This window comes from Phoca vitulina, unplaced genomic scaffold (assembly GCF_004348235.1).
Source record: "Phoca vitulina isolate PV1807 unplaced genomic scaffold, GSC_HSeal_1.0 scaffold22, whole genome shotgun sequence".
NCBI lineage: Eukaryota > Metazoa > Chordata > Mammalia > Carnivora > Phocidae > Phoca > Phoca vitulina.
Window position 1 is genome coordinate 29572745 of NW_022589725.1, and position 206675 is coordinate 29779419.

The window sequence follows — 206675 nt, forward strand, 5'->3', positions numbered from 1 at the left end:
AAGGAAGGAAGGAAGGAAGGAAGGAAGGAAGGAAGGAAGGAAGGAAGAAGAAAGAAAGAAGGAAGAAAGAAAGAAAGAAAGAAAGAAAAAAGAAAGAACTTCCTGTTTCAAACAACTTAGCTGCCACAAAAGTGTTCAGTCATTAAGGGAGATTAGGACTTTCGGAAATCATCAAGAACAAGAAGATGTCAAAATTTTCAAGTCTCTGGTAGAACATGAAAAGATGGTCCTGTTTTTTCCTTTGGCCCAAAGTGGCACTTAATGAGAGACAGCTTGCCTGACTGAGAGATGAATCAGACCCCAAATCACTCATTTATCCATTCAGTTCACAAATCCTGATCCGTCTGCTTGGGAGCCAAGTGCAAAGCAGCTGGAGGCTGCTTATCTGAGTCCTGTGCACACAAATGAACATAATGTGTCCAAAGTTAATCACCAGTCTGGAAATCACCCTGGGCAGAGCAAATGTTTAACAAAGACCTGGGCTTGGGGAGGGCAGCCTGTGGTCCCTGAGGAGCTCCTCTGGGGATCCAGGCACCTAAATGCCAGGAAACCTGCACTATTAGATGCAAATCTTGACCCTGAAGAAACTGGAGTGTAGATAGTGATACAATTACAGGGGATGTGGAGGACCCCTCCCCCCCGACCCCGTTACTGGGGAAGTTTCCATGGGACCCAAGCAGGCTGATCAACAAGTCTGAGTCAGGGCTATATTAGCAAGCTGGCAGCCTAGGGCTACTTATGGGCCAGTTGTCCAAAACTGGAGGGGACCCAGGGTCCAACCTAGCTTCAGAGGATTGGAAGGGTAGATCATGGAGAATATCATTCATTGTAAGATCCCCAAAAGCCCGCCCTCCAAACACACACACACACACACACACACACACACACACACACACACGCCCATACGGGACAGTCCCCCTACTTGATGAACTTTAACTGGTTTCCAATCCTGTGCAGCCCGCTGTTCTAGGTACTGGGGAGACAGACTGATAGGCTTCAGTGGGCTGGGGGCAGATTCATTAAGAAGGGCCCTTCTCTCGGGCGCCTGGGTGGCTCAGTTGGTTAGGCGACTGCCTTCGGCTCAGGTCATGATCCTGGAGACCCAGGATCGAGTCCCGCATCGGGCTCCCTGCTCAGCAGGGAGTCTGTTTCTCCCTCTGACCCTCCCCCCTCTCATGTGCTCTCTCTCTCTCTCATTCTCTCTCTCAAATAAATAAATAAAATCTTAAAAAAAAAAAAAAAAAAAAAGAAGGGCCCTTCTCTCTCTCATCCTCCTCTTCACAAGCCTACTTGAGTCCCCTCTCAATTCCTGGCATAAGTAAGGCACAATTTCATGACATTCCTGCCCTTTACTAAAGGGTCTCAGATACCCAATTGAAAAAAACAACAACAGGCAAATGACTCGGACCGGCACTTCACACAACAGGAATACCCAAATGGCCAGGAACCATGTGACAAGACGCTCCACATCAATGATTACAGGGAAATGCACATTAGAACAACAAGTGCTGTGACTACCACTCACTAGAATGGCTGAAATCAAACCTCTGAAAATATCAAGGTGGGTGCAAATGTGGAGCGACCAGAATGCTCATGGACTGCTGGTGGGAGTGTAAATAGGTACAAGCACGTCAGGGAACTGTTTGGGCAATTCCTTCTAAAATTAAACATACACTGAGGCTCCTGGGTGGCTCAGTCGGTTAAGCTTCCGACTCTTGATCTTGGCTCAGGTCTTGATCTCAGGGTCGTGAGTTCAAGCCCCGTGTTGGGCTCCAGGCTGGGCATGGAACCTACTAGAGAGGAAAAGGAAAAGGAAGAGGAAGAGGGAGAGGGAAAGAAAAGAAAAGGGAAAGTAAAGGGAGAGAAAAAGGAAAGGGAAGGGAAGAAAAGGGAAGGAAAAGGAAAAGACATTATACATACGCTTAACACATGGCCAGGAAGTTCTACTCCTGGGTATATACTCAAAAGAAGTGAGCATGTTTATGCACACCAAAGGACATGTACAGAAACATACATCGCGGCTGAGTTGGTAATAGCCAAAAACCCACCAAATGAAGAAGGATAGATATATTGTGTACAGCACAGAAGGAAAATGAGTGAATTGTTCTTACTCGCAATAATGGGGATGAATCTCAGAAACAATGTTAAGGGAAAGAAACCAAATACAAAAGAACACATCCCATATAACAATGTATAAAAAGTAAGGGCCACCTGGGTGGCTCAGTTGTTAAGCGTCTGCCTTCGGCTCAGGTCATGATCCCAGGGTCCTGGGATCGAGCCCCACATCAGGCTCCCTGCTCGGCGAGGAGTCTGCTTCTCCCTCTCCCTCTGCCCCTCCCCCTGCTTGTGTTTTCTCTGTCAAATAAATAAATAAAATCTTTTTTAAAAATGTTAAAGAAAAAAAACAATGTATACGAGGTTCAAGACCAGGCAAAACTCATGTGTGGCGAGAGAGGTCAGAATAGGGGTCACCCGGTGGGGCAGTGGGAGGCAGGGATTGACCAGAAAAGGATTCAAAGGAACTTCCTGGAATGAGGGAAATGTTCTCTGTGCTGATCTGGGTAGTGGTTCCACAGATGTACACATAGGTAAAAATTCATCAAACTGCCCCCTTTAGATCTGTGCATTTTACTGGCTATAGATTATGTCTCGATAAAAGAGGAAAAACAATTAAAAGTCTTGGGTGACCACACTTGATGGAAGCATGGCTGAACACCAAAAGCTTGCGTGTCATACAGTGGACACAGTGGTCTGGGGTTTAACAGAACAGCCTCCCATACAGGCACTTCCCAAAGCCCTTGGCCACAGTTTCAATCCTTACCGCTCTCTGGCACCAAAAGAACAGAGAAACAGACGCATTTCTTTCCAGCCAAGGAGGCTGTGGCTCTGCGCAGAGCTTACCAGGGACTCCCTCTTCTGAGTTGTCCTCTTACTGCCCCCACGGCACTGGGGCCGGGCACTCTGGAAAGCCAGGCCTGCTCGGAGCCCCTGAGAGGGGCCCAGCAGGGCCTTAGAGGGAATTTATGGTGACCTGAGTGCCCTGGATGCACAGAGCTGGCCTGTAAGGAAAGACCAGGTGAAGAAAGAAGATTCTGTATTCAGAGCGCCACTTATACCAATGGAATCACACAGGTCAGCCCATGGACCAGGAGTTACCAACCTCAGCTGCACATCAGTACCACTGGGAGCTTTCAAAACATAGGCTTCCCCCAGGCCCGCCCGCCCAGCCCCAGGCCAGAGGAAGCAGGACCTGCAGCACGGGGTTTCTCAAAGGGGATTCCGGAAGCAGGAACTTGTTAGAAATGCACATTCTCAGGCACACTCCAGACCCGCTGGACTCTGGAGCCACCCCAGCAATTTCTGCTTTCATTATTCTGATGAGCTCTCCCATGATCTGATGCATGCTCGAGTGTGAGGCCCGCTGCTGTGGGTAGAAATCTGCCTTTCTAGAGGGCTCCTAGGTGATGCAGCCTCTCCAGCTCTGGGCACCACGCTTTGAGACCCACCACTGTCCGTCTCATGGGCAGAGCCAAGCTTGGGGACAGAAAGGGGGAATTCAAAGCTACCCAGGTAAGCGACTCTGATGCAGATGAAGGTTAACAAGAAGAGCTTCCATAGGCGTTCATCATGTAATCTGGCAGGAGGCCCACACAGGTGAGAATGTTACAGGAGAAGAAATACAATTTGCTGCTGAACGTGACCTGTCTGGGGCCTCTTTTTTCCCATAAAACTGCATTTTATGGTTCCCGGTGGTGGAAGATTTACTTTCTAGGCATCCATCCGTGAGAGTTTGTTCTGACACTACTGGACCTGGAGAAATTTCTGGTAGAACACTTTGCGTAAAAGCAAATTTCCCCCCAAATGGGGAGAATTTCCCCTCAAATTGGGGGAAGGCTTGATTTTACCCTCAAAGGTTAACCTTTGGTCCAAGGTAGATGGAAAACAAGGGCAGGGGAAATTAAGGAGGAGTAAATGGAATGAACAAGAAGAGATTTTGTGCAGGGCTGGGTGAGAGGCAGGGAATGAGGGGGAGTGGAAGAGAAGAGAAGAGAGAGCATCACAGGTGAGAAGGGCAGGAAGATATTCTCTTCTTTCCGAAGAGGCCTGACTCTGTCTTGTTTTTTTTTTTTAACTGAGCACTGAGAGGGGTTTTGTGCACGATTGGAGGGAAGAGCTGGACAAGCTGATCTCCAAAGCAAGAAAGGAAGAATTTGAAGTGAGTCAAGGGGAACTGCGGGGAGTCAGGGGGTCAGGGAGGCCAGCGTGCCAGGGAGGAGGGTCAGCCATCATGAGGATTACAAGTTCCTGCTCTGAAAAGGCAAACCACATTCTGGGAGAAAATATTCACAACAGGTATATCTTTAAAGAAGAAGAAGGAGGAGGAGGAGGGGGAGGAGGAGAAGGAGGGGAGGAAGAAGAAGAGGAAGGAGAAGAAGACTTACGTTCTGAACATATAAAGAACTTGTACAACTCACTAACAGGAAGGCAAACCACTCAGCGAAAAAAATGGGTAAAAGACATGAACTAACAAACAACATACAAATGACCAAAAAGCACATGAAAAGATGATCAACATCATTTGTCACCAGGGAAATACAAAATAAAACCACAGCAAGATACCACATAACACCCACTAGAATGACTAAAATTAAAAGCTTGCAAAACCAAGTGTTGGCTAGGATGGAGAGCAACTGGAACTCTCATATCTTTTTTTTTTTTTTTTAAAGATTTTATTTATTTATTTGAGAGAGAGAGAATGAGAGAGAGCGAGTACATGAGAGGGGGGAGGGTCAGAGGGAGAAGCAGACTCCCTGCTGAGCAGGGAGCCCAATGCGGGACTCGATCCAGGGACTCCAGGATCATGACCTGAGCCGAAGGCAGTCGCTTAACCAACTGAGCCACCCAGGCGCCCTGGAACTCTTATATCTTGCTGGCAGGAATTAAAAATACTACAACCACTCAGGGAACTACTGGAGTTTCTTTTATACATATACCTCCCAAATAACCCAGCAATTCCACTCTTAGATATTCACAGGAGAAAAAACAAACAAACACAAATTTCCCCAGAAGATTTGTACGTAAGTATAAATAGCCACACAGGGCTAGTGACCGCCATGTTGGACATGTCAACTCTACATGATCTAGTTGCTCAAATATTCATGAAGGTCTACATTAAAATACATAATTTATCTTAAGAAATAAAAGGCTTGTACACAAATGTGCCTAGGAGCTTTATTCACAATTGCTAATAACTGGAAACAATCCAAACATCCATCAACTAAGAAATGGGCAAACAAAATTTGGTATATCCACAGAAAGGGATCATAATAAAATGGATGAAATTACTCATAGATGTAACAACATGGATGAATCTAGAAATCACTATGCAGAATAGAAGAAGCTAGATGCAAAAGAGTGCCTGCCCCATGATTCCATATAAAATTTTTAAGCAAGTAAAACTGATTTAGAGTGACAGAAAGCAAATCAGAGCTTGCCTGGAATTGAGGAGACTTCAAAGAGAAACTAAAGAACTTTCTGAGATGGTAGACAGGCTCTAGATCTTGTTTAGGGTCCAGGCATTGGTCAAAAGTCACTGAACTGAATGCATAAAGTGCATAAATGAATATCACTGGATGTAAATTATACCTCTGGTGATATAGCAAAAAAATTTAATGAGGCATATACCTCATTTTATTGCACTAGGCTTTATTGTGCTTCACAGATAATGTACTTTTTTACAAATTGAAGGTCTGTGGCAACCCCGCATGGAGGAAGTCCCAACGGCATTTGGCTCACCTAATGTCTCTGTGTCACATTTTGGTAATATGCCCAATATTTCAAACTTTTTCATTATTATTATATGTGTTATGGTGACCTGTGATCAGTGATTATGATTCACTGAAAGCTCAGATGATGGTTAGCATTTTTTAGCAATAAAGTATTTTTAAATTAAGGTATTTACATTTCTTAGACATAGTGATATTGTATGCTTAATAGACTACAGTATCATGGAAACATAACTTTTATATGCACTGGGAAACCAAAACATTCATTGGACTCACTTTATTGCAATATTCACTTAATTGCACTGATCTGGAATGGAACCTGAGAAATATGTCAAAGGTATGCCTCCAAGGAATTGTCCTCCACTCCTATAGAGCAGTGTTAACTATAATCATCATGTTGTACATCACATCCCCAGAACTTATCTATATTATAACTGCAAGTTTGTACCTTTTGACCACCTTCACCCATTTCCCCCACCTCCTACCCCTTGCCTCTGATAACCACAAATCTGGTCTCTTTTTCTATGAGTTTGGGTTTTTTTTTTTTATTCCACATATAAGTGATATGATACAGTCAGTATTTGTCTTTCTCTGTTTGCCTCATTTCATTTAGCATGATGTCCTCAAGGTCCATCCATGTTGTCACAAATGGCAGGATTCCCTTCTTTTTTATGGCTGAATAGTATTGCATTATATCTATAGCTTTATCTGTCCTATTTTCTTTACCCATTCATCTGTCAATAGACACTTAGGCTATTTCCATTGTAAATAATGCTCAATGAGGAGTCATTCTTGAGACACAGGTTGAGGGGTGACGATGGGGGCTAAGGGAACAGAGAGCACACCTTAGCCAAGCAGCTTTGTCAGGATGCTTGAGGAAGGAGAGAGTGGGCTCCTAACAGAGCTTGCTATGAGAATCCCCAGGAAATCCCACCTGGCCACCCAAATTTCCCAACATCTATTGTGTATCAATTCTTCATTTCTACAGAAGGATGGACCTTATTCTAACTGCCGCTCTGGGGCAAAGTATGCCAAAAGTCCCCATGCCCTTCTTCTATAAAGACTTGTCCTATATTTGCTCTGAGGAAGGCTGAAGAAACTAGGTGAACTGTCCCACCTTGAGTTCCCAGGATTAAGGCTGGCTTGCCCATCCAGGTCTCCTTTCCCATTCACCTGTGTTGCTGGTGGGAATATATACTAGTACAACCTCCATGGAAGGCGAGCTGACAAAAATCTATCAAAATTACACATGCACATACCCTACACTTCTACCCCAAAGTATTTGTTTTGTAGAAAAACTTGCACACATATGAAACCATACATATACATGGTTATTTATTGCCTCACTTTTTGTAACACTGCTTGGCCAGAAACAACACAAATGCCCCTCAGTAGGGTCATCAAAAAATATTAATATTGATTAAATTATTTATATTGAGTATTTATTATGTTTATATTTATTATTTAATATATATTTCAAGTATGGAACATACCAACAATGGATACTATTCTGGTGCAAAAAAGTAATGAAGATGCTCTCTATGTACAGACATTGAAAGTTTTCAGGATATATATATATATTTTTTTTTTTTTAAGATTTTATTTATTTATTTGAGAGAGAGCGAGAGCATACAAGAGCAGAGGGAGAAGGAGAAGCAGATTCCCCACTGAGTAGGGAGCCTGACACAGGCTCGATCCCAGAACCCTGAGATCATGACCTGAGCTGAAGTCAGACGCTTAACCAACTGAACCACCCAGGTGCCCCACCAAGATATATTTTTAAGTGGAAAAAAAAGCAAGATGTATAACAGTCGTACAGTACAAAACCATTCATGTCTAAAAAATAAATAAAAGGTGTATAAGTCAGATCCAGAAACTTATACTTGTTTATGAATCCCCACAAAAAAAGTCTTGGTAAGAGTCCTCTAGCCTATTAGGTTCAGTACATGGGGGCCTGCAGATTAAACTGACAAGAGACAGATAACAAGAGAAAAGACAGCTTATTAACACATGCAACACACATACATGCATTACTCATGCTCATTACTCAATGATGAGTGACTTAAAGTGGTCATTAGAATTTGAGCCTTATATATACTTATATATCTAACTTTGTAGGGAAAAGGGAGGGAGAGAATAAAGGCTTCTCTGAGAAGAGCAAATAGGTTTCTTTAGGAAAGACAAATGGGTTTAGAGAACAAACTGGAGATCAGAAAGTTTGTGATAATGCTTGTTATGCAGGTGCAGGTGGTGTTTCCCTGTTCTTCATGGCCATAAAACTCCCCTGGAGAGAGGACTTACGGCAGGTTTACTCGTGGTCTCTCTCTCCTGGAAGTAGAAACTGCCCCCAAGAAAGGATTTATGACAGTCCTCCTTTCTCAGAAGTTTCTACTTTTAGTCAGATAAGGGAAACTCCAAAGGCTTCCTTCTACATCTGTTGAATTTCAAATGTCTTCAGCTTAAAATAATCCTTCTACCAACTCTGGGTCCTCATGCAAAGATACACCAGAAACTGATAATGGTGATAACGCATTTGTAGGGCAGGGCAGAGCATGGCGGTGGAGAGGAACTGAGAGGTTGGGGACAGTGATATGGAGAAGACTTTTGGGGTACACTTTTTTATCTTTATTAAGTTTTAGCAAAATGTGAATGTGTTGCCCATTCAAAAAAAGTAAGTTCTAAGTATGTTTCTAATCTATTTAAGGAGTGGTTTGCCACACACACTCTCTTTAGGAAAAGATAGTTTTTGCCTCATTAGCAAAGCCTAATGGGATCCAGCCCTGAGGGAGGTGCAAAGATTTTATCATCATTGGCTGCAATTTCTACGCAGAAAGGTTATAAAACAGAGTCAGAGCACCCTTTTCATTTTGCTGGGAGAGATACTTACAAGCTGAAAGTCCCAGGACCCTCCCACACTGTCCCCCTCCAGTCTCCAGGAACACAAAGGCAGCTGCAGAGGATTGGGGGGAGGGGGCGGTTGCTGGGAGTAGAGCCAAGAGCCAGCGGACAATGGAAATCTGTGCCCTTCAAACAGATGTCAGGATTATTATTGGGGCTTTGCATGTGGTGGAAGATAAAAGGACTGGCAGAACCCCTACAAATGCCTGCATCTTGTCCTAACATCCTAACTCATTGCCCATAAAAGAATCAAAGTGCTTTCTAGCCCAGAGAGGGAGACATTTCTGATCTGAAGATTCCAAAATAGGAATTCAAAGTCAATTGAAGGTTTTTCAGATAGAATTGATGAGCAGAACTTAAATGCCCTAAAATTCCAAAAAACAAGCCAAAGAAAGAAGGGATCAAGATTCTATTCTGGGGACACATCTCAGTTCTGGAACATGCCAAGCACACTCCCACCTGAGGGCATCTAAACCAGCTGTCCCCAATGTCCACAATAGCCAAACTGTGGAAGGAGCTGAGATGTCCTTCAACAGATGAATGGATAAAGAAGATGTGATTCATATATACAATGGAATATTACTCAGCCATCAGAAAGGATGAATACCTACCATTTACATCGATGTGGATGGAACTGGAGGGAATTATGCTAAGTGAAATAAGTCAATCAGAGAGAGACAATTTTCATATGGTTTCACTCATATGTGGAATATAAGAAATAGCACAGAGGATCATAGGGGAAGGGAGGGAAAACTGAATGGGAAGAGATCAGAGAGGGAGACAAACCATGAGAGACTCTTGAATCTGGGAAACAAACTGAGGGTCAAGGAAGGGGAGGTTGGTGGGGGATGGGGTAACTGGGTGATGGGCATTAAGGAGGGCACGTGATGTGATGAGCATTGGATGTTATACGCAACTGTTGAATCATTGAACACTGCATCAGAAACTCATGATGTAGTATGTTGGCTAATTGAATTTAAATTTAAAAAAATTAAAGACCAGGAAAAATAAAATAAAATAAAGCATCTGTCCCCTCCACCTAGAATCCTCATCTCAATCTCCTCACTTTGGTCCCAGCTTCTCATCCTGATCTCAATTTACACTCCCCCTTTTCACGGGAGGCCTTCTGTGATCACCCAAAATATAAGCCCACCAAACACTCTCGAACACATACATCCCCATTTTCATTTACTCTCTTCATAACCCTTACTACCATCAAATTCTGTATCTATTTGTTGTCTGTTTCTCCCAGCTAGAATGTCCTCCAATGGTACAGCGATAACTGGTTCATTCTCCCCATGTCCCCAATGTTTAGAGCAGTTGCCTAAGACATAGTGGGTGCTCAATCAATATTCGTTCAGTTAATGAAAAAATGAGTAAAAGTTAAACTTGAGATGTCTGTGAAATATCCAAGAAGGGATGTGAAGTGAGGAAGTTGTTGAATTGTCAGCGTGGGAAAGATCCAGGCTGGAGGCTCATATTTGGACATCATTAGAACAAATTCAGTTTTTAAATACATAGGAATTGATGAACTCACCCAAGGAAGGATTTAAAGAAAAAAGAGCCTGAGCTCCAAGGAAGCAAAAATTGAGAGGCTGGAGAGAAAAAGGAGCAAGCAAAGAAGAGCAAGAAGAGACCAGCGAGGTAAAAGGAAAACTAGCAGCAGGTACCCTGAGGCTGAGTCTGGGGTTTTTGGAGACAAGGAAGCAGCCATCTGTGTGGGATGCTGCCCCCACAGCTGCCAGCATGGAGGCTGTCAGGACAATGATGAGAGAGACCAGTTTGGGTGCGGTGGTGGGACAGAAGCCTGCCAGGAACAGACCGAAGGATGACTGGTACATGAGGGAGTGGAAGTTTGGCTGAGTTGGATGGCAAATATACTTGATGTAGTTAAGAGGCAGGCAAATACAGGTCAAGGGAAGATTCTTCTTGTTTGCTCAATGTTTTATTTTGAAAAATTTCAAGCCTGCAGAACAGCTGAAAGAAGAATACCATACACACCTCTTCACTCTTTACCTTAATGCATCATTTGTAAAGACTTTGCCACATCTACTTTCCACACACACCCATATATATTCATTTCGGGGTGAACTGTTGGAAATAAAGTTGCAGATACCTCTAAATACTTCAACATGCTTTTCCTAAGAAAAGGGCCTTTCTCCTATGTGACCTCAATGTTATATCCCACCTGAAGTAATTAACATTGAATCAATAATATCATCTGATAAACAGACTATATTCACATTTCCCTGGCAGTCCAGAAATGTCCTTTTTAGCTGCTTTCCTTTTTCCCTGGCCTACAATCCAACCAAGTTTCATGCATTCCATTTGGTTGCCATGTCTCTACAGTCTCCTTTAATCTGAAACAGTGCCCAGTCTTTTTTTGTTTTTCATGGCACTGACATGCTTGAAGAGTTCAGGCCAGTTGTCACGTAGCATGTCCCACAGCCTGGATTTGTCTGATTGTTTCCTCATGATTGGATTCAGGTTAAACGTTTTTGGCAAGAACACCACATAGATGGTGTGAACTTCTCAAGGGAGAGGTTTTTTTAAAGATGGAAAATATTCAACCTACTTAAATGCCAGTGGCAATTATGCAGTAGATCAGGGATGGATGCTGGGGAAGGAAATCAGAAAAATTAATGAAGTAATGAAGTCTTTGAATTGGCAGGAGGGGGGCACCTGGGTGGCTCAATTGTTAAGCATCCGACTCTTGATTTCAGCTCAGGTCATGATCTCGGGGTTGTGAGATCGAGACCCACGTTGGGTTCCACACTGGACATGGAGCCTGCCTAGGGTTCTCTTTCTCTCGTTCTCTCTCTCTCTCTGCCACCCATCCCTCCCCCTTAAAAAAATGAATTGGCAGAAGGGTAGTAAGTGGAATTAGATGAAGGGATTTGTCCAGACTGACAGCTGACATGTCTGTGGTTGTAGCAAACAGGAAGAAGGAGAAGATGGTGTAAATGAATAAATGCAGTCAGACACAGTGACCTGTGTGTTTGGACCTGATGGCTTCTAATCTCTCAGTGAAGTGAAGCAAAGTCAGCTGCTGAACCTGGAAGTAAGACTGTGGAAGGGGAGGAAGGAGCTTTGAGGAAGGAAGAAACAGTCTGACATGGTCATTGGTGGAAGTGGCAAAGCAAGCTTTCTTAGAGAAATATCAGAAGTTAGGCAGCACTGTTGTGACATGGACAAATCCAAGAGGACATATCAGTACACACGTCCAAATCAGTATGGACATAGTTGGACCAAAAGCACCACATATCAAGGGGATGTAATTGATATCCTTAGACTACTTCATCCAACAACAGTACAATACACATTCTTCTTAAGCTCACAAGGAATATTCACCAAAAGAGACCACAATCTGGGCCATAAAACACACCTTAACAAATTTATAAGAATTGAAATCATACAGTGTCTGTTCTCAGACATGGTGGAATTAAACTAGAAATCAGTAACAGAAAGATAAATGGAAGATCCCCAAATATGTGGAGATTAAACAATACATTCATGAATAACAATGGGTCAAAGAGGAAACCTCACAGAAAACTTAAAAACATTTTAACAATGAAAACACAACTCATTAAAATTTGTGGGATGCAATGAAAGCAGTATGAATAGGGAAATTTGTAGAATTGAATGCATATATTGAAAAATAAGTAAGATCTTAAATCAACAATCTAAGTTTTAGGGTACCTGGGTGGCTCAGTCAGGGAAGCATCTGCCTTCGGCTTGGGTCACAATCCCAGGGTCTTGGGATCAGGCCTGCACTGGGCTCCCTGCTCAGGGGAAAGTCTGCTTCTCCCTCTCCCTCTGTCCCTCCCCCCAACTTTTGCTCTTGCTCTTGATCTCTCTCAAATAAATAAATACAAACTTAAAAAAAAAGGAAAAAAAGATCAGTAAGATCAATAAAATAAAATCTAGCCAGACTAAGAAAAAAAAGAAGACACAAACTTCTAATATCAGAAATTAAAGAGAGGACACCACTACAGATCCCATGAACACTAAAAGGACAATAAAGGAATACTAGAAACAACTCTACGCCCCCAAATTTGATAACCTAGATGAAATGGACCAATTTCTTGGGGCACCTTGGTGGCTCAGTCGGTTGGGCATCTGCCTTCGGGTCAAGTCATGATCCCAGGGTCCTGGGATTGAGCCCTGCATCAGGCTCCCTGCTCAGCGGGGAGCCTGCTTCTCCCTCTCCTCCCTGCTTGTGCTCTCTCTAGTTATCTCTGTTGTTATCTCTGTCTCTCTCTCTCAAAAAAATAAATAAAATCTTTAAAAAAAAAGAGAGAGAGAGAAATGGACCAATTTCTTGAAAGACATAACATGCCAAAACTCAAAGAAAAAGAAATAAACTATCTGAATTGGCCTATATCTATTATAGAAATTGAATCAATAATTAATAACCTTCCAAAATAGAAAGTATGAAGCCCAGATGGTTTCACTGGTAAATTCTACCAAACATTTAAGGATGAGATTATATCAATTCTCTACAATCTCTTTCAGAGTATGGAAACAGAGTGAATACTTCCAAACTCATTCTATGAGGTCAGTCTCCCACCAAAACCAGACAAAAATGTTTCAAGAAAAGAAAACTATAGTCCAATGTCTCTCATGAACATAGATGCAAAAATCCTCAACAAAATATTAACCAATTAAATTTAACAATGTATAAAAAAAATTATACACCACAACCAAGTGGAATTAATCGCAGGTAGGCAAGGCTTGTCAACATTTGAAAATCAATTGATGTAATCCATATATCAACAGACTAGAAAAGAAAAAAATCATATGATCATATTAATACATGCAGAAAAAGCCTTTGACAAAATCCAACACCTGTTCATTATAAAAACTCTCAGTAAACTAGGAATAGAAAAGAATGTCCTCAACTTGATAAAGAATATCTATAAAAACCCACAGCTAATATCATACTTAATGATGAAAAACTTGCAACTTTCCCACAAAAATCAGTACAAGGCAAGGATGTCCACTGTCACCACTCCTTTTCAACATTGTACAGGAGGCTCAAGCTAATGCAATAAGACCAAAAAAAAAAAAAAAAAGGAAATAAAAGACATACATACTGGGAAGGAAAAAATAAAATTAAAACTGTTTATGGATGACATGACTGTCTTTGCAGAAAATCTGAAATAATCAACAAAAAGACTCCTGGAACGATTATAGAAGGTTGCAGGATACAAAGTCAATACATAAAAGTCAATTGCTTTTTTACATACCAGAAATGAACAAGTGAAATTTGAAATTAAAAGCACAATATCACTGGAGTGCCGGGACAGACCCAGGAACTGAGTGGGCCTCTGGCCCGAGCACATCCTCCCAGATCCTGTGTTCCCCAACTCTGCATCTTCTCCAGCCAATTCACAATCAACAAAGAAATCTCACACCCTCTCACTCCTTCCATGTCCAACCCCTGCCTCTGTCCCTGCCCTAGGGACCACCAACACTCTAAAAACATTAAGTCTATTTAGAGAGGGGGGCAAAAAAAAACAAAATCAGAGAAAAAACTAACCTGGAAGAAACAAACTATTGTAGGAAGCAGGAAAAAATTTCTCTATTATTATAACTACAGATTAAGCATGAGAGAGATATAAGAAAATAATGCAGGGGTGCCTGGATGGTTCAGTCAGTTAAGCATCCAACTCTTGGTTTTGGTTCAGGTTGTGATCTCAAGGTCTTGAGAACAAGCCCCTCACTGAGTGGCATCTCAGCATGGAGTCTGCTTAAGTTTCTCTCTCCCTCTGCCCCTCCCCAACCCCCATGCTCACATGTGTGTGCCCATGCTCTCTCTCTCATTAAAATAAATATATAAATTTTAAAAATAAAAAGAAAAGAATGCATCCAAGAAACAAGAACAGGATGTCAGGAAAAAAGGTAACAATTAGAAAAGAAGAAAGAGTCTTTGGAAATTAAAATATGATAGCCAAAATGTTTAAATTCAATAGAAGTGGACTTCTGTTTCCAGGAAGATGGAGTAAACATAGTTTTCCCTATTCTTCCTTCTGCATTTAACTAAAACCCCTGAACATTATATGTAAAAGAAATATAAGAATACCTAAAGGTAGAGAGAAGAAGGCATATGATTAGGGGACATGGAATCCAAAAACTGACATAGCAGTAAGTGTCTTGGTTTTTCTTTTTGCCTTATATATCCCATAGCTTCCTGAGAAGCCCACAACCCAGAAATGCCAACAGGCATCCCCCCCCCCAAAAAAAAATAGGAAGAAGAAGACCAAAAACCCTCCTCTTTAGTCAAAGGACTGGGAGAAAAGCAGACTTGCTAGAAAAATTGAAAGATAAAACTATAGAAATTACCCAATCTGAATAACAGAGAGAGAATGGACTTTAAAAAGAAGAACAAAGCCTCAGAGCCCTGTAGGACCATAACAAAAGATCTAATATTTGTGTCATCAGAAGCCTAATGACATTAACCTATAGATTCAAGTTGTAAGGTCCTCACACAAGATAAACCTAAAGAAATTCACACCAGGGCACCTGGGTGGCTCAGTCAGTTAAGCGTCTGCCTTCGGCCCAGGTCATGATCCCAGGGTCCAGGGATGGAGCCCCACATTGGGCTCCCTGCTCAGCAGAGTCTGCTCTCTCTGCTCCTCACCCTGCTCGTGCTCTCTCTCTCACTCTCTCTGTCTCTCTCTCAAATAAATAAATAAAATTAAACCAAAAAAAGAAAAGAAAAGAAAAGAAAGAAATTCACACCAAAACACACTATAATCACACTTCTGAAAACTAAAGACAAAAAATCTTGAGGGGTGCCTGGGTGGCTCAGTTGGTTAAACGTCTGCCTTTGGTTCAGGTCATGATCGAGGCCCTGGGATCGAGACCCAAGTCAGGCTCCCAGGTCACCAGGGAGCCTGCTTCTCCCTCTCCCTCTGCCTGCCGCTCCCCCTACTTGTTCTCATTCTCTCTCTCTGTCAAATAAATAAATAAAATCTTTTTTAAAAAAATCTTGACAGCAGTGAGAGAAATGACATATTATCTATAAGGGAAAATTTGAATGATACATATATATAATGTAATAACCACCAAAAAGAGCTACTCAAAAAGATACACTCAAAAATACTATAAATAAGTCAAAATATAATTCAAAAAATGTTCAAGCCACCAACAGAAAGGAAAGGAAACAGAGAAACAAAAAACAGAGACAGCAACAGAAAATAAAAATAAGATGGCAGATTCAACCCCTAGCATATCAATAATTACAGTAAATGTAAATGATCTAAATATACCAATTAAAAGACAGAAATTGGTGGAGTGGATCAAGAAACATGACCCAACTATATGCTATCTACGAAAAACAAAAAACAAAAAACAAAAAAACTCATTTCAAATATGATATAGGCAGAATGTAAAAGAATGGGAACAGATACATCAAAAGCCTCTCCCCACCCCTCAAAGTTACACTGGAAATGGTTAAAGAAATGGTAGTACATCCATACCATGGAATACTACTAAGCATGAACTATTGGTACAATTAATAACCAGGGTGAGTCCCCATTGTGTGATTCCATTTATGATTCCATTGTTGAAATGACAAAATTATAGAAATGGGTTAAGAAAGGAATGGTTGCAAGAGGCAAGGGGGTGTGCTTCCAGTAGTGCTACTAGAGAGATCCTCCTGGTGATAGAAGTGTTCTGTATCTTTTTTTTTTTTTTAATTTTATTTATTTATTTGACAGAGAGAGAGAGAGAGATCACAAGTAGGCAGACAGGCAGGCAGAGGGAGAAGCAGGCTCCCTGCTGAGCACAGAGCCCTATGTGGGGCTCGATCCCAGGACCCTGGGATCATGACCTGAGCCGAAGGCAGATGCTTAACCATCTGAGCCACCCAGGCATCCCGAAGTGTTCTGTATCTTAACTGTAACAATCTCAAATGTCCTGACTGTGGTGGTGTACTATAGTTTTGCAAGACATCACCAATAGAGAGAGGGATAAAGGGTACACAAGATCTATCTGTATTATTTCTTACAACTACATGTGCATTTAATTGAAAAAAAAATCCAATAGAAGCATTAGAGGATGAAGTTGATGACATTATCCAAAAATAGAACAGCAACAAAAAATGATAATCTGGAAACCAGGAAAGAAAACATAAGAAAAATACAGCACTAATTGAGATGGTCTGACATCCAGCTAAGAAGAGTTCCAGAAAAAGAACAGAGAAAACAGTGGGGGGAGGAAATTATACAGTGAAACTACCAGAATGGAAGGAAGTGATTTTTTTATACTGAAAGATTCATATAGGGCGCCTGGGTGGCTCAGTCGTTAAGCGTCTGCCTTTGGCTCAGGTCATGATCCCAGGGTACTGGGATCGAGTCCCACATCAGGCTCTCTGCTCAGTGGGAAGCCTGCTTCTCCCTCTCCCACTCCCCCTGCTTGTGTTCCCTCTCTCGCTGTCTCTCTCTCTCTCTGTTGAAAAATAAATAAAATCTTTTAAAAAAAAAGAAAGATTCATATAAAGGTAAATCATCATGAAATGTCACAACTCTTGGGTCAAAGAACCCGGAGAGGAGAAAATAAAAGAGACTTTTGGGGGTTCTGTGGTGTAAGTCGTGTAACTTTCCACTTCCCCACTGCCTCCTGTCTGCTAAGTCCATCAACAACTCCTCCATTAGCCTTCCAGCTCCATTCTTTCCTCTTTGTTGAATTTTGTTTCCCTTTACTGTCATTTGAGCCAAGATTCAGGAGGGAGCCAAGACTGAATACCTATGCTCAATCTACCCTCAGCTCAGAAGTCAGATGCTAGAGTTTTACTTTATGTTTGAATCTAAAATCCAGATTCTTTCTTCTGTCTCTGGTCACCTCACAGGGGGCCCATATGCAACCAACCAACTAGTCCCTCTCCCAACCTCTCAGGCTACAACTGGGGCCAGGGTGCCATCTTTTTTATGGGAGTTTGCCCTTCATACTTACTATTCAATTCATATTGCACCTGCAGAGCAGAGCGGATGGTGTGTTCCTCTCTTGGGAGGTAGGGAAGAGTTACCAACATTTGGTTTCCAGTGTAACTTTGAGGGGTGGGGAGAGGCTTTTGCTTGCCTTAGATCAACCTTGCCTAGATGTTAAATTTGTTTTAATTATGCAAGTAATATTTAAATGCATTATTTTCATAAAAATTAAAACATGACAGGGGCACCTGGGTGGCTCAGTCAGTTAAGTGTCTGCCTTTGGCTAGGGTCGTGATCCCGGGATCCTGGGATTGAGCCCCACGAGCTCCACGAGCCCCACGAGCTTCACGAGCCCACACTTCGAGCTCCCTGCTCAGCGGAAAGCCTGCTTCTCCCTCTCCCTCTGCTTGTGCTCTCTCTCTCTGTCAAATAAATAAATAAGATCTTAAAAAAAAATTCAACCTTACAAAAGATTCCCCTCTACCCACCGTTCCCAATACCAGAGGCATGCATTTCCAGTCCCTTTCTATTATTTTCATTCATATTTATGTACCTATAGAAAATATAGAGTGTTAAAAATATAGAGAGAGTGTTGTTTGTTGTTGTCTTTTCCCACTCAATAATGTGTGTCAGCCACCTTTCCATGTCAAGTTTCATGTCTTTATATTTTACTATTACATGGATTTTACAGTATGGACATAAAATGTTTATGTATTGATAAATATTTAGGTTCTTTCTGATTTTGTTTGTTTTGCAAGCAACACAGCAGAACAGCCCTACCCAAAGACTGTGGTCTAGCATGTGGTGCTGGCCCATGAGCTGTTTATTAGCAGTCTATGCTGGGATACAAATAGAAACCAAAGTTAAGCACTGAGAAACTTTTCTTTTTAAGATTTTATTTATTTATTTGACAGAGAGACAGAGCGAGAGAGAGGGAACACAAGTGGGAGAGGGAGAAGGAGGCTGCCCGCAGAGCAGGGAGCCCAATGTGGGGCTCGATCCCAGGACCCTGGGATACGACTGAGCCACCCAGGTGTCCTGAGAAACTTTTTTTGTTTAGATTTGGTTTATTTAACCGAGAGAGAGAGCACAAGCAGGAGGAGAAGCAGAGGAAGAGGGACAGGGAGAAGCAGGCTCCCCGCTGAGCAGGGAGCCCAAAATGGGGGCTTGCGAGGTTCGTGGAGTTCGTGGAGCTCGTGGGGTTCGATCCCAGGACCCCACGATCACGACCTGGGCCGAAGGCAGACACTTAACTGACTGAGCCACCCAGGCGCCCCAGGCACTGAGAAACTTGTATTTGACAGAGTGATGTTATGTTGAATCCCACAATAAAAATCGCAGGGTTGTATTTTGTAAGTCTTGAATTTAGAATTTCATTCTCTAGTAATTCATTCTTACTGTAAAATAAAAAATGTACATGTTTGTAACTGATCGGAAATTAAAAGCCTACAGATGGTTGAGAAGCGCTGCTTTGGTGAACAGCCTCATGCATACCTACTTCCTTATGCTTGTGTGCAAGGAAGGGTCTCTCTGCAGTAAATGTGAAGAAGTGATTCTCTGGGTTTGGATATGAACACTTTTTATTGTACGGGCATACCTCAAAGGTATTACTGGTTCGGTTCCAGATCCTGCAGTGAAGTGAGTCAAATGAATTTTTTGGTCCATTTATAAACATATATAAAAGTATGTTTACAATATTCTGTAGTCTCTGAAGTGTGCAATAGCATTATGTCTAAAAACACAATGTGCCTAGTTTAATTTAAAAATATTTTATTGCTAAAAAATGCTAACCATCAGGGAGTTGGGTGGGGGTATGGGTAAAATAGACAATGGGGATTAAGGAGTCCTCTTGTGATGAGGAGCACCGGGTGATGTACGGAAGTGTTGAATCACTGTATTGTACACCTGAAACTAATATAACACTGTATGATAACTAAAATGTCAACACTTAAAAAAAATTAATAAAAATTGGGCGCCTGGGTGGCTCAGTTGGTTAAGGGACTGCCTTCGGCTCAGGTCATGATCCCGGAGTCCTGGGATCGAGTCCCATATCGGGCTCCCGGCTCAGCAGGGAGCCTGCTTCTCCTTCTGACCCTCTCCCCTCTCATGCTGTTTCTCTCTTGCTCACTCACTAATAAATAAATAAATAAATAAAATCTTAAAAAATAAAATAAAATAAAATAATAAAAATAAAAAAATTAATAAAAATAAAATAAAAAATGCTAACCATCATCTGAGCTTTCAGCAAGTCATAACCACTGATCACAGATCACCATAACAAATATCATAATAATGAAAAAGTTTAAAATACTGCTCGAATTACCACAATGTAATAGAGAGACACCAAGTGAGCAAATGCTGTTGGAAAAATGGTGCCGATAGCCTTGCTGGATGCAGGGTTGCCACAAACCTTTGGAAAAAATACACTATCTGCCAAGTGTCACAAAGCAAAGCACAATAAAATGAAATATGCCTGTAATACCTAGTGTCAGCTTACTAGCTAGACACCCTCCCCCCATCCCTAGCATCTTGCTTTAATTCCCGTGTTCCTGAATACCCATGAGGTGGAGCCTCTTTTTATACGCTTATTGTCTGTTTATAGGTCTCTTGGAGCCTCAAGCCCAGGAAGTCAGCCAGGCTCTGGGTGGTAAAGGTCCTTTTGTAACCTCATTGGCTTTGATGTTCCAGGCATTCCTAGGAGGTGGGCTGGGGAAGGGTAATTTCCCCTTCAACACTGCGATTCCTCCCTTGGGGAATGGAGGCTGGTGCTCCACACGTGTATCTGTTGGCAGAGCCCAGGCCCCCTGGCCCAGATGTCCCTCTCCAGACTCAGAAAGATGGCCCAGGTGCAAAAGTTCACCAGGAGAACAGGCTGGGAATATACAGAGGGTCGGGGAGGGCCAGGGAGGGTCAGGGAGTCAGAATAAGAACCAAGAAGTAGATCTGGGTGGGGCAAGTGGGGGAGGGGGAAAAGGGGGGGACAGTGAGAAACCGGGACACACCCCAGGGCATCCCAGTGCTGGGAAATTGCAGCTCCTGGAGGTGTCAGAGGAACCTGGGACTAGAGATTAAACGGGTTCTCTGTCTGGCCAGCAGTCTAAGCAAACAAAGAAGCCAGGAGTTTCTTCCGCCTATTTGCCTAATCTTTTAACACAGCTTCTTGGTGGGTTGACATAACTCATAACTTCCTGAAACAGGACAGGAGCGAGTCCCCATCCAAGTCAAACAATGAATGTACAATTACCAAGACATTAGGCCGAACCATCACTCATTCTGATGGGATGTGACATTGTGCAAATATGCACCCATTTCCGAGCCAGTCCACCTTGTGGCAAGTGAGCAGGCAGCGTAGGAGGAACTTGCCATGAGAAGCAGAGGCAAAGGGAGAAGATTTCAGGGTCGGATGGAGACTTAGAACCATTTAACGCAATCCTTACCCGAATCATAGCACTCAGTACCGTTTCGATGAACCGCAGTTTCTTCATCTGTAAAATGGAGATATGCCTGTAGTGGGCGCTATTGGTGCCCCACCTGTGTCCTGTAGAAGACCCTTATCATCTCCAAGCACAACTTTGCCTGAGGACTTTCTCTAGTAGCAAGAGCCCACTCTTGCATGCATGCTTAGAAGTGCTAGAGAATGAACATGCCCAGGAGGAACCCTCAACCAAAAACTGACAGGAGTTGGTATATAAATACCCCAGCTCAGGAGGGACAGGAAAACTCTTACATACGTGTTCTATATGGTCTCCCTCGAGGTTATCCAGCAGGATTGAGCCCCAGGGGCACGTAGCGATAATGTGCTTGATAATACGACAGCTGCCCTCCACTCCCTGTCTCACTTCCCCACTCCCCATTGAGATCACGTCCCAAAGCAGATACTTGCACTTGAATCCTTGTAACAAGGTCAGCTTCTAGGAGAACCCAAACTAAAAAACTTCCCAGCTTTCTCAGTTGTTGGTAAGATCAGGTGAAGCTCTTGGACAAGGGTCAAGGTTATCATCATGAAATCTTGGTGCTATTCTGTATGCCAGGCAAAGGGAGCTAAGGTCAATATGAGCTGGATATTCTGGAGCTTTTGAACTCTAGGTTTTCACTGAACAGACACTAAGGTAGAAGGAACATAATTTGTAGAAGACAGTAGACGTGGAGCCTACTGGGTCCTGCCTGGTTTTACCAGCTCCCAACACAACAATCATAACATCCAAACTCCAAATGGTGGGAATTTCTTCCAAAGAACCAGGTCTGCCAACACACCAGTCAACGAAGGAGTAGGTTTGGAGCACAATCTGGACCATAATTGATACCAAACAGAAGATGCGATCTGTGACCACAATAGATCACAATCTATGCAGAACACAAAGGATACCTAACAGGGGCTCCTGGGTAGGGCAGTCGGTTAAGCATCAGACTCTTGGTTTCGGCTCAGGTCGTGATCTCAGGGTTGTGAGAGCGACCCCCAAGCAGGGCTCCGCACTCCGTGCTCAGGGTTGTGAGAGCGACCCCCAAGCAGGGCTCCGCACTCAGTGCTCAGAGACCACTTGACCACAAATCTAGGCCATCAGTGTGGAGTCTGATTAAAAGATTCTCTCTCCTGGGGCACCTGGGTGGCTCAGTCATTAAGTATCTGCCTTCAGCTCAGGTCATGATCCCACGGTCCTGGGATCGAGCCCCGCATCGGGCTCCCTGCTCGGCGGGAGGCTTGCTTCTCCCTCTCCCACTCCCCCTGCTTGTGTTCCCTCTCTCGCTGTGCCTCTCTCTGTCAAATAAATAAATTAAATATTAAAAAAATAAAATAAAAAATAAAAGATTCTCTCTCCCTCTCCTTCTGCCCCTCCCCCCACCCTGCACTCGTGCTCTCTCTCAAATAAATAAATAAGTCTTAAAAAAAAAAGGGGGGGGGGTATCTAACAGTTAGCTGAGTGAGGCCAGCAGCAAATTCTGGAACTTCATGTGAAACCATAAAAAGGGGGGGCCTGTTGAAAGAACATAGGAGCTCTGAGCAACCAGGGTTGGAATCATCTGAACAATAAAATAAATAATGATGGTATTAGAGTATAACCCACAGAATAAAATATCCATGAGTCCACACCGATATAAATAACTACTTGATTAAATAAATCGATGGAGCAGAAGTGACAGGTCTTTCTTGCAATGGAAATTCAGTGAATAAATGTGGAAGGAAGGAGAGAAGGAGAAAATCAGCACTGGGCAAACAGACACCTGCTATGGACCAGATCTGCTGATAGATGCTAGAATCTGTGGAAGGCTTAAGAAGAAAAGGGATTTGCATAGCCTCAAGGCATCTCTCCCAGTTTGTTAACTAGTCAGGGGGTAGTGAGTAGATATAATCCTACAGAAGAAAAGCCCCTCAGAGACCACCTGACCACAGATCCAGGCCATCAGTGCAGAAGTAAGAGGCGTCAATGCCATGACCCCGCAGCATGGCGCCTTGAGCGGTACGCTGCCCTTGCCTGCGATGCACGACCTCCACCCAGTCGTGAGAAGCCCCAGACAGGCCTGCACTGAGGGGCATTCAGCAAAGTAACTGCTCAATAACTCTCTGTGGGCATCCAGGCCCTGAAAGACAAGGAATGACCCTTGCAGACAACAGCACACCAGAGAGAAAAACCAAGTACATGCCAACATGGGGTCCCGAAGGCTTTCCTGGAGCAAAAGAAGGATATTAGTGCAAAATCATGGGAGGTTCTTACAGGGGCTTTAGTTTGAGTAAGATGTTAATACCAAGGTCCATATCCCGGTTTTAATCACTACGCTATGGTTTTGTAAGGCTGGGGGAGGTTGTGGGAAGGACAGAGGGAAACTTGGATTTTTTTTTAAGATTTTATTTATTTATTTGAGAGAGAGAGAAAGAGCACCAGCAGGGGAAGGGGAGGGGCAGAGGGAGAAGCAGACTCCACACTGAGCAGGGAGCTCGACTTGGGGCTCGATCTCAGGACCCTGGGATCATGACCTGAGCCGAAGGCAGACGCTTAACCGACTGAGCCACCCAGGTGTCCCAGTAACTTGGATTTTTGTCAATAAATACAGTACAGGAATGTAAACGTATTTCTCTTCCTTATGATTTTCTTAATAACATTGTCTTTGCTCTAGATTACTTTATTGCAAGAATATAGTATATAGGGACGCCTGGGTGGCTCAGTTGGTTAAGCGTTTGCCTTCGGCTCAGGTCATGATCCCAGGGTCCTGGGATTGAGCCCCACATCGGGCTACTTGCTCAGTGGGGAGCCTGCTTCTCCCTCTGCCTGCCCCTCTCTCTCTCTCTCTGACAAATAAATAAAATCTTAAAAAAAAACAAAAAAAAGAATACGGTATATTATACATATAACCTACAAAATATGTGTTAATCGACTATGTATGTTACTGGTAAGGCTTCCAGTCAACAGTAAGCTATGAGTGGTTAAATTTTGGGGGGAGTCAAAAGTTATACGTGGTTTTTGACTGCACGGGGGTTGGAGCTCCTAATCCGCCACCTTGTTCAAGGGTCAACTGTATTTCAAAATCCAGGAGTGGGGAGGAAAGAGCCAAGGCACTCTCCTTCTGAAACATTCCCCTAAGGTTCGAAGGAGACAAAAATTAGATCTCAGCTGAACAGATTTGGAAAAAATAAATGTTCAGTGACCTGTGTGAGGGCTTCACACGTTTATCCATGGCTCCGTGGTTCCATGGCTCCATGGCTCCGTGGCTCCGTGGCTCCAGCTCGGGTCTTCCTGGCCTCTGCCAACGCTGGGATCTGATTTCACAGAAAATGATGCTCACATCTGTCTCAAACCACACAACCTTTCACCACGACAACCTCCCAGGGGCTTGTTCGGACTTGGATCTGGAGCCATGCTGCAGCTAGGAGATTTGGGGAACATTTAGAATGTGTTGAGTTCTAGGCCCGTAGTGCAGACACGACGCGTATGAAACCCGAGGACAGATTTGGGGGGGTCTCTGAGGGGAAGTGGAGTCAAGGGTGATGTGAGAAAGCTCTCCTCAGGCCTGGAGCCCCGTGCTGGAGCCAGGGGCAGAGGCGGGCTGCCCGGTGAGCGGAACGTGCCGAGGACCAGGCAGCCCGCACAGAAACACCAGGAAGCAGAGCGCAAGGTGTGCCGCATCTGTTCCTGCCTTTTAAGCAAATACCGGGCTGTTGGAGGCTGCAGAAGAAGTAAATATTGACAAAGGTGAGGCCCGAGGCCCGGGGGCTGAGGCCGCAGAGAGAAGGTGGCCTAGAGAGGGTCCCCTGGAGGGTGCTCCCAGAAATCCCCAGGCCACTGAGCACCCCTCCACCTCCCCGAGGTCCCTGATGCCTTTCAGCTGATGCTCCAGGACCCTAGCAGACTCTGCATCAGGCCTCCAGGATGGGGAGCCGTGCCAGGGGCTCAGCAGCTTGTGTTTGGCAAAGGTGTAGCCTCAAGGGGCCACCTGTAATCTCTGGCAAGTGCCAGGGCTGGGAGGTCCTGGGCAAACGGTGCCCCTGCTGCAGCAGGGTACTTGGTGGATCCTGGGTCCAGAGGGCAGCTAGCAACCTCAGTGAGTCGGGAGGAGCTTCTCAAAGTGTGGGTGCAGTGCTCTCATAGAGGCCTCTGGGGTGCTAGGTAAGCAGGCACATTCCTAGGCTGCTTCTACCCCACATCATCCCTCGAGACAGTCAGGGATGAAGCCCAGGAATGTGCATTTTTAGCACCTTCCCTGGTGATTCTGATGCCCATTCAGCTGTGAGGCCCACCAGACCCACTTGACAGAAGAGTAAGCCAAGGCCCCGAGAGGGGGTGCAACTTTCTTTGGCCACACAGGGAGTGAGGGGCAGTGAGGGAGGACAGCCCCAGTGTCCTGGCTTCTTCCTCTCTCCACAGCCCCACCGAATGGAACAGTCAGACCTGCTTTTGTCACTTTGGCTGGGAATGCTTGCCCCTCCCTCCCACCCAAATTGTCCAGTAACCACCACCAAATAACCACTCCAAGCCATGAAAGTCTCAGCCCCTTCCCACAGGAAGGCTTCCCTGATCCGCTCCCCCCCCCCCAACCCCTGGGCTTCCCTCTCTCGCTGGAGTGTGACAAGCCACCGACCCTTGGCTGCCCCACAGCAGCATGGTGCCTGGCAGGTGGACACAGAGTCAGGGGCGAGGTCACCAGGGTTCTCTCTGCAGTGGCCTACAGGAGAATCTGGGGTAAGGAGGTTTACTCGGGGTGGGAGGCGCATCACCGGAAAGAGAGATGGCAGCTGGTAGGCAAAGCCCAGCACACATCCGCATCCAGCCCCACCTCCCCTCCTCCCCTCCTCCCCTCCCCCCACCAGGGAGCCTCATCATGAGAGCTGTGCTGGTGATCAAAACTCTTCGGGATTGAGTCCACTCCTGTCTCCCTGTCTCTTACTTCCTTCTGCCTTTTTAGGAACAGCCTTTCCCTTTGTTGGCCTGATGGCCCTTCAAGGGTTTGCTGACAGCTCTCAAGTCTTCCACCAACCACCCAAATGCACTCCCCTCACATGGGTGATTCCCTGGCCCTGCACTCCCACTTCCTCTGCCCCAGACCCTTCCCATGCCAGCTGCCTGCCCAACCCTGGACACTTGCTGTTCATCACACACGGACCACTCCCCCTGCTCCAACCCTCAACGGTACCCCATTCCCTGCCATCCCAACCTTCACTCTAAAATCCATCTAAACCTGGCCCCCCAAATAGAACTGGCAGTTAGTCATTATCCCATAAGCCTGTTCTGATTATTTATAATGAAAAAGGTAAATATCTCCAAATTCTCTGACCCTCCTGGAGATTGGACCCACTCATGGGCACTCTATTCTTGGGCGAGCTCCAAAGACGGCAAGTGGAAGGTCCTGGGAGCTTGCCTGTCTGTTGAGAGCACAAGCCTGCTCAAGCCCGCTGTGGGGGGGGGCAGGGGATCACATGGAGCCCAAGTGAGCCATCCCAGGTGGGACCATTCTAAACCATCAGCCCCAACCCACCTGGCAGGTGACCTCAGACAACCAAGGGACCCCAGCTACCAGAACTGCCTAGCTGGGCCCCCCATTCAAAATACACAGTGCTATTTTAAGCACTAGGATAGTTTGTTATGTAGCAATAGCTAACTGAGAGCACACTGGAAATGTTGGTCTATGGCATTGCCCCAAGGTCTCTGCTCAGTGAGGTCATCCTGGCAGGTCCATATAAACCACCCCCATTCACTCTCTCTAATAGATACCTCTCTGATAGCCCGCATTACGTCACCTCTTATATTGGCCTATTGTTTATTGTCTCTCCTGCCCCAGCGCTCACAGTAGAGTCTAAGCTCCATGAGAGGAAAGATACTGTCTATTTTCTCCATGCTAGCCCTGGTGCCCAGCACACAGTAGGGGCTCAGCTGCTTGTGGAATGAACAAAGGAGTTCGTCTCACACCCTGGTGATTCCTACCCCGCTGGGCACGGACCACCATTCTGGGCATCCCTGCACCTGCCCGCCTTGCTCTGGGCCCTCAGCTCCCCGGAATCACAGTGGTCCTTGCATTTAGATAACCCTGTTAGCATGTAAAAGGGCCCTCCGCACTTATCTGTTTGGTTCTCCCTTTCCCTCAGTCTGCCAGTGGGGGACACTTTCACTCCTACGTCTCAGGTGAGAAACCAGAGGCTGAGTGGCTTGCATAAGGAATATTCTGAGGCCCATCTTGCCTGGAGCTCCCTCAGATCACCAGACAGAGGTACCTCCTGCTACCACCCCAGCCCCCCCACAAGGCTCCCAGTCAGCAGACCTCGCTCTGAGCCTCTCTCCTCCTCCCAGCCTGTGCTGGGGCCTGGCCTGGCCCTCCAGTGCAGATGAAAGCCCGCCCACCCCCCCACCCCGGCCCCGCCAGTAAGAAGCCGCTGACAACCCCAGCCCCTGATTAAATGGACTTTCATGTTGTTTAATGCGAAGCGAGCAAAAGAAAAGGGAACAGCGGGCTACCAGGTCTTGGCTGTGGGCCCCTCCACTCAGAGCTTGACGGACTAAGAGAGAGGGGAAAGGAGGGGGCTCTCCTGCAGCCTCAGGCTGCTCCCACCTGCATCTCAACCTCCCTCACTCCCTCGTGGGCGCCTCAGGGAGAATGCTGGGAATTTGGGAGGGAAGCCACAGAGAGCAAGTGTCTGGAGTTTGCTGGTAACATTTGCCTTAGTCTGGGCTCTTTCCAGAGCGGACACTTTGCTGGGGAGGTAGCCCCAGGAAGTCCTGGCAGCGGGGAGGGACTGTGGAGAATCCACGGCCAATTCATCCCACCGAGGGGCGGGGCGAGGACCCACCAGCTCCCGCCTCCAGCCAGGTGGGGTTGCTCCCGGGCGCTGCAGGCAGGCGTGCCCTGGGACAGAGAGCCGGGACCTGAGGTAGGGCCAGGCTGCGTGTGCAGGGACAGCTGAGGTGGCCGAGGTGGCCAAGGCCCGGGGGTGGGGGGTGGGGGGGACTGAAAACCCCGCTAATGTATCAAAGAATGGCTCCCTAGGGGTCTTTCTGCAGAGAAGGCCAAGGCTTGGCCCGGGAGGACTGGGGCAGGTGACTCTGCACCCTCAGGCTGGGTAGTAGTGCATTGTCCAAGCCCGCCGGCCCACAGAGGCACCTGCGGGGTCCCGGCTGCTGCGGGAGCTGCCTGCCCAGCCATAGGAAGCCATGACCTGTTGCCTCCGGTTATATTCTGGAAACTCTTCATGGGCAGAGCTGAAATTCCTAGAATTAGCCCCCAGGTAAATGGCTCCAAACCAATGGTATGAACAGCACTGAGTGAGAGTCTGCCTGAGCACAGCCTGCTGTGGAGAGGGGCAGGGACTAATCGTAAGACAACAGTCCCATTTATTAAGCACTGACTGTATGCCGAGCACTGTGCTTAGAAGGCTTTGCGTGGACTCCCCCCCACTTTTGATCTCACAGCCCCTCAGACTCGTCTGAATTATTCGTCACAGAGGGAACCGATATTGCAAATGCCTCTTAGGTGCCGGTGAGGGGGCTAAAAACGTCACCAGAGACCCTCTGCTTGTGCTCAGAGTAAAGTTCCCCCACGTTACGGATGCCGAAAGGAGTGTGTCCCCGGGCACCGCTGCCGGGAAGGGAGACAGCAACCCACCCCTGCAAGGCCTGGATGATTCCAAAACGCCACAGAATCCTTTCCTGCGGGAGCCACGGTTCAGTGGGGAAAACAAGACCCAGAGGAGAGCGCACAAGAGAAGTTAAACCCCAACACAGAGCCTTCACACGGGGACGGTGGGCGCCCAGGTGTCCTAGCCGCTTCTCCCCTGGCGGGGGGCCCCTTGCTCTCTTTACATATTCTGGGAAGTTTCTAAAACGGTTTCTGAAAGACTACTCCCGAGTGGCACTTGGTGGACGGAAGGGGTTGTGGCTTTCTACTCTGAAACATTTGCCACCGGATTTTGCCACACCCCCTGTAGGGCTCTAGAGCTGCTGCCTCTCCCCTCCCCCCAGCCCCCCCGCCCCCCCCCCCCGGACAAGCAGCCAGCTGTAAGAAAGCAGCCCCTTTAATTAAGTCAGGGAGGGGCCTCCCGCTGGAAACAGAGCCCCCAGGTCCTGGGAAACTGCTGAGGAGGCAATAAAATTAGAGGGAAGGGCGGAGAGCAAATTACAGAGCGGGAGTGCGCGGGGCCAGAGGGCCTCTCATTAGCCTCATTAGCTAAGGGTGAGGGCCCGGATGGAGGGAGGGCCGGCCCTGGGTGAGGAGGTTATCTGCCTCCTGTGGGAATAGAGGGCTTTTCCAAAGAGCTCGGGGCCCTAGTCCCAGGCCTCTGCCTTCTGGTCAGACCCTGTCCCCTCACTGCAGCGGGAGGACCAAGAGACTCCCAGATGCACCATTTCTCACCCTTGACCTCTGGGTACGCGGCAGAGCCTCTGAGCCCCATTGTCCTCATCTGTAGAATGAGGTTCTACTCTATTGCCTCACCGGCAATAACCAGGATTCAGGTAAACAAGTGGTTTTATTTATTTATTTTTTTAGTAGGCTCCACCTCCACGCTGGGCTTGAACTCACGACGCTGAGATCAAGAGTCAGATTCTTAACCGACTGAGCCAACCAGGCACCCCTAAACAAGTGGTTCTTTTAATCCTGCCTGAACGTCGGAACAACCAGGTAAATTTTGTAAACTGCCAACATTTGGGCTGTACCCTGTACCATCGAAATCGGAAACTATGGAGGTGGGCCCAGGCACCAGCTTTTTAAAAAAAATCTTCCATGGTGACAGGCTAGGACAAGACCATGCCTAGGAAAGTGGCTAAGATGCCTGCATTCATGTCACCAAGTTAAACCGCAATTCACCCTCTGGGAACCTCACCCTCTTAGAGGAGAGACTACTTGAGGACAGGGCCGTCCCCTGTCACGGGCACCTCTGTATCCCCAGGTCCTGGGACAGTACCTGGCATGGAGTGTTTGTTGAATGAATACTCTTAACAGGGAATCTAGGGACAATGAACAGCACAGCCATACCTGAGGGGCATCTGGGAAAACGTCACCCCCTCATCCACTTAACATTCGTTCACTCATTCCACAAGTATCTACCGAGTATCCACTGTGAAGGGCACTCTTCTCGGCATCTGGGGCATATCAGAAAACAGGAAAGGTGGAGAGCCCTGCCTACCCTCCTTGATCTTATGGTTGAACAGAAATAGATGGAAAATAAGCTATATGTACAGAGTCAGGATGGAGAGGTTTGTGAACATTTTTTATATAGAGTAAGGTAAAGTGAATCAGGAATTAAATAGGGTGGTCAGGGAAGGCCTTACTGAAAAGTGAGCTTTGAGCAAAGATTGGAAAAAGGTGAGGGAATGAGCCAATATAAGGGAGAACATTCTAGCACAGGGAGTGGGTGAAGCAAAGGGCCTGAGGCAGAAGTGTGCCTGGAGTTCCCTAGAGTAGAATGAGGGAGGGGTCTAAGGAGAAAAGGTCAGAGAGGTCAGAGGAGTTCAGCCGCTATTGCTGAGAGCAAACCACCACGATGTCATTGCTTGAAACCACCACTATGTCATGCTTCAAGACAGGGTTTAGTGGTTACACAAAGTCTGAGGCTTCAGCTAGGGAGATGTGATTGTCTTGGGGTGACAGGAGTGACTGGATCTGGAATTCTCTAGAGTGCTCTGTCCAATGCAGTAGCCACCAGGCACATGTGGCAAATCAAATTAAAATTTAAGGGGCGCCTGGGTGGCTCAGTCGTTAAGCGTCTGCCTTCGGTTTAGGTCATGATCCCAGGGTCCTGGGATCGAGCCCCACATCGGGCTCCCTGCTCAGCGGGAAGCCTGCTTCTCCCTCTCCCGCTCCCCCTGCTTGTGTTCCTCCTCTCACTTATCTCTCTCTCTGTCAAATAAATAAAAATTTTTTAAAAATATTTTTTAAAAAATTTAAATTTAAATTAAACAAAATGTAAAGTCGCTTCCTCAGTGGCACTAGTCACATTCCAGGTGTCAGACTTAGCCAATAACCATGCAGGATGCCCAGGTAATTTGGATTTCAGATACACAATGAGTAATTGTTCTTAATGTAAGTATATTCCAAATAGTGCATGGGACATACTTATACTACAGAAGTATTTACTGTTTAACTCAAATTCAAACTGAACAGGGTGTTCTGTGTTCTCTCTACACCTTAGCTAACATGCGGCTAATGGCCACCGTATTGGACAGCACAGATACAGAACATTTCCATCACACATGAAGGTCTATGGGACACCGCTGAAGACTTCTAGAGACTTGTCTGGTTCCTGGGCTGGGATGACTGGAAGGCTGGCCTTAGCTGAGACACATGGCCCCTCCCAAATGAGGCTTGGCTTCTCCTAGCATAGCAGCTGGATTAAGAGAGACAGAGAGAGACAGAGACAGAGAGAGGCCCCGGGGGAACAAGGGTCATCCAGAAAGTGAGGCTTCCTCTGGTCTATATTGGAAAGGTACCTCCCCACATCACTTCTGTCCCATTCTATGGCTTACACATGTGTCACTAAAGCCAGCTCAGATTCAAGGGGTCAGGGAGAGGAGACTGACTTCCTGTGACGGGGAAGCAGCAAGGTCCCATTACAGAACATATGGGATTGGAAATATCGTCTTGGACAGCTTTGGAAAACACCTCCGCAGGGCAGGGGCAGCAAATCAGGCAGGGCCTTGTCATTGGAAGGACTTGGGCTTTTCTGTTGCATCAAATGGAGAGTCACGGAAGGTAGAGAAGGCCATAATCAGACTTAGGTTTTAAAATACAGCATAAGGGGTGAAGGTAGGTGCGGGGGCTTATCTGGAATGGAGCTAGGTTGCCATGCCAGGACCCGAGATGCAGGCACTGCAGGACCGTCCCAGACCCGCACCCTCACACCCCTCCCCCTTCCCCGCAAGGACCCTTGCAGCCCACCACAGGGCATCTCCATCTCCTGTCCCCAACTCTGAGGCAAGTCACATCTGGCCAGCCCCGTGTCCCCTGCCCCTCCTAGTGGGATGAGCGCTTTAACAGACAGTGCAAGAGGGGTCCAAAGCGCTGCAGACACAAACCAGACCTTGGAAAAACACTGCAAACCCCGTAGGGACCCAGCAGGCGTTTCCAGCGTTTCCCTCGCGACCGCCCAGACGGGATTTCCTGTCTTCTGGGGCATTCGCTGAGCAGGCCAAGATCAGCTTCACGGAAGGAAGGAAGGAATGGGGCTTTATCCATCGCCTATCTGCACACGCTCCCTGGCTCCTTCTCTTCTGCCCCCCTGAGGATCCTTTCCCTGTATTCTTCCTCCTCCTGCTGCCCCTTTTTCTGCCCCTGAACACGGGCTCGGCCACCTACCTCCCAGCAAGACCGGATTAGGGGCTCGTGTGATACCAGCAGCCACTCCGAGGGAGCCAGCTGCAATCCCAAAGGCTGCCTCTGGCTGGAAGCTTCCACACTGAGCAAACGGCTTTGCAGAAACCTCCCTTGCGCTGGCAGGACGGGGCAATGGGGAGTCGCAGCTCCACCAGCTATGTCAGAATGACCGTGTGTATCGGGCCGGAATCAGGACTCACTGGTACCAGCCCAACGCCCCCAGTAGCCCTTTCTATTTGCTATTCTGGAATCTTGCCTCATCTTGGGTTCATCATCCAGGGCATGAAAAGTTCCTTCTGTGGCTTTGCGGTGTGGAGGGGACATGGCAAAGAAAGGACAAGCAATCTCCACTCCATCTGTAAACAACTCTAAAGTGACCGGAGAGATCCACGACGTGGCAGCTAAAAAAAATAAGACCAGTCACGGACAGTTCCTGAAACACAAGCAGCCCACCAGCCTCCCACCACGCCCCCAGCGCCCAGATCCCTCCCCTCTGACCGAGGCTAAAAATCCCCCCACCCCCACCCCCGTGGCTGAGGGCGCACCCCATGAATTAATGCAAGCGCTGGAAGGCAACTGTCAGAAAGAAAAATGGCTGTGGGCTGGGATTATGGGTCTCCTTTTCCTGAGTGTTTTGAATATTACAGGTCCCACAGTTTAACAAGCTTTAAAGTTTTGTAAAGCATAAAAATAAGACCCAATTAAAATTAAAACCCTCCTAAAATGACCACAGACTTCATTCACAGTCTCAGTAATGAAGCCTTTGCAGGAAGAGGGATGTCTGCTGACAGAGGACTGGGGGCAGGGGGATGGGCAGTGGAAAGACAAGATGCCAAAGAGATGTTCAGGGCCATGGAGATCATTCCAGAGAGATACTCAACAGCTAGGAACCTCCAAAAACCACCCCAACTCTGGCATCCCTAAATTGCTTTCCGTAAACCACACTACACATATGGCTAGGGGGCAAAAAAAATCAGAAACGTATTTAATAACTGACTTTTAAAAAAAAGTTTTTAGTTTTTAGTAACCTCTGTACCCAACGTGGGCCTTAAACTCACAACCCCGAGTCGCACACCAGGTGCCCCTAATAATGGACTTTTATGGGATTCGTAAACTAGAGGACTTTTACTTTCTAGTTTATACGTATTTGTATTATTTGGGTTGCTTCTAAGTATGTATTGCTTTTATAGTCAGAAACAAAATCAAAAAGTAAATGCCTTTGGATGGCGACCAAACAAACCTCTGATAAGGAATCTGCTCTGCCCATCCAGGCAAGGGGAGCCATGTGTTCAGGGGACAGGATGGGGAAGGGTTCTCCCGGACTTCCTTCCGGCGAGGTCACATTACCTCATGGCTGTTTGACGGTCCCAGAGGCGAGTCCCCAGAAGGAGCAGCCTCAGCAAGACATTGTGTCGTGGGTCACCAGGGATCAGGGGCCCACATGAATCCTGGAAAAGAATGCCGGTCTGGGAACACACCATCTGGAGTCACTGGGTATCTCGGGTCCCGAGACATTTCTCTTCCTGCCTCAAGATGATCCTTTGAGGGGCGCCTGGGGGGCTCAGTCGGTTAAGCATCTGCTCAGCGGGGAGTCTGCCTCTCCCTCTCCCTGCCTCTCCCCCTGCTTGTTCTGTCAAATAAGTAAATAAAATCTTAAAAAGAAAAAATTAAAAGGGCTCCTGGGTGGCTCAGTCGGTTGAGCGTTTGCCTTCAATTCAGGTCATGGTCCCAGGGTCCTGGGATCGAACCCGTCGGGCTCCCAGCTCAGCGGGAGCCTGCTTCTCCCTCTCTCCCTGCCCATACTCTCTCAGATAAATAAAATATTTTTAAAAGATTAATTTAAAAAAATGATCCTTTGAGCAACTGTGCAGAACCACCAGGCTTTCCCCCTCAGTTGCACCCAGAGAAGCCCCACAAGAGGGCGCATGGCCGCCCTGGGAGCCTCTGCCGCCTACAGGCGGAAGGCTGGTAGTGCAGGGAAGAGCTTCCAAGAGAAAATCCACCCCTTACAGGGCTGGGTCTAGGTCTTCTCTCAAATGAACCTTGCAACCCCAAAAGGTGGACAAGGCAAATACTGACACCCAAAAAAATGGGGGTGGGTCACGTGGGGAGGGAGCTGGCCCACAGCTTGTGCTAAGTGACCAGGGTGGTCTTCCCTCGTCTGTCACCACGGAACCGTGGCTGTGCAGGCTACAATGCAACACCCCCAAGGATGGCCAGTGGGCAGTCTCACTGAGGCTTTCCTGACACCCCCACACAGCATTCTGAAGCGACCCCAGGTCACCCAGTGGCCTTAAGCCATTCTGAAAGATTCTAAGCCCACTTTCACACTCAGAAGGTTCCTCAGCAGCTAGTTTGCCACTTGACTTTCCCCCTGCAGAGGCCCACACAGAAGCCCTCTTTGCTCCGCACCACGGGGGAGACACACCGGCGTCCGGCACACTGCCTCGCCTGCAGATCCCAGGATGTTGGCTACCTCTCCGCAGGTCCGCCTGGTGCCTCAGGAATACTGAGCACAGGACAGCACAAAGGCAGGGATGATTCCGTTGACAGACACCGGTGGGAAAGGACTGGAAACACCCCTCACCCACTGAGAACCACATGGTTTCATGGAAATGACTCAGACCCAGTTGTGACTAAATTATTCTTGAAACCAAGATAGCGCAGGTGCACACCTGGAAATGTGCCCAAGATTACACTTAAAGTCACTGGTAGAAAATTGAGGGGTACCAAAAGAATTGCTTCTCTCAGCATGCAGGGCCAGGACTCAGGACCCCAGCATCCTGGCTGCTTATTTGGCACCCAGCCAGACCTAGTCCAAAGTGCAACAAGACCCCAGTTGAGCCTTGAAGCATGGGGTGCAAGCAGCCGGAGCACCTTAGCAGTTGTGACCCAGGGACACTAAGTTACCCACCCCAACCACACCTAACATTCGTGCTACTACGGATAGTATAGTATGGGGCTGTCAGGTAAGCAGGAGAGAAATATGGTCAGGAGCCCAGACTGGAGTTTCAACTGTTTAAATTCCTTTTGTGCACCATGCTTCCTAAATATGTAACATGGAGAAGCAAGCTGCTGTGTCTGGCCCGTTTAGTAAATTTAGGTACCTGGCTCCTTTTATTAACTGGCTGGGTGGGAAAGCTAGACTTCAATGCCAGTTTAATAAAAGAAAAACTGCTCCCTGTGGTGTTCAGACATCAATATTTTGCAACTCTTGTACCAGTTACAGCTAATCCAAGAACAGGATGAAAGTGGTGGGTAAACATCTTTTACAGTCTCAAAGGATCTTCCCAATAGTTACCTACAAAGGGTAAGATGTAAAACTTCACAGGGGAACCCCTGGCAGGTACTAGTCATCACCAACAACAGGATCGATGCAGCCTGAGGACATAGCATCACTTATGCTAAGCCTGTCAAAAATGCAAACCCGAATTGAACCCATGAGCAAGCCAGGCAAACCCGATCTGGAGACCTTCTAAAAAAACTGGCCGTCAGTAGTCTCAAAAGACATTAGGATTAGAACAGAGGCTAGGACTGTGGGCAGAGAGACCTCGAAGCCCTCAGCATCAGAGGGTTAGCACCAACTGCAGTCTTGGGACACACTTGGGCCTTGTTTTCCACAAAAACACTCCGTATGGTAACATGATTTATTTTATTATACAAAGTACACACACACACACACACACACACACACACACACACACACACACACACACACCTCCCCCTACAGTCAGGAAGGGGGCTGCTCACATCTTAACGTAGACTGGCCATCTTCTAAAGTAGGCCATATTATTTGTTTTTATACCCTAAGATATTTCTCTCCCCTCAAATATTTATATCCCAACTACAAAAAATGGAGCTGCAAAGGGTATATAAATGAGATTTTCTCGTTCTTGTTATAGTACAATCACTTAAGGTGACTAAAGAACCATGAGTATAAGGGGGGGGGAATCACATTAAGGAATGGAATGTATATGTTACCTGCAACAAGCAGCTGACTTATTTGTTGTCAGTGGCACCTACTCTAAATTAACTGGTTTGTAGGGACATGGGCACATGAAACCACGAGACAACATGCGCCAAGCCATTGCTTGTACTTGGTTCCAGAAGGCACGTTTCCTGCACTCTTTATAACTAAAGACAAATTACAGGAAAACAGCATGTAGATTCTGCCCACTTTGAGGTATTAAATGCATAAGGAAAAGATTAGTTACGTCCAATTAGCATGCAATAGAAATATTTTTAAACCAACATGGTTAAGTGTTAAGATTTTTAGAAATCAAAATATTTATTCACATAATTTTAAACTAAAGTCAAAGGTAATAAATCTTCTGTGGTGATGATTTAAGTGCAAGTGATGCTGGCTTTCTTTCACATTCGTGTCCTTCATTCAGAGAAAAGGCAGATCAGTTGTTCTTGAACAAGTCAATGCAGCTCTGCAGGAGGGAGACATTGTTCTGGAAGAAAGACAAAAGTCAAGGCAGACCAATGAATCTCTCTCGAGTCCAGACCTCCTACATATCTGTAAGAATTCAACTCAAACCCACAACTTAAAACTTTTCACAAGAGATTTAAAGCCAAACTGGGTTGGGTCCTTTTCTTCATTAAATCTCAACTGAACCTCATCCTACAACCTGCACCCCAATTTCATGTTGGTGAGTTCCTCTCCCTCTGAGGGTCTGGGACTGCCACCTGGAGAGGCTCACAGCTCCACTGCAGGTCTGCTCTCAATGCAATCCTGCCCATTTTGCTTACTATGACATAACCTAAATGCTATAGAAGAATTTTTCTTTGAAATTGAAGGCCCTGGAAAGACCGGATAAAAAAGTGCTAAAAAATTCAGATTACAAATGATAAATATTTGTAAAGAACTTAGCACAAACTGCTTTACAAAGAGGAACTGAGAAAACACAGAACACTCAACATTACGTGTATGATTTACATATACAGGCCAATTTAAAAGGTCATACACAACAGGACCTGGACTTAATCAAAAAGTAAATAAATGTTGTAGTCAAAATAAAGAAATTCAAAATACACACATATGTTCAAAGTCCTCCTGCTTAACCAATGCTGATGGGACAGACAGCACTTCTGGGACTCACACGCAGATGTACCTAGGAACCACCGGAGGAGCCATGCCCAGAAACTGAGCCAATTGCTCTGGGCACCAAAAAGTCTTTAAAAGCTCCTTTAGGAGATTCTCATGTGTACCCAAAATTGAGAACCATTTTTCTCCGTCTTTTCTGTACCAAATTAAGCTACAGACATTAAATATACAAGGAAGTTCTTCCTTTCTAAACTAAAAAAGAAATTAATATTAAGACACTAATATGCTCTTCTCCAAAGCAGTATTTCATCATGATGTTGTAGAATTTTGGTTTGCAGCAGAAAAAACCCAACAAGTGACTCCCACCTACACCACAGGAGATTAATACCACAAAACAAACCTCATCTGCCCAATGATACTGATAGTGAACTGGGAAATAACCTGAGAGGGGGAACCCTAAAAAGCTTCTGGAGGAAGCTTTGGAGAAAAACACTTACCCTGGCATGCTTTATTTCCAGTTCAGACATTTCAATTAGATTCTTTCTAAACGCTGCCACTCTCTTTCGTTTGAAATTGATTAGTTCTATAAAAGAATGTATACCAACAAAAGCTGAACAATTTCCATCTTTAACTTCTGAATATCATTCTTACATATAATCTCCAAAACTTTGATACACACATTTTCTCATATTCTTATTATTTCTGCAATTGGGACATATACCTGACATTGCCTTTATTTATTTAAAGATTTTATTTATTTGAGAGAGAGAGAGAGAGAGAACATGAGTGGGGAGGGAGTGAGAGAGGGAGAAGCAGACAGACTCCTCTGCTGAGCAGGGAACCCGATGCAGGGCTAGATCCCAGAACCCTGGGATCAAGATCTGAGCCGAAGGTAGACACTTAACCAACTGAGCTACCCAGGCGCCCACCTGTTTTTTTAAGATTTTATTTTTAAGCATCTCTACACCCAACATGGGGCTCGAACTTACAACCCTGAGATCAAGAGTCACATGCTCAACCTACTGAGCCAGCCAGGCGCCCCTGCCATTGCCTTTAAAATGAGCACTAGCACTGCACCCAATTACTGAGCATCAAAATTCAGAGAATGCCACGGACTACTTAGAGAATCTATGAAATGAGCAGTCTTGCCCTGAACTTCTAGCTACCAGTACTTGTGGAAAGAAGGCTGGGGAGGTGGTGAGCCACATATACATACCCGCACCAATGGCTATTTCTTTAATGATTATTTTTAAACTTGTGGTGAAACTACTGCTTATGTTCAGACTGCTTCTCCGTAGATATGATCTATACAACATGCCACCTTTACATCTATTATTTTCTATCACCAAACACTATTCAGCATTAATGCCCCATTAGAAATTAGGGTAAACCAAAAATAAGTACTTCCTCCCTTGGATTCCTTTCATAAACGTGTAGTTCTGGTCATCACTCCGTTGGTCAAAGCCCTCCCCAGCTCAAGCTGGCGCTCTAGTCCTCAGGAGCAAACTTACCCTCCTGTACCAGGTCTATACAGCACCAACCAAAAGAAAGATGAAGCAGCCAACATTAAAAAGTAAAAACTTACAAAACAAATCTTATCATGAGGGTTAATGACATTACCTTGGATATACTAAATAGGTCTTCCCAGAGATCAGGATAAACTCCTTTCCTCTAGGCCTGCACCCAGGACCAGGACTCAACGCTAACCTGTCTCATTCTCCCGTGATGCCTGTCCATACCACCATCTTTTGTACTATGCCCCCATTCAGTGCAGTATTCTACACAACGCTGTACTTTTAAATATAGCATAACCAGGCTTATTTTGAATAAAAAGGATAAAATCTAACACAGGAGCAAACCTTAGGTAAGGACAGGCCTAAACTGGCACCATTTTAAAGCTTTGTGGTTTTTCTTTAATCCCCTCGAAGTTGTCAGGGCTAGTAAACTCTGGCCTATGTAATAACCTAAGATTTCAACTCAGGAGTTTTGAAGCTTGTTCTTTTCCTTATAAATTTAAAGTAACTAATTAAAAACAAAAGGCAAAAATTTATCTTACCATGGCAGCAAGGAGATTCCTTTGAAAAGAATCCAAAAGACAGCCAAGCGAGCATATGTGCATGCCCCTTTCAAGATTTTTGTACAGAGAAGCTCTGTCTCTTACAGCTAAGGAATTATAGTACTGAAAACAATGAGCCAACACAAAGGCTCACTATTATCAGAACGTTTTCAAATAATGCTTAGATTCCGGAACCACAGGGGAGGGGGAAAAAGTTCTGAGAAAACAAAGTCTTTAAAATGAGATAGGGATTTCTCACAGAAACTCAAGTTTGGGGGTGAATTCGGTACAGACTATCAGTATAATTACATTCACATTCAGGAAAATACATTCTTTACTTTCTGGCATGTTCCATTGTCCCCTGAGAACTGCCAGGTAGTGAGACCCCCTAAAGAGAAGACTACAATTTACACTCCTGTTCTGTGGAAATGGAACTCTATCTCCTGAATTAAGGTAAGCCATATTCCCCCCTACTCTGGAATTGGGTAGGCAAGAAAGAACCCCAAGGCTATAGATTGGAACTGAGTCACCACCATGGACTCATGATTTCTGAAAAGAGTTACACACCCCTCCATTTCCTGGCTCTGTCTCCTGAAGGGCCTAGAAGCAAACATACCCCAGGAGGAATGAGCACTTAGCACCCAAATCTTGTCACAATTCTGTAAATAGAAACCCAGGGGCGCCTGGGTGGCTCAGTTGGTTAAGTGTCTGCCTTCGGCTCAGGTCATGATCCTTCCTGCTCAGCGGGGAGCCTGCTTCTCCCTCTCCCTCTGTTGTTCCCCCTGCTTGTGCTCACTCACATGCTCTGTCAAATAAATAAGATCTTAAAAAACAGAAACAAAAACCCATGTCTCTAATAATGACAAGGAAGGAAATGTGGGAAAGAAGGGAAGGCTTGTGTTTAAAGGATGATGGCGGCCAAGGGCTTGGAAAGAGAATGCTAGAACTGGGGGAGGGGAATTGCCTTTCTGCAACCATCACAGTATAGGCTGGCTCAGACAAGAGTCAACACAGACTAAATTTAGGGAGAAAGTATGATGAAGAGCAGGCTATCTGCAAGGTCTTAAACTGTCTCCCCACACACTGCTGATTAGTGGCACGGCGGGGGGCAGTGGGGGGGAGATTAACTATACAGTGGAGAAATTGGACAACACCTTGATTGGGTAATCAAACTTAACACCACAAATGAGAGGGAAATGGGACATAAGGTGCCCTCAGATGAGACACCTGAAAGACACATTACTCAGATAGTATTCTCCTGGAAATGCATAACCAGAACTATTCATAAGGGAATAGACATTCCGAAAATGAAGAACACTATTTGCAGAGACTGTGGTCCCCCAAAAGGCAAATGTCATTTTATTTTTTATAGTTTTTTTTTTTTTTAAGATTTTATTTATTAACTTTTCAGAGAGAGAGGGAGAGAGCACAAGCAGGGAGAGTGGCAGGCAGAGAAAGAAGGAGGTTCCCCACTGAGCAAGGAGCATGATGCGGGACTTGATCCCAGGATCCTGGGATCATGACCTGAGCCGAAGGCAGACGCTTAACGACTGAGCCACCCAGGCATCCCTGCAAATGTCATTTAAAAAAAAAAGGCAGGGGCAGGGGTCCCTGAGAAGGGTTCCTTCCAAATTAAAGGAGACATAAGAGCTACGGTAACCTAATGGCAACCCTAGAGAGGAGGACGTTATTGGGACAAACAACAAAATGGGAATATAGACAACAGGCTGGAATGTATTGCATCAAAGCTTGCCAAAGTCAGTAAGTATACTATAGGGATATAAGAGAAATACACCACAAAGCTTTTTAGGGATAAAAGGACAGTAGATACAACTTAATCTCAAATGGTTGAAAAAGGAAAAGAAAATTCCACCCCGTGTGCATTTATAAACATACACGTGCCACTACGTGTTTGTGCAAGTGACGAAGCAGAAGAGGCAAACTGGACAGCTAGGGAACTCCAAGTAAACAATGCACAGGTGTTCTCTGCATTATCTGTGCAACTTTTTTTCTATAAGCTTGAAATTATTTCCAAATAAAAAGCAAAAAGTAAATAGCCCTGCTCAACCTTCTTTTGCAGATTCAGAAAGCTGTTCAAATTTCTGGCAGCATTCCTGCTGGTGTGCCTCAGCCAACTTAACATCTTTGCTTTTCAACCGGGCCTTATCCAAGGCTTTGTTTGAGTTCTCATAGTCAGTGAGGGCTTTGGTGCGTCTGTATAAGAGATCCTGAGAAAAAAATTAACAGACAGCAAATGGTAGTTAAAGTTATCCTGGAAAATGGCTAGAGAACAAAACAGGAGGAGTAAGTATCTAAACTACTCTAAAATTAAAAAAAAAAGAGGCCCAAGGGTCACAGTGCCAATGCACTGTCTGAAATGTCAGAAGGCAATAATCTAGCCCACTTCTACCTCCCCTGCTTCCATTATGTTTTTTTTTATTTCAAGATTATCTTAGGAACAGCAATTCTTGCAGCACTGTTGAGAGCTTTTGGAAATTCTTTATATGGATCAAAAAAAAAAAAAAAAATCCAAAAAACCCAAAACAAAACAAGAACAAAAAAACACCCAACAGTGAAAACTAAAGGATCGAATCATTTCCATAATTCACTCATGGAAAGCAGTTTCAGAAAATTAACCACTTCTACCAAAACAGCAGGCACTGCTGGGCGGGTCAAGTGATGCTACTAGAACACAAGTGAGGCAGCAGGAAGAACGTTCTTCTGACCTCATCCCATCACAAGCCCTGCCTCAAGTCCGACAGAGGCTCTCACATCCGAAATAAAGACTATTTGCAATCTCCAGCAATGTACAAGTTACCACCATATTTAAAGCAGAATAGATACAGGAGGCTCAACATACATGTTTTTGTGTACACTCAAAAAACTTGGGTTTATAATCAGCTCTCAAGTCCATTAAAATACACAAGAAATATAGTCTGAAGTATATAAAAATATATCCAAATATAAGACTAAGGAAACATGCCAAAAGACAAGTTAACTAAAAATGAAACTATGAGGAAAATCATGAATTTCTACTTCCTAATGACATTTCAGGGCAGTGTTATGCCCAGTGAAAGCATGTTTCATTCCCAAAGGTCATTCTGCTTACCACTTAGTCTTGGTTTTGGTGAGTAATGGTTTATAGACTCAAAAACTGCAATTCAATAAAAAACTCACAAAACCCCAAAACCTCTTCTCCCTCAGAGCCCTTCTGGAATGTGTTCGGTTATACCCGCATCCAATAACCTATAATCCCCCAAATTACTATCTGTCCACTCAGCACCACTCCTACTGCTCCTGATACAAACTAAGGACACAATGCCACAAAAAGGTATGTTACTGTAAAAAGATTTCAATCTAAAATGGAACCAGAGGCTATGAAATGGAGAATCTCACACACGTGCCCTCAAAAGAATGGAACCTAAGAACTAAGGGACTGATTTCAAATGCCCAATTTATAGAAGACCCGGAAGATAAGAGACTTATCTCCGGTCTGATCAACTCACTTCTTGGCACAAACATCCTCAAGCCAATGAACTTAACTGCTTGGATGTCCCTTTCTTCACACTCCTACTAAATACAAGCCCAGCCCAAACCCTTAATGCACTTGCCTGTAGCTTGCTACAGCGTGTGTTTCCTGAACTGCAATTCTTCTGCTATTCCCAAATCAACTCAATTTCTGGTCAAACTTGTCTCAGTTTACCTCTTTATTTAGTATTACTTACACAAACAATCCTGACAAATTCCTACCTTCTTTCATTTTCAACAACAAAAACAACAAGAACAAAATAATACATCTCTAACAGGAGACCTCTTCTGGGTCATGGCAAGGTGGTCTTGTATTGTTCTGACGAGTTAAACACCTGCTGCCTTACCTTAGCAGCCTCTATGTTGAGCATGTAGTATCGGAGAAGCTCTGTCAGCTTTAAGTCTTCATCTGAGGAGACTCGACTTTCTACTTTCTATTAAAAAAAGTAAAGGTCACCATCATCTAAGCAAAAATCTACAGATTATAAAATATATAATGAAGACCAACATAAAAATCCTTACCCTAAGTTTTTCAAATAGCTCAGCAACCTTCAATAGGTACCTGAAAAGATACACATGATTTTGGCTTAAGGTCTTAAAATCATGTATGAAACAGGACCTTCTCAGTAAGACATGAATGAGTAAATGCAGGAATCTGAGCATTTGGTGCTTTAGAATTAATTTAGCAAACTAGTACTTTCAACACCAACTGGCCCAATCTAGTAGAGAAGATGGTTACAGAACTGAGCACATCTACGGTGCCACACTCGTGGCTATCAACCCCTCTCTCAGTGCCCCTCAGCCACCTTGCCATGCCGATACTGTGTCCCTAGATAGTCTTTAACCAATGTCAACGCCGTGTTAACCAAGGGCAGGTTCTAATGAGCTGCTACCATGGGTGTCCCAAAACCATAAATATGCTATTTAAATAAAAAAAATAAATAAAATATTTAAAAAGCTACTGTTTCATTTTGACATTAGCCTGACTTCCATCTTCAAATCAGAAATACCACCACCACCTATTATACCAAGCCCTAACTGTTAAGTAGAGTGCAGTCTCACACCAGAAATACCCAGGATGGAGGAACTGTGAATTCATATAAAAAAGCTCAAACCAGACTGCGGTCATTGCATTACCCTTAAGACCACCTTAACCAAAACAAATTTCTTAATTCCATGGCTTTACCAGGTGAAATACCACTTGCCAGAGAACATATAAGGCAAACTTCATTCAGAGACAACTCCAGAATTAAATCAAAAAAAGGAGACAGTTTGACAAAAATAAATTCTTTGACAACAGCTACCATGTTTGGTATAGAAGTGCCCTCCGAGTACCCTACAAACATCTTAAACTGTGTCTATGTTCACATGGTGTATAAAGATGTGAGTGCTATAGACTCTACTATCCTCTACTCTTGATGAGCTCGTACTCAAAAGCAGAAGTGAAACTATACAGTCATTCTGCATTATACCACTCAGGACTTTTCAATTAGGGGAGTAGGGAAAATGCTTTTCCAACAAAAACTTACTTTTTGATGACCGTGGGCTCTTCTAAAGCCAGGCTATGCAGGCAGGCTGCAGTGTGGATATAGTCATCTGCAACATCTGCAGAAACAAGGACAGCCCTTTTTATATGAACAGAGCTAGCACATTAGCAAAGCTAAGTGGCTAGTGGGTGAATGGTATTTACTTTTATGAGATCGGGTCATTTTGTCAGCTTTTGCACATGAATCCTTGATCCTATTATAATAGTTAATGAGGAAATTCTTCTCTTGCTCAAAGAAGTCATCTACCTCCTAAAAGGGGAAAAAAAAAAATTTAAGAAGCAAAACTCTTAAAAATACGAATGTATTATGCATTAGAAGAAACATTAAGAAAATAACCTCATGCATTAAGAACTTTAACCTTTATGGACCAAGGAAAGCCAAACTGACAAGACAGCATTTCATGCCCAAGATCAGCAAAACTCAAGCGCTGGCAGGAAATGTCAACAGAGAAAACAATTTAAGAGCCATTCAACAATGCCCAGGAAAACTCTGGTATCCTCTCTAACATCCAGCAATCCTGGCAGAGAAGTGGTTCTGGCTGGCAGGTTACAACTCAGCAGTGGATACCCACATCTGTTTGTATGGGGGGGTATATTTGGTGCGCACCAGTCAGGGATGCCAAACATCCTGTGATATGTGAGTACAGGACAGCCCCATATACCTTAAAATGCACCAAAGAGAAATTCCTAGAGTTTCCAAATTCCTGACAATGCCCTCTACTCAGCACCTATACTCTGGGCCCCTTGCTCAAGCCCTCAACAAGTGGCAAAGTTAAACACAAGACAGTAACTCAGTTAAAAAATGGAAGGGGCTGAGGAGTGAGATAAATATCACCCATGAGGATAATGAGAGACCTGTTTGTTAGTCTTTTAAAACAGCTGTGTCCAACAGAAATATGTGAACCACATGTGCTATTTAAAATTTTTCTAGTAGCCACATTATAAAAAAAAAAAAACAAAAACAAAACACAGGTGAAACTACTTTTAATATTTTACATTCTTTTCTTCACATCAGATCCTCGAAATCTGGACATGCAAATAAAATTAAAAATCTGGTGTGACTGGGACTACCAAAATGGATAGTAGTCCTGGAGAATTGCATGAAATACTAATCCTGTAGCTTATTTTCTTTTTAAAAAATAAACTGAGTAACCACTCTCTGTACAGAAAAGGAGAAAAAGAAGAACAAAGTGTGAGACTGTTCTTATCCCCTCACTTAAGAGAACAGGATATTTTAGGAATATAAGTGAAAAATCAATGAGTAGATAAAAATAACCAAAATTTAAAAAATTATTTACATTTCTGTGAGGTTAATACCATTTGTTTTACAAATATCTCTTGTGAAGAAATAAAAGCAGCAGCAAAAATAAAATGTAACATGAAAAGTTTTCTACAAACAGCTAAAAGCCCTTACCTTAACTCCAGAAAAAAGGACCTCATCAGCACTTTTCACCACACTTTTGAAAAAGCCACCAAACATCTCTTTGGTATTTTTCCGCCTAACACTTAGCTAGAAAAAAAGAAAGAAAATTATGAAAAAATAGTTTATGGTATACGTATTTCTCTAAGTACTTTAAGCTCTTAAGTATCTTCCAAGTGATACTGTGTACTAGCATAGGAACACACATAAGATAACCTTTTAATTCCATCTTAGCCACCAAGTCTAAATAGGAATAAACAGCAAAACCTAAACACAGGTCACAGTTCTAAAAGCGTGACCTAAGGGCGCCTGGGTGGCTCAGTCGTTTAGCATCTGCCTGCTCCTCGGGAAGCCTGCTTCTCCCTCTCCCACTCCCCCTGCTTATGTTCCCTCTCTCGCTGTCTCTCTGTCAAATAAATAAAATCTTAAATAAAATAAAAGCGTGACCTAAAGATATTTTGGAAAAAATACCTGGCACTAAGTCTCAGTGGCTTTTATTTTATACTTTATTTTTAAGTAGGCTCTACACTCAATATGAGGCCTAAACTCACAGACCCAAGATCAAGAGTTGCATGCTCTTCCAACTGAGCCAGCCAGGCATGTGTTAGTGGCCTTTAAATCCTTGGCTGAATTACTGTACTGTTGTTCTATGTTGTTCACTGAACTTCACTGGTTAGACGATACTGAGGAACTTCTTAAGTCAGGACTTGCCTCACACATATTAAGTAATTAAAAAAAAAATTAAAAGAAAAAAAAAAAGGCCAACAGGGCACCTGGGTGGCAGAGATGGTTAAGCGTCTGCCTTCAGCTCAGGTCACTATCTCCAGGTCCTGGGATGGAGCCCCACATTGGGCTCCTAGGTCAGCGAGGAGGCTGCTTCTCCCCATCCCTCTTCCCTAAGCTTGTGTGCGCACGCACTCTCTCTCTCAAACAGATAAAATCTTAAAAATAAGGCAAAACATACAACTCCTTCCAACAAACAGGTAACCAGAAACAAATGTAAATTGAAATTCCTCTTAATCCCAAAACTGGGGTGCCTGAGTGGCTCAGTCAGTTGGGTGTCTGACTTTAGCTCAGGGCATGATCCCTGCACATCAGGCTCCCCGCTCAGTGCAGAGTCTGTTTCTCCCTCTCCCTCTGCCCCCACACCCGCTTGTTCTCTCTCTCTCAAATAAAACCTTTCAAAACAAACAATCCCAAAATTAACTGAAGGCAAAAACTGGTCCTTTATTAAAAGGGGAGAAAAGTAATCTTTATGCATTTTATAAAAATGTCTTGAAATGGATCTACGGGGGAGGTGGAAACAGTATCTAAAAAAAAGATTCCATTGTCCCATTAAAAAATTCAGTACTTTAAAAGTCAATTTTTCAGAAAATATATCAGGCCATCAAGTATATTTATTTTTTTAAAGCAATCTCTACACCCAAACATGGGGCTCAAATTCATGACCCCAAGATCAAGAGCTGCATGCTTTTCCGACTGAGCCAGCATGGTGCTCCTCAAGCGTATTTTTTAAAAAAAATACAGTCACATGGGGGCTCCTGGGTGGCTCAGACAGTTAAGCATCCATATCTAACTCTTGATTTCAGCTCAGGTCATGATCTCAGGGTTGTGGGATCGAGCCCCGCATCGGGCTCTGTGCTAGGCATGGAGCCTGTTCCGGATTCTCTCGCTCTCCCCCTGCCCCTCCCCCCACCCCTTCCCTAAGGGGGGGGGGGGAATAGGAAGAAATACTGTCATGTGCATTTTCACTGGATCATGGAAATGGAACAAAAATGCCTTACATCCTGATCATATTCCAGGAACACATGGAAGTTGCGATCTTTACTGAGAACAGGGTGAGAAGAGAGCCGCTGTAGAAAGACTTCATGGGAGGATACAGTCTTCTTAAAGACCGCAAGATACTCACTGGAAGAGAAGCACACAAGGCATTCATCTGGCACCGCTCGACTAAACGACCAGTATTGGTCCTGGTTATCACCACTGTTCTGCTCATGCCACTAAGGGAAAACACCTGAACTGGACCAAAACATTTTGGTATAACCTTTTATCTAATTAATAATAAGGCATTTGCCATTTGGGAACCTGTGGAATAAACCAAAGAAAGGGGAAAGTAATATTATAACCGGAGTTAAGAGAGCAAGTCTACAAAGTCCAAACCTACATGCAATTACTGCTAGTATTTAGCAGCCACAGAACACTGGTTTCTGTCAAACAATGAAGAAAATGCCTTAGTCCTGCACCCACATACATAGCACTGAAGTCTAATAAGGCTTGGAATTATCACACATTATAAAGGGACTTTATCTCAACCTAGGTATTACAGATCACTCTAAACTTCTCAATGGTAGGACTTCAGTCTGTTGTGCTCAGTATCTTATTCCCAGAATAGGCCATGACAGGTACTCCAGCATGTGCGGAATGACTTAGTACCTGAGGTGTGTGAACACTGGCCCTAGAGAATATGGCTGTGGGGCAGAGCACAGAGGACAACTGCTGAGATGGGCACCACACTGACGGTGGAAGTGGTGGAGGGAGCCAAGTTAGAGGTGCAAGGATAATTTCATAACTAATTTTAATGCAAATCCCCAACTGTGATACAGTTTTGTTTGAAATAATTACAACCAAATTAAACATGCTTCCTGTGAACCTAGGACTTCTTTCAAACCATCAATGTGATTATTATTCAGAGTGCTTCTCTGCAACCGCATTAGTGCAGTCTAGTTTCAGCTATACTTCAGTCAGCAAACTTCAGGGAATAAGACTTAGTACATTATCAGCAGCCTGAAGAGTTCTTTATCTATAAAGACACAAAGGCTTACTTCTTCACTATGCCAGACCAGCATTCTAGAACAGTAGTCCACATGGGGGAAAACAATCAATCTATCCAGTGTCCGTCCCCCCCACCCAAGGGAATCAACCACAAAACATAGTTCTACAGGACAGCGCACTAGGCAACTAATTAGCTGCCATACTTTTAGAAAACGGCCAGCTTCTCCTGGTTTCTGTACACATCACCACTTTGGTTCTTCTCAAAAGATACAGCCCCATCAAGAAAACCCACTTACGCTTCCAGCTCTTGCTTCATCTTAGCAAATTCTTCTTTGGTCATAGACCCTTCACCCTCTCCCAATTTCTGCATCTTTTCTCGAGGGCCATCAAAGTCAGGCTTTGTAGGAGCAGGCGGAATCTGTAGGAGAGGCAGGTTAACTCGCAAGCATCCTTGTCCCGACAGTGATGTTCTACTCAGTGCCTATGCACAAGGAGGCAGCCAGCCCAGTGGGGCTAACAGGTCAACCACTGTTTTTCTCTTAACCTTATTCCTTTTGGCCATATAAAAGAAGTCTCCTCCCCACAACTGGGCACTCAGACTGTAATCATTTGTTCAGGTTATCCATTACGGATGATTTGTAGGGGATAATAGTGTTTAGCCTGCTTCAATGTCAGTTTAAAATGTATATATGACAATCAGTGCTAAAATGAAGTCTGTGAAGCACCATCAAAATTAGTCTCTAGACATCAAAGGCAATTTTTAATTCCACAGGATAATTAGAAGATTCCAATTTTGAATGAACAGAATATTCTCAAACACAAGCTTCAACACTACTTTTATTAGCACAAAGACAACTGCTTCCTCTACTCCTTGAGCGGAGGACACTTTTTGAGAAATTTATTGTACACCACTACCATTCTGAGATTTTCCTAGAAATCAATTCTACTTGATGCCTGGAAGTACCAGAGAAATACCAAACCCAAAGGTAGAGAAGATTCAAACCATGAAACCATTTAGTCTATTATGCAGGTCTTAAGAGTGTATGTATGCTTCACCTCACAGCTATAACACGATTCTCATGTAGTTTAGCCTTACCAATAGTACATGGTCTAGTTGGTAGATGAAATCAGAGAGTTTTCACAATCCATTATAAAAAATGGGTAAAAGTCTCTTTAAACAAAATGAGTAAGAAGGTAGAAGAAACTGGCTTCAGTGATTATTTGATTTTCCAAAATGCACTTACGATAAGCCCAGCATAGTCTGCAGTTTCAATAAGAGTGTCATGTAGCCACACAAAGTCTTCATGTTGCCTTGTAACAGAAAACTCTGGGCTCTGAAACGTGGGCAGCGTGGTCTGTGAAGAACAGAGTAAAAAGTTAACTGGTAACCACCACTTTCTGATAAAGCGGTTTGGGTTTCCTGGGCTGTGCTATGGGAAAATTCTGTGTAACAAAACATCTCAGTGAGACCCAGTCAAGAACAAAAGCAGCAACACATGATCTCCTCACTATAAAAGTCATCGCTGAAGATTCAACATGTTCTTTAAGGAATTCTTTTCACATAACTCCACCTCTCAGGTCAACTCAGGCAGATATAATCACATAGTCGTCACATTGTCTCCTGAGTGAGGTATGCTAATCAAGCCACCAAGGTATTAAAAGAAAACCACATGGGGGAGGACTGTACAGATAGCGTGTCTGTATGCGGGAGATGGCATGTAACCCAAAAGCTTTGTATAGAATCAAACTGCCCAATTCAAATTGCGCTTCAGCCATTTATTTCACTTAAACCTGTGGCTCAGTTTCCTCACCTGTATAAGGGGATAATATGATACTATCATAAGGTTATTATAGAGAGAAAATTAAATCCATATAAACCCTTTACAATGCCTGGTGTAAGACAAGCATTCAATACATTTTAACTAGTATGGAAGGAGCAAGGACACTGAAAATGTTCCTGAAAGGATGGATTCTGAAACATTACGTTTACTCTCCACATTTTTCAGATAGGCATTATTGCCTTTGTCAAATTAAAAATTTGTACATAAGGCATCCGGGTGGGTCAGACTGACTCCATTTTTGGCTCAGATCATGTTCTCAGGGTTGGAGATTGAGCCCTGCATCAGGCTCCAGGCTCAGCGGGGAGTATGCTGAAGATTCTCTCTCTCCCTCTCTGCTCCTCTCCCTGCTCATGCTCTCTTTCTCTAAAATAAAATCTTTTAGGGCGCCTGGGTGGCTCAGTCATTAAGCGTCTGCCTTCAGCTCAGGTCATGATCCCAGGGTCCTGGGATTGAGTTCCACGTCAGGCTCCCTCCTCAGAGGAAGGCCTGCTCTCCCTCTCCCACTCCCGCTGCTTGTGTTCCTGCTCTCGCTATCTCTGTCTCTGTCAAATAAATAAATAAAATCTTTAAAATAAATAAATTAATTAAAATCTTTTTAAAAAATTGGATAAGGAAAAAAGTGCTTTGAATCACAAGGAACAGGAGGGACTAAGGCCAATAACTTACTAAATATGGGAAAAAGCAAGCACTTCTCACTCATGCAAATAAAAACAAAGGTGGAAGATTTGAGCTGTGTAGGTAGTGGCTCCACACATCACTATGCCTGGTTTGCTTCCTCATAAAGCAGAGTATAAGCCACACGAACATCAGCAATACCCACAGCCCTAAGGCTCCACCACAGTGGAAAATGCTGAAGCAAGAGCACTTATCTGATGCTCACTACAAGCAAGATGAGGGATGTTCTCACTCAGCAGTAGTGCTACACTGCAAACAAACAGCAACCATTTTGGTTCAGGATCATCTCTTCTTGCCCACTGTGAATCAAAAAGCTACAACATAGCACTGCTTTGATTACTGAAGTCATTCTGTCACTTACCTTGGTGTGCACTGTAAATTTGACCTTATCTCTCTCACTGAGTGCATCGGGTATGTCAATCTGAAGCGAGGGATCAACATTCAGGTCCACAGATACAGATCTCAGCTGAAATACATTTTTTGGCTATTAGTCTCAATTTCACTGTAGTATTAAAAAGTATCCTTCCAAAAATGGAAGCTAGGATTAAAAAGCATTCTACTGTACCTCTGAAACAAATAATGCAATATATGTTAAGAAAGAAAAAAAGAAGAATGTAGCAGGAGGGGAAGAACGAAGGGGGGGAAATCGGAGGGGGATAAGAACCATGAGAGACGATGGACGCTGAAAAACAAACTGAGGGTTCTAGAGGGGAGGGGGGTGGGAGGATGGGTTAGCCTGGTGATGGGTATTGAGGAGGGCACGTTCTGCATGGAGCACTGGGTGTTATGCACAAACAATGAATCATGGAACACTATATCTAAAACTAATGATGTAATGTATGGGGATTAACATAACAATAAAAAAATTTTTTAAAAAAGCATTCTATACAAGATCATTTATAACAAAGTCAGTTTAGATATCTCCTAAGTTTATTTGAAATTGTGGGGAAACCTGCTCTTTAGATGAATGGGAAGGTCCAAAATATTCCTGTATTTCTGAACAAAGCAACCACATGATTTTAGGTCTACAAGAAAAATACACTTAACCATATATTTCAACTAAAGCAGCTTTGAAGTAGACAGAATGAGATCTTGAACTTCTCACATAAATACCCCAACTACAAAGAAGCATTACCAGATGGTACACAGAACTGAAAGAAGTTAGAAATTAAGAAAAAGAGAAGACACAGAGAACAGGCATGCAGTATAGGGTTCCTAAGTAGAAGGAGAAGAAAGAAGGATAAGAAAAATCAGCTCAAGAGAACAATTTATAGTCAGGGATTGTTTCAAAGAGATGAGAAATCTACACACAAGATGTGATTTATTATAAAAACAAAGGCCTCAATTAGGAGAATCCCACTGTGGTGACACATAAGGACAAAGTGTGAACACTGCCCTGGAAGCAAAAGTAACCAATTTTGTGATCTGGAAATTCAGAGGAAAAGAATATTCAATTTCCTTTTCCCAGCTTAAGAAGAATTTTGGAAGAACTAGATTGTTGGGGGCATGTGGTTAAAATGGCTTTCCTATTAAATTTAAAACATGATAAATTTCCTAATTCTGAAAGCAGACAATGATGGTCAATCTGAAGATCTGACACAAACACAGCATGACAGTGTATGTGGAATAAGCAGCTCATCCCCCTCTCACCCAACTAGTAATCTAGTGCTGAAGCGTCACAACACTGATTACTGAACCCAGCGAATGCCAAGTGAAAACTGGCATTAAGAGGATGACAGAGCAAATTCCCTCTGAATTTCCTTTTGGATTCTTTGCTTCAAAATTTGAAGTTCAACACCAAGGTTTAACTTCTGAAACTAGAAAGTCTGGTTCAATCAGTTCTATAAAGATTAAATATATTCACATACAAAAAATGGATTCTTTCTCTCCCCTTTCTATCTTAGAAGCAATCAGTACTCTCCTTTCCCAGTGAGCACTGCAACTAAAAATTTTAAACTGCAAAAACCAGTCAGCCCTAGAACAATGGCTCTCCTCTAAAAAAGAAGCTTCAAATAATAAAGTTATTATACAAAGAAAGGCTTCAGGTATTAATACAGTATACTTAACAGTCCCTGACATCTCAACCCAATACTTCTTCCAAATGGATTCTTGATGACTCCTACGAAATATTTGCTTGTTTGGTTCAATTTTCACATGTCCATTTATGAGATCTCTGCAAACAGAGATAAAGCTTCAAGGTCAGGGATACTTCATTTTATCACAACTGTGACTCTAGCTCTGACATTTCTGATAAAAGCTTCCTTCCTTCTGTTCATTTACCACTGGGCAAATACAGTGTTGGAAAAGACCTCAAAATACACACGAAATTTGATTGCAGAGAATACTGGCCATCCCAACTATCTTATGTTTATATCTGGTAGTCCAGGAAATAAATAGGCCAGGTATAAAAGAGACAAGAGATACTGCTGGAAAGACAGGGTAGCCCATGGGACAGGTCTAAGGTGCATTTAAACAACTGCTCTTTCCTAAGATTCCAGCTCCCAAGTCACAAATCCTGGTTTCTAGCCAGCTCTCAATTTCTGAACACTGACAATTCCATTTTGGCCCACTACAAGTGAAGTAAACTCCATGAGTCTACAAACTCCACATGGACTACATTCTGAATTAAGATTGAAAGACCCAAGGGGAACATAATCTAGTAAATGGGTTCATTTAAGCACCTCAGTCAAAGCTACCATGGACTTTCCCAACTGCTTTTTGTTCCACTCAACAAATTATTCTGGTTTCCTCTCTTCCCATACTTTCACCCATAGAGAGGTAAAACCCCAGACTACTTACTATATTACCACCTTCCTTTTTTGTCAGCATAGAAATACCAGGTTTTGGTTTTTGTTTTTTGCAACAAGGACACAAAGAAATAGCAAAAACCAATGGAGGTTTCAAAAGACTTTCCGTAAGATACCAAGCATCCAAGCTTCTTCAGCACGTTATCATTTTTTGCCAGGACACATCACCCTAGAAAGGGATTCAAACAAAAATCCAACCACCTGACATGATAGTCTTAACCACCAAAAAACCCCAGATAACACAGTAAGTCTGCATTTGAACCTTAAAGAATTGTCTGGAAAAAAGATACTAGCAAAATTCTAAGCATTCAGGCCATCACCAACTCAAGAGTCCTCATTCACAAGTTAAATGAACTTTCTTGTACTGAAGAAGCATATAACCCTCCAGATAATGAAGCAGATACATCATCAAGGAGTAAAAAATTGTGAAATCTTCAAAGCTTCTAAGTCAGCACTGTATCCTGACTCCGGAAGCACAAGTATGATTAAAAGGTCAGCATTTCTTCTGCTTAGTCAACAAAAACAACACCAGATAGCCCCATGCCACAGTACTTGCTAAATACATCACCAGGATGGAGGGTATAAGGATAACACCCCTCCATGTATTTCTCCCATTCACACACCTCCATCCCCTATCCTAAATAAGTATTCAGAGTACTGCTTAGCACTGCAGGCCAACACTGTCAGTCTGACTTGGGCCACAGAGGCCAAAATGCCTAGAATGGCTGTTTAAATCAGCAAGGAAGCCGACTTCAGAACTATCTGACCTTAGGCATATTAATTTTTCTGTTTCCCAGTTCCCTTAGGTACCTCCTGAGAATCGAATTCAAAACGTTATCTACTCTCAAACAACAAAGTTTTAAAACTTTCTTCTGGGGCGCCTGAGTGGCTCAGTAGTTAGGCGTCTGCCTTCTGCTCGGGTCACGGTCCTCGAGTCCTGGGAACCTGCTTTGCCCTCTCTCTCTGCCCCTTCCCCCTGCTCATACTCTCCCTCAAATAAATAAATAAAATCTTTTTTAAAAAATCTGAATGCTTGGTAAGAGAACCTGAAAAGCAAAAAACTTGATACAGAATCCCTGTGCATTTCCTCACCTGTTTATCACCTTTACAGCTGAGACATCTGATACTGCTTGCAGAGCTCTGAGCCGCTAAGGACCACTTTTGGTCCAAATCTTACTTATGACTCACCCTGGTACAAGAAAATACCACTGCAAAGCTCTCTCTTCAAATGGCTTAATGGCTTACAGATGGCAAAGGGTACCTACCTCTGTGACTGGACAACACAGAAGGCTAGATTCTGAAATTCAGAATCAACAAGAGGAACAGAGAAAATACTTACATAAGGTATATGTTATGGTGACTACAGACTCCAGTTTACACTAGCACCACACAACCAAAATGACAAGACACAACACAATGGGAAGAAATTATCTCACAGTAACTGTTCTGCCAGAATGGGGGCTAGCTGAATAGCCATTTACATCGAACTTTTAGGGCAGGGGATGGGCTAAATAAATTGATGGGTATTAAGGAGGGCACTTTTGATGAGCACTGGGTGTTATACTAAGTGATGGATCACTAGATTCTGCTCCTGAAACCAATGTTACACTGTATGTTAACTAACTACAATTTAAATAAAAATTTGAAAATAAAAAATAAAACCAGTTTTGCACACAGGAAGAAGTTGGATATGCTAGCACATGTGACACCAATGAGTCTTCCCTTTAAACTGTTTCTATCTCCTAAGGATTTTGCCTTGTTATCCTTCCTACTGCTTAGGAACTAAGACCCCTTTCAGGGAGATGGGCAATATGACATGTCATCCATGAATGGTCTGTTAACAACATGAGCCAAAACAGGCAAGAAGCCTGCCTTGTAAAACAGATTTTCATTTTGATCACAAGAACCAAGAAACGGGATTTCAGCTAAAAAAGTATGTACACCTTGCTCAGCCCAATACTCATTATTGAGGAAATTTTAAAAAAAAAGCTCAGCTGCAGACTTACTCTAAATTTGTATTAGTTCTGAAAATAAGACTCACATGACCCTACTTATGAAACACACTTCGCCGTTTCAATTCCTAAGACGTGCTCTATTAGAAATTCTAATACCATACCCTCCTCCAAACCCCTCTTTATGGTTCAAGTATTGCTACCCCAAGTGTTTGTTATGTTTTCCTCCATCCTGAAAGGTAACCACAAGCTATTTATTATCTGCATTTAATTCCAGCTTTTCATCATAGCATTGGTGCATGAGAAACAATTCAATCAACTATAAGCAATGTATGAGCTCTGCTTTTACAGATATTTGTCCTCATCTCCTGCCTCCCTCCTCCCACACCAACTGGATCTCCCCTTCCTATAATTCAGGCCTGCCAATATCATCTTAGTCCTCAAAGATAACAGAACCAAAGACTTCTGGAAAATTTCAGTCTACAAACACAGGTAATAGCTATGGAAGTCATATGCTTTTAAAACCAGATAAAGGGATGCAGCAAGTGATCAGATTTCCACCACTCATCTTGGTGAGATGGGACCCAGAGGGACCCATCCCTGCTGACACCAACCATTCTAACCGGTAGTCTACCAACACACGAGCTGCCCACGGTAGAACACCGCAGACTGCAGGGCATTTGGAGGCTACGTAGCCCCAAGTTCCTAGAACAGGAACCGAGGCTTGGAAGAAGGTCAGCGCAACGCACTCAGCGAATGGATAAACTGAATCATCACTTCACAAAGCTGCAAGCCTATGAACTAGTCAAATTCCAACAAGGAACCAGAAAGATTAAGTTGAATTACTGGCTTAAATACATTAATTTCAAGAAATCCATCTATATGCCAGATACCTGAAGTATTTTCAAATGAGCTCACAAAACAAATAGGTTGAACTATAGGATCTGTAATGATCTTGTAGCACAGAACTTTTACTAGGAAGCAATAAACCAACACTACACAGGAAGTAGCTCCAACAAATCCATTCAGAGCTCAAGTCCTTTGCCTCCCCACCAAGGCTGCTCCCAGCAGTTTCCTGGTCTATCAAGTCCAGGGCCCTCTGAAACAAACCTGATATTTTACACACTAGTTGTGTTGATGAGGGTGTTTAGAAACATTAACCACCATGCTGGCTTAGGCAGCACATATACTAGAAACATTCACCGCCTGATCCTCATGAACTTATTTTATGATCAACCCAAGATGAAATACACATAGGTTTGAGAATAAAATTGACCTTTACCACCAATGAAGTGGTTCAGCAACATGTACAGAGAACTGTCTGAAGTTAAGCTTGTGTCATCTAAATTTGAAACACAAATGGTAGCATCCAAAGAGAAGGCAGCCTGCTTCGTGGTGGTGTTTCTTCTGCTTTGAGTCAGAGGTAAGGCACATTTCCCAGATCATTCAGATGCAAAGATTGCAGTACCAGCTTTTTAAAATTTTATCATTTACCAGCTCTCCGTATCCATCAGCACAACGTTCAAGCTTTGTAGTGCTCTCCGTGAAAGGCCAAGCCAAAGCCTTGGAAGTTGGTGACATCTGCATTTGTACTCTTCACAATTTATACGGACTAGAATGAAAACTTACGAGTCTGCCCCACCAAAACAAGTAAACCATAAACTCTTCGGGCAGAAAATGCACACCGCAGGTTAACATAAGCAATTATCTTGAGAAAATTACCCTTTCTCTCCAGACCATAGTAGTACTTTAAAAAATTACACCAAATTTGTGAAAGGAAAAGCAGGAGGGAATCAAGCCAAGGACCCAATTTCTAAAGTGAAGGAAGTTCAGTCATTTCTCTGCTCCTCCAACTACAACTTACACACTCCCCCCTGTGGTATTTATGGTTTGCATTTGGGGTGTGAAACAGCTGATGATTTCCACATTCCTCTTTTGGGGGAAGATCTCTTTTTAAGAGTTAACTCATTGGCCAATTATAAATAGGTGTTAAGAGGTAAAGAAATAGCTTTTTGGAAAGCTAGATCATGCAGAAAAACTTCAATTTATACTTGTGAGAAGTTTGCCACATTCATGTGAGACAAGATGTCCTGCAGCTGTCTTCCTGCCGTTTCAAAAAGTAAAGGCAGAATTTTACAAAGCTCTGAAATACTTTCCTCAAAAGAACTGGGTTCATTAGAAGTTAGGTCGTTTCCTTAAATACTGCCTAACTTCACTGCATGAGCTTTTCACCACTGGTTATTTGAAGCATTCGGAGTACTAACCTAAAGAACTACTCTTGCCTAATTTCCTCAAGCACTCAGGCCCTGACAAAGCAAGATGTTCAAAAAGCAGGATTTTACACCAGTTCTACCCACAGCACGCTTCTCCGTGAGCTTGCATCTCGGCCCACAATGCTCCGCGAGTGCTGTGTCAGAGCCTCCCTCAGCAGCCTCAGGTTTCCGAAGTGGCACTGAACTCCACCATGGTAAACACAGCTGCCCCTGTAACCTTCAATTGCCCAGAACCTGCTGAAGAAAACCACCTTTTACCATCTTTTGATATGGTTCCTCAATACTGGTAAGAAAGCTAATTCCAAAGATGGTCAACAATGCTTATGTTTTTATACAGCATATTATTTCCTTAGGATTTATCAATCCTAGATCTGACAAAATTTGAAATGGGCTTACTATATATTAACTTCTATAACACAACCTGACCCACACATACCACACATTTTAGGGAGAAAAGTTACGAAGTGATTCTCAAGGGACCTTTGACAATGCATAATTTTACTCTCACTACTGGAGGGAAGGGAGCCATCACCTAATAGAGGCCAGGAATACTGATGAACACCCTACAATGCACAGGACAGTTCACCACAACAAAAAATTATCAAGCAAAAAATGTCCACAGTATTTAGATTGAGAAATCCTGCTTTAAACTAAAGCTCTATATTAGATGGTTAGGTCTCACCAAATGAGAATCTCAAAGTGTAGAAAATTCTCCCCTGGCCATTTTTTCCTCACAGCCAAAAACAAAATGTGAGCAGATTATGACCTGCCAAAGTAGTATTCACAAATAAGGATCCTCAGACACAGTGTACAAGTTACTGATCCAGAACTAAGGTTTGGGCAGCTCTGATTAAGTCACACTTCTGGCATGTAGAAAATTAGGAGAAAAATGAAGTCAACCATTTAGTATAAACTTCAGTCCACAAAAATTAGTAAATTTGGACTTGCTGTAGTATTGTTAAAAGTTCAAGATTATTCCTATAACAAACTGTAGGTCACTCTTCATTCAAGCTGAAAGAGAATAGTGTCCCTACAACTTCCACAAATAAATAAAATCTTTAAAAAACAACCAAAACACACAGGGCGCCTGGGTAGCAGTCTGTTAAGCATCTGACTCTTGGTTTCAGCTCAGGTCATGATCTCAGGGTCCTGCGATTGCACCCCCCAGTCAGGCTCTATCAGGTTCCACGTTGCGTGGAGCCTGCTTAAGGTTCTATCTCTACCTCCCCCTCTGCCCCTCCCACTCGTGCTGTCTCCAAAATAAATAAAATCCTTAAATAAGTAAAATAAAAACTAGTTGCAAACCAGAGCAGCACCATAAACATTAATGACTGGCTGAGGAGACCCCATTCAACCAAATTCCACATAACCAACTAGTTAAGGGCCAAGCTGTAATGGCGGTAGACGGGGAGGAGTATCACCTCACAGCTTTTCTTATGTGTTAAACTTAACTACACTCTAGTAGCAATTTATCATTAAAAAAAAGTCCAAGAGGCAATCAGGACCCACAATTCAATTTACCATAGGTTTGCTAGACTAACAGGAATGAGACTCATCAACTTAGAAAGATACACAATGACACTCTAAGTAGAAACTCAAAAACATGCTGCCCACCTATTTTAATGACTTTTTGGCAAAGGGAAGGCCCAGAAAGCCTAGAAAAGCACAAAATGACTGAAGGCCAGGGTAACTAATTTGCAAAAACAAGGTCCTGCATAATCTCCAATTATTTTCGCCTACCCATGAAAAACTCCAAGACACCAGAGAACTCTGGAGGAATGGGTAATCTCAGTACTAGTTTATCATGACGATAAGGCCTAAAATGGGTTAATATTTTAACCCTTTCAGGAGCTAGACTTGGTAAAACCTTACTTTTCTAAAGATCAAAATACAATCTTTCCTATCACTAAAGTGGAGTTAAAAAAACAAAATTAATCATGTATCTCTTTTCCTCAACTGCTTTCTGGGAAAGGAGACAAATCCTAACACCCTCAACTAACGGATGTAACTAAACGGAAATATCAGGCTACCAGATACAAACCAATACTCCTTTTAGTTTTGCTGACCAAGCTGAAAAAAGTACTTGCTGCATGAGCATTCAAAATCCTCAAGAGTCAATTACATTCCCTACTTTACTAGTGGATCTAAACCCCATGAACCCCTATCCTCATGTAAATCCGTAAGTATATGGGAAGTTTACACTTAAAACATTTTCTGTAAAAATGTAAAATACTTCACTTGACTAAAAGCTGTATTATGGCAAGAAAATAGTTTGCCCAAGATTTGACTTCCTGTTATTTCACATTTGTCCCAAACTCCCTTTTGCTTAACAGTGAAAACCACCTAGACTCAATCCACAGCACAGGGCTAGCATCACAGACATAAGAAAGCAAAATGAGGGTGCCTGGGTGGCTCAGCCGGTTAAGCGTCTGCCTTCGGCTCAGGTCATGATCCCAGGGTCCCAGTGAGTCCCACATCCGGCTCCCTGCTCAGCGGAGAGCCTGTTCACATTCTCCCTCTGCCCCTCCCCCCTGCCTGTGGCTTTCTCAAATATATAAAAGCTTAAAAAAAAGGGGGGGGGTAAAACAAAACCATGAGTAAGAGTAGTATTTTAAGTTTTTTTATTTCCTGATTTCTGTAACTTAATAATGCTGTATAATCCTTTCCTGTATCCACTAAAACTGGCAGGAAATAGCCTTTATAATCCTCCAATTCTACTGGAGCTCAGAGTGGTGGGAAAATTACTTTAAAAGCCCGCTACAATATAGTGCAGTAACATAAGAAGGTCAGTTGAAGGAGTTAAGTCCTTTTAGATAGCTGTATAAAACAGATTCTGGATCAAGAGATGAGGTACCAGATTGGGGGGGGGGGGGTCGTCAAATTGCTGTCAAAATTCCTATTCAGCATCTAAACTTCTTCAGAGAAAACTATGTCTATAGTATTCTAAAAAAAATCATGATCAAGCTCCCACTTTGTTTAGTTAAAAAAAAAACACTTCAACTCTCAAAAAAAATAAAAAATACCCCAATCAAGAACCCTACCTCACACACAAAGTTGCATTTCAATAACTAACGTAGCAATGATACCCTTGTTGGAAAAATCCAGCTAGCTGTGTGTTAACTTCTGTACTTCCTAGATGAAGAAAAGTCTCTCCACACGTGCTGTGTGTGGATCAAAGGCTGCCTTTGACTTCTAAGTAGATGGAACTCTCTAAGATGCCCTCCAGGTTACTTACATTTGAGAGAGCTTTGTATTCTTAATTTTTTTTTTATTTTCTGTCAGAAAAACTTTCAGGGTGATGATTCTGCACATAACCTTGTGGCTCGTACCCACCTCTATGAATTGCGAAACTAACAAGTGTAAACGACCAATGAAAGATAACCTGAACTTACTGCATTAGTTTTCTTTTAGACCTCAAGATATAAGGGGCATAGGGCTAGCTTACATAAACACGAAAGTTTTTGGAAGGAAAAACTAAGTTTAACAAGTATTTGAGTACCTACTAAAAAATGACAAAATTCCCGCAGTGACGCACTTGGCGTTTATAAAGTTCTAAAGAACATGCTTCAGATTTGACTTGATGGAATTTCCCCAGTATATGGGCCAAAAAGCTTTCCCAAAGGGGGGCGGGGTGCAGTTCGAAGGCAACAAAACCAAAATATGCCATTTACTGCATGTCAAGTGGATTTCACGTTCACCGTCAAATCTTTACAAAGCCAGAGAAGTTTTCACAACTTTTTACGTGAGAGTACTTTTCGAGTCTCCAGAGAGAAGCTCCAGAGACTCGCCGCGCGCCCTCGGTACCGGACACCCGGACGCGTGCTACCAGGACCGGTCCCGCGATGCTCGCTCTCGCCTCGGGTCCGCGGCCCTCCAAGAGGAGGGAGCAAATGGCGCGCGGGGTCCGGCGGGTGCCTCCGCGTGGCGGAGGTGGATTTCGCGGGGAAACAGAGCTGCAGGAGCGGCCCCCAAGGAATAGGGGAAGGAATGTGGGGCTCCGGGAGGTCGGCGGGGCCTCCCGTCCTGGAGCATGAGGGCGAGGAGGGCCTCACCTTGCTGCGGTCCTCCTCCTGCTGCTGCAGCAACTCGGGAACCGCGGCCATGGCGACGCGGGCCTCGAGCGGGGGCCTTCTGGCTGTGCGGGGAAAGAAGAGGCTGGGCCGCCGCCGCCGCCTCCGGGGCGCCTCTCAGGGGCGGCCGCGGCCCCGCCTCCGCCAGCCTCCCTGCCCGACGGCGGCGGGAGGCCTCCGGACTCCGCCACCATCCCAGCAGCCCCGGGAAAGGCCAGCGGCGCGCCACGTGCTCCCCCAGAGCGGCCTCCCCCGTCCCCGCTGCCGTCCATCTTGGAGCCGGGCAAAAAAGCTACGCGTGGCCTACCCTCGCTCCGGGCCACGCGGAAACGGCCGACCGCAGGGCCGCGACAAGGACTCGGAGCAACGGGTACTCTCAGCAACGCGCGTCTCAAGAAATCCCGCGCTCTTGCGCGGGGCAATTTATTACTCAGCCAGAGTCCAAGATGGCGACAGGCTGTGACGTAAACAAGATATCGTGAGAGCGTAAGGGCGCGATTTGGAGGAGCCCGCGCTAACGCCTGAGGGGAGGGACTCCCCAAGGATCTCGGGAGTGTCTGTAGCGGTGAAGGAGAGGCTAGCTGCGCCGCAGTGGATGCCGGGACCACCGCCCCTTAGGCGGAGCCTAACTCGAGATCAGAGCGCGGGACCGAGGAAGGTACGGGTCCCGAGAGGTTGTCGGCGCTCTGGAAGTTAAGTGAAGTCTGGTGGCTCCTGAGGTACCTATCCGGGCCGTGAGCTGGGCTTCTATTTAAGCCATCTCTACCTAATCCTGACTCCCACACCAGGGGCCCCAGCGTCCTGTCCTCACCGTGGTTCCCCACGTATGGCGGAGCGGGAGGCCCCGTTCTGGGGATCACGATGATGGGCCTCGCTGACCACCGCTTACCCGCTCTTTCCTGGTGGGACCCTTCAGTCTGTAAAACGATGTCGCAGAAGTAACCACCTTAAAGGGTGTGAGAGTTTAGTGAGAAGTCTTCTCCTGGAATACTTAGCAGGGAGCCTGGTATCTAGGGATCAGTGGTTCACCGTGACCGTCGTGGCCGGTATAGGACGGGCTGTAGCGTTCTTTCTCCGTCTCACACATGCTTCCCCTCCTAGGCTTCCCAGTTCTTCGGATTGAATATTGGGGACGTCTTGCCCCAAGCTGTGCTATTTCACACTTAACAAGTGCTGGTCGTTCTGGCTATTAAAGAGAGTCTTTCTTTGGAAATAGCTTTGTCCGAACATGTCGAAAAAGCTTAACGGAATGCAGGTTAATGCGCCTTATCGTACTGATGCAGCTTGCATTTCAGCCGTTCAAATATTTAATACATTGGTATCTAACTCCACTTTTCTCTTTACTAGGAGTGCAAAAATAAAAGGCCCTCAACATTGCAAGTAGCCTAGAGGGAAGTGAGAAAGCATCTAAAGATGAAGGCGTTTCAGACCATCTGCAGACAGCTCAGAAGTTCAAAGGGGTTTTCTCTAGAACCAACCGCCCATGTGGATTTTTCCACTTCCTCTTATTCTTGTAGCCGGAAGAAAAAAGTGAACCCTTATAAAGAAGTAGACCAAGAAAAGTACTCTGATTTAATACAGTCTGTCTTGTCATCCAGAGGCCTTGCTCAGACTCCAGAATCATTGTTTGAGGAAGATAATTTACTCTATGGACCTGTGAGTAAGTGTAAGCCCCCAAAGCAAGATGAGGAAGCAAAAGTTCCACGAAACTGGTGTCCTCTCTTAATCCCAGAGAGAAGTGTAAAACCAAATGCAACAAGTACTCCTACAGTTCCTTTGAGAATCCCTTTGCAAAGAAATACCATACCAAGTGTGACCAAGATCCTTCAGCAGACCATGACATCAGAACAGATTTTCTACTTGGAGAGGTGGAAACAGCGGATGATTCTGGAACTGGGAGAGGATGGCTTTGCCGAATATTCTTCAAGTAATTTTCTCAATCCTGGTTCTGTATGGTTACTGTGTTTTCTAGAATATAGAGCAGTGTCAAAAGAGTGAGGGTGTTTTTGACCTGAACTAGTGAGGCACTGCTTTCAAGTGATAATTAGCATCAAATAGCAGTTTGTGTATTAACTCAATCATCATAACAACCCTATGCAGCATATATACTATTATTCTCATTTCACAGATGAAACTGAAGCACAGAGAGCAAGTAGTTTGGCTAAATGATGTAGAAAATTCTTTCATAAGCTACAAACTTAAGTATTAAAGTTGCCTGTTTTCTTTGATTAAGGAAAAGAATCAGTCACCTGATAATGGAATTCTATTTGTTTGCTAGGCATTCTATTCAGAATGTAGTAAATACCCCTTGCTCTACTTATCCTTATTGACATGTAAATTTAAAGACTTGGAGTAAACCGGAACACATGATTTGTATTTAGATTTTGGTAAATTGAGATAATCTGATGCTCTTGATTGGTAACAGAATAAACAAACTTTAGCTTTCAACTCCTAATTTACTGACTTCTTAGGTGAGGAGAATAGCTTCCTTAAAACAGGCTCCATTCAGAAGCAAGGTGAAAGACCATTGGCACAGGTGAATTAGCTGGTCCCCATCAGGATCATATAGTTGTCTTTTATTAAAGCTAGGTTTTTTGTTGATCATTCCTTAGCCCGTGCTTCCCTAGTGGTTGGTAGAGAGCACTTTTAATTTTAAGAGTAATGCATTTATTTTGTGTCATCTTAGAAAAAACTGTGTGTGGGTAACACATTAAACGTGTCACATATATTAAGTATATAGATAGCACCTGGATATGGCAAAAAAAAGGTCAAGGTCCTCATCCTTTAGAACATTCCTCAGCTGTGTGGGGGGAGGAATAGATGTGGGAGCTGCCTTTAGGTAATAAGTAACAACACTAATAAGCTATTCTTTGCTTTCTAAATAAGCAACATAAAATGAAATTTTTTAATGGCATCTTATGTTTTTTATTTGTACCACTAGGATTTAGAATAGATGTTGTTTCTTCAGGGGAAGTTGTTTTTTATCTTCCTTAAACCTGGAATGTCATAGTTTGTGGGGATCCTGAAATCACTGATAAGAAAAGTAAAGGCAGAAACCTGCTAGGAGTTTGGGAACCTAGGACTTGTAGCCCTTGGCACAAAGTAAAAAAGTACTCTGGAGGCCTCCTTGATAAAGGAAAGGAATTTCTGTTGGGAATGTGAAGGTGCTCCACTATCCCAAGCAGAGATAAAACTAATGGTTGTTTTCCATATAATCAGCTTTGTTGATCTAGATTATTACTCTGATGTGTTTCTCAGTTAACTCAGGATCAATTTTTTTTTTTTTTTTTTTTAAAGATTTTATTTATTTACTAGACAGCGAGAGAGGGAACACAAGCAGGGGGAGTGGGAAAGGGAGAAGCAGGCTTCCTGCCGAGCCCGGGACTCCAGGATCATGACCTGAGCCGAAGGCAGTTGCTTAACCAACTGAGCCACCCAGGCGCCCAACTCAGGATCAATTTTAAGAAACAGGCAGAATCACTTTTTTTTTCATAAGGGGCAATCACAGGATTAGTGTCATGCTCCCCCCTACCACCAAAAAGGAAGGGAAGAAAAGAATGAAAAAGCATGTCATTGCCCACTAAATTGATTAATGGGTCAGGAGAGGCAGTTTTTTAAAATACTGTACTGATAAATTCCTTTCCGCCTGCTCTTCCAAAGGCTAGAGCATAGAGATGTGCCCAGAGCTGGCATTCTCAACTTGGTCAATTTCTCAAGCATCAGTTTACCTTTTGAAGATTGCCAAGGATAAGAAAGTCTGACTTGGATTTATATTTAAGTGTTGATCATAGTGGAAAGGGATGGGGTTTATTTTTTCCAGTTTATTGCTGTAGTGACTTTTTAATCTTAAAATATTATCCATCCTGCCAGTTTATCAGTCAGAATCTTGGAGACTCATGGATTTTTTTTTAAATGCACTTTATATACTGGGACTTGAAAACATTTCACTTTCATTGGTCAATTTAATTTACTGAATGAATATTCTGACTTGATGCTATCTGCAATAAATCTTGTGCTTTTTAAAATTTACTTAGATAGGGGTGCCTAGGTGGCTCAGTCAGTTAAGGGTCTACCTTTGGCTCAGGTCATGATCCCAGAATCCTGGAATCAAGTCCCGTATCAGGCTCCCTCCTCAGTGGGGAGTGTACTTCTCCCTCTCCCTCTGCCCCTTCCCCCTGCTCATGCTTGCTCTCTCAAATAAATAAAATCTCTAAAAAATAATAAAAAATAAAATTTACTTAGACAAATTCAGTCATATTTAATGCTCTGAGCCTTACAATCTAGGGGATCCTATAATCTAGATTCCCATGTTTGCTGCCTCTTTTTAATTTTTTTAATTTTTTTAATTTTTTTGTTTGTTTGCTGCCTCTTTTATGTGAAGAACCCAGCCAAGGGTTAAGTCTGCAGTGGAAAATGAATTGTTTATTTGCTTGGAAATTGATAAAGCAGTTTGTTTTCTTCCTGTTTTGACCATGTTTGTGTTCTGCTTCATTAAGCTTGTCTATAGATGAATGCTGTACTTTTACCTAGATTTTAATTCCATCTGTCCTAAAAATCTTGTAGGCCTTTCATATGCTAATAAGTCCAATTGAACCGAGTAAATTTGGAGTGTAATAGCTCAGTTCTTCAGTTGAATTTCATTTAACTCTCCAAGTAATTTCCCAGAAGTGATTCCATTTTTTGACAGTAGTAGAACTGACCTTTCAAAATCCTGGTAAAATAGTATTTGACAAATGTAAAATATGGTTTAAAATTACCTTATTAGATCAGATTTTCCTCATTTTCTATGGGTCTATCTCTATGCATGTATATTTCCTACTGTGCTTCTGTGTATATCTAAATGATGGTCCCTAATTTTGCCTTACTCACTCTGTTGTATGATGGACTGGAATTGAACATGGACTCTGGTGCCAGGCTGCTAGTCTACCTTTTTTGCCTTGGGGCAAATTAATAGCATTGTGTAGGCCTCATTCATTAAACTGGGGGTAATGATTCTTATCTTGCTGGGTTGTTGTGTTTGAAAGTTAAATAATATTTTGAAAGCGCCAAGGCCACTGCTTAGCACAATGCCTCCTCTTTGTTTCCTTCCCTTATCAAGGATGAAGTGAATTTGTACAATTTCTTGGATTTGTTCGTTTTCTTAAAAGTGTGTGAGGATATACAGATATCAAATCATTATGCTGTATATCTGAAACGAATACAATCTCCATTATACATCAAATTTTTCTTAAGCACATGAGGAAAATTTTCAGGACAGAGCAACTGTCTTAAGCTGTTCTAGCGCCCCCAAAAAGTGCAGAAGAGTGTTAGATATTTCCTCTTGCCCCCAAGCCCCAAAACATCCAATTTGTTTTTGATTTGTATATGCCTTGATTTTCATTCCTTGCCATTCATTAAGCCTGTTAGTAAAAGGATTCTCCCACCTATATTCATTAATTCAGTGTTGGTTGTAAAAAAAAAAAAACTGAACAGAAGTTACTAAAATGGATACTTAAAATCACAGTATGGTACACTAGGTGTGGTCCTATTGCCCCCAGATCTTCAGTTGTAGCTTTGGCCTAATTCTACTAGAAATTCTTTATTTTAATTCATTTTATTGTTCAAACTATTTTAGTCCCTTTGCTTTTCAAAGTGCATTTTTAGATTTCACAGGAGGCTAAAATATGGTATCTTAGCAGTTGTCACTTAAAGGTAACTTAATATAATTTCTAATTTTATTGTCCACAGGTTTTTAAATATTTGTTTTTTAGTACTAGCTTTGTTCTTATTTGTTTTTCTTTTTCCCCTGATTTTCTTTTCAGATATATTTTTACAAGGGAAACGGTTCCATAAAGCCTTGGAAAGGATACTTGCACCCCAAAGAGACTTGAAAGAGAGTGATGAGAATCTCGAATCTGGATATATCGAAAGTGTCCAGCCTATCCTGAAAGATGTCAGTGGAGTGCGAGCTCTTGAAAGCGCTGTTCAGCATGATACCTTAAAGTATGTAGGTCTACTGGACTGTGTGGCTGAATATCAGTAAGTATCAGATTTTTTTTTTTCTATCAAAGTGTGGAGATAAAGTAATGCAGGTCTGTCAAACACTATTTTTTCCTCTGAACTCCTGCTTCAAGGTACAGCCCTGTGAAGTCAAAACCTCTATGATACATAAAAGAATTAGGTATGGGGCAGGAGGTAAGGACAGATACAGGAGGAAGAGCCTCATAATTCTTGTAAATCTGTATTTCAGAATCCAAGTGTTTGGTGGAGAAAAGGTATCATTTTTCAATATCCAGCATGTTCCTCCTTCCCTACCCCCAAGCAAGCTACTAACCACTAGATCCAATTTGATGGGGCACCCAAATGGCTCAGTCAGTTAAGCGTCCAACTCTTGTTTTTGGCTCAGGTCCTGATCTCAGGGTCATGAGATCGAGCACTGGGTCAGGCTGTGCTGAGTGTGGAGTCCACTTAAGACTCTCTCCCTCTCCCTCTGTCCTTCCCCCCCAACCCCGCAACTCGCATGCATGCTCTCTCACTCTCTCTCTAAAATAAATAACTTAAAAAAAAAAAAATCCACTTTGATTCCTGCATTTTCTTTCCCATTTCCCTAAAAATAGCACCTCAGCCTATTTTCCCTGAAAATCATTTCTTTTTCTGACCTCCAGGCCGTGTTTGACATGGATAGGAACTCTGAGCTTACTAAAGCTTCCTGTGGTTTTTAAATTGCTGCTCTGTTAACTGTTTTCCCCACTTACTCCAGATTCCAAGGGGAGATATAACCTGCAGGTACCCCTATTCCAAAAAAAGGATGTGGGCGACCCACAAGGATAGGTAAAAACCTGTAACTCTTGGGGCACCTGGGTGGCTCAGTTGGTTAAGCGTCTGCCTTCGGCTCAGGTCATGATCCTGGAGTCCTGGGATCGAGTCCCACATCGGGCTCCCTGCTCAGCAGGGAGTCTGCTTCTCCCTCTGACCCTCCCCGCTCTCATGCTCTCTCTGTCTCATTCTCTCTCTCAAATAAATAAATAAAATCTTTAAAAAAAAAAAAAAAGCCTGTAACTCTTGGAACTCTAGGCAAAATTTAAATTTTAAAAAATTGACAGAATATTCATTAGTCTGGAAAGTGTTCAGGTCACCCAACAGTTTTGTGCCATAATTGCCTCATATCTGAGAAGAGCCCTGGGTGCCTAGAAATTTAATAGGCTGTTTTTAGCTGCCCTTTAGTTAACCAAGGTAGCCATACAATCAATTCTACCCAAGGCCTTCCAGAAGTTTCTGACACCAAGGGTGCCTGAGTGGCTCAGTTGGTTGGGCATCTGCCTTCAGCTCAGGTCATGATCCCAGAGTCCCTAGATAGAATCCTGAGTCGGGCTCCCTGCTTAGCAGGGAGTCTGCTTCTCCCTCTAACCCTCCCCTCTCTCGTGCTTTCTCTCTCTCTCTCTCAAATAAATAAGTAAAATCTTAAAAAAAAAAAAAAGTTCCTGACACCGAACACTTCACAGTGATGTCCACAGTACTGATGTTTGTTTTCTGCTCTTTAGGTGGAAAGCATCAACATTGAGAATATGCGCATTGAATATTTTTGAAAATTAAAGTTTTAGAAATTTTAAAAACATTTTTAATAGTTAATATATGTGTTTGGTTAACCCAAGCTACTAAAATAAGTCTCCCAACTCTACTTTTTCTTTAAAAAAGGTTTTTAATGTGGTAAAATATACGTAACGTAAAATTTACCATAAACTTCACCATTTTTAAGTATACAGTTGAGTATCATTAAATACATTCATAATGTTGTACAACCGTCAACACCATCCATCTCCAGGACATGTCATCTTATAAAACTGAAGTTCTGTGCCCATTAAACAGTAATCACTGTACTCTCCCCTACTTCCAGCCCCTGGCAACCACATTCTACTTTCTGTCTCTATGAATTTAACTATTCTTTCATACCTCATGTGGGTAGAATCAAAGTATTTGTCTTTTCGTGACTGACTTATCTTTATCCTTGCACTTTACACAATTTTTTTAAAGTTTTTCCTGTAAGCCAATTTGTTTATTTTGTTGTTGTTGCCTGTGCCTTTGGTGTCATATCCAGTAAATCACCACCAAATCCAGTGTCATTAAGCTTGGACCCTATGTTTTCTTCTAAGAGTTTTATGTAGTTTTAAATCTTACCTTTAGGTCATGGATCCATTTTGAGTTAATTTCTGTATATGGTGTTGGGTAAAAGTCCAACTTCATTCTTTTGCATGTGGATGTCCAGTTTCCCCAGTACCATTTGTACCAAATGAGGAAAGGACGAAACAAATGAGGAAAGGACGAAAGACTGTCCTTTCCTCATTGAATAGACTTGGCACCTTTGTCAAAAGTCATGTGTATGTGAGGGTTTATTTCTGGGCTGTCTATTCATTTCCATCGGTCTGTGTGTCTGTCTTTATACAAGTACCATACTATTTTAATTATTAGAGCTTTGTAGTAAGCTTTGAAATTAGCAAGTGTGAGTCCTCCAGTTTTGTTCTTTTTCAAGGTTGTTTTGGCTTTTCAGAATCCCTTGAGATTCCATGTGGATCCATTTAGGATGGGTTTTCAATTTGTCCAAAAATCGTCACTGAGATTTTTATAGATTGTATTAAATTTGTAGATCATTTTGGGTAAAATGAACATCTTAACAATATTAAATCTTCCAATCCGTGAACATGGGCATATTTCCATTTAGGTCTTTAATTTCTTTCAGTAATGATTTGCAGTTTTCATTGTGCAAGTCTTTAGTCTCCTTGGTTAATTCCCAAGTATTTTATTCATTTTGACATTATTATATGGAATTGTTTTTGTCATTTCCTTTCCATATTGTTCATTGTTTATGTATAAAATGCTCTTGAATTGTGTGTTGACTTTGTATCCTGCTACTTTGCTGAATTTATTTATATAGTCCTACCAGTTTTTGTGTGGATTCTTTAGAGTTTTTAACATAAAAGATCATTCATCTGTGAACAGAGATAATTTTACTTCTTCCTTTCTAGTTTGGATGCTTTTTTATTTGTTTGTCTTGCCTAATCGCTCTGGCTGGAACATCCAGATCTGTTGAATAGAAGTGGTGAAAGCAGGCAGCCTTGCCTTGTTCCTGATCTTAGAGGAAAACCTTCCAGTCTTTCAACATTGAGTATGATGTTTGCTGTGGGCTTTTCATATATGGCTTTTACTATTTTGAGGTAGTTTTTTTTTTCTATCCCTAGCTTGTTGAGTATTTTTTTCATAAAGGGTATTTCATTTTGTCAAATGCTTTTTCTTCATCAATTAAGATGATTAAGTGGTTTCCTTCATTCTGTTAATAAGGTATATCACATTGGTTGATTTTTGTATGTTAAACCATCCTTGCATTCCAGGAATAAAGCCCACTTTGTAATGGTGTATAATTCTTTCAATATGTTGCTGAATTTGATTTGCTACTATTTTGTTGAGGATTTTTGCATCCGTGTTCATAAGGATTATTATTCTGTAGTTTTCTTGTAGTGTCTTTGTCTAGCTTTGGTATCAGGGTAATGTTAGATTCATAGAATGAGTTAAGAAGAGTTCCCTACTTTTCAATTTCTTTGGAAAAGTTTTTAGCATTGGTATTAGTTATGTAAATATTTGGTGGCATTCACCCATAAAGTTATCGGATCTAGAGCTTTTAGTTGCCAGGAGATTTTTGATTACTGATGAAATCTCCTTTCTAATTATAGCGCTGTTCAGATATTCTATTTCTTCAAGATTTAGTCCTGGTACAGGTTTTGTGTTGTTAGGAATTTATTTCATCTAGGTTATCCAACTTGTTGGCATATGATTTTTCATAGCGCTCTCATCCTTTTTATTTCTGTAGAATTAGTAGTGATGTCCCAGTTTCATTTCTGATTTATGCAATTTGAGTCATCTTTCTTTTTTTCTAAGTCCATCTAGCTAAAGGTTGTGAATTTTGTTGATCCTTTCAAAAACCAATGTTTATTTTCATTGATTTTTTTCCTATTGGTTTTCTATTCTGAATTTCATTTGTCTTTTCTCTAATCTCTTTTATCTCCTTCTATAAAGGTTTACTTTGGGTTTTTTTTTTTTTTTGGCTCCTTAAGTTGTAAGGTTAGGATGTTGATTTGATTCTTCCTTGTTTTTTAATATAAGTATTTATTGTTGAATAGCTTCCTTAATACTGTTTTCACTGTGTCCTGTAAGTTTTGGTATGCTGTGTTTTCATTTTTATTCACCTCTAAGTATCTTCTAATTTCCCCTGTGATTTCTTCTTTGGTTGATTATGTTAATTTCCACAAATTAGTGATTTTTTTCCAATTTTACTTCTTTTATTGATTTCTAACTTCATCTTGTGATTGGAGAAGATACTTTGTGTGATATCTATCTTTTTAAATATATTGAGACTTAATTTATGGCCTAATATATGGTTTGTCCTGGAAAGTGTCCTGCGTGTGCTTGAAAAGGTGTGTGTTCTGTTGTTGGGTAGAGAGTACTATATGTCCATTAGATCTAGTTGGTTTATTGTGTTGTTTTAAGTCCATTATTTCCTCACTTCCTTCTGTCTGGTTCTATCCATTATTAAAAATAGGTATTGAAGTCTCCAACTATTATTATAGAACTGTATTTCTGGAGCACCTGGCTGGCTCATTTGGAAGAGCATGTGACTCTTGATCTCAGGGTCAGAGCCCCATGTTGGATGTAGAGAATACTTAAATAAAAGCTAAAAAAAAAAAAAACTGTATTTCTCCCTTCAATTTTGTCAGTTTTTGCTTCATATATTTTGCTAGTCTGTTACTAGATGCATAAATGTCTATAATTGTTATATCTTCTTGATGTATCGAACCTTTTATTAATATATAATGTCTTTCTTTGTCTCGTCTTTTTCTATTTAAAGACTATTTTGTCTGCTATTAGAGCCACCTTTGCTCTCTTTTGGTTATTATTTGCATGGAGTATCTTTTTCTATCTTTTCACATTCAGCCTATTTGTGTCTTTGAGTATACAGTGAGTCTCTTATAGACAGCATATAGTTGAATCATGTGTTTTATCCATTCTGCCAGTCTCTTTTGATTGGACAGTTTAATCCATTTACATTTAAATTAATTACTGATAAGGGGAGACTGCTGTCATTTTATTTATTTTCTATAGGCATTTTAGCTTTTTTGTCTCATTTCCTGTATGTTACTGTCTTTTTTGTGTTTTGTTTTCCTTTTTTGTAGTGAAACATTTCAATTTCTCATTCCCTTTTGTGTATATTCTATAGCTATTTTCCTTGTGATTACCATAGGGATTACATTTAACATCCCAGTTATAACACTCTAATTTGAATTTGTACCAACTTAACTACAATGACATAAGAAGACTGCTCCTTCACAACTCTATCCCTGTCCCTTTCAGTTGATGTCACAAAATTGTCTTTATATATTATGTGCCTCAAAACATAAACTAATAATTTTTTTTAGGTTTAGGTTTATTAATCTCTTAAATTATGTAGAAAACAACCCACTCACCCATCCATGGGCCCCTCCCTCTTTGCTGCATGCAGTCTCTGGCACCTGAGGTGCATGGCTCATTGCCAGCAACAGGATGCTACTGGCAGGTTAAGGTTAAGAGTTAGAAAGGGAGTCAGTATATCTTTAAAAGTCTTGCAGAGGGGCGCCTGGGTGGCTCAGTCATTAAGCGGCTGCCTTCGGCTCAGGTCATGATTCCAGGTCCTGGGATCGAGCCCCGCATCGGGCTCCCTGCTCGGCGGGAGGCCTGCTTCTCCCTCTCCCACTCCCACTGCTTATATTCCCTCTCTCGCTGTGTCTCTGTCAAATAAATAAAATCTTAAAAAAAATAAAAATAAAAAAAAATAAAAGTCTTGCAGAAGTGGCAGGATTGCTTGGTGGATCCAATAGAATGTGTAGTATTGTGGATTTACAAATAGAAGGAAAAGTGACTGCGGAGCAACTGAGACAAAAGGAAATGGCCAACTTGGAGCATGAATGAGAACTAGCTCTGATGGGGCAGGAAATGATGGAGAGACCCAAGTCAGAGGAGCTCCTGTTTCAACAGCAACAGCTAATATTCCAGCTAGAGTTGGAAATGCAAGAAAAAGGTTAGGGGAACTGCAGAGAGCTCAAGAACAATCAGAGAATGAGATGAGTGCGGCAACTGGGTGGCTCAGCCAGTTAAGCGTCTACCTTCCACTTAGGTCATGATCTTAGGGTTCTAGGATCGAGCCAGCATCTCCCTGCTCCTCCGGGGAGTCTGCTTCTCCCTCTCCCTCTACCCTTCCCACACACATCCCCCCCCCCCCCCCCCCACACTCTTCCTCCCACGCTCTCAAAAAAAAAAAAAATTTTAAAAAAAAGGGGGGGGGGGGAGATGAGAATGAGTATAAGAAATAAGGGTGAAGATGTTTCCCATTCAGAGGATACAGCAGCAGACTCAGGCAAGACACTAGTTGAAATTAGTGCTCTGTATGGGGCAGCTCACTTGAGCAGAGTGGAAGAACATGATGAACCAGTGCTATCTGATGTTTCATTAAACATTGATCAAGATTTGTATGATCAACCAACCTAGAGCAATAATTTTTTATGCTTGTTTCAAGTTTACAAAAAAAACTGTAGAAGACAAAAAGTGGAGTTACAAATCATTGTTACAAGAATGCTTGCTTTTATAATCGCCCATGTATTTACCTTTATTGAGGTCTTTGGGCATCTTTAAGACTAAAGTCTTTGTCTAGTAGAACTGCCATCACATGTTTTTCAGGGACAGTTTCTGTTTATTTTTTTCCTTTGAATGGGCCATACTCTCTTGTTTCTTTGTATACCTTGTGATTTTTGTTGTTCTTGAAAACTGGATATCTGAATCTAATATGTAACTCTGGAAATCAGGTTCTCCCTCTACCACAGGGTTTGCTGGACTTTGTTCATTGTGGGATTTTTTTTTGGTTTTTTTGTGGTTTTTTTAAATTTTCTTTTTTTTAAAAGATGTTATTTATTTATTTGACAGGGGGGCGCGGAGAGAACAAGCAGGGGGAGTGGCAGGCAGAGGAAGAAGCAGATTCCCTGCAAAGCAGGAAGCCTAATGTGGGGCTGGATCCCAGAACCCTGAGATCATGACCTGAGCCTAAGGCAGACACTTAACTGACTGAGCCACCCGGGCGCCCCGTTCATTGTTTTTGTTTGGGGTTTTGTTATTGTTCTTGTAGGCTATCTCTGTGCTAAGGATCAGCCTGAAGTATAAACTTAAGGTCTTCTCAAGTCTTTTCTGAGCCTGTGCCCTTCCCTGGACATGCACAGTCACTTTCTAATTTTCCCCATAGATGCAGTTGCTTTGGGATGTTGTAGTCTTTAGTATCTTATTCCCAAAAGGGGAAAAAGAGAAGAATGAGGGGTTGGAAAAAATGGGCATCGGCCCTTTAAGTCCTCTGGAAGTCATTCATTTGGAGGGTGAGGGGCTTGTGGCAGTGGGGGGAGCTGCAGTAACAATGGCCACCCTGCTCTTGTCTTCACCTCTGTGACCAGTGATCAGTGATGAGAGCACAGATCCTTGACATTTGGAGACTGGGGCCCTTTTTGTCCACTCATTCCCACAAGCTGTGTACCGTGCTGTTCCAAGATCATGTGTATAGCTGCCTGCCCCATGAGAAGGAGTGGGGGGATGGGTAGCTGTTAAGAGCCGAAATTGACCAAAATTAACCAGTTTACCATCTAAGCCTTCAATAGGCTCTAGATATCCAATAATTATATCAGACAGATTCTGCCATTGCAATTGTTGTCTAGGTGGGCCTACAGATTTCTGGTGCTTCCTACTCTTCCATTTTCCCAGAATCCTCCACCCCCACTCTGGTTTTAAGTTCTTGTGACCCTGGGGCGCCTGGGTAGCTCAGTCGGTTAAGCATCTGGCTCTTGATTTTGGCTCAGGTCTCGATGTCAGGGTCGTGAGATCAAGCATGGGGCTCCATGCTGGGCATGGAGCCTGCTTTAGATTTCCTCTCTCTCTCTCTCTCTCTCTCTCTCTCTCCCTCTCTCCCTCCCCCCCCCCCACATTTCTCCCTCCCTCCCTCCCTTCCTCTCTCTTTCCCTCCCTTCCTCTCTCTTTCCCTCCCTCTCCCTCTCTAAAGATAGATAAAGTGCTTGTGGTCCTGAGATATTTTATGACTGTATTTATAATCATTTGTCTCCACCCCCATTTACTAACAGAGAGTGCCAATCCCTGCTTTTTTTCATTCTGAAAATATTTTAGAGATCTTCCCTTATTAGTTTATGTAGATCTGCAACATCCTTTTCTCTTTTAATAATTCTCCACCACTCAGAATTTACAGTTATTAACACTTTGTCACATCTGCTTTCGATTTTTTTTTAAATATACCATAAATTAAGCTCACATCACCTGTAACCACATCTTCCCTCCTCTCAGTCCCCTGGCCAAAGACAATCACTGTGAGATGTTTGCTACTGTGTCCTAGGCTACTTCCTATCCTACTTAACACACCCACCATACTGGATAGTGCATATCCAACACATTGCCAGTGTGCTTCCTACATACATACACAACACTGTGTATAGTACACATACACAGAATACTATGTCTTGTTACCTCCATGTCTGTGAGAGTCACAATATATAGAAATTTCTACGTACATAGTATCACAAAGCTGGTAAGATATTAGGCTCTGGAGCCAGGCTGGCTGGGTTTGGTTTCTGGCTTTTCATCTTAACCTTAGGCTAGTTAGCCTCTCTGTACTTCTATTTGTTCATCTGTAAAATAAGACAAAAGGACTTACCTTATAGAGTTGTTATAGAGATTAAATGAGACATTCTCTGTATAGTACTTAAAATGCAAACTACTCAATAAATGTTAGCATGATGATTTTGATCTTGTTCTCTCTTTTAACTGTTGTTTGGTATTCCTTTGTATTTTTTTTTTTTTTTAAAGATTTTATTTATTTATTTGACAGAGAGACACAGCGAGAGACGGAACACAAGCAGGGGGAGTGGGAGAGGGAGAAGCAGGCTTCCTGCGGAGCCGGGAGCCCGATGCAGGGCTCAATCCCAGGACCCTGGGATCATGACCTGAGCTGAAGGCAGACGCTTAACGACTGAGCCACCCAGGCACCCCTGGTAGTCCTTCGTATTAATGAAGCACATCCATTTCCCTTTTGGGAACATTCAGGTTATTCCTAGTTTTTCATAATTACAAATTGCAGCAATGTACAGGTCTCCTTGTATACGGCTGTGAGGTTCACTTGTTGGTTTGTTTTCATGGATCATATATATAGTTTGAATAAATTCAGTTGGTCTGAAGTACGCCTGGATATGAATATTTAGATTTTCCAGGCACTTGTCACTCGCACCCAGGGTATCAAACCATTGCTCTCCAGTGCATACCGAAAAGGGAAATTGCTGGCTTAAAGGGTACAGGCATTTTCAGTTGTCCCAGGTGTGAGTGTGCTTTGTGCACACCTTTAATGACACAGTATTAGACACAATTGATTAACATTGTCTCTTGTGGTTTCAGTCTGCATTTCACTTAAATTAGGCTGAGCATCTTTTCATTTGTTGTGAACTGTCTTAGTGCAGTTTTAATTTAGGTTTATACTACTAAAAATCTCTTTTCCACATTATTAAGTTCTGCAAGTTATAGTATGTTGCAAGAAACAGTGGTCCATGTCGGAAATCTTTATTTTAGGGTATTTTGATTTATTCCAGGTTGAGAACTGTGAAGCCCCCTGGCGATACTGGGGCCCTCTCTTCATTTGCATAGATTATAATTGTTTTGTAATATTGCAAAGTTTGACAGAGGCAGTAAAACTACCTCTAGACCTGCACTGTCCAAGAGAGTACCCACTAGCCACATACGACCATTAAATACTTGAGTGTGGCCAATCTAAAGTGAGGTATGCTATAAATATACTACTAAGTAGGTTTCAGTGACTTAGTACAAAACAGAATGTAAAGTATCCCATTAATAACTTCTTTATATTACATAATGAAATGATAATATTTTAGGTATATTTGGGTTAAATAAAATATTAAAATTTCGCCTGTATTTTCTTTTTTGATATGGTTACTAGAAAATTTGAAATAACATATATAGCTTGCATTTTATTTCTTTTAGTGCTACTCTAGGTTGACTTTATGAGTACCTTGCATAAGTTATAACTCTAGAGCTATGGCAACAGGTGGGTAACATGCATACTTTGTACAAAATCTCCCTCTAAACTGCTGGTCTTGAAATTGAAGTTCATGAAAGACAGAATGAACCAGTTATCAGTCTGCTCACCCTGTGATCCTTCTGATATCTGCACTTGGCAAGTATAAAATCCCATCAGGAGAGGGGTGATAGGAAGGAATGTACTGGTTATTTGACTTTTTTAAAGTGGTAGGAATTTTTTTTATTTTTCCAATATCCCTAATAGTAAGACACCTACCCTGTGTGTAAACTTTCAGGGTAGGGACCAAGTCTTATTTGTATTTCTGCATATAATTGGTGCCTATTAAATACTGATAGATCTGAACCCCAGCTTTGGTTTCTGAGCAAGAGAATTTCTGGAGCACCATGATGCTTTTGTCGTTTATGACAGGGACTTTGCTTCTGGTCTGTTGTGGTTCGTCCTGATACATATTTGAAATAAGATCAACTAAGATAGTGATAGACATAGTTTCAATTCCCATGTCAACTGTTAAACAAGGCATGGAGGTCCAAAGGACTTTGGAGAAAGTTTAGAAACTGGAACTGTGGGAAAGTTCCCCAGCACTTCTGTATGGGTCTGCACCTGTAACTCTCGCCAGTGTGCTTCCGGAAGCATTTCCCATCATGCCCCTGACAGGCCTGTTAGTGACCTGAACGTAGGAATCAAAGGAAAGAGAACATCACACTTCTCTGATTCCCAGAAGTAAAGCTCAGAGGAGCCGTCTTTTTGGAAAGTGGAGAATAGAAGCAACAATCATTGAGTGATAAAGAGTAAACCATACCTAAGAAGAGGCTCAACCTCTTACAGTTTCTCAGTTTGAACTATTAACTACGAAGACTTCCTTTGGTTTCTCTTTAGGGGCAAGCTGTGTGTGATTGATTGGAAGACATCGGAGAAACCGAAACCTTATATTCGAAATACATTTGACAACCCGCTGCAGGTTGTGGCCTATGTTGGTGCCATAAATAATGATGTCAACTATAGCTTTCAGGTCAGGACACTGAGCCTCAACTTATATAAAGCCTTGCTTGATGCTTATTTATGGCTACTTAACTCCTTGTGATTTTTATTCTGTTTGTGTTCCACTGCTTACTCTGTTCCTTGTCCTTCTACCACCTTAAAAAGCAATTCCCCCCCGTTCTGAGCTTTCTGTCATTGCTAATAATGCTCTAGTGTTTACAGTCTATTCTTCAATATCTTGTCATCTTTGTGTTCTTATGTATCCTGGTGCAATCTTTTATCAACCCCTCTTAGAAACAGGAGCTATTACTATAGATTGTTTTGTTCTGAGTTTGCCATAGCGCAAGAAGGAAATGAACCTCAGCTCTGGTCCTATTGTATAAATACTGGAACTGCCCTGTGTTTCTTCCTAGGTTCAGTGTGGCTTAATTGTGGTGGCCTACAAAGATGGATCCCCTGCCCATCCACATTTCATGGACACTGAGCTCTGTTCCCAGTACTGGGCCAAGTGGCTTCGTCGACTAGAAGAATATACAAAGAAGGAAAAGAACCAGAATATTCAGAAACCAGACTAGGGGACAGAATGATGTCTGGGAACATTCACTAGTTCCTCACAGTTTGGGAAGATCTATTGCTGTTTACGGTAGAGATGCCACAGGATCTGAGCTACATAACCCAAGTGGAAGTATTTGTTGAAATGTATTACAACTAAAAAGATCAAAAAGCCAGAAAAGTTTAGATTTTAAGGGTTGGACTTGAGCACATAAAAGAAGCACAAGTAAGCATGGTCTATCATTTACCTGAAAAAGGGAAGCAGGATTCACACAGCATTGGTGGCTCTTGGACCCCCCTGTAGAACTTTCTGTATCCCGAGCAGGATGCCCAGTCCTTGAATTAAGATTGGCGGGCATGAGGCTTGGTGTGCAAGAAGTTCCCCAGGGTACCCCAGAAGGGAAGGGGTCACATGCCCCCACGGTGTGTGTGGTGGGAGAAATCGCATCGGCCAACTCCTACTGCCAACATGGTTTCCTAAAACTGGTTTTATATGTTGAGGTTTTCTATATATTTCACTTGGGGGAAAAAACTTCCACTTAACATTTCTAAAAAAATTTATTTTTTTCATATTTAATGTGATTCCTTAGCCTCAAGTAAACATTGCTCTCTGGAAAGATGGAGCATTTTCACATGGTTGATAATCCCCCTTAGCATACCAGTAAATAACCCCCAGGAGTAGCCAGACCCCAGTCTGAGATTCATAATCGTGGATATTTTAGTAGCTCTGTTCTGGTTTGAGTCAATGAACCATGTACATAAAGAAAAAGTATCATTTGTGAGATTCTTCAGCTAGGGGGAACAGTAATTTTTGTGTGTTTGATAAGTAATAAAAAGTACTAGTTTTCACTGGGATCGGGAAACTTAAATGCCCGCTATAGCTTTGGGGGAAGGCTCCTTATTTTATGGAATGGGATAACATTTAAGTTACAGTTGTGGTCTTAAAATAGTAAGGTGCTACAATTAGTTTTTTTCTTTACTTAGCCATTAATTATAAGAAATAAAATATGTGAGTAAAGTAATGAGACTGTTGGTTCTGTTTCTTTTTATTTAGATTTATGTGTTTATAGAGAATTTTGTAAACCTGGAAATTGTTTAGATTTTGTATTTAGAAGTTCAGAATTCACAGTATTGCCACTGGCCCAGTAGCTTTGGTGTGAGTTCTACGTAAGTGCGAACAAGAAGGAGGCGTCCTTTGCCATGGTCACCTGGCAAGGAAAGTAAGCTTCAGGTAGGAAGGAGCAGGATTGCAGGGGACCTTTCACTGATTACACCTCTCCATTCTCTTCAAGCAGCAGATATTCACGTAGCCTGTCATTTCCAAACTCAAAAATCAAGTGAGATCATTCAAAGTTGTAACAGCAGATTTTTCCACACTGCTTTAATAAGCCTCCCTCCAGAATTTAGGAGACTAGGCCCAGCAAGACTGCATTTTAATACAGTTCTCTAGGGTTCACAGAAATATACCTTGGACCTGTCTTGCACCAACTTGCCCAAGCTAATGGCATGCAAGACCCTCAGAGTCTGACCAGGCAGACGTTGTACGAGAACAACCAAAGTTAATCCCTGGGCAGGCTTCCCAGAAAGACAAGAACACACCGGTTTCTCACTACAATCCTGATATTCCTCAGATCTCACCAATTAAAGAAGTCTCAATCCTCTTGAGAGGGAAATGTCAAAAGTTTTTTCCCTGCTAAGGCATAGAAGGAGAAAGCCAAGTCTGAGTTTCTAAATGAGACAACTTTTCAAGAATTAGCATGTATGTTACTAAATTGTGGGTACCACCTGTTCCTCTAAGTGATATGACATATTAAACTCCAGTGAAATGAAACAAGATTTGTGATGAGGGATTCTCTAAATGAGGATAATTAAAGTATTTTTTTAAATTTTTATTTATTTGAGGGATGCCTAGGTGGCTCAGTCAGTTAAGCGTCTGCCTTTGGCTCAGGTCATGATCCCCGGGTCCTGGGATCAAGTCCTGCATCGGGCGCCTTGCTCAGCGGGAGCCTGCTTCTTCTGCCTACCACTCTCTCTGCTATGTGCGCTCTCTCTCTCTCTGGCAAATAAATAACCTTTAAAATAAAATTTTTAATTTTTTATTTATTTGAGAGAGAGAGCACGGGGGGGCAGAGGGAGAGGGAGCCCAACGTGGGGCTCGATCCCAGGACTCCAGGATCAAGACCTGAGCCCAAGGTAGATGTTTGACTGAGGCACTCAGATGCCCCTAAACTTTTTTTAAAGGAGGTAGAAATTGCCCTTGTGAGGAGTCTCCCTCATAGTACAGGACATAGTGTTACAGTCTTTTGGGCTTTGAGATAATCCGTTAGGTTTAATGCTATCCACCACATACCCTTTTCCTCTGCAGTTCTACACATTCTCAGTGCATTCAGCAGCTGACAAAAGCTCCATGCTGGCTGGCACTAAAAACCAATTTTCAATTTTATACAAAAAAGTTATGCTTTCCCCCTTCCCATCCTAACCCCCCAGACCTGACCTCTTGCTCAGAGCCATTATCCCCTTTTAATCGGAGAGCATTAACCTCTATACACCTATTATAGTTCTAGGAAGACCTGTCACCATATGACCTGTGGTTTCATATGTGCTGACTGGTAAATAAAGGAAGATGGTTAGTTGTAAATCATTGTGTTTCTAGGTAACCAATTTGCCTACCGGCTTTAAATGGAGTTAGAGAGGGGTAATTTGTTTGAATCACTGTGTCTTTCCACCTGAGCAATTAAACATTTGATTATAACCTGCCTTCCCCTCCCGTCTCCCAAAAGTGAAGCAAGGGAATAGTTGGAACTTTACTTGAAACACTTCAGTTTGAAGCTGGGGCCCTAAAGAGAACCACTGTCTTAAATCAGTAGCTAAGTACAAGGCAGAAGGCTCCCTGTCCCCATCCTCCCTCCCTTCTTTCCAACCTCAGAGGCCTACAGGCTTGTGCTGCTGCAGGAAGTCTAAGGTGTGGAACCTCAGGTGATTTACACTATAGAAGGGAGCTTGAGAAAAGCTCTCTGGGGAGATGCCCCTGATGGAGCAAAAGGTTTGTATGGTTGCTTGACAGTAACAGTTGTCAGGTTTGAGGAATGGAGTTATTTGAGAGGATCCAATCATAAAATGATATTCTGGATTAGAGTAGGATTTGAGCTTTTGCCTCTTGGCTCAAGAGACAGGTAGGTAGGGGCGCCTGGGTGGCTCAGTTGGTTAAGCGACTGCCTTCAGCTCAAGTCATGATCCTGGAGTCCCGGGATCGAGTCCCGCATCGGGCTCCCTGCTCAGCGGGGGGTCTGCTTCTCCCTCTGACCCTCTTCCCGCTCGTGCTCTCTGTCTCTCATTCTCTCTCTCTCAAATAAATAAATAAAATCTTTAAAAAAAAAAAAAAAAAGAGACAGGTAGGTAGAAAGGAAGAGAAAATAATAGCACATTACAGATAATCTTAAAAGCCCTTGTCTTTTGTTTCCGGAGTCCTATTTCCCTCACCCCTGACACACCATCATAAATTTGGTATGTATCTTTGCGGTGTATCCTTTTACAGTTTTACTCTCCACGCTGGGCTCCATGAATAATATGCAGTTTTGCTTCCTGTCTTTTTGATATTTGCTTGCTTTATCTCAACATTAGTTTCTGCCGGGTTGACCACTTCTAGATCTAGTTGCATGGCTTTAACGTTCTGCAGTATTCCCTCAGGCTTTCTTGTCTCACTGACGCGGTTAGGCTAACGCACTGCTGCAGTGAACACCCTCCTCTGTGTGTGTGTGCGTGCGTGTGTTCCTGGTGTACAGGGGGCACGTGCAGTGTACTAGAAGCAGGGTGAGTACTGGAGCTCTGCCACTTACTAGCTCTGACCTTTGTGTGCCTGGATTCCTCCTTTGCAAATTGGGAGGGAAATACTCGTACCTGCCTGCATGGAGTTGGGAGGACTGGATGAGGTAAGCACTTAGGGCAGGTTCTGGCACAGAGTCGGGACAAAATAATCTGAGCCGTCATCATCCTTCTCAAATGATCAAATCCAGACGTGTCGGGGCTGGGTCACATGGTATGCGCAGCGTGAACGTGACTCTCAAATTCCTCCAAGATAGTGCTATCCACTTACGCTTCCACCAGTGCTTTCTGAAATTTGCTGCTTTCCCACATATTCACTAACACAAGAGTTTTAAGACTTTTTTTTTTTTTTTGCCAACATCATGGGGTGAAAACAGTTACTTTTTATCTTTAGCAGCATTATTGCTTGAATAAAATTTGTTTTAAAACGGGATTGCCATCTAGTGGTGGGAAAAGTAGACTGCACTTACACGGCACAAGCCAAATCTGGGTGGACCTACACGTAGCTTGGGGTACTTTGGGCATTCGAGTCACTACCACGGGTCTGGTTGCTTTAATTCCACTGTGTGAGGGTTCTTCTATTATTCTCCCCCCATTTTTAAGCAGCTCGTGATTTTCTCCTCATTTTTTCCGGCACGGCAACATGGAGATCCGTCTGCACCACCCTGTGCGTGCAGCCTCCCAGCCCAACGAATCTGGGTCACTGGCTCAGAAAAGAGGAGTGAGATAAATTAGGAACGAGGCTATTTACAAACTGGCAGGAGACTGTGGCTCCCAGCAGAGCAGGCTTTCCTTGAGCGATCCCAACTCCCCAGTGGAGAGGTGGTCAAGTGCCTGCATCAGCTTCATTCCCTCAAACCGCCACAGAGGGCTGAGCAGGGTCCCAATTGCCGTCCTTCCAAATCCGGGACTTGGACTGTCTGTTGTGAAGACTTTTCAAATCATCGTCTGCAAAGATTTAAAAGTGTCTGACAATGTTAGATATTAATCATCAAAGACATAGGTACATTTTTTTTGAGATTTTATTTATTAGAGAGATGGAGTGAGCACGAGTGGGGGAGGGGCAGCAGGCAGAGGGAGAAGCAGGCTTCCCGCTGAGCAGGGAGCTAGATGTGGGGCTTGATCCCAGGACCCTGGGACCATGACCTGAGCCGGCTTAACCGACTGAGCCACCCAGGCGCCCCACATAAGTACATTTTTAAAGATCTGTACAAAAATGTTCCATGAAAGATAAAGGTATAAATAAAGCAGTGTTGCTGAAAAGCTTACACAACATGCATTGAATTAAGTCCCGTTACTAAAATAATGGGATATTAAAAGTTAAAGAAAGAAAACAGTCTCAACAACAAGCAAAGGTCAGCTGTGGTTAGAAACACCCAGTCAGGCGGCTCTAGACCATCCCTCAGCTCCAGGCTCCTGCCCATTTCTAAGCTGTTATTCGTGTGGATGCCTTTGCCTAAAATAACTTCCCTTCCTCGTTCGGCCAGATCTTTGTTTTCCAAGTGCTCGGGCCTAAACCCCAATCCGCCCTCAAGTCTTAAACCAACGCTAACAGGGAAGGAGATGGTGTAGCGTAGATGGCACGAGCCTCAGAATCAGGCAGACGCTGAATCCAGCCTGCTGCCTGTTTCTGTACCGTCTGTGAGCTAACAATTGTTTTCACATTTTGAAACAGTTGAAAAAAAATGAAAAGACGATTTAGTGACACAAGAAAATTATAAAAATTCTAATTTCAGTGTCTAAAAATAAAGTGTTCTTGGAACACAGCGACACCCACTTGTTTAACATATTGTCTATGGCTACAGAGTTAAATATGTCCAGCAAAGGCTGTATGACCCGCAAAGCCTAAAATATTTGCTATCCGGACCTGTAGAGAAGAAGTTGGCTGACTCCTGGCCTGGATGAGAGCTGATGGTGACGTGGGCAAGAGAGGTGGCAGGAGATGCTGGGCAAGAGCCAGATCTGAGATGTACTTTGGGAGGCTTGCCTGGCCGTTTGGATGAGTGAGGTTGAGGGAGAGGTATAAAGGTGACTCCTTGGTTTGGGGTTTGGGCAGATGAGTGGTACTTGCTGGAATGGGAAAGACGAGAGTGAGAGAACAAACCAGGTGAAATCCTAGCTCTTCCCCCATTGTCAGTGCCATCAGCTAGCTCTGCTGTGTTACGGATCACCCCGTCATTAGTGGCTTCCCAAACTTATTTCTCATGAGTCCGAGGACAGGCTCTGGTGTGGGGACTCAGCTGGGGCAGGACGATCTAGGATGGCCCATGGTTAGCTCAGCACCAGCTGGGGCCATGGAGCTGCCTGGCCCTGCGTCTGCTGTCCTCCAGCAGGCTAGCCTGGCTCGCTCAGAAGGCAGCGGTGGAAGGGCTCCCAGGCCTCAAAAGAACAAGTCCCAGTGCACTGTGCTTTTCAAGCCTGTCCGGGGCATGTTCGCTGATGCCCCAATGCCCAAAGCAAGTCATGTGACCAAGATTTCGGGGGGGGGGCAGGGGAACTGTTAATTACACTTATCACCTCTTGATGAGAGAAGCCAAAAAGTCACCTTGCAAGGGAGGGTGGGGGTGGATCCAGGGAAGGGAAGACCTGGGGGCATTTTTACAATGTACCATGCTGACGGCGTGACTCAGGCAAGTTACCCAACGTCTTTGAGCTTCGGTTTTCTCGTCTGTAAATGGGCAAGACAACAACAACTTCATAGAATTTTTATAGGGATTAGAAATAGCAGATTTAAAGTCCCTGGCATAGAACAGATACCCAATAGTAGCTGTTTTATTGTGATGATGAACAATGATCAAGTTTAATCTCTATCGGGTACTAGCATTTCCTAAACTTCAGTCCCTCCCCGCCACCACCAGGATTTTTGCCATCTTTGAGGACCACTTAGACTCATATTTACACAATATTTTTCTTCAAACAGGTTCACTCTTTTTATTTAAAGAATTTTAGGGACGCCTGGGTGGTGCAGTGAACCGGTTAAGCATCTGCCTTCGGCTTAGGTCATGATCTAAGGGTCTTGGGATCGAGTCCCGAAAAGGCTCTCAGCTCAGCGGGGGCCTGCTTCTCTCTCTCCCCGCCCCGCCCCCTGCTCATTCTCTCTCGCTCGAATAAATAAATAAAATCTTAAAAAAAAAGAATTTTATTTCAAAAGCAAACTTTATCTCACTACCACAATAAAAACAGGCCACGGCTTGCCATAAATAGAAGGCAACTATAAAATAAATACAATAAAAACAAAGCAGTGCTATTAATCCTAACTCAGTTCTCTTGCTTTCCAAAGGCCAAATCTGAGACCTGCTATCTCTTTGTTAAAAGAGGGTATTCAAGGGGCACCTGGGTAGCTCAGTGGGTTAAGTGGCCGACTCTTTGATTTCAGCTCAGGTCATGATCTCAGGGTTGTGGGATCAAGCCCCTCTTCAGGCTCTGGGCTTAGTGGAGTCTGCTTGGGATTCTCTCTCTCCCTCTCCCTCTGCCCCCCTTCCCTCTCTTAAAAAAAAAAAAAAGGGTATTCAAGAAAAAGTTGCCAAAGAAAACCTGCAGAGGCTTTCTTCTCCATATAACCAGCAGGATAGAAGACTCTTCCACTGTTATCTCCAGAGCAGCACATATAATGTGCAGTACAGAAATGGTCTGCAGTCATTTAGGAATGTGCAGGCCAGAGACGAGGAGAGAATTGCTTCCCACCCTCATGAAGACCCAATGGGCCTCCGAAGGGTAATAAGAGGAGGGAGACAAACGGGACCTGGGTCAAAGACCCAGGTGTGCCTCATAGACCTGCCACTTCCTAGCCATATAGCCTTGGCCCAACTGATTGACATTTGGGGGACCTTGGTTTCCTCAACTGTAGTTAGGAACATCATACCTGCCTCATAGAGTTGCTGTAAGGACCCACCATGAGCCTGTATGTCACAGTGCTTCTCCATCTATAAAGTACTATCTAAATAGAACAGATTATAAGCATATTCCCTAGGGCTAGGCATGAAGAAGGGGGCACAAGGAGATGGGCTGCTGGGCCGTAGAGGAGGGGAGAGGTTGCCTATCAGCCACCGGGGCAGATGACCTAGTGTTGGCACACTCCCCTCCCATGTGGTCTTAAAATCTAGGATCCAGGGCGCCTGGGTGGCTCAGTCGTTAAGCGTCTGCCTTGGGCTCAGGTCATGATCCCAGGGTCCTGGGATGGAGCCCCGCATCGGGCTCCCGGCTCTGCGGGAAGCCTGCTTCTCCCTCTCCCTCTCCCCCTGCTTCTGTTCTCTCCCTTGCTATCTCTCTCACTCTCTGTGTCAAATAAATAAATAAAAATCTTTAAAAAAAAAAAAAATCAAGGAGCCAGCCAGTCGTAGAGCCGGGGTGGGGAGAGAGTGCCAGGGGCCTCCCCAACCACCTTCCAACTCCGGGACCCTCTGATTTGTCCCCAGGGCCATCAGCCAGCTCTCCCTGCTAGGATGTGGCACTGACTGAGAGGCCTCGGCCCGCTTCCAGTGTAGCCTTCTGTGTTGAAGGCCCGCGGACAGTTCTCGGGTTAGGAATTCCGGGTGTCCACCACCCCAGAGGCAGCCACCATATGAGTGCAGTGGTACACATATGTAACCCCGAACTCCTATCTGGTTCTCAGGACCCCACTCATGTCCCCTGCTCTGCAAAGGTTCCCGGTGCCCCCACAGCCTTTGCGCCCGTGTTCACCAGGTCCACTTTATATCCATCTCGCCCACTAGACTATGAGCAAGGGTCTGGCTTCATATGCACCGCACCTGCCTGGGGCAGGCGACAGACAGCACTGCTTGGTGAGCAAATGCCACCTGGCCCTGCCCGTACCACCTCAGCGCTCACTGTAAATGACGGGCTGGATGTTTGTGTGTCCCCCCCCCCCACCAAATTCATACACAGAAGCCTTAATCCCAATGTGATGGGACTGGGAAGTGGGGCCTTTGAGGGTGGAGCCCCGTGGGTAGAATTAGTAGTGCCCTTCCCAGAAAAAGCCAGAGAGCTAGCTTGCCCTCTTTCCACCAGAAGATGAGGAATTGACAGCAGTCTGCAACCCAGAAGTGGGTGCTCACTAGAAGCCAACCATGGTAGCACCCTGATCTTGCCCCCCGCCCGGCCCCCAGAACTGTGAGACAGAAATCTCCACTGCTTACAAGCTCCCCGGTCCATGGTGCACTGTTCTAGCAGCCCAAACTAAGACGGAGGGCCTCTGCTAGGAAACTGAGAACTGCCTGAAGGTTTGGTCTAGCTGCAGGGCAGGTCTAAGTTCCACGAACTGAGGTCCTCTGGGGGCCCCCCTTAGGCAACAGGAGAAACAGGAGTCGGTGGATGAACGGCCCGGCTTCCTCACACCTCGGGTGGGACAGCTCTGGGACGCGCCGTGCCCAGCCGCCCACAGCGGTCACCCACTTGCCACCACACCACACCCTGTGTAGTCCTTCTCCCCTCCCCTGGCTCACTTCCGCGCCACCCTGTCACACTCCCTGGGGTCCAATGAACTACCGTCTCGGGGTCTGCTTCTGGGGCAGTTGGCGAGCCGGCTGATTGGATGTAGAGGAGGATGCTTAGCAGCAAAGAAAGAAAGGGAAGCCAGCTTGCCCACTGTCCCTGAGCACATGCTGCTGCTTCCGCAGCGTCTAGACTACGCTGGGGCACGTGCACAGCCAACAGCTCTGGCACAGGAAAAAGCACTTCTCAGCTGTCCCCACCATCCTGCTATTTGTCATCCCCTCCATCTGCTGTCCCCACGAAATGCTCACCCACGTCAGCTAAAATGGTGCACTGGGCTTGGAATCAGTTGAGAAAATGTCAGGCCGATGGAACAGAGGAGAGAACCAAAATAGCAACTGTACGGACCGCAGGGACCACACAAATCTGCCCCTTCGCCCGGCAGGCAGGACTCCCAGAGCCCAGAGGCCGCTCCTGGGAGGTTGGTATGGAGTGGGGGGGTGCGGGGCAGGGCCCTCCCCTCTGTTCCTCCACCTGGCACCTGGGTGCTCTTTGCCCCTTCCTAAGCCTGGCTTTGCATGAGCTCCTGCTTCTTGCCCCCTCTTCGGGGCCACGGCTGGGGGGGGGGGTTCCCCAAACACAGAACTGGATTTGTTTAAAGTTGCTGCTTATTTTTAAATGTTCATGTGAGTCTTCCAATCAGTGTTCCCTGTAGAAAGTGCTCAACAAAAATGTGTCCATTTCATGCCCCAGGTCAGTGGCAGGATGTACCTCACGGACCAGCCTGTGGCCCAACACACTGGGGATGGGCTGTTCTTCCTCAGAGGAAAAGGGCCCTTCTGAAACCAAGGCCATTCTGATCGCAGAAGAGTGGATACTTATTATACTCATTCAACACGTCCATTCATTGTTATTCATTCATTCACGAGTTATTCATTCACGGAGCGCCTGTGACTAGCCAGGCGCTGTCCCGAGCTCCAGGAATACAGCAGTGAGCAGAACGAGGATTCCCCACCTTGCAGAGATCAGAGTGGGCGGGGGGGGGGGGGGGGACGGCAGTGAACAAACGCACACATCAGTGTCAGCAAATGGGAAGTGGGGTGAAGGAAAAGCAGGGGCAGGGCAGGGACAGAGACCACGGCTTGTGCTGGGCGGTCAGGGAATGTTCCGGGCATCTACTGCTTGCAGGACAAACCACCTCCAAACGAAGAGCTTCAAACAATAATCTTTGTCTTACCTCCCAAGATTCCGTGGACTGACCGGGCCCAGCTGGGTGGTTCCTCTGTTCCCCACGGATTTTCGCTGAGGCTGTAGTCTTCTGAGGCCTCCCAGAGCCCGAACGTCCAAGACGAGTCACTCACACGTCTGGTGAGTGAGGGACGGGAGAAGGCTGGGCCCCGCTGGGACATCAGCATAACCGGGGCCCTGTCTGCAGGCAGTCTCCGGGCCTTTCCCCGCCGGGGTGGCCTGTCCAGATAGCCCTTCCACCTGGCCTTGCCAGCAGGGTAGCCAGACTTCTCCCACGGCGACCCAGGGCTCCCCAGATTCAAAAGCAGCGGCCAGGCCATCTCAAGGCTCAGGCCCAGAGTAGGCACGGCCTCCCTTCTGACACATTCTGTGGGTTAAAGTGGGTCCCAGGGCTGACATAGATTCAGTGTGTGTGTGCCGGGGACTGCACCGGGCGGTGGGCACTGGGAGGCAGGGCTCGCTGCCCGTGGGACACGGCAGCAGACACCAGAACAGAGTGGACGCGTGAGACCTGCAGCGACCGGCGGGCACGCAAAGGCCCTGAGCCGGGAGCATGCTTGGGGTGTGTGAGGAGAGTAGAGTCCACCGTGGCATGAGCCGGGCAGTGAACCATGGGGCCCATAGGCAGCTAGAGGCCACACCACCTCAGCGGCGCAGGCCCTACCAAGGGACTTGGGAGCTAGCCGTTAGTGTGATGGGAAGCATGCCATGTGCCATCGTCCACGGTGGTCACCTGATCCCAACACTGCTGGGGTCCTGACGGGGGGTCAAGGCCTCCCCCCAGGATCACGCTATTTAACTGCGGTCCCCTCCCCTCGCTCTCTCCCTGCGCCTTCTCTGCCCGATGATTCCTCCACACCACTCAGCACCAACTACATACGTGACATTGACTCATTTCTCTTAGCTACTGTCCACCTTTTCCCTCTAGCACGGACACTCGAAACACGCTGGGGTTTTGTCCGTTCCATCTGCAGGCCCGCCGCTAGTATTTGCTGTAGGAATAATCGGGTGGGTCTAGCGCATGGCTCCTGTGGGGACCGTGTGCCTGGTAAATACTGAACAACTGAATTAATTTGGCAACCAACTAACTTTTATAGTTGGACTGCGCTTATCTAGAAGTTACCTTCCAGTCAGCAATTATCCAGGGGAAATGAAGAAGAAAGGAAAAAAGCCTTCAAAGCAGCCTCAATAGCGACTAAAGGTCACAGGACAGCCCCTTGTTTTACGATTCTAGTGAGCTCAATAAGCCGGTTATCGAGCAATTGTGGCCTGGAAGGATCTGGATTAAAGAGGGAGGGCCTCTGCTAGGACAAGAAGGAAAGCGACACCTGCCAGCGAGGGGAGGCAGAAAACTCCAAATGCACCCAGAAGGTGCAGAGCTGAGCAGTCCCAATGGGGGCCCATGGGCCACGGAAGCCATGTCCACAAGTGGTCTGATGACAGGCCACATGTAGAATGACGACTAAGTCCCTTCCAAAAGGTCAGACTGTGCTCACTGTGCTCTGTTTAAGATAAGGAGCTACCCCTATCTGAGGAAGATTTTCACTCAAAGCACCTGCACCACCTCTCACCACATGCCCCCCTTTCCTAGGCAACTCCTTCTTATTCTCCATGTGGGAGTTCTTCTTCACGCCCCAACTTCTGTACTGGCCTGCCCAGGGCTCTTCTCACGGCCACGGAGGACGGTGGCCAGCCTCCTGGATTCATCTTTATTCATCATTCTCTGGTCAAGAAACACTCACATTCCACCTCCACCCCAGACGCCCCACCACCTACTCACCTTGTCCTCCTGCTCATGAGACCCTTTGACGTCTCTGATTCCTCCCTGACCAGTGATGTGCAGACACTCCATCTCAGAAAATGGCGCCATAATGCTTCCAGATGCTCAGGCCAAAAACTTTAAAGACGTCCCTGACTCCTCACTTTCTTCTCATAACTAGAGGGCCATGTCATTCGTTACATAAACTAGAGCTGTCCCAGACAAACCAGGATGTGTGGTCTGGCCATGAACCCACATCCAATTCATCAGCAAACCCAGTTGGCTCTACTTTTAAGTACATAGCTAGCCTCCGGCCATTCTCCACACCTCCTGCACTATCGCCCTGGCCCAAGCATTCACCCTGTCTTGCCTTGGTTTTTGCAGTGGCTTCCTAACTGGTCTTCCCACTTCCACCCGTGCCTCCCACCTCCAAATCTGTTCTCACAGCAGCCACAGCAAGCCCATTAAAACCTAAGTGAGATCACGTTACTCCTCTGCTCAAAATTCTCAATGGTTTCCCAATTCATTCAGAGGCAAAGCCTCGGTCTTTACCAGAGCTTTGCCTTTGCTGTTCCCTCTGCCTGGAACGCCCCGCCAGGTAACCACAGCGCATGCTCCCTCGCTTCTTCCGGTCACAGGTCCCTGCTCCCTACAGAAAACGCCAACAATCTCCACCAACATCACCTATGCAGCCCCACCCCAGCCCTCCTTGCGTGATGCGACAGACTGCATTTTCTAACAATGGCCATAGCAATCCATACGGTCCCACAAGCTCTTCTAGAACCACTCCTCGCATCAAAAGGGAGTCTTATCCCCCCCTTCTTTGATGTGGACCCGCCTTAGGAACTCACTTCTAACAGACAAAATGTGACAAAGGGACACTGCAGGGCTCCGGAGGTGGGCTCTTCCGAGGAGACACAGCCTCCTCCTGACTCTGTCTCTCAGGACCTTCTCCCTGGGAACCCACCACTCCAGAGGAAGCCCAAACTAGCCCACCCAGAGAGACCAGAAGGCGAGGAACCAAGGCCCCAGCCAACAGCCACCATTAACCACCAGCTGCTTGAGTGAATAAGCCTTCAGGGGGTTCGCAGGCCCCGGGCTTCAAGCCTTCCAGCTCAGGCCCTGGACATCAGAGAGCAGAGAAAAGCCAGCCCCTCGCCCTGTTCTGTGCCCTGTTCAAAGCCCCGACCCACAGAACTCCTAAGTTTTGGCACTGTTGGTTACACAGCCATAGTAACTGAAAAATAAACTTGATTTTTCTATCAGCTAACACCATATACATTTACTTGCTTATTTCTTGTGTCTCCCCGAAAGAGAATGGGGACTCCTGGAGGGCAGGTACTTGTGTCTATTTTTCCCGAGTCTCAGTATCTAGAAAAGTACTTGGCACGCAGTGGGCACTTGGTAAATACTTGTTGAACAAACGAGTCTTTGCTAATTAAAGACAACTGCTCCGTACTATAATTGCAACACCTTCTGCTGAGGCACGCGACCTTTTCCTGAAGAAAGCGTTCTCTGGTGTGTTTTGGACAAGCTCCCTGTTAAAAAAATATCTCTTGTCAGCCATCTGGAAAATGATAAAGTTGGATCTATACCTCCCACTATACGCCAGGAAACAGTCCAAACGGATCAAAGATTTATACGTGATAAAACAAAACCATTAAAATCCTAGAAAAAGGCACGACAGGATTCCGATATAACCCTGGAGTGGGAAGGCCTTTCTAACGACGACTCAATCTCTCGCAGCCATAAAAGAAAAAGACGGATCGATTCAAACTGCATAAAAATCACAAAACTTCTGTTTGGCCGAGGAAAAGCAGCATGAGCAAAATCGAAAGATAAATGACAATCTGGGAGGAAAGCCAGCCGCTTCCATCACAGAGCTAAACTTCCTGATATATTTAAACAAACAAACAAACTCCTAGAAGTTGGGCAGGAAAAGAGGCCAACAACTCAGTGGAAACATGGCCATTCAAGGCAATTCGCAGAAAGGGCCCTTAATCGCCTGAAAAAATGCTCCACATCTTTCTCTCACACATAATGAGAGAAATGTAAAGTAAAACTACACTGAGAAACCATTTCTCGCCTATCAGATTGGCCCAAATCCCAAGCCGCAGCGAATGATGTTGGCAGGGTGGCGAGGAGAGGGCTTCTCCCCTGTGTGGCTGGTGGGACGGTGAACTGGCCGTATCCATCGATGTTACGGTTGGCTATACCCTTAGCCTGAACAATGACATTTCTGGGAATTTATCCCACAGATCGGTTTGCACGTATGTGAAATAACGTATATATGAAATCACTCACCTAGCATTCTTCAGAGTAGACAAACACGGGAAACAGCATAAACGTCCATCAGTAGAAGATGGATAACCTACATTATGGTACATGCATATCACACAATACTAGAGAGCTGTAAAGAAGAATGAGAACTTTGTTGTCCGATTATAGAAAGAGCTAACAGATGCATTATAAAAAGGAAAATGCAAGGTTCCAAACAGTATGCATGATGCTATCTGCTAATTTAAAAAAACCTGGAGAACAATAATTCTATTCCTGTTTGCTTATATATGAGTAAAGAGACTCAAGAAAGTTACACAAGGGGCGCCTGGGTGGCTCAGTGGGAAGAGCATGAGACTCTTGATCTGGGGATCATGAGTTCAAGCCCCATGTTGGGTGTAGAGATTACTTAAATAAATAAATAAAAACTTAAAAAAAAAAAGAAAGTTACACAAGAAGCTAACAGTGGTTGACTATGATGGTAGAGAAGCTTGGCAGATGAGGAACAGATTTGGAGGGAAGACTGTTCTCAGCATGCATTTTAATTTTTTTTTATTTCTCCCCAAAACACGACATAATTTGCAGTGAGCGATTCACTCCTTTAGCTCCAAAAGAGGTCCCTTATCAAAAAGTAAATAATCCATGGAGAAACAGCCAGAGCTTACAGACCTCAAGCTTTTCCACCCCTAATAGTCCATTCCTGTGATTAAGCCCCCAGCTGCTTAGAACACTGGCACCTAAACAGCCCAGTGGCCATGTCCTTTTCCCCTCCCCACCAGGGATAACCCAAAGCCAATGACTAGTTCCCCGGCCTCAAAGAGGGCCAGCGTCTATAGTGCCATTCACCCTCCAGAGTCCCCCTGAGATCAACCTGAGGCTAGACTCCAGCTGAGCCCACATCTTTGCCTGGTTTCTTCCTGTTGTAACTTGTTTCCGTCTCCTCCTTACTGGTTTCTCCTGAGAGCCTCTCTCAAGAAATCACTTAGCGGGGCACCTAGGTGGCTCAGTCGTTAAGCATCTGCCTTCGGCTCAGGTCATGATCCCAGGGTCCTGGGATCGAGCCCCGCATCGGGCTCCCTGCTCAGCGGAAAGCCTGCTTCTCCCCCTCCCACTCCCCCTGCTTGTGCCTTCTCTCTCTTGCTGTGTCTCTCTCTGTCAAATAAATAAATAAAATCTTAAAAAAAAAAAAAAAGAAAGAAAGAAATCACTTAGCCCAGAATCCCTGTCTCAGGCTCTGCTTCTAGAAACTCAACTTAAGACATCAACCAAATAAACCACCTGAACTGATAACAGATCCCTTTCTCCAAAATGCACCACCAGTAGGCACTTCTGACCAGCACATGCGTGAGTTTCCACACTGTGCGGACCTCATACCAACCAAAAGCGAAGATACTGCTGGCCGGACTTTGTACAAGTTCGTACATGGTTTCCAAAGAGGGCTAGAAAATATTGACAATAACTCGTGCATGCATTTCTATGCCCACCACCCATGGACCTAAGGTCCCGAGGCCCCCAGCCTGAGAACTAGTTCCCCCGAAATCATGATCCCAGACACTTTAGCTGGATTTCCTGACAATTGGCTGAGAGCAGGACAGGCAAACAGGGTTGGGAGGAGGCCAAAGGCTAGGGCAAATGTCAGGGGGCTTTGCCTGCTGTAGCAGAGACCTCGAGACGTCCACCACAATCCATTCCCTGGTCCTGGCATACAAGAGTGTTATGGCCGAGGAGGCTGCATTTTCCTGCCCCTCTGGTAATATGGCAAAATCCTCACCCTGGAATGGGAGTGGAAGGGCTATGTGCTGTGTCCGGGCCAGCAGCTTCAGAGAGTGCGTGTGACCCCTCCGCACCTGTACCAGACCTGTACCACACCCCGCACCTCCCGGCTGAGCTCTCAGCATCGGCTCCGTGCTGACGCCTGCTTACAGCCAACCCCCGTTAACTCTGCCTAAGACCTTTTGCTGGCACAGGGAAGCATGCTTGGCCAGAGCAAGCTGGAAGAGCCCAGAAATGAACGCCCCCAATGCCAGCACCCTCAACTAAATCTCCAGGGATGGGGAGTTAGTGGACAAATGGTTTCCTATGCTCTCAAGTAGGGTAACACTGAGGCACGTCTATACCGTTTCCCGGAAATCCCCACTAGGATCAAGCTCCGGTTGCCACAGTAGTAACTTCCTTCATTATATTCCCTTTATTGGCTGTCTGCTCTCTCCTATCACACTTCCCCACTCCCACTACAGATGCTTCCTGGGATCGCCTCCTAAGCAGTTGACTTGAACTTGACCCCTAGCCTCAGAACCTGCAGAGAAACCCAAAGCAAGGCAATTCTCCCACCAGCCAAAACCCACTGAGACCCATTTCAACCATGCATATGTTAGAAGTGTCCTAGGGCATGGCAGAGCGACAAAGGAAAGAAGTCCAGGTCTCTGGGGGGCCTGAGTGGCTCAGTCGGTTGAGCCTCTGACTCTTAATTTCGGCTTGGGTTGTGATTTCAGGGTCATGGGATCAAGCCCCACATTGGGCTCTGCACTCAATGTGGAGCCCATTTGAGATTCTCTCCTTCTCCCTCTGCCCCACCCCCCACCGCTTGCTCTCATTCTTTCTCTAAAATAAGTAAATAAATAAATCTTATTTTTAAAGATTTTATTTATTTATTTGAGAGAGAGTGCAAATACAAGCAGGGAGGGGCAGAGGGAGAGGGAGAAACAGACTCACTGCTGAGCAGGGAGCCCGATATGGGACTCGATCCCAGGACTCTGGGATCATGACCTGAGCCGAAGGCAGATGCTTAACCAACGAAGCTGTCCAGGTGCCCCAATAAATAAATCTTTAAAAAAAAAGTCCAGGTCTCTGACTGCTGGCATGAGGAGAGCCACCACCAACCCCGAACTGCTAGGTGAGAAATAATCTTCTCTCTTCTTTAAGCCCCAGAATTTGTAGGGAATCTTTGTTACAACAGCTATGCCCTGTCCTAGCTAGGAGACCTGCCAAACATCCATTTCCTCTCTGGTCACGGCACCCGCTTTTCTGCTGGGGAACCACTTTCCTACTCCCAAGCCAGTGGTGTAGCTGGCCCGCTCATACCACCCTGACTTCAGGAGAGGCAGGAGCATGGCTCAGGCCCGGGACAACGACGCCCCCTATCTCCCACAGCACAGTGACAGTCTCAGGGTGAAACCAAGAGCCAAATCGAGCCACTTAGAGACAAGAAGCATCAGCCCAAGATCTTTGGCTGAAAGATAAACCCTTCTTCTGCTGAGCTGCTGTACTATGGGACAGGAGTCCAGAGCAATGGTTGGCCATGAGATCCCCACTTGAACCTGCCTGAGATAGAAGTCACCTTCAGGAAAACCAGATACAAGACAGAAAGATGAGTGATGACATGATTTAAGCACCTAGATCCAGCCATCCCTGGAGCCGGAACAACCCTAGATTTGTCAGCCAATACATTCTCTTTTCTGTTAAAGTCATTTTACTTTATTCTTTTCTTTTATTTTTTTTTTAAGATTTTTTTATTAATGTGACAGAGAGATAGAGAGAGAGCACAAGTAGGCAGAGGGAGAGGGAGAAGCAGGCTTTCTGCTGAGCAGGGAGCCCGATGCGGGGCTTGATCCCAGGACCCCGGGATCATGACCTGAGCCGAAGGCAGATGCTTAACGACTGAGCCACCCAGGTGCCCCACTTTTTTTTTTTTTTAAAAGATTTTATTTATTGATTTGAGAGAGTAAGTGAGAGAGAGAGAGCACAGGAGCGGGGGCAGAGGGAGAGGGGCAAGCAGACTCCCCTGCTGAGCAGGGAGCCCAATGCGGGGCTCGATCCCAGGACCCTGGGATCATGACCTGAGCCGAAGGCAGATGCCTAACGACTGAGCCACCCAGACGCCCCAAAAGATTTTATTTTTAAGTAATCTCTACACCCGATGTGGGCCTCGAACTCACAACCCTGAGATCAAGAGTTGCATGCTCCACCAACTGAGCCAGCCAGGCACTCCTGGGAAAGTCATTTAATTTAATTAATTTATTTGTTATTTTTTAAAAAATATTTTATTTAGGGGCGCATGGGTGGCTCAGTCGTTAAGTGTCTGCCTTCGGCTCAGGTCATGATCCCGGAGTCCTGGGATCAAGCCCCGCATCGGGCTCCCTGCTCGGCGGGAAGCCTGCTTCTCCCTCTCTCACTCCCCCTGCTTGTGTTCCCTCTCTCACTGTGTCTCTCTCTGTCAAATAAATAAAATCTTTAAAAAACAAATTTATTTATTTATTTACTTGAAAGAGAAAGTGAGACCAAGAGAGAGAGGCCAAGCGGGCAGAGGGAGGGGCAGAGGGAGAGGAACAAGCAGACTCCCCACTGAGCAGGGAGCCTAACGTGGGGTTCGATCCCAGGACCCTGGGATCATGACCTGAGCCAAAGGCAGACACTTAACCAACTGAGACACCCAGGCACCCCTGATAAAGTCATTTTAAACTGAGTTTCTGTCACTTGCAACCAAAAGAGTTCTGTTTAATAAAAATCTGTGCCAGGGCCACCTGGCTGGCTCAATCAGTGGCGCATAGGGCTCTTGATCTCAGGGTCATGAGGTGAAGCCCATGTTGGGCATAGAGCTTACTTTAAAAAAGAAAAAAAAATTTTTTAATCAATAACTAAAAATCCATCCCTAAAGAGAACATCATGTCAGCTAGTTCACAATTCCCTGTGCAAACCAGACCACAGGCCAGCTGCCCCAGCTAGTCATTTAGATCGTCCCTTAGAGGAATACTCATTTTTGTTGTCAAAATTACCCAGATCACTGTGGAGAGCAAATCATGCTTTCTAGACACTCTCCCCTGTATCAAGTGCTAGGAGACGATAGGATGTCAGCAATTGGCCCCCTGCAGCCAGGGCCGAGGCCTTGGCACTGGCTGTCCCAGGAGGCTGCACCATGTGGCCTTCACAACATCCCACTCTGCTGCTCCGGGTCCCAAGTGCATTCCCAGCCACCGCGGATGTTTATACGTGGCCACGTAGACCAAGCTCCTGGACCTTCACGCGAGGCAGAGCCCCTAGGACCACGGTGACCCTTCAGGATGGCTCTGGGGTACGGAGTGTTGCCATTCAGAGAAACCAAAGGCGTGAGGATCTCCCAAAGCCTGCCCTCGTCTCATGCCTGCCTCTTGCATAGTCCTAATTGAACCAGGGGTGGGGGAGGTGGGAGGATGTTCTTTCCTTTCTTAAGGGTGGGGAGGGGGAAAGGGGGATTTTGACCAGAGTTAGGATTCCTGGCCCTTTCCTCCCGCCACCAGTCGATGGCCCCTGCGGCTGCCTCATCTGCGCCTGGGCACCAGGATGCTGACCCCCTTGGGAGTGCTCTGAGGATTGTTCCAGAGAACGCTGTGCAGCCAGGGGTGCCAAGCTGGGTGCCCCCACATCATAGGGGCTCCACAGAAGGTTTATTTCCTCCATTAAGAAAGAGGAGTGGTGGGGCGCCTGGGTGGCTCAGTCGTTAAGCATCTGCCTTCGGCTCAGGGTCCCGGGATCAAGCCCCGCATTGGGCTCCCTGCTCGGCAGGAAGCCTGCTTCTCCCTCTCTCACTCCCCCCCGCTTGTGTTCCTGCTCTCGCTATCTCTCTCTCTCTGTCAAATAAATAAATAAAATCTTAAAAAGAAAGAAAAGAAAGAGGAGTGGACTTGCAAGAGAAATGTTCACTTGCCATGCCACTGAAATTGTCCAGATCTTGGCATAATGCCTGGCCCACAGTGTGGGAAAGGAGGACATTGGAAGGTGGGGGGTGGGGGGAGAGAAGCAGGGAGAGAGGTGGAGGGAGGAGGGAGAGGAAAGGAGAGGAAGAGGCGGGAGGAGGGAGGAAGTACGAAAATGGCACCATCACCCAAATGTTCCCCAGACCAAGAAGCGGCTTGGTCCTGACGCAAGATTTTCTTCCTCTTCCAGGGTGGAAATGAGGCTGGGGCCCTGGGCACCGGGGGAAGGCAGCCGAAGGACCGCAGGGTAGAGTAGGTCAGCACTCTCGTCTGTTCAGGCAGCTCCCCAGACTAGGGAAAATCTCTCTCTCAGCCACCATGGTTCCGAGCGTTCGGGCCCTTCCTGCTACCCCTCCAGTCACCGAAGGACCCTGGAAACCACCTGGCCACCCCTCTCATCCCCAGAGGCTCCTGCCTCTCCTTCGCCCGATCTCCGTCTCAGGTCTGCTTTATTGTGAACCGCCTGGGCCTCTGGGGCAGGCCTCCCAGGTGAGGAGATGCGGGTGGCCAAAGGTCACAAAGCTCAGCAGTCACATGCCCCGGAGGAGACTGCTGTCCCTCCCACAAGGGCACAGCGTGCACCAGGCCAGCCAGCATTCCTCCCGGGCCCAAGTTCGCAGCTTCTCCGCCAGGGCCAGACTCAAGGGAGGGGCAAGTGCCTGCAGCCAGCAAGTCCCTGCCCCAGAAAGCCAGAAGCATCTCCACAGTGACCCCAGGGACACAAAAAGTGATGAAAGCATCCATGAGTGACCTTCCCCGTCCACCCCAGGCATCTCTGCCCATCCGCCTTGGGGCACCTGTTCAGCTGCCCTCCTACCCAGTGCTCAAGATCTGCTTCCTCGAACCCACCCACCAATACAAAATTACCCACCCCAAAGAACCTGAAGTCGAATGTCACACATTAGGCCCTAAACAGGGAGCTAGAACTCAATGCTCTGTTTTGTTTTTATGAGGAAATTTCCACAAGAACATTTCATTTATTAAAATAATTCCTGTAAACTCTTTCGGAATAATAAAATTCATTTTCCTTGCTTGAGTAGCATGGCAAGTGGTTTATTTCAAGGCACCATAAAATGAGTCTCTCTAAGAACACCTCTGCCTCCACATGTGAAAATCCTAAAAGAAATAAAGAAAGGAAGAAAGAAAGAAAGAAAGAAAAAAAAAAAAAAAAAACACCTCGTGGCGATCATGACCATCCACAAACTTTTGTTAATTTCGACTGTTCAACAGGATGTGGGTTACGGAGGGGTGGGGGGCGCCAGACACCACTATTATCATCAACAACCCTTAGAACAGATCCCCTTGCTCAGGCCCCAGAAGGGCAGAGGGATGAACTGAACCCAAGTGGGGCGGGGGACCTTCAAAACCCCAAATCCCCGTAAACGCGGCGGCTCAGGCTGCCTCCGCCCCCCTCACTTCTCCTCCTCCTCACTCAGGTTGGCATTCCCCTGGCGCGTGGACATCAGCTTGGTTTGCAAAAGAGCCGCTAGTTTTTTGGATGTCTTTTTGAGAAAGGCGCTGCCCGGGTGGGCACTGTTCACGTGCAGGTACAGGTCCTCCTGGGTGGGACCCGTGTAGCCACAATCCTCGCAGACGTAGAGCTTGTCCCGGCGTTGCTTGTAGGCGTACTGCTGCTGCACCCCGTGGATCTTCTTCAGGTGGGACTCCAAGGAGCAGCGCTGGGTGAAGGCTTTGTTGCAGATGTCACATTTATAGGGGCGAATGCCTGTAAGGTCGATGGGCAGACACATCACCAGTGGGTCACAGCCAAGCCAGAGCCTCCGAACCACGAAGCCATTTAAAAACATGATGCACAAAAACGAAAACAAAAACCATGATGCACAACCCAATAGCAAAAAACCAAACCGCCTGGTTCAAAACTGGGCAGAGGAACTGAATAGACCTTTTTCCAAAGGAGGCATGCAAAGAGCCAACAGGTACATGACGGTGCTCCACACCGTTGATGGTCAGGAGAATATGAATCACCTCCCACCTGTTAGAATGATTACCATCAAAGACAAGAGATAGCAAGGGTCCTTGAGGATGTGGAGAAAAGGGAACCCTCGTGCACTGTTGGTGGAAATGTAAACTGACACAGCCGTTATGGAAACCAGTATGGAGGCTTCCCAAAAATCAAAAATAGCACTATCACGTGATCCAGAAATCCCACATCTAGGATATATATTCAAAGGAAATGAAAAGAGGATCTGAAAGGCACATCGGCACACCCGTGTTCACTGCAGCATTATTCACAACAGCCAAAAACATGCAAATAACCTAAGTGTCCACCAACGAATGAATGGATAAAAAAGATGTGGTATATTTATACAATGGAATATTATTCAGCCATGAGAAAGAAGGAAACCCTGCTATTTGCAACATCATGGATGAACGGTGAGGGCATTATGTGAAATAAACCAGACGGAGAAAGACAAATGCTGCGGGGTACCACTTATGTGTGGAAAAGTCAAACCCATAGGAACAGAGTGGATAAACAGTTGCCAGGAGCTGAGGGGTAGAAAAAATAGGGAGAGAAAAAAAATCAGCCTGACCAGGTATTCAACATGAGAAAAATGATTAAGGCAGGAGACAAAGTATGTCTACAAGGGTTCGAAGCAAACTTAGCAAAGAAACACCACCTGGCTTTGGGAGGAAGAGTTTTGGCTTTCCCACTTGTATGCCTTACTGTTTTGATTTTATAGTGGGCAGAGTAAACCTTGTTTTTATTTTAGTTGTGGTTTTCCTGGGAACAGACCCCGTGACAAAGATCCCAGCAGCGCCTGTCGGTGAGTGAAGAGGTGGGGCAGCGAGAGGAAGGAGCCCTACAAGGTGGGGACAGCAAGGCGGTCACTGCTGTGGGCGACCAGAGTCCACTTCCACCGGACAAGGTAGAACACTTACCTCTGAGCCATCCTGCCCCTCACGGCTAGGGTCTTCCCCCCACCCCCGCCCCACTCCAGCAGCCTGTCAGGGGCTGTCCCTGGGGGATGCCGATTCTCCTTCCCTGTCTTGTGCCAGCAAGAACACTCTCAGGCAGAGTTGCAGGTGTGGGCAGCTGCAACGTGGATGGGTGTGCCCAGAAATGGCAGGAGCCAGGGGTGTGGGCGGGACATGGGTGGCATCTGCTACGGTTATGAAAGCGTTTCCAAACTAGATCTCATGCTGGCCTTAGCAATGGGCTAATACCAGTGGGGCTTGTCTTCTAGATGGAGAGTTCCCATGTGCCATCTCCACCAGGGAGCTCAGCCTCATGAAAGCACAGACCTCCCTATTTCCACTAAGAGCACTCATCCTGACTGTGAGGGCAGAAAGTCACATGGACTGATGTAAGTCAGACCTAACGTAGGCTCGAAAGGGCGAGTATTGTGCTGGGGTACGGGGAACAGATAGGGGGCGGCCCCCACAGTCAGACCATCTTAGAGCCCAGAGGCCAGCTGAGCCATCCCCTACGGGAATCCCCAAAGCCTGAGATGCAAAATTTAAGGGCATGCCAAAAACTCATCAGTCAAGTGAGATAATATTTCAAAAATCGAAGCACATTAAAAAAAATCCACAGGACCCAGTTATCAAAATCTTAAACAAGGACAAGACCCAACAGTGCCATCCTGGAGCTTGAGGCAAAAGGAAAGACGAGCACTCTATGTAGATGTTTTCATGTATTTTTTAAACGGTTATTCTTTTCCCCATAATGTGCTAGCTGTTGAAAAAAATATACTGAACAACTGAAAAGTAGCTGAATTAAAACTCACATTTTAAAATGTTTAAATATTTTTTTTTTACACAAAAATGGAATTTATGATGATTTTACTATCCTGGCTTTAATGGAAGCAAACTTATCCAAAGATATTTTCAAAATCTACTTTTTTAGCTTCAAAATAATCTGGAGGATTTCTCTATGTTGGTGCCTACAGCTCGGTTTCATTCCTTTTCACAGCACCATGGTGTTTTGTTGGACGGCTATACCCAAATGCCATCTTTCACAAGCCAGAGACAGACTGACTGCCTTGTACAACCAGGTCCTCACGCGTGCTCCTCGGGCCAACAGTCAAATTGCGTCCCCTGGGAGCTTGTAGGAAATGCAGTCCTAGCCCCTCCCACCCCACACCTGCCCCGACTGAATAAAATGTGGAGTTGTGGTCCTCAAACCCAGGGGGCTCATCAAAACACAGATTCCACGCCCCAGCCCTGGTGTTTCCCTTTCTGGGACAGGGCTGAGACTCCTGCGTTTCTAGCGTGTTCCCAGGTGATACGGAGGCTGCTTGTCCCAGGACCTCTTTGGGAGTCACCGGTCTAAGGCCTCGCCAAATGAGGTGTGACCAAAATGAACATTTGAATAGACCCATTACCAGCAAGGAGATTGAATCAGTAATCAAAAAACTCCCAACAAACAAAAGTCCAGGACCAGACGGCTTCACAGACAAATTCTACCAAATGAGGCATGAGGACGGCACTTTGGGGGTCTGAAAGCAGCTCTGGCCCCAGTATTTTCTCTTCCAGGTTAAATGTCCCCACTTCCTTAATGGTGGCTCATGGAGGGGGGCCGAGAGAGCCCCTCCTGTTCACGAAGTGCGCAGATGATACGGGAACTTGAAATGGAAAAAAATATTCCCCCCACCCCCATCCAACCACCTGAACAAACCAAATCGCTTCCATTTCTCATGCAGCCCACGTCCAGAAGCACACACGTGAAGCGTATCCTGTAACACTCAAGCAGAATGCAGGTCGATCTTATATTCCACACATCCTAGAAAACTGCCAGAAGTTAAGAAACTCCTTTACAATTCTCGGCATTGAGCACATAATAGGTGCTCAGTAAATAATTTTTAAATGAAGGGATGAATGAATGAACCCCTACTGGCCCGGAGAAAGAGATTTAAGAAACAAATTTAAGGAACAGGGCTGCTTTGGGTTTCATGCTCGAGCCCTAGAGGGCTCTGTATCTCTTCAGGCTTTCTGGGCCGCAACAGCAGCTGGCTCCCCCACCCTCTGCCAGAGCAAGCAACAAACCTGATTTCAAACCCACAGCTCATCACAATAGAAATTCACCCAGAGGGGTGCGTGGGTGGCTCACTCATTGAATGTCTGCCTTCGGCTCGGGTCATGATCCCAGGGTGGTGGGATCGAGCCCCGCATCGGGCTCCCTTCTCAGAGGGGAGTCTGTTTCTCCCTCTCCCTCTGCCTCTGCCTCTCCCCACCCTGCTTGTGGCACTCTCTCTCTCAAATAAATAAATAAAATCTTTTTTTTAAAAAAGAGAAATTCACCCAGAGACCAGTTACTCCTTTCAATAGTTATTGGAAGTAACCCGCTACTGTTTTACATCCAAATTGAACATGTGGGGAGAAGAGTGCACTTACCCCCAGCGAGCTCCTAGGCCCCCCAAGAAAGGAAGCTTCCAGTCCTGCTCTAGGAAGCCCTGCCCATCAGTGACCCAAAAAGGTGATCTGAAGTGGCTGCTGACCAGGGCTTTGCCAGATCCCTGGCCCCCCAGCAGAGGTGAGCATGCCAGGAGCGCATTTCCTTCTGCATCCAACAGGTCAGCCGAGCACCTTCCATGGACAGAGCACCCAACAAGGCCCGGACAAGCAAAGACTAGAGATTCCAGAGCCCTCCATCATCCAGACTATATAGAAAGAATGGGAATGACCACGGCGGGTGGGCTTTGCCCAGGGAGGGTGGGATGTGAGCCTAGCTTGGAGGACAGGAGACTCGCAGACACCAAGATGGATGGAAGACAGCAGACACCGAAAACTCCAGTTCGGGCAATTCTGACTTCTGCACACGCGCTTCACGTCCCTTCTCTGGCAATAGCACATTCATCCATCACTCACTGGTGCAAGCAGACACTGTCATGCAGCAGCCCCCCGGGTGACCCTTTCTGGGCTTGGGAACAAACCCCTGCCTCCTGGAATCCCCATCCCGCCATGAACTCAGGGGTGGGTGGGAGATGAAGGTGGCCAGAGAGGACCCCTGGGCAAAAGAGACTGATGCCAGGGCCTCCCCAACTTTGGGGACTCACCCACCTTAGCGCTCTGGAGCCAAGGCCAACCTTGTCCATGTCCGGAGGGGGATACTGGAACTGGAAAACACTACACCCTACCAGACATCATTAACCTACTGACACCACACAGCAAGAGTCCGAGGCCTCTAAAAACCCACACATCACACATCTGCTTCTCATCACGTGAGCCCATGATAGACGGCTGAACCCCTCCAAACCTCAGTTTCCTCACCCGTAAAATGGGGATAACACTCATACCCCCTTATTAGGCTGCTCTGGGGATTAATGGAGACACCACCTGCAAAGGGCCCAGCACGTATTCCGTACTCAGTGGATACAGCTCCGAAGAGTTTACAATCCAGCTTAACAGAACACGAATATGCTCTATTCCTCAACTGGCTGGTGGGCACATATGGAGTATTTGTCTTTCCATTGGCTCTAGATATGCACTTTTTGTATTTGCATGCACTTTGGGATGTATTGTTTATTTCACAGTGGGGAAAAAAAAGGGGATAATTGTTTTCAATGTGGTCAATAGGTGTCTGGTGGAGAGACCTCCTTCGCCGGCAACCCTTTTGAATGTTGTGCTTTATGGCCTCTGTGACCTCATCCAAAAAATACTGCATTGGGTTATGCAAAAGGATTTCTTCTCTTCAAATTTTCTATTCCTATTACCAAAATCAATCTTCATATCACACATCTCCAAAGAAAATTCTTCGCTACTGGTGCTTTCTGCTTGCTCTCCTTGCCGTAGCCACGAGCTGCACTACTGAACTTGATACAAACATGAACTTCAGCAAGAAGCTTTTTACAGGCCTCCTTGTGGGAGTGGGTATTTAGGGCAGCCTCCCTGGGAGGCAATGTGGCCATGCCCACCAAAGATCGCCATGTGTCTACCCTTTGGCCCCCTTTAGGGAAATTATCTACAGAAAGATTCACACAGGTAGACAAAGGATGTGTAAGAATATTCATGGTAGTCTGACATTTAAAAAAGGAAGGAAAGAAGGAAGGAAGGAAGGAAGGAAAGAAGGAAGGAAGAAAGGAAGGGAGGGAGGGAGGGAGAGGGAGGGAAGGAGGGAGGAAGGGGAAGGGAGGGAAAGAAAACTCTGAGAATGGAAATAAGTTCATCAGTTGGGACAAGGGGAAATCATGGTGCCACGAAATTTGTAATTGTCATAATCTCATATTAAAAAATGCTCTGACAACTATTAAAAAGAGGTATGTCTGCCCATGCAGATATGAAACGATGTCCGAGATATATATGACATGAGAAAAGCAATGTGTATTAACAACTTGTGGGGGGCGGAAATATTAAATGTTTGCTTTCAGGCGTGGAATTTTAGGGTTTGGCAGGGGGAGGAAGGCTTACTTTTTTTTTCTTTCACTTTTTCCCCTGTTCATATTATTTCTTTAGCTAAAAAGTAAGTCAAAATGAAATAGAGCAGTGACAGCCTGATGAGCGAAGGAGGTGATCCCACCAGACAGCCTTGAACTCCCTAGGGGTGGAGTTTACTTTCTTCTTTTTCTGCCATCTGCCCCAATCCAAACTTCTCCCAATCTGCATCCCCCCCCAGTCAATCCTTCCCTGTAGGCTCCACACAAAGACTCCATTGTTTCCTCTTCTTCAATCAAGATGGGATTTGTTTGCCTTCCAGTCCCTCTCAATGTGGCCCGATGGAAGATAAGGCCAGAGGGCGTCCCAACGGGTGGGGCAGATACCGAAGCTTGGGCCTGTGCCCCCTCCCCACTTCCCGGCGCTCGAAATCTGCTTTCCTCAGCTTCTTTCTCTGGAACTCAAGAAGCTTCCACAGGAATGCCAGGCGCCTTGACCAGACTCCTTTATTCCAGTGTCATAAAGTTATAACCAACATGGGTTACACCTCCTCGGCACAACCCCCTAAAGGCTGCACTGGGGACCCCACAGATGCGCATGCCCTTTTCGGCTGTTGACAGCGGCTTACACTTTCTTGTCTGCATTGGCTGGAGTCTCTGACTGAATAAGTAGCCATTTTCCAAACAAGAAAAGTAAGACTTTCAATAAATGCCGTACTTGTCTGAAGGGCCTGGCACATCTGGCCATACCAGCCAACAATGCCCAGGCCACACCTCACGTGCCGTGGCCTCGATGAATGTGGTTCTGCCTCTCCAACACGCGCCCAGGGCCCACTGGTGATGCCGGCTCCCGAGCAGTGAGGTGGGGCCCTTGGTGCTCAGTCCAGCACATGCAAATGCCGGGTATTACGTTTTATTCTAGAATATGGATCCCATCCTACCCCCCCAACCCTGAAAAGCGAATCATTTCTTTCCACGGATGGCCATTCTTAGGATGCATCCCAGCTAGTTCAACCTAAACATTTAAACAAATCCAAAAGAATCTTCTCTAAAAACAGGCCCGTGATGTCTTCCACAGGCAGTGAACTGAATATACATTCATTTCTTTTTTTTTTTTTTTTAGGATTTTATTTATTTATCTGAGCGAGAGAGAGAGAGAGCTCGGGCAGAGGGGGAGGGGCAGAGGTAGAAGCAGACTCCCACTGAGCAGGGAGCCCGATGGGGGGCTCGATCCCAGGACCCCGAGATCATGACCTGAGCTGAAGGCAGACGCTTAACCGACTGAGCCACCCAGGCGTCCCACGTTCGTTTCTTTAAAGCTCATGGCCCCCTCTCTCTATTTTGACAAGAATCTCCCACACTGGCCTCAGTGGTCCTGTCAACTCCACTTAAATAGAGAAGTTTCCTCTACTATGTGTGTAGTGGATGCTGCTGGTCCCTTTGCAGACCCCCTTTCTGAGCTAGTGCTTCATTCTGCATCTATCATGTGTGTGGGCCGCTAACAGCTCCCGGCTGTCCCCTTCTCCAAGGAATGGGCACTGGGCAATGAGTTTCCAGCCCAGGGAAGACGCAGCCCTCGGCTAATGTCTCACTGACACTGAAGTGTCCTCCATTTGCCTATAGTGCTGTCCACACCCAGAACCCCTGGGGGACCAGGCTGAGGCCACATCTCTGCTCACCCCCTGCCCTGCCCCGTCCTGCTCCCCACTCCCCTCCCTCCAGGTTTCCTCTGACCCCTCCCTTAAGAAATCTTTTTTTTTTAAGATTTTTTTTTTTTAATTTATTTATTTGACAGAGAGAGAGAGCACAGATAGGCAGAGCAGCAGGCAGAGGGAGAGGGAGAGGCAGGCTTCCCGCTGAGCAGGGAGCCCGATGCGGGGCTCGATCCCAGGACCCCCGGATCATGACCCGAGCCGAAGGCAGACGCTTAACCAACTGAGCCACCCAGGCGCCCCAAGAAATCATATTATAAGAATCACCATCTCAGAATCTGCTTCTAGGGAATCTGACCCAAGACAATCTGGATTGAAAATAGCCCCTTACTTGCTAATTTTCACAAAATGTTACTTTTTGTGCATCAGTTTCTGTCTTCCAACCTTGAAATCAGATGTCATTTGACTAATATCCCCCCTCCCCATCACACACACACACACACACACACACACTCTGAGTTACTTTTTTCTTGGTGAAGTCATCCAAAAAAAAAAAAATCTTAATCTTTTCTTTCATCCACTTGGATATTAAGGTAAGACATTTACAGACTCTGGTTTCCCTGGGCCTCTTTCAAGATGTCTCCTTGTGTTCTGAGTCTTTCCTTAGCTGCCCTGTCCCTCCTAGCACAGGACAGGAGGACATGCGAGGGAAGGAGAGATTAATCCTGGCTCTCTACGCCACTCTCTCTGCCCACCTCATCGATACGGTAGCTATAATTCTCAAAAGAAGGGTCCTGCGCTCCCAGGAAGTCTTTAAATTAGTCAAGACCGGTCCAATCAGACTCTAAGCAAACACAGCCTTCACTCAACTGCTGTCTACTGTATCTGTGTTCACACATCTTTGCTTCTGGTCTAAATACGTTTACTTGCAATCGTTAATAACATAAATCCAAACTTCATGTCTTAATCAAGACCCTAACTCGCAGAATTCTGGTAAGATCTTTTGGAATCAGGGAGGTTGTTTACAAGAACCTTGAAAATGTTTGAGAACCCCAAAGTTTTGCTCTTTTTACTGACTAACCGTTTTGTGCAGAGCTGGAGAGATGGCAGGGCGGGCCCCTCCCGGGCGGGTCCCTCCCACCAGGACGCCATGGCAGCCCCTCCTGCTGCGGGCGTGGCCGCATCCCCAGAGCCAGGAATCCTTTTCCCGTTGGCTACCGCCTAATTTGCCAGTAAGCCCTTTGCTCCTCCTTCTGGTCCCTTACTACCTGGAGGCACATCTCCAGCAGCAAATAAACCAGGGCAGGAAAAACAGGTTCAAGACATTTCCATAATTCTATTTGTTGATCACTCTAAGAGTCAAATTATGTTTGAAAATTTTTTAAATCATCACCTGTAGATTCGATTCGATCTTATAGTCAATGCTGTCCAACAAACATTAAAATGCAAGCCACTTTGTAATCTTAAAATGTCCAGTTGCCTCATTAAAATAAGTAAAGAGGGGCACGTGGGTGGCTCAGACGGTTAAGCGTCGGACTCTTTTTTTTTTTTTTAAAGATTTTATTTATTTATTTGACAGAGAGAGACACAGTGAGAGAGGGAACACAAGCAGTGGGAGTGAGAGAGGGAGAAGCAGGCTTCCTGCGGAGCATGGAGCCCGATGTGGGGCTCGATCCCAGGACCCTGGGACCATGACCTGAGCTGAAGGCAGACGCTTAACGACTGAGCCACCCAGGCGCCCCAAGTGTCTGACTCTTGATTTCGGTTCAGGTCATGATCTCAGGGTCGTGAGATCGAGCCGGCTGCGCGCTGGGTGTGGAACTTTCTTAAGATTCTCTCTCTCCCTCTCCCTCCGCCCCTCCCTCCCTACCCCACCCCAACCCCGCCCCTGCACATGCGCACTTTCTCTCTCTAAAAAACAAAAACAGGTGAAATTAATTTCAGTGATATATTTTGTTTAACCCAGTGTATTCAAAATATTACCATTCCAATGTGGAATCAACATTAAAAACCGAGATGTTTTACATTCTTATTTTGCATTAAATCAAAATCTGGTGTCGGTTTTACACTGAACACCACATCTCAATCGGACCAGCCACATGCTGGGGGCTCTGCGGCTACCCGTGGCCAGGGCCTGCTGTACCGGCCAGGACAGCTGCAGCTTTCCCCCTCCTAGATGCCTCCCCTTCATGGGGTAAACCGTGAGGGTCTTTAGGAAAGCACTAGGTGGAAGGCATTATGATTCACCAACTTCAGTAATTTCCAGCCCCTCTATGAGTCACTAGAAATGTCACCTTTGAGGAGTCAGAGATGGAGGAGCTCAGGAGTCTGAGATGCCGGCCATCTCCTTCCTTGCCCACTCTTGTGGGTATCTTGGCACCACTGAACACACACACTCAAGACTCCCATGCAACCTGCCCACCCCCAGGCTGCAGTGTGCAGTCTGTGCCAGGCCTGAGTGCCCCCTCACCTCACCTTCTTGCAGGGCAAGCAGGCTTCCAGAAACTGGAATGGGGCAGGCTGGTGAGGCCCCAGCCTCGGGGAGAAACCTGAGTGAGGAAGGCACTGGGAGGCAAAGGGGACGAGAAGGGGACTGACAAAATGGAAGACCACGAACTCTAGCACCAGCCGGTCTGGTTCCCGGCTCCACCACCTATGGTTATCTGACCTCCCTGAGCCTCGTCTCCTCATCCGTTACGTGGGGCTCGCTGACTCCTTCGGGTTGAGATAGCAGCCTAAGTGCTGAGGGCCTGGCATGGAGGAAAGTGACCACTCGTGGCTTGCTGCCATCTGAAGAAGCTGTGTCACCCTCTGCAGGGACTCCCAGCCTCTGCCAAGCCACCCCCCTCACTTGCTACCTCTTCTTGTCCCTAAGAGGACGCTGCCAACACCCTGCCCCCACCCCTGAGCCTTTCACTGGGTCACCTCAGTTCCAGCAAAGTCAGTGGCTTCCTGCATCTCTCTGCTTGAGGAGATTCCCCAGGAAACACCAGAGACCTGCAAGGAGCTGGGGGGAGGAGATGCCTAGGAAATGAGGGTCCCAGGATGGACCCCCATCAATGAGGGACAGGAATTACTGGATAAATACCCCAGCTTCCTCACCCCAGAGCAATTCTGCAGTGCATTCTACATGGTTCTTCAGAGGGTCCCCAGCGGGGTTGAGCCCCTGTTGCCCACAGTGATAACCTGCTCATTAGCTTGCTCTTATTGGCTGTCTTCCCCTCCCCATCTCCCCTCTGTAGCCCCTCACTGTGCTTCCTGAGATCATCTCTTCAAAAAACAGCTTACACCCAAATCCTTGGGTCAGGGTCTGCAACCTAAACCCATGGAGCCCCGCCAGCCCACCACTCCCTCAGCATTCTCCTTGCCCCAACCTAGGGTGCCAGCCTAACCACACAGAGATCAAACTTTTACTGATTCACTGGTGCTAGGGACTAAAAAAGAAGCCTTACAGCCAGACCCGGGAGAGTTCACACTACATGATTCCATTTCTATTACGCTCAAAACCAGGCACAGTAATTAATGCTGTTCCAAGTCACACAAGTGGTGCCTCTTGGAGGGAAGAGGATAGTGACACAGGGAGGAGCGGTGACTTCCGGGGGCTAGACGTACGGTAGCCCCCCTTATCTGTGGGTTTGCTTTCAGTGATTTCAGTTACCCATGGTCAACCACAGTCCAGAAGCAGATGATCCTCCTGCTGACCTAGCTTCGGAAGGTCAGTAGTAGCCTAATGCTACGTCATTCAGCTCGCTTCATCTCATCACGTAGGCATTTTATCATCTCCCATCATCGCAAGAAGGGTGAGTATAGTATGATAAGGTATTTTGAGAGAGAGAGAGACAACGTTCACTTAACTTCTATTACAGTATATCTCTGTAAGTGTTCTATTTTATTATCAGTTCTTGTTAATCTCTTACTGTTCCTACTATATAAATTAAACTTTATCAGGTATATATATATATGATATATAGGGTTTGGTACTACCTGTGGTTTCAGACATCCACTGAGGTCTTGGAATGTATCCCCATGAATAAGGGGGACTGCTGTATTCTGTTTTTTGATCTCAGTGCTAGTTACATGGGTGTGTTCACTTTGTAAAAATTCCTTAAACTCGTCAAACTCTACACTTATGATTTGTGTGCCCTTCTGGATGCATGCTACATTTAAATGAAAAATCCACTTGAGAAAAGGTATTTTAGAAGGAAAAAAGGAACTTCTAAGTATGCCAGTCCACTCTCTCAGATGGAGGACACTCTTCCCAGGCCGGGGAAACAGCTCCTGGCCAGCACTCTCAGAACACAACGGTGGGATAAGGGCTATACAAGAAATCTGAATACACAGGATCGGAGAAGGGCCCTGTGTGAGGACTGAAGAGCTGGGATCTCCATCCGGAGGGAGGAGTGGACACTGTCCTATTCCACCAAGATGCCAGAGGGAACCCCAAACTCTGAAAGGACTTGAGGATCAGGAGACAATCTATCGTAAATTCTATGAGGCTGTAGAGAGAATGGGTCATGAGTAGGATGGGGACGAATGGTTAGGATGGGATGGGTTTACCTGAGATGAAATGGGATAGGACGGGACAGGATGGGGATTTGAAGATGGGACCCAGATTGTAAGGAGCTTACATGAAGTCCATCAAGATGAGGAGTTTGGATTTCATCTCACCCACAGTTGGAGAATTTTCAGAAGGGAAATGGCATCCTTAGAATTATCCTCAAAAGATCCCTCTTCTGCAGTGTGGAACTGGGGGCCTCAGGGGGAGCCTAGAGGCCAGATGTGTCTAAATTAAAACAAATGACGCCTTAACCAGTCAGAAGGGCTGGAAGAGAGGCCAATGGGCACCCCTAGGATCCTCTGTGAATTGAGCTGGTAAGGACCCAGATCCATGCTTCATAGGTCTGGAAACTGAAGAAGGACCAAGGGGAGGAAGACACCTGCCAGCCTCACATAGGAGCCGAGCATTTCCTTCTCTTCGAGCTCTCAGGAGCTCATCCTGAGACTGGCTTACATCCCAACAAAGGAGCAAAAGACACCACCAGTGAGACCACAAGAATCCATTCCAGCAGTCAGCCAGATGATGGCTGAACTATGCCCCCGGGGCGCCTTGTGTCAGACTTCACAACTCTGAGGACACTTCCAGCCAGTGATGTGTCTCGAGGGGCCCTAGAACTTGGGCCATTACCACATCATACAGAGGCGAAAACAGTGTCAGCAAAGGGCCTTGCCTGGCCCAAGGTGACTCAGGGGGCTGGTGGCACACCCGGGAGGTGAGCCCAGATGCACTGGCCTCAGACGCCCCAACCTGCCGTCTTTCCAGAAATACCACACTGCTCCATGCTCCCGATGTGGTTCTCTGGTGGCCAAGGGGCAGGAGCTCCGTGGGCCAGAACCGCAAAAGCAAGCGCGAGGCCCACGCCCCCTCCCCTTCCTCACCTGTATGCGTGCGGACGTGCCTCTTCAGGTCGAAGGTGTCATTGAAGCCCTTGCCACAGAAGGTGCACAGGTGCCTCTTCACCTGGTTGTGGCACTTGAGGTGGCGGTTGAGCATGCGCTGCAGGCGGAAGGCCTTGCCGCACAGCTCACAGCTGTGGGCCGCGGGGTCGCTGCACGTGCCTGTGGTGAACTGGGACAGAGGGGGGTGTGTGTGAGGGCCCTGGGGCAGGCGGGCGCAGCCGGTGGGCTCAGCCCGGGGGGCACACCTCCCTGTGTGTCTCCAGGCTTGGCCAGGCTGGGGCTCCTGACCCCTACAACTTCCAAGCGGGTTTAGGAAGGAAATGGCTGGAAGCTCCTCCCCGCGTTCATTCCCCCCCTCCTTCCTCAGAACAGACTTCTGATTTCTGGGCACAATGGGCCCCAGCTGAACGTCTACAGCAAGTCACGGCGGCGGGACTAGTGGGCCAACGGCATATACCCCTTCTGTGGGGGAAGGGGGAGCCCTCTTCCTCCTTTGCTCCTTCCTGCTGGCCAGAACTCCAACAGCCACCCTGGACCATCGAGGGGAAGCCAGTGCTGAGGACGGGAGAGCAGAAAGAAAGGAGTCCAGGTCCCGATGAGGTACAGAGTCCCCGAAGACAGACACGGTCGATTCCTTCCTCCCTGTGCCTGCACGCTGCTCCATCCATCAGGAGATTGGAAACCCTTTCCTCTCCCCTGGGATCTGGGCAGGGCCTGTGTAAGTTCTAGGTCTTAAGACACTTTGCAGCTGGGGCGCCTGGGTGGCTCAGTCAGTTGAGCGTCCGACTCTTGATTTTGGCTCAGGGTCATGAGATCGAGACCCACTCATTGGGGCTCCGTGCTGAGCAAGCATGGAGCCTCCTTGGGATTCTCTCTCTCCCTCTCTCTCTACCCCTCCCCCCACCAACGTGTGCGCTCTCTAAAAAAACAAACAAACAAACAAACAAACAAAAACAAGAGGGAGAGAGACTATGCAGCTTCTACATGTTCCCTTTTGGAAGCCAGCTGCCATGTAAGACATCCAAGACCACCATGCCGCGAGGAAGCCCAAGCAGCCATGAGGAGGGCAAGGCCACTGGGAGAGGACCGAGGTGCCAGATAAAGCCTCACTGGGCCTCCCAGCCCAGCCCACCGCTGCCATCAGCTAAGTGACTCTGGCCAATGCCACCCAGGGTACAGCTACCTTGCTGGGCCATGCCCCAGCTCCTGACCCACCAAAGTATGAACTCCTAAAATGATCATTTCGGGAAGTGACTTGGTCAGGATCCCACAGCTTCATTCTCAGCAAAATAACCAAACCCCAGGCCCTGGGCTTCCAGTCCCATGGGCCCTCAACCATGTTTGCCGCCTCTAAGACAGAAACTTGAATCCATAATTAAATGGTGAAAAACACCAGAGCTGATATATTCATCAAAGTTTTCCTAGCTACCAAACCAAATCGAAGCTTGAGTCAATTGCTCTGCCATTTGTAAAAGGGCCTAATAACCTGATTTTCATACAAACATCATTAACAGGAAGAGTTGATCCTTGCCTGGCTCAACACCTCCATAGCCCCCAACACCCTTCCGCCTCCCCCCGCCCTCGGTATTGCCCTCCACTAAGTCCCAGCTCAAGCGCTCCCTCCCTCATGCAGCTTCTCCAATTACTGCAGCTTCTGCCCGAACTGTTTTCTGTAGCCCTAAGACCAGGGCCCTCAAGCCCCAGTGTGCGCACAAATCCCCCGGGGGTCTGATTCAGCAGGTGTGGTGGAGTCTAGATGCTGCATTTCTAGCCAGCTCCCAGGAGGTGCCACTGCGGCATGGACTGTACCGGACACATGAGGCTAGGGTATGGCCCTCACAGTTCAGTACGCTATTCCACTCGTTCCAGAGGGTTCCATCATGCACAGATGTCTCCTCAGTGTTCACCTCGTTTCCTCAAGTGAACGCCTTTGCAGAAGTCAGCAAGTGTTTGTGCACATTCCTGCCCCCCAACCCCCAAGCTCAGACTCAGGCCAGGGCACCAAGAGTGCTGATGGGCAGTGGCTCACAAGTGGCAAAATACAAAGAGACTTGGGGAAGGCACAAGACCCCAGAACACAGTTTTTCGGTCGGCCTCCTCGTCTGTTTGGAGCTTAATTTGTCTCAGCCGACATACGGAGTGCCCGGTCTGCAACAGGCCCTGTGCTCAGAGCTGGAGGCAGCACCGTCACCAGGATGGCTTGTCCCCAAGAAGCTGCCAGTCTAGTGGGGAAGCAGACCCATCAAAAGGCCACTGGTATCTGAGAAGCTCCGGGAGCAATGGACACCTCGGAGAGGCACCTACCCCAGACGGAGAGTATGAGGGAAGGTGCTTCCGAGGAAGTGAGCTCACTCCTCAGCCAGGCAAAGATGAGAGGAAGAGAAGGGCAACGGCAATGAATATTCCAGAAGAGGGCAATGGGCAACAGGGAGACTGCGTGTGGTTCCACATGGCTAGCCTGAACCCAAGAGAGCAGTTAATGAAAAAAGCTGGGGTAGCAGGGCAGGGCAGCGTCCTCCTTGGGGCTCTACCTTGGGGCCCTAAAGAAACTCAGTTCTATTCAAAAGGCAGAGGGGCCACTGGAAGGCACACAGGAGGATGGCCTCAGGAGTTGGGGTGTTGACCCAGTGGGTAGCCACCCTGGGCCTCCAACTGCTCAAAGCCCACCTCTGTGTCCTCCAAAGGGGTAGGGCCTGGTCCTCGTCCTGAGGGAGACCCAGCTGAGCCCAAGACTTTCTTATTTCTGTCACCAGGATGGGGCAGGTCTTTTCTCCTTGCCTGGAAGTCCCCATTCCGGGCATTGCAGCCCTTGAAGGGATGTAAAAAGACTAAATATGACCCGGGGTGCCTGGGTGGCTCAGGTCATGTTGCAGGGTCCTGGGATCAAGTCCCGAGTCGGGCTCCATACTCAGCGGGGAGCCTGCTTCTCCCTCTCCCTCTGCTCCTCCCCACTGCTGGTGCTCTCTCTCTCTCTCTCTCTCAAATAGATAAATAAAATCTTAAAGAAAAAGAAAAAGACAAATATGACCCAAGTCTTGGCAAACCGAATACCTGGAGTTTCTCAAGGCCGAGTCTACACAGGAGAAAGGTCACTGAGAGCTGGTGAATGCCTAATAAAACAGAACACAGACAACTGACCCATGTAGTTTGATTAAGAACATGCAAAAAGCTAGAACTCTTCCTGCAGAATGTTCTTAAGGACTTGCCAACTTAGAGTCCAAACCTGAACTCCTGTTTACTTTAAGCCTTTTGGTAAATTCCTATTTTTAAAATGCTCTGCATGTAATATGGATACCTTCTATTACAGTCCAGGATGAAAACCTCAAATCACTGGCATTATTTTGTTTGAAAAGAGTAAAATCTTGAAGGGTAGAGAGAAAGGAGGTTAGTGACAACTTAAGGGAGTACAGGGCCAATGGATCATCTGACCAAGATACAGAAAGCCTTTTAACACAGGGGAGAACATGAGAATGGGGGAGGAGACTGGGGACTAAGCAGTTTTCCTCTGGTTTTCTTGTAACAAAAATAGAAATTCTCCAAGTGTACGTCAACATAGGCAAATTTTCCATTTCTCTCCATCTTCATATACATCCCCATTCCACAGGATGGCAAACTGAGCCAGCACCAAGGGGCTCATTTAGGGAATCCATGAAGCACTGTTTGCCACCTCTCTCTATCTATGACCAACCCAGCACCCGGATATTAAGGAATTATATTTGAAGGCTTAAAAGGGCCTTGTTGAAAGATGTAAAGTTAATTAAATGGCAAAAGACCATGGCCGATGAAGCCAGCTTCTGCCAGACTATTTCAATCCTCAGAAAGGAAGGACTATTTGTAGGATAAATTCCTAAATGTGAAATTTATCCCAGAGTATATTTCACATGGCAGGTGCCCTGAAATTCTGTCTGCAATGGCAAAAGACCAGGAACCACCTATAAGTCCATCAATAGGGGCTTTAAAAAGATGGTAGAACCATATAATTAAAGCATCTAGAAAAAGGAAACAGTGTCAGCTGTGAGACACGTGATTCAGCCCAGTTAAGCCCCCAGAAGATGCCAGTCGGCTGCCATTTGACTGCGACCACGAGAGAAACCTCAGGCAAGAACGGCCCAGCTAAGCCCAGTCACTCCACAGAACTAGAATATAGAATAATAAATTAGGCTGCTAGGGGCGCCTGGGTGGCTCAGTGGGTTGGGTGTCTGCCTTCGGCTCAGGTCATGATCCCAGGACGTCCTGGGATTGAGCCCCTTGTCGGGCTCCCTGCTCAGCGGGGAGTCTGCTTCTCCCTCTCCCTCTTCCTCTGTCCCTTCCCCCCAACTCCGTGCTCGCATTGTGTGCTCTCTCTCTCGCTCAAGTAAATAAATAAAGTCTTGGGAAAAAAATAAATTAATAAATGAGGCTGCTAAATGTGGGGTTATCTGTGAAAGTGCAATAGGGAACTGGAACAGCAAGAGATGTATCACATTCTCTCCAGAGCACGAGGCCTGCCACATTTCCTAATGTTCTCTCCCAGGATGGGCTGCAGGATACAGACAACACATCTGATTCCTGGAATGACATCCCACGGGCCAGAGCACCAGCAATACCCTCCCCAGGTCACTGGGCCATCTTCACAATGTTTACAGAGGTTTATATCTAACACCTGACCTCCTAAAGTTCAAAATAAGGTTAACCAATCATACCTTGTTACTCCACTTTGAAGTAGTAGACCAAACTAGTTACATCTTGGCCTTCTTGGTTACAAAATGAACAGACAAGGAATGCTGAGGATCAAATAAAAACCTATACCTCCCATCACCCACTTGTGGGATGTCATTTAATATCCCTGCACCACCATTTCCCACGTGTTAAGTATGATAAAATGGCGGGACACCTGGCTGGCTCAGTCCGTACAGCATGTGACTCTTGATCTCAGGGTCGTGAGTTTGAGCCCCACACTGGGTGTAGAGATTACTTAAAAAAAAATGAGGGGCACCTGGGTGGCTCAGCCGGTTAAGCGTCTGCCTTCAGCTCAGGTCATGATCCCGGGGTCCTGGGATTGAGTCCCTTATTGGGCTCCCCGCTCAGTGGGGAGCTGCTTCCCTCTCTCCCTCTGCCTCTTTCTCGATCTTTCTATCTCAAATAAATAAATACAATCTTTAAAAAAAAATGATAAAATGGTATTAGATGAGCCATCTTCAGCAGTATGGAGATCTAAGGGCAGAGTCTTTTTTCCTTTTTCTTAAGTTCAAGCCCTGCTCCGCCACTTACAGTCTGTGGGGAGTAGGCAGGTTACTCCCCCTCTCTAAGCCTTAATTTCATCACCTGTAAAATGTGGACAGTATCTATATTTGCCTCTCAGGATTGTTAAGGAATTAAATAAGAAAAGCTAGTAAAAAGGACCTGGAGGAGGCGCCTGGGTGGCACAGTGAATCAAGCCATGAACTCGGTTTTGGCTTTCAGCTCCAGTCACGATCTCAGGGTCCTGAGGTCGCCCTGAGTCCGGCTCCATGCTCAGCGTGGAGTTTGCTTAAGACTCTCTCTGCCCCTCCTGATTGTGCTCTCTCTCTCTCTCTTTCTCTCTCAAATAAAATAAATAAATCTAAACAAACAAACAAACAAACAAAGGACCTGGAGGTCAGTAACTCGTAACTCATAGACCAGATCCAAAGTTCTGTGATCCTGAATAAAAGGTAATTGGTCAAAATCTCTTGTTTCTCTGTTGCCCTTTTGAATTTCTCTCTCTCTGATGGAAAAAAAAAGGGAACTAACCTTCAGTGTGAGCTGCCAACCCTCAGTCCTTCATCCACGACTCTGAAATCCAAACAGCTCTGAAAACCAACATTCTCACATATCTCCCTTTGGCAATACAAGTGGGCCCGAGCAGACACGGAGCTAGGCAGACTTCATCCCATTTGGTGTCAATATTCATGTGTTTTGATACGAAAATTACTAATGTGTTTAATTATAGGGTACTGCTCCAGACCTGCTGGGGGTGGTATATACACCATGCTACCTTCTGGAAAAGCTTAACAGTTTCACCCCGAATCCAAAATTAACACTTCGCAAAAGGCTTATTAATGAAATGGGGGAGCTACCATGGATGGTGGGAGGTGACATCAGTCTGGGGATTCATTCAGGGCAAGAAAGATGAAGAGAGACTGAGTGATTCTCCAACCCCATGGCTGGGGGGCGCTTTCTTGCTTGCTGTCCTGTTTTCTGCAGGATCTCGACTTTCATTTTAAAAAACACACAGGTTTCCCTCTAGTTCTTCTAAAAAACAGGTCTTTGCAGCAAAAACAAACCGATCATTGTAACAGGGCTGTTGAAAACTGCAGGAGTGTCTGGGGAGGTAGGGACTTTGGCTGGCCCTCTGACCAACTTCAAAGCTGGCTAAGGTCACTTACCTGTCAAACTTCTAAAGAAAAAAAAAAAAATCCTTTATTTTCTGTTGATGCTTCCCCCAGACAAGTTTATTAAATTATTAATGGCCCTATTTCCTGTGGCAGAGTACCGTGAAGGTGGTGGCCATTTGGATAAGATTTCCATTGACACATTTGCTATGCTTCAGCATTAAAACATGCTAAGCAAGGAGCACCTGGCTGACTTAGTAGGTAGAGCATGGGACTCTTGATCTTGAGGTCATGAGCTAGAGCCCCATATTGGTCATAGAGATTACTTAAAAAAACAAAAAAACAAACAACAACAACGACAAACAACCATGCTAAGCATATTGCCCGATTCCCTTGGGATAAAAAATTCCCTCCTGGTCCCTGTACCACTTCTTTAGGGTTCACAACTCCACTATATGGTAGAATGGAGAACCTTTTCAAATGCAGAGATAATGAAGAGAATACAACCTTATAATCCAGAAAAAAACTGAGGCTCCAAGAGAGCTAAACTGCCCTTGGTCACATGACTTGTAGGTGCCCACACTGAGATTTTGGATGTGGCCTGTTATCTGCGAAATTTGTGCCTACACTTCCCCTAGACAGGTCCATGGATCTGGGCATGATGTGGGGGAGAGAGAGGGGATGAATCCTATTGTTTGTCTCATATCATGGTAAGCAATAGCTTCATGTCAGACCGTCAACGCTAATGGCTGAAGTGTCAAAGACACCTCCCACAATGCAATACAACAAGCCTAAAAGGATCCTTGGGTTGGACTTTGCTACTAAAAACTGTGTCAAATTCAAGGAAACCCCTCTGGGCTTTCCCCTTCTTTCCTTGAAAATGAGGGGATTGGACCACACAAGCTTTAAAGGTCCCTGTAGTGAATCCTATGGATGGACACTCTTCTTAGCATCTCTTCCTACTTTTTTCTGGTGGGCCTTCCTGTGCTGCAGAGGCTAAAAAGCTACAAACTACATTTCCCAGACCCCCTTGCAGCTGCGGGTTTTAGATGTGACTTGGGTTCCACCAATTTACATGCACTATCAGGAGATTTGAATCTGGGCCTGAGTTAAGTGGACAGAGCATCATGATGCGGGAGCAGGCACCCGGAGAGGCAGTCGGCTGTAGCTCCCTTAATGGCCCAGTTCTGCAGTGTGGCTCTGGGATTATAGCCTGGTCTTTCTTTAGTCCATTCATTACCCTATCATTAACCATGCTCAGCTGAAGCTAACTACCATGGATTCTGTTGTCTACAACTAAACCCACTTCACCCATGCTCAAAGTAAAAGCCAGTGCAATTAACACTTATATGGTTCTCCTCTTTTCCCCCTCTTAATTAATTTAGCCTTTTTTGAGCATCTATTCCAGGTATTTTCCAAGATCTATGTTTCCTTCTTGCTTCCTATTTCCTTCCAAATGCTGTCATTTACATCCAGGGACGGCTGACCCCTCCCCCCCACACCTGTATTTCTGTTCTATGTTGACCTATGTCCTCCTATGAGTCAGGCATTACTGTACCAGATGCTGGGGATACAAGCCCAGCAGGAACGTTCCCTGCCGTCGGTGGGTCTAGAGTCAAGAAGAGGAGGAGTCTGGTCAGCCAAACGTCAGGCACATGGTCGTGAGTTACAATGGGGGCGGGGGTGAGGGGCAGCCAATTCTGCCTCAGGAGATAAAGGACAATAGGCAAGGAGTTAGGGACAGAGCTTATGTTCTCTTCCAAGTATCAAATGGATGGGTTTTTAAAAACCACTTAAATCATGATTCACAACAATATTTTAAAAATAAACAAGTTGGCCATCGCTGTAGAATTCTGGTGAACCAACAGATTAGCTTGAAAACTGGTAAATAAAGGGAATCTTATTTGGCCTTTCCTAAATGAACTGCCTCACTGGGAACCAAACAGCAGGTGAGGGGAAATATATCTCTATACAAGAGTATCGGCTAAGAAATGAAGGACAGAATATCACAACCCCTAATAACCTAAAATATTTAGACCCTGAGTATCAACAGCGGCTCATATCACAAATATCGTGTACTTCCTGATGTTAGTAGATGACCCTCCCCCTGACATATTTTTTAGCTAAAATAAATACACCTGAGCAAGCATCTAAAGCAGTGTTGTCCAATAGAACTTTCTGCAATGACAGAAATGTTCTAATCTGCACTGTCCAATACAGTAACCACAGGTCTCATGTGGTTACTGAGCACCCGAAATGTGGCTCGTGCAACTGAGGAACTTAATTTTTAATTTGACTTAGTTTAAATTTAAATAGTCACATGTGACTTTGGCTACCAGAGTGGGCAGTGCAGATACAGACCCAACTACCCGTCTAGAGAAAACACAGAAGACCAAGGAGCGTTAGACTCCGTGCTGATGCATTCCTCAAAATCCAGATAGTTAGCAACTCTCCAAGCAAATTACTCATCTCTTCAATAATTAACTTGTAAGGACATGGAAAAGAGATGGAGGGAACATGGACAAATTATGAAAGAACTGAAAGACATGTCAATCAATTACAATGTGTAGACATTGTGTGGACCTGATTCAGCAAACTGAAAAAAATATGAATTTATGAGACAATTAGCAATGCGAACACCGCTCTTAATGTAGGTGTGATCATGTATTTTGGCCTTTATCTACTACAGGCACATTCTGAGGTATTTATGGTTGAAGTAATATGATAAATGAGATTTGCTTCAAAATCACGTGTTGGGGATGGGTAGGGGTTGGATGGGCAGGAATAACCATGGATTACTGGTTGTTGGGGTGGGTGACAAATGATGGGAAGAAAGGAAAAAGACTACTGCATGTTCCTACGTCTGGCAGGACTCGAAGACTTGGACTACAGAGCCAGGTAAAAGACCAAAAATACTTCAGAAGGAATTCTACACTCAATTCCTTTTGAAGTATCCTTGGGAGAGGCCAAAGGACGAGAACAGAAGGAAAAAGGGAGAGAAGACAGATTCACCTGCTACTCTACACTTACACCTGGGTCCCACCAGCCACTGAGCCAGGAAGGTAAAATGTCCGCCAAGTAACTGATTTAACTTCACAGTTACTTAGTTTCCGATAAGCCTTCAAAGGAAGGGCAATGGTGATCAGGGTTTCTGGGGGTCTCTGCCCCGCAGCTGGAGTCCTGTGAATGGGACCAGCACAAAAGAGACTTAAAGCCACCTGGATCTGTCACTACCGCCTTCTTAGATACACATGATCTCTCCACCTCAATCTGTTTGGAAAATTACTGAATCCTCAGTAGTAAAGAGACAATTTTGTAAACTGCCCTGAGGCACACAGTCATAGGCAGATAGGCTGGAAAAGGCCAGTTTCCTAACCAGCACCTACAACTCCTTTCTAGAGCCACTCACCAGCACGGCCGGATTGGCAAATCCCTTGTCCCCACTGTAGGCAACAGAATATTGGACCTTAAGGAAACCTGCCATACATAACTTTTAGCTAACTCCCTACTGGCAGTTTACACATGCACAAAAGTGCTAGACACTCTGCACCCCTCATTTCATCTAACCAACCCTTCTGAGAGGCCGATTCTATTGCTTTTCCATCTTACAGGTCAGGGAAACGAAGACTCAGGACAGATAATGTATCCCTAATACAGCTGGTAAGATGGACCCAACTGAGGTCTTCCTTCTCAAAACCCTTCCAGAACCCCTCCTGTGCCTGTGCAGGAGCATCCACACCTCTTGGCTCGGCCCCTTCATCATCTCGCCCTGGCCCAGCTCCTCAACTCCCACTCTTCTCTCTGACCCTACCAGGTCCATTTTCCATTTTCAGGCACTAGGACTTTGAGTCCTTTACCTACTCAAGCTTCAGGCTCAACCCATGCCACTGCCCTAAAGCCCGCCTCTCCCTCTTCTCCACTGCCCTCAAATCCACACCAAGAAACCTTCCCCGGCTCAGAATGTATTACATCTTTGCTTGTGCTTTAGCATTCCCTTTGCTGTAACAGAGTTAATAATGTTTGTGTCTCTCCACCAACCCATATAATTCTAGCTAGAGCTAATGGGCACCTACCACGTTCCTCTCTTCACTCATTTATTATGTTTACCACTCTATAAGGGAGGTATCATTATTATTCCCATTTCACAGACAAGGAAACTGAGGCCCAGAGGGATTAGCAAACTGCCCAAGATCAGGCAGCTAAAAAGTGAGCTTAGAGGCTTAACTGTTACTGTCAGATGATTCTAGAACACCAGGCAGGGAACATCTTTATCTCCTGGCTGCCTAGAACACAGCAGGCACTCCATGATGTTAGATGGGATGCTGCCTCTCTGCGGGGCACTGGCTCAAACCTGCCCCTCCCCTAGTCCTGAGCCAACTGCTCAGGGGGTGTCTTGAAGTCATTCAAACTCAGTCATTATGCATCGTATATGGGCCTCATACTGGATTGGCATTCCTTTCCTTCTGGTTAAGAATTAAGAGAGCAGCAGGTTTTGCATAGAACTCTAGAATTAGGAAATATGCTAAGTCACAGGCGATTTGGACAATCATTTGAAAACGGCCAATACCACAGAAGATAATTCTGGAGGCTTGGAGTATCTTAATACCAAAATGTCTCCTATTTTCAGATGGAGGCTGAGAGGGAAAAGGAATCTAAACATCCTCAGTAAATAAATGGAACTTCTCTGGAAGCTGTGCTAAGGTTGAGGAGCTAACACTATACCCCATCCCCCAGCCCAGGGGCAGCATGTAGGCAAGATCATAGAAATAAGATTGTGGTTTATTTATTCCTTTAATCCAGGGATCCATGGGGCTGTTTGCCTGGGACAAGAGACAGCTCCTCAAATGTTGGTTAAGGGAGTGGATCTTTCTTCCCTGCCACTTTCTTCCCAGGGTAATCTGGGAAATTGGGGGACAGAGGGGCAAACTGACTACAGTCAATCCCAAAACAACGTTGCAATTGTCCTTCCAGCCTGGTGATAAATATGCAAGTGGGACACTTTGTAGAATTTCCTGGAGGGCAGAGCTACCAGCCTCAGGCAAACTGTCCCCTCCCACTTAACCCCATCTGGCCCAGAAAAGCCTCAGGCCAGCTGACTTTGAACCTCAGCAGTCAACTTTAACACCAAACAGCTTGCGCCGTAGCAACCTTTAAAGATGTCTTTCCAGAGGATTTCGGCTCCAGCCTCTAGCCTCAATTCATAACCAAATGCACCCTAGCCAGCTCCCAAGCCAAACCCCAGGAACCAGTAATATGCATAGGGAGGGATGGCCTCGCCCAGGAAAAGTAACCTAGTCTTACCCAATCCACAGCAAACACTAGAGTTCCTCCTCCCCATCCCCCCATCCCCCGCCTGGGCAGCAGGGCTGCAGGACCGCCCTGGCGCGCGCAAGAATTCTCGCCCACCACCCAGGGCCTGGAGCCCGCAGAGTCCCACCAGGCTAGGAAATGGGGTCATGTGATTCCTAAAACACCACTCCCTGGCTCCAGCTGACTAAATCAGTGGAATGAGATTCCTTAATCTTGCGGGTAACGGATACATTTGAGCAGGCGATCATGGAAGTTCTACCCAGAAAAGCCAGATGAATGTCCCGATATGATGTCGCGTACAATTCTGGAAGACTTGGGGGGGGGGGGGTTGAAGAATGATAATGCAGGGTAACAAACACTCCAACCCACTGGGGGCGGGGCACTGAGGCAGTTTGCAGTTGAACCCCTTTATCCATCAGTTTAATTCAAGATTTGAGAGAGATGACCAATTTAAAGTGCCCAGCACAGACCTGCAGTCTAACGGGCACTCCATAATTGTCAATGGGAAGAGCTGTTATTGTGAGAGGTCCACTGTGTGCCAAACTGTCGCCACTGCCTCCAGAACGCAAGGAAGTGTGTGAAACTCGGAATTCGCATAGCGCTAGGAATGCGCCGCAGAGAATGGAATTCCTGAGAGCCTGGGTCCCTCCTTTCCGAACCCGGGAACCCCGACGGCCTGGTGATTCTTCAGGCTCTGCACACAGAATGGGCTGCTGGAGGGAGGAAGCTGGGCCTGGGTCTTTTAGGCAGTTCCAGAGGCCACCCCCGCGGACCGTGCCGGCTCAGGAGCCGGCCTCCAGGGCTCAGCGGCGCCGGCCGCTGGTTACCCAGCAGACAGGAGGACGCGCAGAGCCGCCCTGGCCGAGACCCAGAGGCAGGTGCAGGAGCGGCGCAGAGGGCGCGCTCGGTTCCCGGGTGCCTGGGTGCCCGGGTGCCCGGGTGCGCGGGCGGGCGCGGCAGGGAGGGGCGCGGGCTCCCGGAGCCCGACGCCAGGGCGTGGTGCAGGTGGCGCCGGGGGGCAGAGTCGACACCGTACCTTGATTTTCGACCTGGCGACCGGGCGCTGCATCGCCGCCAGGTGTCCGCCCGGGCCCTCGGCTTCGCCGGGCTCGGGGATTTCGCGCTCGGGGGCGCGCGGGGACGAGCTGCTCTCGGCGCCTCCAGGCTCCCCCGCGCTGCTGCTGCCGCCGCTGCTGCTGCTGCCGCCGTCGCTGCGGCAGTCCTCGGGGGGGTCGTGGAGCAGACGGCCCAGGCCCACTGCGGAGGAAGGGGCGGCGCCCCGACACACAGACACGCGGCGTCAGGCCCGGGCGTCCGGGGCAGTTTGACCTGCGGGCGGTGCCGCCGCCGCCCCGCCCTGGACCTGGGCACCTGGCCAAGTGGGCAACACGCGGGGGTGGGCGAGCGGGTCCCCGGCTGGGCCTCCGGAGCGAGCACGGGGTTCGAGGGGCGGCTCCTCGGTCCCAGTCCCCGCGCCCACAAGGAACCGAGGGCCTTCGGCGGCCGCGGACCCCGCGCGCCAAGTTTCCTCTCTCTGGGATAGGGGGTTAGGAGTCTGACCTCAACCCACCTAGCCCGAGGGGCTGACGGATCCTGGTGCGACCCCATGAGGACATGGGACTGAGAGTAACCCCTACCGGCCTTCCGTCTCCCCTCCAGGTTCACCCCGGCCCGCGCGGCAGCCAACGGTCCCGCCGCCGGGCAATTACGGGCGCCCACTAGGGGGAAGGGGGCGCAGGGCGTCCCGGGTTCCCCAGCCTCTCACTCTCGGTCTTCCCGCTCCTCAAAGACCCCCCTCCCCGCCCGCCCCGAAAGAGGGGGGCATGTGGTGGGGAGTCCAGCGCCCGCCGAGGAGCCGAGGGGACCCGACCACCCCTGCCCCCACCCCGCGAGTCCCGCGCCCAGGCCCGGCCCCCGCGCGGCGCTCACCTGGGATGTAGGTGTCTGCCCTTTCCTCATCCGGGAGCTCATCCCAGCTGCGGACGGAGACCCCCGGGCTCCTCCTCTTCACCAGGAAGACTTTGGGCATGGTGTGGCGCCCCCTCCCCGGCCGGCGGCCCCCTCCTCCCGGCTGCTCCCCGCTAGAAGCTGCGGCAGGGACTCGGTCCCCGGCTCCCGGCGGCCAGAGCCCACCTTCCCGCCTAGCCTGCCCTCTCCCTCCGCCCCCCGCCGCGGCGCGGCCCAGGCCTCTCCCCCGCACGCCCGGCGACTCCCAGCCTCCAGGCTCGGCGACACCTATGCCTTAAATCGCGGGTGAGACCACGCCGAGGAAAAAGTTTCATAAGGTGGAATAGAAAAGGCACCAGGAAACTTGGGAGTGAGCATGCGCCCTGCAACATAACGGTGTCAACAAGCTCGCTACCTGTCCGACCGGTTCCGGCGGCCGGGGCTGCCTGTTCCAGCCCTTCCTTAGGCATGAATGTTTGCAAAAGAATTTAACGTCTGATTCTTCCCCCCCCTCCCCTTTTTAAAAAGGGAAGAATGTTTTTTAATCAACCTCTCGCCCCAGTCCCCATCACATGCACCTCAGGGCAAACTCTTAGAGGTAAGCCGCCAGGTCCGCTTCCCAGGGCATCCATCCTAAGAGTTGGAGCTTCCTGCGAGTTGCACCCCCCCCCTCCCCGCCCCCAGGTGGATTTGTCTCCGACTGGCAAGCAAGAAAATGGCTCAGTTCCTCCGGACTTGGTGGATGGTTTCCGCGGCTGGCTGAAATCTCGGCGGGCGGAAAGTGGAGGCGGCGGGGAGACTCTCCAGGACTCTGATCTCCTAAAGGGGGGAACTTGGGGGCTTAGGTTCCCCATCATTTACAACAGATCCCCAAATAAACACAGTAATAATAAAATTTAGAACATATCGTTATTGATTTGTGCCATACAATCTAGGAAAAACAAGTCGGCTAGCTCTGCTAAAGCAGCTTCCACCCCAAGACCTACCACCCCAAGAGCCCCATCAACCCAAATAAACACACAATGGAAACAAAGCCAAGCGCATGTTATGCAAACGCGGCTTCGTAACAAATTCCTTATCCTTGCCCACTCCCATTATGGTCTCCCCATAACCGCCCGCTCCCCAAATTCCGAGGCTGGGAAATACGTCTCCCAGTTAAGTGAAGTTGGGCTGCTACTGGGGAGGTGGCTGGAGAGCTTTGTATTTATTTTTGGTTTTGGCTTTTCCTCTCTGCCTTTATACCTGGAGGGGGAGTTGGGAGAGAAGGAAGAGGAGTTGGTAAGAGAAAGATGCCAAGTTTCAAAGGGCAGCCGTGCCTGCATTTGGGGCGCGCGCGCTGTCCCCCTGACGGCCGCTGCTCGGGTGCGCCCGGGGACGCGCAGAAGTGCCTGCACCGCTGCGGTGGGCGCACCCCTCCCGTGGGTGGTCAGACTTGCGCGGGCTCCGGGGGCTGTGCAGGGGCGCGTCTCGCCTGGAGTTCCCTGGCGCCCGCAGCTCGCCCATCCGCCAGACTCACCTGTCTGTAACCTGACCCGCTGCGCGCCCAGCCCACAGGGCCGAGGAATCAACACAGCGGTTTTCCCTGTCCTCTTCCGCCCTGGAATGGCCCTTGGGGACACAGCAGCCTGGTAACGGATTTCTCGGCTCGGCGGGAGTACTCTCCCCGCGCACGGAGAGGGGGCGCAGCTCTCCTGGGTCTGAGAAGGGAAGAGAAGCGCCATGCCTCAGGGTCTGCCCTCAAGAGGTCACCCTCTCCTGGCTCAAGCCTGTCTGGACTCCAGATTTTCTGAGAACAATCAACTAAGAATGAAAAAGACTTTGATCCGGTTAAGCCCGGAGTGGAGAAGGGAGACATTTCTATAGCGGCACAAGGAAACGAGGCTTCTTTTTAGTCTATGAGGCTGATGGCGCAGCTTCTGGGAGAATCTGAGAATGTATTTTTATCTACCAACAAACGGAAGATTTTCTAGAAAGAAGGGGCTTGGTTGAATGAAAGTAAAATAAAGTAAAACTACGAAATCACAGAATTGCCTCCCATCTCATAAAAATTTTTTAAAACTTTCCTTCGTTCAAAATTCCTTATATTTCGAAAAAGCCAGTCAACCCCATTAACAGGTTTTTTTTTTCTTTTATTGGATTTCAGATCAATGAGTGCCTGAACTACTTTGTCCTTTATGTGAAAAGAATATTAAATGACAGAATATAAGGCTAGAAACCTCAGATTCGGGATGAAAATTAACAGAAATAACTACACTTTTTTTCAAGGATTGTTGGATGCACACTTACTATGATATTTGCTAGCTGTTTCTTTGGGAGAAAGGAATTCTAATGTGTTATCTTCCTCTCTCTCTCTCTCTTTTTCTTGATCGGACTTGAGAGGGATTTATCAATATTAACATTTTCAATGTTTTGTTTTTGTTGACTTTATTTTATGATTAGTTTTCTAAGTATTATAAGGAGCTGATAGAGCATCCCCTAAAAGTAGAATAAGAAATAAGCTCAATTCTTTAAAAATCTCAAAGCTGGTAGTTGAAAGAAACAGAAGTCCTGATCTGGCCCACATCCTGCCCCCCACCTCTCCACTGAGAGGATGGGGTGACCCTCCCTAGAGTCCTTAGTAGGTGTGTGTCCAGCCCTGCTTGAATCTTTACAGGGCTGGGAGCTCACTTTTTCAAAAAGCAGTCCATTCTGGTGAGGTGACAATACGGTTAGAAAGCTTTTCCTTCTGCTTTATGGAAGTCTGTTTCCGCGCATTTCTATCTCTCCTCTGCATTCTGCCCTCTGGGGCTGCTGAGACTCCCTCAGCCTGTGCCCCCTTTCCCTGGTAGTTCTTCAAATGCGTGAAAACAGGCATGGGTGTTCTCACTTAAGACTTCTTTTCTTCAGTAATATGTTGTCAGGTTGAAAATAGGTGCAAACCAGCTCAGTGGCATCATTAGAGGATAAGGAGAGGTTAGGATGATGGGGAAATGGTCCTAAAAAAATTTTTTTTTTTACTTTTTACTGAAGTATAAAATAGTGTTTTTAAAAAAGGCACAAATCATAAGTACACAGCTTGATCAAATTTTACAAAAAAATTGTAGGAGACAGCACCCCAGAACGAGACCAAGCTGCCTACTCTCACCACTCCGCTTCACATGAGACCGGCTTTTTTGTGGGTACAGTAAGACAGAGAAGAGGAAATAAAGGTATAAGGGTCATAAAGAACAAAAGCAAAATTATCATCATTTGTAGTCAGTATGATTAGCTACGTGGAGAACAGAAGAATCTACAGATAAATGATTAGAATTAATAAAAGAGTTTAGTAAGGTTATTTTATAGAAAAATCTCTGTGTGTGTCAGTTGCATGTCTAAATGTCAATAACATTTAGAAATCTCCCCAAAGTCATCTGTGGATTTAATACTTCAAAAAAAAGATCTTTTTGTGAGAATGACGAACTTGTTCTAAAGCTTATAACCAAAACATTCCTGGAGAACAAGGTGTATAGATTCATTCTATCAGATATCAATAGTAATTAAAATAGCGTGACATTGGTGCACAGATAGACTGCCAGTGCAGAGAAGAGAGCCCAGGAACAGACCGCACACATGTGGACTTTTGATTTATGAGAGAGGGCATTGCAGAGCAGTGGGGGAAGATGTGAAATGGGAATGACTGGTTATGCATTTGGGGAAAAATAAAGGAAATTGCATAATGCACACACATATCATCAATTTCCAGTGGACTAAACATTTAAATGTGTATGTGTATACATATGCATAGATAAATAGAGAGATAATGGAGAATATCTTTATGACCATAAGATAGAGCAGAACTTTATTTATTGATTGATTGATTCATTCATTCATTCATTTTTCTTATTGAAGTACAGTTGACACACAATGGAGCAGAATTTCTTTTTTTTTTATTTTTTAAAAATTTATTTTATATTATTTAAATTCAATTAACATATAGTGTACTGTTAGTTCCAGAGGTAGAGTTCAGTGATTCATCAGCAGTACATAACACACAGTGCTTATTACATCACATGCCCTCCTTAATGCCTATCATCTAGTTACCCCATCCCCCCACCCTGGAGGAGAATTTCTTAAGATACAAAGAACAAACCATAAAAGAAAATATCTGATAAATCTGACTGCAGAAAAATTAAGAATGACTACTTTTCAAAAGACACAGTAAGGAGAATGAGAAACTAAATCATAAGTTGAGAGAACTTTTGCAACACATTTATCTTATAAATGATCAGAATTCTGATGATACAAAGAATTCAAATGTCAGAAAAAGAAACATAATTTTTAAAAATGGCAAAAGACATGAACAGGCATTTTCCAGAAAAGAAAACATGAATGGCCCATCAACATATAAAAAGACGCTCAATCTCAGGGCGCCTGGGTGGCTCAGGTGGTTAAGCGTCTGCCTTCGGCTCAGGTCATGATCTCAGGATCTTGGGATGGAGCCCCACATCGGGCTCCCTGTTTGGCGGGGAGCCTGCTTCTCCCTCTCCCTCTACTGTTCTCCCTGCTTGTGCTCTCTTGCTCTCTCTGTCATATAAATAAATAAAATCTTTAAAAAAAAAAAAAAGACGCTCAATCTCATTAGTAAACAAGAAAATGCAAATTAAAATGACAATGAAATACTATTTCATGTTCACCAGACTGGCAAAATTAAAAGGTTTGACAATACTGATAAGTGTTGCTTTGGATATAAGAACAATAAGTTTATGCATTGCTAATAGGTATATAGACTGATTCAAACATTTTGGGAGTTTGATTTTATCTGGTAAAATTAAACATGCACATATTGAATGAGCCAGAAATTCCACTCCAACTTTTTAAATTTAGAAAAAGTCTTGCACTTTTCCACCTAGAATTACAAGCAAGAATATTCACAGCAGCATCATTTATCATATTCAAAAACATAAAAACCTGAATACAACTGGAATGTCCATCAATAACTAATTGGATTAATATATTGTGATAAATGCATCCCAGTGGAAATGAGTGGCCCACAGCCACACTCATTAACAAAGGTCAATCTCAAATACATCTTGTTGAATGAAAAAAAGCAAGTGACAGAAGAATTGTACTGTAAGATTCAAATGATTATTAAAAATGAATCAAAGTATGGGCGCCTTGGTGGCTCAGTCATTGCATGTCTGCCTTTGGCTAGGGTTATGATCCCAGGGTGTTGGGATGGAGCCCCACATTGGGCTCCCTGCTAGGCGGGAAGTCTGCTTCTCCCTTTCCCACTCCCCCTGCTTCTGTTCCCTCTCTCGATGTGTCTCTCTCTGTCAAATAAATAAATAAAATCTTTAAGAAAAAAAGCGAATCAAAGTAAACAATACCTTGCTTAGGAATTCAAACCCACATGTTAAAACCACTAAGCACCAACCAACGACCTGAAAGAATCTCTAGAGAGCTATGCTGAATAAAAAAAGCAATCCCAAGGTTTTGTATTCTCTGATTCCATTTATATAACATTCTTGAAATGAGAAAAATATAAAAATGGAGAAAAGATTAGTGGTTGGTTGTCAGGAGTTAAGGATTTATAAAAGGGCAACACGGGGACTCCTGTGGTGATGGAAGTGTTCAGGATCTGTGGTAGTTGATACCCAAGCTTACACATGTGATAAAGTTGTATAGAACTACACACACACACACACACACACACACACACAAATTAGTACAAGTCAAAGTGTATCAATCTGAGTAAGACCTGAGGATTGTCTCAATGTCAATATCCTGCTGGTGATACTGTCCTCTAGTTCTATAAAATTTTTTTTTTTTTTTTAAGATTTTATTTATTTATTTGAGAGAGAGAGAACGAGAGACAGAGAGCATGAGAAGGAGGAGGGTCAGAGGGAGAAGCAGACTCCCTGCCGAGCAGGGAGGCCAATGCGGGACTCGATCCCGGGACTCCAGGATCATGACCTGAGCCGAAGGCAGTCGCTTAACCAACTGAGCCACCCAGGCGCCCCTAGTTCTATAAAATTTACCACTGGGGGATATTGAATGAAAGGTACACAATTGCATGTAAATCTACATGATCTCAAAATGAAAAGTTTAATTTTTAAAAAAATGTCAAAAGTTGCTGAAAGAGTAGATCTTAAAAGTTATCGTAAGAACCATGAGAGATGATGGACTCTGAAAAACAAACTGAGGGTTCTAGAGGGGAGGGGGGTGGGAGGATGGGTTAGCCTGGTGATGGGTATTAAAGAGCGCACGTTCTGCATGGAGCACTGGGTGTTATGCACAAACAATGAATCATGGAACACTACATCAAAAACTAATGATGTAATGTATGGTGATTAACATAACACTAAAAATTTTTAAAAAATTTTAAAAAGTGAATGCAAAAAATGTTGGCAAAGATGTGGAATACAGCTGACCCTGAACAATGTGGGGATGTGGGGCACCACCCCCCCAGCCCACACAGTCAAAAGTCTGCATATAACCTTTGATCCCCCCAAAACTTAATTACTAATAGCCTACAGCTCACTAGAAGCCTTATCAATAACATAGTCAATTAACACATATTTTGTACATTATATGGATTATGTATTTTATTCTTACAATAAAGCTAGAGAAAATTTAAAAAAAGTTATCATAAGAAAAAAATATATAATTATGTGTGGTGATGAATGTTAACTAAACTTATCATGGTGATCATTTTGCAATATATACATGTATCAAATCACTAGATTATACACCTAAAACTAATAAACTGTCATATATCAATTATATCCCAATTTCAAAAAATACTAGGCAAAGCAAGAAAATGATACAGAAGTCAAGATAGTGGTGATGATCATCTGGGGAGAGGAACAAGTATAAAATTAGGGAGGGACAGGGATGCCTGGGTGGCTTAGTCAGTTAAGCATCTGCCTTTGGCTCAGGTCATGATCCCAGGGTCCTGGGATCGAGTCCTGCATTGGGCTTCCTTGTTCAGCAGAAAGCCTGCTGTTCCCCCTGCTTGTGCTCTCTCTCTCTGTCTCTCTTGCTCTCTCTATCTGACGAATAAATAAATAAAATCTTAAAAAAAAAATTAGGGAGGGACAAATAAGGGCAGGGTTTCCAAAGTACTAGTAATGCTGTATTTTTTAACCTAGAGGATAAGAATAATTGTTATTATTATTTAACCATGTATGCATATTATAATCACTCTTGTCTGTGTGATATATTTCACAATAATTTTTTTAAGATTTTGTTTATTTGAAAGAGAGAGAGCGCACGCAAGAGCAGGGAGGGGGCAGAGGCAGAGGGAGCAGCAGACTCCCTGCTGAGCAGGGAACCTGATGGGGGGTGGGGGTGGGGTCTCAATCCCAGGACCCTGGGATCCTGACCTGAGCTGAAGGCAGACGCTTAACCAACTGAGCCACCCAGGCGTCCCTATTTCACAATAATTTTTAAAAGAAAACCAGGGGCTCCTGGCTGGCTCAGTAGGTAGAGCATGCAAATTTCAATCTCAAGGGCATGAGTTCAAGTCCCACGATGGGCATGGAGCTTATAAAAAATAAATAAATAAAAATAAATAAAAGAGAAAACCAAATTAACTGGCATAGTGGACATGCCCCATGCTCGAGGAAGCTTAGTACTGCTTGTTCACTTACTTTTGGGTAGTTTTCTGTATGAGTCTCACTTCCTCACAAGGGAGCCAGAAAATAGCTTTCCCAGACTCCCTTGCTACGGGTACAAGAATGTGACCCAAGTTCTACGAGTGGGATATACCCACAGACTCCATTTAGGAAGGAGGCCCTGGTCAGGTCAGGGTGGCCATGTCCTGTGCTCAGGGAGGGTGCTAGGAGCTCAGGTGTTCTGGGGCAGCGACAGAGCCCCTACTGGAGAAGCCAGGAACTGCAGTTCGAGCAACGTTTCAGGCTTCTCCCTTCTAGGACTGATTCTATGAGATTCTATGTGGAACCCTGGAGGTTCCACAAGCCACTTAACATCCTTTAATGAATTGTTTTCTGATTCAGCTAGCTACAGTGGGTTCTGTTGCCACATCTTGGCTTATCTATTCTGTAACTGGCCCTCTCCCCTGGACAGCATTAAGACCTTCAGTTAGCTGTCTTCTAATACAGGACAAGATTATGGTGTCTCATCATCCCTGCTTTACTGTAATTCAGAATAAAAACAACACTAACCCACAAAACATTTGTGCCTATTTTAAATCTCTTCTTTCTAGAATAATTTTCAAGGTTCTGGTTAAACTCATTAAAGCAAAATCCACATGTCTTCCCCTAGTCCCCTGTCTTTCATACTCCTGCTTTTCTGGAACCCTAAATGTTAACCTGCAGTCCTGCACTGTCCATAACAAGAACCACTGGTTGGTCACATGCGGCTATTGAGCACTTGAAAGGTGGCTGATCTGAACTAAGATGTGCAATCAATGTAAAATACACACCGGATTTTGAAAACTTACTACAGAAAAAAAAAAAAGACTCTAAACTATTTCATTAATAGTTTTATATACTGATTTACATGTTGAAATGATAATATTATGGATATATTGGGTTACATAAAATATAGTAATAAAATCAACTTCCATTTTTTTTTGTTTGTTATTTTGGGTTTTTGTTTTACTTTGTTTTGGCTTTTTTATATGGCTACTAGAAAATTTAACATTACATCTGTGGTTCTTATCATATTTCTGTTGGGCAGAGCTGGTCTTAGACTGGCATGAATAGCCTGTGTTGTTCTGGAAGGCTGTCCTTAGGCATCCCCACATTTTCTTGGTCAGCACTGTGATTTGGGGGTAACAGGGAGGTAGCATTGAGAAGCCAACTACTTGGCTTTGAAATCTGGCTTTGCCACTGAGAAGCTCTAAGGATATGGCAAAATCATTTAAATTTTTGAGCCTCAGTGTCTTCATCCCTAAAATGGGACAATAATGTGTCTCTCACCTACCTCACAGGGTTACTATGAGAATAAATGGAATCATATTTGTGAACGTGCTTGTAGGAAGTATTTTTCTATTGTTCAAATAACAACGGCCAATGTTAATTGAATGCCTTCTCTGATCAAGATGCTGGGTAATATGCCCTAGACATATACTGTTTCACTAAGCGATCTTTTTTTTTTTAAGATTTTATTTATTTATTTGCCAGAGAGAGAGTGAAAGAGAGAAAGAGAGAGCACAAGCAGGGCGAGCAGAGGCAGAGGGAGAAGCAGGCTCCCTGCTGAGCAAGGAGCCTGATGCGGGACTCGATCCCAGGACTCTGGGATCATGACCTGAGCCAAAGGCAGATAAGCGATCTTTTATGAGAGAGAAATGCTCATTTTATACCCATTTCACAAGAGAGGTTTAGAAAGGTCAAGAACCCCTGCTTTTAAGCCCCTCATTAGGGATGCACCATGATGCCAAGAATGTGCATCCTGAGCTCAGCAGAAACAACGGTGAGCCCATCAGGGCCCTCAGTTGGTCTGGGATGTGCCATGTGGGGGACCCCCTTGCCTGCAGGTTCCTCAGTTTGTAAACACACTGAGTTTTCTAAGAACATGATCTCAGTGTGTCTTCCACACTAATGAGCTCTCGTTGCTCCTGGGCACATCTGTGCATGTGGGGAAGGGAAGAGCCTACCTGCGGAGGACACCTGGCATTTTCACCTGCCTTCTGGCATCTGATCTGCCTTCTTCCGGTGCCTGACGTGCAGTTCTGGGCAGGCTGACTCCACCCCTTCTGGGGGAGGCGGGCATCTAACCTGGTTAATTAGAGCCTTCCCCTGGGCCACAGTGATTGCTTCAAGGGCTGACGTATGAGATCCAAACTGAGACTCCCTTTCCCTGAGGTTGAGAGAGGAGGGGATACAAGCCTGGGGCAGCCAGCCACCTTCTCCACCAGCAGCTGCCTGAGGTTGAAGCCAACACAGAGAGAGCAAAGCAAGAGATGGGAGAGCAAGACTGAGTCCTCATGACAGTCCTGGATCTATCCCTGCCTGAAGCAGGTCTACATGGTCAAATAAACTCTTCTATCTCTTGGTCTCTCTCTTTTGCTTGAGCCAGTTGGAATTGTGCTTTCTCACTTGCTGCCAAGAGTTTCAACTAAACACCTATTAAAATGACACTGCCTTACTTCTCTCCTCTCCTGTGACTCATGGAAAAAGCAATGTGTCCTTTTGCGATGAACTACAAGCTGGTTTTCCAAAAGTCGCCAGAGCACAGTTACTTTTCAGCTTACTCCTGTGAGACAGAGGGCATGTAAATTAAGGGCATACATATGAAACAACAAATCTCTATTATTTTGGGTACCACAAAATATAAATGTACATGGATGACCTGGGAGTGAGTTGACTATCACTATAAAATCACTGATGTAGGGGCGCCTGGGTGGCTCAGTCGTTAAGCGTCTGCCTTTGGCTCAGGTCATGATCCCAGGGTCCTGGGATCGAGCCCCGCATCGGGCTCCCTGCTCAGTGGGAAGCCTGCTTCTCCCTCTCCCACTCCCCCTGCTTGTGTTCCCTCTCTCGCTATCTCTCTCTCTGTCAAATAAATTTTAAAAAGCTTAAAAAAAAAAAATCACTGATGTAGTATTCTTTTTTTTTATTTTTTTTTTTTAAGATTTATCTATGTATTTGATAGAGAGAGGGAGAGAGAGCATGAGCAGAGGGAGCTGGAGAGGGAGAAGCAGGATGCGGGGCTCGATCCCAGGACCCTGGGATCACGACCCGAGCCAATGGCAGACGCTTAACCAACTGAGCCACCCAGGCACCCCACTGATGTAATATTCTTAAGATGCTTGTAGGTATATGTAAATCCAGATCCACAAACCAGGGTGGGAGACAATGTCACATGATTTTATTGTCTTTACTTTGACTCAAGGGTCCATCCCAATGTAGTGGGTTTGACACAAAGCCACCTTCTTCTCCCTCCCTTCTATAAACCCAGTGCTCTAACCCCTGAGCTATGAAGGCACCCCACCCCTCTAGATCCCACCTCTAGCAGGAGGGTCCTCACTGCTCTCTGAATCCTGGACCACTGTCCTCCTCTCTAGCCTGAGCGACCCTTTCTCTCCCTTCATGCTGTTGCCTCCATACCTCTGTTCCTCACTCACGACTTTAGGCTTTCTTTAAAGACTGCGAGAGAGGTGCCTTCTTAAGATTTCACTTTTGCGGGCGCCTGGGTGGCTCAGTTGTTAAAAGTCTGCCTTCAGCTCAGGTCGTGATCCCAGGGTCCTGGGATCGAGCCCCCCATCAGGCTCCCTGCTCCGCGCGAAGCCTGCTTCTCCCTCTCCCACTCCCCTTGCTTGTGTTCCCTATCTTGTTGTATTTCTCCCTGTCAAATAAATTAAAAAAAAAAAAAATCTTAAAAAAAAAAGACTTCACTTTTGCAACATAGACTTCCTCAAAGACAAGAAAGCATGAAGGGGCATTTACCTGATTGGTGTTAATGGAGAAAAAAGTAGTGCTAGAAAAAAACAAATTAATATCTCAATAATTTTTCTACCACAAGGCCTACTGATAATGAATTCATCATTGTCAATCACGTGCAAGACTCTGTGACTTTTGAGGTACTTTTGCTGGTCTACATTTAAGTGTTAACTTAGAAGTCTCAAGTGAGAAAGTTATTCTTTTTTTAAATTCTCTTTTGAGCTTCCTAAGTCCAGGAGAAAGTCTTAGCTTGGTGCTAATAGGCTTTTAACACATGTGTAACACTGACCAGACCCCCTTTAATGCAAGCCAACCTCAGACTTCGATCTTAGAGCACACAAGCAATGGGTACCTGGCTAAAATTTAATAACATAATTTTGTTGGTCTATATCTCTATTTTCAGCTTTCCTTCTGTTTATGGCAAGTGATATTGGATCTCTATTTCTAGTAGTGAATGCAAAATTTCCTTTCCAAATACATTTACTGAATGACTTATTTAAAGATGAGTATTTTTTTTAAGATTTTATTTATTTATTTGAGAGAAAAAGAGAGAGAATAAGTAGGGGAGAAGGACAGAGGGAGAGGGAGAAACAGACCCCCGCTGAGCAGAGAGCCCGACACGGGGCTCCATCCCAGGACCCTGGAATAATGACCGGAGCTGAAGGTAGCCACTTAATCGACTGAGCCACCTAGGCGACCCTAAAGATGAGTATTAAGTAGGTAATAGGTGCTAATCTAGATTGCCTAAGGATCAGATACCAAGCAGGGGTTAAATGCACAAGACTCTTATTAGGGGATATGCCTGTGAGAGAAGATGGAGAAGGAACCAGGAGGAGTGTGGCGGGTGGGGCGGGGGGGGGGGGGGAGCAGTCAGTCTGAATAGACGGCTCACTCCAGTGAAGGAGAGGGGGAAAGGGGGTTGAAGCATTGTACGGAGAGTGCCAGGCAGATCTAAGGAAGGTTCAGTCCCAGTCATCTCTCAGAGGCGTTCCATGTCTCCCCAGGGACGGGCCTGCCTCAGTATCCCTGCTGTGCTCCGACACCCGCTGGAACAAGCCATGGGAAGCATGACTTCGCCCCCAGTGCAGTGATAGATTTCAGAGAGCAGCAGTGGGGACCCAGGGCTGACCACCTCTCCCTGCAGTCGGAGACGCAAGTGGCGCATTCTTGTGGCCACCCTATGATGACATGGGTGTGGCCTACGTGGAGCTAAGATCCTACAGGTGATGGCAGAAAGAATGATTTGGGGGCAATACTGTTCTGAAGGAAGGCCCTGTCAAGTGGGGGAGGCTGACACAGTGATGTTCTCTCCTCTTCCTCCTTCTTCTCTCCCACTGAGCCAGGCTGCAAAATGCCCCTTACCCTAAAGAAATGCATGCCCTAATCCCTGGAAGCCGGAATGCGATATTATTGGGCAAAAGAGACTTTGCAGATGTAAATAAGTTAAGGATATTGAGATGAAGAGATTATCCTTATTTGTGGCGGGGGCCTAAATGCCATCACAAGGGTCCCTACAGGAGAGAGACAGAGGGATGTCACACAGAGAGGCGGAGGCCATGTGACCAGAGGGGCAGGGATGGGGTGATGTGGCCACAGTGGAGGAATGTCAGTGGCCACCAGACCCTTTAAGGGGGCTAGTGTCTCCAGCCCTGCCAACACTTTGATTTCAGCCCCTGTATACTGAGTTCAGACTTCCGGCCTCCAGAACTGGGAAAGCATCAATTTTTAAGTTTGGTGGTTTTAAGCCACCAAATTTGTGGTCATTTGTTACAGCCACCCCACGAAACAAATAGATCCCTTCCCTTCCTTCTTTCCCTTCTTTTCTCCCTTCCTTTTGTGCTTCTTCCTCATTTTGATTTTCTTTAACCACTTTCTGTATTTTTTTTCTTACTCTTTTTATGGAATCAGCAAAAGTAATTTTACATGCTAACTCATGTCCCTTATATTCCTGTTTTTCAAGAAAACTCTGACTGGTCCTGAAGGTTTCTCCTGCTTTGTTTTCTCTTTCTCTGACTTCCACACTCCCTCAGTAGGCCTTCCGCCATCAAAAGTTTCTCCAAACCTGTAACTCAGTATCACGTTCATTTCCCCAACCTATGTTAGGTGATGAGGACCCAAAAGTGAACAAATCCTGGTCCTTGACCTCAAAGGGTCACAATCTAGAAAAAGGAGACAGAAATGTAAATTTAAAAGAGTCCTAATGCCTTTCTAGTGCTTTTTTTTTTTTTTTAAAGTAATCTCTATCCCAACATGGGGCTTGAACTCACAACGCTGAGATCAAGAGTTGCATGCTCTTCTGACTGAGCCAGCCAGGTATCCTTAAGTGCTTTGATAAAAGTCTGTACTGAATATTGTTGGGCAGAGGATGTGGTTGTTAATTCTATTGCAGGGTGAGGAGTAAGGAACCTCCCTTAGAGGAGGTGACCTGGAGTCCTGACTTCCCAATCCATGATGGCCACCATCTCAAACATTGTATCAGACCTACTACCCACCACGTACCCAACAATGACCTACACACATAAATGTGAGTGACATAAGTACAGCTTTCGCTTATTAAATATCCATTCCCCACTTTTTCCTTGATAATGGACCTCCGATATTGTGTGGCACAGTAATCTCCCGAGCTCCATTCTCTCTTTCTTAGCCTCCCTTTCATCTAATTCTGGCCATGTGACATGTATTTCCATCTAATGAGTCCTAAACAGAACCCTGTTCAGATTTGATGTCTGGAGGTGTGGCAGCCATCTTGTGACCATGAGGATAAGCATGATGATGAAAGCCCAGATGCCAATGTTGGCAGAGCAGAAAGAAAGAGCACGGCCTTTGAAGGCAACCTTGAACAGCTGAAGCAATCCCTACAACTTTTCCTTTTCATATTTCTTATAATGAAAGAAAAATATCTTCTCTTGTTTAAACCACTGTCATTTCTTGCAGCCAAGGGAGTACTTAGCAAAATAATATTTTAAGAAATTCTGATTTAGAAAATCTTGGGAGGTAGGAAGAAAGAGTGGGAAAGACAGAGAGAGAGTGCTTTTATAATAGAGAGTAGCGTGGATTTCTGAAGACAATGAGATTTTCTCCCTGGCACTACACTAAGGCCCTCCTTTGGAATCCTGGCAGGTTCTGTGATAGCTTTGACCAATAGAATATGGTCAAGGGATGGGCCAGGCTCATGGTTATAAGGGATACAAGTTTCCACTTCCTGTCTTCTTGAACGCTCACTCTGGGGGAAGCCAGTTGTTTTTTGTTTTTGTTTTTGTTTTGTTTTGCTTTGTTTTAATATTTTTATTTATTTTTGAGAGAGAGAGAGAGCACAAGCAGGGGGAGGGGCAGAGGGAGAAGCAGACTCCCCGCTGAGCACAGAGCTAGACACGGGGCTCAATCCCAGGACCCTGAGATCATGACATGAGCCCAAGGTACACTCAACCAACTGAGCCACCCAGGCACCCCAGAAAGCCAGCTGTTATGCAAAAAGTCTGAGTATCCTGAAAAGAAACCCAAGGTAGCTATAGGGGAAGCCATATGGAGAGAGAGAAATACCTGACCAGCTCCAGCTGCGCCAGCCACCCCAGTCTAAGGCCAGGCATGTAAGTGAAGGCAACCCACGCTTTAGGCACCATCTAACTGTGGCCACTTGAGGGACCCCACCCAGCACCCAGCTGAGACCATCAATCCTCAGACCATAAGAGATAATAAACAGTGCTTCAAATTCCTCAAATCAGGGGGGATTGTTAACATGGCAATAAGTACTGAGGAAGGTATACCCTACTATTGTCAGCATTTTAGAGGTGGGGAGATGGAGAATAAAAGGAGTTCTCCAGTAAAATCAAGCCAAGATATGGCCAGCTCGGATGTGAGCCCCTGTTGTCTGACTCCAGTCATCCTGGTTTGGAGAGAGTTTAAAAAGATGGATGTGGCTGACAGTGTCAAGGGAGTGCAGGTCCTGGGGACATTGGCCTGAGCAGGTCTAGGGAAGGAATATGAGCAGATGGAGGACTGCATGGTTGTAGGCATGCGCAGAAAGTAAGGATGTGAGAAAACCAGCAGAGATAATGCCTTCGAGAGGAAGGAGAGATGCAGGCTTATATCTAGAAAGAGTATCCAGTGTAGGAAGGGTTATTTTTATTGAATGCTTTTATGACAGAAATTTTCAATATTCATAAAGTGGAAAGAATAGTATAATGAAAACCCAGGTACCCATCACCAGATACATTAATCAAATGGCTCCCTCTTCTTTCTTCCTTTTTTTTTTTTTAGATTTATGTATTTATTTTAGAGAGAGAGATCGAGAGCACATGCGCACTCGTGAGCATTGAGGGGAGGAGCAGAGGGTGAGGGAGAGAGAGTCTTAAGCAGACTTGGAGCTGAGCGCGGAGCCCAACACAGGTCTAGATCTCACAACCCTGAGATCATGACCTGAGCCGAAACCAAGTCAGACGCTTAACCCACTGCACCACCCAGGGCCTCTTTCTTTCTTTCTTTCTTTTTTTCTTTATTTCTTTCTTTTTAAGACTTTTATTTTTTTTACGTAGTCTCTACTGGGGCTCGAACTCACAACCCTGAGATCAAGAGTCACATGCTCCGTTGACTGAGCCAGCCAGGGGCCCCATCCTCTTCCTTCATTCATTTATGCCCACTACTGAGATTATTTTGAAATACATCCCAGATACATAATTTCACCTGTTAATATTTCCGTATGTATTCCTAAAATATAAGAACACCTAACAGGGGTGCCTGGGTGGCTCCCAGGGTCCTGGGATGGAGCCCCATGTCAGGCTCCCTGCTCATCAGGGAGCCTGCTTCTCCCTCTCCCTCTGCCTGCCGCTCTGCCTGCTTGTGCTCTCTCTCTCTCTCTTTCTCTCTCTGTCAAATAAATAAATAAAATCTTAAAAAAAAAAAAAAAAACACCTAACATACGTAACCACGATACCATTATTGTTGATGTGTCTTTCCATCTCTTTTTCTCTCCATGCAATTAATTTGTTAAAGAAAGCAAGTTGTTTACTTGGTAGAATTTTCCACAGTCTAGATTTTACTGATTCTATCTTCTTGGTATTAACATGTTCTGTAGATTGGTTGCCAACAACCTAGAAGCTTGATCAGACTCAGCGTTGATTTTTTCCCAAAAGGTGGTATTGAGTTCTTCCAACAAGAGACACAAAATATCCTGTCCTTCTTTTTTGTGGTTTTAGCAACCATTAATGAGCGTTGCTTATATGAGCATTATTTCATTAGTGATTTAAAGAATCCTGATGCTTGATTCTATCACTCTTTTCTTTATTAGCTGGAGTGTTGTATAAAAACAAACTTCCCCTTGTCAACAATTGATCTCTGAGATGGAGTTTATAGAAAAGCTAAGATATTTATTCTGTTAGGGTCCTTTTCACATTTTTACATTGAAGGACACATCTGAAAGTTCTTTTAGCTTCATGGTTTTTCTTGTCTGGGGTCCTGCAGCAGACATCCCATAATCCTGCATTATGTCACTCCCTCCCAATGCCCCTGATGCTTTGGCCCTCTCTCCCTTGGTCCTACCTATCTGGAAAAAGCTCACCCTAAAAGGCTTGTATCACCCACCTTCTTTGGGCCTGTTGCTGAGCTGGTGAATGTTGCTGGAGAAAAATCACAAACCAGGCTTGTTTAACAAATCTTAAGCACCCTCCACACAGCTCCACAGCCCGACTATGTCTCTCTAAAAATGCACCATTGATTCTTAAGATGTGACTAGTGAGTCTGAGGAACTACATTTCTATTTTTATTTAATTTTAATTAACTTAAATATCCATTGTGTCATGTGGCTAGCAGCTACTATGTTGGACAGCGCAGATTATAGAACAATACCCGATTACAAAAAGTTCTATTAAGCTAGTCTAGGAAAGTTGACTTCCTGGCCCCCAAGATGACTAGTTCATACCTTCTCCCTTTGCCTCAAATCTCCTCCAACATTTACTGTACTCTTGCAGATAAAGTCTTCATTCTTTGTCAACACTACAAGCAAGCTTGCTCAATCTCCCACTGCTAATCTTCAAAATCTATGCACACTTGTTGCCTTGGGGTAAATGTCCATTCTCCTATCAGAGACCAAAGTCCCCACGATGCTCCAAATCCAGCCCCCTTTTGAGTTGCCAAGGGCTGTCCCTTCATTTGTCCCCTCCCTTTCTGCACCATCCATCTCCCCCCACTCTACTGGGTTGCTCTCACCAGCAAGCAAATATGCAGTTATCTTTAATCTTTAGAAGTCCTCTTTTCTCCGCACTCCCCGCTGGTTCTCTCATGCCCATTCATACCCAAGCATAGTTCATTCCAAGAGTGGTTCTCAAAGTGTCCTCAGGCTAGTGGCATCAACATCACCTGGGAATTTGTTAGCAATGCAGATTCCCAGGCCCCATTCTAGACCTCCTGAGTCAGAAACTCTGGGCCCAGACATGTTGGTTTTATAAGCCCTGCAAGTGTTTGCTTGATTTCAAGAACCACAATCCGTGTTCTACAATAAGTGCCAACACTTTCGCTTTGTGTTCACTCTTCCTCCTATGGAACCCCCTCCAGCCTGGCTTCTGTTCTCAGCTCTTCCTCAGAGCTTGGTCCTGCCCCTTTTCATCTTCCCTGTTCTTCCCCAAGGAAATCTCGCCCATTTCTTAATGTTACATCCCCTGACCTTCAAAGTCGTAAGTGCACTCCCCACCTTCCTTAGAGCTCCACATTTCCCCAGATCCAGTTGTTTATTTGCTGACTCCATCTGAATGTCTCCAAAATATCCTAGTAAGTTGGAAAACATCTTGATGCTCCCCCTCAATCTCTCCTTCCCCATGTCCCTACCCCAGGCAGCCCCATCTCGATAAATGGCATTCGTTCAGCATCCCCAGCCAGAAACCTCCAAGTCATCCTTGATTCTTCCTTTCCCTCACCACCCCTGCACATCCTTATTTGCTCTGCACTGTGTAACACACTGACAAATTCTGAGAAAGAGGACATGGACCTCTTGGCAGGTGGGGGGTATTATTCTGCCTTCTGCACCATTTTCTAGGAGGTGAGGCATCCCTCTCCACTCCTCAAGTGTGACTTCCTTCCAAAAGGGACAGTATAGAAAAGAGCAACTTTACAGTGGAGAAACCTGGCAAACACTGTCTCAGCCAGGTGGCCAAGATCAACGTCAACGGTGATAAGTCATGCGGATAATATGCGCTGTTGATAAGATGCGGTGAGAATGGCACTTTACCTCCCTTATCTTTCCCCCCGAAAACCCATAACCCCAGTCTAATCATGAGGAAAATCTCAGGGAAATCTAATGAGGAATATTCTATAAAATATCTGTACCCCTCAAAACTGACAATGTCATCAAAAACAAGGAAAGTCTGAGAAACTGTCGCAGTCAAGAGGAGCTTAAGGGAGGGGGTGCTTGGGTGGCTCAGTTGGTTAAATGTCTGCTTACAGCTCAGGTGATGAGCTCAGGGTTCTGGGATCGAGACCCGAGTCAGGCTCCCTGCTCAGCGGGCAGTTTGCTTCTCCCTCTGCAACCCCCGCCCCCAGCTCATGCTCTCTCTCTCTCATGCCTTTTCTCTTTCAAATAAATAAATAAAAATCTTAAAAAAAAAAAAGAGTAGCTTAAGGAGACATGATGACTAGATGTAATGCGGTGTCCTGGATAGATCCTGGCACAGAAAAAAGGGCATGAGGTAATAACCAAAGAGATCCAAATAAAGCATGGATTTCAGTTAATAATAATGTGTCAGATGGTTCCTGGGTGGCTCAGTCTTTGAGCGTCTGCCTTTGGCTCAAGTCATGATCCCAGGGTCCTGGGACTGAGCCCCGCATCAGGCTCCCTGCTCAGCAGGAAGCCTGCTTTTCCCTCTCCCGCTCCCCCTGCTTGTGTTCCCTCTCTCACTGTCTCTCTCTCTGTCAAATAAATAAATAAAATCTTTAAAAAATAATAACGATGTGTCAATATTGATTAATTATAACAAATGGACCACATATTTAAGATGGTAATAATAAGGAAAATGGGTGTGGGGTGTATGGGAAGTCTCTGTACTATCTCTGTAATTTTTATGTTAACCAAAAATTGCTCTAAAAAATAAAGATTATTTTGGGGGCCCCTGGGTGGCTCAGTCAGTTAAGCCTCCGGCTCTTGATTTTAGTTCAAGTCATGATCTCAGGGTGTGAGATTGAGCCCCGTGTCAGGTTCTGAGCTCAGCAGGGAGTCTTTCTGAGAGTCTCTTCCTCTCCCTCTGCCCTTTCTCCACTCATGTGCATGCATGCGCGTGCTCTCTCTCTCAAATAAATAAATCTTTAAAAATAAATAAAGATTATTTTTTAAAAATAAGAATTAAAATTTAAGCCCCCATTTTAAAGATAAATACTGTTTGTTTCCAATTCAATTATAAACTCCTTACAAAAAGACACACCTAAAATAAACATTTTTTAGGTTTAAAATACCTCTTAGAAATGACTTAGAGCTAAACAATTTACCAGTGAGATCCTTCAAGTGTCCAAGTTATAAGGATCAACTAATCCCCATGTCATACAAATTACTATATAAAAAAAAGAAAGAAACAGAAAAAAAGACATTTTTCTAATGCCCCCCATTCCCAAAAAGATCAGAAGAGCCAGACACCATGAATGAAGTAAACAGATCATAGTAAAATATTTTTTAAAAATAGGAAAAAAACCCCACCATAGTTAGTTAAGAAATCAAGATAGGGGCACCTGGGTGGCTCAGTCATTAAGCGTCTGCCTTCGGCTCAGGTCAAGATCCCAGGGTCCCGGGATAGAGCCCTGCATCAGGCTCCCTGATTGGCGGGAAGCCTGCTTCTCCCTCTCCCACTCCCCCTGCTTGTGTTCCCTCTCTCACTGTGTGTCTCTCTCTGTCAAATAAATAAATAAAATCTTTTTAAAAAATCAAGATAAAGAAGCATAAGTCCTTTTTAAAGTTACCAAAGGAACTAATGGAAGGATTTAAAAATAAGATAATAAAAGGAGAAGCGGGGAAAGGAGGAAATGTAAAGATGCTCAATTGTAATATTCATGTTGGGGAAATGGTAGCTGTCACCCATTTTGATACATCAACCAGTTGAAGGGATTGTGGCCAGCACCTGCAGGGGATTTCTGGGGGCCCAGCATTCATCCACTCCAGTTCCAGGAGCAACTCTGAGTTGTGTTGGGATGTCCACACTTCCCAGTCCTGGTCTGTGTGCTTCAGGTGGAGAGGTCTCAAACTCAGCTCATCGGTTCCTGTCAACTGAGTCAACTACGCCCTTTTGAGATCTTTAGCTTGTGGCCCAGAGCACTGTGCCTGCCTGCAAACTTTTTCTTCCTTTTACAGGACAGTACCTGTGAGATAGGCTCTGCTTGATGTGAAGGGGAGCTCTGGGTGCTCTCTTATCTCTATGGTATGGACTTGATGTTCTCTTTCATTTGTCAGAAGGAAGAATGTATCTTGCCCAGGGGGTCCAGAGAAGGACCCTACACCTGCTGTGGGTAAGGATCCCTAGCACGGGATGGGGGAAGGTTGGAGGATATTCGTTGTCCTGGCACCCTGTGGCAGACACCGCTGGTACGTGACACACATCCCCTTGGCATTCACCGCTACACGTTGTGGCTACTTGCTGCAAACACCTCCAAATTCTCTTGCCTGAGGACTTTTTGGGGGGGGAGCTGGGGTGCATAAGAGCAAGCTTAGCTGGTGTGCAGGACAAGCTGAAGTTCCGCAGAATTAATGGGCTAGAAGAAGCTCTATATCCATGGTAGATGAGTTGGATAACTACTCCAGTTTCCTTGCACCTCTGTTGGGATACCTTTGAGGCAGGCTCTACACTGTATCCCAGAGTTCCCCAGTGGGATTGGGCTTCAGCCGCCCACAGAAGAAACTTGCTTGATAGCACATCCTTTCTTTATTGGCTCTCTTCTCTTTCTTTTCCTGCTTCCCTACTCCCCTGGGATCATCTTCTAAACAAACTACTTGCATCTGAATCCTCAGCTCAGGGTCAGATTCTGGGAGAACACAAACTAAGATGCATCCAGTCCCACTGTCTCAGGAATAGCACCTGGGTTTTGATTTCCTTAAAATTCCCCCACCCCTCATTTTCTCTTTCTCTCTCTCTCCCTCAGTTTCCCTAGTGGCCCCACTCCGGCTCCAGCTTAGGACAGATGGATCAGACTTAGCCAATCAACATTGATCTTTCACTAGTCACAGAGGGTAGCATGTTACCCATTCAGACCCAATGAGATGCAATGAGACTTTCATTTCACTGACTTTGAGCCTGGGAGAATTCTCAAGTTCAATGTAATGTGTCAGTTTGACTGGGTTAGGGGTGCCCAGAGGGCTGGTAAAACATTATTTCTGGGTGTGGCTGTGAGGGGGTTTCTGGAAGAGATTCGGATTCGATTCAGTAGCCTGAAAAATCTGCCCTCATCACTGTGGGCAGCAGCATCCAATCCATGGAGGGGTGGGCACTGAATAGAACAGAGAGAGGAGGTGCTAGCCTACCTTGGCTCGGTGCCATTAGTACCTGCATGCACAGACACATGATAGGATTGTGTACATAGCAGGGAAAACTGGTATAGGCTGCTCTGGTCCCTGGGGGGCACCAGGAAGGGCAGCCTAGGGGAAGGAGGGATGCTAGTATGTCCAGCCAGAGCTCCTCCTTCCAGACTCTCTGAACCCAGAATAAAACAAGCTACCAGCAGCTCCCAATGAATACTGCAATTAAACCCAGGTAAGATTAAAGGCAGCAGATTTCTACTTTCCTTCCAGGAATATCTGAGCCCAAACAGACAGATCAGGATTTACATGAAAGCAGTCTGTCCCCTGAAGGTGACTCCAGGGAAACCAAAAGCCTTTCCCTACTCCAAAAACATCCATCCACTGATATTGGGACATAATACTTTCCCCCCACCACCAAATATTGTCCCACGTCAAAATGCAGATGCCCCTAAGAGAGGCAGCTCTATTAGCTATTATCGGATTTTAATTTATTATAGAATTTCACAGATTTTGTAAGACAGCATGTAGAAAGTAAGATGAGGAACCTGGAGGGAAGAGCCAGAGGGTGCCTAGTGTAGACTTTGGACTGACTACAGGGAAGATGGAGACTCAGGGAACATTCTCTTTCTCAAAAAATTTTAAAAAAACAAAAACAAAACAAACCACTGTGCCCTGCATTTACCTTATGTTCTAAGCATTTACCTGATTCTCTCAGATCCACCTTAAGTCAAATCAAGTCACACCCACTCATTTACAGATGGCTGGGACTTGGGCTCTACACTGGCACGATGAATCCTTGTGAGACTCCATGACCCGTGGAACCTAAAATATTTGCTATCTGGCCTTTCACAGAGAAAGTTTGCTGAGCCCTCCAAGCCGGTGGTTCTCACACTTGAGGGTGTGTCAGAATCCCCCAGAGTGTTTGGGGAAAGCCACATGCCAGAGTCTCTGAGCCGGTCCACCTGGGGGAGGGCCCAAGAATTTGCATTTCTAACAAGCTCCCGGTGCTTCTGCAGCGGCTGGGTTCTGCGGCCCACCTTTGAGAACCAGTGCTCTTACCTCACTACCTTGACACAGGAAAATGCCATTTCTTGCAGCTCCATTCTACAGTTACAGCTGCGGAGGCCCGGACCCCACGGCCGTCCTGAATGCGGCCCACCGGGTACTTCCACAGCTGCGGCCCACCGGCCCCAAGTCCCGGCGGCTCGTGGGTCAGCGATGACAGCTGCACCAGGTAACACCTGGGAAAGGGCGGAGGCTTAGCTGTGGTAACAAGGAGACCCGAAAATATAGAAGCTTCGATAAGAAAGAGGTCTGCTTCGACCACGTCAACATTCCAGCGGATCCAGGATGATAGGGTGATTCTGAGTCATGTGGTCATTCAGAGCCCTGCTTTCTTGCCCTTGTGTGGCTCGGCCATCCCCTAGGATGTTGTCCTTCTCTGCTTGGTCAAGGAGAAGTCCTTGCCATCTCCAGGAGATGACCAGAAGGTTGCTCATACCATCCACTTCTGCCTACCTACCACTGACCCAATTCAGGAGGCCGGGCAATGCTCCCCTTGTCAGGCAGCCCTGTCTAGGGAGATGGAGGAGAGATCCGAGAGAAGGACCAGCAGGCTGCCCCAGAGCACTGCCCTGTTCTCTAGTGACTTAAGAAAACAAAAGCTTAGAGCTCGCTCGTGCTCCGCATCCATGCCCAGCGCCTAGAGGCGTGATCCAGGTTGATGCTGTCCTCACTTCCAGATCCAGGTTGAAGAAGTGCTACATTTTTCAAATTTTGCTTTTTTAACAAGAATTTTTGTTATGATTTTATTTTTAAGCAATCTTGCCACTCAACATGGGTCTCAAACTCACAACCCGGAGATCAAGAGTCGCATGCTCCACCCACTGAACCAGCTAGGCGCCCCCCCCAAAATAATATTTTGAAACATGCATAAAGAAAAATGCACAAATAAAAAAAAAAGTGTACTGGGGGCACCTGGGTGGCTCAGATGGTAGAGCATTGAACTCTTCATTTTGGCTCAGGGTCATGGGATAGAGCAGAGCATAGGGCTCTGCACTCAGTGGGGAATCTGCTTGGGATTCTCTCTCTTCCTCTTCCCTGCCCCTCCCCCCACTTGCACTCTCTCTCACTCTCTCTCTCTAAAATAAATAAATAAATCTTAAAAGAAAAAAAGTGCACTGGAAACCCCCTCATGCTCCATCAAGTTACCATCCCCCTGTCAAGAGTAACCACCGTCATGCCTAAAGCACAGATTAGTTTTGCCTGTGTTTGAACTTCATATACCAAGTGTTGCTGGAGATGTGGAGAAGCCAGACCCTAATACACGGAATATCATACTGTATGGACTCTTCCATATCCAATGCCTTCACTTAACATTTTGTTTCTGAGATTTATCCAGTTATTGCATGTAGCAAACAAGCAATAGATGTTTATTGCATGGGTGTTGGGTTGGTTTGTTTGTTTTGTACGGCTGGGTAATACTCCATCAATGAATGCCTTGTTTATCCATTCTACCATTGATGGACATTGTATTCCAGTATTTGACTATTACTAATAGTGCTCCTATGCACGTTGTAATGCGTGTCTCTTGGTGGACATATATTGCATTTCTTTTGGATATTTACCTTGAGTGGCATTGCTGGGTCGTAGGGACAGGGCAGGTGTATGATCAGTCTTGGTCCTCACTGCCAGAGAGTTCTCCAAATGCTTGGACCAGTTCCAAACCCATGAGCAGTGTGTGGGAATTCTGGTTGCTCCACATCCCCACCAACACTTACAACTTCAAGCAGTGAGTCTGATCCAGTTGGACTTGGCTGGAAAGTACATAGACAGACCATCTTTCACTTTCAAAAGCCACAGGATGCTAGGAGAGACACACGTGCAATGTATGACGAGTATGACACCTCATCCAGTGTTCTCATTCTCGGCACCAGGGAGTTCAAATTGGCAGCCCAACACACTTTATAGCCCAGGTATGAGATCTGGAGATTTCATATAAAAATATGGCTATTTTGCTTCTGGGAAAAAAAGTGGGAGATCCAGCAATACAAGGTCTGTGCTCCCTCATGACTGGAATTGCCTGCAGTTGAAAGCTGGTGGCTCCTGACCTAACATTCCCACCTTTCCCTACACCTGCCATAACTGACCCATTTCATTCACTTACATTAGCTTCCCAACCACGGTATATAATTGAGTTTCAGCACATGCAGTGAACTCCCCAGCTTCCCTCCTAGCTCTGATCAAGGCATCCAACGACAGCAACCAAGGCATGCTGTACCTTTCATAGGATATGAGCAATGTGTCAGAAATATCTTCTCTGCACCTAAATATCTCACTATTACAGCTTTTACTTTGTATTAATAATGTTCTAGGGGTGCCTGGGTGGCTCAGTCAGTTAAGCGACCGACTCTTGGTTTTGGCTCAGGGTCCTGAGATGGAGCCCCGTGTCAGGATCTGCGCTCAGTGTGGAGTCTGCTTGTCTCTCTCCCTCTGCTTCTCCCCTTACTCAGTCTCTCTCTCATAAATACATAAAGAATCTTAAAAAAAAAAAAAAAAAAGTTCTCTTCCTGCAAGCATATCTTAAATACAATAAAAATTACTGGGAATAATGAAACTGTAAATTGTCCTTTTGATGGTGAATACTTCCTGTTTCAGGTGTCTTTTGCTGTGTAATCAACCATCCCAAAACTTAGTAGCTCAAGGGGCGCCTGGGTGGTGCAATCGGTTAAGTGTCCGACTCTTGGTTTTGGCTCAGGGTCCTGATCTCAGGGTCGTGATCTCAAGGTCATGAGATCGAGCCCTGTGTCAGCCTCTGAGCAGAGCATGGAGTCTGCTTGAGATTCTCTCTCCCTCTCCCGCTCATCCTCTCTTGCAAATAAATAAATAAATCTTAAAAAAAAACAAAAAAAACCTTAAAGGGGCACCTGGGTGGCTCAGTCAGTTAAGCATCTGCCTTCGTCTCAGGTCATGATCCCAGGGTTCTGGGATCGAGTCCCACATGGGGTTCCCTGCTCGGCGGGGAGTCTGCTTCTCCCTCTGCCTTTCCCCTTGGCTTGTGCTCTCTCTTTCGCTCTCTCTCACTCTTTCTCTCAAATAAATAAATAAAATCTTAAAAAAAAAAAAAAGGAGGGGCACCTGGGTAGCTCAGTTGTTAAGCGCCTGCCTTCGGCTCAGGTCATGATCCCAGGGTCCTGGGATCGAGCCCCTCATAGGGCTCCCTGCTCAGCCGGAAGCCTGCTTCTTCCTCTCCCAATCCCCCTGCTTGTGTTCCCTCTCTCGCTGTCTCTCTCTCTGTCAAATAAATAAATAAAATCTTTAAAAAAAAAAAAAAGGAAATACATTCCCCCCCCAAAAATTAATAGCTCACAACAGCATTTCATTTGAACATGATTTCAGGGGTCGGTACTTGATCAGAGCACAGCGGGAACAGCTCATCTCTGTTCTGTGATATCTGGGACCTCAGCTGGAATAGCTCAAATAGCTGAGGTCTCATTGGAACCATCCAACTGGGGTTACATGTCTAGGCTTCAGTCCTTGCTGTTGGCTGGGTTCCTCCGTTCTCCCCTGTATGTCCTCTCCAGGAGGTTATTTTGGGCTCCTTTATAGCTTGGTAGTCTCAGGATACTTTGACTTCTTACAGGGGGCTGGCTTCCCCTAGGGGGCAAAACAGAAGCTGCCAGACCTTCTTAAAGCTTAGGCCTGAAATGGCATCATGCCTGCCATGTTCTATTGGTCAAAGCAAGTCACAAGATCAGCCCAGATTCAAGAGGAGCTGCAGAAATAGACCCTGCCCCTCAGTGGGGAAAAATGCCAAGAATTAATGGCCATCTTTAATCTACCACACCTCCCTTACCTGCCTCTCTTTCTCTGTCCTCCATCAGCCCTCTCTGCCACTCTGCTTTCCACACACATGTATGGGAACTTCCAGTCACCATGCTAGTTATAGGAGTACAGAGATAATACATGGTCCTTGACCTCAAGAAGCTTACAGTCTAATGAGAGAAACCACAAACCGATAATTACGATGGAGTGAAAAATGCAATGATATGTGTACATATATGGTCTTTTTTTAAAAAATTTTATTTATTTAAGTAATCTCTACACTCAACATGGACTTTGAACTCACAACACTGAAATCAAGAGTTGTATGCTTTCCTGACTGAGCCAGCCAGGCACCCCCGTATATGATCTTTAAAAGAGCGGCCAGTGTATTATTCATATTTGTAACCCAGCTAATTAAGGAGCTTGGACCAGAACCTCTATAAACACTGATTGAACCAAAGAATTAATGAATGTCATTAACACCTGAGCAACAAACGAGTTTATTTGATCACTTTCTATGAAGAGAAATAACTAGAGGGATGTCTTGAAAAGCTTAATGAAATTAACTGCCCAGTTATTAATTTGCCAATGGATAAAAAATCTCAGGATTTAAAATTTTCTATTGTTTGGAATAAAATATTAATTTATGTGTGCAGAATTGTTGAAGCACCCCAGCACACGGAAAATTCTCAGGGGGTACTGTTTGGAAAAGACTGGATTGAGCATTCCAAGATCACTGGGATACACTGTGGGGGAAGCAATTAGAAGGAAGGACCAACACAGGCAGAAGGGTCCTGAAGAGCAAGTGGGATGGTCAAGGGTAATTTCGCTTAGCTCAGAGTTCTGCCTGCAAGCCTACAACTTAACTGGCACTTGTCACATTGAGGCTAATATTGCTTGAGAAAACAAACAAACGTTTGTTTGTTTAAGCTACTGCTTATTACTTTTTTTGTCGGTCTCAGTCAAATGTCGAGTTTGTTTTTTTGTTTTTAACTCAACATATACACCTCAACATACCTCCCTTTGGGCGGGGAGGATAGAGACATGGATGCTGCAAAACTGTCTTGGAGTAGGTTCCCTCGAAGGAGAGCTGAGAACGGGGGTTCTTGTCTGGGTCCTTCAACGGGGGGTGCTCACAGGAAAACCTTGTAAGGAAGTAAGGAGAACAGGACCCGGCAGGTGGAAAAGCCAAACACGGTTGTAGTTTCAGGTAAAGCTGGCCTCCGCTTGATCCCACAGGGAGCTCTGAAGTATAAATCGAAACACTGTGAATCTGTCTGCCTTGAGGCAAGGGAACTGGGTTTTTGCACCCCATTAAAGCCAGCCATTGGCTGGGACCACCCTGTGTTCGGGGCTGGGGGGTTAAAATCCATGCAGCAGCTCTAATGGCCCAAGGGCAAGTGCTGGATAAAGTTGCAGGTGTGAGCCGTTAGCAACAGCACCTGCAGCAGCTATGGGACGGCAAAAGGGACCCCAGGGGATCCGAGCAAGGCACCAACAGCATCTGCTACAGAAGATGACTAATTCTTCCCGTGAATTATGACAAACCTTAAAATCTAATACATACACACCTATGAGAATGGCTAAAAGGTTACATACACGCTGACCAGAATGTTTCCCAAATGCTGGTGAAGACAGAGAACAACGGAAACTCTCTTACAGTGCTGGTTCAGTCGCTTTGGGAAAATACTTGGCCGTACTTAAACAAAGAAACTGTGATCAAGCAATTCTTCTCCTACAGATGTACCCACAGAAGGGAGACTTATGCCCATCAAAAGGCATGTAATCATGTCAACAATACAAAGGAATGTTGATGGATAGCAAAGGAATTATCCGAGTGAAAGAAGCCAGCCTCCAACAGTTACATACCATATAATTCCATCTATATGACATTCTCAAAAAGATGAAACTGTAGTGATGGAGAGTAGGCTGGTCATTGTCAGGGACTAGGCATAAGGGGGAACAGGAAGTTCTCTGGGATGATGGGACGGTATCTTGGTTGTTTAGCAATGGTATAAATCTATACACGTGTTAAAATTCATAAAATGACACTCTCCCCCCAAATAAATAAATAAATTGAATTTTTTTAAAAAAGATACGTAGGAGAGTGTTCATAGCACTTTATTTATGACAGCCTAAGCTGTCCCAGGTGTCCATTTAGGAGAATAGATATGTAAATCATGCTATGTTCATATGACAAAATACTACCAAGAGCTGAAAAAGAATAAACTACTGGTACATGCAATAGTGTGGATGGATCTCCCATATTATTAACAGACACAAAAGAGAACACATTGTATGATCCCATTTATATAATGCTCACAAACAGGCAAAATCAATCTAGGATGATGTAGGTCAGGAACATACCTGGAAGGGGATATATGGGAATAGTCTAGGGTGCTAACACTATGTTCCATCTTGACTGGGTGGTGGCTTCATGAAATTATTCACTTGTAAAAGATCATTAAGCTGTATAGTTAAGATTTGTACTTTTACTTGTATACGTGTTTTTAATTGATTAAAAGATTTAGATTTTAATCTGATTTGTCCATGTCTAGGTGGTGTTATACAAAGTGCTAAACTTCACTATTGGCTGTTGGTTCTTCGAGGGCAGTCATCTTTTTTTTTTTTTTTTAAGATTTTACTAATTTATTTGTCAGAGAGAGCACAAGCAGGGAGAGTGGGAGAGGGAGAAGCAGGCTCCTCGCTGAGCTAGGAGCCCGATGTGGGGCTCGATCCCAGGACCCTGGGATCATGACCTGAGCCAAAGGCAGACACTTAACCGACTGAGCCACCCAGGCATCCCTTTTTTTTTCTTTTTAAGTAAACTCTACACCCAACATGGGGCTTGAATTCATGACCCCAAGATCTAAGAGTTACATGATCTACCTGCTGAGCCAGCCAGACACTCCTGAGAGTGGGTTTCCTATCGCCACTTAACAAACATGGACAGGCACTGTGCTAGGCTCCAGGGACACAGCAGGGCGAAAATGCTATTGATAGCAAAGGGGGGAATGCTGATATTTGGAATCCCCCAAATTCAGGATAACATTTTGCTCCTGCTTGGTGAAAACACAGCTGCATGAGAAAAACAAATGACCATTTTCCTTAAGAGGAAAAAGATTTTTAAAAGTACCTATAATACCTCCCTGGGGGTGGGAGGGGATTAGACCGTACTTACTGCAGACCACTTCTAAAGGAAAAACTTGCCATGGACTGTAATAAAGCACGGATCAGAATTCATACCAGAATGATCAGAGGAGCAGGGGGTTTTGTGTGCCATTTAGCTTCTAGTAGAGCTTTCTGGAAACATATTGTTCTTTCTCTTTGTCCCCATGTTAGTTTGATTTATGCTTTCTTTGTCTTATGCCTTCATGTTCCTCATGAAAATTTCCCAAATAAAAATGTAAGAAAAGTACTAACCCTCAATTCCTTTGTTTGAGGAGGTTATTTACATATGTTAGGTCTGAATGATGTTCTGATATAATTTTTACACGTATTTTTGCCAAGCTCCCAAATGCTTCCAAATACAGCCTACCCTTAAAATGCAAAAAGTCATTCCAAACAGGAAGAACCCAGGACAACTATATTTTTTTAACTTTTTTAAAAAAGATTTTATTTATTTATTTGACAGAGAGAGAGGGATCACAAGTAGGCAGAGTGGCAGGCAGAGGGAGAGGGAGAAGCAGGCTCCCCACAGCAGGGAGCCTGATACGGGGCTTGATCCCAGGTTAAGGAGACACTTAACCAACTGAGCCATCCAGGCGGCCCTTGACAACTATATTTTGAAATGGTTTAAAAAGCACAACATTGATGAAATCAATTACTATTAGAAAAGGATAGATGTTGCATGCATTTTCCTAATATTAATTCATTTATTCCACAAAGATCTGTTCATCATCTTTTTAAATTTTGTTCGTTTTACTGACCCTGTGGGAAGCACTATAATAAATGATACACTGTCAAAGATGAATAAGACCCAGCTTTTGCCTCCAGGAATTTAAAATGTGACAGCAGTGAAGAAATCTACAGGTGTGGCAAATTAAGTAGTAATAGTACAAGAATTATGCAAACTACACAGGAGTATATAAGAATTTTTTTTAAAAGATTTTATTTATTTGACAGAGACACAGCGAGAGAGGGAACACAAGCAGGGGGAGTGGGAGAGGGAGAAGCAGGCTTCCCGCAGAGCAGGGAGCCTGATGCGGGGCTCAGTCCCAGGACCCTGGGATCATGACCTGAGCCGAAGGCAGACGCTTAACGACTGAGCCACCCAGGCGCCCCTATAAGAATTTTTTTTAAGACACCTACAAGAACATCAAAAACAGAAGTGACACCAGTAGATATAAGATGATTAAAAGTGATTGCAATGGCTGTATTTTATTGCCTTTTTGGCAAAAAGGAGGGAAAATATTTGTATTTGCTTACATATATTTACTCTGGAAAGATTCATGAAAAACTAAGACAGAGGTTATCGGGGCAGGAAGAGAACTGAGCAAATGGGAAGAAAAGCTTTCACTGAGGGTCCTCTTGTGAAATGAACAAATGTGTTTTAAAATGTACACAGAATTTGTTTTGTTTTTTTAATTTTATTTTTATTATTATTATTATTTTTACACAGAATTTGTTTTAATCAGTTATGGTAGGACACACAGACGTGGAAAGGACTTTCACAGCAGAAGAAATTTGCACTCGTCGTCCCCTAGAAACAGGAAGTACAGCATGCAGGGGAAGCACTCGGGGAAGCACCAGAGTTGGTCAAGAGGCAGAGGGAGACAAGAGGAAAAGGTGGGCAAGCGTCTTTACTGTGGTTTCTGAGGAATGGGTGAGGTAGGGTGAGCAGGCTTGATATTGGCTAGTTTGATCATTTCAGTGGGCTCTGGGGCATAGGGGTTGTCCTTACCTTCCTGTTACCTGGCTGGAGTGTAAAAGCCTGACAAAGAGGTGGCTGGGGTATGGACTCTGGATTGGTGGTTTGCACGTGAAAGGCACACTTGCTGGTAACTCCTTCACTATCTCCAGGAATGGCTAGCCCTGGGAGGGGAAGCATCTCTGGGTTCAGCAAGATGTCACATCATCGGGAAATATAGAGAATAAAAAACGTGTCTCCCACAATATGTGAAATGATTAAATATTAATGTGAATGTATTTGCTCCTTCTTGCGAGAGCGGTCTGATACACAGCTCCACCTTCTCTGATACCCAAGATGGCCCCCAGTCTTCAATATTACATGGTGGTGCATGGTCACGGCTGATTGGTCCAGAGTAAGCTCAAGATGGACCAATGAGATTCTTTCTTCTGAAATCTGATACTTCAAACATAGAGAGGCAGGCAAAAAAAATTCTGGAGCTGAGTTTTTTCAAGGACAGTAACAATTATTTTCCATACCTGACTGCCCAATATGATAGCCACTAGCCACATGTGCCTATTAAGTACCTAAAATGTACTGTAAGTGCATCAGATTTTGAAGACTTAGTACAAAAACAAAATGCAAAATATCTCATTAATACATTTTTATATTATTACATGTTCAAAGGATAATATTTTGGATATATTGGGTCAAATAAAATATAGAAAAATTAATTTCACCTGTTTTTTAAATATATATAGCACTAGAAAATGTAAAATGACATCTGTGACTCATGATCTGTCTCCTGGACAACACTACTCTAGATCAACAGAAATCTGTGAACATTCAGGGAAATTTTTCTTTTTATTTATCCAGTGAAAAATTTCTTTCATCTTCCCTTTCCCTGTCTTGGTCATTCAACTCTTCAATTATTTGAAGAACTCATATGCTTCATATATGTATGTGTATAAACTAGCTGGAGTTCATTTCTATTTCTTGCCACAAAATTAAATCATATGATGTTGCGAGTGTTCAGAAAAGGATTAACCCAATCAAAGAGGGGTGACCATAAATTAAACCAAGCAATCCCTATTAGGACACAGAGAATAGAAGTGACAACATGCAGACAAGCAATGTCAACACAGTTTTGAAAGACGGAAGGTTGATGGACAAGCAAGAAACATCAGAACACTGGAAAAGACCACAAATTAGAAGTACAAGAGATTGCTGAAGACAGTGGTGTATTAGTTATCTACTACTGAGTAACAAATTATACCTAAAGCTTAGTGGCTTAAAACAAATAGAATAATTCATCATTGGTCATGGTTCCCATGGGTCAGGAATTCACAAAGCACACTGTGAAGACAGCTGGTCTGTGCTCTAGTGTCTGGGACTCAGTCAAAAGACTCAAAGGTGGGTGCTGGAGTCACCTGAGCGTTCATTCACGGGCAGTTAATGCTGGCTGTTGGCTGGGACTGAGCTAGTTGGGCAGAACCCATAAGTGGCCTCTCCACGTGGCCTGGGCTTCTTCAATCTGGGTTCCATGGCAAGCATCCCATGAAAGAAGAAAAGTCCAGGATAAAGTCCAAGCCACAGAGCATTACTTTTGCTGCATTCTGTTGTTGGTCAAGGCAGTTACAAAGATCCATCCAGATTCAAGAGTAGAGAACATAGACCCCCACCTCTCAATGGAGGTGTGTCAACATTGGTTTGTAAAAAGTATTTATGGAGTGGGATATATATTGGTGTGGCCATTTGGGGAAATATAATTTGCCATAAGAATAAGAGGTGGGACATATTACATGGATATCTATATAAGGAAGATGCAGTTAGAATCATAAGGCCTCTCCCATGTCCCATGCTATCCACCATCTTGCTTTGCCCAGCCCCAGGAATGAAGAACCTGAACCACTCAGGGACACTAGGCCCAGATGAGGCCTTACTGAAAACAGCAGAATTGAACAAAAGTCTACCTACTAATGGGGCATTTCTGGCATCCTTCTCCTGCTGGGCTCCTAGGATGCTGACTGCCAGACCTATTATCTCCCAGTCAGGACATTAGAAGATTCTTCTCTGGAGAAATTCTCAACATAAGAGGAAAAGACCTGTAGATATAAACATTCAGGGTTCCCCAATGAAATGAAGAATGAGGTATCTTAAAAAAAAAAAAATTAGTCCTTGTAATTGAAAAAAAATGATGAAATAGAGTCAACATTTCTTCTTTCTGATGTGAAATATCCCAAATCAATAAGGAGCCCAAGAAACGGAAATACAAACTCATTGTCAGGAAAGTTTAGACTGCTCTGAAACCTTAAGCCAAAATATGGGGTTAGAACAAAGTGCAGGAAAGATATGGAGAAAGGATATTTGCAACTGCAGAGATTAGAAAATAATCAGCCTAGAACATTTTCCAAAATAAGTGTTGCGTCCTGAGACTCTAAAACCAACAACCTCCGGTTGCAACAGCAGGAAAGAGTTCTATAAACTGTTGGTGGCATCTTCCCCGGACCCTTCAGATAGAAGTCTTGAGACACACTCCTCAGGCCTTTTATTCCCATCATTGGCATCAAGAGGGAACCTAGTGTCCTCAGCTTTCCTTTCCTCCAGGGAAGAGGATCAGGGGAGATCCCCAGACCCCCATTCCTATCTATGCCCAACACTCATCCTTGCTTTACAACGTGCCTTGTACATCATTATGCCATTTATTCATGTTTGAGAAGCCCTGGAGGCCCAGCTTAGCCCTCATCACCTGCACTCCCATCCCAGAAAAGCTCTGCACATTCTTTGTTCTGTCCTATTCCCCACCACTGCCTACTCATTAAACCTCTCTTCTACTGTGCAACAAAATCCCCTGTATCCTTAACTTCTCTCAACAGTTCCCCCCTTCCTGCTCTAGCGGAAGTCTGACTTTCCCCTGAGGACATTTTATCCCCTTTGTCCCTCTCAAGGGTGGCTGTTTTTTTCTTCCACACTGGGCAGGAGGTGAGGTATTGTCCTCTCCTTGCTCCTCCTTGCTGCTTCCAGATCATTCTCCCTCTTTCCTCTGCAAATCTCAGCTTTAAATATCCTCTATCACCTTGTATCACCCACTACACCACTATGGCTATACCTATTTCCCTGGGGATATCCCCCGCCCCTTATTTCTTGGCAATCTTAGCCCTTGGCTCAAAATCACTCTGTCGAAAACTTTCAATTCTGGGTGACTTCAATATACTTGTAGGTGACTTTCCAACCTCTGGCCTTTCACTTTCCTGAACTTCTTCTACAACTTTGGCCTTCATCTTACCTCAGCCACTCATTTCCATGGTCACACACTAGACCAGCGCTACTTAGTGTCGGCCATGGGCAAGTGCTAGTGGACGAACTCTTGTTACTAGTCCTCATGAGGTAAGCACAGAAATTCTAGAGGAAGCATTCAGATACTTTCATAGCAATTTGACATTGCTGTGACATCCAACCATGTGATCAGTGCTTTTTGGGTCAGTGTATTTTTTAAAATGTCTTAAAAAAGAAAAAACTCCATTTGTTCCAGTTGTGTGTGTGTGTAGGGGGGCTTGTGATGGATTGCATGAGGGACAAAAAAGAAAAACACTTGCTCTATCACCACAGCTGGCTAGCTGGCTTGAGATGCCCTGCCTAGACCTTGTCACTACCAATAACCACTTCTGTGACATAATCTCACTCTTTTTAAAAAATATTTTATTTATGTATTTGAGAGAGAGAGAGAGAGAGCAGGAGGAGGAGGGGCAGAGGGAGAGGGAGTGAGAATCCCAAGCAGACATCCAGTTGAGCAGGGAGCTGGCTGCGGGGCTCAATCTTAGGACCCTGAGATCATGACCTGAGCTGAAGTCAGATGCTTAACTGAGTGAGCCACCCAGGCGCCCATTTGTATCTTTTAAGTGTGACATAATCTCTCTTTTCATGCCTTCCACTTCTGACTTCCATCACTTACGGTATCTCCAACAATCGTTTGACCCACCAGAACCCCTAATCCATTAATCTGGTCACTTGTTCACTATCCCTCTTGCCTTTTGTTCCATCCCCACCCAGCTTACTTTCCATGACCAGTAATTATCATCACACCCTCCCCTTGCTTATCCCTCTTTCACTTCAGCATACTCACTTGGCAAAACCTCAAGACTGATTAAATCTACCTCTCCACTTGTTCTGGCTTCGTGCCCGTGGAGCTGAACAAGCTGGGGAGAAACACTTTCAAGGCACATCAACAGCTTCAGTTGGATCCCTGATACTGCCCAGGATTCATATTATACTTCCCTTGTCCATTCACTCCCCTATTCTCCTAGATGGCTATTGCACAGATTCTCCTTTGTCCTCAAACAGCTGACACCTCCTTCTCTGTCTTCACTCTCAACTCTTGGCCTTGCTTCCTACTGCAAGGATCTTAGAATCTTAGCATGTAGCTTCTACATCTCCTACTGCCCCATCTACCCAGCTTTACCATTGGCACCCGCATACTCTGTTACCATAGATGCTGCAGTCATTATTCTGCTCTTATCTAAAGCCAATCCCTCCCCTTGAACATTAGATCCCATCGTCTCTTGTTCATTCAAAGAAATCACTCCAGTGATTTCCCCTTCCTTCCCCACACCATCAATGTTTCCCTTTCTCCTGGATCATTCTCATCTGGACACAAGTATGCTGTTGTTGCTCACATCTTAAAAAACAACACAAAACAAAAAAATTATCTTAATTTTACTTTAATGATCATCTACCCCTCTATGTCTTTACTTTGCAGCCAAACTCTTCTGAAGGGTTGTCTGTGTTACTATCTTTAGTTTTTTTCTGCATTCTCTCTTAAATCCTCTCCACTCCGGCTTTCATGTTCACAGAGAAAACCCCTGAAGCAGTTCTTTTCATGATCACCGACAACCTTCACATGGAGAAATCCAGTCTTGGTCCTCCTCTTCCTTAAACCATTAGCATTTGACACAGTTGATCACTCTTCTACTTCACCGGATCTTAGGACATCTGGTCTCTTGGTTTTCTTTCTACTCATTGGCCATTCTCTCTCAGTCACTTTTGCTGGTTCTTCACCTTCAACTACCTCATGCTAGAGTGTCCAAAGACTTTCCCTGGTCTCCTCTATTTACATTTATTTCTTTGGTGATGTCATCCAATCATATAACCTCAAATTCCAGGTATATGTAAACCCCAAATTTATATATCCATATAGACTTCAATCTCAAATTCTAGACTTGTGTATTCAAATGTTTACTCAACATCTCTGTTTAGATGTCTAGTACACACCTCACACTTATGCACAAACTGAACCTTTGATCTTTGCCCACAAGGTCCTGTATCCACAGCCTTTCCCATGGTGAACTCATTCTTCCAATTGCTCAAACCAAAAACTCTGGAGTCATCCTTGATGGTCTCCTTCTCTTAAACCCAACACCCAACCCATCAGCAAATCTGGTTGATTCCATCTTCAAAGCACATCTAGAATTCACCTACTTCTCATCATCCCCACTGCTTCCATCCAGGAGCAAGCCACCACCACTTCTTGTCAAGATTATCAAAACAGACTTATGACTGGTCTTTTGCTTCTATCCTTACCCTCTACAGTCTGTTATCTACCCAGCTGCCAGAGTGATGCTTTTCAGTGGTAAATCTGATTGTGCCGATTCTCTTCTGAGAACCCTGCAATGGCACCCATTCCATTCAGAATAAAAGCCAAAATCCTTCCTGTATTCTACAGGGCGCTAAATGATTTGACCCCACCATTACCTTTCTGATCCCCTCTCTTATCATTCTCAACCCTGACCATTCCACTCTAGCCACACTGCCCTCGTTGTTATGCTGCAAACATGTTAGGCATGGCTCCTCTTCAGAGTCTCTGGACCTGCTATTCCCTCTGTTTGGAATACTCTTCTCCCAGGGGCCCACACAATTCCTCTGTCAGCTTCTGCCCTTCTTTGCTCAATATCACATAGTCAGTGGAGGCCAACACTGATCATCATATTTGTAATTGTAATCAGACTTCTTCTCCTCACTGGCACTCCTAGTCTTCTCACCCTGCTCGGCTTTGCTTATCACTTTCCAACATACAATTCAAGCTATCAATGTATATTTGCATCATTTGTTTTCTCCACAAGAATTCCTTAAGGTTAGATATTTATCAGATTTGTTTATATACATATATCCCAAGTACCTAAAACAGTACCCGACACTTAGTAGTCACCAAACAAATATTTGTTGAATGAATTTAGACTCATAGGTACAGGAAACAAATTGATTACAGGAGGGTGGGTGGGCAGCAAAATAAGTGAAAGGGATTAAGAGGGACAAACTTTCAGTTATAAAATAAATGTCATGGAGATATAATGTACAGCATGGGAAATATAGTCAATAATATTGTAATAACTTTGTAAGGTGACAGATGGAAACTAGACTTAATCATGGGGATCATTTCATAGTGTATAAAAATATCAGTATACATCTGAAATAGGATATTGTATGTTAATTATACATCAATAAAAAATATTTGTTGAGGGGTGCCTGGGTGGCTCAGTCGTTGGGCGTCTGCCTTCAGCTCAGGTCATGATCCCAGGGTTCCAGGATTGAGCCCTGCATCGGGCTCCCTGCTCTGCAGGAAGCTTGCTTCTCCCTCTCCCACTCCCCCTGCTCACGTTCCCTCTCCCGCTGTGTATCTCTCTGTCAAATAAATAAATAAAATCTTTAAAAAAAATATTTGTTGAATGAAGGAGTGAATGAATGAAGAGTGAAGACAGGGCTGAATAAGAAATCACAAGAGAATCCTTATTTGCAGACTCAATCTATCAGTGAGGCTGGGGAGGATGAGGGGATGAAGAGATATTCCTAATTGTGAGCAGAGTTGGTCTTGGTTGGTTGAGGAGAGGTAAAGACTAAAATAATTCACTAACCATGAACCTTATGTCATGAGTAGAATTCTTTTTTTTCCCATGAGTAGAATTCTTGATGTCTTATCTTATGTCCTGACCCTTCTTCCATACATTTCTCCTGCAAATAGCACCACAGAGAACTCACTTCCTTTAAAGATTAAATGATGATAATAATAATTATAGAAGAAGAAGAAGAAATGTTAAAGGATGTATACAGATACCCACAAGAAAACAAAGGAGAGGGGTGCCTGGGTGGCTCAGTCGGTTGAGCACCTGACTCTTGCTTTGGGTTCAAGTCATGATCTCATGGGTTGTGAGATTGAGCCCTATGGCAGGCTCCTCAGCGGGAAGTCTGCTTGAAAGCTTCTCTGCCTCTGCCCCTCCCCCTGCTGATGCTTGTGCTCTGTCCCTCTCTCTCAAAATAAATAAATAAATCTTTAAAAAAAAAAAAAGGAGAAAAATAACAGAAAAAAATGGTAGATGAAGAGCTCTCGCCAGAAAAATGTCACCTAGGAGTAGACAAAAATTTGACCATACATATTGCCATGACTTACAACATTCAACAAAGAAAGCTCAAGAACACAAATTAGAGCTCCACAAGAGACAACAAAAGGAAATGAAGGGTGGGACATGTGTAAAATGGTGAACTAGAAAGCCCTACCTCAGGAATTTCGCTTCTTACTTCAGGAACTCATTTACCCACAGAAACATTAAGAAAACAACAAAAAGCTGTCTGAATAAACATGGTAGGAACTCTAGAAACCAACAAAAGGTTTTAGCAACCAAGCAAACACTCAATCAAGAAAAAACCACCTTCTCAATGGTGAGAAAGTTTTGTGGTAAAGGTAAGTACATGAATAAACATAAAATCCATACCATATGATAGTATTTCATATTTTATTATATTAAACTTCAACATTTTACATTTTATAATTGCAATACTGTTTGTAATTCCACTTTCTAGTTGCTGCAGGATTTAAAAGACAAATGCACGAAAATAATTATGTTAGTGTGTACAAAATTACATAAAGATGTAATTTGTGACACCAAGACATAAGAACATAAAGAAGAGGGATAGAGCTTTATAGGAGTAGAATTTTTGTGTGTAATTGGGTTAAGTGGTATCAATTCAAATTAGATAGTAATAACTATAAGATGTTATATGTAATCCCCAGGGTAACACAAAAAAATCTATAGAATATACATCAAAATAAATGAGAAGGATATAAAAATATGTCATTGCCAAAAAATCAGCTAAACACAAAAGAAGGTAGTAATGGAAGAAATGAAGGACAAAAAAGTTATAAGACCTACAGAAAATGAATAGCAAAATGGCAGAAGTAAGTCCTTCTTTATCAGTAATTACTTTACTTTTTTAAAAGATTTTATTTTTAAGTAATCTCCACACCCAACATGGGGCTCGAGCTTACAACACCGTGATCAAAAGTCACATGTTCTACCGACTAAGCCAGACAGGTGTCCCCTATCGATAATTACTTTAAATAAAACAGATTAAAGTCTCCAATCAAAAGGCATAGATTGGCAGAATGAATTAAAAAACATGATCAAACTATATGCTGTCTACAACAGACTCACTTTAGATTTAAAGATGCAGAATAATTTGAAAGTGAAACAATGGAAAAAAATATTCCATGCAAACAGCAACCAAAAGAGAGCAGAGGTGGCTACATTAATATCAAAAAAGACAGATTTTAAGTAAAAAAACTGTTATAAGAGATAAAGAAGCACATAATATATTGATAAAAAGGTCAATTCACCAAGAAGATATAACAGTTATAAACATATGTACAACAAACATTAGAACATCAAAACATAAGAAGGAAACATTGGCAGAATGGCAGGGAGAAATAGACATTTCTATAATAATAGTAGAAGACTTCCACATACTACTTTCAACAATGATAGACAATCAATAAGGAAATAGAGGACTTTAACAGCACCATAAACCAGACATATACAGAACACTCCTCCCAACAGCAGCATATACATTCTTCTCAACTGACTTCCTGAACATTTTCCAGAAAGACCATATGTTAGGCTAAAAAACAAGTCTTAATGAATTTTAAAGGATTAAAATCAAAGTATCTTTTCTGATCGTGATGGAATGAAGCAAGAAATCAATGACAGGAGGAAAACTGGAAAAGTCACAAATACATGTAAATTAATCACATGCTTTTACACTAAATTCCACACCAGAAACTAATATTACACTGTATGTTAATTAACTGGAATTTAAATAAAAACTTGAAAAAAGAAAAAATAAACAGCATGCTTTTATTTTTTTTTAAAGATTTTATTTATTTATTTGAGAGAAACAGAGAGAGCATGAGCAGGGGGGAGGGGCAGGAGGGGAGGGAGAAGCAGACTCCCTGCCCAGCAGGGAGCCTGATGCAGGGCTCCCTCCCAGGACCCTGAGATCATGACCTGAGCCAAAGGCAGACACTTAACTGACTGAACCACTCAGGCACCCAACAGCATGCTTTTAAATAAAAAATGGGTCAAAGGAGAAATCCCAAGGGAAATTAGAAAATACCTTGAGACAAATGAAAACAAAGACACAAAATACCAAAATGTATGGGATTCAGTGAAAACAGTGCTAAGAGGGAAATTTATAGCAGTAAATGCATACATTGAAAAAGAAGACATATCTCAGATCAATAACCTAACCTTACACTAAAAAGGGGAGCAAACTAAACCCAAATCTAGCAGGAAGAAGGAAATAATAGAGATTGAAGCAGAGATAGAAGTGGAATAGAGAATAGAAAAAACAAATAGAAAAAAAGCAACAGAAAAAAACAATAAAACTAAAAGTTAATTCTTCAAAAAGATCAATGAAATAAACTTTTTTTATTTTTTAAAAGATTTTATTTTAAGTAATCTCCATACCCAACGTGGGGCTTGAACTTACAACCCTGAGATAAGAATTGCATGCTCCACCAACTGAGCCAGCCAGGTGGCCCTAGACAAGCTTTTAGTTCAATTGACTGGGGAAAAAAGATATAAAAGACTCAAATCATCAAAATCAGAAATGGAAGTGTGGACATTATTATAAATTTTGTGGAAATAAAAATATGAATGTTTATATGCCAATCAACAGGATAACCTAGATGAAATGGACAAATTTCTAGAAACAATCTAACAAAACTAAATCATGAAGAAATAGAAAATCCGAATATACCTACATCATTGAGATTGAATAAGTAACCAAAAACCTCCCAACAAAGTAATGTCCTGGGTCAGATGACTTCACTGGTGAATCCTACCAGCTATTTAAAGAATGAACACCAATCCTTCCCCAATTCTTTAAAACACTGAAGAAGAGGGAATACTATGCTATGAGACCCTGATACCAAAAACAGACAAAGACACTATAAGAAAAGAAATTTACACATCAATATCCCTGGTGAATTTTGATGGAAAAATCCCCCAATAAAATACTAGCAAACTGAGTACAAATGATAATTGGCCCTGCAAATAAAAATTTGGATTTGTTAAAAAAAAAAATACCAGCAAACCAAATTCAGCAGCATATTAAAAAAGATTATCTGTCTTGACCAAGTAAGATTTATTCCTGGAACGCAAGCCTGGGTCAATATACAAAAATCAATCAGTGTAATACATCACGTTAACAGAATGAAAGAGAAACCCACATAATCGTCTTGGCTGATAAAGAAAAAGCATTTGACAAAATTCAACACACTTTTTAATAAAAAAAACTCCCCACACTTAATAAACTAGGAATGGAAGGATGCTTCCTCAACATGATAAAGGCCATATATGAAAAACCAATAGCTAACATCATCCCCAATGGTGAAAGACTGAAAGCTTTTCCCCTAATATCCAGGACAAGGCAAGGATGCCCACTTTTGCCACTTCTGTACAACCTAGTGCTGAAGTCCTAGCCAGGGCAACCAGGCAAGAAAAAGAAAAGGCACCTACATTGGAAAGGAAGAAGTGAAATTACCTCTATTTACAGGTGATATACTTTTATATGCAGACACCCCTAAAGAGTCTATACACAATAAAACAGAGCTAATAAATACAGCAAAGTTGTGGGATACAAGATCAATGTACACAAATCACCTGCGGGTTTTTTTTTAAGGATTTTATTTATTTATCTGTCAGAGAGAGAGAGCACAAGCAGGGGGAGTGGCAGGCAGAGGGAGAAGTAGGCTCCCCACTGAGCAAGGAACTCCATGTGGGACTCAATCCCAGGACCCTGGGATCATGACCTGAGCTGAAGGCAGACGCTTAACGACTGAGCCAGCCAGGCACCCCTCATCAGCAGTTTTTTAAAGATTTATTTATTTGAGAGAGAGAGAGAAAGAAAGAGCACAAGTGAGGGAGAGGGGTAGAGGGAGAGGAAGGCACAGAATCTCAAGCAGACTCCCCACTGAGCATGGACCCCCCCCATGCGGGGCTTGCTCTCAGGACCCCAAGATCATGACCTGAGCCGAAATCAAGAGTCAGGCGCTTAACGGACTGAGTCACGCCGGCACCCCCAGCTGGATTTCTATACATGAACAATGAACAGTCCATGAAAGGAATTAAGAAAACAATTCTGTTTAAAACAACATCAAAAATAATTAAATACGTAGGAATGAATTTAACAAAGGAGGAGAAAGACTTGTACACTGGAAACTCAAAATATTACCCCCCCAAATTAAAGAAAGATACAAATAAATGGAAAAACATTTCCTGATGAATTGAAAGACTTAGCACTGGACAATATTCCCCTAAGTGATCTACAGATCCTGTGCAATCCCTATCAAAATCCAAGTGATATTCCTTGCAGAACTAGAAACACCAATCTTAACATTCATATGCAATCTCAAGGGACCCCAAATTGCCAAAGCAATCTTGAAAAATATCAAAGTTGGAGGACTCAGATTTGATTTCAAAACTTATTATAAACCTACAGTAATCAAAACAGTGTTGTTCTGTCTGGCATAAGGACAGACTTACAGACCAATGGGATAGAATAGAGAGCCCAGAAGTAACCGCTCACGTATATGGTCAATAATTTTTAACAAGGGTGTCAAGTTCACAGCAAATGATGCTGGAGTATCTTGTAGTGCCAGAAAGTAAGCAAGTATGAGGAAAAAAAAAAAAAAAAAAAACAAACCCATTGGCGGGGATGTGTCAAAGGGTACAGGAGCCTGCTGAAAGAGCTCCCAGTGGCCAAAACTGCAACAATTTGAGCCACAAGATAAAGAAATGCTGTGTTATAAACCAAAGTATAAAATAAGTATGTGTGAGTCCACACTGATATAAATGATTGAATACATTACTAAATGGGAGAGAAGAGACAAATCTCCTATACAGAATTCCAAATAAATTAAATAGATCCTCCACTGAATTCACAGCGATCAATTTCAGTGCCAGAGGAAAAATTGTGTTGGACTTATTGAAATGAAGTCTATTGATTCCAACACGTCACCTTCTTAAGGGATTTTCAAGGGCAGTTTCAACAGTGATTTTTGCTTTACATGCTGAGGGCTGACTTCAGAAGTTAAACCTGAAGATGATGGGGCCCTGTTAAATTCCCTGCCTGTTAAAGCCCACTACAGGGCCATACACGAGGCAGAGCTCCATGTTTGCTTTTTAAAAAGTCATAAGGGTGCTTTACGGGGTGTCATGTGATGTGATGTTTCCGCACTCATTTGGTGTTGAGATTGGAACATTTACACAAAGGTCAGATGCTGGTGCCGATGCAGCTGACACCCTCCACCTTCTTCCTAAACAAATCGGCCTCCTCGCTGCCCCCTCTTTCTATCAGAGACCTGCCCTGTGCAGCCTTCTCATGCATTGCCTTAGGTGTCCGCCCTCACCTGCTACATTCGCGCCCACCGTCTATCCCACTTTAAACCTATGCCTTCCTATTAATATCTCCCACTAGAGTACTGATGATTAATATTCCCTTAAACAGAAGTGACTTGGAAACCCGGCTTTCCCATAATAGCTGCAAAGACCTGGCCCCGATTCAAGCCCACAAAACACAAGCCAAATTACACACTGGGTGGTGAAGGCATATTTCTTTTTTCTTTTTTTCCAAATCCCGCCCTTGTATGAGTTAAAGTGGAAGAAGTATTGTGTGACCACATTGTTCAAACATAGGGAGATGACTGTCCTCCTCCAGCTTGGTTTTCATTTCTTGGTTCGTCCCCAAGCCCCTGATTTCCGACTGTACTTCTTTTTGATGTCTCCTCTTCCTTAGAAAAGGCTGGAGGGGAGGGCAGAGGGCAGTATGGGGCTTCATCCCCTAGAAGTGCAGAGCCATAGAGGTTTCTAAGAAGGTCAGATTTATATTTTTGTCTTAGAAATTAAGCTCAGGCTGATGGCAGAGGTTGTGTCTCCCAGTGATTTTCCATAGGAAGAATGATCATGCAAGCAATCAATTTCAAAGGGACTTCAAGGGTTGAAAACAACTCAGCAAGGGTGGGTTACCCTCAAAGCTCACAAGCTTCCAGCACACCTGAGTTTGAGCAGATATGCTTCTGAGGCTTCCTGTTTTTTTTTTTTTTTTTTTAAGATTTTATTTATTTATTTGAAAGAGAGAGAAAGCACATGAGAGGGGGGAGGGTCAGAGGGAGAAACAGACTCCCTGACAAGCAGGGAGCCTGATGCAGGACTCGATCCAGGGACTCCAAGATCATGACCTGAGCTGAAGGCAGTCGCTTAACCAACTGAGCCACCCAGGCGCCCCCTGAGGCTTCCTGTTTTAATGTCACCACTGGCCCCGTTTCCAATGCCCATCAAAACCGACACTGAAGGGACAGGAGTTGTGAATGGAGCACTATTGTCTCTCTATGGGGAGAGCAGTGGTCATTCTCGGCACATCTGGGTCAGTCCAAAGTTGAGAGGGGTGGGAGCTCATATGATCTCAGGATACCAGGACACTAGGAGAAAGGCAGAGACATGAGGTTCAGAAGTTCTGGCCCAGAACAAATTGTATTTAACTAGCCATGTTTCCAAATCTTTGTCCAATCCTGATATACATAAAAAAGGGGTATTTGTATAGCTCGCTGGGATCAGCTTGAGGGAGCTTGGATAATTCTAAATGGAGCTTCATGGAAGGGCGCCTGGCTAGCTCAGTTTGTAGAGCATGAGACTCTTAAATGCAACTTAATGGATAATCATTATTTACATTGTCTTTATATATATTCTTAAAAAAATAAAGATAAAAACAAAAAAAATCCATGATACTCTATAATTATGAGAAGAAAAACAAAAACAAAGTGTGGGGGCAGATTTGAATATTACATCCATGTAAAATTTCCTGGTAACAACTCTGTGATTTTTTTTTTTAAATGAAAAACTACAGGGCGCCTGGGTGGCTCAGTTGGTTAAGCGACTGCCTTCGGCTCAGGTCATGATCCTGGAGTCCCTGGATCGAGTCCCGCATCGGGCTCCCTGCTCGGCAGGGAGCCTGCTTCACCCTCTGACCCTCCCCCCTCTCATGTGCTCTCTCTCTCTCTCTCATTCTCTCTGTCTTAAATAAATAAATAAAATCTTTAAAAAAAAAAAAAAAGAAAGAAAAACTACAGCTTGTTTCTCTGTCTCTTTTTTATACCAAGTTTTATGTTTAAATCTGCACAGAGGGGCACCTGGCTGGCTCAGTCCGAAGAAGGTATGACTCTTTTTTTTTTTTTTTAAAGATTTTATTTATTTATTTGAGACAGAGAGAATGAGAGAGAGAGAGAGAGCACATGAGAGGGGGGAGGGTCAGAGAGAGAAGCAGGCTCCCTGCCGAGCAGGGAGCCCGATGCGGGACTCGATCCAGGGACTCCAGGATCATGACCTGAGCCGAAGGCAGTCGCTTAACCAACTGAGCCACCCAGGCGCCCAGAAGGTATGACTCTTGATCTCGGTTTCGTGAGTTCAAGCCCACGTTGGGTATAGAGATTACTAAAAAATAAACTTAAGAAAAACAAAAATGAAAAAAATGAAAAATAAAATGTCTGCACATAAATTCTGATCAAGACTTTTTTTTAAAGATTTTTAAAGATTTGTGATTTAAGATTTTTTAATTTATTTGAGAGAGAGAGAGAGAGAGAGAGAGCACAAGCAGGGGGAGGGACAGAGGGAGAGGGAGAAGCAGACTCCATGCTCAGCCGGGAGCCCGATGCAGGGCTGGATCCCAGCACCCTGGGATCATGACCTGAGCCGAAGGCAGACGCTTAACCGACTGAGCCATCCAGGTGCCCCGAGCAGTCGAAATTATATTTAAAGGCTCTAGTAGCTCTTTTCTTCCATTAACAATGGTAATGTTACATTTTTTTTTTCTGATAATGTGACTGGATTTTGAATCCAAAAGAACTCGGTCACACCAAGTATTTGGAAACTATGAAACTCATCTATGATTTGGGCAAGCTTGGTGAGGGGCCTTACTGCTGCGCCCGCTGAGATGTCACCAGAAGGCCCACTGAGCTGCAAACGAAGAGACATTTCCTAAATATGTGAGCAAGGATTCAGGACCACTCCCAGCAGCAGTAGTGACAGGAGCTGTCCCCCTCCCCCCAGGGCCCAGGGGTTCCCATCTTAAGGCTCCCTGGCGGGGATGCTCCAACTTGCATTATCACCACCTGCCTGGCTTTGGTGCAGCCGTGATACTAATTCTTTGTCTCAACCAGAAAGCCAAGGAGGTAGCAGACATATCATTGTACCCATAGTACAGAGGAGGAAGCTGAGGCCCCAAAGGTCAGGGATTATCCCCCGAGTGAAGCCAGAATCCCTGCTTCCCACCTCTTTGTTCCTGCAGGCCTCACTCACAGAGACTATCTTCTGAGAACAATATTCTGCTGGATGCTGCAAGGCTCTCCTATCAAAAGGAGGAATGGAAGACCCCAAACCAGAATTCCAAGGGGCCCATATGAATGGGGCACATCTCTCAGAAGTCCATTTTCCAGTGAACATCCCAGGGAGGTGAATGCTATTCTCCCAGAACCTACGGAGGGTTCCTGGGGGATTTTTCTGTTCTCTTCTGGTTCTCTCTCCCTCCCCTCTCCCATCAGTGCCTAGTCCTCTCTTCCTCTTTCCTCTCCTCCCTCTCTTGCTTAACTCTCTCCTCCCACTTTTTAAGTCGTTAAAATACAGGATTGGAAGATTCTAGATACACATATTCTCCTTGTATCTATTGACAGAAGATATATGTTCTGTTTTAAACTTTAAACCAGGCAAATTTAATCTTTTATGTCTTTGAAAACAAAATTAAAAACCAATTAGGTTGCTCTGTAACTTTCTGGCTGTGGGCTCTGGGCAAGTTATATACCGCTCTGTGCCTCAGTTTCCTCACCTGTAAAATGGGGACACGAACAGCACCCATTTTGTAGGGTCATTGTGAAGATGAAATGAGTTGATACATATAAACAGCCTTTTTTCACCTTCTTTTAACAGCTTCAGTAAAATTATTAATATATCATAAAATTTACCCTTTAAAGTACCCAATTCAGTGGGTTTTAGCAGAGTCAAGAGTTGTGCACCCATCCTCATGATCTAATTCTAGAACATTTTCATTACCCCCAAAAAGAAACTCATTTGCCATTACTCCCCATCTCCCAAATCCCCCAGCCCTTGGCAAACAGGGATTTGCCTATTCTGGACACTTTAAATAAATGGAATCATACAATACCTGATCTTTTGTGCTTCTTTTACTTAGCATACTGTTTTCAAAGTTTCAAGGTTCATCCATGTTGTAGCATATAGCATATAGCATATTCTTTTTTTTTTTTTTTGGCATTCTTAAATGAACTTTTTTTTTTATTAACACATAATGTATTATTTGTTTCAGGGGTACAGGTCTGTGATTCATCAGTCTTACAAAATTCACAGCGCTCACCATAGCACATACCCTCCCCAATGTTTATCACCCAGCCACCCCATCCCTCCCAGCCCCCACCACTCCAGCAACCCTCAGTTTGTTTCCTGAGATTAAGAGTCTCTTATGGTTTGTCTCCCTCTCTGGTTTCGTCTTGTTTCATTTTTCCCTCCCTTCCCCTGTGATCCTCTGTCTTGTTTCTCAAATTCCTCATATCAGTGAGATCATATGATAATTGTCTTTCTCTGATTGACTTATTTCACTTAACATAATACCCTCTAGTTCCGTCCACATCGTTGCAAACGGCTATATCAGTACTTCTTGTCTTTTCTTTTGATGTGTGTATATGTGTATGCATAATTTATTTTTTCTTCTTGATGCTTTAAAATTTTTCTTACAATTTCTTTTCTTCCTAACTTTATTGAGGAATAATTTACAAATAAAAATTGTTTATATTTATGGTGTACAATGTGATGACTTGATACATCTACACATTGTGAAATAATGACTGCAATCAAACTCATTAACACATCCATCACTTCAAATTGTTACCTTTTTGGTGTGTGGTGAGGACACTTAAGATCTACTCTATTAGCAAATTTCAAGTATACAACACAGTAGGATTCACTCTAGTCACCATGCTGTACATTAGATCCCCACAACTCATTCGTCTTATAAATGAAATGGTCAACAGGTAGATGAAAAGGTGCTCGACATCACTGATTGTCAGGAAAATCAGAAGACCCAAATTATAACCACAAAGAGGTATCACCTCACACCTGTTAGAGAGGCTGTCATCAGAAAGACAAGAAGTAAGAAGTGTTGGTGAGGATGTGGAGTAAAGTAGGTAGGAATGTAAACTGGTGCAGCCGCTATGAAATACAGTATGCAGATTCCTCAAGAAATTAAAAATAGAACTATCATGTGATTCAGCAATTGCACTTCTGGGTATACAACCAAAGGAAATAAAATCAGGATTTTGAGGAGCTATCTATACTCCCATATCAGTTGCAGCATTAATAGCCAAGATATGGAAACATTGTAAGTGTCCACTGACAGATGAATGGATAAAGAATATCACACACACACACACACACACACACACACACACACACACAGGAATATTATTCTGCCATGAAAAAGAAGGAAATCCATTTGCCACAACATAGATGAACCTGGAGGGTATAATGCTAAGTGCAGTAAGCCAGACACAGAAAGACAAATACTGTATGATCTCACTTATATGTGGAACCTAAAAAAGTCAAAGTCACAGAAGCAGAGAGTAGAAGAGTGGGAGCTGGGGGTGGAGGAAATAGATCCTGGTAAAGAGATAAACAGCTTTGAAATGCATGTAGCACATTAATGTGCTAAGTGCCAATATTATGAAGTGATTTTTTTTAACCCTCCCTGTAGGTGGGTGGGTCTCAATTTTATGCCTTCTACCTTGTAGTAGGAGCTCTGCGATTATTTCAGGAGCACCTCTTACTGAGATTCTCCAATGGTTAGGCAGGACTTTTCCATTTAGTTGGCATAAGTGATGATTTACCATTGAGAAAAAGAGAGTGAGGAATTCAAGACCAATCAGCACCTGGCTCCTGGAGGAGAGTTGCTGGAAGGTTCTGACAGAGAACTGGGTCTTGAATCTTCTGTATTAGGTGATACTGACTCTGGAGCAGGAATCCACACCCATACTTAACTTTGGGGAACAGTTCATTGCTGTCTTAGCTTGGGCCGCTGTAACAAAAATACCAAAGACTGCATGGCTTAAACAACGGAGATTTGTCAGTTATGGAGGCTGGGAATTCTGAGATCAGGGTGCCAGCCTGGTTGGGTTCCAGTGAGGGCCCTTCCTGGTTTGCAGACAGCCGTCTTCTTGCTATGTCCTCACATGGTGGATAGCAAGCTTTAGTTTCTTGCTCTTCTTATAAGGACACTAATCCATCCTGGGGGCTCTACCCTCATGACTTTATCGAAACCTAACTACCTCCCAAAGGCCCCATCTCCTATAACTAGGGGGTTAGGATTTCAACATAAGAGTTTTAGGAGGGGACACAAACACGCAGTCCATAACGAATGCTACTTGTTAACCGTCTCCCTGTCTTTTTTTTTTTTTAAGATTTTTTTATTTATTCATTTGACAGAGAGAGATACAGCGAGAGAGGGAACACAAGCAGGGGGAGTGGGAGAGGGGGAAGCAGGCTCCCGCTGAGCAGGGAACCCAATGCGGGGCTCGATTCCAGGGCCCTGGGATCATGACCTGAGCCAAAGGCAGATGCTTAACGACTGAGCCACCCAGGTGCCCCTCCCTGTCTTTTTTATTGTGATTATTGGATATAGGGGTCTGCAGTCATTCTCTCATTTCAGTCATTTATGTGACAGTAATCACACAAAATACCCTGTCAAGGGTCATAAATATTTAAATAGATAATCCACTTTTTCATTTGACATTGTTAACACATAAAGGATTTTTAAAAGTAGAATAAAACTACATTTAAAGAAGACAAATTGAAAAATTAGTCACAATAGAATGAAAGGCCATCTAACTCTGACAAATTCTAAGGCCATGTAGCTCTGCTGAAGGCTCACTGACTCAGAGAAAAATATCTGGAGTCCACCACAAGTAAAAAGCAGTCCAATATAGTTTTTTTTTTTTTCTATTAGAGAAGTATACAAATATACCTTGAATTAAAGTTCTTCTAACTCCACGGTCTATTAAGGCAGGAACCCAGTTTTCCAATTCAGTGGTACATCCTCCTCTGGCTGAGAAAAATACTGTGGACAAAATGTGATTTGAAAAGAGTATTTAAATTTTTTTATTTTATTACATTTCTTAAGAGCAATAATCACCTCATGCCATTTATGCTAAAATAACAGAAACTGGAATAGCAAGGCACTACAGAAATGAATGATGGAGAAGCCCTTGGGTGATCCTAACCAAGACCTGGCCCTAATCAACATTGTCCACAGTTGTTTCCATAGGAAGAAACTTACTCCCTGTGAATTCCAGTGGGAAAGAATGACTTAATGGGAATACTCTTCATTGTCTGCTCTATCAGATACTTTATAGTTTCTGGAAAGCCAAACTTCTTTCTACCATAAGGAAAAGTGAAAATGATGTCTTGCACAATGCCTGACGCATTCTATCATTCATTCATTCATTTATTCATTTTCCTAGTAATGTGGGAATCGGGAATCCTGTCTTATTGGTGAGGGAACTGAAGTTCCAAAGGTATAAAGGTGATCTCTTAAAGATTACACGGGAAACAATTTGACCAACGCTTTTCTTATCTGGAGGCAACGAGGCATTGCTGTTCAGTTAGCATGCTCTTTAGCCAGAAGACTTTCGGTTTTAAGAAAAATCAGAGACTGACCAGGCAGCACACAGCATCAAGATGAAAACAGGTGACAGTGTCTACAACATTTAATTATGAATCTTCAAGCAAGAACTCCATCTTCTGGTGGCACCTGCCCCTCCAAAGGGGCAATGAGGCTGCGTTTGGGGAAGCTGGTATGGAGCAAAGGACCCGGCTCACCGTCGCGCTCAGAGGGGACAGGTGTGTGTGTGCGTGCCAGGGTCGGGAGGAGAGGCAGAGGCACTCCTGCCCCATGACCGCAACCGCAGCCACGTTTTCCGCGGAGCGAGACGCCGCTCGGCTCTCGATTGCTCGCGCCTGGCGCGGCGGGCGGCGCACCCGGAGGCCGGGGCTCTGCGCTCGAGCGGTCGAGCCTGACCCGTACCCGGAGAGAATCGCTCAGCGACTGCCCCGGGCCCGGGGCGGGTAGGAGGAGGCCGCAGTGGCCGGCGCGGGGATGTCGAGGAGCTCGAAGGCGGTGCTGGGCCTCTCGGTGGTGCTGACGGCGGCCACCGTGGCCGGCGTGCATCTGAAGCAGCGGCAGGACCGGCAGGTCGGTGTCACGTGACCGCCTCTTCCGGGGCCCGCGCCCGGTGGCCGCGGCGACGGCGACCTTGGGCCCGCTGGTCTCTCTCCGCGTGGTTCTCCGCTGCTCCTCGTCTTTCCCTCTTTCGTGGGCTCCGCGGCGGCGCGGCCCGCCTCCCCCGCGCTCTCGCGACTGCGGCCTGGCCGCCGCTCGCCGGGTCCTGGGCGCCGCAGTCCCCGCGGCCGCGTGCACCGGGAGGCCTCGGGCGACCCCGTCCTGGCCGGCGCCTGGGAGCCCCGGCCCTCGGCGCCGCAGCCGCCTGGCTCCCGCTAAGGCCCACCCGCGGCGTGGTCGGCGGTCCCGTTCCCAAGTCACCGCCAACCTGCAGTGACACCGACCTTTCAGCGTCTCACCTGGGCTGCTGCAAAGTCGAAGCGGGGAAGGGGTTTGCGTGGGGTGCACTCAGCAAGTTGTCGGCCTCTCCCCAACCCCAGGCCCAAGGTTGAGGCTCAATCCTAATGTGTTTCAGTGCTAGTGAAATTTTATCCCAGGATTAAGGAGGCTTCCCCGCATCCACTTTCCGTGCCTTTGGCCAAGGTAATTTGATGGATGCTTTTTTTTTTTTTTTGTCTTTTGTCTTTTAAGGAGCAGTTTGCTATGGAAACCAGATTCCGGGAACTAGAGATACCAGCCTCCATGTTTTCTTTTTTTCGGTACTTGTATTTCTGGAAATAACCGTGACTTACTGATGGGTAGACTGGCCGTCCATTCTGTGTCTCTCAGTTCCTATTCTCTTTACTCTAGTTGGCGCATGTTTAATGACCGATCTCTGTGTGTTAGGCACCATACTAGGCACGTTGAGAAAGATAAGGAAGGACAGGCCTCCCTGAGTCTGTAACTGATTCACAGCAATGCGGAACGTTGAGTGTGAGAACAAGCAACTAGGTCAGCGCGTGTGTTAGGGTTGAGCCTAGTTTGCTAAGGGTGGAAATAATGAACTGGATGAACTAGTAAACAGTCTTTTCTTGCATTGGGCTGAGCAGTGTGCTTGGTATACAGAGATGAAGCAGATGAGGTCTTTGTCCTTGTTGTTCACAGTTTGTGGAAATCAGAGAAAGGTGTGATGGTGTAAGAATTTTGGGGAGGGGGTATTGGGATGAATCATGACAGGGTGTGAAAGGTTAGAGATTTGGGAATAAAGTATGGCTTCTGAAGGGGGTAGCTTTTGGAACACAGGCAGGAGAGTTCCTCTTCTAAGAAGTGAAAGGAAATGAGGGTGATCAAAAGAAATTTGAGATGGAGTAGAGGATTTAGCTCTGAGGTCAGTGAAGGCAGGGATTTTCAAAGAGTATGGGGTAGGATGGGTAAGAACTTGGTTCTGAACTAGCCACACATCTCATGTTCCTGGGAAGTTTTTTACAACCTAACCTACTCCAGACTTCTTAAATCAGAATCTCTTGGATCTTGGAGGTGGGGGATCCAGCTTAGGTATGTTTTAAAAGCTACCCAGGGAATTCTAACATGCAGGCTGGGTTGAATATCACTGTGCTAGAGAATGGAAGAACAGAAAGAGCTAGATATTTGGAAGTTAGGTGAAGAGAAGATTGACCAGAATAACCTGTGTTTATTTTACATCCAGTCATTCACCGTGGACTTTCTTTCTCGCCTGGGAGGGAGTAAAACAGATGATTGACACTGTGGGTGTGTTGGAAGTTTCAAGGAAGCAAGAAATAAAATAATGACTGTAGTTTACTATCATTTTTGACTGTCTGCCACATACCAGGTACTGACATTCATCCTTACAGGAACCCAGCAAAAAGAGTAGTGCTATATGAGTAATGGTCAAGAGGTCTTGGTGGTTAGGAAGATAGTTAAGTGGAAGTCACAGGCAATCAGCATATATTGAAACTTGGAGGAAGGTAGCAAATGGTGGCCGGAGAGCAAGCTCCTAAGCCATATGCTGAAGTCTGAGAAAGGAAAGGTGGGATCTCAGAGGCAGGTGTGGGAAGAATGATTCCAGCCAATGGTGTGCGCTTTGGGAGGTGGGGTGGGAGTGTGGGTGGGTGTGTCATGGTTCATGGAGCACAGGACCAAATACCTGGAGAGGGAGGAGTCAAATGTCTCTGGAGATGTGGTCAAGGAGCAGTGTTCCAAAAAGTTGGTTTTCAGTTGTATTGTCTGTTCCAGGACTCTTAAATTCCCCAGACTCCTTGGTAAGAGCGAATGACACTCTAGGCTTGGAGGAGGTCCAGCAAGTAGGTACTTTGTGAGTTTTTAAAATAGACCTGATAATTTAAAACAAAAAAACAACCCCAAGCCTGGGCCCCACCCCCATTAATTCTACCTCACAAGGCCACTGTTAAAAAAAATTAGAGTATTTTGTGACCTAAAAACTGTAAAATGGTAATTATTAGTAATGACTGGATTTTTGCTTTAAAAAGTCTCACCTTAAGTGCTAGGTCCATGTTCTGGAATTTTCTGCCTGTCTTTAGTGCTTATCAAAGTATACCACTGATGGGCCTTTATTTTTTCGTCTGGTAGTAGCAGAGTCTCGGTTATGTAACTGGTTGGTAATTCTTTATAATTTTTACTTCTTCTCTTTACACACTAGAAAAAACCAAGTTCTTTCCTTTCTTGCATCCTATTTAAATTTCAGTAACCTTTTTTTTGCTTTCTTTGATGTTTATTATTCAGTGAGGATAATTGCTAACATGAGTGTAGTTCATAGAGTTACTGTAGTAAATCTCACCAAGTCTTTTAAAGCATTGAATATCAATTAAGCTTTTAAAGTTCAACACAGGAGCAGTTTTTTCCTTTTTAAGTTAATGTTATTTCCTATTAAGTTTCTATACTGAATGTTCAGGAATTTCTTAAAATAATGGTAAGAAGTCATTTTAGTGATAACACTAGTGGAGCACACTACCAAATTAATCTGATGGTTTATTACATTTTACATTTATGCAGAAAGTTGAAATAGTAATTGGGTATTTGGAGTCTGAAAGTTTTCAGTGTATTTTAGTAGCACTGTTACTCGGATTGAATGGCACAAGGATGGGAACCACCTGTTTAAGGTGTTACTGAAATCTGTTTCTTACGTTTTTAGAGGCTTCATGATGGAGTGATCAGAGACATTGAGAGACAAAATCGGAAAAAAGAAAACATTCGTCTTTTGGGAGAACAGATTATTTTGACTGAGCAACTTGAAGCAGAAAGAGAGAAGATGTTATTGGCAAAAGGATCTCAAAAAACATGACTTGAAATGGATGTCAAATATTGATGGGACAGTGTCAAGTGTGGGTGTGCGAGTGTGGATGGAGAATAGCTTAGTGAGGTCTTTAACCTTTTTTTGGTCACTGTCCTTTCCAGCTTGACCAAAGAAAAGGGCAGTGGACCATATATTCTAAATTACTGCTTTAAAAGTCCCTGCTGAGTCAAGAAGCAGGCAGACACTCTTCTGAAGAATTTCTGTCTGTGTGGTCCTGGTAGAAGCCCCGGTAAGCTTGGTGTCCAGAGCTTAGGATTGTTAGTGAAAAGCACTTTGGAACTGTGAGAGGAAGGGATGGATAGTAACATGCACTTGAGTAGTTTGATAAGCCGGCACGATGATGAAGCCACGAGAACATCTACCTCAGAAGGGCTGGAGGAGGGGGAGGTGGAGGGGGAGACTCTCCTGATTGTGGAATCGGAGGACCAGGCATCAGTGGACTTATCTCATGATCAGAGTGGGGATTCCCTCAACAGTGATGAAGGAGATGTGTCGTGGATGGAGGAGCAACTGTCCTACTTCTGTGACAAGTGCCAAAAATGGATCCCGGCCAGTAAGGAGCTTCTCAATTCCTTTGATTTGTCAATTCCTGCGTGAAGGTTGTTTTTCTAACCTGTGAGCCAAACATGAATGTAAAATGGACCTAAATAAAAAGATAATTATTATATTTATTATTAGTTTAGTTGGTTAATGACAGATTTATATAAAACATAGACACATTTGTATTAATAAAAATTACTGTCAACCTCTCACGTTGTTAAATTAACGTTCTTGATGGCAACCCAATAAAAATCAGAAAATTGGAAATTCTGCGTTATTTAAAGAATTAGCCACATTGTTCTAACAAGATCATGTTACGGATTTGGGGCCAAATAATAGGCCCAGTATAGAATTAAAGTTCAAGTTACTTGGGTAATATTTAACTCCCGTGGAAAACTGCTGTTGTATGCTGAAGTAAGTCAGAATTAGCAGATTAAGAGTATTTTGTGCTCTTTTTCTGGGACCATTCTTGTTTTCTGCTTGCTGGCCTCCTAGATCTGCTGGCAAGAGATACACATGTGCTCTCCTGATACCTCACTCTTTCAACTTAATCTTTGCATCTGCCAGCTCTCAAGGAGCATGCTCTGCCAGCCATCATGAGTCTTAACCAAAACAGGATTTTCCCATTAGGCAGAGACTAGTAAAGGAATTCTTTGTGTAATAGAGTTTGTAACTAGGTCAGAGAAATGTGTGTGTGTGTGTGTGTGTGTGTGTGTGTGTGTGTATACACATACATACATGTGAAATGGGTCATTTTCTGGTATGTGGAAATGTGTTTAAGATGGATTTAACTATTCAGAATAATAGATACTATTAATAAATTAACATTTTCATAGGAAACAATCTAGAACTTTCTATGCCTTAGCTAGTGTTTGCTTCTGAGCAGTTTCTGCTTATTGATTCACGCACCTGTCTGAAAATCTCAGTGGCATTCCCCTTGTCCTCTCAGGATGTGTTTTAAGCTGTCTTTCACGATAGGGTCCCTACTAACTTCAGCTTCTCTCTTCAGTATCCTGTTGCCACACAACCAGCACTTTGCAGTTAGGGTGAGCTTTTCTTCTCCACAAACATTTCTTTCTTACCCCAAGGTCTTCACACATTTTCATTTCCTCTCTGGAATATGTGTCTCTCTAGCCCCCATGGCCTCCCTGCCAAACACACAGGCACCCCTTTTCACCTGGCCAATTCTAGTCATCCTTCCGGCCCCCCGCAGACCCCACTTTTTCTAGCCCTCCCATCTTCCTAATATGGGTTGGGCTTCCCTTCTCTGTGCCCTCACATTGCCCTATGGCACACACTGCGTTCCACTCCAGTGGTTGTCTTGTCTCTCAGAGCATCAGCATCACCTGATTCTGGTGATTCAAGGCAGAGACCCAGACCCCACTTTCAGAGATTGATTCATCCCAGGAAGATGGAGAACACTGTGCTGTTGTGATGACCTATTTCCTCATCTGTGGCCCTCAAAATTTGTAAAATGCCAAGAGCACACCTGCCTTGGGTACTGTGTATTCCAGTTCCTACACCAGTACCTGGCATGCAGCAGGAACTCAGATATTTCTTGAAAGAATGTGTCAAGAGACCCATAGGAGTCAGGAATGTCAACAGTTGGAAAATTCAATGACAGCAATAAATTAACTTGCTTTTTCAGTATCTTTCTCCTAAAAGTTAGGGAACCACAGATCTCAACAGGTATATGCTATGTTAGAAAAATAAAAATCTTTTCTTCTACCTTCCCCATTCCCATCCTGCTGTCATGGGTTGGCTAAAAAAGAGGAAAAACGGGAAGCATGGAAAATCTGGTTGATAAACGATAAACGCCGCTGTAAATAAACCTATGATGTGCCTTTTTGTTTTTCTCCTAGGTCAGCTGAGGGAACAGCTCAGTTACCTTAAGGGTGATAATTTTTTTAGGTTCACTTGTTCCGATTGCTCGGAAGATGGCAAGGAGCAGTATGAAAGGCTGAAGCTCACGTGGCAGCAAGTGAGTAAAAAGCTCTCCCCCTCGAATTCATGAGGTCGATCCTCCAAAGAATTTAGTGGAATGAATATTCAGAGAATGAGGAGCTTACTTCTAGGCTATTGAGCGGTTTTGAGAGTCACTTTCTATATCACAATGAAAATCATATTCCAACTATATGGAGAAGGAGTTCTTTGTAAAAATACTCAACGCTAACTTAGTGAATTAGGTTTGAGATACTTGAAAACCTCAGATACACACAGAATTTCATTTATACATAATACCAAACTCTGATTTTACTGGAATTAAAAGGTTCACATTTTTTCTGGCAGCCATGTTTAGAACAATAAAACTATTTTTAAAAATGTAAAGATGGCCACATTAGAAATAGTTGAAAGGTATGATGTGGCAAAAGCCAACATAAATCTGGCTTTTCTGTATTTGAACACAGACATGCTTGAAAATTTTTTTTCAATGAATGCCTATGGCCACCTTTTAACCATCTTTAGTACCAGCACCCTAGTCCAAGCCAATTATAGCATGAACAATAGCTTTTTACTGACCTCCAGCTTGCAATAAATTTTTTTGGTTTTGTTCTTATATTAATATGTCTATAACAGGGTACCAACGATAACAGTAAGTTCTAAAAATGACTGGAGTATACATACTGAGTGCCTCGGACAAACCCGGTGCTGTCGTAGACCTGGAGACTGCTGTGCTGAGTGAGACAGCTGGGGAGCTGGCATTCTAGGCATTTATTTTCAACAGTAAGCAGACAAACAAATAAGTTAATTACCCATAGGCACTTTTTTTGCTAGGAAATAAGCAGGGTAATGAGAAAGAGTTTAGATGAAATGATCTTAGCCACTTAAGGTATTCCTTATAAACTGCAGTTGCTTTAGCAGCTTAGACTGTTATCTTAATTATCAGTGCTTCCCTAGGAGATGTACTAATGAAATCTGTCAGTGGTGAATTTAGGGAGCCTTTTTTGACTAGCCAAAAATATGCAAGTAGAAAATGAAGGGAAGTTTGTACTGAGGATATAGCCTCATAAATGTAATTGTGATGTTTTTCTCAACATGTACATGGGATATTGCATCTAGGCAAGGTCAGATTAATATTAATAGATTATTCTGATGCATATACCCATGACAGATTTGTGTTTGATCTGCAAGTAGCTTCTCAAAAAGCTGTAAAGTGGAAGAAATAGCAAGTATGTAGAGTTTATTTGCAAGAATACGAGTTTTCTGTGGAGGTTCTCTTGAAAAGAACAACTGGCTTTTGGTTATATTGCTTAGAAGATGTATTGGTTCAGTTTGCACTTTTAATTAGACTAACATCACTTGAAAATTATGTTTTCACTGCCAGAAGACAGATTGATGGGAGATAATACCGTGGTATGATGAAGTGGCAGATCAGACACTTGGTAGATCTGGTCTTGGTAAACTACTGACCAGTATTTCTAGTTGCACCTAAAAAACCGAGACTCTCAAGAAAGAGCTGAAAGAGAATCAGATGGTTTTGGATAGATTCTATTGATGTCACCAAATAGGTGGGTTTTCTATCCTTTTAAATCTTAAACTTTGTTGATTTTTCCAAGTAATAAGTAGAAATGCTTGTTTGATCACAAAATACCATTAGTAAAGCAGTCTGGTCTCCTGACCTTTCTTCCATGCCCTTTCTTGTGTCCTCTCCTCCTTAGTGATTTGTGAACCACAGTTGGAAATGCAGGAGAAACTCTATCATGTGTTTGGGAAGGGTAGGGTACTTGTTACATTCTCATCCTGGACACTTACTCTTCCGTGGCAGGTAAAGAATGTACCATGATCTGTACTCATTATTTTTCTAGGTGTTTTCCAGCAGGTGCTTGTGAAGTGCCTACTGTGGCTCAGCCAGCCCTGAGCTCCTCTCTGGGGACACACTGTTACTGATGGGCTTGGGCTGCTAGTGGGAGAGCAGAAAACCCACCTGGGATTCCTTTTCTTCAGATTACAGATTCCAGGAGAGGAGGAAAACCACGTCCTTCATATACTGAGTTTGTAGTTTGCGCAGTAAATATTAAGTGATTATAGAAAAAGTTATTTTCAAGTAAATATATGAATTTTAACTTTTGAAAGTCATGAAATATTTCACACATACCAAAAAAAATATGTATATATATACACCAGAAATAAAGTAGCAGACAATGTCTCTACCACTGAGATTAACAGTGAATACATGTGTCTGAGGTACTCTAGGGGTCTGGGAGTAGGCAGAAGCAGCTCATTTCAGTCTCTCCTTAAAGTATTTCTTGAACAATAACTTTTTTAAATTGTGGTAAAATATATATAACATGAAAGTTTACCATTTCATCCATTTTTAAGCATATAATTCAGCGGCCTTAAGTACATTTACACTGTTTTGCAACCATTGCCGCTATCCATCTCCAGAACATTTTTATCTTCCCAAGCTGAAATTCCATATCCATTAAATAGTAAGTCCCCGTGGACAGTTTAACTGTTTTAAGGAAGATGTTTGTTGGCTGATGTGGACCTGTTGCAAAAATGCGTGGAAGAACTTGAAAACTCTGTTGATGGGGTTAATTGTTTGGTGGGCTATCTATAGGTTTCACGAGTCTAAGGAGGGGAGAGCTCGGGTAATGGAAGCGTCAGCAGTATGAGAAGTGTCAGCATTACCAGGCCCTTGGAGTCAGAGGTTTTCCCGTGGACCATCGGGGGTCTCAAGCTGTGAGCACAGGTGCTGGGGAGCCTGAGACGCAGTTTACTAGCCCCCTTACATTTTCAGGATGCGCTTTCTGGAAAGAAGAATCAAGTTAGATTCTTTTCATGGATTCTCTGTCCCCTTTTCAATTTCAATGGCCCCAAATCAATCACTGTTTCTATTAGGTTGAAAACATAGTTTTGAATAGCTGGTATCATTTTGTCCATTTACACAAAATTACATAATTCAAAATTGCATATAGATGTAAGAAGAAATGGCTGAAAGCATAGTCATTGAATGTGTCAGAAGTGATTGTTTCTTGATGGTAGATTTAGTGATTTTTACCTCCTCCCTTGCTCTTCTATTATTGAAATCTTCTACAGTGAACATGTGTTACTTATATTTCTGGAAAACACTTCCCAATTCGGGGCCATGAATGCATCACCTGTAAACGAGGAAGCTGGACCAGATGAGGAGTTTTCACGTGGAGCTCCGGGGGTGTCTTGGAGCCTCTGAGAGTGGGCTGAGCAGCCAGGCCTCTCGGCTCTGGGCCCCTGTCTAATGCTAATGTCATCCAAAGAAAGATTTCCATGTATGAAAATGGCCAAACACTGAGTAGATGGTGACTACATTATTTTCAGCTTTGAAATTCTGTTTCTGCTACTTACAGAGCTTAGAAAAACATATAGGCAGGGGTGACTTTCAAAATATTTAATAAAGATCAGCCCCAGCAGTCAGAAAATGTGGGCTGTAGCAGGTACCTGGAGGCCTCACGGCCAGAGGTTATCACCTTATCTAGTGCCGCGTTGTGTAAGGTGGAGAGATGCAGGGACGGGGCTGGGGGTGGGGGGTGTACAACAGGTAGATTGCTTAGTTGCTTAGGATGGCAGTTGTTTATCATAATCAGTTCAGCCACACCTCAGCCCTGCATATGCAGCGTGTAAGGAACAACTGTACATACTTAGGTGGATTAGTGCTATTCATCTAATGAAAGCAAAACAGGAAATAAAATTCTCTACTGAGACTATTCCAAGGTATTATCCTTTCTTTAACCCCTCTGTTCCCCACCATTACTGCTCAGATTATAAAACAACGAACATTTCCCCTGGAAGGTTAACATCCCTAGTCATGCTTTTCTCCCAGCCCTTGTTGTGTTTGTGTTCCAGGTTGTCATGCTGGCAATGTACAACTTGTCTCTGGAAGGAAGTGGCCGGCAAGGTTATTTCCGGTGGAAAGAAGATATCTGCGCCTTTATTGAGAAACATTGGACCTTCTTACTAGGGAATAGGTAATGTGATTTTTGAAAAACTTACACTTCCATGAAGAAGTAAAGAACAAAATACATGAGGTTTGAGACAGCCTAACGAAGCCCCTTAGGAATTAGTACTTGTGGCAATTACAAAGAATATTTTAATTCCAGAAGATATTGTTACTTTTTTAAGTTAAAAAACTTATTTACGGAAACTAAAGTGGAAGTATATACTATTAAAAGTATAGGTTTCCAGGGACGCCTGGGTGGCTCAGTCGGCTAAGTGTCTGCTTTCAGCTCAGGTCATGATCCCAAGGTCCTGGGATCGAGTCCCGCATCGGGCTCCCTGCTCAGCAGGGAGTCTGCTTCTCTCTCTGCCTCTCCCTTCTGCTTGTGCTCTGTGTGTGTGTGTCTCTCTCTCAAATAAATAAATAATATCTTTAAAAACAAGTATAGGTTTCTAGACTTTTCTCATCCTACTTTAGAGGAAACTCTTAGTTTCTACTGAGCATGAAGAGATTTGAAGAGATTCTTAGAAAGTTAAAAAATAGAGCATTGGATTGCATGAGGCTGTTTAACAGTTGGATGAGTAACTCTGTAACGTGAGGATATAGGATCATTATGTCCTTTTGAAATCAATATCTTACAGAAGGTCAGAGGAAGAAAAACAGTGGCAGTGATGGGCTGTACCTATTTAAATTGCTCCTCATTAATAGACTCTTACCCGTTCCGTATTTGTTTTTATTAACTAGCAGGTAGAACCTGTTGATAAAGTTTTGGTATTATAGCGCTTAGCAAAGTCTAGGCATCTTAATACACATACGGCTTGTTCATTCATTCCTCTCCATGATAGTGCATTGACTTTACTGCTGAGCATGCCTCCTTGGTGCTCTGCTTTGGCTCGGCAGACCTGGGTATGCCAGTGCACAGATATTGAGACCACATGTTTTAACTAAAGGTCCCTGCAGATCAACAAGATTTTTATTGCTATTAGGGATTAGCGAGTTTGCAACTGCATTGGCAAATTGTGTGAGATGCTGATTGTTAGTTGCCGTCTGAAGTCCCGTGTGAGGTTCATAAATCTTGCCTAATTGGGTCAGTGTAGATGTGCCACAGGCTCTGATCACAATCAGAACAGGGAGTTTGTGCCTGCCCTCACTCTGAAGGCACTGCAGCCTCTGTTTCCTGGGGCGCTGAGAAGTCAGCTCCACCAGCATGGCCCGGAGCTCAGGGCGGGCAGCCGACAGGAGCGGCGGCTTTCTGAAGGCTCGGCTGCGGGGAGAAAATAGAAGAGATTCAGTATGGTTGTACAAAAGGAGTTATTTTTGTTCTTGAGTTATTTAGTGCTACTAAGAAAAGAATTGACAGTATAACTGGTTCTTTTCTTAAGGAAAGGAAATCTGTTGTCTTAGTTTAATGATTTAGCACTATTTATGGAACTTAATATACCCCATTTATAAGGCGCAAGAAAGGGAAAAAACTGATAAAATTAGATCTTGGAACGTTTTCCTGATCTCTCAGTGCCATTCTGCTTAGTAGATTGTCTTCTGGAAGAAATTGGATTTAAATTGCCTGTTTTTAAGGATTTTGCCATATTTTAACATAAGTTGTTCAGTTGTTTCATTTGTTCATTTGTATAGCATGTTCTGAGAGGAATCAGCCAAGACTTTTTTTCTTTTTAATACTTTACTGAAAGGCATTAATTACTCTCCAGTTTCTGTGTAGTTTAACCATTAAACTAGTGGTTTTTGGCCGTGTTAGTGTATCACTTGAATTACCATTTACTTATTTAGATCCAGTCACTTTTTTTTTAAATAAATACATTCATTTTAAAAAGAAACTTCAAACCACCATGATAAGTAGAAAACCCGTATCATTTGCTATACGTAGAATGACACTATAAAAATAGGTGTGCTAAAAATAAAACAGTGCTATTAAATTATAGCTGGATCCCAAGGCCTGTAAAGGCAATCAAGGCCCTCTGTCTTGATTAAAAAGGGTAGTAGCATGTGTTGGGGAGAACTTAAAGCAATGAACTTTCTCCTTGATCTCACCAGAAGGAATGAAAGATCATTAAAATTACTCTGTGTGGGGCGCCTGGATGGTTCAGTTGGTTAAGCTTCTGACTCTTGGTTTTGGCTCAGGTCATGATCTCAAGGTCGTGAGATTGAGCCCTGCCTGCTCCGTGCTGGGGGTGGATTCTCTCTCCGCTCCTCCCCTGCCTGCTTGCGCCTGCGAGCTCACATGTGCGCTCTCTCTCTCTAAAAAAAAAATCACTCTGTGATTCCTTGTCACTCAGTTTCCTGCCTCAGTGCTGTCCTTCACTTTGGGAACTGCTGTCAGTATCCGTGATTGGAAAAGCCACCTACCTGAAACCCCTGTCCAGAGGCAGTCACCACATACTCACATCTCTGTGTCTGAACATACACGGAATCACTATGCCCCAGGGAAGCGGCCTGCAGAGGACATGCACATTTAAGAGTTTTTTCATAGCTACTGAAGATTTTAATTCTGCTATCCATAGAACATTCTTTAAATTCTTAACAATAGGCATTTCTCATTTGTCATAGAATCTAAGAGTATAGTATACTGTGTAATGAAGTATAAGATTTGAATACATTTTCTTTCGGATGTTTACAGGCTTTGCTTTTTATACCTTTAATGTTTTACTAAAGTTGAAATAGGTAAAGGTTTATTCAAATGACTTTATGTACCTATTGTGGAAACAAGTTTAAACGGATACAAAAGCTTTAATTAATTGCTGCAGCTTAATTGCCTTTGTATGTGTGATCATTTAATCTGCTTTTATAATCCTGGCCTTGAATTTTTCTAGGTGTAACTTTTTTTTTTTAATTCCAGTGTAGTTTAACAGAGTGTTCTATTAATTTTAGTATATAGGAGGTATATCTTTGATTAGTGAAGAATACTTTGGGTTTTTTTTGTTTGTTTTTTAAAGATTTTATTTATTTATTTAGACAGAGAGACACAGCCAGAGAGGGAACACAAGCAGGGGGAGTGGGGGAGGGAGAAGCAGGCTTCCCGCGGAGCAGGGAGCCAGCCTGATGTGGGGCTTGATCCCAGGACCCTGGGATCATGACCCGAGCTGAAGGCAGACGCCCAACGACTGAGCCACCCAGGCGCCCCAGTGAAGAATACTTTGAATACTTTTCTCTATTAGCATATTTCATTGATTTTTACGATGCACACATTTTTAAATTTTCACATCTCTGACAACTGGATACAAGCTGGATACAATCTTGTAAGGGCTAGTGTGTCATAACTGATGGCTAGTTTTCTTTTTTTGTTGTACATAAAATGGTGTATCTTAAAGTCAATGAATCTTACATTTGATGAAATATGATAAAACACATTCATAGTATTTAAAAAATTTTTAAATGATAAGACAAGGATTCTAGGGGGAGGGCAGAGTAGGAAGCACCAGAAGTATCTCCCCACCTAGAAAACAGTTGAAATGGCAGAATCTGTCTGATGTAACTATTTTGGGTCACTGGGTCTATTTTGAAGGCTTGCAACTTCCAGGGGGAGGCTTGGAAGGTAAATTGCATTGATTTTGGTGGATTTCAGCTCTTAGCACAGTGACATTTCCCCATTCCACACCTTTCAGCCCTGTGGCAGCCAGCAGTGCACTTGTTCCCAAAGCAGCTCATACACAGCTTGTGGGAGTCAGGGTAGACAAAAAGGACCCTGTCCTCCAAATATCAGGAATCTGCTCTGATCACTGATTGCTGCTTCTGATCACAGAAATGAATATGAAGAGGTGGGTTACACCTGCCCTGAATTGTTGTAGACCTTTTTCCCTCTGGCTGCAATGACTTCAAGGGGACTTAAAAGGCCGGCACTTTCCTCCCTGCCTTCATTTTTCCCTTTGTCCCCTTTTTGGAGCCAGACATCGAAAACTGAGACAATCAAAAGTAACCACATACACAGAGGAAATTAGAAAGTCACCGTGTATGCCCAGGGGAATGACCAGAGAAGAACTTAAATTTTTTTTTTACCTCGGACTGATCTTTGAGACAGAGACACCCTACAACAATCAGAAAAACAAAAACCCTTAAACCTCAGGGAAGGAAAATAATCTGATTTCCAGAGTTACTACGTTTTAAATTCAAATATCCAGTTTTCAACAAAAAATTACAAGGAATACAAAGAAACAGGAGAGTATGGCCCATTCAAAGGAAAAAACAATAAACCAACAGAAACTGTCCCTGAAAACGACGTACCGATAGATCTACCAAAGACATTTATTTATTTATTTATTTATTATTTTTATTTTTTTAATTTATTTATGTTTAAGATTTTATTGATTCATTTGACAGAGAGAGAGAGAGCACAAGCAGGGGGAGCGGCAGGCAGAGGGCGAGAGAGAAGCAGGCTCCCTGCTGAGCAGGGAGCGTGACACGGGGCTCGATCCCAGGACCCCGGGATCATGACTCCAGCGGAAGGCAGATGCTTAACCAACTGAGCCACCCAGGCACCCCCAGACAAAGACTTTTAAGCAACTGTGTTAAAGATGCCCAAAGAAGTGATGTGGAGAAAGTCAAGAAAATGAAGTCTAAACAAAATAGAAATATCAGCAGAGAGATTAAAAACCTAAAAAGAAACCAAAAAGAAATTTTGGAGCTGAAAAGTACAGTAGCTGAAATGAAAAATTCCTTGCAGGGATTCAGAAGCAGGTTTGAGCAGGCTGAAGAAAGAGTAAGCGAATCTGAGAATAGGAGAGTGGGAGTTACTGTGAGCAGAGCCTGAGGGACCTGGGGAAGGGACACCATCAGCTGGACCAACATACCTGCTGTGTGAGAAAGCAAGTGGAACGTGTCTCCCCACCCCACAATATCCTTTGGGCAAGAGTGGGGTTTGGAAAGGTTAGGAAAAGGTGTGAATGTGGGAGAGATGCTCTGGGACCAAAACACTGGGGCGGAAGCTAAGGTGTCATCATCCCCATCAGAGAGTGCCCATGCCTATTAAAGTTTATATTTGTGGTTTTTGTTTTCTAGCACATCTTTGTCCATAAGAATGCTTTTTTCTTTTTGCCTCCCTAACAATATTTTCCAACTGTTAAGGCTGGTCTTCTTATGAGAGACTGTGTTTCAGGATTTCTGGTAATTATGTTTTCAAGGTGGAAATACAATAGTTGCCTTTAAAAGCATTTTCAATGGGAATCTGAATAGTTGACGTTTTACGTATCATCTAAAGTTTTTGTTATATACTTCTTTTTTTTTTCAAAGCTGGTTATTCCCCCAGAGTTCAACTCTATTTGTGGAACATATTGTATAGTTTTATTCCACTCTATGTACAGGCAAATAGGAGCAGACTGAGAGGTGCATCTGACTCCTGGGGTAAAATGAACTGTTTACCAGGGCTAATGATTCTCTTGCTTGCTTTCCTGAGAGCTGTGTTTAATTCACATATAAAAGCAACTTAAGTTCACTTCAGTTAGCCTGTGGAACTCCATAATCATGATGATTGTGATAAGTGTTTTATTATGAGCTTTGTGTGAATTATTTCATTTAATCCCCATAGCAGCCTTATGAGCTAAGTTCTTTGTTATCCTGATTTTAAAGAAGAAACTGAGGCAGCCAGAAGGTGGTAGAGCCAGACAGGCTCCAGAGCCTCTCTTTTTTTTTTTTTTTTTTTAAAGATTTATTTATTTATTTTCAGAGAGAGAGAGAGAACACACATGAGCAGGGAGAAGGGTAGAGGAAGAGGGAGAAAGAGAATCTCAAGCAGACTCCCTGCTGAGCACAGAGCCCATGTGGGGCACAATCTCATGACCCCCAGATCATGACCTGAGCCGAAACCAAGAGTCAGAGGCTCAACTGACTGAGCCACCCAGGTGCCCCCAGAGCCTCTCTCTTGACTATTAGGCTCTGTTCCTTCCAAGATTGGAGGTTCCCTAGTGTGTCATAGGCTTTGAGTCCTAGAGTATACAGAGTATATTTTCTACATAATGAGAGAATTGAAAAGCCAATAATTTTTAAATTCTTGGACTGTCCAGGAAAAAGACTTCGACTTGGTGGAGCACAGTAGCAGGTTGCCTCAGCGTGGGAAGCCCGATGTTCTTCCGTTCGGGTGCTCAGGAGTTCGGAGAACCAGGATGGTGGAAGCTTGTTCACAACAAGCCCCCAACAATGAAGCCTGAAGGAGAGAAGCTGTCTGCCTCGACTCTGAAAGTAAAAGGTACTCTTGTGAGAGTGCTGCAGGACATGCTGACCAGGCTGAAGCCAAGCAAGCGTGAGCTTGCGAGACATCCTGCTTGTACCGGGCATAGCCCATCTGCCTCTCTGGAGTGACTCCGTCTGGCAATTTCATTATGACACATTTTGTGTGTGCTATAAATAAATACCATACAAAAAATATTTGATCATTTCCTAATCAAGTGGCCAGTTGTATGTGTGCTCCCAAGGTGAGCATTCAAGTTATGAGTTGTGTAAATTTCCTTTGGTATCTGAAAGGTTCTCTAGTTCCAATCTCATTTAGTTTTACACCTTTTTAATATGGAAATTTTTAAACATACACCAATATGAATAGAGTAATGTAATGAATCCCTATGTACCTTTCATCTCGCTTTAGCAGTTAACTGCTAGCAGTCTCATTTTATTTAGATCCCTGGGTGCTTTCCCCCAACCCTCCACCCATCCCACCCCTTGGATTATTTAGAAGGAAATCCCAGGCATCAACATTTAATTCTTAAACATCTTAGTATGCTGGGCACCTGGGTGGCTCAGTCGGTTAAGCGTCTGCCTTTGACTCAGGTCATGATCCCAGGGTCCTGGGATTGAGTCCGACATCAGGCTCCCTGCTCAGCTGGGAGCCTGCTTCTCCCTCTGCCCCTCCCCCCACTCGTGGGCTCTCTTGCGAGCTCTCTCTCTCTCATAAATAAATAAATAAAATCTTAAAACAAACAAAAAACATCTCAGTGTGTTAATTTTGGGAGATAAGAACTCTTCTGTAGCCTAACTATGATGCCATTCTCACACTGAAAAAAAAAAAAATTAACTCCTTACAGTCACACATTGATCAGATTTTTTTAATCTAAAAAGTTTTAGTGAGCTTTAAAATTTTTAAAATATAATTGAGAAAAAAATCAAATAGTATTGAAAAGTAGAAAGCCTGACAGTGTCCCTCTCCCCCACACCTACACCTACGCTTTTTCACTCCCCAGAGTAACCACTGCTATCTCTTGTGAATGCTTTTGGAAGTTATTTCTGCATATTTCAGCATTTTTATTGAAAAAATAAGTAAAGTCATACTGTAATACCTGTTCTTTATTCCCTCTTCCCCTTACGAGGATACCTTGGATATCTTTCCGTAGCAGTACATGTAGATCTACCTTCTTTTCTTTTTTTCATTGTATCCCAGTGAGTGGCCTTAATATGGTGATATATAATAGGCCATTCCCCTGTTGATGGATGTTTTGGTTACTTCTACCTCGTTGTTGTTATTTTGAACAATATTACAGTTGTACGCATTTGTGTGTAAATTATTTGTGATAAATTCCTGGAAACAGGTTGCTGTATTGAAGGGCATTATTTATTCAGAATTTTAATTGGTGTTGCCAAATTACCCTCCAAAAAGTTGTAATAAAATGTGTGCCTTACTAGAAAGGCATGAAAATACCCATTCCCCATATTCTTGCTGAGCATTACTAAACTTTTAATGTTTACCAATTTCAATAAGGAAAAGATAACATTTAATCATTTAAATTTGTGTTATAATCCCTTTTTTCTTAAGAAAGCTCTAAGTCTTAGTTTAGGGCATTCATTGAACATTTCTCTATTTTGAACATGGTGGTAAGTTCACAATAATAAATTAGCAAAAGAAGCTAAAGCTGAGGTATTTATTCTTTAAAATTTAGGTATTTATTCTTTCCTGGCAGCCTCAAAACCAACTTTAGATCCCATCATTACTGTTGAGGGCCTTCGAAAACGGGCGAGTCGGAATCCTGTGGAATCTGCCATGGAATTAAAAGAGAAAAGGTCTCGTACTCAGGAAGCAAAGGACATTAGGAGAGCCCAGAAGGAAGCGGCTGGTTTTCTTGACAGGAGTACTTCTTCGACTCCGGTGAAGTTCATAAGCCGTGGCCGCAGGCCAGACGTGATTCTAGAAAAAGGAGAAGTGATCGACTTCTCATCCTTGAGCTCCTCTGACCGGACCCCTCTGACCAGCCCATCTCCTTCTCCATCTCTGGATTTCTCTGCCCCTGGGACCCCCGCCTCTCACTCGGCCACACCCAGCTTGCTTTCAGAAGCAGATCTGATTCCAGATGTGATGCCACCACAAGCCTTGTTTCATGGTAAGACCTGCCTTTCTTGCATCTTTGGTTTTATGTGTGGGCCATGATATAATGCATGTGTTTTCACCTCGTGGGCAGTGTGCCCTACATTTCTTCTTTCCTCAGTCTTGATCACACTGTCTTGTGCTCTGCACAGATGATGATGAGATGGAAGGCGATGGGGTCATAGACCCAGGGATGGAGTACGTTCCACCCCCCGCTGGGGCAGCAGCATCCGGGGCAGTAGTCGGGGGCAGAAAGAAGGTCAGAGCACCAGAGCAGATAAAGCAGGAGGTAGAGAGTGAGGAGGAGAAGCCCGACAGGATGGACATTGACAGTGAAGACACAGATTCCAACACATCTTTGCAAACCAGGGCTCGAGAGAAGAGGAAGCCTCAGCTGGAGAAGGACAGGAAGCCTAAAGGGCCCAAGTACACCCCTGTGAGCATCTACGAGGAGAAGCTGCTCCTGAAGCGGCTGGAAGCTTGCCCCAGTGCGGTAGCCATGACGCCGGAAGCTCGCAGACTGAAGCGGAAATTGATTGTCAGGCAAGCGAAAAGGGATAGAGGATTACCACTTTTTGACTTGGATCAAGTTGTTAATGCTGCTCTTCTGTTAGTTGATGGGATTTATGGAGCCAAAGAAGGAGGAGTTTCTAGGCTTCCAGCTGGACAAGCCACATACAGAACAACCTGCCAGGACTTCAGAATCCTTGACCGATACCAGGTGAGACTCGGGCGGGCAGTGGAGGTGGGGCAGGGAGCACCATGGAGTGGGCACAGCTGTGCTGGGGCTTAAACTCCTGAGTGATTCTGGGGGAGAGAGAAAACAGCAAGGGAGAAAGATACAAAAATTGCTGGGCTTTATGTTTTGAAACTGTTCATTATGAATACCCCTTAATACATCTGGGTTTGTTTGTTGCCTTTTGGGTGTTCAAGACAGAGCCTTGACATTTTCTTTGTCTCTCCTAGTCCTTGGTGGGTACTGAGTTTGCACATGGTTTGTGTCATAGCTCTGAGTGACACTTTTGTGGAGGGCATAGGATGTGCCAGACCATGTGCTGAGCAGGCTCCGAGGACACGTAAACATCCGTGTAGGTAGGAGACCACACATAAGAGTAGATGAGTGCGTGTCATCGCTGCTCAAGAATACCCAGAGGAATCCAGGTCTGTGAGTGCTCCCGGGAATGATTAATTCCACTCAGAACTTAAAGAATACACCTTTCCACAGCAGGAATGAGAGGTCTTATTTTCCTGAATCTTTGCTAGCTCTTGGTCCTAAGCAGCTTTTAACTACTTTTGCTAATCTGATGGCTGTGAAGTGAAGTCTTATTTTTTATTTATATGTCTTTGTTTACAGGTGAGTTTAAAACATTTTTCATGTTTCCTAGTTGTTTCTCTGCCGGTGAATTGCCTATTTGGATTATTTGCACATTTTTCTGTCTTCTTTGGAAACTAGTGGGCTGATACTGCCAGTGTTCTGATCTTATTCTGTAATGTACCATGTGTGGGGCTTTTTCTTCCATTGTGTTGGCCATGTGGTGTGTGGGCCCTTTCAGTTTGACACTCTCCTGGAATTCTGGAACATCTTCTTCATTTCCTGTCTTCTATTTTCTCTCTTCTGTCTTTTTAGAACACACCTATTATTTGGATATTGGACCCTCTAGACCAGGGGTTGGCAGGCTTTCTGTAAAGGGGCAGACAGTAGATGGTTCTGGCTTTGCAGCCACACAGTCTGAGTTGCAGCTACTCTACTCCGCTGTTGTGTGAGAGCAAGATATAATGGATGGGCGTGGCTGTGTCCCAATGACACATCATTTACTACAACAGGCCCGATCTGGCCTGTGGGGTATAGTTTGCCGACAACCCCTACTCTAGATGGATCCCTTAATTTTTTTTTCCTCCTATATTCTATCTGTCCTGGGAGGTAGTGACCTGCCGGCCTGCACCCTAGGGGTGAGTAGGGAGGGCCGGGAGCCTACCATTCAGCTGGCAAACTTCCCTGAGGCTCCCTGTTTTCAGTCCCACCCTTGGCTGTGCCACGAGGTCCGATAGTCCAGAATCTCTGCCGAGCTTCTCCAGACAGTCTAGCCTTCTGCCCATGGAGGGAAAGATTGTTTTTGGATGTGGGCAGTGGAGAGGTAATTGGAGGCTTTAGCCTCTTAAGTAAAGAGACTCTCAGTCCATAGTCCTCTTGCCCACTCTCAGTATTAGCAGGACCCGTTGCTTTGCTGTCTTTTCTGAGGCTCTGCCTGTAAATCATTCTGCTCCTGGCCTATCTTCACTGCTGCCTTAGGCTCTGGCTCTCTGGTCTCAGCCGTTTGTCCTTACTCATCCACTTTCGTTGCAGTCATCTCTCCTCACCTTTTCTTTGTTCTTTTGGGTTTGTCTTTTTAATCCCTATACTTAACTTTTTAAATTGCGAAATGTGTCCTATAACTATAGAAGAATACGTAGAACATATCAGTATAGTTTATAGATTAATAAAATAAATGCTTTTGTATCTATCTCTTGGGTTAAGAGGCGGGGAACCTGCTTCTCCCTCTCCCTCTGCCTGCTGCTCCCCCTGCTTGTGCTCTCTATCTCTCTCTCTGTGTCAAATAAATAAAATCTTAAAAAAGAAAGAAAGAAACAGAACATTACAAGCACAATGGAAATTCTGTGTACTGCTTCCTCCCCCCTCCACTCCCCCCCCCCCGCCAGAGGGAGCCACTCTGAGTTTTTTTATGTCACTTTTAGTTTTAAAAAAGCTAAGTAGGAGGCACCCATCTAGCTCTGTAAGGACTTTGCCACTATTAGAGGGAGACTTCCAGGAGAGGGTAAGCTGAGCAGTCTCTCTGGGTCATTGTTACAGAGTGAATTGTGCCCCCCCAAAGGATGTATTGACATTTTCGTCCCTGGTACCTGTGAGTGTGACCTTGTTTGGAAATAGGGCCTTTGCAGATGTAATTAGTTAGGATGAGGTCACACTGGAGCAGGGTGGGCACTTAATCCAATATGACTGGTGTCCTTATAAGAAGAGGAGAAGAGACACAGACCCAGGGAGACTACCATGTGATGGCTGGGGCAGAGCAATGTGTCTATAAGCTAAGGGACACCAAGAATTGCTGGCATCACCAAGAAGTACGAAAAAACATGGAGCAGATTCTTCCTTAGAATATTCAGAGAGAGCATGGCCCTGCTTGACCCCTTGATTTCTGACTTCTGGCCTCTAGAGCTGTGGAAGAATAAGTTTGTTATTTAAGCCACCAGGTTTGTGGGCCATAGATATGGCAGCCCCAGGAAACTCACACAGTCATGTTCTGGCTGCAGCTTCTATGACCCCTTTCTGGAGAAGTCAGTGTTCAAGGTCATTAGGCAGTCCTAGGAAACGTAAGGCTTACCACAGTCTGAGCATCAGGCAGGGCTGCAGCGTATATCACACAGAGTGGCAGAAATCTGGGCAGGGGCAGTGGGGCCCTCTATTTCCTGCCTCCCAACTGATGTGCTTCCCTCTGGCTTGTAGGAGGTCAGAGTGTCCTTTGCTGATCCAGGGAGTGGGCATGGAGGGAGTAGAGGAGTCTGAGAGTACATGGTGATACCCATCTGAGCACTGATGAGATTCTGGGCTACAACTCCCTGGGTTTAATAGATGGTCCAGTATTTACCCAAAAAATACAAATACATGAACTCAGAGGGATATATGTACCCCTGTGTTTATTGCAGCATTACTTACAATAGCCAAACTACAGAAGCAGCCCAGGTGTCCATCAATAGATGAGTGGGTAAAGAAGATGGGTTTTATATATATATATGTATATACATATATATGTATATAAATACACATACACAACGGAATATTACTCAGCTGTAAAAAAGAATGACATCTTGCCATTTGCAACAATATGGATGGAGCCAGAGAGTATAATGCTAAGCAAAATAAGTCAGAGAAAGACAAATACCATACAATTTCACTCATACATGGAATTTAAGAAACAAATGAAGGGGGAAAAAAAAAGATAAATCAAGAAACAGACTCTTAATTATAGAGAACAAGCTGCTGGTTGCCAGAGGGGAAGGAGGTGGAGGGAAGGTGGAAACAGGGGATGGGGATTAAGGAGGGCACTTACGATGAAAAAAATAAAATGACAAAACTAAATAAAAGATGATGTGCTGCAGCAGGGACTTAAGATGATGGCCTCAGTGTGCCTGCCCCTCGAGTGACACTTGTCACTCAGTAGTGGTCCAGGGACCTCCCTTCACTGGAGACTCACTCGCCCTTCCTCTGTATTGAATCTTTAGTTTCCTGTGCCGCAGCTTCACCTTTTTGTAGGTTTACCCCCTTGCTTTCATGGAGCGCATTCTTAGTGGCTTCTGGAGGAAAGCTGCCTGGGAAGTAAACTTGGGAGACCTTACATGTCCGAAAGGCCTTGAACTTAAGCCAAAATCCCAAGCCAGCGTTGGGTAAAGCTGAGAGACATCTGAGCAGTACTGGAGTGGTGCTTTCCTATTCTGAGGGAAAACGAGGCTCAACCTGGATCTCTATGTCCAGACCCATTATCTGGGAGCATCCTTTGATGTAGACCCCCACTGTCTCTTCCTTGGGGGTCTTTCCCCCGGGCCAGTCAGTCTTCCAGTCTTGGAACCCTGGTTACCTCCTAGGGGCAGGGGGACCCTAGCTTTCAACTTGTGGGACTCATACCTCCGTGCCACAGGAGCTGCCCCTCCGGAGAGCCGGTTACACCTTCTCTAGAGATGGGACATCCAGACATCTATGGGGAGGCAGCCACCCGGCAGCAGGGGGATGAGGGTTTGGGGATCGAACTGCAGTGCACACAGCTTTTACCTGCTCCTTATTCTACTGCCTCGTTTTTTCCCAGCTCCAGAGGAGTCTGGTGCTGCCCCCAGGTTTTAGGAGGATGCTGCAGTACAGATTGGCCTGGTTCTCACCTTACCCAAAGCCAGCTTGGAATTTTGGCTTTAAAGCAGTTAGTATTTGTCCATCTGCTTCCCAGATGTTTCTTCCCCTGATCTTGCTATTTTTGTATGCTTCTCTCTCTTTTTTTTTTTTAAGTCTGATTCTATAGTTTTAATGGGTTTGGGAGGGGATAAAATTGTGTGATTAATCCCCCATCCTCACCTGGAATTTTAGTATCATTTTAATGCAGTTACACAGGGGAGCAGCTATCAGTGCACCTGTTCAATCCATACTCCTTACTGTTTTCTGATAAATACAGTCATAGCTATAAATGTCCCTGTAATACTGCTTTAGCTATGAATTAGGACTTTTGAAATGATGAGAGCTTATTATCAATCAGTACTTAGCAGTTTGTAATTTTTCTCATTATTTCCTCTGTAATCCGACTGACTTAGTGCTTTTTGCTTTTTTTTTTTTTTTTTTTTTTGGTTTTTAGATATGTAGGAACTTTTAAGGTCTCTTTTAGTAATTGATTTAATTTCTAATCAGATTGTGTTGTGGTCAGAGAAAATAGTGTATATGAAGTTGATTCTTTGCTATAAAGAAAGTTACATGCTCTATTTTTATTCTTTTTGTAGGTCCTAACTTACGACATATATTTCTTTTTCTCTGTTAATTTTTTAATATTATCATGTGGTCTTTCTTCCAAACAGAATATTTTTGCATGCTCTTATCTGTCTTTTTTCTTTTGTACTGTTTATTTAGATAACAGTAAACCTCACTAAATTGTTTACTCTTATTTCCCATCATTTCTTCCTAGATTAATTTTTTGTTAGACTACTTCCTTTAACAGTTTTTTATTTTTATTTATTTTTTAAGAATTTATTTTTTTATTTGACAGCAAGAGACACAGTGAGAGAGGGAACACAAGCAGGGGGAGAGGGAGAGGGAGAAGGAGGCTTCCCGCTGAGCAGGGAGCCCGATGCCGGGCTCAATCCCAGGACCCTGGGATCATGACCTGAGCCGAAGGCAGACGCTTAACGACTGAGCCACCCAGGCGCCCCAACAGTTTTTTAAAATACGGTCTTTTTGAGATTAATTTTGAATACCTGTATGCCTAAGATTATCTTCATTGTACTCTTGCATTTAAATGATTGCATAGCTGGATATAAAATTGTAGTTTTATTTTTTCCTTCCACATTTTGAAATTATTACTCCATTATCATCTTGCATATAGTGTTGCTGCTGAGAGCCTCACTGTTGGTCTTATTCTTGTTTCTTTCTAGGTAGTCTCCTGTTTTATTCTCCCACACCCTGGAAGCTTTCAGAATTTTGTCTTCGTTTCCAATCTTTAATTCTATTTGTGCATTTAAAAGTTTTTTTTTTTATCTCATTTATCTCGTTTGACAGAGCTTCTCCTTCGGTCACAGGTGTCTTATATGCCGAGTTGTTGTCAAAAACCACTAACCTCTGTGCTTCAGAGCCAAGTACAACACAAAGACAGAGTTGGGATAAAAAGGAACAATAGCTTATTGCTTTGCCAGGCAGAGGAGGCTGCTGCAGGCTAAGGCCTTCAAAACTGCAAGCCGGTCCCGAGGAGGGGGTGGGGGTTTTATGGGGAAATACAGGATCTAGCTGGTTTTGACAGAATTGTGTATGTGCTGCCAGCCTCATTGGACATGTCTTCAGGATAGTACCGGGTTCCTGAAACAAAAGGCTAGAAAGGGAAGAGGAGTGGTTGTGCAAGAGAGGAACAAGGTGACTTTAAAATCGAACTTCAGGGCGCCTGGGTGACTCAGTTGGTTAAACATCTGCCTTGGGCTCAGGTCATGATCCCAGGGTCCTGGGATGGAGCCCCGCATCGGGCTCCCTGCTCAGCGGGAAGCCTGCTTCTCCCTCTCCCACTCCTCCTGCTTGTGTTCCCTCTCTCTCTGTCTCTCTCTCTCTGTGTCAAATAAATAAATAAAAATCTTTGAAAAATAAAAAAATTGAGCTTCACTGAAGCATTAGTGCAACCATTTTGATTTTTGTTCAGCTTTATGCTTTTAAGCGGTTTCATCTTGACATTTATCCTGCCTTTGTTCTCTGAGCTTCCCATATTTGTGGTTTTGGTGTGGTGTCTGATTAATTTGGCAAAATTCTCAGTCATTACTGCTTCAAATATTTCTTCTGTTCCTTTCTCTCTTGTTCTGGTATCCCTATTATGTGTATTTTACACCTTTTGTAGTTGTAACACAGTTTTGGATATTCTGTTCCGTTCTGGTTTTTTTAGTCTTTTTTTCCTCTTTGCTTTTCAATTTTGGAAGTTCCTCTTGTCAGGTCAGAGGTTCTTTCTTCAGCCCTACCCAGTCTACTAATGAGCCCACCAAAGGCGGTTCTTCATTTCTGTTACACTGTTTTTGATCCCTAGCATTTCTTCTTGATTCTTGGTTAGCATTTCCATCTCGCTGCTTAAATTGCCCATCTGTTCTTGGGTGTTGTCTTAAATTCCCAGTCTAATAATTCCAACATCTCTGCCATGTCTGAGTCTGGTTCTGATGCTTGCTCTGTTTCTTCAGACGGTGTCTTTTGCCTTTTAGTATGCCTTGTAATTTTTTGTTGAAAGCCAAATATGATATCCTAGGTAAAAGGAACTGTGGAAAATAGGCCTTTAGTGGTATAGTGGTGAGATGTAGGGTGAGAAACGTTCTGTGGACCTTTGATTAGTTCTCAGTCTTTTAGTGAACATGTGTCCGTGGGCTGGTGACTATCACAGTGCTTCTCAGATTTGCCTCCCCAGTTAGGTGGCGTGGAATGGCTGGAGGGAGCTGGAGGTGGCTAGTTCCTTTTCCACAAGTTGGTTAGGTTCTGATAAAACCTAATGGGTTAGGTTCTGGTATAATAGTTTCTCTTGAGGGCAGACCTTGTTAAGAACAAAGGACTCCTGACGTATTTTCAAAACAGCTACCTTTTCCCAGCTGGAAGCCTGAGGAGATTTTTCTTTGATCTTTACCGTGAGAAACTGGTAGAGCTCCTGGAGGTAAAAGTCACAAAAATGTGCCCCCCCACACCCCCTGGAGTTTTTGTCTCCCCTTTGTCCACACTGTGCCTCCATCAATTTGTCAGTTTATTCCTGGCGGTTTCTTTTTTTTTTTTAATTTTTTTATTGTTATGTTAATCCCCATACATTACATCATTAGTTTTAGATATAGTGTTCCATGATTCATTGTTTGTGCATAACACCCAGTGCTCCATGCAGAATGTGCCCTCCTCAATACCCATCACCAGGCTAACCCATCCTCCCACCCCCC

At 44.6% G+C, this 206675-nt stretch overlaps 4 protein-coding genes, 1 long non-coding RNA gene and 1 other non-coding gene across 10 annotated transcripts in view; 3 read left to right on the top strand and 3 right to left on the bottom strand.

Annotated features, from left to right (window-relative positions):
* Positions 1–36079: 36079 nt before the first annotated feature.
* On the bottom strand, positions 36080–130239 carry SNX5 (sorting nexin 5). Of its 4 annotated transcripts, none has more exons than XM_032419316.1 (14): positions 128348–128854; positions 127455–127675; positions 51654–51758; positions 50021–50131; positions 49073–49194; positions 47789–47912; positions 45999–46094; positions 44729–44834; positions 44568–44643; positions 43561–43600; positions 43386–43472; positions 41579–41738; positions 37952–38037; positions 36080–36861 (listed from the first exon to the last, which is right to left on the bottom strand). In XM_032419316.1, exons 1-14 carry the CDS (start codon positions 128445–128447, stop codon positions 36811–36813), a joined length of 1485 nt encoding a protein of 494 aa, XP_032275207.1. In that variant the 5' UTR covers positions 128448–128854; the 3' UTR covers positions 36080–36810. The 4 variants fall into 4 exon arrangements, with proteins under 4 accessions (XP_032275207.1, XP_032275208.1, XP_032275209.1 ...); XM_032419317.1 differs by lacking the exons at positions 127455–127675; positions 128348–128854 and adding exons at positions 62377–62459; positions 62702–62834; XM_032419318.1 differs by lacking the exons at positions 36080–36861; positions 37952–38037; positions 41579–41738; ... (7 more) ...; positions 50021–50131; positions 51654–51758 and adding exons at positions 101335–102062; positions 114756–114945; positions 129882–130239 and having other exon boundaries at positions 128348–129184.
* Positions 56597–56833, bottom strand: LOC116642126. The gene has a single exon (XR_004301309.1). It is a non-coding gene; the product is annotated as a small nucleolar RNA SNORD17 (small nucleolar RNA).
* Positions 62852–81085, top strand: MGME1 (mitochondrial genome maintenance exonuclease 1). Of its 2 annotated transcripts, none has more exons than XM_032419321.1 (5): positions 62852–63052; positions 63742–64321; positions 68196–68412; positions 79418–79550; positions 79933–81085. In XM_032419321.1, exons 2-5 carry the CDS (start codon positions 63808–63810, stop codon positions 80092–80094), a joined length of 1026 nt encoding a protein of 341 aa, XP_032275212.1. In that variant the 5' UTR covers positions 62852–63052; positions 63742–63807; the 3' UTR covers positions 80095–81085. The 2 variants fall into 2 exon arrangements, with proteins under 2 accessions (XP_032275212.1, XP_032275211.1); XM_032419320.1 differs by having other exon boundaries at positions 62860–63113.
* A 43271-nt stretch (positions 130240–173510) lies between the features above and the next one.
* On the bottom strand, positions 173511–180159 carry LOC116641682. The gene is made up of 3 exons (XR_004301221.1): positions 179978–180159; positions 179286–179378; positions 173511–173688 (listed from the first exon to the last, which is right to left on the bottom strand). It is a non-coding gene; the product is annotated as an uncharacterized LOC116641682 (long non-coding RNA).
* Positions 180160–180407: 248 nt separating this feature from the next.
* Positions 180408–183760, top strand: LOC116641681 (protein PET117 homolog, mitochondrial). The gene is made up of 2 exons (XM_032419557.1): positions 180408–180512; positions 183589–183760. The coding sequence occupies exons 1-2, from the start codon at positions 180417–180419 to the stop codon at positions 183736–183738; spliced, it is 246 nt and encodes an 81-aa protein (XP_032275448.1). The 5' UTR covers positions 180408–180416; the 3' UTR covers positions 183739–183760.
* Positions 183761–184017: 257 nt separating this feature from the next.
* The window catches only part of KAT14 (lysine acetyltransferase 14), a 34604-nt gene continuing 11946 nt past the window's right edge, over positions 184018–206675 (top strand). The window contains exons 1-6 of the mRNA XM_032419556.1: positions 184018–184303; positions 186153–186271; positions 190114–190235; positions 196213–196394; positions 198094–198510; positions 198647–199215. Of these exons, the coding sequence (XP_032275447.1) occupies positions 184045–184303; positions 186153–186271; positions 190114–190235; positions 196213–196394; positions 198094–198510; positions 198647–199215 (1668 nt within the window). The 5' untranslated portion in view covers positions 184018–184044. The remainder of the gene's footprint in view (positions 184304–186152; positions 186272–190113; positions 190236–196212; positions 196395–198093; positions 198511–198646; positions 199216–206675) is intronic.

What these genes read in the sequence shown, in the direction of transcription:
- MGME1 (XM_032419321.1), top strand. Translation starts at nt 63,808, where the DNA reads ATGAAGGCGTTTCAGACCATCTGCAGACAGCTCAGAAGTTCAAAGGGG. An exon ending in CTTTGCCGAATATTCTTCAA is followed by an intron (nt 64,322 to 68,195) that starts GTAATTTTCTCA and finishes TTTTCTTTTCAG; the next exon opens with ATATATTTTTACAAGGGAAA. An exon ending in ATGTCAACTATAGCTTTCAG is followed by an intron (nt 79,551 to 79,932) that starts GTCAGGACACTG and finishes GTTTCTTCCTAG; the next exon opens with GTTCAGTGTGGCTTAATTGT.
- SNX5 (XM_032419316.1), bottom strand. Translation starts at nt 128,447, where the DNA reads ATGCCCAAAGTCTTCCTGGTGAAGAGGAGGAGCCCGGGGGTCTCCGTC. An exon ending in ATGAAGCAAGAGCTGGAAGC is followed by an intron (nt 47,913 to 49,072) that starts GTAAGTGGGTTT and finishes CTTCTCTTCCAG; the next exon opens with TGAGTATCTTGCGGTCTTTA. An exon ending in TGGAAATAAAGCATGCCAGG is followed by an intron (nt 36,862 to 37,951) that starts GTAAGTGTTTTT and finishes TCTTTCTTCCAG; the next exon opens with AACAATGTCTCCCTCCTGCA.
- LOC116641681 (XM_032419557.1), top strand. Translation starts at nt 180,417, where the DNA reads ATGTCGAGGAGCTCGAAGGCGGTGCTGGGCCTCTCGGTGGTGCTGACG. An exon ending in AGCAGCGGCAGGACCGGCAG is followed by an intron (nt 180,513 to 183,588) that starts GTCGGTGTCACG and finishes TTACGTTTTTAG; the next exon opens with AGGCTTCATGATGGAGTGAT.